This window comes from Muntiacus reevesi, chromosome 11, assembly GCF_963930625.1.
Source record: "Muntiacus reevesi chromosome 11, mMunRee1.1, whole genome shotgun sequence".
Taxonomy (NCBI): domain Eukaryota; kingdom Metazoa; phylum Chordata; class Mammalia; order Artiodactyla; family Cervidae; genus Muntiacus; species Muntiacus reevesi.
This window is the reverse complement of record NC_089259.1, coordinates 69547913-69791705: the sequence shown is the minus strand read 5'-3', so window position 1 is coordinate 69791705 and position 243793 is coordinate 69547913. Positions and strand designations below refer to the sequence as shown.

The window sequence follows — 243793 nt, the reverse complement described above, 5'->3', positions numbered from 1 at the left end:
GATGGTGGCGATAACCCTATATGCAAAACAGAAAAAGAGACACAGAAATACAGAACAGACTTTTGAACTCTGGGGGAGAACATGAGGGTGGGATGTTTTGAAAGAACAGCATGTATATTATCTATGGTGAAACGGACCACCAGCCCAGGTGGGATACATGAGTCAAGTGCTCGGGCCTGGTGCACTGGGAGGACCCTGAGGAGTCGGGTGGGGAGGGAGGTGGGAGGGGGGATCGGGATGGGGAATACATGTAACTATATGGCTGATTCATGTCAATGTATGACAAAACCCACTGAAATGTTGTGAGGTGATTGGCCTCCAACTAATAAAATAATATTAAAAAAAAAAAAAAAAAAATTCTCACCACAAGGGAAAAAAAAATGTGACTGTGTAGGTTAAAAAGCAGAACCCCAAGGTCTGAGGGCTGGAATGATCTTTGCTACCAGGATGTCATTGCTTCCAGGGCCTCTCAGTGTATAAAATTAGAATGTATATGTATCTGTGTGTGTGTGTGTGTGTGTGTGTGTGTGTGTGTGTGTGTGTGTAAAGACATATCTAATTCTTGTTTTAAAAATTTTTTAAATTTTAATTGGAGGATAATTACTTTACAGTATTGTGATGGCTTTTGCCATACATCAGCATGAATTTGCCACAGGTATACATATGTCCCCCACCCTGAACCTCCTTCCCACCTCCCTCCCCACCACATTCCTCTAGGTTGTTCCAGAGCATCAGCTTTGGGTGCCCTGTTTCATGCACCAAACTTGCACTGGCCATCTGTTTTACATATGGTCATGTACAGGTTTTGATGCTATTTTCTCAAATCACCCCCTGCTTTTCCTTCTCCCACTGAGTCCAAAAGTCTGTTCTTTACATCTGTGTCTCCTTTGCTGCCCTGCATGTAGGATCATTGGTATCATCTTTCTAAATTTCATATATATGCATTAATATACAGTATTTGTCTTTCTCTTTCTGACTTACTTCACTCTGTATAATAGGTTCCAGGTTCATCTACCTCATTAGAATTGACTCAGATGTGTTCCTTTTTATAGCTGAGGAATATCCCACTATGTATATATACCACAACTTCCTTATCCATTCATCTGTTGATGGACATCTAGGTTGCTTCCATGTCCTAGCTATCATAAATAGTATTGCAATGAACATTGGGGTTACATATGTCTTTTTCAGTTCTGGTTTCCTTGGTGTGCATGCCCAGAAGTGTGATTTGCTGTGTCATATGGCAGGTCTGTTCCCAGTTTCTTAAGGAATCTCCACACCCGTTCTCCAAAAATAGTGGTTGTACCAATTTGCATTCCCACCAACAGTGTAAGAGGGTTCCCTTTTTTCCACACCCTCTCTAGCATTTATTGTTTGTGGACTTTTTGATGATGGCTATTCTGGCTGGAGTGAGATGATACCTCATTGTGGTTTTGATTTGCATTTCTCTATTAACGAGTAATGTTGAGCATCTTTTCATGTGTTTATTAGTCATGTGTATGTCTTCTTTGGAGAAATGTCCATTTTGGACTTTTGCTCACTTTTTGATTGGGTTGTTCATTTTTCTGGAATTGAGCAGCATGAGCTGCTTGTATGTTTTAGAGATTAATTCTCTGTCAGTTGCTTAATTTGCTATTATTTTCTCCCATTTTGAGGGCTGTCTTTTTACCTTGCTTATAGTTTCCTTCATTGTGCAAAAGTTTTAAGTTTAATTACGTTGCGTTTGTTTGTTTTCCATTGCTCTGGGTGGTGGGTCATAGAGGATCTTGCTGTGATATATGTTGGAGAGTGTTCTGCCTATGTGTTCCTTTAAGAGTTTTATAGTTTCTGGCCTCACATTTAGGTCTTAAATTCATTTTGACTTTATTTTTGTGTATGGTGTTAGAAAGTTTTCTAGTTTCATTCTTTTACATGTAGTTGATCAGTTTTCCCAGTGTCACTTGTTGAAGAGACTGTCTTTTCTCCATTGTATATTTTTGCCTTCTTGGGCAACATAAGATGTCCATAGGTGAGTGGATTTATCTAAAGACTTCCTGTTTTGTTCCATTGATCTATATTTCTGTCTTTGTGCCAGTAATACTGTCTTGATGACTGTAGCTTTGTAGTATAATCTGAAGTTAGGAAGGTTGATTCTTCCAGGTCCATTCTTCTTTCTCAAGATTGCTTTGGCTTTTTGGGGTGTTTTGTGTTTCCATACAAATTGTGGAATTATTTGCTTTAGTTCTGTGAAGAATTCCATTGGTAGTTTGATTGGGATTGTGTCAATTGCTTTGGATAGTATACTCATTTTCACTGTATTGATTCTTCCTCTTTTATCTTTTTTTTTTTTAAACAAAGCTCATTAATGTAGGATTTAATTAGACAAGCATGTGTAATTTGTATATATGCCACTCTCAATTTTTCTTAATTTTTAACAGGTGGCTAAATCCCTTGTTTAAAATTGGTCACAAGCGGAGACTAGAAGAAGATGACATGTACTCGGTGCTTCCTGAAGATCACTCCCAGCACCTTGGAGAAGAGCTGCAAGGGTGAGCAAAGACAGCAGTGAGAAGGGGAGGGAGAGTGAGAATTTCCACAAAGGGGTAAAGGTTTGGGGGGACTTTATCTTCCTCTGGATTCTTCTAAGCCTCCTCCCCTTGACTCTGCACACTGAGACCCTCAGGCTGGGGAGCCCATATTCTCTGTGCATTTGTAGAAGTGGAGGGAGCCTGAAGCCATGGCCCTGGAGGTGGGGTCCCTGGAGAAGGGTGTCTGCCCTCCTGAGCTGCTCATGACCTGTGAATCCAGTACAGTATGGCAGGAACCCATTTCCCCAAACAGACTTTTCCCTTAATGCATGCTTTTCTGTTGCTTCAGTCTGCACCACTCATCTTTCAGGAGCCATGTGAGCAGTTAGCCAGCATTTATAGGACAGCCACAGAGCGCCCTGTATCTTCCACTCTACTACTTCCTTATCTTCCACTCTGTCCCGCCCTTGTTTTCCCTTTGGTGGACACACTGTTCTTTACTGTGTTTTGTTTCTCATCACAGGTACTGGGATCAAGAAGTTTTGAGAGCTGAGGAAGATGCGCGGGAGCCTTCTTTAACAAAAGCAATCACAAAGTGTTATTGGAAATCCTATTTAATTTGGGGAGTTTTTATATTTCTTGAGGTAAAATATTTTACATGCTGTGCATTGCTGTTCACTATATGTGGATCAGTACTAAGATGAACAGGACCTGTGGTGGGAAGAGGCCAGTAGTTTAAGGTCAGAGGATAAAATGCCTAGAAATCATGATGTAACTCAGCAGTTGTGTTTATCTTTGGAATGGCCAGGTGTCTAAAGGACTGGACCTTTGGGAGATTAACTGTTTTCCTTTTAATGGATTAAAAAATAGTGTCATTGAAGGATGGCACTGAAAAGAAAAGACATTTTATACCATATTAGGACAATATTGGTCCTCAGTATTTGATACAAATGCTAAAAGTGATCCTTGACCAAAAGAAGAACCACAACCTCAAGGAATATGTGGTTTGGAGGAAGTAAACTTGGACCCAACCCCAGTAACATAAGGCATTTTACAGGTGCTCAGCAAATGATTGTCAACTTGCCCAGGTAACTTCTGATAAATGGTTTCTTAAGAAGAGATCATCACTCCTCCCCTTCCTGTGGAATAGATCCTGGAGCCCTGCATCTGAGCTGGAGCTGCCCAGAGCTCCCAAAAGCACACCCTTCCCTGGGCTGCCCCTCCCCATAGGCCAGGTCACTGAGGCCAAAACCTCCTGTGGGGAGGAGCTCTATCTTTACCATGAATTGCAGAGAATCCGTGCACCAGCCATGCTGGTTTCTGCCCTGGCTGTGGGGGTGGTTTGCTGGCTGAAGGGAGAGTCTTGGTAGCTGACATTGGCAGAGGGTGGAGGAGGGGATGTGGAGGGCAAACCAAAGGCAGAAAGCCATGAAGTCAGTGACCTCTGTGACCCTGAAGATCCTGGGTCAAGACCCCCCAGAGGACAGTCCACCTGGGGACACAGTGCCGGCAGCCCCCTGTTCTGGCTGACCTGCTGGAGGTCTGCTGCAGGCCCCCCTGGGTGGCTCGTGCTCTCTGTGGTCCCTTAGTGCTGCCTTAGAGACACGGGCGGGCTGTGAGTGTGTGAGAACAGGAGGGATGGAAGATGCAGTTGCTGTGAAAGGGGTGTTTTAGGTGGAGAAGGTGGTGGGTTGTCCTCAGTGCATTGTGCCAGAGTGAGGTGGGTGGGCCAGGGGGTTTACAGGTGGGTGTTGTGGCTCTTGTTTAAAGGCTGTGTTGTACTGAAGGGCACTGAGGGCAGTGAGCATCTGGGCAGGTGAAGTCTGTCCCACACAGCTGGAGAGACAGAGAATCTGTCAGCTCACAGGTGACTGGGTGGTCCTGGGGGATGGAATTCTCGCTGATGACAAACGTGGGTTGGCCATCGGCCAGAGGGTTGGGACAGGTATGTGGGGTAGAGTGCCACCTTAGAGAGGGCTCTGACCACTGAGATACCTCAGTGCCTTGTGAGGGCAAGGTGGAGCGTTGACTTCAAAGTTGTCCAACCCAGCAATACTTCTTGCTGGGAATCCAGGAAGGCCAGGCTTGGGGACCATGTAAAGCGGCAACTGGTAGAGCTTGGTGCCTCTTTTAGGAGGGTGGTTGGTGTTTGGTGGTGATGGCAGAGAAGAGAGGAGTTGAGGACCTGGTAAATGTAGAGTTCATCCTCTGTAGTAGTACTGGTAGCAGTAACGGGATCATACTGAGTATTAGCCGTGGTGGTGAGGAGGCACCAATATTATCAGTAGTGTAGTAATAACAGTGGGGTTTCCCAGGTGGCACTAGAAGTAAAGAATCCTCCTGCCAATGCAGGAGACACAAGAGGCGTGAGTTTTATTCCTGGGTCGAGAAGATCCCTTGGAGTAGGAAATGCAATCCAGTATTCTTGCCTGGAGAATCCCGTGAACAGAGGAGCCTGGTGGGCTACAGTCCATGAGTCTCAAAAGAGTCAGACATGACTGAGCACAGAACAGTAATAACATAGTAAGTACTCAAAAAAATTTCATATCAGAAACTGTTATGAGCACTTTGTGTGTTATATCACTTTTATTCCTTTGACTGCATTTCAAAGTTGTAGTCACAATATTGTCCTTGTTTTAGAAGAGGGGACACTGAGTGTCAAGTAATTCCATAGTGTGCCCATGGTCACATAAAGCATAAAGGACAGAGTGATATTTTATCTCTCAGGAACTCTGACTTACCATCTTGGCCGTCTCAATAACTTATACCTTGTCCAGTGTTAGGAATGCTCATCTTTTAAAAATTTTTTATTTCACATTTCTTTTTAGCCACATGCTTGTCAGACTTTAGTTCCTAAACCAGGAATTGAACTTGGGCCACAGCAGTGAAAGCACAGTGTCTTAACCACTGGACCACCAGGGAACTCCCAGGAAGACTCATTTTGAAAGCTTTGCTTTCAGGGTCTCAGATACATGCATCCTGAACTTGGCCTAAGGATAATAAGTAGGATGCTAAGAACTCACTAGAGCAGAAAGTCAGATTGGGGATCATAATTGAGGGTACAGTCCAGGTGATCATGTCCCTGAGGTGCTGGAAGTGATTGGGATGTTAATAATGGAAATAGCATCTTGCTACCTTCAGATGAACCAGGAGCTCTTTAGGAAGCCACCTACCCCTTGTTACCATCCTCAAATGGTCTTTTATTTTATGTAGTAGAAGATCTAAACTCAGCTCAGGATTCTCAAAAACATGAACACATTTACTTTGTGGCCTCCAGCCCTCTTTTAATCCTTCTGGTTCACAGACTGACTCATAGATTATCCATGGTTCCCAGACAGTGCTGTGACCAACCACAGTGTGGGTCCTACTGGTAGCACCAGTGGGAAGAGGCAAGGTGATGCCAGTCCATGGCGAGGCTTTTGGGGTTAGGATTTCAAAGTGTGAAGACCTCTGTCCTATGAAAATTGAAGAGTGATCATTATGCTTTGGGAAACAAGTACCAGGCTGATATTCAACCTGGAGCACACACAGGCCACCCCTAAATAAAATAGGACAGTGAGTTCCCAGCACGCCTGGCCCCTGTGTGCACCTCCACAGGGACCGCGGGTGGGGAGGACAGGTCTCTGCCTGCTCAGGGCCCTCAGGGTGGAGAGGAGGAGCCTGAAGCCTCTGCCTGGACCAGAGACACAGAGACCACCTCCCCAGGTCATTAGTGCTTCTCTCTGAGAGGTGAGGTGTCCACCTGCTGGTGTGTAAAGGGGGTGACCTCAGAGAGCCAGAGTGGGTTCACCCAGTCCCTTCTCCTGAAAGGGGAGGAGTGGCCAGGGTTTATATATTCTTCCTGCGACCCTAAGAAATGGCCTGGCCTTGTCCGGTCACTTGGTCTTTGTCCAAAGCCACTTGCTGATTGTCTCGGTTTTAGGTGGAGAAAGTAGGAAGCACATGTTTATGTAAATCTTCACTTCAGAGCTCAGCTGATGGGCAGGAAGTAAACAGAATCCTCTGAGTCCCATAGTTGGGTTTGTGCCTCGATTCAGGCTGGTTCCCAGAGAGCTATAGTGGTCTCTGCATTGATTTCTCTACCCTTCTTCCAAGTGTCCCTCACTTCAGCTCAACCCAGGAGGCTGAGGAGTAGTTGCTGGTGGCACAGATACTGTGGGCTGAGAGCAACCACTGAGGACCATGAAGCAAGGGAGAGGAGGAGGGGGCATTGAGCAGAGCAGACAGGGACCTGCAGAGCAGACCTGCTGTGTGCGCCCTGCTGGTTCTTGAGAGCGTAGCATTAGCCATTAGGTGTTAGTAATAGCCACAGTGATGACCTTGAAACATAGTTGAGGGTGATGCCTTTTAACCCATTTAGAATAAAGACATATGTCAATTTTTATTTTCTCATTAAATTTTTTATAAAAATTAAAGTATTATTTACTTAAACATTGTTAGTTTCAGATATATAGTGTATAGTGATTCAATATTTTTATACATTACAAAGTGACCACTACCCTCTGTCTAGTTACCCTCTGTCACCATACAAAATTATTCCAATATTATTGACTATATTCCCTGCGTTGTACATTACATCTCCATGACTTTTTTATAGCTGAAGGTTTGTACCTCTTAAACTCCCATACCTAATTTATTCATTCCCATGCCCCCTATTCCATTTTCTTTAAGAAGTCAGGGAAGAAGGTGCCTCTTTTTGTAAAGGTGGTAATATCTGCTTAGAAGTGAAACTTTTACTTACTGTCCAGAAATATTGGCTTTTATAAATGACTTTTCTCAAGAGTTGTTCTACTATGATGGTCAGTGAGCAGCACTGAGTTTTCCAAGCCCTTTGTAAATGAGCCTCTGCCATTTAGAATTGGTCTCTTCCCAGGACTTCTGTATCATAAAAATAATCATAGCTTACACTTGTTTTTTAATGATGGTTTTAGAGCACTGTTGTAGCTCACTTAGCTGTCCCACCATTCCTTGAGGTAAATAAGGACCTGAGGGTGAAGAAGGACACACGATGGTCTGGGAGTCATGTGACTTGCAAATGGCTGACCTGATTTCTGAAGCACAGTGTTGTCAGTGTTCTCTGCATTCCGTCCTGAGGTTTCGTCTCCTGACACAGCCTCCACTGAAGGCTCAGCGCCTAGAGAAGATGTTTGTTCTACAACAGCTCTGTGCTCCTCTGTCACCTGCTTCTGGCAGAATTTTATTTTTTTCATGTTGGTGTTTAAAAATATGCCAAAAATACAAAGATCAAATAGGACTGAAAGGTAGCTGAAAGTGTCACCTCAGAATATGTGTTTTTGGCACAAATATTATATTGAACTGATTTTTTTTTTGAGAACTAGACACAAGAGAAACTCTAAAGACAGAGCAGAAGCTACTCTTCTCTGAGGGACATTTACAGTGACAAAGGAAATCTCCATTTGTAAAGATGTCTTCCTCTCAGTACCAGAAAGAGAAAGATGTCTCTAAATCACAGAAGAATCTTGTCTACAGAGAAGACTTAAATCCCCATAATGAACCCAGCCCTATTCTAGTTTGAGCTGCTTTTCCTATAAACTTCTCACATGTGCCCCCACCAGCCTTTCTTTAGCTAGAGATGATATTTACAGTAGTGGCTTGGGCCATCTCAGGAATTACTCAATTTTTCTCAGAGATTGTAGGGTTGGGGAAGAAACATTTCAAGTACTTGTGGAAATGTAGTGGAAAACTATAATGACTGGACGAGGCTCTAGCATCCATCCTTGTGAGAAGTTCCCCTAAGTAGCAAGAAGTGAGCCCAAATGTCAGGTGCTTTCAGGAGGCTGACTAACAAAAAATTTCCACCAAAAAATTTCTGCCTAAAAGACTCGGAGACTCTTGTAGAACTTTGAATGATTGTTGTGGTATTATCTTGGGCTGTTTTAAAAATCTTTTATGGTCTCACAGTGGAAAGAATATTTACTGGGTCATAGATTGGTGTCAAAGATCAAGGCTTTATGGGAACAATTTTTGATCTTGTTCCTGCTATCCAGAAGGTTTTCATTTGGTTAGTTTCAAGTTTGCCAATGAACATTTTATCAATGGTTTTATTTCTCACTCGTTGAGATTAGCATCCAGAACAGACAGAAGAGGGGCTTCCCTAGTGGTCAGTGGTTAAGAATTTTCCTGCCAATGCAGGGGACACAGATTTGATACCTGGTCCAGGAACTAAAATCACACTTGCCTTTGGGCAACTAAGCCCATCAACTGCAACTACTGAGCCCACTTGCTGCAACTACTGAAGCCTGCGTGCTCTAAAGCCCCTGCTCTGCAACAAGAGAAACCACCAAAAGCAGAAGCACGACCACCACAACTAGAGAGTAGCCCCCGCTCACTGCAACTAGAGAAAGCCCACACAGCAAGGAGGAGCCCATGTGCCTCAGTGAAGACCCAGCAAGCCAATAAATAAGTAAACAAATAAATAAGATTTAAAAAAAAGAGCAGACAGAGGAGTGGAAGCTATGAGCCATGGGCTGGCATTTGTTGTTGCTGTTACTCAGTCACTCAGTCATGTCCAACTCTTTGTGACCCCATAGACTGCAGCATGCCAGGCTTCCTTGTTCTTCACCACTGGCATTACTCTAAAAAAAAAGTTTTTGACTGCACTGGGTCTTCATTGCTTAGCAAGGGCTTTTCTCTGGTTACAGTGTGTGGGCTTCTCATTACAGTGGCTTCTCTTGTTGCAGGGCACAGGCTCTAGGTGTGATGGCTTCAGTAGTTTCCATACCTCACATGGCCTCAGTAGTTGTGGCACACGTGCTTAGTTGCTCCACGGCATGTGGAATATTCCCTGACTGGGAATGGAACCTGTGTCCCCTGCATTTGCAGGCAGATTCTTAACCATTGGACAACCAGGGGAGGCCATGGCATTATTTCTTAATGAGGTTGTTTGCTCAACTGGGTTATTAAATACTGTCTCTCAGTGGAAAATTCCAGACACACTTAGGTGTAATGACCCGCCTTTATTTTGTACTCATTTTTGGTGAATTTGTTGTATCTCTCAGTATTCTCTTTGGTGCAGGACATTACTCTTATTTCTGCTGTAATTGCAATGATACCAGGCTCAAATGGAGAGCTGAGTAACGGGCAACAGTGATTCTCAAAGAGAATCAAGTTTCAGGAAAGGCTGGGATGGCAGGTGTTAGTGCTGGGCTTCTGGTGGAGAGCCCCAGGTTTGCAGGCTGCAACACTGGACTGCCCTTGGCCATACCTGGGCTGAAATTCTTGCTTCTTTGTGTGAGCCTCCAGATTTCATCTCAGTGAAGTCTATATTTTACAGTGTACAGTATGAGGGACTCTTCTTAAGCTCACAGTGCCTCTAGGGGTAAATGATGGGGCTTGCCAAAAGTGTAATGGTGAGCCTTAGTGTCCTTGAGAACTGATCCTTCTACTCTGATCTGATCATCCTACTCATAATTCTTCATTTAAATAAACAGTGATCTCTTACTACTCTGTAGTAGATGAAGCCTTCCATGACCTTGTGGAAGGTGAGGCAGTTGGTGCAACCTGTGAACTTGAGGGTCCATGTATGTAGAACAAGACAAGAGTGTTAGAGTTTGATGTTATATCCATCTGAGGAACAGGGACAACTTTCTGTGAATATCCTGATCAGGCACTAGTTTGTTGAGCAGAAAATGTTTGTTAGTTTTGTTTCATGTTTGATGTTTTGGGGTCTCCTTTCCTTCCTCTTATATGTGGGTTCCTCAACATTTGACAGAAGAGAGCTATCAAAGCAAGCCCATCAGTTGTTTACCCTGTCTGTGTTAGTAAGGTGGGATTGCTTAAAAGGAAAAGCTTATTCTGAAGTCAAGTTCCAGAAAGATTTCCAAACTTTTGGCATTTTGTCTTTTGAGAGTCTGTGGAGGAAGTGTTGAGGGCCAAGGTGTTTACTTTTGGTATCTTGGATTTGTGTTGAGTGTTTGATTTTCTTTGATGGGGGAGAAAGGGACTTTCAAGGGTTGACTAGAGAGAAGTAAGTTGTGGCTGGAGTGGCCATTTGGCGGGTGAGCAAGTGTTGCAGTTTTTTTTGCCTTTAGTTTTGGGAAAGAAAATTGCTTTCTTTAGAAAATTGCTTTATTAGCTTTTGGAAAGAAACTTGTTTCAAAATCCCCCAATTCATTGGTTTATGATTTCAATTTTTGCCTTAGGGAAGAGAGAATTGGTAACACTTCCCCTCTACCAGCATCTTCAATGTGTGACTGATGGTGAACCACAGAAGACATTGTTTTTTCAGCTTGACTTCTGCCGTGTTTAATTTTTGACTCTGAGGAACATCCTAGCTTCTCAGGGATAGAGACATATTGACACAGAGTCCCCAGGGGCTGAGAGACTGGCAACCTCCCAAGCCTGGTTTCCTTGTAATACTCTAGCGAGGCTGGACTCTCTTCTCTTGTACTGACATGTGCAGTTCAGGGTGGGGAAGAGTGGATATGCTTGTGCCAGTATCTCAGTTCATAAAGATTCTTAAAGCAGAAGATGGTAAGAGTGTGTCTCCCACACATGAGCCATCTTGACTTTCTGTTGGGCAGGGATGTTGAGTGTAGAAAGGACAGGGCAGGCTTCCAGTAGGGCTTGTTTATATGGAAGCAAATCCCTTATCCTTCTTCTGCCGTCTTTTCCCCTTAGGCTAAGAATGACTTAGTATTGTGCCAAATGAGTTCTAAAGTGTTGGTTATAATGTTTATTGAACTTCCAGAGTGTACTAAGCACAATGTATTGAGTTTTATTGTTTTTGAATGGAAAATTTTGACTTATGGCTAAAACTGTTATCTTCTAGAAGATAGAAAATCTGTTTATTTTTAGATTAGCCATAGATGTAGCATTTTGTCAAGTCTTTTTAACATGCTGGTAATAAAAGTAAAGCTTGTGTTAAGAAAAGCACATATGGCTTGCATTTCTAATTAAGGCTTTTTTCTTTTCTTTTAGGAAGGCACCAGAGTAGTTCAACCGATATTTTTGGGGAAAATGATTAGTTATGTTGAAAACTATGATCCCAATGATTCTGCCGCTTTGCACGAAGCCTACGCCTATGCGGCAGGGCTGAGCGCCAGCGTGCTCCTGTGGGCCGTTCTGCACCACTTGTACTTCTATCACATTCAGCGAGTGGGGATGAGGCTGAGAGTAGCCATGTGCCATATGATCTACCGCAAGGTGAGTGTCACTCGGTGTGTCCCTCCCATGAAGGATCAGGAACATTTAGGGAAAATTTTCTATAAATTAAACATATTGTAACTAGGATCATTTACATCTTATTAGAGAAGGTTGTTATTTGAATCAAGCCAAGTTTGTTGTCATTTAAGCAAACTTTACCAGTATATAATGAAAAATTTTCTATTGAGATCAGATCAGGGCTGCCTTTGATAACTTTTAGCCACAGGCTGTTGCATAATATCGACTAAGTTTGTAATGAAATCTAATTAAAAATTAAGTATCGAAAGTATCAAATTGATTTTCCATGTTTTCCTGCCTAAGTCTCATAGAGGTCTTTATGGAAATTTTGTTGTTGTTTTTCATTAAAACCTTCCTTTATATCAAAGTTGTATTTGAAACTGAACTTCAGTGATTGGATCTATAAAAAAAATCTAAAAGAATAGAATGTATTTGAGAAAGGGATTATATTTTTACATGGCCCATCTAATCATATTCAGTAAAACTTCTTTAACTAAAGAAAAATATAAATAGAATCCATGCCAAATACAGACTCACTATATTCTATAGTTATGATTACTGTACTAGTATTTAAGAAAATAGTTTGATATGTGGGATAAAACTTGAAATTTTCCATTGTCTTTGGTAATTCTGGATAGAATATTTTGCTGTTCATTTAAGTTATTTTAATATTACAATAATTCATTTTTGTTTTTGGTTTGCATTATAGCAGTTTTAATAAGACCTGATTTGATGTATTCAGTGACTTTGCATTGATAAATGCCATAAAATTATTTCATAGTTTACCCTGGTCTTAGCTAGTATAAAAGTAGCAAGGATTTCAAGTGTCTTTAAAAGAAATTTCCACAGATATAACATGTCAAGAGCTGAAAGTCTTTGTATAAACTTATTCCTGGGTATCTTCTTGCTCTGGGTTGTTTGCTTTAAAAACAAATCCCACTTAACTGTATTGTATGCTTGAAATTTGCTGAGTGGATCTTAAAGTGTTCTCACCTCATACACACAAAATGATAACTACATGAGATGATGAATATGTTAATTGGTTTTACTACAGAAGTAATTTCCCAATGTGTATTTCTAATAAAACATCATATTGCATGGCTTAAAAATATATAATTTATATTAAAAATAAAATCCTTATTGAAAGCTAAAATTAAAAAATTTAAATTAGAACTATTGCTTCTTTCACCTACTTGCTTCTTATCTAGAGCTTCTGTTTCTTGAGAATGCTTTTCTTGGCAAAATGCAAGGTGTCTTTTTCTCATCTTTCCTTGCAATATAAAGCAGAGTGTTGTTAATCTTGGGGCTGTGTGAACCCGGGGCCCTGGTGTTTCTCTGTCTGTATTTAGCTACAACATCTAAGCCAGTTTCCTCCAGGGTGACATGGAAATGGCAGTGGTGCCTGTACACTTTAGTCAGGGGTCTTGCTTGTCATTCATCATCTTTGTTATTCTCTTGTACCTTCTACCATTTAGGAGACAAATACTTAAATTTCCTCCACAAATTAGCTAGATGTTTGTCTTTCTAGATCATGCTCAGCTCCGGTTTAAATGTGCATGAAATATCACCAGAACTGCACTGTGGAAACCTTCAGTTAGGCTTGAGGTGATAGTTCAATCAAAGCTTACTTTTTACTGCACAGGTGAGCCATTGTTTATGTATATATATATATATTTTTTCCTTTTCCCATTAACATGTTGAAGCATTGCCTTTGGGAAATCCAATCTGACCTGACACATGAGCTTGTGTGAATGTAAACATTTCCCAAGGTGTTTATTTGCTGGCTTGACTATACCTAAAAGAATTGTCCCTATATGAAGTTAGGAATCATGGAGGTTAAACCATAGACATAATCTGAAATTCAAGAACTGTGGGAAAGACAAATTTACTCATGCCCAGCTTCACATCTAGAGCCCTACTGAGGTGCAGATATGACACTTCTCTGCAGATCACAGGTGGGCTGATTCCTTAGGGCAAAGCTGGTGCTGCTGAGCAGCTCTGAAAGGCCACTTTTAACATCTATGATTCACACACACGCCTCATCTCCTGATTGCTGGTCCTGGGGAACAGTCAGGACGAGCCCTAGAAATGGAATGGTTGCTAAGTTCATAGTCATAGTCTGTCTACACTGTGGATTCCAGGCTTGGGCAGGTCTTAAGGAGATCACTAAGGCTGTACATTTGCATTTCCCAAGATAGCCCATTCAGCATTTTAGTGCTCTCTTCAGCTGAACTTGCAATTACCTTATGGGAGGTATCATATGTAAAGTGACTTGTCATTTCCACAGTTTTGGTAAACTTACTTTTGACTTTTGATCATTGATTTTTAAAAATGTGATAAAGTATACAGACATAAAATTTACAATTTTAACTCATTTTAGGCACACTATTTAGTGACATTAGGTACATTTACATTGTTGTGGAAACATCACTGCTATGCAGAACTTTTTCATCTATCCAGAACTTTTTTCATCTTCTAGAACTATCCAGAACTTTTCATCTTCCCAAACTATTCCTCTGAATCCATTAAATACTAACTGCCCAGCCCCCCTCTGTTCAACAGCTATCACCATTCTCCTCTCTATGAATTTGACTCTAGGTCTTCTAGGTGCTTCATGTAATTGGAGTCATACAATGTTTGTCATTTTGTAACTGGCCTTTGTCATGTAGCACAATGTCTTCAACATTCATTGATGTTGGAGTAGGTGTCAGAATTTAATGCCGTTTTAAGGCTGAGTAATATTCTGTTATAATATCCTGACAAAATGTGGTCTACTAGAGAAGGGAATGTCAAACCACTTCAGTATTCTTGCCTTGAAAACCCCATGAACAGTATGAAAAGGAAAAAAAGACAGTACATTGAAAGATGAATTCCCCAGTTCAGTAGGTGCCTAATATACTACCGGAGAAGAGTGGAGAAATAACTCCAGAAAGAATGAAGAGATGGAGCCAAAGCAAAAACAACGCCCAACTGTGGATGTGACCGGTGATGGAAGTAAAATCCAATGCTGTAAAGAACAATATTACATAGGAACCTTGAATGTTAGGTCCATGAATCAAGGTAAATTGGAAGTGGTCAAACAGGAGATGATAAGAGTGAACATTGACATTTTAGGAATCAGTGGACTGAAATGGACTGGAATGGGTGAATTTAACTCAGATGACCATTATATCTACTACTGTGGACAAGAATCCCTTAGAAGAAATTGAGTAGCCCTCATTGTCAACAAAAGAGTCTGAAATGCAGTACTTGCATGCAGTCTCAAAAATGACCGAATTATCTCTGTTTGTTTCCAAGGCAAACCATTCAGTATCACAGTAATCCAAGGCTATGCCCCAATCAGTAACACTGAAGAAGCTGAAGTTGACCGGTTCTATGAAGACTTATAAGACATTCTAGAACTAACACCCAAATAAGATGTCCTTTTCATTAAGGGGACTGGAATGCAAAAATAGGAAGTCAAGAGAAACCTGGAGTAACAGGCAAATTTGGCCTTGGAGAACAGGATGAAGCAGGGCAAAGACTGAGTTTTGCCAAGAGAACACATGGGTCATAGCAAACACCCTCTTCCAATAACACAGGAGATGACTCTACACATGGACATCAACAGATAGTCAATATAGAAATCAGGTTGATTATATTCTTTGCAGCTGAAGATGGAAAAGCTCTATACAGTCAGCAAACACAAGACCGGGAGCTGACTGTGGCTCAGATCATGAACTTCTTATTGCCAATTTCAGACTTGAAGAAAAGTAAGGAAGACCACTAGACCATTCAGGTATGACCTAAATCAAATCCCTTATGATTATACACTGGAAGTGACAAATATATTCAAGGGATTAGATCTGAAAGAGAGTGCCTGAAGAACTATGGACAGAGGTTTGTGACATTGTACAGGAGGCAGTGATCAAGACCATCCTCAAGAGAAAGAAATGCAAAAAGGCAAAATGATTGTCTGAGGAGACCTTACAAATAGCTGAGAAAAGAAGAGAAGCAAAGGAGCAAAGGAAAGATACACCCATGTGAATACAGAGTTCCAAAGAATAGCAAGGAGAAATAAGAAAGCCTTCCTCAGCGATCAGTGCAAAGAAATAGAGGAAAACAATAGAATGGGAAAAACTAGAGATCTCTTCAAGAAAATTAGAGATACCAAGGGAATCTTTCATGTAAAGATGGGCACAATGAACAAAAGAAATGGTATGGACTTAAGCAGAAGATATTAAGAAGAGGTGGCAAGAATACACAGAAGAACTGTACAAAAAAGATATTCATGACCCAGATAACCACGATAATGTGATCACTCACCTAGACCAGAGATCCTGGAATGCGAAGTCAAGTAGGCCTTAGGAAGCATCACTGCAAACAAAGCTAGTGGAGGTGATGGAATTCCAGCTGAACTAATTCAAATCCTGAAAGATGATGCTGTGAAAGTGCTGCACTCAATATGCCAGCAAATTTGGAGAACTCAGCAGTGGCCATAGGACTGGAAAAGGTCAGTTTTCATTCCAGTGCCAAAGAATGATCAAACTACTGCACAACTGCACTCATCTCACACACTAGTAAAGTAATGCTCAAAATTCTCCAGGCCAAGTTTCAACAGTACATGAACCGTGAAATTCCGCATGTTCATGCTGGATTTAGATAAGACAGAGGAACCAGGGATCAGATCACCAACGTGTGTTGGATCATCAAAAAAACAAGAGAGTTCCAGAAAAACATCTACTTCTGCTTTATTGACTATGCCAAAACCTTTGACTGTGTGGATCACAACAAACTGTGGAAAATTCTGAAAGAGATGGGAATACCAGACCACCTTACCTGCCTCCTGAGAAATCTGTATGCAGGTCAAGAAGCAACAGTTAGAACTGGACATGGAACAGACTGGTCCCAAATTGGGAAAAGAGTACATCAAGGTTGTATATGTCACCCTGCTTATTTAACTTATATGCAGAGTATATAATGTGAAATGCTGGGCTGGATGAAGCCCAAGCTGGAATCAAGATTGCTGGGAGAAATATCAATAACCTCAGATATGCAGATGACACCACCCTTATGGCAGAAAGCGAAGAAGAACTAAAGGGCTTCTGGTTGAAAGTGAAAGAGGAGAGTGAATAAGTTGGTTTAACTCAACATTCAGAAAACTAAGATAATGGCACCTGGTCCCATCACTTCATGGCAAATAGATGTGGAAACAATGGAAACAGTGACAGACATTGTTGGGGGGCTCCAAAATCATATGGATGGTGACTGCAGCCATGAAATGAAAAGATGCTTGCTCCTTGGAAGAAAAGCTATGACCAACCTAGACAGCATATTAAATAGCAGAGACATTACTTTGCCACCAAAGGTCCATCTAGTCAAAGGTATGGTTTTTCCAGTAGTCATGTATGAGTGTGAGAGTTGGACTATTAAGAAAGCTGAGCACTGAAGAACTGATGCTTTTGAACTGTGGTGTTAGAGAAGGCTCTTGAGAGTCCCTTGGACTGCAAAGAGATCCAACCAGTCTATCTGCAAGGAAATCAGTCCTGAATATTCACTGGAAGGACTGATGTTGAAGCTGAAACTCCAATACTTTGGTCACCTGATGTGAAGAACTGACTCACTGGAAAAGACCCTGATGCTGGGAATGATTGAAGGTGGGAGGACAAGGGGAGGAAAGAGGATAAGGTGGTTGGATGGCATCACCAGCTCTATGGACTTGAGTCTGAGTAAGCCCCAGGAGTTGGTGTTGGACAGGGAAGGTTGGTGTGCTGCAGTCCATGGGGTCACAAAGTGTCGGACACACCTGACCAACTGAACTGAACTGATAATATTCCTTTATAGATATCTATAACATTCCATGTATCCATTCATCTGTTAGTGGACATTTGTTTTGTTTCCACCTTTTGACTATTGTAAATGTTGCTGCTATGAACACAAGTTCATTCATTCAGTTCTTTTGAGTACATTCCTGGAAGTGGAATTGCTATACTATATGCCCATTTTATGTTTATGTTTTTTAGGAGCTGTCATATTCTCTTCCATCATGCCTACATTGTTTTACATTCCCACTTGAGCATTGATTTTTTTGTTTAATTTGATTAAATGAAACATTTTTTTAATTGGATGATAGTTGCTTTACAATATTGTGTTGGTTTCTGCCATACATCAACATGAATCAGCCATAGGTACACATATGTCCCCTCCCTCTAGAATCTCAATTCCATCTCCAACATAATCCTAACCCATCTAGGTTGTCACAGAACACTGAAATGTTTTTATGAACCTTGAGATTCTGTTTGGATCCAATTGGTGGTCTGTTGAATCAGGTCATGGTGTCTGTTCAGGTTCCTCACCTCTCTAGGGCATTTTTCAGAACTTCTTACCAAATAAAGGGATTGTGCTGTACAAGCTGTGTTTTCTGTAAAGTCAGCAGACTAGCATTAAGAACACAGTTTTCTCATAGGAATAGTATTTTGAGCATTATACTTATTTTAGAATGAAGAAACTAAGCCCAAAATGTTTAAATAATTTCACACAAAGAATTAACAATCCATTTCAGATTTATATTCTAAGTCTTCTTATTTCTTTTCTGAACACAGCCTCCCCACTCTCATCTAATATGGCTCAAAATTACTTTTTTGGCTCCTAGCCCCCCTAATTCGAAGAACTGACTCATTTGAAAAGACTCTGACTCTGGGAAAGATTGAAGGTGGGATGAGAAGGGGATGACAGAGGATGAGATGGTTGGGTGGCATCACCAACTCAATGGACATGAGTTTGAGTAAACTCCGGGAGTTGGTGATGGACAGGGAGGCCTGTTGTGCTTCTGTCCATGGGGTTGCAAAGAGTTGGACACCACTGAGTGACTGAACTGAGCTGAAAGTCTAAACCTACGTCCTTTATACTTCAGACAGGTCCAAGATCATTGAGAAACAGAGGTGGGGTACTTGCTTCTATCTCCCGGTCCTCCCTTTGCTGTCCTTGTGGGTGGGGCTGCCACCACATTGAGGAGACAAAGGATGAACGAGGGTCCCCAGAGCTCTGCTGTCTTGGTCCTCCTGCTCTTCCTGACACCACACAAGACCCCATGGAAGCATTCCATTTTGTTGTGCTCAAACAGTGACTCGGTATCACCACAGGAATCCAGTTCTATGTTTTTTTTCTTTCTTCTTCTCATTTCAGACACTTCGTCTGAGTACCTTGGCCATGGGGAAGACCACCACAGGTCAGATAGTCAACCTGCTGTCCAATGATGTGAACAGGTTTGACCAGGTAAGCTGCCCCTGAGGGATCCTCTTTCATTTCCCATCCTTCTCACTGGGTTCAGCTTACTGGGATGCCAGGTGCTAGGGTTTGGCATTGGTCGGGGTTCTGTTGGGGACATAAGACAAGGGTTCTCTTTATCTAATGCTCCTTTCTTCTGTGTGCAACTTAGATGTAACCATGTGTGTTGTCCTGAGATGAGAGTTTGGTTTTCCTAAGGTTGCCTGCAGCATAACTACAATAGTAAGTAAGCGGCAGTGTTCTTGCCCAACTTGATTAGTACACCTAAGGGTCCTCCTGGCGTGGCCCTTCTTGGCACATAGTGTTAGTGTTGTTGTCTTCCTCTAGATGATGAAGGGCTGGTGGGCAGGGATTGTTTTATCCGCTGTGCCCTGTTCAGTGCCTTCTGCATAGGGAGCCTGAGAGGAATAATGTCAAGTGAGTGGTCCTTAGACAGATACAACCTATTCTCCGCTTCCCCCCTCTCCACAGTCTTTTATTGTCTCTGACTTTATGGATAGATCAGATTATCCAGAGCGTTGTAGCTGTTGGTCAGATCTATATTGGACTAGACACTTCTCTTTTAGTTATTCATTCATCTAACGTGAAGTAAGACCACTTATCACTTTCAGGGATGAATAAGATTTAATTTCTTCTCTGGAGAAGCCACAGCCTGCCAGGAAGGTAAATACTCAAGTAATTACTGGAGAGAGTGTCATAATCTAAGCTTTCCTGGGGTGCTGGGAGAAATAGGGGCTGTATGTTGGAGCAGAGAGAGTTTGGGGAAGCCCTGAGGTCATCTGTGTTGTAGAGAAAATTGAGGGTTTCCTCCCAGTGCTACTGGTACAGTCATCCCTGGATGTCCCTCTGCACCCAGCCTTATGCTGTCCTGGAACAGCATCATCCGGGGTGAACACTTGGATTTCTGTTTCAGCAGATTTAAAACCCACTGACACAATTTCATTTCAGTCCCTAAGAAAGGCAGTGCCAAAGAATGCTCAAACTACCACACAATTGCTGTCATCTCATATGCTAGTAAAGTAGTGCTCAAAATTCTCCAAGCCAGGCTTCAACAATACATGAACCTTGAACTTCCAGATGTTCAAACTGGTTTTAGAAAAGATAGAGCAACCAGAGATCAAATTACCAACATCTGCTGGACCATCAAAAAAGCAAGAGAGTTCCAGAAAAACATCTATTTCTGCTTTATTGACTATGCCAAAGCCTTTGACTGTGTGGATCACTAAAAACTGTGGAAAATTCTGAAAGAGATGGGAATACCAGATCACCTGACCTGCCTCTTGAGAAATCTGTATGCAGGTCAAGAAGCAACAGTTAGAACTGGATATGGAACAACAGAATGGTTCCAAAGGAAAAGGAGTACGTCAAGGCTGTATATTGTCACCCTGCTTATTTAAATTATATGCAGAGTACATCATGAGAAACACTGGGCTGGAGGAAGCACAAGCTGAAATCAAGATTTCTGGGAGAAATATCAATAACCTCAGATATGCAGATGACACCACCCATATGGCAGAAAGTGAAGAAGAACTAAAGAGCCTCTTGATGAAAGAGGAGAGTGAAAAAGTTGACTTAAAGCTCAACATTCAGAAAACTAAGATCATGGCATCTGGTCCCATCACTTCATGCAAATAGATGGGGAAATAGTGGAAACAATGACAGGCTTTATTTTTGGGGGCTCCAAAATCACTGCAGATGGTGACTGCAGCCATGAAATAAAAAGACACTTACTCCTTGTCAGAAAAGTTATGATCAACCTAGACAGCTTATTCAAAAGCAGAGACATTAATTTGCCAACAAAGTTCTGTCTAGTCAAAGCTATGGTTTTTCCAATAGTCATGTATAGATGTGAGAATTGGACTATAAAGAAAGCTGAACCCTGAAGAATGGATGCTTTTGAACTGTGGTGTTGGAGAAAACTCTTGAGAGTCCCTTGGGCTGTAAGGATATCCAACCAGTCCATCCTAAAGGAGATCAGTCCTGGGTGTTCATTGGAAGGACTGATGCTGAAGCTGAAACTCCAATACTTTGGCCACCTCATGTGAAGAGTTGACTCATTGGAAAAGACCCTGATGCCGGGAGGGAGTGAGGGCAGGAGGAGAAGGGGACGGCAGAGGATGAGATGGCTGGATGTCATCACTGACTTGATGGGCATGAGTTTGAGTAAACTCCAGGAGCTGGTGATAGACAGGGAGGCCTGGCGTGCTGCGATTCATGGGGTCGCAAAGAGTCGGACACGACTGAGGGACTGAACTGAACTGAAGATGGCTTTGTCTTTCTCTTTTAAGGTAATGATGTTCTTGCACTATCTGTGGGTGGGACCACTTCAGGCTATTGCAGTGACTGCCCTGCTCTGGATGGAAATAGGAATCCCATGTCTTTCTGGGATGGCAGTTCTCATTATTCTTCTGCTGGTGCAAAGCTGCTTTGGGATGTTGTTTTCATCACTTCGGTAAGAGAAACACAGGTTTAAAAAATTGGTAACATCTGCAGTCTGTTCCATGCTTTTTTTTTTTGTTGTTGTTTAAGCAAGATACCTCCTCTACTCTCTTCTGTTCATGTGTTATAAACCCTTCAGGCTAAGGCAGTGGTGGCTCCAGCTTTAAACTGAAGCCTGACCTTGAAACAGGAAAAGTAAAAGACATTTTCTGGGCCATCCCGACACTGTTCCCGAATAGAGTACCTATATTGAAGTTATTTAAATGTTATTAAATAGTAATAATCCTATAGGCTCAATTTTAGCTGCATATAGTTTTGTTATGCTTGTGTTAGAGTGATTTTCAGGTATACATGCTCATGTCTTGTTTTTAATTCAGTGTTTCAATTAATTTTTAAGTGCCCAAGTACAAAGTTTATCTCAATTATGTCTTTATAAAGCCCCACATTCCTAGCAGCATATGAGATAGAAAAGTAACTGGTGATGTAGGGCCTAATGGCAATGAGTTAGACCTGAAGTGGGTCTCAGAGGGTTGGACGTAGTCACTGTCTATGTTGTCAGGTAATGGAGGGGATGTGTTCTTTGAAGCTAGTTGAGTTCTTGTGTGTGTGTGTGTGTGTGTGTGTGTGTGTGCGCGCGCGCGCGCGTGTCTGCATGTGCCTTTATTTGTGGTATTTTTCTCTATTTGGAATTTCCTTTTCCATCTTTGCTATGGAAAGATGTTCGTTTTCCTTCAAGGCCCTGTTCCATTGCTACTAGGTCTCTGAAGCTTTTCTTGCTCTCCTTTCCCAGTGGAATTAACAGCCCCATTTTTTCTGTTCCCCAGCACTTTACTCCTACTTTATTATAGCACAGACATGGTATTTTGTTAGATTCCTTTTGGCTTCCCTGCCCAACTGTAACATTTTTGTGCAGATGGTTTGTGTCTGACTCATTTCAGGTGTTCCTTAGCCAATACTACAAGTTCTCCAAGGTACTCTTTGAGTTAGGCTGAATGGTTGACTTCCTAGTTTGTCTCCATTTGCACTTTGAGTAGGACCTGCCTGTGTTGTCATCACAAAAGAGCTGTAGGGAATCATTGATCCCTGGTCCCTCCCTGTGACCCCTGCTGCTGCTATGAAAAGTTGAGCTGTGGTCACTAAGGCTCATCTCTCACATCTGTCCCCTTAGGAGTGAGACTGCAGCTCTCACAGATGACAGGATCAGGACCATGAGTGAAGTTATAACTGGCATCAGAACAATAAAAATGTATGCTTGGGAAAAGTCATTTGCAGACCTTATTACCACATTGAGAAGGTAAGTTTTTGTATATATCACACTGATTTCTGTACTCCCTCCAACCATTTTTATTGAATGTAGAAGTTTTACCAAGTTTTCACATGAAGATGAATTTGCGTCTTCATACTAGGCACTCCATCTCACTATCTCCCCCCGACCCTGTCACATGTGGCAAGAGGGTTAAATAGAATAGTGGAGACATCATTTTAACCTGCTCTTCCATTTACTATCTTTTTAAAGGAAAAATTATATATTCTTCATATTTAAACAGAAATGAAATTCCAAATATTTCTCAGTACCCCAAATCCCAGTAAGCAGTGCTTGTAAGATGTTAGTATTTGAAACAATGACATTCAGAATAAAACTGTAATTTATGTTGATGGAGCACAAATCAAGAGATTATAAATAGAGATTGGGTGTACATATGTGGAGCTGAACTACATGGGCAACTATTATTTATTTCAAATGGAAGCATGAAAATACTGTTCCGTTTTGTTTTGCTTTATATTTTTAGAATTTTTTTTTTTTTTTTTTTTTTTTATCTTTCAACATCTGATGAGTATTTCTACTTCAGCACAGGATATTTAGACTTCTCTGGCCCTACCCTGTCACCTCTCACCTTTGTACCTTGTTGGGGCCCTGCCCTCTGCTGGGAATACACTCTCATCTTCCTTCTTCTCTGGCCTCTGCTAGCCCTGACTGACTCCAGCTCATCTTCTCAGGGTCCACATCCACATGACTTGCTCTGAGTTACATGACTCTGCTCTGGGCTCCATGGGGTCTGTGTTGGCTGCTTCCATCTAATGTCGTGTGTGTGTGTGCACGCATACACATTTGGTTATGTCTGACTCTTTGTGACCCCATGGACTGTAGCCTGCCAGGTTCCTCCATCCATGGAATTTTCTAGGCGAGAATACTGGAGGGGGTTGCCATTTCTTCCTCCAGGGAATCTTCCTGACCCAGGTATCAAACCCCTGTCTTTTGTGCCTCCTACCTGGTCAGGTGGGTTATTTACTACTGTACCATCTGCTGTCTTGGTATCTCACAGTTTTGCGGTGTCTTATTCTCTTCCCCCAAGTTCATGAGCACCTGAAGGTGATGATGGGCTGTGCCTTTCTGTCATCAGTGAAAAGCCCGGCACAGAACTTGTGGTTATGAATGCTTGTTGAATGAATGTTCAAACCCAGTCTAATTGACCCCAAAATTTTTAAAGGGTGACATTAAGCCTCTATTTGGACTTCCCTGACAGCTGAGGTGGTAAAGAATCACCTGAATTGTAGGAGACCCCGGTTCTATTCCTGAGTCAGGAAGTTCCCCTGGAGAAGGGATAGGCTACTCACTCCAGTATTCTTGGGCTTCCCTGGTAGCTTAGTCGGTAAAGAATCCACTTGTGATGCAGGAGACCTGGATTCGACTCCTGAGTTCGGAAGATCCCCTGGAGGAGAGCATGGCAACCCACTCCAGTATTCTTGCCTGGAGAATCTCCATGGACAGAGGAGCCCGGCAGGCTACAGTCCACGGGGTCGCAGAGTTGGACACGACTGAGTGATTAAGCACAGTACAGCAAGCCTCTATTTAGTTGGGAGAGTGAAGTGGTGATGAAGTGGTCCTGATGTTGGGGCAGCCCCCTGGGTTTGACTGTATCATGTCTCCATGACGTGAGGGATGGTTTTTCTTAATCTGTGTCCACTCCCTCGAAAGAGGTCATTCACATGGGGCACTGAATTCATGCCTAGGATGTCAATACTTTTAAAACCTATTTCCTCTCTTTTCCAGAAAGGAAATTTCCAAGATTCTGAGAAGTTCCTACCTTAGAGGAATGAATTTAGCTTCATTTTTCACTGTGAGCAAAATTATGATTTCTGTCATCTTCATCACCAATGATCTCCTTGACAATGTGATCACAGCCAGCCAAGTGTTTGTGGTGGTTACGCTGTTCGAGGCTCTGCGGTTTTCAAGCACCCTCTACTTCCCCATGGCTGTCGAGAAGGTGTCAGAGGCTGTTGTCAGCAACCAAAGAATCAAGGTTTGTTGACAAATAACTTTTTTATGTTGTAGGTGGATTTTTTTTGTAAAATGCCTCCTTTTATATGGTATCACTCTGTTCCTGTTAGGTGAGGTTTAACTCTCAGTGCCAAAACTGGCAGTCATTCTAAACTGCCTCAAGTACTCCCCTCTTGTCTTTGGTAGAATATATTGCAAATATAGCAAGTTCCCTGCTCCTTTATGGGCAGTAGTAACACAGGGCTCTCAATCTACAAGTGATGACTGCAGGGCTATTAAAATAACTAAAAGCAGGAGAAGCAAACAGATTGCATCACCTGTACTAATGACTAGGTGGAGACTGCATTCAGTCCTGGGGTGAATAGGATTCCTCTCTGGGCCTGGAGAATAGGAACTTGCTGAGAGGTCACTGCTCCTTGGGTAGGAGGATGACCTCAGGTTCATTTAATTTCTTGTGTTTAAAAATGGTTTCTTTCCTCCATAGATGTTTTGCTTGTTCATGCCTGAGCTTGCCTCTTGCATCTGCCTTTTCATCCCTCTTCTTTTCATTGACTGTTCAATCCTATCACTAGCTGGACTCTTCCTTTCAAATTTGTGATTCCCACCATATCCACTGTCTCCTTTTCCTAACTAACTGCCCATAAATTGCCAGGGGCATAACATTTATACCACCAAGTCAAGGTCCTGGCACACAGTAGGTGCTCAGGTATTCATGTATTTATGAATAGGTCTACAGTGATAACCTGGCTCTGTGAGGCAGCCTGGGCATGAACTTAAGTGTCTGGGCTTTTATGAAAGATCTGATTTGCTTTGTTCCTTCTTCTCCACAGTGATGGATGGGCCAGTAATAGATCTCTAGTGAAGTTAGGTAGCTCCAGTTGTGATGATATCTTATTTTGGGGTCTTGTCATAAAAGCTGAGATTTTCAGTGATGTTTCTGTAATATAGAAAACTATTTTAGCCAAAAAACAGATCAGTCATATGGGGTCAGTTTTGATGTCCTGAGTTTATCATTCTTTCTGACACGGGTTTTTAGCAGCACTGTTAAGGGATGGTCCATGCAGTTCAACACAATTTCTTTTTCATGGCTTTCATATCTTGAAATAAGACATTTAGGAATATCCTTGGACCATGGTGACCTGTCCAGATGGAAGTTTCACACGTGTGTCGTTCTGCTGCGGTTTTGTTGTTACTGCTGCTTGCAGCCACTTTCTTCTATCTCTGTTGCCAGGGCTCACTGTGGCCCAGGATCTCTTGAAATCTGACATCTCATCTCATTTAATCCTGATAGCAATTGAATGAGACACACATTAGTGTCCCCACTTTACAGATAAGGAAACAGTTTACTGTATTAGGTAAAATAGCTCACACACGCTCACATTGCTTGTAGGTGATAGATCTAGGATTCTGCCCAAAGCCTTGTTTCTTGACCACTGTTACATTATTGCCTTCTTAGTACCTCCCGGCAGTGGAATATCTCCTTAAGTATAGTTTTCATCATCTAATCTCACTCTGAAGTGTTCCCTCTTCCATCATTCAAATGTTCTCTGTTTCTTGCAGAATCAAAAATTTAAATTCTAGGCTCCATTGGTCACTCTGTTTGTTTCCCAGCACAGGACCCTCTGCTCTGGCAGCAGGGTGTGGGAAGGAGCAGTGTCTGTGATCTGCCACATTCACCTCACTTTGGGGTCTTGGCTCACTCTGTTGGGCCTGCTGGGTTGCCTTTTCTTCTGTCCTTGATTTAAGTAAATGCTGCTGAGCCTCCAGCAGCCCCATGACCCTCTCCCAGCACTTTTGTTCATGCTGATCCAGGGTTTCCATCTATGTGCATGGCCCAGTACCATGTCAGGTGGGATGATGCTGACTCTCCAAGAGTATTCTGAGCCCCATGACAGCAGACAGTCTGGTGATTATTTAGTGTAGGGTCTGGTCCATGCTGGACACATCATGGACATCAAGTAAACTATGGATTGACTGAGACAATAGTTACAGGACATGGCTGGGACCCCACAGATGCCCAGGGTGATCTGACCTGCACTAGATGCTGGAGAAATGCTAAGGAGGGAGCAGATTGGAGTTAGGCATTTCTGCAACATTGGTCCTTGGTGGGGGTCTCAACCCAGTGGAGCTGGATCTTATCCAGAATGGGGATAGATCTGAGTCTTCCCCTTGTTCTGTGTGTCCATCTCTGTGTCTCAAATCAGCTCAACTGGACTTGGTGGACCTGCTGTCTAAAGAGTGGAGCTGTGTTCTGCATGGCCTGGTTTTCATGTAGACTGTGTTGGCTTGTCTCCTGGGCTGAGCACTTGGGCCTGGTAGATGATCAGAAACACTCAGGCTTACTTGCTTAACAAAATTAGTTGGTCTCTCTTGCTGACCATCATGAAATAAGATAGAGTAACAGTGTGAAGCTTTATGCTAAAATGCACTTCATGTCTGAAAGTGATCTTAGGACAGAATTCCCTCCTCTTGGTGATGGTCAGTCTAGTTTCTCTTAAGACCTTTGACTAATTGGATGAAGCCCACCCACATTACGGAGGACATCTGCTTTACTCAAAATCTACTGATTTAAATGTTGATCTCATCTGAAAAATGCTTTCAATATATTATGTGTTTGAGCAAGTGTCTGGAGACTGTGGTTTAGTCAAGTTGACATAAAATTAACCATCACACCCTCTTGAATCCCCATGTCCTCCTTTGAGCTCCTGGTTGTGACTATGTCCTCACTAAACCATGTGCTTATGGATTTCTTTCCTTCTCTGAACTCCAGATTTATCTAAAGGGCAGATACAGTGCCTTTTTCATCTTTCCAGTCCTTGCAAATAATAAGTGCTCAGAAAATGTGCAACTGAACGAACCATCCAGCTCCACCATTCCTGAGCTCCTGCAAATGCCTCACCACTAAGCATGGTTGTAGTGGGGAGAGTGATAACTCTGATTCTTTGGTAGATTATGTAATGCACTAAAGAGTGGAGCATGAAAGGGGTCCTGCAGAAGGTTTTCGGGGAATTGGGCTCAAATATTCAGGTAGGATTTTAAAAATTTGTTTTCCACTAAAGTGCAACTGAAATGTCTGAGGCTTGAAATTCTTTCCTGTGTAGATGTATGCAGTGATATTAAAACTGTGACCTGCTGAGAACTTTGAATTTTCTGGGGCTGACTTTGTCAGGTTGCTTTGTGCCCTCATGAAGAAAGCACCTTTGATTGGGGCAGGAAGTTTCTCCTCTTGTACATAAAGTTTCTCATAGATAGGTGGTCAAGGAATTTAGAGATCTGTTGGCAGTAACTGTTTTTAGTAAAGGCAGGACAAATGGCCAAGAATAAGAGTGGTGAGAAGGTTGGTGTTAGCATGGCAGACTGCTTCATGGTGAATTGAATTAATCGTTGAAATGTATATATTTTTAAATCATAGGCCCGTTTTCAGCCCATATAGTTTCTACAGCCCTTTGAAAAAATCTAGTTCTCTGTTCATCAGAATCACTTGGAGTGCTTATTAGAGCTTAATGCTCAAACTTTGGAGTTTCTGATTTACTAGGTGTTGGCTGGGGCTCAAAGTATCTGTCTTTAATCAATGCTCCTGTGTACCTGAAAATAAGCCACATTTGGGAAACACTTCCCTAGCTGTAGGAAGAAACATACAAAGCCAAAACATGCTTTGTTTTGTGCTAATTCACTTCAGTTGTGTCTGATTTTTCGCAACCCCATGGATTGTAGCCTGCCAGGCTTATCAGTCCATGGGATTCTCCAGGCAAGAAATACTGGAGTGGGTAACCATGCCCTCCTTCAGGGGATCTTCCTTCAGGGGATCTTCCTGACCCAGGGATCAAACCCATGTCTCTTACATCTCCTGCACTGGCAGGCGTGTTCTTTACCAATAGTGCCACCTGGGAAGTCCAAAGCATATTTAGCAAATATAAAAGACAGCAGGATCTTCTTAAGACTAAAATCAATTGAGAGAAACAGCCTGTCTTGGTTTATGCTAAGCTTTTGGGGAGGTAAATTTGGAATTTATTCATCCATTCAGTCACTTCACAACATAACTGAGTGCCTACCTGATGCTTGGTGCAGACTAGATTGGGTCCGCACAGTGGCACATAAGCAAGTGTGGAGAAGACCTTCCTGCTTGAAATTTATGTTTCATCAAGTGAGAGATTAATAAAGAATCAAATAGTAAAACTCACTGTGGACATGCATTTGTGTGTCATTAGTCCTTGGAAGGAAAGATCCAAGGTGCCATGTGGTTCTTTGGCAGAGATGCTGGTGTAGTTTTGGAGGCAGTGTTTCCTGGCAAGGCTAAGGAAGTTAACTGGGAATACCGTGTGTGGGGGTGGAGGAGGTGGGAGGCCGATACTTTGCATATTCCTGGGGATGGTTATGTGACACAGGATTTTGGTGCACAGGAAGGGGATTCATGCATTTGAGGAACCAAAAATATGCTGCAGGGTAGAGAGTACTGGAGGCCAGAACAGGGGATTGGGAACAGGGCAGGGAGGTGGGGTGAGGATCCAGAGCAGAGACAAGAAGATGTGTCAGGATGCAAATGTGGCACATGGCCCAGGGACGAGATGATGTGGTTTGGTTTAAGATGAAATAGACTCGGCCAGATTTGAGAGCCACTCAGGGCACATCTTGAGTTGGGAATGGTGGAAGAAGAGGGGTAGATTATGGGATACTTTGGGTTTTGGGGCTGGAAAATCACCTGGATTCACTGAAGTAAGGAATAATAGAAGAGAACCAAATTTGGGGAGGTGAAGAGCATGAACTTGATTTTGAATTCTAAGATACTTTTGAAATACCTCAGTGTTTGCCATAAGACCTACTTCACCAACTAGTTTTTGGCTTGATTTAGCCTCCTGTCTTGTTATCTAACAGGTAACAGGCAATGATCAGAAGTTTACTTTTTTTCCTTTCCCTGCCTCTCACTTAGATGTGTTCATGCTCAATTAAAAGGTGAGAAGGGCAGCAGGTGTGGAAGAAAAGACCTGCTGAGTGTACTGACCAGGTGGTCAGAACTGGGTAAGTTTTGACCACGGATGGGCTGGAGGCGTGGTGGACACATAGAGTTTAGGACCCGGTGTGGTGTTGAGCTCTGCTGCTGCATGGCCTCCTACAGCCTGGGACAAAGTAGACTGGATGTTCATCTTCTAGGATTTCTGTTCAGGTTGTCTCTGGGAGCCCTAGGAAGGAAATCCACCACGCCTGCCTACGTTGGAGGAGGTGCATTGTCCATCTCCATGGGCAGACCTACTTGTGATTCACAGTTTCATGTCTTTTTGTTTACATGTGCTTTGTAATTTCCTTTTTTTCCATGTACAAAAAAGAAATGATTTACTATGACCTTATGGGCCCAAGAAGTCTCTCTACATTCTCTTAATAAGGAAAGGAAACTGAAGCTCTTGGCTTTTAATGACCCTAATCGGATTGTAAATATCTTATCTTAGCTTCAAAGCACTGAAAGTTTTCAGTGACTTTTACAGCCAGTAAAATGTGTCTTTGAAGTTATTAATATATTTCTTACAAAGCTACTTAGGGTTTCTCCTACCAGCCACTGAGAAGTCAATCTTTTTGGTTGCAATTCTGATGTGGATACCTTTCCTGCTCTCGGTCTGCACTTAATGGCTCTAATGGCCATTTAATTTCAGCTTTTTCATCAGCCTGACTCCTGGAGGAAAATCCAGCTGGCACTTCTGGTACTTTTACAAGCTGGTCGTGTGATGAGTGGAGTCTCATTTAATCCCTGGAAGACTGTGTTGCCTTTTCCCCTCAGACCTCAGTGATTTGGGGACAAGTGCTCAGTAGGTTTAATTCCTCACTTAGGGCATGTTTGTTCCTTTACTTTCCTTTTCATTTTTAGGTGGGGAATTTTCTATTCTACTCTACACACATTGAATATTGAGTTTTTGTCATGGTAATAAGCTTAAGCTGAAATTGGAATTTGATTCTATCTAGACAAGATGTCCAATATATACATATAACCTTTTGTTTGTTGCTGTGTTAGCTCAGCCTGTGTAAAACTGTAGTGATGCAGTTAATGGTTGGGCTGATTTGAACAGCCTTACAATCTGTTCCTTCCCTTACCTGATGCCCATGATGGACAGACTCTGTGCAAAGCTCGGTCTTAGTTGGAGTTGGACTGTGTAAGTGCATGAATGACATAATGTCTCCCCTCTAAGTAATGTACTGTTGTTCTGGGGATTCAGAGGTATGGAGGGCAGTGCCAGCCTGGGATATCTCACAGGTTCCCAGGAGGATTAGCATTTGAGATGGCCTGGAAGGTTGGGTGAGGTTAGTACTCAGGGTGTCCAGACAGAGGCCATCTGGGGAGTGTGGACTTAGGTGCTGGTGGGTCACTAGAGGGTGTTAAGCATGGTGGACACTCTCAGAGGGGCTGTAAAGAGATCAGGAGGGAGTGGAGTAGGGGAGGACTGGGGAAGGAACCAGCAAAAGAAAAGTTGTATCAATATTTGTAATGATTAATAGTAAGTTGGATTCTGAAATTGTTTCAAGAGAAAAGGAGAAGTAGAAGGGGGATGAATTGCCTCAGAACAGGTGAGCTGGTACATGGCTGATGATGGGAGAAAGGTGGAGAGAGATGGAGAGAAAACTCAGGCTGTGGTGGTTGAGAGTCTGTGGAGGAGTCCTCAGACCACTGTCTGTCCATCCTGCCTCCTTCTGGGCAGGCTTAGTGTGGATAGGAGTAGCTGTACCCAGTGGTAGGTTCTGAGTGAGCCTGGATGAGAAGAGGAGGGAATGAATGAATCACATCCCCCACCAGCTCATCTTTGAGAGAAATGCCAGGATCCTGTCTTCCTTTTCCTGCACAGAAGCAGGTTTTCATGTTCAGTTTTTATCAGTTGTTGTTTTGAAGTAGAAGATTACAATCACTTTTTTAGTTTTGTGACATGATGAATTACATGTCAAGGATGTGAAGGGTGTTTATGATGTTTAGGGGAGTAGATTACTGTTTATGTCTTGTTTTCTTTCTCAAACATCCTCACACGCTTGCTTCAGTTGTCCGCTGTGTTGGTTAGGATTTAGTTTGCCTCTGGTTCCTAGAACTACCCACATTAAAGCCGTTTTCACAAACAGTTTGTCTTTCCCCTCATGCAAGAGTTCTTGTAAGGCTCTGTAGTGGGATTCCTGGAGCTGCTGTAACAAAGTACCACAAACTACATGGTTTAAAATCATAGAAGTTTATTGTTTCATAGTCCTGAAGGCTAGAAGCCTGAAATCAAAGAGTTATCAGGTCATGGTCCCTCTTATTTTCTCCTGTAAGAGGGAATTTTTTCTTGCCTCTGTTAGTTTCTAGTGGTTATAGGCAAACCTTGATGTTCTTTGGATTATAACTAATATAAACCTTGGTCTCCACTGTAACGTGGCTGTTTTCTGTGTGTCTGGTCCTGTGACTCCCATCAGGACACTAATCATGTTTTATTAAGGGACCACCCTACTCCACTGTGATCTCACCTTAATTGATTACATCTACAACAACCCTCTTTCCAAATAAAGTCACATTTTGAGCTAACTGGGGTTAGGACTTCAGTATATCTTTTCTGTGGGGTTATAATTCTCCCCATAACAAATCCCACGGCTACTATGATCTTCCACCGTGTTAGGGACCCAGACTCTTTCTTGTTATTCTATTGCATGTGACTTTGACTCAGTTGGCAGCCTCAGGGGTGGATGGTGATCCTGGATGTTGTCACTATCCACTGGCCTGAATTTAGTCACATGACTGTAACTGTCTTCCTGGGAGGCTAGAGAGAGAGAGGACCTCCTTCTAGGCTGCCATGTGCAGCTAAAATCTGGGGTGTCTTACCTCAGAAGAATGAGAGCAGATTTTGAGGAAAGCCAGCAGTCTCTGCCACACATTCATAGATCTTGGATGTGGGGTGTGTAGTGAGGGGTGACTTCAGTTGTTTACTCAATTTCTCTACCACTGTAGTTTTTCTCACTGGATTATGTCTAGTGTTTCCAGAGCAAGAGGGGGTTTTCCTATATATGATTATGTTAGCCTTGTAGTGGTTCACAGGACTTGGTTTTATTCAGCTAAGTTCCATTGAATAGCTGGTAAGTGGTGTGAAAATAGCAAGAAATGAAATATGGAGCTGTTCCTGCTGTTGAGGAGGAGAGAGGGCATTGACTGAGGAGAAGAGACAAGTGATTGTGGAAAGATGCTTGTAAAGTATTTTTTAAGAAGTAGAAACTAACTTAATAAGAACATTTTTTATTAAGATGGCAAGTGATAGTAAGTAGTGATATTGATGTAACACACATGAGAAAAGTAGAGTGTACTTAAGTGCTCAGGTGAGTGACATGAACCACGACAGGCAGAGCCAGAGTTTTTATTTGGCATCTCTGTTGTTGGTCTTGTGTTCCCAGCCTGTCCTGTGCTACTTGATTGATGAAGACCTGGGAATGGCCTTCCTCCCTGTTTCTAGCAGTGTCGCATGGTGCTTGGCACCTGGTGGGATTCAGTTAATATTTATGAAATCGTTTTTTACCAACTCCCCTGATTGTTGTTAGTAACTCAAAAAGAAAACACTAAAATGCCCAGGTTATAAATGTGTTGGAGTTTGGAGCCATATTTTCTCTTTAGGAAGAAACTAGTACACTGAAAAATGCTGAGAAAGTTACAGATAGACTCATGGCCAACAGCTCTCTCTATATATAACATACCATATCTACATGTACACACACACATATACATACACACATATATACATATGTACACATACACACATCTCTTTGTAAAATATTCTATATATGTATGCTATTAATATATATGCTATATTATATGATTATATATATTATATTCTATAATAATAGCAAATATTATTCTATATATTATTTAGTATGTTCTGATGTGAATGAACACTTTAAGTACAATTAGCAAAACAATATGTAGGCTATATAGGTTTTCATTGCAAATTCCAGGAAAGAGGTTATTTTTATTTGTGCTTTGTCCTTGCAGTTTAACAGTCTGGTTTTCCTTTTTCTGTAGCACTTTCTGTTACTGGATGAGATACCACAGCACAACCCTCAGCTGCCATCAGATGGTAAAACAATTGTGGATGTGCAGGATTTCACTGCTTTTTGGGATAAGGTAAAAAATCCTCCATTTCAGGATTGCTAACAGACAACTGTAACATAGGTTTATTGGAGAATTTTGAGATTTTACCTATGGTGAAACTATGATTTGCTAATTTACTAAAGATATGTTATAAAAATTCTCAAAATCTGAAATAAAGTTTGCAACTAATGGAGATTAATTATAAAATCAGCCCAAGATGTTTAACATGTTGTTCTCTATCTCATTTTCAAGAGAACTTTCAACATGTTAGTGTATTTTGAACTTAAAGTACATGTGTTTGTAATGTTAGAATTCACAGATTTGAATAGAGCAATGCCAGATCCTTATCTGAACAGGAGGAAGTTCAGTGTCTGGTCCTGAGAAACTGTGAGGTGTGGGGACTGGAAGCTGATGTGTTTGGCTCATTATTTTATAGTCATAACTGGTGAAAAGTAGTAAACTAGGAACCTTAAGTGTCAGACAAGAAGAAAGAAGTGGAGAAGCTTAAAAAATGTTTCTCATGTATTAAAATCTAGCATCTTACTGTTAGATTTATAATTCCTATAACATCTGAGGCTGTTTTTTTTTGGTGATGAAGAATAATTGTCATTTAAAAAAATAGGTGAATATTTTATGATTAGTTCAGTTCTTTCCAGATAAATATTTTCTTTTTTAAAATTTAATTGGAGGCATACTTTACAATATAGTGGTGGGTTTTGCCATATATTGACATGAATCAGCCATGGATTTACATGTGTTCCCCATTCTGAACCCCCCTCCCATCTCCCTCCCCATCCCATATCTCAGGGTCATCCCAGTGCACCAGCCCTGAGCACCCTGTCTCATGCATCAAACCTGTACTGGCGATCTATTTCACATGTGATAATATACATGTTTCAATGCTATTCTCTCAAATCATCCCACCCTCGCCTTCTCCCACAGAGTCCAAAAGTCTTTTCTTTACATCTGTGTCTCTTTTGCTGTCTTGCATATAGGGTTATCATTACCATTGTTCTAAATTCCATATATATGTGTTAATATACTGAATTGGTGTTTTTCTTTCTGATTTACTTCACTCTGTATGATAAGTGCCTGTATCATCCACCTCATTAGAACTGATACAAATGCATTCTTTTAAAATAGCTGAGTAATATTCCATTGTGTATATGTACCACTGCTTTCTTATCCATTTGTCTGCCAGTGGACATCTAGGTTGCTTCCATGTCCTGGCTATTGTAAACAGTAGTGTGATGAACATTGGGGTACACATATCTCTTTCAATTCTGGTTTCCTCAGTGTGTATGCCCAGCAGTAGGATTGCTGGGTCATATGGCAGTTCTATTTCCAGTTTTTTTGAGGAATCTCCAGGCTGTTCTCCATAGTGGCTGTACTAGTTTGCATTCCCACAAACAGTGTAAGAGAGTTCCCTTTTCTCCACATCCTCTCCAGCATTTATTGTTTGTAGACTTTTTGATAGCAGCCATTCTGACCAGAGTGAGATGGTACCTCATTGTGGTTTTGATTTGCATTTCTCTGTTAATGAGTGATGTTGAGCATCTTTTCATGTACTTGTTACCCATCTGTATGTCTTCTTTGGAGAAATGTCTGTTTAGTTCTTTGGTCCATTTTTTGATTAGGTCGCTTACTTTTCTGGAATTGAGCTGCAGGAGTTTCTTGCTTATTTTTGAGATGAATTCTTTGTCAGTTGCTTCATTTGCTATTATTTTTTCCCATTCTGAATGCTGTCTTTTCATGTTGCTTATAGTTTCCTTTGTTGCACCAAAGGTTTTAAGTTTAATTAGGTCCCATTTGTTTATTTTTGCTTTTATTTCCATTACTCTGTGAGGTGGGTCATAGAGGATCCTGCTATGATTTACATCAGAGAGTGTTTTGCCTATGTTTTTCTCTAGGAGTTTTATAGTTTCTGTACTTACATTTAACTTTTAATCCATTTTGAGTTTATTTTTGTATACGGTGTTAGAAAGTGTTCTAGTTTCATTCTTTTACAAGTGGTTGACCAGTTTTCCCAGCACCACTTGTTAAAGAGATTGTCTTTTTTCTATTGTATATTCTTGCCTCCTTTGTCAAAGATAAGGTGTCCATAGGTGCATGGATTTATCTCTGGACTTTCTATTTTGTTCCATTGATCTATGTTTCTGTGTTTGTGCCAGTACCATACCTTCTTGATGACTGTAGCTTTGTAGTATAGCCTGAAGTCAGGTAGGTTGATTGCTCCAGTTCCATTCTTCTTCCTCAAGATTATTTTGGCTATTTGAGGTTTTTTGTATTTCCATACAAATTGTGAAATGATTTGTTCTAGTTTTCTGAAAAATACCGTTGGTAGCTTGATAGGGATTGCATTGAATCTATAGATTGCTTTGGATAATATACTCATTTTCACAATATTGATTCTTCCAATCCATGAACAAGGTATATTTCTCCATCTATTTGTGTTCTCTTTGATTTCTTTCATCTGTGTTTTATGGTTTTCTATATATAGGTCTTTTGTTTCTTTAGGTAGATTTATTCCTAAGTATTCTTTTCATTGCAGTGGTGAATGGAATTATTTCCTTAATTTTTCTTTCTATTTTCTCATTGTTAGTATATAGGAATGCAAGGGATTTCTGTGTGTTGATTTTATATCCTGCAAATTTACTATATTCATTGATTAGCTCTAGTAATTTTCTGGTGGAGTCTTTAGGGTTTTCTATGTAGAGGATCATGTCATCTGCAAACAGTGAGAGTTTTACTTCTTCTTTTCCAATCTGGATTCCTTTTATTTCTTTTTCTTCTCTGATTGCTGTGGCTAAAACTTCCAAAACTATGTTGAATAGTAGTGGTGAGTAGGGCATCCTTGTCTTGTTCCTGACTTTAGGGGAAATGCTTTCAATTTTTCACCATTGAGGATAATGTTTGTTGTGGGTTTATCATATATGGCTTTTATTATGTTGAGGTATATTCCTTCTATTCCTGCTGTCTGGAGGGTTTTTATCATAAATGAATGTTGAATTTTGTCAAAGGCTTTCTCTTAATCTATTGAGATAATCATATGATTTTTATCTTTTAATTTGTTAATGTGGTGTATCACATTGATTGGTTTGCGAATATTGAAGAATCATTGCATCCCTGGGATAAAGCCCACTTAGTCATGATGTATGATCTTTTTAATAATATGTTGTTGGATTCTGTTTGCTAGAATTTTGTTAAGGATTTTTGCATCTGTGTTCATCAGTGATATTGGCCTATAGTTTTCTTTTCTTGTGGCATCTTTGTCAGGTTTTAGTATTAGAGTGAGGGTGGCCTCATAGAATGAGTTTGGAACTTTACCTTCCTCTGCAATTTTCTGGAAGACTTTGAGTAGGATAGGTGTTAGCTCTTCTCTAAATGTTTGGTAGAATTCAGCTGTTAAGCCATCTGGTCCTGGGCTTTTGTTTGTTGGAAGATTTCTGATTACAGTTTCTATTTCCATGCTTATGATGGGTCTGTTAAGATTTTCTATTTCTTCCTGGTTCAGTTTTGAAAAGTTATACCTTTCTAAGAATTTGTCCATTTCTTCCAAGTTGTCCATTTTATTGGCATATAGTTGCTGATAGTAGTCTCTTATGATCTTTTGTATTTCTGGGAGTCTGTTGTGAATTCTCCATTTTCATTTCTAATTTTGTTGATTTGATTCTTCTCCCTTTGTTTCTTGATGAGTCAGGCTAATGGTTTGTCTATTTCATTTATCTTCTCGATGAAACAGCTTTTAGCTTTGTTGATTTTTGTTATGGTCTCCTTTGTTTCTTTTGCATTTATTTCTGCCCTAATTTTTATGATATCTTTCCTTATACTAACCCTGGGGTGCTTCATTTCTCCTTTTTCTAGTTGCTTTAGGTTAGAGTTAGGTTTTTCAATCTGATTTTTCTCCTGTTTCTTGAGGTAGGCTTGTATTGCTATGAACCTTCACCTTAGCACTGCTTTTACTGAATCCCATAGGTTTTGGGTTGTTATGTTTTCATTTTCACTCATTTCTATGCCTATTTTGATTTCTTTTTTAATTTCTTCTGTGATTTGTTGGTTATTCAGAAGTGTGTTGTTTAGCCTCCATATGTTTGTATTTTTAATAGTTTTTTTCCTGTAGTTGAAATCTAATCTTACCACACTGTGATCAGAAAAGATTCTTGAGATGATTTAATTTTTTTAAAATTTACCAAGGCTAGATTCGTGGCCCAGGATGTGATCTATCCTGGAGAAGGTTCCGTGTGCATTTGAGAAAAAGATGAAATTCACTGCTTTATGGTGAAATGTCCTATAATATCAGTTAGGTCTAACTGGTCCATTGTGTCATTTAAAGTTTGTGTTTCCGTGCTAATTTCTGTTTAGTTGATCTATCCATAGGTGTGAGTGGGGTATTAAAGTCTCCCACTATTATTGTTACTGTTAATTTCTCCTTTCATACTTGTTAGCCTTTGCCTTTTGTATTGCGGTGCTCGTATGTTGGGTGCATATATAATTGTTATATCTTCTTCTTGGATTGATCCTTTGATCATTTTGTAGTGTCCTTCGTTGTCTCTTCACAGCCTTTATTTCAAAGTCTATTTTATCTGATATGAGTATTGCTACTCCTGCTTTCTTTTGGTTTCCATTTGCGTGAAATATCTTTTTCCAGCCCTTCACTTTCTGTCTGTATGTGTTCCTTGTTTTGAGGTGTGTCCCTTGTTTTGAGGTGGATCTCTTGTAGACAGTATACATAGGGGTCTTGTTTTTGTATCCATTCAGCCAGTCTTTGTCTTTTGGTTGGGGCATTCAACCCATTTACATTTAAGGTAATTATTGATAAGTATGATCCTGTTGCCATTTACTTTGTTGTTTTGGGTTCGAGTTTTTAAACCTTTTCTGTGTTTCCTGTCTAGAGAAGATCCTTTAGCATTTGTTGAAGAGCTGGTTTGGTAGTGCCTAATTCTGTGAGCTTTTGCTTGTCTGTAAAGCTTTTGATTTCTCCTTCATATTTGAATGAGATCCTTGCTGGGTACAGTAATCTGGGTTGTAGGTTTTTCTCTTTCATCACTTTAAGTGTGTCCTGCCATTCCCTCTGGGTTGAAGAGTTTCTGTTGAAAGATCAGCTGTTATCCTTATGGGAATCCCCTTGTGAGTTATTTGTTGTTTTTCCCTTGCTGTTTTAAATATTTGTTCTTTGTGTTTGATCTTCATTAATTTGATTAATATGTGTCTCGGGATGTTTTGCCTTGGGTTTATCCTGTTTGGGACTCTCTGGGTTTCTTGGACTTGGGTGGTTATTTCCTTCCCCATTTTAGGGAAGTTTTCAACTATTATCTCCTCAAGTAGTTTCTCATGGCTTTTCTTTTTGTCTTCTTCTTCTGGGACTCCTATGATTCAAATGTTGGGGCATTTAACATTGTCCCAGAGGTCTCAGGGATTGTCCTCATTGTTTTAATTCTTTTTTTCTTTTTTCCTCTCTGCTTCATTTATTTCCACCATTCTATGTTCCACTTCACTTATCCTATCTTCTGCCTCAGTTATTCTACTGTTGGTTCCCTCCAGAGTGCTTTTGATCTCAGTTATTGCATTATTCATATTGATTGGCCCTTTTTTTCCCTTCTAGGTCCTTGTTAAACTTTTCTTGCATCTTCTTAATCCTTGTCTCCAGACTATCTGTAACTCCATTTTGTTTTAAAGATTTTGGATCATTTTTGCTATCCTTATTCTGAATTCTTTTTCAGGTAGACTCCCTATCTCTTCCTCCTTTGTTTGGTTTGGTGGGTTTTTATCATGTTCCTTTACCTGATGAATATTTCTCTGCCTTTTCATCTTGTTTAGGTTGCTGTGTTTGGGGTGGCCTTTCCTTGTACTGGAAATTTTTGGTTCCTCTTTATTGTGGAGGTTCCTTCCTGTGGGTGGGATTGGATGACTGGCTTGTCAAGGTTTCCTGGTTAGGGAAGTTTGCATCAGTGTTTCGGTGGGTGGAGCTGGATCTCTTCTTTTTGGAGTGCAATGAAGTCTCCAGTAGTGAGTTTTGAGGTGTCTATGGGTTTGGTATGACTTTTGGCTGCCTGTATTTTTGTGCTCAGTGTTATGTTCCTGCATTGTTGGAGAATCAGCTTGGTATGTCTTGCTCTAAAACTTGTTGGCTCTTGGGTGGAGCTTGGTTTCAGTGTAGGTATGGAGGCTTTTGGATGAATGCTTGTTGATTAATGTTCCCTGGAGTCAGGAGTTTTCTGGTGTTCTCAAGTTTTGGATTTAAGCCTCCTGACTCTGACTTTCAGTCTTATTCTTACAGTAGCCTCAAACTTCTCCATCCATACAGCAATGATGATAAAACATCTAGGTTAATGGTGAAAAGATTCTCCACAGTGAGGGACACCCAGAGAGGTTCACAGAGTTACATGGAGAAGAGAAGAGGGAGGAGGGAGATAAAGGTGACCAGGAGGTGAAGAGGAGGAATCAAAAGGGAAGAGAGCAATCTAGCCAGTAATCAATTCCCTATTTGCTTTCCACAGTCTGGAACACTCAGAGAGGTTCACAGAGTTTCAGGGAGAAGAGGAGGGAGGAAGGAGATAGAGGTGACCAGGAGGAGAGGAGAGGGAGTCAAAAGGAGAGAGAGACCAATCTAACCAGTGATCAGTTCCCTAAGTGTTCTCCACAGCCTGGAACACCCAAAGAGATTCACAGGGTCAAGTAGAGAAGAGAAGGGGGAGGGAGGAGATAGAGGTGACCTGGGGGAGACAAAGGAGAGTCAAAAGGGGAGAGAGCAATCAAGCCAGTAGTCACACTCCTAAGGAAAAATGGGTACTGAAGATTGGATTCTGAATGGTAGAAAATTGCTAACAAATACCTAAAAGCAAAGTATAAAAATCTAGAGTAGAGGTTAGACTCTCAAAAATAAAATATTAAAAAAAACAAAACAAAATTGCAAAAGTTATAAAAAAAATATGAAATTTGATTTAAAAATAGAGTGTTTTTGCAAGGTAATAGTAGGTTTTCAAAATGAAAATTAAAGGAGTAATAAAGAACTTAATTTTTTTTAAAAAAATTAAAACATGATAATAGTAAAACATATCTAGGAATTTCTCTGGAGCTGTTGAGGGCAGTGGGGGTCAGTTCAGTTTCAGATAGTTCCTTGTTCAGAAGTTCCTTATACTTCTTCTCAAGGTCTATAGGTCCCTTCCAATGTAGTCAATGCTAACTATAGAGTTTTAATCTGTTTTACCTGTCACTTCCGAAGCAGTTCCCTCTTTGTTTATTTTGACTTCCTCTGTTTGCAAGTCTCTTCAGTATCTAACTTCTGCCCTGACACAAGGGGGCAAGGGTGGTCATTTATATAGGCTCACTCGTTCAATTGTGCTGTGGGGAGGGAGTGACACTACAAACAAATATCACTGGCATGTGTGGGGAGTGCTCACAATGTCTGGGCCACACTGGGGTTGCCCCTGCTCATGGCGTGTGTGCTTTCCTGGTCTACGTTGCTCAGGCTCCAGGTTGCTCTGCAAGGGAACTGTCTAGAGTGGGCCCTGGGTTGCATGTACTTCCCAAGTCTAAGCCACTCAGGTTCAGGTTCTTGGGTACTGCACAAAGGCACAGACTCGGTTGGGCCTGCGTTTTGTGCACTTCCCAGGTCGGAACAGCTCAGGTGACCAGGTGCTTGGTAAGCGCACTCTCCCAGCTGGGACGGTGCATCTTATTACCTCCTGGGTCCCAGCCGCTGTTTCCCAGGTGCGCAGCGGGAGCGCCGTCTCAGGTGTGCTGTGTGTCTGCTCTGGAGAGCTGATCTCTGGCTGTGACCCTCCTGGTGGATGTCACATGTCCAGGATCCCAGGAAGACTTGGTTAGCAACTGGGAGCCTGCTCACAGTTTGGTAGAGGATGCTGTCTCTGAGGCCAAGATTGCCCCTTGCCTTCTGGCTCTGGCTGTCACCTGCCTCCCTCACTGTCTCCCGCAGGGGATGGGCCAGTCCGCAGCTGGCTAGCTCTCCTCTGGTATTCACTCAGTCCTTTGTTCTGTGAGCGGCCTGGCAGTGCCTTAGGTTAGAGTTTTTCATGGGAAAGTTCTCTCTCTCTCTCTCCTCTTTTTTTCCCCTCATTCTGGCTATCCCACAGTTTGGGTTGCTATCTCACATTAGCTCCCTCAGGTTGTCCTCAGGGCATTCAGGCCAGGTCCTTACTCTAAGCAATGCAGCCTGTGCATCCCTGTTCAGTCCCCGCTTGCTGGTGGTGGACATGAGTGTCTGGACTACATCTATGCTGGGTGTTGCTGTTAGGCATGTGATCTGTGGGTTTGATTTATTTATTTTTTCCTCCCAGTTATGTTGCCCTCTGAGATTCCAAAACTCCCCACAGACCCGCTGGTAAGAGGGTTTCTTGGTGTTTGGAAGTTTGTCCTCTTTTATGACTCCCTCCCTGGGATGGGTCTCCATCCCCAATTCTTTTGTCTCTCTTTGTATCTTTTATATTTTGTCTTACCTCCTTTTGAAGACAATGGGCTGCCTTTCTGGGTGCCTGGTATCCTCCGTCAGCATTCAGAAATTGTTTTGTGGTATTTGCTCAGTGTTCAAATGATCTTTCGATGAATTTGTGGGGGAGAGAGTGGTCTCCCTGTCCTAAACATCTGCCATCTTAGGAGAGCCCCCCAAGAAATTTTTTCATTTTGAAGATTATCCTGACTTTTTATCCAGACTTTGTGCTTTTAGTTTTTTGGGCATTTTACTAATCAAGTGTAACCTCTCTTTAAAAAAAGATTAGCAGTTACTACAATTTGTTAACACTCAGGATATGTAAACATAAGTACACCCTGAAGTCTCTCATTACTACCACCTCTGATTGGCATGATGTGTACTCTGTCCTCCTCGCGAGTTGGACTGTGTGCTGTTGCATGTACCTTCATGTTTCTTGTTTTCTTTACACTAGAAGTACTTTATTGTCCCTGTTTAGCCAGGACAGGTAATATATGTAACATATATAAAACTGAAGTTTTTCACTCTGATCCACAGAGTCATAATTTATTACCCAATTTTTTTGTTGTTGGTGGTGTTAAACTAGAGCTCTTGTGAAAGTAGATCTTTGACCATTATTTATAAGAATTAATTTACCAAGAGAGAATTTATCATATAAAGTGCCCTCTTGCTTGCTGAGCATTACTGAGATTCATTCTTTATCAAATGAAAATGGAGAGATAGTGAAGATTTCAATTCATTAGTAGAGGGTCAGGTACATCATGTAATTATGCTGCTACATTGTGGAGATGAATGAAATAGTTAAAACCAAGGGTCATAATGAAAACATAAATTGTTAAAAACATCCTGTATTGAATATTCTATTAAGTATATTATTTTGACAAGTTAGTATACATCATGAAATGTGCATTTTAAGCAGATATCTTGTCATTTCAACTACTTACATTCTGTGGCTATCTAGACCTCTGTCTATATGGTTGTCTGGTAATGTTGGGGTCCTTTAATGGACCAGAACCTGGTGGTCCAAAGTCGACTATAAGAAAGTAAAGGAGAGAAAGAGGCTGATATTCCCTGGTTTACTCAGAAAACCATAAAGCCCTTGACACAAGACTTGCATCACTCACGAAGGCACCAGGTGCCCTCTCGAGCGGATGAAGGCACGGAGAGCCTTCTCGAGAAGGTTTTAGCAGCCCGGACAGGAAAGTGAGCATGACGGGTCTCCACGCTCCAGAGAATCAGCGAGAGAGAGAGAAACAGACAATCCATATCTCAGGAAAGGGGAGTGAGACTAAGCAGTTTTGCCATAAAGAGAATGTTTACCAAAGGAGACCCAAGCCTGTCTCACACAATGACCTCAGTTCCTGGGAGCAGCATGCTGCTCCACTTGAAGAGGGACAAAGGACTCATGCGAGACAGCACATAGGAATCCTCCTGTTAAACACTCCCCAACAGGTAAAAGAAGGCGCCTTCCTAAAATCAAGTTATTTCAGACCCTTACGAGAGAGGATTGGATAAAAGGTCTCCAGAACATAGTATCATAAAATAGGAAGGAGAAAAATGTGGGTTACATTAGCATATCTATGACTATTATGGTATTTCCTCCACTTTCTAAAGTAATTTGTGTTAATTTATTGTAACGGGTACATTTTTGTAAACTCGTATTTGTAGGCATCAGGAAAACCAACCCTACAAGGCCTTTCCTTTACTGTCAGACCTGGCGAACTGTTAGTTGTGGTCGGACCTGTGGGAGTAGGAAAGGTAAGTTGTGATGCCTTTTGGTAGCTTGATGCAACACCGCAGGCCCTGTTAAATTCTCAGAATGGAGCCCAGAGCTGAGTGTGACACGGTTTGAACTGGGTGTGTCTAGAACAGTGTTTCTCTCCCATAGAATGTTAGTTTTTCAAGAAGATTTTGTGCCAACTAAATCTGGATAAGTGCACACTGTATTTTTCTTCTTGGCGCTTCACGCTGCACAGTGGGGGAACTGCTTTGTGGGGAGTTTGATGTCTCATTTAAGGAAATTACTTATGTGGTAGCTATTCAGGAAGGATGAAGACAGTGGGTACTTCTTTTTGTCACAGTGGCCACTCTAGGAAGTCTGTAGGTTTGAGCATTTCCTCACGTGATGTGACTTGATCCTCTCAGTGAACTTGTAGTGAACATGCAGCCATGTGCTAGAGCTAAAGATATAGATGTGAGTCAGACCCCAACGCCTCTGCCCTCTAGAGGCAACCAGATTCCAGGGTGACACAAATACGCAGGCAGGTTATTTCAGCCCAGTGTGCTGAGCGCTCTGATAGTTTGTTCATAGACATGTCACTTCTGTGTGCTACAAGATTTGAAGGACATGTACACGTGCATTTAGTCTCTTTTGTTCTGTACAACAAATTACAGAAACCTAAACTTTGGATGTGTACATGAGAGATATTTTCCTCTGTGATGGACTTTTGCTCTTCAATACAACAAACTTCAGAGTTCTTTTAATTAATCATCTTTGAATATATTCTTCACACATGCCTTTTTAAGAACAAGTATTTGTCAAATAAAGGATACCCAGATGCAGGAACAACTGCATTAAACACCAGGTACAGGAAATACCTGTTCTCTTGGGCTGTACTGCTATTTAAGGATATTAAAAATTCTTACTTAGTCTTTGCTGAGTGTAGCACTTCATTCAGGGGAAACAATTGGGCAGAGTAGATTGCTATGATATTTTGTTAATTTTCCTTATCAACCATTAGTTTACATTGACTAATAGGGTTATTTTTGTTTTTTGGTCTGCAACTACCATAGCTGTAGTTTATCCTATTATGAAGGAAAAGTTTCTATAGTGTATCAAGCACCAGTGTGGGGTTGGCTGTGCTGTGGGGCGTGTTCCGTCCTGAGTGCTGCCTGTTCACGTGTGTGTGTTGCCTTCTGTTTCAGTCGTCACTGTTGAATGCTTTGCTGGGGGAGCTGCCCCCGAGCCAGGGGCAGGTCAGCGTGCATGGGAGGATCGCGTATGTTTCTCAGCAGCCCTGGGTGTTTCCAGGAACTGTGAGGAGTAACATTTTATTTGGGAAGAAATATGAACAAGATCGATATGAAAAAGTAATAAAGGCTTGTGCTTTGGAAGAGGTGAGTAATGACTTTTGAGTTGCATGTACTCGAATTTTATTTTTTAAAAACTTATTTATTTTAGTTGGAGGCTCATTATATTACAATATTGTAGTGGTTTTTGCCATACATTAATATGAATCAGCCATGGGTGTACATGTGTTCCCCATTCTGAATCCCCCTCCCACCTCCCTCCCCATCCCATCCCTCTGGGTCATTCCAGTGTACCAGCCCTGAGCACTTGTCTCATGCATTGAACCTGGACTGGCAATCTGTTTCATAAATGATAATATACATATTTCAGTGCTATTCTCTCAGATCATCCCACCCTTGCCTTCTCCCACAGAGTCCAAAAGACTGTTCTATACATCCGTGTCTCTTTTTCTGTCTTGCATATAGGGTTATCATTACCATCTTTCTAAATTCCATATATATGTGTTAGTATACAGTATTGGTGTTTTTCTTTCTGGCTTACTTCACTCTGTAATGGGCTCCAGTTTCACCCACCTCATTAGAACTGATTCAAATGTATCCTTTTTATTGAATTTTAAATAATGATAGTGTGGGTTTAAATTACAAGGTTTGTTGAAAAGTTTTTTTTTTTTTTTAATGTAAAAGATCTTTGATTATTGCTTAATATCTTAAGGTGGGCTTCTGGGTAAGTATATAGGCATATGTGCTGCTGCTTTAATCCTGATGTGGTAACACTCAATGGAATGCCTTTTTTGGGGGAGGAGTGTTGTTTCATTCTATGAGGTTTCATTCACTTTTAGCATCTTTTTTTAATGCATAATTATAAAAATTTCTGAAAATAAAGAGGACAATGTAATGAACCCTCCCTCCTGTACCCACCTCCCAGCTTCAACCAGGATCAGCTGGTGGCTAGTCTTGCTACATCTCTCTCTCTGCCCCCTGCCAGCCCAATCCCCACTCCAAATTATTCTGAAGCAGATTCTAGAGCTCAGATCTGTTCAACTGTAAACATTTCACTGGGGCTTTCCCAGTATCTCAGGGGTAAAGAATTCTGCCACTGCAGGAGACATGGGTTCGATCCCTGTGTTGGGAAGATCACCTGGAGAAGGAAATGGCAACCCACTCCAGTATTCTTGCCTAGAGGGTCCCATGGACAGAAAAGCCTTGTGGACTACAATCCATGAGGTCACAAAAAGAATTGGAGATGACAGCGTCTAAACAGCGACAACAAATATTTCATTAATTATCTGTAAAAGATAGGCTTTTGGGAAAAAATCATTACATTAAGTAGCCTGAAAAATAACCCCAATTCCTGAATAAAATCAACCTTCTGGTCTGTGTTTATATATTGTTAATGATTTCAGTGAGAAATCCTGTTCAGCATTATTTGAATCAGACTTCACATAAGGTCTTCCCCCTGCACTTGGTTGATGCCTCCTTGGTCACTTTCAGTTTGTAAGTTTCCCTCTCCACTTCATTTTTTATGTATTATTTATACAAAATAGAATGCCTTAAAGTTCTTTCTTAATACTGAATCATTTTGTTCAGGGAGAGATTGTTTTCAGAAATGGCATTAAGCTTCACAGGAAATGTCAAGATGAAATGTTTAATTCTATGTTGGTATTTAAATGAAATTAGTGAATGAATGATGTAAACTGAACTTACCTGATAGAATATAATTTGGCAGAAAAGAGAAAAATATAAATATTTATAAATAGTATGTTACTTTCTTGTGTTATAAAAATCAGTGAATAATATCTTTAAAGGGCTCTCCCTAGGGTGTGTTCAGTGCAGTCTAGACATCTATCTATTCTTCTATACTGTGAGGAAAAGGCTGGGATGGACTTTCAAAGATGTGATAGCAGAGTCTCCAAACCTTCTTTCTGAGGAAATAGTAACTTTGCTTGAACATCATAGATTGTATCAGGTGAGTAGTATCTTATGATGGTGGAGACAGAACAGGGTTGCTCATTTAAGGGACTGCTATTGCTTTCTCCTGGGTTTTTGTTAATGGGGGATTGTGCATTTGCAGAAATGATATCAAGTTAGTAGGAATGAGCTAACTTTTTATTAAATGGTGCATAGACTCTGTAAGAAAAGAAGGGGGAAAGCAAATGTGAAACAGTGACAAAATAGCTTCCATTTATTAGCATCCATGTACAAATCATTTTTCTATCTATCTCTCACAGGTGTGTATGCACAAACATGAACAGGTATATGAGTTATTGATTCTTTATGAGTGTTCTTGATGTTATCATACTTATTTTATAGTTGGAAAAACTGAGGCTTGGAGGATGAAACAGCTCATCTCTACATTTGCAGCTCTGGTTCAGATCCATTTCTGCATGACTCTAGAGTCCATTCTTTTCTACAGTGCTTTGCTGCCTCTCAATTAAGAAAGTCTATAAGGAAGAAAATTTTTAAAAGCAGGTGTTGGATGAAGGTGGAATGTAGAGTAAACAGATCTCTTTTTTTTAAAGAGGCTTTTCCTCTTTACCTTAATCACGTCCAGCTCCTGATTCCCAGATCAGATACCAGAGACCCAGATCAGGGTGTGGGTGTTTCTTTCAGGAACTTGCTTTTCTGGTGAAGTTCAGTTCTGTCTTTCTCACCACATCTGAGTGTTTCTGGAGAATAAAAGGTGCTGGGAAAGTGGCTGCTATTCAGCGTTTTCCCCGGTAGGGTGGGTATGATGTTTTGCTGCAGCCACACAGGGTAACTGGGCCAGGAACACAGGCAGTGTCCTGGGTCTTCACCCACCCTGGGGTGTCTGTGCAGCACAGACTCTGATGGGAAGGGGTCCTGCAGGACTGGGCTGCACAGCGATTCTTCTGTATGTGATGTGATCTTTATAAACATGGACTGCTCTTGTGTTCTCTGCATGGTCGGGGCATAGAGTTGGGTGCTCTCGTGCCCATTCCCTCCTTGGCAGGAAGAGAGGCCTAGCACAGAGGAGTAGAAGAGAGTGGAGTCCTGGTTGCGGCCTCATAATTTGCCTGCTGTCACTTTGGACACATCCTGTTACCAGATTGGGCCTCTGATGTTTCTGAGGACATTGGGTCAGAAGGTTTCCAGAGATTTTGCTGCTGCTCTGAAATGTCTTCTATGACTCTGATTAGCAAGGGGTCAGCAAGGTCTTTATGACACCTGGGAACCACTTAGTAAGTAATGGGAATCTCTGCTTATCTCCTTTTGGAATTCATATGTTAGTGGATGGACAGAAGAGAGTCACAGACAGTAGTGGCACCCTGAGGGTATTCTGGCCTGAGGTTATTCTAGCAGAGACTGAATGTGTGGTAGAAAAGATTTGACCTTTAGAGAAAATAGTCCTGGGTAGTAATTCCAGGTATTTGTCTCAGTTTCCTCTCTTATTAAACGGAGGAGGGGTGGAATTACTGTAAAGTCTGCAGGCCATGCCTGTGAACTACAAACATGCCAGGTTTCAGTAAATGGTAGCTGTTGTTACTATTATAGGTCTTTTTTCTACATCTAACCATCCATATAAGTATAATAAAGATTTCTTCTTACTGTTCTCTATACCTCTACCTCTCCCAAATCCTGGAGGGAGGAAAAAAAAAAATGGAAAAACAGCATTTTTTTGTTATTTTATGTTAATAATAATTAGAAGTATTATATTAGGCCTCACTGAGTAAATTTATCTTCATTGACCTGAAAACTTTCCTGTAATAAAATAAGGAGATATGAAGTAATTGATTTAGGCTGATGACATCAACTCCAAGGCCCAGGAGTCAGAAGTCTCAGGGATTGAGTCTCAGTTTCTCTATTTACTAGGTGTGTGATTTTGGCTAGTTGCCTGAATCTTACAAGTCTGTTTCTTCATTGGTAAAATGGAAATAATAATAGTATCAACCTCATAAGGTTGTTTTGAAGAGGAAATGCAGTAGTGATTTTGAAGCACCTGATAGCTTGGAACATAACAGTTCAGTCACTCAGTCGTGTCCGACTCTTTGCAACCCCATGAATTGCAGCACGCCAGGCCTCCCTGTCCATCACCAACTCCGGGAGTCTACCCAAACCCATGTCAATCGAGTTGGTGATGCCATCCAGTCATCTCACCCTCTGTCGTCCCCTTCTCCTCCTGCCCCCAATCCTTCCCGACATTAGGGTCTTTTCCAATGAGTCATCTCTTTGCATGAGGTGGCCAAAATATTGGAGTTTCAACCTCAACATCAGCCCTTCCAATGAAGACCCAGGACTGATCTCCTTTAGGATTGACTGGTTGGATCTTCTTGCAGCCTGAGGGACTCTCAAGAGTCTTCTCCAACACCACAGTTCAAAAACATCAATTCGTTGACGCTCAGCTTTCTTCACTGTCCAACTCTCACATTCATACATGACTACTGGAAAAACTATAGCCTTGACTAGATGGACCTTTGTTGGCAAAGTAATGTCTCTGCTTTTAAATATGCTATCTAAGTTGGTCATAACTTTCCTTCCAAGGAGTAAGCGTCTTTTAATTTCATGACAAGCACTTTGTAAAGGTTGGAATGATTTTGAATAAAAATTAACTCAATTATAAGCTCAGCCAGTTTTTGGTAAAATCACATCTATAGAATGTGACATATAAGAAAGAAGGTATCTGAATAACTGACATCACTTAAATTGATATTTCTATAGGTGCTGTACACATAGTACATTATATAAATCAAGAATAAAAATGCTCTGTTACCATAACATAAGTAATATAGTGTGCCGGGGTCCAGCCCCAGCAGGATCCAGGGGAATCCTCAGGATGAATGGCATCGGCGAGAGGACACATAGGACCGGCCTTGATAGGGCCAAGTCTGCGAGGGGGAGAGGGAGAGAGAGAGAGAGAGAGAGAGAGAGAGAGAGAGAGAGAGAGAGAGAGAGAGAGAGAGAGAGAGAGAGAGACCAGACCAGACCAGACCAGACCAGACCAGACCAGGATATGTGGCAGAGTCTGGCAATTGCTTTATTTTTCACCATAGCCTTTATATCCTAAGTTGGTACATTTCTAAGGGGCAGATAATCATACAGACTTAGTTTAACATTATATCAGCTTGTCCTTCATGAAACCAGGTGTTCTCTGTATATTTTTTGTTTACGAGAGTCTTTTCCCATAGATTTTTTGTACATTATCTTCTGGCCTTGAGGTTAGCAGAAAACAGAAAATTGGCAGTCTCATGGTACAGCAGGTTGCAACATAATAGAAATACAATCCTGTTAACATAAAAGTCAGTCTTTTTGCAGAAGTTCTCAGCTAAATTTATCTAAAAAGTTTAACACACAAAGACTCTGTGGCTCTGGTGAGGCAGCCCCTGTTTAGCACTCCTGGTTAAAATTAACAATTATCTTATTGTTTTTACATGAGGGCTAAACTCTTATTTTACTAGATCTCCAACTATATTAATAATAGTTTCCACTGCACAACCTCAGCACTTTAACATCAATCAAACGTTGATCTAATAACCACTTTTAAAACAATATTTTTTGTATTTTTTAATAGGGCTTCCTCACCCCCCAAAGGGCTCCTATTAGGGCCTTTTTTAATGGTTAATCTCTATGTATAATATCTTCTGGCTTTTAGGCCTGTTGACAATTTATGGCTTGCACCTGGTGCAACTTTAAGCAACTTCAGTAGCCGACCCTGTCTTTTTTGTGGTTAATCTATTTTCTTTCTATTAGGTGTGATCTCCAAGGGAACTAGATAGGATTACATTTTCACAGAACAGAAATGCAAAGGATTGCAAAAACAGCAGATATGGCACAAAACAGGCTCTTAGTCCAAAAGTTAATTACCTGCAAGAAGTCACCAGCTAATCTCTATCTAAACTATTTTATATTAGGCACATATGTGGCTATAATATTTGTGGGGCTTTTCTCACCCCATGGAGGGACATATGCTTAATAGTTTCTTTTGTTAGCGTACTGTGCTTAGGATGTTTAGAACAATCATGAGCATTTTGTGCAATGAGGGCACACATTTATCAAACAAGCCAGAATGCCAGCTAAAGAGTTTGAATGGAAGCATTTCCTTCATCCATGGCCCCTTCATAGGGTACCAGCGTCCAGGAGATTTATTAATTAGGGTTTTAAGTTGGTCTTTATTCAATGAAAGAGGAGCAGGAGAGCTCTTGGCAGGCAACACAAGAATCCGCAGCAGGGCAAACAAGAACAACAGCAGAAAAGGGGGGAGGATACAGGGTGGGGTAGAGGCCGAGGCCAACCTGGAGGGTCCCTTATCTTAGACGGCCTTGCCTGTCAGGTATTTTCCTTATGACCTCGTCATGGATGGGGTCCCGGATGGCCTTGCCAGCCCGGTATTTTCTTCATGACCTCGTCACGGGCGGGACCTCCCATAATGGCTCCCGACAACAGTGTGCCATATTTGTCTGCATTTTTAACCACTTGAAGGCTTTTAAAAGCTTTTAGATAATACATATTTAAAGGTATCACATTGATAAATTCTAGTTTGATATTTTCCCACTTAGATCACTTGAATTTACAACCCCCTCTTGAGTGCCTATAAGCTTGTACTTTCATATTTACCACATTCCTGCCAACTTGGAAGTTTTCTTTTCAGATTACCTTGGCAGTTATAAGATAATAAGTTTATTGATATTTCCATGACTAGGTTTAGAGGCCTTCATGTCTTGAATTATTTAACTGTTGCCTTCTTTCAAATATACTCTTTAGTCACCACATGGACATCCTGATGTGAAAGAGCAAAAGGCTTTGAACTGCCATGAGCTGGTTTAGATTCCAGGTCTTCTGTCAATTGTAACAGCTGACTGTCCTCAGACCAGTGATGTGACCTGACTTAGTCTGTTTCCTCATCTGAAATGAGGTCCATACTTATTGTTCAGCTTGCTGTGGGGATCAGAGATAATCAGCGTCAGGGTCCAGCACAGAGCTTATCCCCCAGGAGGTGAGAGAAGCTGTGTGCACATGTACAAATAAATTATGGAGCAAAATAATATTGTTCCTTCACGAGGGATGTAAGCAAAGCCTTAGGAACCCAGCAGGAAGAGAGATGAGTCCAGGATGGTTTCATGGGAGAGTGTGGTTGGGCTGAACCTGGAAGGATGGGCAGGACATTGACAGGACATGAGAGGAGGGGCAGTTCCAAATGGAAGAAAAGCTGTGGAGAAAGGCAGGGCCTCCTGCTGTTTGACTCTGGAACCCAGTCCTCCTCTGCCAGGGCCTCATGTATGGCCCTTACTAACCATTTCAACAGTACACTCCATGGTATTTCTACTGTAAGTCTCCATCATTGCTGAAGGGCACTGGATGCTTCAGGATTTGTTATTGTTGTTTAGTTGCTAAGTCATATCTGACTGTTTGCAACCCCATGGACTGTAGCCCACCAGGCTCCCCTGTCCATGGGATTTTCTGGGCAAGAATAATGGAGTGGGTTGCCATTTCCTTCTTCTGTGCTTCAGAATCAGTTCAGTTCAGTCACTCAGGCGTGTCTGACTCTTTGTGACCCCATGGACCGCAGCATGCCAGGCCTCCCTGTCCATCACCAACTCCCCAAGTTTACTCAAACTCATGTCCATTGAGTTGGTGATGCCATCCAACCATCTTATCCTCTGTTGTCCCCTTCTCCTCCTGCCCTCAATCTTTCCTAACATTAGGGTCTTTTCACATGAGTCAGCTCTTCGCATCAGGTGGCCAAAGTATTGGAGTTTCAGCTTTAACATGTGTCCTTCCAGTGAACATCCAGGACTGATCTCCTTTAGGATGGACTGGTTGGATCTCCTTGCAATCCAAGGGAATTTCAAGAGTCTTCTCCAAAACCACAGTTCAAAAGCATCCGTTCTTCAGTGCTCACCTTTCTTTGTAGTCCAACTCTCACATCCACACATGACTACTGGAAAAACCATAGTCTTACCTAGATGAACATTTGTTGGCAAAGTAATGTCTCTGCTTTTTAATAAGCTGTCTAGGTTGGTCATAACTTTTCTTCCAAGGAGCAAGCGTCTTTCAATTTCATGGCTGCAGTCACCATCTGCAGTGATTTTGGAGCCCAAAAATATAGTCTGTCACTGTTTCCATTGTTTCCCCATCTATTTGTCATGAAGTGATGGGACCAGATGCCATGATCTTAGTTTTCTGAATGTTGAACTTTAGGTCAGCTTTTTCACTCTCCTCTTTCACTTTCATCAAGAGGCTTTTTAATTCCTCTTCACTTTCTGCCATAAGGGTGGTATCATCTGCATGTCTGAGGTTATTGATATTTCTCCTGGCAACCTTGATTCCAGCTTGTGCTTCATTCATACTGGCATTTTACATGATGTACTTTGCATTTAAGTTAAATAAGCAGGGTGACAATATACAGCCTTGATGTACTCCTTTCCCTATTTGGAACCAGTCTGTTGTTCCATGTCCAGTTCTAACTTTTGCTTCCTGACCTGCATAGAGATTTCTCAAGAGGCAGGTCAGGTGCTCTGGTATTCCCATCTCTTTCAGAATTTTCCACAGTTTATTGTGCTTTGGGTTGGATGGCATCAAATCAGTGTATCCGTTTCCTGGTTTGGCTCTAATTTGTGTGTCTGCTTTTCAGTGAAAATTGGCTAAAATTAACTTAGAGGAGAATAACATGAATAAGGATGCATCCCTTAAAACTCTTAGAGGAAAACATAGGCTGAACACTGGATGACGTAAATCAAAGTAAGATCCCCCATGACCTACCTCCTAGAGTAACAGAAATAAAAACAAGAGTAAACAAGTGGGACCTGATTAAACTTAAAAGCTTTTGCACATCAAAGGAAACTATAAGCAAGGTGAAAAGACAACCCTCAGAATGGGAGAAAATAATAGCAAATGAAACAACTGACAAAGGATTCATTTCCAAAATATACAGGCAGCTCATAGAACTCAATACCAGGAAAGCAAACAACCCAATCAAAAAGTGGGAGAAAGACCTAAACAGACATTTCTCCAAAGAAGATACAGATGGCTAACAAACACATGAACAGATGCTCAACACTGCTCATTATTAGAGAAATGCAAATCAAAACTACAATGAGATATCACCTCACACCAGTCAGAATGGCCATCATCAAAAGGTCTACAAACAATAAATGCTGGAGAGGGTGTGGGGGAAAGGGAAAGCTCTTGCACTGTTGGTGGGAATGTAAATTGATACAGCCACTATGGAAGACAGAATGGAGATTCCTTAAAACCTAGGAATAAAACCTCTGTATGACCCAGCAATCCCATTTGTAGGCGTATACCCTAAGGAAACCAAAATTGAAAACAACACATGTATCCCATTAGTCATTGCAGCACTATTTACAATAGCTAGAACATGGAAGCAACCTAGAAGTCCATTGACAGATGAATGGATAAAGAAGTTGTGGTACATATATGCAATGGAATATTACTCAGACATAAAAGGGAACATATTTGAGTCAGTTCTAATGAGGTGGATGAAACTTGAACTTATTATATGGAGTGAAGTAAGTCAGAAAAAGAAAGATAAATATCATTTTCTAATGCATATATGCAGAATCTAGAAAAATGGTACTGAAGAATTTATTTATAGAACAGCAATGGAGAAACAGACATAGAGAATAGACTTATGGATATGGGGAGAGGGGAAGAGAGGATAAGACATATGGAAAGAGTAACATGGTAACTTATATTACCATATGTAAAATAGATAGCCAATAGGAATTTGCTGTATGTCTCAGGAAACTCAAACAGGGTCTCTGTATCAATCTAGAGGGATGGGATGGGGAGGGAGATGGGAGGGAGGTTCAAAAGGGAGGGGATACATGTATACCGATGGCTGATTCATGTTGAGGTTTGACAGAAAACAACAAAATTCTGTAAAGCAATTATCCTACAATTAAAAAATAAATTTAAAAAACCACATTCCTCTTAATGGGAGGAATTGTAATATATGCTCAAGTCAGGCTTTTCCCTTTAGCCCAATCAGGAAATGTTTTCTGGGAATTTAGGCTGACTTAGATTTTTAAAAAATCCTTTGAAATGTTTTTCTTATCTGGGTCTGCTTCATAAATAATTTGCAGAGTCAACAACATACTTGCAGTTCTGCTCTCAGACTCAGAGAGAGCCTGTTGATCGTGCTATTACTGTGCAAAATGAAAGAGTGTATTTAAGTGCTTTTTCTAGAAAATGGTTAAGATTACTCTGCTATAATGTGGTGCTATTTGGGGAAGGAAACCATAAAAATACAAGGTCAAAGCATAAAAACTAGGAACAGTTTGCAAGGCTGTCAATAGTGAAATGGAAGCCCAGTAAACTATGTGTGTTTATGTACGGCTGGGAATCTATCTTAAACTGGCTTACTGTTTTTCATGAAAACCAAGAATACCAAGTGATGGTGTTAACTTCTGAGCTTAACACAGAAAGGAGATGAAACAATGAATTTTCACAGCATAGCAATTGCTGCCTTTCATTGGATGTACCCCAATTAAGCTGTGAGTGAGCAGGGGACCTATGTGTGCCTGTGTGTCTCCGTGGCTGTCAGGGAGCATTATGATAGAGACAGTCTCTTTCTTTTCATTGTAGTCATGTGCTTTGCATGTTATGATCCACACTGTGAATGAGTCCCACTATTGGTTTGATGAAAGTAGGCTTCAGTCCGGAGAAGGCGGCACCCCACTCCAGTACCCTTGCCTGGAAAATCTCATGGACAGAGGAGCCTGATAGGCTGCGGTCCATGGGGTCACGAAGAGTCGGACACAACTGAAGCGACTTAGCAGCAGCAGCAGGAGGCTTCAGTCACCAGTAGAAAGTTATAATTAATTCATGTTCTTTTTCCACATATGAAGAATGTTTCTATGCTTCTTTTGATTCTCACATCATCTTTGAGTTTAATGACTCTTGGTTCTACAGCACATTCTGTCGAAGAAGAAAATGAGACTCAGGGAGGTCAAAGGACTTGTTTATCATAGAGACCACAGTATGCCACCTTATTTCCCCCCAAATTTGCTAAAGTAGGGGCAGAGAAGTGGGGGTTTCATCTGCAGAAGGGTCCTGCTGTGCATCCTAGGTTGATGTCTGAGGGATTTAGTGGATATCAAATTCCCCACAAACTCTGCTTATCTATTCCAGGATATATCAGGTGATAAATTATAGGCAGTCTAAGATTTCTGATATAATAATTGTTTAATTTGAGCCTGATTATTCTCTTGACATTTTTCAGGTGGTCTTGTCATTTTTTCTTCCCACCCCCCCCCCCCCAGGTACTCTGATTTCTCTGTTAACTTCTTCAACTTATATTCAAATATAACTTTTGATATATTCTCAGATCCTCAAGTCAAAGCTTTATGGGACTTTTCTGGTGGTCCAGTGGTTAGGACTCTTCCACTGCCCATCCATGGGTTCTATTCATGATCAGGGAACTAAGATACTGCATGCCATGTGGTGTAGCCAAACTAAACAAATAAAAAACAACTTCATATCCTTAGCTTTGAGTTTTTCCTGCTTCCATGGACAGGCACCTACTTAGTCCAACTGATCTGCTCCATATCCTTTGAGCACACTGCTTCTTTACCCTTGGTTTTTCTGCCCAGCCTGCTCTTCCTGCTTCCATTTCTTGTACAGACCTTGTCTGCCACTCTGTCACTTGGTTTAAGTATCATTGTGAAGAGACAAGTCGGGTGTTATCCCTTCTCCGAAAGTGGGAAGCTGGAGCTGAGATCAGCAAAATGTCCAGTTGAAGACACACTCATTCCTTGATAAAGTAAGTCCTGTGCCTTCACCTCCTGTCCCACCAGCTCTCATACCTGTGTCTCTAGCACAGACCTTCACACTTGCATGTCCAGCTGCATCGTGACATCACCGAGAGGTCATTTCAGCTTGTCTACAAGCGAAATCTCTTAAACCTGCCTCCACCATCTTCCCTAACTCTGTAAATGCAGACCCTGTCCTTCTCCTTCTTCACATCCCAGACACAGAGTCCTCCTCCTCTCTAACAGCCTACACCCATCTCATCATCAGGTCTTCCAGACTCCACCTTCCAAATGTGTCTGGAGTGTGACCCCCATCTCTCTGTTCCTGCTGCCCACACTCTGGTCCTGACCACCATCATCTCTCACCTAGATTATTCCAGTAGCTTCCTCACTTGTATCCACCCTCACTCTTCCCCACTTACTGTCTTTTTTCTGTAAAGCACAGAAGTGATTCCTTGAAAACCTTAGACCAGGTCTGTCCCATTTCTACCTTTCAGCAGCAGTGACCCCAGGCTCCTCCTGCTCTGTCTCTGCCCTCACTCCCCTCATTCTTATTCAGCTCTGCTCTCCTGACCTCCTTGCTTGTCCTGATCCCCTTGGGCATCTCCCCCCATGGCCCCTGCACTCACCCCTCCCTCTGTGAGGAGCAGCCTCTCCAGGTCTGCCTGAGCCCCTCAGCCTCCCCCAGATCTGCTCTCACCCACTCTGAGCAGAGCCCTCACACCCCAGTGTGGACTCATTCCCCTCCTTTAGTTTCCATCCCCCTAAGCCAGCCTTCTTTTCCTTCTCATCTTCAGTACTAGTACTCATGGAAAGAAACTCTGGGACTTTGTTTCCTCATGACTGAATTCACTGTACCCATAACAATGCCTGGAATATAGTCAGTGCTCAGTAAATATCTATCAAAATGGTCAAATGCATAAATGCTGTGAAAAGCTACAGAATGAAAACAAAAAGCCCTGAGTTTTTAAAAAAATTGTTTAATATTACCATTTAGTCGCTATGAAGTAAGTCCATTGCTCTTGATCAAACACTTGTGTGAAGAACTGATGCTAAAAATTTAGAATGGCAGGAGAACACATGTTAAATTTTTTTCTTTTTCCTTTTTCTCTCTCCATGTAGGATTTACAGCTTTTGAAGGATGGAGATCTAACTGTGATAGGAGACAGGGGAACCCCACTGAGTGGAGGCCAGAAAGCCCGGGTCAGCCTCGCCAGGTAAATAGTGTTTCAGTTGTCATTCCTGCTCCTCCTCCTCCTTGGCTCACATCCTAGTGGATGTGAGCACACAGACCCCGCTCACTGGACGATCCTGTGTAAAGCAGGGTCTTGCCTCTTTCCCTGGATTCCTGGAATGAACATGGAATTGGATCCTGTCATGATTCAGAGATGAAACCCAGGGAGTGTGAAGTGTCCTCTCCTGATGTCTCTCTATGTTTCCTAGAGCTGTGTATCAGGACGCAGACATCTACCTCCTGGATGATCTGCTCAGTGCGGTGGATGCAGGAGTCAGCAGACACTTGTTCGAACAGTGAGTTTGCTCCTGTTTTCTGTCATCTCTGCTTTCCAGAAATCCTATAGAGATGAAGGAAGAGAGCTCAGGAAAGTCTTTGTGCTTCAGTAGACTCAGCTCGCTCTGCCTTGGTGTCCCTCTTTCCCCTCCCTTCCCACCATAGAAGATCCATCATAGAGAAATTTTGCATCATGATGAAGTCAGGACAGGAACATATAGAAGGTGCTTCTAGTGTCTGGAGGACAGTGGGGTCCGTGCTTTAGGGAGTGAGGGATAGATGGCAGATTTCCCCCTGCTACTTGGCGTTGATGGAGCCAGACACTGTGGATGGATCCAGACCCCAAGAATAAGAAGGATGATGTAATATTTTTATTTTTATTTTTTGTTTTTTTTTTTCGTATTTCAACGTTGTTTATTGAGGAGTGAATGAGACTACTGCCAGACATTAAATCAGAGAGTAGGACTCATTAACCTGGTACTTGACTGCCAGTGGTTTTCCTCCATCATTTGAGGCACGTTAGAAGTGAAGTTTTTTGTACTGACATAGGGCTTCTTTGGAGATGCCTTTGTTTATTATTCTTAGGTTTAGAAATTGTTAATAAAGCCTAGAATTTAAGAGTGGTTTATTCTACATGTGAGTATGATTTCAATTATTTATCATTACTTCATGGATACTCACTAGAATTAACATTTAGACCTACAATGTAGGGAATTTTGAAACTAGGTATCTAGAATCTGGCTAAAATTCGAACTCTATTTTGTGTTTCTGGAATTTGTTTTCAGTGGCTCTTTTTTGGCCACTAAATCCCTGAAATAAAACAGCTCTGATGCTTTTCTGTGTATAATGTGTTCTAACACATGCCCACCGAGGCCTCTCGTGGAGTCTAGACTGACCTTTTTGAGACTCATGAACTTGCTTTTTTTGATACAGCCTCCACATCTCCCCCATGGTTAGTTCCCTTGCTATTATTCACCTTATTAAAGCCAACGACCCCTTCCAGCTGCACTTATTAATGTCCTGCTGTGTACAATGAGATCAATGCCCTTACAGATGTTATTGCACAAAGTCTTTTAGTTTACAAGGAGGACAGTGAGCCAGGAGAGGGGAAGGACCCACACTGGGCAGAATAAGGGAGACAAGAATGCCCAGCTCTCATTCCTGCCTCTAAGGAACCTGTCTCTACATGGAGCTTGTTAAGACAGATACCTGGTGAAAGGTCAGCCTAGTCAGGGTTGAGAGGGTTTTGATACAGGATAGAAAATGCTAAATGAAAGCAAAAGTGGCAGCTAGAGGCTTTCACTGAAGTTGGAAAGCTCTCTGGGTCTGGGGCTGGGTGAAAAGTGCCCTGTGGGCCTGCAGGCTGGGCAGGTATGTGGAGGCTGAGAACAGGACCCAGTTCTTTTGCTGAAGGATGAGTAGAAGCACAGGTGTGGAGGGAGGAGAAAGCAGGGCTATGAGGAGAACAGCAGGCATGTCCTCACCTGGAGGAGGAGGGGTGTTCGGCAGAGAGAAGCTATCTGGGAATTCTTGCTGTCACGTCTTGTGTTAGTTGATCAGGCTGTGTCCATCCAGGCTGCTCTCACAGGAGACCACAGCCTGGGTGGTTTAGTCTAATGGAAATTTACCTCTCTCGGTTCTGAAGGCTGGGGAAGTCCAAGGTCAGGGTGCTGGCAGATTTGTGCCTGGTGAGGGCCTATTTCCTATGTCCTCACAGTGTGGAAGACATGAGGGAGCCACGTACATTACTTTTATAAGGACACTAATCCCAGAGATCAAATTGCCAACATCCATTGGATCATTGAAAAAGCAAGAGAGTTCCAGAAAAACATCTGCCTCAGCTTCATTGACTATACCAAAGTCTTTGACTGTGTGGACCACAACAAACTGTGGAGAATTCTTCAAGAGATGGTAATACCAGAGCACCTGACCTGCCTCTTGAGAAATCTGTATGCAGGTCAGGAAGCAAAAGTTAGAACTGGACATGGAACAACAGACTGGTTCCAAATAGGGAAAGGAGTACATCAAGGCTGTATATTGTCACCCTGCTTATTTAACTTATATGCAGAGTACATCATGCAAAATGCCAGTCTGGATGAAGCATAAACTGGAATCAAGATTGCCAGGAGAAATATCAATAAGCTCAGACATACAGATGACACCACCCTTATGGCATTAGGGAATTAGCAAAGAAGAACTAAAGAGCTCTTGATGAAAGTGAAAGAGGAGAGTGAAAAAGTTGGCTTAAAACTCAACATTCAGAAAATTAAGACCATGGCATTCAGTCCCTTCACTTCATGGCAAATAGATGGGGATACAGTGGAAACAGTGACAGATTTTATTTTTTTGGGCTCCAAAAGCACTGCAGATGGTGACCGCAACCATGAAATTAAAAGACCCTTGCTCCTTGGAAGAAAAGTTATGACCAACCTAGATAGCATATTAAAAAGCAGAGACATTACTTTGCCAACAAAGATCTCTATAGTCAAAGCTATGGTTTTTCCAGTAGTCATGTGAGTGTTGGACTATAAAGCTGAGCGCCAAAGAATTGATGCTTTTAAACTGTGGGGTTGGAGAAGATTCTCAAAAGTCCTTTGGACAGCAAGGAGATCCAACCAGTCCATTCTAAAGGAAATCAGTCCTGAATGTTCACTGGAAGGATTGATGTTGAAGCTGGAACTCCAGTACTTTGGCCACATGATGTGAAAAATTGACTCATTGGAAAAGGCCCTGATGCTGGGAAAGATTGAAGGCAGGAGGAGAAGGGAAGGACAGAGGATGAGATGGTTGGATGGCATCACTGACTCAATGGGCATGAGTTTGGGTAAACTCCGGGAGTTGGTGATGGACAGGGAGGCCTGGCATTCTGCAGTCCATGGAGTGGCAAAGAGTGGGACATGACTGAGCAGCTGAACTGAACTGAATGCCATTCACAGAGGCTACACCCTCATGACCTGGTCACCTCCCAACAGCCCCATTTCTAGTAACATCGCATTGGGAATTAGGTATTGACATATGAATTGTGGAGGACACAAACATCTTCTCTAGCAGGCTGTCACAGATGGGGGTTGGGGGCAGGACAGTGCTTAAAGAACAGAAATTTATTTTCTTACAGTTTTGAAGACTGGACATCCAAGATCTTCCAGCCTTTCTTCTGAGACTTCTCTCCTTGGTTTCTGATGGCATCCTCCTTGATGTGTCCTCACATGGTCTTCCCTCTGTTCACATGCACCCCTCTCCTTATTTCTGTCCTTAAGTTCCAATCTCCCCTTCTAATGACACTAGTCTGATTGAATTTGGCCCACTCTAATTAAGGGTGACAGTTGCCTTGTTAAAGATCCTATCACTAAATTCTAAAATACAGGAAGCTAACATGTTAACATGTGAATTTTGAAGGGGACAGAATTCATTCACAACAGGTTCTAAATAGCAAAGTAAAGAGTCTTGAGCAGAGTCAGTTGTGTGAGAGGGAGCCGTGTGAGGAGCTCTGTGCTCTGGACACCAGGAGCTGGGATTCCACATCCACTAAGCACAGGTTATGGAGCAGATGCCATCAAAGTCTGTTTAACTTGTGCTTAGTGTTGAGGTGATGAAAGAGCTCTGGAGATGATTGATGGCAATGGCTGCACAACAGTGTAAATAGACTTAATGCCACTGAGCTATGTATTTAAAAATGATTAAAATGGTAAATTTCACATTATATATTTTTTAACACATGTACACACAAAGGTGCACAGTAGCACTGAATCTTTGAGAACATGAGAGAGCAGGGAGGCTGACATGTGGCGTGGCTTCCAGTTCCCTGATTTGACTGCCCCTTCCCCACCTTCTCCTGATCCTCAGTTAATGAATTTTCCCTTAGAGAAGTGCCTTATGTCTTGTCATGAGTTCAGTGACAGGTGCTAGTGCTGTGACAGGGATTCCCCACTCCCCACCCTCCTGGCATCATGAGTAGCTCAGCCTTCCTGTTCCTGTTCACCCTGCCCTAAACTTGCAAATGTCTGCCACCTGTCTTGCATCTACACAAGTTTGCCATCACTCCACGAAGTTTCTGCTAGTCATTGCATCCATGCACAGGGAAGGGAGAGGAAGGCGTTCAGATTGCCAAGTACCAGTGTGTTGATCACAAAATATCTCTCAAGTTTTTCTTAGAACACAGGAGGTGTTTATAAAGTCCTCTCCAGTCTTTGAATATATACTTGATAGAAGCGATCTTGTTGATTATTATTTGCTAATCAGAAATATGTTCTCTGGGGAAACTTAGGGCAGGGACTGCAAGGAGATCAAATTAGTCAATCTTAAAGGAAATCACCCTGAATATTCTTTGGAAGGACTGATGCTGAAGCTGAAGCTCCAATACTTTGGCCACCTGATGCGAAGGGTTGACTCATTGGAAAAGACTCTGATGCTGGGAAAGACTGAAGGCAGGAGGAGAAGAGGACTATAGAGGATGAGATTATTGGATGGCATCACTGACTCAGTGGACATGAGTCATAGTAAACTCTGGGAGATGGTGAAGGATAGGGAAGTCTGGTGTGCTGCAGTCCATGGGGTTGCAAAGAGTCAGACATGACTTAGCAACTGAACAAACAGCAACAAGTGGAGGGAACATGAATTTAATTTAGGAGATCACTCAGCAGCAAGTGTAGAATGTTCTCAAGTTAGAAATTTGGATGGAACAACATGCTATGGGAGATGGTAGTCATGCCAAAGTTTAGTAATGGGGAGTGTTTTGTATTAAAAACTTGCCATTAACAGTTCCCTTCATTCACGAATCTATGTCCAAGGTTTTAAAGGTTTTGAGTTTTACAACTTTATATTGTAGACATTAAGTGAGTTCTACCTCTTATGGAGTGTTAGAGCTCTTAGGTGAACTGATGCAGTGTCACCTGTGTCCAGCAAAGGATCCCATCCTGGTTCAGCCCTACATCCAAGACCCCCACCTCCTGCATCAAGTCTTCAGGTCTGTCCTGATCAGATTCCCACACTCCTGTCTTCACAGCTCACCCTCCTGCTCCAGCTCTTAACAGGCCCCCATCCCCCTTCATGTTCGGGATGCAGCTCCAGGTCCTCAAACAGAGAGAGAACAGGCTGCCTTGCCATCTGCCCCCATCAGCCTTTCCAGCTCGTCCCCACTCCCCTTCAGTATCCAGCTGTGCTGGCTCTGTGGGGTCCTTTCTCACGTCTGTCTATCTGTACATACTGGTCCATCTGTCTCAGAGCCAGGGAACAGTGTGCCAGGACCCAGAAGGAAGGTGCAAGATGGGAGCTGCTGTTTTCTCATGTTATTCCTGGGGGAGCCTGTGCTCTCTGTCTTCCCACTGCCCTCAGTTTGCTGCTACTGTTGTTCAGTCATTAAGTTGTGTCCAGCTCTTTGAGACCTCATGAACTGCAGCACGCTAGACTCTTCTGTCCTCCACTACATCCCAGAGTTTGCTCAGATTCATGTTCATTGAGTTTGTGATGCTGTCTAACCATCTCATCCTCTGTTGTCCACTTTTCCTCCTGCCTTCAATCTTTCCCAGCTTCAGAGTCTTTTCCAATGACTCTGCTCTTCATATCAGGTGACCAAAGTATTGGTGCTTCAGCATCAGTCCTTCAAATTAAATGTTCAGGGTTGATTTCCTTTAGGGTTGACTAGTTTGATCTCCTTGCTGTCCAAGGGACTTTCAAGGGTCTTCTCCAACATCACAGTTCAAAAGTGTCTATTCTTTGGTGCTCAGATTTCTTTATGGTCCAACTCTCAACTTCATACATGACTACTGGAAAAGCCATAGCTTTGACTATAGAGACCTTTGTTGGCAAAGTGATGTCTCTGATTTTTAATATGCTGTCAAGTGCTACATCTGACCATTATGGAGTACTCCCCACCCCATATACAGAGAAGGAAATGGCAACCCACTCCAGTACTCTTGACTGGAAAATCCCATGGACGGAGGAGCCTGGTAAGCTGCAGTCCATGGGGCCACTAGGAGTTGGACATGACTGAGCGACTTCACTTTCACTTTTTACTTTCATGCATTGGAGAAGGAAATGGCAACCCACTCCAGTGTTCTTGCCTGGAGAATCCCAGGGACGGGGGAGCCTGATGGGCTGCCGTCAATGGGGTTGCACAGAGTTGGACACTACTGAAGTGACTTAACAGCAGCAGCACCCCACATAAGCTGTGAATGCCAGAAGGTACCTCCACCCAGCAGGTTCCATCCCAGGACCCCTGTACCTGCTGTGTCTTCTTCCAGGAATATTTCCCCAGATAATCTCAGGTCTCTGGTGTCACTCCATCTAAGACAGCAGCCCGTCTTGCTTTTCCTTCAGATCACACATCGTGGCCCGATGGTGCATTTTCTATGCTTACTCAGTGTGTCCCCCTGTACATGGTGCAGAGTATTGTCTTCTATCTTGACCTGTGGGTGGATCCTCAGCACTTAGGATGATGCCTGGCTCCTCAGCAAACCTCTGCCGATTGAATGACTGAAGGTGGGGACTCCGTCTGTCTCATTTGTATCCCCTCACCCACGGCATGTGTCCCCTCATAACAGAGCCCTTATAAAGAATTATATATGAACTACAGGATTAACACAACTCTTTTAAAAATTATTTTATTTTATGTTTTCTTCATTTATTTTTATTAGTTGGAGGCTAATTACTTTACAATATCATAGTGGTTTTTGCCATACATTGACATGAATCAGCCATGGATTTACATGTGTTCCCCATCCCGATCCCCCTTCCCACCTCCCTCTCCATCCCATCCCTCTGGGTCTTCCCAGTGCACCAGCCCTGAGCACTTGTCTCATGCATCCAACTTGGGCTGGTGATCTGTTTCACCCTTGATAGTATACTTGTTTCAATACTATTCTCTCAGAGCGCCCCACCCTTGCCTTCTCCACAGAGTCCCAGAGTCTCTTCTGTACATCTGTATCTCTTTTTCTGTTTTGCATATTGGGTTATCATTACCATCTTTTTTAATTCCATATATATGCATTAGTATACTGTATTGGTCTTTATCTTTCTGGCTTACTTCACTCTGTGTAATGGGCTCCAGTTTCATCCATCTCATTAGAACTGATTCAAATGAATACTTTTTAATGGCTGAGTAATATTCCATTGTGTATATGTGCCATAGCTTCCTTATCCATTCATCTGCTGATGGGCATCTAGGTTGCTTCCATGTCCTGGCAATTATAAACAGTGCTGCGATGAACATTGGGGTCCATGTAACATAACTCTTATATAGGGATAAGTGTTTACAACTGGTTTCTGACTCAATCATTTCTATATCATGACTTGAAAATCTTTAAAAACTTGGAAAATAGTGTATCTTTCTAGTGATTTGGATAAAAGCATTATTTAGGAAAACTCCAAGGCCATCACGTGATCACTTAATTGTAATTATTTATATTACCTCATCTGTGATAGAATGTTAGGAAGAAAACATTTTACAGCTTTTAGGTTGCTCCATGTTGGACATAGCAGCCCATCAGGTTTGATTAACATCTGCCTTTGGGGACTATTGACAGGTAATTATGAATTAAGGAGAGAAAATTCTACTTAAAAGCTTTAGTACTAAATCTGAAAAAAAGTGTTAGTCAAGGAACTTAGTATGAATGCTGAACTAATGTATTACTGGTTATAGGAGAACTAATATAAGGGGATGATTGATTACCATAGAAACCAGCAGATGTTTATGCTCCTCCCACCCCTTTGACAAGTTAAGTGGAGGGTTCTGATCTAAAGCTAGAGCAGTCATTAGCTGGAAAGCCTGGAGCAAGTATATATGAAGGTAAGTTGTGTGAGGGGGTATAGGTGAAGCAGCCACTGGTTGAGCAGGGGATGTACAGAGAACAAGAGAATAGCCATCTTGGGTGGCCTGTTCATACACATGTCTTGGCTAAGAGAATTGGTGTCTCTTTTGAGCTGTTGGATGATTTTCCACTGTGATTTGGGCCATTTGATTCTGTTCTTTCATTTTCATGTTTGGAAGGTGTTCAGTCCTAATGAAAGAAGACTTGCAATAAAATAATCTTTTAGCTCAGTCAAGTTTTGGAATCTCAGTATTGCTCAATTGTTTTTCTTTATGAAACATGTAAATAATTGTTAAGCTCTGTTTTTGGGGAAAAAACTTAACTGTTGGTGCATTCTTCACTGGACTGTTTTTTAGAATTTTGCTTTTAGTGGATTCAAGTTTGCTAATGAAATTTAGAACCTGGTCAGTATTGTTGATTTATGTCTGTATTTAATTTGTATTATTTATTTGATATTTAAATTACACATCTTTGTTGTGTTGTTTTTGTCTCACTGTGTTTTCAAAATAGAAGTTTTTAGTTTGGAGCACCACCATTCATGCTTTTGTATACTGTACTTTTTACATTTGTAGGTGTATTTGCCAAGTCTTGCATGAGAAGATCACAATCTTAGTGACTCATCAGTTGCAGTACATAAAAGATGCAAGTCAGATTCTGATACTGAAATATGTAAGTAGTTTCTACAAGTCTGTGGATCTTGCTAGCACTCAGGTGTGTTGAAGACCAGGCCTCCTCCTACAAACCACTCTCCTTGGAGAGCTTCCCTCAGTTCAGTTTTACATCCTGAAATTCTTTCCTAATATTTTGTTTGCCACTGAGTAAATCAGTGGAGTCTGGTTTCATGGGGTCAAAAAATAGTGAAAACATTTCACATTATTTATTTATTTATTTATTTATTGCATGTTTCTTGTATTTTAAAAATTAATTTATTTTAATTGGAGGCTAATTGTTTTACAATATTATGGTTTTTGTCATACATTGACATGACTCAGCCATGGGTGTACATGTGTCCCCCCATTCCAAACTCCCCTCCCACCTACCTCCCCATCCCATCCCTCTGGGTCATCCAGTTCCAATCTTCTTTCTCGAGATTACTTTGACTATTCAAGGTTTTTTTTGTCTTTCCATACAAATTGTGAAATTATTTGTTCTAGTTCTCCGAAAAATACTGTTGGTAGCTTGATGGGGATTGCATTGAATCTATAGATTGCTTTGGTTAGTATACTCATTTTCACTATATTGATTCTTCCAATCCATGAACGTGGTATATTTCTCCATCTATTTGTGACCTCTTTGATTTCTTTCATCAGTGTTTTATAGTTTTCTATATATAGGTCTTTTGTTTCTTTAGGTAGATGTATTTCTAAGTATTTTATTCTTTACATTGCAATTGTGAATGGAATTATTTCCTTAATTTCTCTTTCTGTTTTCTCATTGTTAGTATATAGGAATGCAAGGAATTTCTGTTTGTTAATTTTATATCCTGCAACTTTACTATATTCATTGATTAACTGTAGTAATTTTCTGGTGGAGTCTTTAGGGTTTTCTGTGTAGAGGATCATGTCATCTGGAAACAGTGAGAGTTTTACTTCTTCTTTTCCAATCTGGATTCCTTTCATTTCTTTTCCTTCTATTTGTGGCCAAAACTTCTAAAACTATGTTGAATAGTAGTGGTGAGAGTGGGCACCATTGTCTTGTTCCTGACTTTATGGGAAATGCTTTCAGTTTTTCACCATTGAGATTAATGTTTGCTGTGGGTTTGTCATACATATTATGACATAATATATGTCATATATGTTGAGGTATGTTCCTTCTATTCCTGCTTTCTGGAGGGTTTTTATCATAATGGATGTTGAATTTTTTCAAAGACTTTCTCTGCATCTATTGAAAGAATCTTATGGTTTTTATCTTTCAAATTGTTAATGTGGTGTGTTACATTGATTGATTTGTGGATGTGGAAGAATCCTTTCATCCATGGGATAAAGCCCACTTGGTCATGATGTATGATATTTTTAATATGTTGTTGGATTCTGTTTGCTAGAATTTTGGTAAGGATATTTGCATCAATGTTCATCAGTGATATTGGCTTGTAGTTTTTTTTTTTTGTGGCATCTTTGTCTGGTTTTGGTACTAGGGCAATGGTGGCCTCATAGAATGGTGGCCTCCTCTGCAATTTTCTGGAAGTGTTTGAGCAGGATAGGTGTTAGCTCTTCTCTAAATTTTTGGTAGAATTCAGCTGTGAAGCTGTCTGTTCCTGGACTTTTGTTTTCTGGAAGATTTCTGATTACAGTTTTGATTTCTGTGCTTGTGATGGGTCTGTTAAGATTTTCTATTTCTTCCTGGTTCAGTTTTGGAAAGTTATACTTTTCTAAGAATTTATCCATTTCTTCCAAGTTGTCCATTTTATTGGCATATAGTTCCTGATAATAGTCTCATTATCCTTTGTATTTCTGTGTTGTCTGTTGTGATTTCTCCATTTTCATTTCTAATTTTATTGATCTGATGATTCTTCCTTTGTTTCTTGATGAGTCTGGCTAATGGATTGTCAATTTTATTTATCTTCTCAAAGAACCAGCTTTTAGCTTTGTTGATTTTTCTGTGGTCTCTTTTGTTTCTTTTGCATTTATTCCTGCCCTAATTTTTAAGATTTCTTTCCATCTGCTAACTGGGGGGTTCTTCATTTATCCCTTTTCTAGTTGCTTTAGGTGTAGAGTTAGGTTATTTATTTGATCTTTTTCTTGTTTCTTGAGGTAAGCCTGTATTGCTATGAACCTTCCCCTTAGCACTGCTTTTCACAGTGTCCCATAGGTTTTGGGTTGTTGTGTTTTCATTTTCATTCATTTCTATGCCTATTTTGATTTCCTTTTTTTATTTCTTCTGTGACTTGTTGGTTATTCAGAAGTGTGTTGTTCAGCCTCAACATGTTTAAATTTTTAATAGTTTTTCTCCTGTAATTGACATCTAATCTTTCTGGATTATAGTCAGAAAATATGCTTGGGATGATTTCAATTTTTTTGAATTTACCAAGGCTAGATTTATGGCCCAGGATGTGATCTACCCTGGAGAAGGTTCCATGTGCACTTGAGAAAAAGGTGAAATTCATTGTTTTGGGGTAAAATGTCCTATAGATATCAATTAGGTCTAACTGGTCCATTGTATCATTTAAAGTTTGTGTTTCCTTGCTAATTTTCTATTTAGTTGATCTATCCATAAGTGTGAGTGGGGTGTTAAAGTCTCCCACTATTATTGTGTTACTGTTAATTTTCCCTTTCATACTTGTTAGCATTTGTCTTACATATTGCTCTTATGTTGGGTGCATATATATTTATAATTGTTATATTTCCTTCTTGGATTGATCCTTTGATTATTATGTAGTGTCCTTGTCTCTTTTCACAGCCTTTATTTAAAGTCTATTTTATCTGATATGAGTACCACTACTCCTGCTTTCTTTTGGCCTCTATTTTCATGGAATATCTTTTTCCAGCCCTTCACTTTCTGTCTGTATGTGTCCCTGTTTTGAGGTGGGTCTCTTGTAGACAGCATATATAGGGGTTTTGTTTTTGTATCCATTCAGCCAGTCTTTGTCTTTTGGTTGGGGCATTCAACCCATTTACATTTAAGGTAATTATTGATAAGTGTTGTCCCATTGCCATTTACTTTGTTGTTTTGGGTTCAAGTTTATACACCCCTTCTGTGTTTCCTGTCTAGAGAATATCCTTTAGCATTTGTTGAAGAGTTGGTTTGGTGGTGCTGAATTCTGTGAGCTTTTGCTTGTCCATAAAGCGTTTGAATTCTCCTTCATATCTGAACGAGCTCCTTGCTGGGTACAGTAATCTGGTTTGTAGGTTTTTCTCTTTCATCACTTTAAGTATGTCCTGCCATTCCCTTCTGGCCTGAAGAGTTTCTATTGAAATATCAGCTGTTTTCCTCATGGAATCCCCTTGTGTGTAATTTGTTGTTTTACCTTTGCCGTTTTTGTTCTTTGTGTTTGATCTTTGTTAATTTGATTAATATATGTCTTGGGGTGTTTTGCCTTGGGTCTATCCTGTTTGGGACTCTCTGGGTTTCTTGGAGTTGTGTGACTATTTCCTTCCCCATTTTAGGGAAGTTTCCAACTATTATCTCCTCAAATATTTTCTCATGGTCTTTCTTTTTGTCTTCTTCTGGGACTCCTATGATTCAAATGTTGGGGCGTTTAACATTCTCCTGCAAGTCTCTGAGGTTGTCCTCATATCTTTTAATTCTTTTTTCTTCTCCGCTTCATTTATTTCTACCATTCTATCTTCTACCTCACTTATCCTATCTTCTGCCTCCATTATTTTACTGTTGGTTCCCTCCAGAATGTTTTTGATCTCATTTATTGCATTATTCATTATTGATTGACTTTTAAAATTTCTTCTAGGTCCCTGTTAAACATTTATTGCATCTTCTCAATCCTTGTCCCCAGGCTATTTATCTGTAACTCTATTTTGTTTTCAAGATTTTGTTATTTTGTTACTTATTTATACATTTATTTTTCATTTATTTTTATTAGTTGGAGGCTAATTACTTTACACTATTGTAGTGGTTTTTGCCATACATTGACATGAATCAGCCATGGGTTTACATGTGTTTCCCATCCTGATCCCCCCTCCCACCTCCCTCCCCATCCCATCCCTCTGGGTCTTCCCAGTGCAACAGCCCTGAGTACTTGTCTCATGCATCCGGATCATTTTTACTATCATTATTCTGAATTATTTTTCAGGTAGACTCCATATTTCTGCCTCTTTTGTTTGGTTTGGCATTTGTAGACTTTTTGATGGCAGCCGTTCTGACTGGCGTAAGATGGTACCTTGTTGTGGTTTTAATTTGCATTTCTCTGTTAATGAGTGATGAGCATATTTTCATGTGTTTGTTAGCCATCTGTATGTCTTCTTTGGAGAAATGTATATTTAGTTCTTTGGTCAATTTTTTCATTGGGTCGTTTATTTTTCAGGTTTGGAGCTGCATGAGTTGCTTGTATATTTTGGAGATTAATTGTTTGTCAGTTCTTACGTCTTCTATTATTTTCTCCCATTGTGAAGGCTGTCTTTTCACCTTTCTTATAGTTTCCTTCATTGTGCAAAAGCTTTTAAGTTTAATTAGGTCCTATTTGTTTATTTTTGCTTTTATTTTCATTACTCTGGGAGGTGGGTCATAGAGGATCTTGCTGTGATTTATGTCAGAGAGTGTTTTACCTATGTTTTCCTCTAGGAGTTTAATAGTTTCTGCCCTTACATTTCGATCTTTAATCCATTTTGAGTTTATTTTTGTGTATGGTGTTAGAAAGTGTTCTAGTTTCATTCTTTTACAAGTGGTTGACCAGTTTTCCCAGCACCACTTGTTTTGAAAATTGCAATGATTTGTCACACATGTTCAAAGAAAATGATTAGATCAGCTATCACTTAAGTAGTTGCTTGACTTGGGGAAACCTGGTTGGCTGTTTGTGATTGATTGTTCTTGAGCTTTTTCTCAGATTTGAGTGCACTGATTCTTAGGCTTTGGTTTGCTAATACATGCTCCCAAACTATTAGAGTTACCCAGTCTTTTTTTCTTTTTTCTTTCTTTTTTTTTTTTTTTAGTTGGAGGCTAATTACTTTACAATATTGTAGTGGTTTTTGCCATACGTTGACATGAATCAGCCATGGATTTACATGTGTTCCCCATCCCAATCCCCCCTCCCCCTCCCTCCCTATCCCATCCCTCTGGGTCTTCCCAGTGCACCAGCCCTGAGCACTTGTCTCATGCATCCAACCTGGACTGGTGGTCTGTTTCACCCTTGATAGTATACTTGTTTCAATGCTATTTTCTCTGAACATCCCACCCTCGCTTTCTTCCACTGAGTCCCAAAGTCTATTCTGTACATCTGTGTCTCTTTTTCTGTTTTGCATATTGGTTTATTGTTACCATCTTTTAAAATTCCATATATATGCGTTAGTATATTGTATTGGTCTTTATCTTTCTGGCTTACTTCTCTCTGTATAATGGGCTCCAGTTTCATCCATCTCATTAGAACTGATTCAAATGAATTCTTTTTAATGGCTGAGTAATATTCCGTGGTGTATATGTACCACAGCTTCCTTATCCATTCATCTGCTGATGGGCATCTAGGTTGCTTCCATGTCCTGGCTATTATAAACAGTGCTGCGATGAACATCGGGGTGCACGTGTCTCTTTCAGATCTAGTTTCCTCGGTTTGTATCCCCAGGAGTGGGATTGCTGGGTCATATGGCAGTTCTATTTCCAGTTTTTTAAGGAATCTCCACACTGTTCTCCATAATGGCTATACTAGTTTTCATTCCCACCAACAGTGTAAGAGGGTTCCCTTTTCTCCACACCCTCTCCAGCATTTATTGTTTGTAGACTTTGGATAGCAGCCATCCTGACTGGTGTGTAATAGAGCTACCCAGTCTTATGGCCTCCTTGCTTAGTTACTTTATCAGGTGGAATATTGAATTTTCAGATAGGAACTTCCTCCATTTGTGGGAAAGTTTTAGAGACCATGGAGATATAGCTCCTGGGTGTTCTCAGTTCATGGCTACTTCCTACACATCCTTTCCCAGCAGGGAATGTGAAACTGTGACAGACAATGGTCAACAAGGATTTGATGAGTGACTCCTACCTGTGCAGATATGACTATGCCCATCTCTGTCTCAAGGTTAAATTTCTTTCCTGGACATCCCCTCAATTGACTGTTTTCTAAAATTCTGCTTGCCACATGAGGCGTCTCTCAATTCCCATGTTGTCTAGAGACTGTGCTGATCCTTCACCAAACTCTGTACTTCTTGCTTCCCCAAGTGCCCATGGTAGTTATATCAGTGACTTGAGCACATGTTTCTTTCATGTCCCCCAGCACCTAAGGGAGGGTTTGGCAGAGAACAGAATGTTCAATTCTGTGTTGAGTTGAGGTGACCTATTTGTCAAACAGAATTCCAAACATAGGGATCATTTTCTTAGGAAAATCACAATTTAAAAATCTTGATTACTATTTATATTAGATTAGTATTATCAAATGCAAATGCATTACTCTCAAATTCTTTCTTTTTATTTTAGGGTGAGATGGTGCAAGAGGGGACTTACAGCGAGTTTCTGAAATCCTGGGTATATTTTGATTCCCTTTTAAAGAAGAAGGAGGAGGGTAAACCATCTTCAGTGAAGAATCAGACCCCCTCTGAACCTTCAGTTCAGTCTCAAGAGTCTTCCAGCTCCTTGGTGAAAGATGCTGCTCCAGAGGACCAAGATGTGAGTTTCTCATCCTACATCATGCCCTGATCTGTTCTCTCTTGCCTCATGGACCTTCATTCCGACATCTTCCTTTGTTCCGAAGTAGGTCCTCAGATCCAAAGTCTTAATTCAGGGAATTGGTAGAATTTAAAGAATATGGAGGGAGCAAGCCTGATTAGGGTTTTCCCTTAGGTTTAGGATAGAGACTCTTAGAGAGATCAGTAGTGAGTTCACTGCTATGAATTCCTGGTTATATGTTTCTCAGTTTGATACGAGAACTCTTCAGTTTATCATGGTTAAATCATGTTTTCCTGGTGGCCCCTGGCTCCCATTATTCATCTAGAAGTTTCATATGAAGACTCCCTTTAGACGGAGTCTTACTATGGCCACATTAAATCAGCTACGTGTATGTTCAGTGCTCAGTCACTCAGTTGTGTCTGACTCTTTGCGACTCCATAGACTGTAGCCCGCCAGGCTCCTCTATCCATGGGATTTCCCAGGCAAGAATAATGGAGTGGGTTCTTCTCTAGGGGATCTTCCTGGCCCAGGTATCAAATCTGTATCTTCTGCATTGGCAGACAGATTCTTTACCACTGAGCCACTGGGGAAGCCTATAAATCAGCTATCATTTTATATGTTGGGATGTTCTGGCATTGCAGATGACTAATAGTATTATTTTGCCCTATGGTCAGATTGTTTGTGATAGGCCAGAGATACCCTGTGCAAAGGACCTAGCACATAGCTGACTCTGGAGTTAGTTCCCATTTTCCTTTCTTATCTTTCAAGACTGAGATCCACATCTTATCCCCCTTGAATGCCCAGTGGCCAGTATAGAGTCCAGGACATCCTTGGCTCCTGTGACTCTATAATGTGTTCAAGTCCTCCAGACAGAAATGCAATTACTGTTGTTGTTTAGTCACTAAATCAAGTCCACCTCTTTTGCAACTCCATGAACTGTTAGGATCCTCTATCCATAGGGTTTCTCATGCAAGAATACTGGAGTTAGTCGCTATTTCCTTCTCCAGGGTATCTTCCTGACCCAAGGATCAAAGCTGTTTCTCCTGCATTGCAGGTGCATTCTTGACTGCTGAGCTACCAGGGAAGCCTAGAAATGCACTCAGTACAGTTCAGTTGCTCAGTCGTGTCTGACTCTTTGCAACCCCATGAATTGCAGCACACCAGGCCTCCTTGTGTAACACCAACTTCCGGAGTCCATTCAAACTCATGTCCATCGAGTTGGTGATGCCATCCAGCCATCTCACCCTCTGTTGCCCCTTTTCCTCCTGCCCCCAATCCCTCCAAGCATCAGGGTCTTTTCCAATGAGTCAACTCTTTGTATGAGGTGGTCAAAGTATTGGAGTTTCAGCTTCAGCTTCAGTCCTTCCAATGAACACTCAGGACTGATCTCCTTTAGGATGCACTAGGACTCTCAAGAGTCTTCTCCAACACCACAGTTCAAAAGCATCAATTTTTCGGCACTCAGCTTTCTTCACAGTCCAGCTCTCACATCCATACATGACCACTGGAAAAGCCATAGCCTTGACTAGATGGACCTTTGTTGGCAAAGTAATGTCTCTCCTTTTTAATATGCTATCTAGGTTGGTCATAACTTTCCTTCCAAGGAGTAAGTGTCTTTTAATTTCACTAGATCTCCCTTAAATACATACACAGGTATTCCTCAATATCCAAACCCTCACTATCCAGACCCAGGAGCCTGGATGATTCTGGTAAGTATTCAGATTAGTTCCTTACATTCCACAGTCAGAAATTACCCTCTGAAACTCAGAAACCAAATAGATTTGGATCATATGCTGTCCTCCTGCTATCCAAACTCACATTACTCCAACTAACTGGGTAAACTCAGTTTACTGTATTTGCCTAGTATTTTGAGCCCTAAGTATGTTTTATGTTTCCATCACTGAGTCATGGCAAGTCATCTAGAAGGATATATTAGCTTCATATCATTTTGTGTATCATTTTGGAATAAGCTTCTGCATTTGTACTTGAATTAGGTATGTTGTGTGTATGCTTAGAGTCATGATTGAATTTAAGCAAAGTCACCCAGTAGTGAATAGCCTCATGCTAATGATGTTTTCATTTTTCTAATAGATTTCTATGAGTGGGATGGCTGGGTCTAAGGGTAAACACATAGGTGGTTTGGCCAGATACTCCCACACCCTTCTCCATAGAAGATGAGCCATCCTGCACTCCGTTGTGTGAGGTGTCTGTTTCCCCACCGCTTTGCAATGGAGGGCATTGTTCAAACTTTTGAAATTCTGGGTTCATTATTTAAAATTTTGTCTCTCTCTGCCTTTTTCCCCTCACAGACTGAGAATATACAGGTCATGCTATCACGTGAGGGTCGTTCAGAAGGAAAAGTTGGTTTTAAGACCTATGAGAATTACTACACAGCTGGCACTCACTGGTTTATCATCATTTTCCTTATTCTAGTAAACATCACAGCTCAGGTAAATAAGGACATTTATTTTGGTTTGTCCCTTCAACTTGATATTTATACTATTTTATTATTTTTAATATGTATATTACAAGATTTATGTCAAAGAACTGGTTCATGAGGTTATGAGATCTATCTGGGTGAATGTGAAATCAAAAAGGCAGGTCTGCAGGCTGGAACCTCAGGCAGAAGCTGACCCTCTTGTCTTGAGGCAGAATTTCTTCCTCATCCAGGAAGCCTCAGGTTTTGCTCTCCAGGTCTTTGACTGACCTGATGAGGCCACCAGAGTGTTGAGGGTAATCTCCTCTACTTCAGTTCTAATGATGGATGTGAACCACATTCACAAAACACCTTCATTGCAATTTCTAGATGAGTGTTTGGTTGAATCACTGCAGACTGGTTTGGCCAAGCTGATATAGAAAACTGACCATCACAGTACCTGTCAATCTTTTTCCCTTCCCCAAACTAAACGTTTATACTGCCATTGCAGTATTTAGCAGTCCACTTGGATTTGCACTGAAATACACTCTGTGAGGAGCAAAATAAGTTATGCTTGAGTACATGATGTCCTGAGAACATGACAGAGAGCTTCTCAGAAACAAAAAAAGGATGTCTTTTAAAGATTTTAAAATGTAACAATGGCCTTCCCTGACCTGTGGTCATCTAGGGTGTTGTACTTGGTGCAGACCTGAGCTGGAAGGACCATCTCCATGTTCTGGAGACTTTTCATCCCCCATCCTAGTGAGTGGGGTGTGACTGCTCAGTAATGTCAATGTGTGAGTGACTGTTGTTTCCTACTCCAGGTTGTCTATGGCCTGCAGGATTGGTGGCTTCAAGACTGGTGAGTGATTCCTGATCTGACCCAAAGTGCTGTGAAATCTACACAAAGCCTCATTTTCCCAGAGTCAGGGGGAGAGATGGGGCTAGTTAAGCCTCCTCTTCTGACTCTTCCTGTAGTTTTCCTGAAGAAAAAGTAAAGTTCCTGCTGGTGGCATGTGACTTTCCCTTGGTATCTCCCCATGTCTGACCCTCAGCAACTTCCTCACAGACAGTTTTGAGAACCATCATGTTTCAAACTGAATCTCTATAAGGTAGAAGGACACAGGGTCCTGTGAGTTGGGAATAATATTCCAGCATAAAATGCATATCCTAAATTGAGGTTAATTATTTTTGTTATTTATCAAAATTCTGTCTATAACATAGTATTTTTCCCCCTATTCCATAGGGCAAATGAAGAGAGTAGCCTGTATGCTGTAGCACATGGAAAAGGAGAAGTACTTGTGGTGCCTAATCCTGCCTGGTACCTTATAGCTTACTCAGGTAAAATCGAATCATCTGGCCTATTATCTGAAAGTCTGAAGTACTTACAGTGAGCCTGTATGAGCAACTAGGGCTTCCAGGAATAATTCAGTAATGTCTTAAAAGATTAGGAGTTTGAGTCACATTTACTCTATAAATTAATGAGAATAATTGTTCGAGAAAATGAACTTCTTTGGTGATCTGGTGTTAGGAATTCATCTGCCAATGCAGGGGACCTGGGTTCAATCCTTGGTCTGGGAAGATTTCACTTGTTGTGGAACAACTAAGCCCATGCACCACAACTACTGAGCCTACTGTCTAGAGTCCACATGCAGCAATTGCTAAAGACCACAAACCCTAGAGCCCACGCTATGCAACAAGAGAAGCCACTTCAATGAGAAGCCCACACACCACAACTAGAGATTTGCCCTTGCTCACTGCAACTATAGAAAGCCTGTGTGAAGCAATGAAGACTCAGCGCAGCCAAAAATAAATAATATGTTAAAAAATTCTACTAGAAGAATGAGGATGAATGAAGACTCTTAATTTGGTCTGTACTGAATTTTGGAAGCTAAACCAGAATTGCACATTTAGAAAATCAGCCAGAGGAAATATGTGGTTTGTCCATTCTAATAGGTTGCTTTAGCTAAATCTTGTATCATTATATGGATGGGCAAGAGGATTAGAGTCAAATCCTCACCTTGTGGTTCAGATTGTTCCAATTTTGTCTGATAAACCCTGGCATTTGTTTTTTAATTTTATTTTTTAATGTAATTAATTGTTTTTTATTTTGTATGGCAAAACCACTAAAATATTGTAATTAGCCTCCAATTAATATAAATAAATTAAAAAAAATCCCTGGCATTTGTTGAACTTGGATGAAATCCTTTGGCAGCAATGGTGCACCCAAGTAAATACACTCTCAGGCTTTCCTTGAGGAAAAAACTAGTACTAGTGATAAAGAACCTGCCTGCCAATACAAGAGACATAAGAGACCTGGGTTCAATTCCTGGGTCGGTAAGATCTCCTGAAGGAGGACATGGCAACTCACTCCACTACTCTTGTCTGGAAAATCCCATGGACAGAGGAGCCTGGTAGGCTTCAGTTCATGGGATCTCAAAGTCGGGCATGACTGAAGTGACTTAGCACACAAGCACAGCACAGGTGTGCAGAGCTCCCTTTTGCCACAATGCTCATCACTTGAGCTTCACTAATTACCTAAGCAGGGAAAAGCCCAGTGTCTGAGAATTAGGATTCCTTTTGTTTCTTACCTTAAGATCATAGTGTTATCGTGTCCCCAGTTGTGTGACTAATTTGACATCTGACTTGCTGGTTGAATATTAACACAGCTCTTTGCTTTCACTGGAGTGCTTATTATGTATGTAGCATCACATACTTTTAAAAGGAAATCCTTATCTAAAATATTAAATATGCCTGTGAGAAATGCTTATGTAAGCTTTCTGTAAAGATAGAATTATTTTTGTAAGAATTCACTAATTTAAATTTGATGTTTATTGCACTGATCTAAGAAACTGAAATCTATTACCTGTTTACCTTCTGAATTAGTGGACTATGGGGGCTTTAAGGAAGAAGGAAGAAATTCTATGATACATTCATATAGTTTGGTGACCTAAGGCAAATGCCTATTGATGGAATTAGGAATTTGAGCAGCTTCCAGAGCTAAAATAACAGTGATGTGTCAGCTGAAGGAGAAAAAAATATACTTGATAGGGTTTTTATTTCAGAAATTATCTCCATTCTATTTAGTACTGTGAGTTCAAGAGATGTGAAGAGGGGTATTTTAATTTTTATATGCATAGCAGGTACCCATTTATGTCATTCATAAAATATTAATTTAAATGATTATTTTCAATTACAAATGCTTTGTGTTTCTATAAAACAGTAAGAAATGACTTGCTCATTTAGATTATCTCAAGTTAAAATATAATTTGTATTTTCTTGCAATTCAATTAGTTAAAAGATTGTCCACTTGCAACTTAATATGATATTTCATACTCTTTAAACCTGCTTCGGCATGGAAGTAGCTACTTTACATGGAAGTGAATTTCCATGTAAATTTACCATTTACAAGGAAATGGTAAATGATCTCTCTTGTTCCCTATTAATTCATGCTGTTATCAAAGAATACCTCAATTTTAGATTATGGGACACAATGTAAATAGTAAAATTTGAAGATAGAACAGAAGATCAATTACTTTTTATAATATTTTTTCTTCTGAGCTCTTATGAGAATTTGTAACTGAGTTAGGAAACTCTAAAATGAAACTATAGTTTACACCTGATTTTTTTCCCCCATGTGATTTCTATTTAGTAAAAGGAATAGTGATTTTTATATTCTTTAGAAATTTATCTTGTAGATACAATGAACTTTTATAGAGTTCATTATACACACACATATATACACACATTCTATATCCTATATATGAATTTATATATAAGTTATAGAATAAAATGGGCTTCCCTGGTGGCTTAGACAGTAAAGAATCTGCCTGCAGTGCGAGAGACCTGGGTTTGATTGGAAAGATCCCGTGGAGAAGGGAATGGCTACCCACCCCAATATTCTTGCCTGGAGAATTCCGTGGACAGGCTACAGTTCATGGGGTTGCAAAGTCAGACACAACTGAGTGACTATCACACAGGCATAGAGTAAAATGCTTAAAATCTTTTTAAACTGCCTGTCATGCTTTAGCATTATTGAAGGAGAGGCAGAGATCTTGTGCTGAGTGATGTTTCTTTATTTCAGTTCTACCTGTAGGTACCATCCTTTTTGGCATCACAAGATCTCTGTTGATAGTCGACATCCTTGTTAACTCTTCACAAACTTTGCACAACAAAATGTTGGATTCTATTTTGAGAGCTCCAGTATTGTTCTTTGATAGAAATCCAATAGGTAAGTCAGACATCAACTTTCTTAATAAATATGTCTTGTTAACATGCTTAGTGCCTGATTACATTTGGTATTTGAAAATGGAGGAGATGCTTGGAAGAAAATTATGGTGCATATTGATTCATTTTCTATAAAATGCTCTACTGATATTTTTCTTCTACCAGAGAAAATCTCAATATAGAAGCATATAAACTTTTATTCTAGTTTATGTGTGTGTGGAAAGATAAAAGCACACTAATGGTGCACAATTATTTAGGAATCCATTTGTTGTGTGGCACATGAAACACCCTACTTTCAATGCTGACGTGTTTTGTTGCTGCTGCTGCTGCTGCTGCCGCCAAATCGCTTCAGTCATAGTTACTTAATCGTTGGTTGTGTTATATAACATTAAACCAGGTTGTCTTCTAAGAAGAACCTTCTTGCAATGAATCATTGTGTATTTTCTTTCCTTCATTTCCCATCCATTTGTGAGATCATGGAACTCTGGCATGTGCCCATACATTGAGGTTTACCTAAAATAGAAGTGAAAACTTAATTAAAATTCCAAATTGGTGACATGTAAACATCCTCTTCAATGAAATTAATGGTATAGCTTACAGTGGACTTTTGGTGACATATAAGAGGTTTTGTGGTATGTAGCAGGTATATCTTCAGTAGTAAGTTTTTCGATATGAGTTTCTCTGGAGATTTCCCAGTGGTTGCTTGTTCTACTGAGAGGCCTTTGACCTGTCTTAATTCTAAATGTAGCCTCCTAACCTAGGTTTCTATGAAGAGTTAGTTCATCAGTGTACGTGCCCTTCTGTTCAGTTGGTTTGACTTTTGTTTAGGTCCAGGTTTAAGGCAGGGAGGTGGTCTGGAGGGAAGACAGAAGTAGCCTTGGTCTGGCCATCAAATAGTTGTGTGACAAAAGCCTATGCAGGTGAATCCTATTGGGCAGGCAAATCTCATGGCAGGATGTTTGCCTTGGTTTAAAAGTATGAACTGTGGAGCCAGTTGTCTGGGTTCAGTCCTGATGCTAGTTACTAATAGTAGTAGCTGGCTCTAATTATGTTAATACTTATGTGCTAGTTAACTTAATTTCTCTGTGTTTCAGTTTTATCTCTAAAATGGGGATGCTATTCACACACTTACTGATATTTCAATATTATGAGCATTAGGCAGGTTAATACAGTCACAGCACTTGGCACAGGGTATTGCCAAATGAACCTTAGTGATGATGACTACATATTATCTGAGCACTTCCACTCCCGTGAAATGGGAATAACCACTGCCTCTTGTGAGAATTAAATGAGACTGCCTGGGGGCAGCATCTTGTGTAGATTTATTCAGCACATGCTATTTGGTATAGGCACTGGGTGGAGCAGAGGATGGTAAACTGCAGAGGCCCACACAGATTTCATCTTTTTATGAAGCCATGGAGAGAATGTGATTGGAGGAATCCATGCTATTATAGCTGTGAAGAAGACAGTGGTTGTTAGCTCCTGGAAACAAAAAACGGTATTTAAAAGCACAGTAATTATACATGAAGAAAAGATAAGGTTAATTTAAAGGTTCTTGAGACAGAGTTGTTACTTATCCCCACTGGATACCAACCTTCAGTGGGTCCTTTGCCTGGAATCACAAATGCCACTTACGAATCTGAGTTCTGATCACACAACAGAAACTTTATTCATTGACTGAGGAATAGAGAAGGTAAAGCTCATGCTCTAAAAGCGTCTCCACGAGGTGGGGGGAGAGTAACAACTTTAGGGGTAGGAGGCAGGTATAGCACTAGGGCTTTAGGAAAGGGGTAGAGATTTCCACAACAGCCAGGGTAGCTGGGGCATGTGCAGTCTTCTACACTGCTTTGCACCTGGCCAGAACTGTGCCTGGCAGAGTACAAATTCCTTGATGGGCAGAGATCTTAGCATGGTAATGAAGCAAAGGTCACTTTCAGACACCTCCAGTCTCCTCTGTGCAGGCACATTCCTGTTGTCAGGTCAGAGCCTGTCAAGGGGAGTTGACCACTGCATATCTCTCAACGCACACCTGCAAAATATCTCTGTCAAATACCAGGAGCTTTTGATACAAACACAGAGGTAAATCAAGGCACCAGCAGGAGCAGCATCATGTGGGAATTGTTAGAAATCCATAATCTCAGACCTCCCCTAGTGCTTTTGAGAACATACACCTTAAAAAGATTCCTTGGAGATTCATGTACAAATTAAAGTTTGCAATGCATTGTTCTTATAAGTGTTGGGTTATTTATGATCTAACTTCACTCAGATCCACAGAAACCTTCTACCAACAGTAGTTTCACTCCCATGCTTACAAATTGAAGATTAGTGTTGGTGGATTCTGTAGTGATCAGAATTAATTTTTCCAACTGTGTCCCCTGATTGACATTTAGTAAGGCAGTCATAGAGTGGGTTCTAGGTCTTACAGTCTCTCTTCAGTAAGAGCAGCTCTTAAAATAAGTCATTTTTTTTAAGATTTGCTTTATGTTTTTGCATAAGAATCCATCTGCAAAGAAGTTTTCCCATCTTAAACAAAGAGTTGGAAAGACTTTTATGACGTTTATTAGTAAATGCCATTTGAGCACTAACACCTGGTATTTTGGGCTTCCTTTATGGCTCAGCTGGTTAAGAATCTGCCTACAATGTGGGAGACTTGAGTTTGATCCCTGGGTTGGGAAGATTCCCTGGAGAAGGGAAAGGCTACCTACTCCAGTATTCTAATCTGGAGAATTCCATAGACTGTATTGTCCACTGGGTCGCAAAGAGTTGGACATAGCTGAGTGACTTTCACTTTTCACTTTCACCTGGTATTTTGTATTTTGTTATACATTGTGTGTGAAATGTGGTCCATGTTTACAAAAGGTGTATAATCTAGATGTGAACTCAAGTCTAATATACATGGAAAGTAGGTAACCACTAACTAGATTATACTATGTTGTGTTCTGAGACTATTCCCAGTCTCCAGGCAGAATCTGGAAGCACCTCAAAACAATCTCTTATCAAGCAAAGTGTCAGAAAAACCGTGCCTTCAGAATTACTTACATCCTGAGAGCATGTGGAGTCTTATTTTAGGCTCTGCTTGGTTGCAGTGTCTCCTCAGTCTTTAGCCCTGAAAGTAAAAATGGAGGTTGGAGATAGTCTGTAAGCAATAGCAAAATGTATTAGCTTAAAGCACAGTATCATAAAGATACTTTAAAACATGGTAGTTGGATAGGGATTTGGAGTGCTTCTAAGATAACCAAAAGAAACCCTAAAGGACATTGCTATGTTCAAAGCAGTTAAATCATTGATGCTTAAGATATCAGATCTGGGTGTTAATGAAAAGATGTTTTTATACTCTGTGTCTTTTAAGATGATCCTATTATATAGCACAGGGAACTATATTCAGTTTTCTGTAATAAACCATAATGGAAATTGAATTTAAAAAATGACTGAAGTTTCTCGTCCACATGAAAAAGGTTCTGCCAAAAGGATTAAAGTAAGTTTTGTAATTTAAAGGACCCTTAGTAATCTGAAATTTTAATTTTATAGAAATCTATTAGGTCCCAAACTAATTTTAGAAAGAAAATCTCTTGTACCTGTGTTGATTGTTTTAGTCAAGGCTTTGGGTTGCTAGGGGACAGAATCTACCCAGGTTAGTTCAGAAGAAGAGGAGAGCTTGATGGAAAGGAAATGGGCATCTCGTGGAGCTGGAGCAATGCTGACTTTCCTATAACTGGAGCTGGGAGCCGGGGTCCTCCTGTGAGCTGGGGTCATTGTCTCAGGATGCGTGCATGTTCCTAAGCCCCTTTGCTTCTCACCTTTGCTGGGTGTGGTTGGTCTGCTCCACTTTCCTGCTTCTCTCCTGGCCTCGTAGCTTTTAGAAGGGAAAATCAGAATGACCTGGTGGCTAGGCATGGTTTAGGTCCCCATGGGCACTTTTAGTTGCTTAGCTGTGGCCAGGTTTGTGAAGAGTTCCTGAGAGGGCAGCACAGTTATTCCAAGTCTGTCCACTAAAGATAAAGGAATTCAAGGGAGTCATAGATCCTTGGGAGCTACCTTTTCCATCAAGAGTCTCAGGGTGGAGAAAAGGGCTAAGGTTGAGATCTGGACTGATGTGGTGGGGACTGAGGACCTTCTTGGTAGGTGAACAGAAGAGAGAGGAGGGACTCCCATCAGAATAAGGATATGGGATCAAGAGTGATAGAAAGGAAGTAAGGTATGTTCCTCTCTTCTGTCCATTCTCTCCTCACTATTCCTAAAAACATAATATATAAGATTTGATGAAGAAGGTGGAGAGATTATTTTGAATGACCAGTTAAGGCCTGTTGGAAATTATGTGATATCAAGAGAAGTCAAAAGTGAATAAAAAGTTTTCACGCTGGGTATTTGGGCAGAGGTCTAAGGCACAGTCTGAGAAGCCAGGTGTAGTTAGCTGTGGATCAACTTCAAAGACTTCTGTTCCATTTAGATGTGTTGAGTTTAAGATGTTCTGTAGGCAGCCAAGTGCCCAAAGAAGAGGTCAGTAGTGGAGATAAGACTTAGGATGCATAAACAAACAGGAAATCATTGTAATAAAAGTAAGTGAAGTTTAGAAAGAGAACTAGAAAAAGAATAAATGGTCACTGTCACTATCCTTCGAGAAAATAAGAGCAAATGACATTGCAATAAATTGGGTGAAAAGTGGGGTTTCCATGCCTACTCTCTCTGTTGGGTGGAGATCCCAGGATGGCTTGACAGTAGTACCCACCCCATGATGAAATACATTGTATCACTGTAAGCAAGGTTGGACACTGTCTCCTCCATCACCTAAAGCAGGGTCTAAAGGATTTGAACATTCTGTTTGTGCAGAACCCTTTCTTCAAATGTCCAGATGGATTTATGGGGCTCTGTTTAGAAGGGGCTGGGCAGTAAGGGAGATGGACAGGGGATCTGGAGCTGGGTGAACTCGGCCTTCACTTCCTCTTATCCCTCATTCTCCAAGGCATTTCTGTCAAGTCTGATGCTTCACGGCATAAAGTTTGGAAATTACTTGCCTGGTGACCTTTCATGTCCCTTGAAGTTCTAAAATCCCAAGAGGATAACAACACTTTGCAAATGTGCACTACTTCATAATTTAGAAGAGGCCTGCATAAAATGATCTGTCTTATCCTCATGTTGTTTTTTTGTTTTTTTTTTTTGTTTGTTTGTTTGTTTTAAATATTATTTTATTAGTTGGAGGCCAATCACTTTACAACATTTCAGTGGGTTTTGTCATACATTGACATGAATCAGCCATATAGTTACATGTATTCCCCATCCCGATCCCCCCTCCCACCTCCCTCCCCACCCGACTCCTCAGGGTCCTCCCAGTGCACCAGGCCCGAGCACTTGACTCATGTATCCCACCTGGGCTGGTGGTCCGTTTCACCATAGATAATTATCCTGGGTATGTTATCATCTCCCTTTTAGAGATAAGGGATTTGTCTCTCAGTGGAAGTTGGGCGAGTTACCCAAGGCCTCTTGCTGCTGATGGCCAGAGAAGGACCAGTACTTGGTGGTTTTTCCACTGATGGTTTCCTAATTCTGTTCCTCCTTCTGTCTCATGACATTCATTGAGCAGCTCCCATATTGATGACCTATTCTAATAACAAAGATGAAGAAAGTGTGGAGCTGCTAGACTTCTATACCTCCTGCTCCTGTCCTTAGGCTAGTCTAAGCTGACTTAGTTTGTGTCAGATGATGCAGGAAGTCGAGGCTGGCCCACCTCCCTTAATGACTCCTCCATGCACACAGGGGTCCTTTTCAGTCTGGCTACTATCTTCAGGCTCCACCAAACACCATCTCCATTGGACCAATTTTTCCCCACCCCCTTGCATGGTACTTAGAAGGTTTATTTTCTTTGCCTCTTTGGAGGGACTCTGCCCTTTTCTTCAATAGGCTGCTTGGATGTAGATCCCACTTCTTACCAGGACAGAGGGTCTTTTTATAGTCCTCCCACCCCTCCACATTCCACTGGACTCAGACCCTAGCCTTGACCCAGCTGTCTGACTCTCTGCAGGTGTGTCAAACCAATGGCCTATTCTTATCAAAAGAATTAGGTCCTAGAACCATTTGTGAAGCTAGCCATGGGCACATGTACGGGATTTCAGAAGATTGAAGAATTCACAAAACACATCTGTTCTTACTTACCCTCAAGGTCAGGTATGGTGTGGCTTGAAGTGGGGTGCTCTTTTGCTGGTGCCTAATACTACTTCTGTGGTCAAGAATGGTGCTCAAAATGACACACACTGCATAGTGGATGAACCTCAAATACATTATGCTAGATGAAAAAAAGCTATACCCAGAGACCACAGATTGTATGATCCCATTTATATATTGTGTCCTGAAGAGGGAAATTTATAGAGAAAGTAGGTTAGCGGTCGTCTGAGGCTGAGATGGGGGCATAAATATGTGTTAAAATATTGCTTAACACATTAAAAAATGCATTAAAATGTGTTCCCTCACCCCTTTTCCCTTTCACTCCCTTCTTTTCCTTCCCTCTCTTTCCCCCAGTCTTTTTCTTGTTCTCCCCTCTCTACTTTAGCTTTTTACACAAGTAATACACTGATTTTTGGTGCTTTTTGCATCACTCAGTAAAGTTATTAAAATTCATTGTACACTTGAAATGGGTGAATTTTATGAGATATAAAATGTACCTCAATAAAAATATACTTTCACATTTTATGATATATAATTACACCTATAATTTTTTTTTTAAAGGCCCAGACTAGGGAACATGGGAATTTCTAGCTTTTAAATGATAGTTTGTTTATAAGTCAGTGAGGCTTCCTAGGTGTGGGTTACATGTCAGAAATCTAGAGGTGACTGACTTCAGCTTAGATCATAAGTTCAGTTTTTAAAATATGATCACTTAATAGATCTGTTTTTGAGAAGTAGTTCAGTGTGATCTTTCATGATGTTCTGTGTTGTGGACAAGATAGAAAATTGTGAATCAGAGCAGTTAGGAGAAGCCTGATTGGTTCTGGGGTACCATGGACTTCAAAAGCAGGGTACCTCCCTGCCCTCTCCTCCCTACATTCCCCTCTCCATCCCTCCTTCCCTCATTCCTTCTCCCTTTCACCCTCTTCTTCCCCTTCCCCTTCTTTTCCCCAGTCTTTCGCTTGCTTTCTGCTCCCTATTTTACCTTTTACACAAGTAATACACAGTTAGTGTAGAAAGGTAAGATTATACAGAAAAAAAAATTGTACATAATACATTATAGACTTGTTTCAGACTTGTTTGGGTTGTTTTCTACTTATGACCTGACAAATATACCACATTCAACTCATTGATGCACTTATTGATCCTGAGGACACATTTCCAGAGGCGAAATTTCTGGGTCAGAAGGGCTGTGGCTGTTAGAGTTGTTTGCACATATTGCTCAGTTGTTTCCCCAAATCTACCTGTGCAATGCAGATGGGAGCCATGTGGAGTTTCATTATATACATGTCCCAAATGTGATCTGGCCTCCAGAATTTACCATCATTGTTGGCTTTATGGTTGACTATATCATGTGCAGGATGGGAGAGGTGGTGATACCAGTTTATCCTGATGCCTGTGGTGTTGATGTTATTGGACACAAGGTGGCATTAGATGAGACTGGCCATCGGGGTCTGGTCAAGAAGCAGCAGCCAACATAGGATACCGTGCCTGATTAGGGATCACTTAGGCACCAAGGAGTAGTTGCTGGACAGGAGATGATTCACTTTCTTCAAGGAGTTGAAAAGTTGTCATATCGAGAGAAACTAGATTCACTTTGTGTGGATATGTGGGCAGAATAAGTAGCAGGGGATGGATGTTCCAGGAAAGCAGGATTTGGTTTAATGTGAGAAAGCCCTGTCTAACAGAACAGTCTGAAATGGATTGGGTTTCCCCTGTTCATGTGAATCCTCCTTTTTTTCTATATCCTTGGAGATCCTCCAGCAGCAGTCACGTGTCACTGGCTGAAGAGTCATGGTATGTGTGTGAAGAGAATTCATCATCAGAATTTCACTTGGAGACTTCTGAGAAAATTTTAATAATAGTAATAAGGGCGTGAACTTTAAATCACAGCTTCGATTATCCCAGAGGAAATATTCTGCAAACACCATGCATTCTCTTAATGTTTCTTAGTGCAAAGAAGTAACTGCTGAACTTTCTGATCTCACATTTTCTGTAGTCAGTTCATTGATGAATAAGATTTTAGTTTTTTGATAATGTTTGACATTCTATTCAGCTTTTGTAGTCACTGTGTTGGGAGATGGTTTTTTCATTGTTTTTGTTTCCCTTGTATTTTACACTATTTGTCAACCTTGGGTCTCTTCAGACTCACACATCTGGTGAAAGTTGTAAAGCGATGGTTGTGATATACTGTTCATCTCTGAGTAGTCTTTTCAACCTAAAAAAATTCCAATTTTGATTTCAACACTTTCTAACTCAAATCATACTTGCATTGTTTCTGAATCTTGCTATGTTAAAAAGTTGCACTTTTCCATCAAAGAAATTACAAGCATTTAAACTATGCCTTTAACATTTTCTGACATATATTTTCCTTATTTCAATATTGTTACTTTGAGAAGTTAAAAAAATGACTGGGGTATGTGTTGCCACAAGGATCCATAAGAATATGTGGAAAAATTGCCCACTTGATTTTAATGTTCCTAAAGCAGAACCCTACCTCTTGACCCTCAAAATGTGGTCTAGAAACTAGCAGAAAGGGCATCACCTGGCAGCTTGGAGGAAATACAGACTCTCTAGCTCCCCCTGAACTCCTGAATCAGAATCTGCATTTTTACTAAGAGGACCCTCCTGTATTGACTGGTAGATTTCTCCAGGTGATGTAGTGTTGCAAAACTGGGGGTCAAAGTCACCATCTCACCTTGGTGGTTGGGTACTTGTTAAGCCCCTGGCATCATGACTGGGTTCTTTCACTTGCATGAGCCCTTTTAATCCTGAAAACCATCCTCTAAAGCAGTCATTCTTAGAGGCTCAGAAAAGTTGTCACCCAGTCTGCCTAAGATATTACTAAAAGACAGTTTCTGGTATCTGTATTTCCTAAGCCTGAGACAAGCAAGTTGTGGCCTAGCCTGTGATGGCTAGGCCAACGGGAAGCCTACAGCAGTTCCAGATCCTGGCATGGGTACACCGTGTACTTCTGGTGAGCCAGGTGCCTTGTAGAGGATAGCAGAGCCGTCTCATCCAAGCAGCAGAAACTCAGCCCTGTTTCTTTTCATTCATGGTCTATTTGTGGCTTGACCTGAAGCACTTGGGAGGAAGTCACTTGTGACCAAGGTCAGGAAGAGCAGGTAGAGGTCCCATGTCTCACCTGAAGGCTGGCTCCCTGAAGCCTCAATTACAAGTGAAATTCAGGGGCCTAGATAATATATTTCTCAAGAGTTGCTACACCGAAATAGGCTATGCATTTGTGTATGTGTGTTTTGCTTCTATTTCCTTAAATTTAATCATTAAAAAGACCATTGTGGACTAGGGGGGGAAAAAAAGCACAACCTAAGCTTTGAGAATTATATTTTATTCAGTGGAAAAAACTGAGGACTTAAGCCTGGGACACACCATCTCAGATAACTCTGAGAGGCTTCCCCAACGAGGCAAGGTGGGGAAGCAAGATATACAGTAGTTTTTGCAACAAAGACCAGGTAGTTGGAACATCAAAAGATTAGTGTTAATAAAAGAAGAGATGATCCCTCAAGTTTAGCACTTTTTCTGTGTATGAGAAAATGCAAGAGTGTGGGCTTACAGAAATCATCCCTTTGATGTGCACCTCAGCTACTGGATTTCCCTGGTGGCTCAGATAGTAAAGAGTCTGTCTGCATTGTGGGAGACCTGGGTTCGATCCCTGGGTCAGGAAGATCCCCTGGAGGAGGGCATGGCAACCCACTCCAGTATTCTTGCCTGGAAAATCCCATGGACGGAGGAGCCTGGCAGGCTAGAGTTCATGGGATCACAAAGAGTCAGACACAACTAAGTGAATTCACTCAGCTATCTGGGGCCAGTGTCCTGTGTTTCTTCATCCTAAGTTTCCTCAGTTCAGTTCAGTCGCTCAGTTGTGTCCGACTCTTTGTGACCCCATGGACTGCAGCACGCCAGGCCTCCCTGTCCATCATCAAACATGAGTTTGATGAGTTTACTAAATCTCATGTCCATTGAGTCAGTGATGCCATCCAACCATCTCATCCTCTATCTTCCCCTTCTCCTCCCGTCTTCAATCCTTTCCAGCATTATGGTCTTTTCAAATGAGTCAGTTCTTTGCATCAGGTGCCAAAGTATTGGGGTTTCAGCTTCAACATCAGTCCTTCCAAAGAACACCCAGGACTGATCTCCTTTAGGATGGACTGATTGGATCTCCTTGCAGCCCAAGGGACTCTCGAGAGTCTTCTCCAACACCACACCTCAAAAGCATCAATTTTTTGGCACTCAGCTTTCTTCACAGTCCAACTCTCACATCCATACATAACTTCTGGAAAAACCATAGCCTTGACTAGACAAACCTTGCCAGCAAAGTAATACCTCTGCTTTTTAATATGCTGTCTAGGTTGGTCGTAACTTTTCTTCCAAGGAGTAAGCATCTTTTAATTTCATGGCTGCAGTCACCATCTGGAATGATTTTGGAGCCCCCCAAAATAAAGTCTGTCACTGTTTCCACTGTTTCCCCATTTATTTGCCATGAATTGATGGGACCAGATGCCATGATCTTAGTTTTCTGAATGTTGAGCTTTAAACCAACTTTTTCACTCTCTTCTTTCACTTTCATCAAGAGGCTTTTTAATTCTTCTTCACTTTCTGCCATCAGTGTGGTGTCATCTATATATCTGAGGTTATTGATATTTCTCCTGGCAATCTTGATTCCAGCTTGTGCTTCATCTAGCCTAGTGTTTCTCATGATGTACTCTGCATATAAGTTAAATAAGATTCCTCAGGGTGCACCACTGGAGGGTGACTGCAGTGGCTGATGCTTATAACATCCTTTGTTTACTGATATGACAGGTAACATCTTTAGTTCACACTAGGTATTTATTAGAAATTAGTTCTCAAGAGAACATTCAAATCCCCTTGACATATAACTTTGTTTAAATGTACCATACATGAGCCCTATTTGTGCCTACAAAATAGCAATAATCAGAGTGTCCTTCAATGTTTTCTAAGAGTAATGGTCAGAGAAAGAAATGGGCTTTAGAAATGTTTAAGTTTTAGGAAACATAATAACTGAAATAAAATCCCCTAAAAATAGCTAAGTCATCGATTTGCCACTTTACTTTGAATTTAGCACAATATCCCAAAGAATACTCTCAGTTTTTATAACCTTCCCTTTAAGGGTTGTTAGAAAAATAAAATATATTGGTTATAATATCAATATAAAATAATCTAAGTTCCTAGAAATTATCCAATTGGAAAAAGAATGATTTGCTTTTGTCATAGCAATGGTACACTGAATTTTATTTTAATTTCTCAAATGACATATAAGACCACTCCAGACATTAAGTTACTCCAGACATTATTACATATAAGTTTATAATAATTGCAATGCTCCAACTTACTGGCAAATACAAGAGTAAGTTCATAGAAAAAAAAAAAAAATAGTTCTCATTTTCCAAACTTGCAGCCTTTAGGATACCGTGTTTATGTGGATTTTGAGAAGGAAAATAAATTCAATGGTGATAAGTGACTTTGACTCGTTAAGTAATATTTCTGTTTTCCTGCCTACATCTTTTTGGTCTTCTTGGATGCTTATGCTCAAGTCTATGTTTGTCAGACATGCTGCGCCTCTGAAAATAACAACTTAACTACCCGACTGGTAAACTCACAACTTGGAAATGGCAATAATCAGCAGTTTTCCAAACTGTGAGGTGCTGTGTACCATCTTGAGGGAAAAAAATCACACAGATGTTATAATTATGTTTATTTAAAAAAGTGTGATGACTCAGTTGGTAAAGAATCCACCTGCAATGCAGGAGACCCAGGTTTGATTCCTGGGTTGGGAAGATACACTGGAGAAGGGAAAGGCTACCTACTCCAGTATTCTGGCCTGGAGAATTCCATGGAATGTATAGTCCATGGGATCTCAAAGAGTCAGATATGAGTGACTTTCACTTTCACTTTCAAAAAAGTATTACTTAGCAAAGTTAATTTTGATAACTAAAGCAAAATTAGTGTAACAATTAAGGTTAATTGAAGTATTTTGCAACTGTTTATTTACCAACTTAGCACTTGGAATGAGTCTTAGATGGGATGGATCTAAAAGGAGGAAGCATTCTGAAACCCACTAACCCTTCCCAGTACTGACTCAAGATTCCCCTCATTTGTTTAAAAATCAGGGCTCAGTTTCAGCTCCCCACTCACAGTCATTTTTTGTTTCTCTATAGATATCATTATATTTTCTCTCTCTCTTTTTTAAACTACTGACATTGGCTTATTTCATATGAATCAATGTAAAAATAATCAAAGTTCCTAGAAATCAAATACTTATATGTTAAAAAATATTGTTTTGATATGTTCATGAATTGTTTCTCTTAAAGGGCCCATTTGGGGAAATGAATAATTTCTCATGTCCTGTTCATGCAGGGAGAATTTTAAATCGTTTCTTCAAAGACATTGGGCATGTGGATGACTTGCTGCCCCAGATATTTCAAGACTTCATCCAGGTAAGGTAACAGTCTTGTCAGCATTCTCAAAGGGATAAACAGTGTTTGTTTTTCACCGCTTTTTCACAGGGGATGAGGGTGGGTATTTTAACCTGGCGATGTGTTCTGTTGTCTTAAGTTAAAAAAAGGCCGTGTTTGTAAGAGAAAGGTATGACTGTGGTTGGGAGGCTGAATTAACATGAGTAATACCTGGTGCAGCCTCTGGTGGTTCAGTCAGTGAAAAATCTGCCTACAATGCAGAAGATCTAGGTTGGATCCCTGGGTCAAGAAGATTCTCTGGATTCAAGAAGATTCCCTGGAGAAGGAAATGGCAATCTACTCCAGTATTCTTGTCTGGGAAATCCTATGGACAGAGGACAGAGGAGCCTGACAGGCAACAGTCCTTGGGGTTGCACAGAGTCAGACATGACCTAGCAACTAAACCACCACCACAGTATCTGGTGCAGGAGTGACTACACACACATCAAGGATGGTTCAAAGCAGTGACACGCTTAAGTGGTTCTCCCTCTGCCTTCCAGGTGTCTGGCATGGATTCCATTTACTAAGCACATTTTGTAATACAGAAACAATCATCTCACATGGAAAGCTAGCCTAGATTAAACTATGTGTTATATGACCACAAAGAACAAATATTTACTGAATGATTTTTTTAATTTTTTTTTTTTTGTTCTTGTTTATCTGTTTTGTTTTTTGGACAGAGCCAGGTGTGGTTACTTACAAGGAAAAGATTAGTAATAATAAGGTGAAAATAATAGTTGAATAAGGACAATAGAGAGCAGCTATGCAGGGCTTCCCTGGTGGCTCAGAGAGTAAAACATTTGCCTGCAATGCAGGAGACCCGGTTCAACCCCTGGGTTGGGAAGATACCCTGGAGAAGGAAATGGCAATGCACTCCAGTATCCTTGTCTGGAAAATTCCATGGACGGAGGAGCCTGGTAGGCTACAGTCCATGGGGTTGCAATAGAGTCGGACACGACTGAGTGACTTCACTTTCACTTTCGTGGAAGATGCAAAGCCTTTAAGCCAGTAATTTGAGTGCAGGATCAAAGTCATCTCAGAAAATGCCTTTTTTGTTTTTGTAGGCAGTTATTCTTCTCATGTGTTGATTGCTCTGTCTTACAGTGTCTTTAGGAAAAAAGAAATAATCACAAAAATGTCTTGTAACCAGACTTTATTTTATCTGTGAACTTGAGGTTCGAAAGAATGATGTAGCATCACCTCAGCTCTCATCTCTTCATTCAATATCGTTGCTCATGTTGGCTTTTTCTTCTGTTGTTTAATTCTGTCTGCTTTTCAGTTATACAGGTTCTGGGGACTTTCTTCATTTAAAAGTGTTCATTTTGGGGATGAAATGCTTTTATCAAAAAGCTGCACACAGGAATAGAAGGAATATACCTCAACATAATAAAAGCTATATATGACAAACCCACAGCAAGCATCACCCTCAATGGTGAAAAATTGAAAGCATTTCCCCTGAAATCAGGAACAAGACAAGGGTGCCCACTCTCACCACTACTATTCAACATAGTGTTGGAAGTTTTGACCACAGCAATCAGAGCAGAAAAAGAAGTAAAAGGAATCCAGATAGGAAAAGAAGAAGTGAAACTCTCACTGTTTGCAGATGACATGATCCTCTACATAGAAAACCCTAAAGACTCTTCCAGAAAATTACTAGAGCTAATCAATGAATATAGTAAAGTTGCAGGATATAAAATTAACACACGGAAATCCCTTGCATTCCTATATACTAACAATGAAAAAACAGAAAGAGAAATTAAGGAAACAATACCATTCACCATTGCAACAAAAAGAATAAAATACTTAGGAGTATATCTACCTAAAGAAACAAAAGACCTATACATAGAAAACTATAAAACACTGATGAAAGAAATCAAAGAGGACACAAACAGATGGAGAAACATACCGTGTTCATGGATTGGAAGAATCAATATTGTCAAAATGACTATTCTATCCAAAGCAATCTATAGATTCAATGCAATCCCTATCAAGCTACCAATGGTATTTTTCACAGAACTAGAACAAATAATTTCACAATTTGTATGGAAATACAAAAAACCTTGAATAGCCAAAGTAATCTTGAGAAAGAAGAATGGAACTGGAGGAATCAACCTGCCAGACTTCAGACTCTACTACAAAGCCACACTCATCAAGACAGTATGGTACTGGCACAAAGACAGAAATATAGAACAATGGAACAGAATAGAAAGCCTAGAGATAAATCCATGAACCTATGGACATCTTATCTTTTACAAAGGAGGCAGGGATATACAATGGAAAAAAGACAACCTCTTTAACAAGTGGTGCTGGGAAAATTGGTCAACCACTTGTAAAAGAATGAAACTAGAACACTTTCTAACACCAAACACAAAAACGAACTCAAAATGGATTAAAGATCTAAATGTAAGACCAGAAACTATAAAACTCCTAGAGGAGAACATAGGCAAAACACTCTCCGACATAAATCACAGTAGGATCCCCTATGACCCACCTCCCAGAATATTGGAAGTAAAAGCAAAAATAAGCAAATGGGACCTAATGAAACTTAAAAGCTTTTGCACAACAAAGGAAACTATAAGTAAGGTGAAAAGACAGCCCTCAGATTGGGAGAAAATAATAGCAAACAAAGCAACTGACAAAGGATTAATCTAAAAAATATACAAGCAACACCTGCAGCTCAATTCCAGAAAAATAAACGACCCAATCAGAAAATGGGCCAAAGAACTAAACAGACATTTCTCCAAAGAAGACATACAGATGGCTAACAAACACATGAAAAGATGCTCTACATCACTCATTATTAGAGAAATGCAAATCAAAACCACAATGAAGTACCATTACATGCCAGTCAGAATGGCTGCTATCCAAAAGTCTACAAGCAATAAATGCTGGAGAGGGTGTGGAGAAAAGGGAACCCTCTGACACTGTTGATGGGAATGCAAACTAGTACAGCCACTATGGAAAACAGTGTGGAGATTTCTTAAAAAACTGGAAATAGAACTGCCATATGACCCAGCAATACCACTTCTGGGCATACACACTGAGGAAACCAGATCTGAAAGAGACACGTGCACCCCAATGTTCATCGCAGCACTGTTTATTATAGCCAGGACATGGAAGCAACCTAGATGCCCATCAGCAGATGAATGGATAAGGAAGCTGTGGTACATATACACCATGGAATATTACTCAGCCGTTAAAAAGAATTCATTTGAATCAGTTCTAATGAGATGGATGAAACTGGAGCCCCTCATACAGAGTGAAGTCAGAAAGATAAAGAACATTACAGCATACTAACACATATATATGGAATTTAGAAAGATGGTAATGATAACCTTATATGCAAAACAGAAAAAGAGACACAGAAGTACAGAACAGACTTTTGAACTCTGTGGGAGAAGGTGAGGGTGGGGTGTTTCGATAGAACAGCCTGTATATTATCTATAGTGAAACGATCACCAGCCCAGGTGGGATGCATGAGACACGTGCTCAGGGCTGGTGCACTGGGAAGACCCAGAGGAATCGGGTGGAGAGGGAGGTGGGAGGGGGGATTGGGATGGGGAATACATGTAACTCCATGGCTGATTCATGTCAATGTATGACAAAACCCACTGCAATGTTGTGAAGTAATTAGCCTCCAACTAATAAAAAAAAAAAAGAAAACAAGAGAAACTGGTGGAAATCTAACATGCTCCACTTATATTCTAGCAATTCCATTTTTAGGATCTATTATACACAAATATATTTACATGAATAAATCCACATGAAAGTGTAAAAAAAAAAAAAAAAAAAAAAGCTGCACACAGAAATGCAGCAGTGACTATCTGACTGCAGACAGCATCCACTGTTACCAATGAGAAGTAAGCTGAGATTTGGAGGCAGAGGACTTTTACTGCAAAGATATCTGATTTTTTGTTTTTCTGCAAACTTATTTATAAGTGTGTCCTGCTAAGCTTAGCTATGTAATTTATCTCTAGAAGCCGTCTTTCCATAAAAACAATGTCATATTTTGACAGTGATTGTTAATTACTTTGAAAAGATTTTGTGAAAGGTTCTGTTTCTTTGCTACTACAAGCTAGGCCAAGGTTGGGTTTCCAAAGATGGCTGGCTTGCTATGTACTTAGCACATGTTTAGTTAACCCTTATAATCGGAATCTGTCACATATTTTTGCTTAATGTAAAGAGAGTCAGAGAAAAATGCTACCTAATTTCAGTATAAAGCATTCTTAGCAATGTGAGTAGAGAAAATTCTAGTGTCACTGATCCAACCCCAGATCTGCCACTTATAGTTCAACTATCTTAAAGTTTGGGACTTCCAGGTGGAGGTGTCCTGCAAATAGCTGGAAGTAAGAGCCTGGTGTTTGACAGAGACCTGTGTATTCTTTTGGGCTTCCCTGGTGGCTCAGCTGGTAAAGAATCCGCCCACAATGCGGGAGACCTGGGGTTGATATCAGGGTTGGGAAGATCCCCTGGAGAAGGGAAGAGCTTCTGCCCACTCCAGTATTCTGGCCTGAAGAACTCCAAGGACTATAGTCCATGGGGTTGCAAAGAGTCATACACGACTGAGTAACTGAACTGAACTGACACAGTCAAAAGCTTAAATACCTATTTCACTTCATGCTTAATGTAAGCATGAGAGTAAGTAAGAGAGAATTCACATAAGAATGGGGTGAGCAAAAGGCATGGATGGCATGTTTATTTATATAAAATAAGAATGCATTTTTACTGATACTTATAGAAAACATGTTCTTTGGCACAAGTTTCACAGGGACTAGCAGGAACAGAATCTGTTGGAATTAAGCTTAAAGTAACATACAGGGATTATAGTAACATTAGGAATTCCTACAGGACTGTAAGCAATTTGGAAGTTAAATGCTGAGAAGGTAAACAGAACCTTGTATTTCAAACTGTGCTTTTGAAAGAAGTATGCTAATATCTGCCATATTAGAATACAGTATTAATTCTACAGGTAGAGACTTTCTGGTGAATTTTTCATTACTTTCCCATTATCCAAATACAGATGTTAAATGTTTAATCTACTCATCCTCATTCTGTGTCCTTGAGGTTTACATATTTATTAAAATTAGTTTTTTCCCCCAACTCATTTTGCTTTCTGGGCTTAGAACTCATGTTTCTTATGAAAGTTTCTTTTCTCTTATTTAAAGAATGATTCATAAATTGAAACATATTAGTGTATCCTATTTGTTGTTGCTCAGTCGCTCAGTAGTGTCCAACTCTTTGTGACCCCATGGACTGTAGTATGTCAGGCTTCCCTGTCCTTCACTATCTCCTGGAGTTTGCTCAGACTCATGTCCATTGAGTCAGTGATGCTACCCAGCCATCTCATCCTCTGTTGCCCCCTTCTCCTCCTGCCTTCAATCTTTCCCAGCATCAGGGTCTTTTCCAATGAGTCAGCTCTTCACATCAGGTGGCGTGTTGGAGCTTCAGCTACAGCATCAGTCCTTCCAATGAATATTCAGGGTTGACTTTAGAATTGACTGGTTGACCTTCTTGCTATCCAAGGACAACTGTCTTTTCCAGCACCACAGTTTGAAAACATCACTTCTTCGATTCTCAGCCTTCTTTATGGTCCAACTCTCACATCTATGCTTGACTACTGGAAAAACCATAACTTTGACTATACGGACTTTTGTTGGCAGAATGATGTTTCTGCTTTTTAATACACTATCTAGGTTTTTTGTAGCTTTCTTCCAAGAAGTAAGTCTTTTAATATCATGTCTGCGGTTACTGTCCTCAGTGATTTTGAAGCCCAAGAAAATAAAATCTTTCACTATTTCCAGTTTTTCCCCATCTATTTGCCATGAAGTGATGGGACCGGATGCTATGATCTTAGTTTTCTGAATGTTGAGTTTCAAGCCAACTTTTTCACTCTCCTCTTTCACTTTCATCAAGAAACACTTTAGTTCTTCTTCGCTTTCTGCCGTAAGGGTGGTGTCATCTGCATATCTGAGGTTGTTGATATTTCCCCCAGCAACCTTGATTCCAGCTTGTGCTTCATCCAGGCTAGCTTTTCACCTGATGTACTCTGCATGTAAGTTAAATAAGCAGGGTGACAATATACAGCCTTGACGTACTCCTTTTTCAATTTGGAATCAGTCTGTTTTTCCATGTATGGTTCTGATTGTTGCATCTTGACCTGCATACAGATTTCTCAGGAAGCAGTTAAGGTGGTCTGGTATTCTCATCTCTTTAAGAATAAGAATTTTCCATAGTTTATTGTGATCCAGACAATCAAAGGCTTTAGTCAATGAAGCAGAAATAGGTATTTTTCTGGAATTCTCTTGCTTTTTTCTATATCTGATGGATCCTGGCAATTTGATCTCTGCTTCCTTTGGATAAAATTCCCTAATGGTATACTTCAACTGTTTTATAAGCATATTAACATAATGATTCCCCTTATATCTTGGGGCATCATGACTTGGGTGACTTGCTTCTGGCTTAACATGTTTCTTGCTATAGACACATCATTACCTCTGCTATAATGGGACAGGGGTCAAGAGCACTGGCCATGGTGATGTGGGCATGAAATACAGTGAGATGTGGGGCAGGGAGGATTGTGTGTGTAGCTTGGATTAGGTTCCTTGGAATTCCTGGGAGTGTTGAAGGAGGAAATGAGATTCGTTTCAAGGAAAGAATGTTTGTTTTACACCATAAACTTTTGTTGCTCCTTAAGATTGTTGACTTTTTGCTTAGATACTGGTTTTGTCTTATAATTTCTGTAAAGAGTTTGAGACAGGTGGCAATGAAAGGTTCACAGGTGTATATACATAGATACATATAAATGTAAACCCATACATTGTGTGTTTGTATATATATTTGTATAACTTAATATCCAGAGCACTATGAAGTTGGCTATAGGATAACCTACAGGTAGAAATAAAACTCTTAGAAGAAAGCCTGTTTGCATTCCTTCAGAATTTAGGGGCATGAAATCTGAAGGACCTAATCTAACTTGGGAGCTTCTGAGAGCAGAAGTTACCAATTTTTTATGGGCACTCAAGGAAAAAAGCTTGGCACAGCTCCTGTGGTCCTTCTTTTTGACCTTACCTCTGCTTCCCAGGTAATCTGCCAGGCTGGGTTAGTCTTAAAAGGCCCTCACCTAGGGAGAATCAGATTATTGAAACTGGTGAATATTGTCCAAATGATGTGAGTCTGCTAAAAGACTGTAATTTAGTTTTTTTCCTCATTGACATTTTGCAAGTCATTAGTCACAACTAGTGATGGCAAGTTGAGTGACTTAAGACCAGAACATAGAAGGAGCTAGAAGGACCCCTCCCCATGAAGGATGTAATAGGGTGGGATGCATAGTTAATCTGGTGGCTGTAAGAAATTGTTTTCTGTAGGTATAATATGAGAGGTTAGCCCCATTTTTCTTCACTTATGATGGGAATTTATTTCTTCAGAATTGCATCCTCTTCACTCTGAGTTTTATATTGTTACTATGACAGAGGTGGGAAGAAACAGGAAAAGCATATGGGTCTCCGTCCAGATAATACACTTTGATTCACAAGGGCTCCTAGCCACAGAGTCACAGTTCTGGATGTTTCCTCCTCCTTCCAGGTGCCTCTTGCCTGCAGCTGTGACTCTGAGATTCCCTGAGTACAAACTGCTTCTGTCTTTCTCCAGGATAAGCAATACCTTCCTGGGAAACTTTAAGACAACTGATTACCTTCCCAATTTCATGTTTCTTGTCTGTAAAAGGAAATAGCAATTCTTGCTTTTCTCATTCACAAAATGGTTGTGAAGATCTTCAGAGAAAACTGATGTGCAAGAGCTGTGAAATGATAACCAGAGTCTCTATGATACAGGCATTACCCTGCTAACCCACCCCTCGGAGATACACTGGGGCTAGCTGCCCTGGACTGACCAAGCATGGGGTGCAGGTGCTGATACTGAAGGACACAGAACAACTAGTGTTATCTCAGACAAGCATCTCAACCTTCCCAGTCCAGTTCCCTTTTGGTCAAAATTTCCATCAACTGTGCTTATACCCTGCAGGTTATTCATGCCATTTGTTCTGTTTGTTAAACCAGTCTGTGAAATTCCATCTTCTGTCACTTCTTTGAGTCCTCAAAAAAGAGTTCATGTGTTCTCTATAGTTCCACTGCACTCTGTGGCTTGGGTAGATCATCATGGATTTGTATCTATCTGAGATGGTAAACTTCAGAGGCCTTGGCCCAGACCACGTGAATCTGCACGTCTCTACCACCTCAATCCACTTTTTTTTTTTTTCTTTCTCCATTTATTTTTATTAGTTGGAGCTAATTACTTTACAATATTGTAGTGTAATTTGTCATACATTGACATGAATCATCCATGGATTTACATATATTCCCCATCCCGATCCCTCCTCCCACCTCCCTCTCCACCCGATTCCTCTGGGCCTTCCCAGTGCACCAGGCCTGGACACTTGCCTCATGCATCCAACCTGGGCTGGTGATCTGTTTCACCCTAGATGATATACATGTTTCGATGCTGTTCACTCGAAACATCCCACCCTCACCTTCTCCCACAAAGTCCAAAATTCTGTTCTGTACATCTGTGTCTCTTTTTCTGTGTTGCATATAGGGTTATCATTACCATCTTTCTAAATTCCATATATATGTGTTAGTATACTGTATTGGTCTTTATCTTTCTGGCTTACTTCACTCTGTATGAGGGGCTCCAGTTGCATCCATCTCATTAGAACTGATTCAAATGTATTCTTTTTAATGGCTGAGTAATATTCCATGGTGTATATGTACCACAGCTTCCTTATCCATTCATCTGCTGATGGGCATCTAGGTTGCTTCCATGTCCTGGCTATAATAAACAGTGCTGTGATGAACATTGCTCACCCCACTTTCATAGCAGGCAGATGATGTGTTGACTGCATTTCTGTCGCCTAAAGTTATATACCATGATAATCATACTTCCCTGATAAAGATAGATACCTAAATTAGCACCATTCAGTGACTTCAATTTCTACTCTACTTGTTGTGTTTTTGGAACAAGATCATTTCCCCAAATGAAATCACCTCATGGAATGAGGAATGGAATGAGGTGATTAAGTGAGTGTTCATGGAACTCTTAGCACAGTGCCTTGCATATAGTAAATACCTGGTTGATGGCATCTGCTGTTGTTATAATCATTAGTCTTTGAAATGGACATTTTATGTACTTAGCATAATGATAGAAAGTTGGCTATATGTTGGGGGCAAATTTAAATGAGCCGAAGTTAAATGGCTCATAGCTGGACTCTTTAGCTCCATGACTTATGCTTTGCAGTCTCCATCAAGTTGCTTTTTCTCTCCTTGTGCCTCATAGGTGTCCATCTGTAAAATAATACTATCACTCAGTATGGCTAACATGAGGAGTAGTGAATTAGTAGTACCGGTGAAGTTTTAAATGTTTGGCCTTATATGCAGTTAGCGCTCAGTAAATGTTTACTATGCAGAGAAAACAAAGAAAGAGGAATTCTCACTTTCAAAGATCATTTTAATTTTTGCCTACATTTCTAGACATTGTATTTGTAATTAAACACTTCTGTATCCCTACATGTATAGCTGCAGTACCTGGATTCCTCACCTGTGAAACCTGCTGGCTCATCTCTTCACTAACACCTACTGACTCCTGATAGTTTGGGATGCAACTCCTACTCTGAGCCTCAAATATTCTCATCTGTTAAAAGTAGTAATGCCTTAAAAAAAAGAAAACAGTAATAATGCCTGACTCATAGGGCTAGTGAGTATATCAAAAGAACTAATACCCAGAAAGGTCTTATCAGTGTGTTTGACAGATGATAATATATACACAAAAAACATTAGGGCACACAATAAATATCATGAGGACTACCTATAATTTTATTTATTTGGATGGAAAAGTATTCTTTACCATTTCATCCATCTTTTGAGGAAAGGAGTTTAATCCTAACAGAAGAACCCATTAAAGCTTATCTTTGAAAAGTATCCTTGATAAGGAGTCCTCCATATTATTTTCGCTATTTCAGACATTTCTTCTTGTGATTGGTGTGGTGATCGTGATGGTGGCAGTGATTCCTTGGATTGCGATACCCGTGATTCCCCTTGGCATCATTTTCTATGTTCTTCGGCGATATTTCTTAGAGACGTCACGAGATGTGAAATGCCTGGAATGTACAAGTGAGTACTGGGGCTCTCAGGTTGGGATGGCAGTGCAGGCTGGCTTCAATTTATGTTATAATTAACCTTACCCCTGAAATCCTGCAGACACTGTCTTCTGGCATTTCTAGCCAAGATAATATGAGTCAGTGTGACCCTTAAGGCACGTGGAGCTGGTGGTGTGTCAGCTGTAGCTTTGCCTTTTAGCAGAAGGAGGATGAATTGAGCCCCATGAGGACAGGGACCATTCGTCTTGTTTATGACACATTTCCTAACAGAGCAGCTTCTCAATAAGTATTTCCTAAAAGATAAAATACTTCATTATGTTGGAACTCATGTATTGCTCAGTTGTGTTCAACTCTTTGCAACCCCATGGACTATACAGTCCATGGAATTCTCCACGCCAGATACTGGAGTGGGTGGCCTTTCCCTTCTCCAGTGGATCTTCCCGACCCAGGAATCGAACTGGGGTCTCCTGCACTTCAGGCGGATTCTTTACCAGTCGAGCTACCAGGGAAACCCAGAAGGAAAATAGGGGATTTTTCTTCCTCTGAAATTATAAGAAATGACAAGGGAAGGAAATGATTAGGAAAATGAAGGTGGTATCAGGAAATATATGTCAGAAGTGATATATTTGAAAAGTACATCCTTTCGCATGTCCAAAGGTGGCAATTAAATTGCAGTTATTAAATGCTTTGAAAAGATAAGCCCTGTTATCTTCAGGTTTGCTCTTTGTCAATTTGGGGTAATGCCATACTGTTTGTGGTCCTGCCTCCCCAAAGCTGTTCATATATTAATAACTGAAAATAATTCCCTTAGGAGGAAACAGGAGAGGGAACCATTCAGTAAGCATTTAGTCTGTTATTCCACTCAACTTCCTAGTTTTACAATAATGGAGAACACATTTTATGATTAATTATTCTATTCTGCAGGTAATCAGAGAGAATGAAATAATGCAGAGCTTATCTCACTGTTAATGCACTAACATTTCATCAATATTAAAACAAAAAATCATAAGAAAAGTAGAATTGTTACATATTTTTTAAAAGGTATAACAAAAATAGTCAAAAAGCAAGGAAGGAAGATGTTTGTATCAGAAACCACAGCCATGGATAGTTACTACAAACCAATACCAACTTGATTTCTAGAAATCAAGTCAAGAAGTGAAGCATATTGGTCCCATGGTTCTTCATATCTACAAAGTTGAAAAAATATAAGTTCATCAAGACAAGGGAAGATTTTTTATTGTTGTAGTTGCATGTTTTTAATAATAAAGAGTCCTTAAGAGGCATTTATCCCAAGTGTTTGGATAAAAGATAGAGGGTGGCACTTTTATAAAAGCTGTAGAAAAAGTTCTCACTCCTCAAGAGAACCAGCTGACCTCCCATGAGGTCTGGTCTTGTGATGTTTGGGTGCAAGGAGAGCAGTAGCGTCCAGGTGTGTGTGACATTCTGCTGATGTGACTTGGTAGGATGGTGGTACCTGGGGAAGCAGAAGAGGAAGTGATGAGCTACATTCAGTCTTCTGTGTAGACAAAGCCTTAGATGTTTTATAATTTGAGATCCTTCATGAAATGGAGAGATTCAACAGTCTTGTAAAGCAGGTCTCTGATACATTCAGAGAGAGGTTGTTCTAAAAGGAACACTTGACAGAGATCTCTGCCTGGGGCAAGAGTCACTTCCCATCCATAGGGCTGTGGGGAGAAGGGTACTGCCTGAGACTTTTTTTTTTCAAGAAGTAGTACAGGATTTTCTCAGTATTGATCTGGAGAGTCTGAAAACTTTGGCCCCATCCCTGTGGAATATTGGGATTTTTTTCCACCCTGAGGCTGCAACAATGTGAGACAGTATTAGTCACAGAGAAGTACATAAAACCAGGGTGGTGTTTGGTTGCCCCTTTCTAGCCAGTTGGCAGAGTGAGAATGATGAAGTCATATCCAAATTCTGTCTAAAAGGGGCCTACGATCAAGTAGCAATATCTGCCATGGGCATTGATAAGGAAGGGTTAGCATGTGTGCTACATGTATTCAGACCATGGATCCTCACATCTACTGTTTTAAGTGGTTCTCATGGCAGATTCCCAGGGGCTTTGTTCGACCTATGGTGCTTAATAAGATGCACAGTAATGGTGAAGGCTGTTGGATATTAGCTGAGTAAGATTTGGGGATTTTCTGAACACAAATAACGAAGTCTGGAGATAAATGTATATAGTCATATAAGGACATCCTTAACCATGATTTTTCTCTCTCTGAGACATTTTGGCCTTGATTAAAAGCCCAGCCTTGGGAATAAGACAGAGTTGAGTCTGCTCTACCACTTAGGTGGGTTAATATACTTAATCTTGGGCAGTGAGTGCTCTTAATCCCTCAGTCTGTGGGGTTCTCATGAGCATTTCTTGAGTTGATGCTTGTAAAGTGCTTGCTGGCCATCACCAAAGGCACCAGAACCTCGTACATGAGGGAATTAAGAATACAGTAACAACTAGCAGATCTCACATAGGACATCAGTGATAACCTGCAGCTGACAGTCCATAGTCTTGCATGTGGTTCCCTGCCCTCCCCCTGCCAGGGAAGATTTGCAGACCTTGTGTGTGTGTCCCCAAGTGCCATCAAGAATGTGGAGGACATAGCTGTCAATCATGTGAACTGTAGCGGTACATGTGTCTGTGACTGCTGACTGATGTCATGTCTGTTACACAGTCTGTTTCAGGACAGGGAGCCCAGTCTTTGTGGGAAAATAGTGTTACACTAGGCAAGGTAGCATCAGAGCCTTGACATCCTGTCTCCCCTGTACTAGTTAATTTTCTTTGTAGACCCTCCAGTTCACTCATCATGGCATCTTGCTCAGGGTTTGAGAGAAACAGGATGGCTTTTCATGGGTCCAGATTCCCCTAGCCCTCTGTAACTCTTGGACATGAGGTAAGGTAGGTGATGGGGTGTTTGAGTTCCCTGGTGTTCAAGGCTGAGATGACACCTGTTTCTAAAATTGACCCCGCCCTCCATCCCTGCTGGGGAGAATCACCTGCAGCTTTGATCTGCTGATGAGGGAATCAGATGAGGAAGGCCACTCTGAAGAGTTCACTCCAGGATCTCCCTGGGGGAACAGCCACGTCTACTTCCTCCTCAAAAGCCTTGTGTATGATGAATAGTGTTGATGTCACAACATTTGGTCTGGAAATGAGAATCTGGTTTTAGTGAGTTCCACACACTCTCTGGATCTTGACTCTTGGCATCCTCCTGACAGGGTGATCAGCCCCAGAATTCACCTGCATCATCCCTGTGAGCACCCGGTGTCCAGACTGATGAGTTCTGGGGGTGGGTTGGGACACCTACTGGGTGCCAAAAAAGGCCAGAACAGAGCTCCCAGCCTCTCTTATTTGGAGGAGGAGCTCAGTCTGTGTTCATAATGCTGTCTTAAAAGTGCAAAATTAAAGGAAGTGAAGTGAAAGTTTCTCAGTTGTGTCCGACTCTCTGCCACCCCATGGACTCTACAGTCCATGGAATTCTCCAGGCCAGAATACTGGAATGGGTAGCCATTCCCTTTTCCAGGGGATCTTCCCAATCTGGGGATCGAACCCAGGTCTCCTGCATTGCAGGTGGATTCTTTACCAGCTGAGCCAAGATGGAAGCCGCAAAATTAAATTAAAGGAAATTAAATAAAATTTTAAAAGTTACTCAACGTAATGAACAGAGAGAATAGTGTGGCTGTTAAAGTAAGACCACAGACATGTACCTGGATGTTCAGAAGCACCAGCAAGTCACTGTAGGCTCTTTGTGTTAATTACACAAAGTGGGGGAATGTTAGATCATGTCCCGGTTCACAGAAGGCTTTTTTCCTTAAAGCAGTTTCACAGGTGAGGACCCCTCACACTTAAGGTTCCTGGTCAGATTCCAGGTGGAAAAAGCCCCAGGGCTGAGGGGATGATCAGCTGGCCCCCATCCCAGGCTGTCCTCCCCCAGCCCAGGGCTTCCCACCCCATCTGAGCCCCAGTGTCTCACAGGGGAAGTCTGTTCCTTCCTTCCTTGTAGAAGCAGGGCCACCAAGCACAAGAGAAGGTTCTGTGTCTTTGCCCGTTTGTACCCCTGCCCCTCTGACACACACACCTGCAGTGCCCAGGTGTACATTGGTACTGGCTGAACTGTCGCCCAGACAGGCATTCACATACTGTGCTAAGGAGTCAGACCCTGAAAATAGTTTGGAGTTCTCCTCCTTGATTCTTTTTCATCATTGTTGCATATAACCTCTGTTGCCTCCTGAAAGATAAGTGACCTTAACTTCCCCTAAACACCAAGGTATTGCTAACAGGTCTTCTCTAGGATATACCCAAGTAACAGAGTGATGTCAGCATTTCCTGTTGATAAAGCACAGTTATCACTCATGACAGACGGAGGTAACAGACTCAAAATCTACCCCTGAGAACAAGTTATAGACTTTTTCATGGTTCATGGTTCACAGTGGGTCATGAAAACTGTAAGGGGTCCTCCCTGCCAAGCAGCCTGCAGCCCACCTGGTCCCTGATGGGCAGGGGCCTGACCCTGGTGCTTGTGGGCAGTGTGCTCTTAGAGAAGATGACAGGAAGCGAATGGCCAGTTATGTGACACCAGACCCCAAACCCACTGTCAGATTCTAAAAGGGTGATGTGAGTGTCACATGCCAGAGTAACTCCCAAATGCCTCAAATATCCTTCAGGTTCCCAGAGCAGAAGTCAAGACTGTTCAAAGAACCCTTGGCTGTACCAGTCCTGTGGGCACAAGGGCGGTGCAGAACCAGGTGCTCTGTGACCTGCACAGAGGCTCCTGGCGCAGGTGCAGAGAGAGTCCCCAGATGGCGGAGATGGCAGACTGTCCGCTCCCTTACTCGTCTGCCCCTGTCCTGGGTCTGGGTCTGCTCCAGGGTGGGGGATGTACCGACTCTATCCCGGCTCTTGGGTCACTTCTCAGGAGGAGACAGCACACAGGGAGCTCATCAAAATTCAGTGTGGTGAGGACACTCAGAGAATTAGATTTTAATTAGTGAAAAAATTAATAATAATTACTCAGCCATGAAAAAGAATGAACTATTGCCATTTGCAACAACACAAAAGGACCTAGAGAATATCCACTTATATGTGGAATCTAAAAAATAGTTCAAGTGAATCTCTGTGCAAAGCAGAAACAGACTTAGCAATGTAGAAAACAAACATAGTTGTGAATGGGGAAAGGGAGAGAGGCATAAATTAGGAGTATGGGATTAACAGGTACACACTACTGTTTATATTATAGAGAAGCAACAAGCACAGGGAATTTCACTCAGTATCTCGTAACAACCTGTAATGGAAAATAGTCAGAAAATATAACTGAATCACTATGCTGTATACCAGAAACGAAAACATTACTTGTAAATAAACTATACTTCATTATGTTTTCTGAAAAAATAGTGAACAATTAAAACTGGAGGGATGCCAGAGAATTTGGAAAGAGGCATGTTTGAGAAGGAACTTGATATAATGAACTGGTAAGGAGTTTCTGTATGTAAATGTAGCTGTGATTTGAGTTTGATCAAAGATAGATTCAAAGAGAATCTTTCATTTCCAGGTTGTGAGCAGGACTTTGAGGGTCACATGGAGGCTTGTCTACAAAAGGGATGTCTTCCTTCCTCCGCCAGGCAGCCCATCAGGAAGTCCCAAGTGTGCCCTTTGGCAGGACGTGTGACCACAGAGCCCAGGAGGCAGTGGTTTCCTCGCATCCAGCCTCCCTGACTTTCTCTGTCATGTGTCTGTCTCTGCTTCCCCTGCTCGGAGCCCGGTGTTTTCCCTCTTAGCGTCTTCTCTCCGGGGACTCTGGACCATCAGGGCGTACGAAGCTGAACAGAAGTTTCAGGAACTGTTTGATGCACACCAGGATTTTCACTCAGGTCTGTACATTTCTGGAGATGATTTCAGAGATGGGATCTGCTGCCTTCTGAGGTCTGACATCCCTCTCAGGTGGCCTTGCTGGCCAGCACCAATCTCTGTGCTGCTCCACGTCCCCCTCTGCAAGCCTGTCTCCTCCACCCCTTCCTCTCAGCATCCCCTCTGTGCTCCCTTCTTCTGCTGTCACCCCCTGCTTTTCTCCCCTGACTGGCTTGTATTGTCCTTCCTTCATGGAGCCCTGTTACTTTGGTGGGAGTGGGGGGTGGGGTGTCAACAAACTTGTCTTGGCAAAGAGTCAGATAGAAAACATTGTAGGTTTTGTGTGCTTTGCTGTCTCTGTTGTAACTTTTCAACTTTCCTGTTGTAGCACAAAGACAGGCAAAGGTAATGCATCAGCAAACAGCTGTGGCTGTGTTCCAATAAAACTTTATTTATGGAGCTAAGTGGTGGCCATTCTTGGCCCATAGGCTGTGGTTTGCCAACTCATTTTCCAGAGTGTGCAGGGTGGCAAACAATGAGGAAAATGATTTCCTGATTTTCTGCCTACTTGTATTATTCTTTGTATCAGTAAAGATATTTTTCTAGGTAGAAATTTCAGAATTTCTTCTAAGTCTATAAAATTTTGGCCTATTTCTCTAACCTTTATTGAATTTTGAAGATAAAAGGGGATTTTGAAAGCTACATGCAGACCCTGTTAACTGATGGTTGTTTAAGCACTGGTTTCTGAAGTGGACACATGCAGGGCCCTGTAGTGAGGGCAGAAGGTGCTGGAATCAGAGTGTGAGCTGTGCTCTCTGCTGTCTGAGAGCTGGGAACATTTGGCCCTGTGAGAGGATGATCCTCACATGGAACTCCAGCACTGCAGGAAATGCACCAATGAGTCTATTTTTCCATCTTCTTCCTTATGATCATATTTATATTTATAACCTGTGGGTTGAATTTTTCGGTGCATGCTTTCCACAAAGCCCCTGAACTGATTCCCATACATTGTCTTCTGTCAGAACCTAGTTCTCTGGAATCTTCAGGTTCCTTGGGTGTGTAACTTTGCTGTCCTACCTTGTGTAAAATCTTCTATAGTTCAACCGAGAAAGTGCTCTCCTTCATGAGAAGCAGCTAACATGGTTTTTCTGTTTATGTATTACACTTATTATGACTCACAAATCCAGAGGCTTGGTTCCTGCTTTTGATGACATCCCGATGGCTCGCTGTGTATCTAGATGTCACCTGTGCCATCTTTGTCACTGTTGTTGCCTTTGTGTCCCTGATTCTGGCAGAAAGTAAGTACAGATGTGAATGACTATTTGCAGTATGCTTATGGTTTATAACTTCATCTGCAGTTATTAAGTTCTTGCCACCTTGCCTAATATATGCTGTTTGGTTCTAATGAGTTCTATTAGTCTTTGGAGCATGTGATTCCACAGTGTGGTCCATAAGAAGTCATTTGCATCTTGATGAGACCTTCTATTTTTTTTTTTTTTTTTAATCTTTCTTTGAATGGGTTGAGGTCTATGCCACTGTAGCAAGCTGACCTTTTGAACTTTCTAGGTAGTGTTCCATAGTTGGGAGGAGAGAACCAAGTGTACCATTAAGCTTTCTGTTCAGCTTAGGGTTTAGGTTTTAGCTTTAGGTTATTCAGATCTCTTGGTTGTAGGAGGCTAGGGCAGAGGGGTGAGAACTATCTCTGGAGCAAAGTATTCTCACTGTTGTGTGGGTACCAGATGAGTAGATGTTGACATGTATGGCATGAATTCGCCATCACTAACTATTCCATATTAATATCATTGAATCTCTATTTTATTTTGCCACATATGTGACTTACAGGATTTTAATATTAATTCCCCTGACCAGGAATTGAGCCATGGCCATGGCAGTGAAAGTACTGAGTCCTAACCCCTGGATTGTCAAGGAAATTCTTGAATCTTTGATATGGAACAATGAGAGTAGTATTTTAGATTTAAAAGCACTGGCTCTTAAAACCCATTGCTTTGTTTTTGTGGTTTCACATGCAGCTGCATTGGGACATAAAAAGTGAAAGAACATAATGATTCTTGAAACTATAATGACCAAAGTCTGGATGATATAATCCTCACCTATGTAATACTATCAAGTGTATGTCAGTCCTATTGGGATTAATAAGCTAATCTAATAGTCTATGAATTCATAGTGGGTTTTTTTTAATCACTGTATCATGGTCTCTATCAACAGATGGTAAAAGTGTGAATATTATCATTACATGCAAAAATTTAAATATAAAGGCCTCTTTTTTGTAAAGTGATAGAAAGAGTTGAGTGAGGGGTTGAGGATGAGACTGACTTGATTCTTCTTCCTCATTTAGCCTTGAGTCCTGGGCAGTTTGGCCTGGTCCTGTCTCTCACCCTCACGCTCCTGGGGATGCTCCAGTGGTGCGTCAGACAAAGCACCGAAGTGGAGAATATGGTGATGTTTACCTTAACGTTCTTATCCTTTTTAAGTTGCCTTGCCATTAAATGGCATAAAAGTAGTTCTTATGTAAAATAGTAAAACTTGTTTTTAAATCATGGTTAACAAAGATTTTTACACCCTCCTCAATCTCCTTAAAGTTAAGGTAAAATAAAATACATACATCTTTTTCTCAGTCTTATGTGTGCCACGTCAGAAGGTTTTATATTCATTACAAATGATCTTCAAATATAATAAATGTCTCCATAGGAGGGAGGTTCTGAAATTGTGGAGAGCATATAAGCTAATTTCTTAGCAGCTTGTTTATTTTTGTTTGTTAATGAGTAATTCCTCATTTTTCGTAAAAGAAGACTTCAGTATTTTGGGGTCCATTTATTTAATTAGTAGGTTCCTCTGTCCCCCATTTTAGCATTTATTCTTGTACATGTTGAACACCTGGACTTGCTGGTGTTCCTTCTTTCTAGGAGGATAATCTCTCTCTTAGAATGTGCTCTCAATGGTATGGAGGTATTGTTGTTTAGGAGGCCTTAGTCAACATGTAAATTCTAATCTCGTTTGAATATTTGCAACTTCTCCAAAAACAGGAAAATAATTAAAATCTTTTCATTTTGTTCCTCTAAAAGAGTAGAAAGTGACTAGTTACTAAAATGAAGTTTGATGACCATCCAGTTCTGCCCTTCTCTAGGTACATGTTACTGGTTGGTGTCCACAGATACTCTTTTTTTTTTTTTTTAATTTTTTTTTTTATTAGTAGGAGGCTAATTACTTCACAACATTTCAGTGGGTTTTGTCATACATTGACATGAATCAGCCATAGAGTTACATGTATTCCCCATCCTGATCCCCCCACCCCCCTCCCTCTCCCCGCGATTCCTCTGGGTCCTCCCAGTGCACCAGCCCCGAGCACTTGTCTCATGCATCCCACCTGGGCTGGTGATCTGTTTCAACATAGATAATATACATGCTGTTCTTTCGAAACATCCCACCCTCACCTTCTCCCACAGAGTTCAAAAGTCTGTTCTGTACTTCTGTGTCTCTTTTTCTGTTTTGCATATAGGGTTATCATCACCATCTTTCTAAATTCCATATATATGTGTTAGTATGCTGTAATGTTCTTTATCTTTCTGGCTTACTTCACTCTGTATAATGGACTCCAGTTTCATCCATCTCATTAGAACTGATTCAAATGAATTCTTTTTAATGGCTGAGTAATATTCCATGGTGTATATGTACCACAGCTTCCTTATCCATTCATCTGCTGATGGGCATCTAGGTTGCTTCCATGTCCTGGCTATAATAAACAGTGCTACGATGAACATTGGGGTGCATGTGTCTCTTTCAGATCTGGATTCCTCAGTGTGTATGCCCAGAAGTGGTATTGCTGGGTCATATGGCAGTTCTATTTCCAGTTTTTTAAGAAATCTCCACACTGCTTTCCATAGTGGCTGTACTAGATTGCATTCCCACCAACAGTGTCAGAGGGTTCCCTTTTCTCCACACCCTCTCCAGCATTTATTGCTTGTAGACTTTTGGATAGCAGCCATTCTGACTGGCGTGTAATGGTACCTCATTGTGGTTTTGATTTGCATTTCTCTGATGATGAGTGATGTAGAGCATCTTTTCATGTGTTTGTTAGCCATCTGTATGTCTTCTTTGGAGAAATGTCTGTTTAGTTCTTTGGCCCATTTTCTGATTGGTTCATTTATTTTTCTGGAATTGAGCTGCAGGTGTTGCTTGTATATTTTTGAGATTAATCCTTTATCTGTTTCTTCATTTGCTATTATTTTCTCCCAATCTGAGGGCTGTCTTTTCACCTTACTTATAGTTTTCTTTGTAGTGCAGAAGCTTTTAAGTTTCATTAGGTCCCATTTGCTTATTTTCACCTTTATTTCCAATATTCTGGGAGGGGGGTCATAGAGGATCTTGCTGAGATTTATGTCGGAGAGTGTTTTGCCTATGTCCTCCTCTAGGAGTTTTATAGTTTCTGGTCTTACATTTAGATCTTTAATCCATTTTGAGTTCATTTTTGTGTATGGTGTTAGAAAGTGTTCTAGTTTCATTCTTTTACAAGTGGTTGACCAGTTTTCCCAGCACCACTTGTTAAAGAGGTTGTCTTTTTTCCATTGTATATCCTTGCCTCCTTTGTCAAAGATAAGGTGTCCATAGGTACGTGGATTTATCTCTGGGCTTTCTATTCTGTTCCATTGATCTATATTTCTGTCTTTGTGCCAGTACCATACTGTCTTGATGACTGTGGCTTTGTAGTAGAGTCTGAAGTCAGGCAGGTTGATTCCTCCAGTTCCATTCTTCTTTCTCAAGATTATTTTGGCTATTCGAGGATTTTTGCATTTCCATACAAATTGTGAAATTATTTGTTCTAGTTCTGTGAAAAATACTGTTGGTAGCTTGATAGGGATTGCATTGAATCTATAGATTGCTTTGGGTAGAATAGCCATTTTGACAATATTGATTCTTCCAATCCACAAACACGGTATGTTTCTCCATCTGTTTGTGTCGTCTTTCATTTGTTTAATCAGTGTTTTATAGTTTTCTATGTATAGGTCTTTTGTTTCTTTAGGTAGATATACTCCTAATTATTTTATTCTTTTTGTTGCAATGGTGAATGGTATTGTTTCCTTAATTTCTCTTTCTGTTTTTTCATTGTTAGTATATAGGAATGCAAAGGATTTTTGTTTGTTAATTTTATATCCTGCAACTTTACTATATTCATTGATTAGCTCTAGTAATTTTCTGGAAGAGTCTTTAGGGTTTTCTATGTAGAGGATCATGTCATCTGCAAACAGTGAGAGTTTCACTTCTTCTTTTCCTATCTGGATTCCTTTTACTTCTTTTTCTGCTCTGATTGCTGTGGTCAAAACTTCCAACACTATGTTGAATAGCAGTGGTGAGACTGGGCACCCTTGTCTTGTTCCTGATTTCAGGGGAAATGCTATCAATTTTTCACCATTGAGGGTGATGCTTGCTGTGGGTTTGTCATATATAGCTTTTATTATGTTGAGGAATGTTCCTTCTATTCCTGCTTTCTGGAGAGTTTTAATCATAAATGAGTGTTGAATTTTGTCAAAGGTTTTCTCTGCATCTGTTGAGATAATCATATGGTTTTTATATTTCAATTTGTTGATGTCTTATATTACATTGATAGATTTGCGGATATTAAAGAATCCTTGCATTCCTGGAATAAAGCCCACTTGGTCATGGTGTATGATTTTTTTAATATGTTGTTGGATTCTGTTTGCTAGAATTTTGTTAAGGATTTTTGTATCTATGTTCATCAGTGATATTGGCCTGTAGTTTTCTTTTTTTGTGGCATCTTTGTCTGGTTTTATAATTAGGGTGATGGTGGCCTCATAGAATGAGTTTGGAAGTTTACCCTCATCTGCTATTTTCTGGAAGAGTTTGAGTAAGATAGGTGTTAGCTCTTCTCTAAATTTTTGGTAGAATTCAGCTGTGAAGCCATCTGTTCCTGGGCTTTTGTTTGCTGGAAGATTTTTTATTACAGTTTCGATTTCCTTGCTTGTGATGGGTCTGTTAAGATCTTCTATTTCTTCCTGGTTCAGTTTTGGAAAGTTCTACTTTTCTAAGAATTTGTCCATTTCATCCAAGTTGTTCATTTTATTGGCATACAGCTGCTGGTAGTAGTCTCTTATGATCCTTTGTATTTCAGTGTTGTCTGTTGTGATCTCACCCTTTTCATTTCTAATTTTGTTAATTTGGTTCTTCTCTCTTTTTTTCTTAATGAGTCTTGCTAATGGTTTGTCAATTTTGTTTATTTTTTCAAAAAAACAGCTTTTAACTTTGTTGATTGTTGCTATGGTCTCTTTGGTTTCTTTTGCATTTATTTCTGCCCTAATTTTTAAGATTTCTTTCCTTCTGCTAACCCTGGGGTTCTTCATTTCTTCCTTCTTTAATTGCTTTAGGTGTAGAGTTAGGTTATTTATTTGGCTTTTTTCTTGTTTCTTGATGTAAGCCTGTAATGCTATGAACCTTCCACTTAGCACTGCTTTTACAGTGTCCCATAGGTTTTGGGTTGCTGTGTTTTCATTTTCATTCATTTCTATACATATTTTGATTTCTTTTTTGATTCCTTCTATGATTTGTTGGTTATTCAGAAGCGTGTTATTTAGCCTCCATATGTTGGAATTTTTGACAATTTTTTTCCTGTAATTGAGATCTAATCTTACTGCACTGTGGTCAGGAAAGATGACTGGAATGATCTCTATTTTTCTGAACTTTCCAAGACCAGATTTATGGCCCAGGATGTGATCTATTTTGGAGAAGGTTCCGTGTGCACTTGAGAAAAAGGTGAAGTTGATTGTTTTGGGGTGAAATGTCCTATAGATATCAATCAGGTCTAGCTGATCCATTGTGTCATTTAAGGTTTGTGTTTCCTTGTTAATTTTCTGTTTAGTTGATCTATCCATAGTTGTGAGTGGGGTATTAAAGTCTCCCACTATTATTGTGTTACTATTAATTTCCTCTTTCAAACTTGTTAGTGTTTGCCGTACATATTGCGGTGCTCCTATGTTGGGTGCATATATATTTATAATTGTTATATCTTCTTCTTGGATTGATCCTTTGATCATTATGTAGTGTCCTTCTTTGTCTCTTTTCACTTCCTTTATTTGAAAGTCTATTTTATCTGATATGAGTATTGCGACTCCTGCTTTCTTTTGGTCTCTGTTTGTGTGAAATATTTTTTTCTAGCCTTTCACTTTTAGTTTGTGTGTGTCTCTTGTTTTGAGGTGGGTCTCTTGTAGACAGCATATATAGGGGTCTTGTTTTTGTATCCATTCAGCCAATCTTTGTGTTTTGGTTAGGGCATTCAACCCATTTACATTTAAGGTAATTATTGATAGGTGTGGTCCCGTTGCCATTTATTTTGTTGTTTTAGTTTCACGTTTATACAGCCTTTCTGCATTTCCTGTCTAGAGATGATCCTTTAGCATTTGTTGAAGAGCTGGTTTGGTGGTGCTGAATTCTCTCAGCTTTTGCTTGTCTGTAAAGCTTTTGAATTCTCCTTCATATCTGAATGAGATCCTTGCTGGGTACAGTAATCTAGGTTGTAGATTATCCTCTTTCATTACTTTCAGTATGTCCTGCCATTCCCTTCTGGCCTGGGGGTTTCTATTGATAGATCAGCTGTTATCCTTATGGGAATCCCTTTGTGTTTTATTTGTTGTTTCTCCCTTGCTGCTTTTAGTATTTGTTCTTTGCGTTTTATCTTTGTTAATTTGATTAATATGTGTCTTGGGGTGTTTTGCCTTGGGTTAATCCTGTTTGGGACTCTCTGGGTTTCTTGGACATGGGTGGCTTTTTCCTTCCCCATTTTAGGGAAGTTTTCAACTATTATCTCCTCGAGTATTTTCTCATGGCCTTTCTTTTTGTCTTCTTCTTCTGGGACTCCTATGATTCGAATGTTGGGGCGTTTCACATTGTCCCAGAGGTCCCTGAGGTTGTCCTCATTTCTTTTGATTCTTTTTTCTTTTTTCCTCTCTGCTTCATTTATTTCCCCCATTTTATCTTCTACCTCACTTATCCTATCTTCTGTCTCCGTTATTCTACTCTTGGTTCCCTCCAGAGTTTTTTTGATCGCATTCATTGCATTATTCATTTTTAATTGACTCTTTTTTATTTCTTCTAGGTCTTTATTAAACATTTCTTGCATCTTTTCAATCTTTGTCTCCAGGCTATTTATCTGTAACTCCATTTTTCTTTCAAGATTTTGGATCATTTTTATTATCATTATTCTAAATTCTTTTTCAGGTAGATTCTTATCTCCTTCTCTTTTGTTTGACTTGGTGGGCATTTTTCATGTTCCTTTACCTGTTGTGTATTTCTCTGCCTTTTCATCTTGTTTAGATTGCTGTGTCTGGAGTGGGTTTTCTGTATTCTGGAGGTTTGTGGTTCCTTTTTTTTGTGGAGGCTTTACCCAGTGGGTGGGGTTGGACGATTGGTTTGTCAAGGTTTCCTGTTTAGAGAAGCTTGCGTTGGTGTTCTGGTGCGTGGAACTTGATTTCTTCTCTCTGGAGAGCAATGGAGTTCCCAGTAATGAGTTTTGAGATTGGTCTATGTGTTAGGTGTGACCTTGGGCAGCCTGTATGTTGATGTTCAGGGCTATGTTCCTGTGTTGCTGGAGAATTTGCGTGGTATGTCTTGCTCTAAAACTTATTGGCTTTTGGGTGGTGGTTGGTTTCAGTGTAGGTATGGAGGCTTTTGGACGGTCTCTTATTACTTAAAGTTCCATGTAGTCAGGAGTTTTCTGGTGTTCTCAGGTTTTGGGCTTAAGCCTCCTGCCTCTGGATTTCAGTTTTATTCTTCCAGTAGTCTCAGGACTTCTCCAGCTATACAGCACTGATAATAAAACTTTTACATTAATGGCGAAGAGATTCTCCCCCGTTAGAGACACCCAGAGAGGTTCACAGAGTTACATGAAGAAGAGGAGAGGGAGGAGGGAGATAGACATGAGCAGGAGGAGAAAAGGGGGACTGAAGAGGAGAGAGACAGATCTACGCAGTTGTCTCTTCCCAGAGTGTTCTGCTTAGCCCAGACACCCACAAAGATTCACAGAATTGGATTGGGAAGAGAAAGGGAAAGGAGGAAATAGAGGTGTTCTGAGGTAGAAAACGGAGTGTCAAGATTGGGAGAGAATAATCAACACACTCCTGAATAAAAATGGGAACTGAATATTGGATTCTTAAATGTCCACAATTTATATCATATACTGAAAAACAAAGATTAAAAATCTAGAGTAGCGGTTAGACTCTTAAAAATACTATATTAAAAACAAAAACGAAAACACACAAAAAATTTTTAGAAATATATATGAAGTTCAGTTTAGAAACAGGGCTTTTCTTCTCTCTTTTTTTTTTTTGTAAGGTTATAGTGTAATGAAAATGAAAATTAAGGAGTAGTAGAGGAGTAATAGAGGACTTTAAAAGGAAATAAGAGAAGAAGAAAAATTGAAAATAGAAGAGAAAAGGGGGGAACAAAAGAAGAGAAAACAAAACAAGAAAGAAAATTTTTTTCTAATTAAAAAAATTGTACAAATCTATGAAAATGAAAGTTAAGGAGTAATGGGGGAGTAATAGGGAATTTTAAAGGAAAATAAAAGAGAAAAACTAAAAAAGAAAAAAAAATTTTTTTTTCTTACTTAAAAAAAAAAAAAAAAAGCAAAAATATATCTAGGAGTTTCTCTGGAGCTGTTGTGGTCAGTGTGGGTTCGGCTCAGTTTCAGATAGCTCCTAGTTCCAGCTTACACTTCTCGATGTCTTAGGCCCCTTCCTGTGTAGTCGGTGTTTTCCTCAGGGATTTTAATCTGTTGCACCAGTCCCTTCTGAAGCGGTTCCCTTTGTTTATTTGGCTTCTGTTTGCTGGTCTCTTCAGGGCCTCATTTCCGCCCTGACACAGGCGGGCGGAGGTGGTCTCTTTCAGGTAGCTAGTTCCGTCGCGTTGCGGGGAGGGGCTGGCACTGCTTTCCCCGTCTATGCTGCTCAGGCTCCCGGCTGCTCTATATGGAGTGTGCCCTGCGCTGTGCTCGGTTCCAGCCCTCGGGTATTCCACAAAAGCGCGGAACAAAAAGCTGCGCCTGCCCTTTGTGCCCTCCCCGTCAGAGCGGTTCAGGCAGCCAGGATCTTGACAGGCGCACTCTCCCCGGGTGCAGCATGCCCACTCCTTTCCTCGGTCCCAGTCTCAGTTTCCACTGGCGCCAGTCAGGTGCGTGCGTCCTCTCCCCTCCGTGTCCCCAGCCCCAGTCCCTGCCTGCGCCAGTCGGGTGCCTGTGCCTTGTGTCTCACTGCGACCCTCCCGGCAGATGTCGACCATCCAGAATGTCAGGAAGTCTTTGATTAGAAACTGGAGGCCTGTTTGCAGTGCGGTAGGAGATGTGGTCCTTGGGGCCGAGCCTGCCCCCTTCCCCTCCCCCCTGCCTCCTGCCTCCGGTGGGACTGGACCGGTCCGCAGCCTGCGAGCTCTTCTCTGGACTTGCTCAGTCCCTTTGTTCTGCGAACGGCCGGCAGTGTGTTCCGTCCTGTTAATTTTCTCTCTCTCTCTCTTGCTATCCCACAGTTTAAGTTGGTAATTCACAAAAGCTCCCTCCGATTGTCCTCAGGGCACTCAGGCCCGGACCTTACCCTAAGCAAAGCCGCCCACCCCCACTTGGTGGTGGCGGATGTGGGTGTCTGGGGTACTTTTCTGCTGGGAGTTGCTTTTAGGCACATAATCTATGGGTTTTATTTATTGTTCCCCTCCCAGTCAGGTTGGCCTCTGAGATTCAAACACTTCCCCCAGGCCCGCCAGTGAGAGGGTTTCCCGGTGTCTGGAAACTTCCTCTATTAAGACTCCCTTTCCGGGATGGATCTCCGTTCTTGGCTCTTTTGTCTCACTTTTTATCTTTTATATTTTGTCCTACCTCCTTTCTAAGACAATGGGCTGCTTTTCTGGGCGCCTGATGACCTCAGCTAGTGATCAGAAGTTGTTTTATGAAGTTTGCTCTGCGTTCAGTTATTCTTTTGATGAATTTGTAGGAGAGAAAGTGGTCTCCCTGTCCTATTCCTCACCATCTTGGCTCCTCCCCTCTTTTTTTTTTTTTTTTTTTTTTGAGTTGGTGTGTTTGCCATTTAGTGTCACCCTTCCAGGGAAGCTCTGAAATCTGTAATATACAGATGAGCCTTGATTGTGAGCAGGCAGATTTGGAGGTCGGACAATTCCCAGCCGGTAACTCTGGTTGCTGAAGGATTTCTGCACTGAGTCTTTACACACCCACCCTGATTTCCAGCAACGTGGGGATTTTTGTTTTCGTAAATTGAACCAATTGCTTTGCCTTCTCCTGTCTAAAAAGAGAGGCACTTCTGATTTCATTTGAATTTATGAGTCCTTTATAGTGAAATTCTAGAAAAGAATAGGTGGGGAGAACAGTTAACTACCAAATGTAAAGAAAGATGGGATGATCTGCTAATCTTGAACTTGCAGGACAGATTTAATGGTGAAATTATGACATCTTAAAAAATAAAAGCAAACTGAAAGTAACAGTAAATTATTTTTCTATATGTTCCTGAGCTTGAGATCTCTCTTCATAGATTCTCAGATAGTAAAATTATTGTTGAACTTTAGAACATATTGTTCCATGGAGAGAGATATGTTAATTGGGAGACAAATCCTGTTAAAAACTATCTTAGAACTTGGTCCAAACTTAAATCATCTGTAAGAAAAAAATTTTAATATAAAAAAAACAAAACGGAAAGGACTTTCCTGGTCACTTGGACAGTAAAGAATCTGCCCTCAATGTGGGAGACCTGGGTTTGATTCCTGGGTTAGGAAGATCCACTGGAGGAAGAAATGGCAACCCACTCCAGTATTCTTGCCTGGAGAATTTCATGGACAGAAGAGCCTGGTGGGCTATAGTCCATGGGGTCGCAAAGGGTCGGACACGACTGAGTGACTAAGACTTTTACTCTTAGTGGCTTATCAATTCTAAAAATGATGAGGTAAATGCCCATCAGCAGATGAATGGATAAGGAAGCTATGGTACATATACACGATGGAATATTACTCAGCCATTTAAAAGAATTCATTTGAATCAGTTCTAATGAGATGGATGAAACTGGAGCCCATTATATAGAGTGAAGTAAGCCAGAAAGATAAAGACTAATACAGTATACTAATGCATATATATGGAATTTAAAATGATGGTAACGATAACCCTATATGCAAAACAGAAAGAGACACAGAGGTACAGAACAGACTTTGGGACTCTGGGAGAAGACGACGGTGGGATGTTCAAAGAGAACAGCATTGAAACAAGTATACTATCAAAGGTGAAACAGAGCACCAGCCCAGGTTGGATGCATGAGACAAGTGCTCAGAGCTAGTGCACTGGGAAGACCCAGAGGGATGAGATGGAAAGGGAGGTGGGAAGGGGGTTCAGGATGGGGAACACATGTAAATCTATGGCTGATTCATGTCAGTGTATGGCAAAAACCACTACAATACTGTAAAGTAATTAGCCTCCAACTAATAAAAATAAATGGAAAAACAACAACAAAATAAATAATTAATTAATTAAAAAATTAAAATGATGAGGTAGTGGAAGTTGTAGATGATACTAAGGTCTAGTTTTACTTGAACTTTATTTGAAACTTTCTATAAAAAGAAATAAGCATGAGTTTATTTCACAAATTGAAGTGTATGGTTTTCATGAATTGCTTTTCAATTAAATCTACTGACCTGTTACTTTGGTGATATCACCTAGGGAAATCATCCCATCACTGGGTTTCTCTAGGAATTGTTTCTTTTTGACTTAAAAAAATAATTTATTTTAACTGGAGGGTAATTACTTTATAATATTGTGATGGTCTTGCCATACGTCAACATGAATTAGCTATGGGTACACATGTGTCCCCCCATCCTGAAATGCCCTCCCTCCTCCCACCCCACCCTATCCCTCTGAGTTGTCCCAGAGCACCAGCTTTGGTTGCTCTGCTTCATGAATCGAACTTGCACTGGTCATCTATTTTACATATGGTAATGTACATGTTTCAATGCTATTCATTCAAATCATCCCCACCCTCACCTTCTTCCACTTCTTTATGATTTTTTTTTTAAAAAGGAAACCTACCAAATCTTTCACTGAAAAATATACAGATGCCATAAAGAAAGAATTCCTAGAGAAACAGAATGAAGTGATGACCTGTCACTATAAGAGATGTCACTAAAGCAATGAGGTCAATTTTTAAGTGAACTAAAAACCCCAGTCATTGGTTTACAGATGATGCCATCCTGGACTTGTGAACCCAGACTCACAGAGTTGGCCTGAGAATGAGTGAGACAGCACCATTACTTTCCTCTTTACTAACTTGAATTAAAAGGAAAAGATGCCTTTTCTATTTTTAAAATTTCTCTTAGTTCTTTGTCCTCCATCTTCCTTGGTGGAGAGAGACTTTCAGAAGGGAGATAGTTTTATGGATGCTGCCTGTCTCATCTTGGTTATTTTTCTAAACAGGCTGAAAATAGCATTTTTCATATACTGAAAAATATCCAGTTTACTGTAAATGGAAGAAAGTCCATCAGCAATTAGTGTTGATTGTGGTGATAAGCAACAGTGGCAACTCTACAAATGTAACATGAGTAGTGCCTGAAAATGAAGCATTTTATCACTTAAAGGTAAAAGAAGATCACAGTAGATAAAACTCTAGAAATAAATCAGCAGTGTGTTGCTTCTCTTAAAAAACAAAAACAAGGACTTCCCTGATGGTTCAGAGGTTAAGAATCTGCTTGCCACCACAGGGTACACAGGTATCTCTGGTCCAGGAAGGTCCCATGTGCTGGGGAGCAGCTAAGCCTGTGTGCCACAGCTACTGAGCCAGAACTCTAGAGCCTGCAAGCCACAACCACTGAAGCCAGCACACCCTGGAGCCTGTGCTCCACAACAAGAGAAGCCACTACAATGAAAAGCCCACATACTGCAAGAAGCATATTCCTCACTCACCACAATTAGGAAAAGCCCGAGTGTAGCAATGAAGACCTAGTGCAACCAAAAATAGAAATAATAATAATAATAATAATAATAACAGCTTAGACTTGCTGGGATATGGAATTAAGCATATAGCATATCATGTCAAAGCTGGGAAGAAATCATCTGGTTATATTCTACATTGATAGTATCTCTGTTAGGACACAAGTATGTCTCATCGCACAGGAAACCAGGATACAGAAATCTGGGCATCAGGAACCACGTGCTTCAGTCCTTGCTGTGGGACAGCTCACGTGTCCACTTCCTGGGCCTTGTATTAGGTGAATGGGCTTTCCCTTGACTTCATTTACTGCTCGACCTGCTCTAGTAAAAGCTCCTTCCCATTTGTTGATAACATTTCAGTGTCTCCTTCCAGTCCACACCAGCCCTTCTTTTTGAAAACTTAGAGGTTCCACAAAGTGTGGAAGCCATCTGATATCTGTGTTCACCTCCTGTGAGGGGTGCTGACACCTACCAGATACACCACATGTAGTAGATTACTTTCAAAATGTTTATGGTGATAGAAATAGAGTATCTTGTAATTTCAGCTTATTATTTTTCAGTTTTGCTGCATTTTATTAGGTTCCCAAGTTCAAAAATGATCTGAAGTATTCTACATTGTGCTGGAGATATATAGTTTTGGATAGTATGATTTGCTCCATTTTTCTTAAATTATAACTTTTTCAGCACTTTCCACAGCTTAAAGTGTGATGTGATGTCTTGGAGCTAGTTAATTGTTACAATAATTTATTCCTTTTACACTTACACTTAATAAGAAAAGAGTGTTAAATGTAAATTATCTATCTATATGGATTTGTTTCCTAATTTATAGAAACAGATATGTCACACTATGAGATTTACTTCTGCATCCATACAGCCAACAAATATCTACTGAAAACTTGTTAGTCAGTCAGTGTTGCAGATTCTGGGCTCTCATAGTCATCAAAAGAAACAAAGTCCCTACCCTTTCAGAGCTTAAATTCTTGTGGAGAAGATGGAAAACAAGCCAATGATGTGTAACAAAATCTCAGTGCTGATATATGTAAAAGAAAAAAATAAAGGAAAATATGAAGTGGGACTAGCTGACAGTATTATTAACAATGGGCAGTATCTCTTGATCTATTTGTATCAACCACTGTTGTAAATTGACTCATTTATACACATTGAGTCATTTTATACTAACAATATTAGGAGTTATTAGGTTGGTGCAAAGGTAATTGCGGTTTTATATTGTTTTTACATTGCTGTTTGATATTGGAGTACATTCTTAAATGTGGTTACGTTATACATTATTTTAATGCACATTTCTCACTTTATGTTTTTGGTTAATGACATTACTTGCTGTGTATTTTATATTTATTTTAGACTAGGGAAATGATGTTAGAAAAAAAGCAAATTAGAGTGATTTTCTTCATTTCATTTCAATTCAGTTCAGTCGCTCAGTCATGTCCAACTCTTTGTGATCCTATGGACTGCAGTATGCCAGGCCTCTCTGTCCATCATCAACTCCTGGAGTTTGCTCAAACTCATGTCTATTGAGTTGGTGATGCCATCCAACCATCTCATCCTCCGTCATCCTCTTCTCCTCCTACCTTCAATCTTTCCCAGCATCAGGGTCTTTTCAAATGAGTCAGTTCTTCACATAAGGTGGCCAAAGTACTGGAGTATGTTCAGTCCTTCCAATGAATATTCAGGTCTTATCTCCTTTAGAATGGACTGGTTGGATTTCCTTGCAGTCCAAGGGAGTCTCAAGAGTCTTCTTCAATACCACAGTTCAAAAGCATTAATTCTTCAATGCTCAGCTTTCTTTATAGTCCAACTCTCACATCCATACATGACCACTGGAGAAATCATAGCTTTGAGTAGATGGACCCTTGTTGGCAAAGTAACATCTCTGCTTTTTAATAAGCTATCTAGTTTGGTCATAGCTTTTCTTCCAAGGAGTAAGTGTCTTTTAATTTCATGGCTGCAGTCACCATCTGCTGTGATTTTGGAATTGAAAAAAATTAAGTCTGTCACTGTTTCCAGTTTCCCCATCTATTTGCCATGAAGTGATGACTCAAGTTCAAATTGAGTCATAAACCAGCAGAGACAACTTGCAACATCAACAATGCATTTGGCCCAGGAACTGCTAATGAACATACAGTACAGTGGTGGTTCAAGAAATCTTGCAAAGGAGATGACAGCCTTGAAGTTGAGGATCACTGTGGCTGGCCATTAGAAGTTAACAACGACCAACTGAGAGGATAATGGGAGCCAGTCCTCTTACAACTACATGAGAAGTTGCCGAAGAACTCAGTGTTGACCCATTCTATGGTCATTTAGCATTTGAAGAAAATTGGAAAGGTGAAAAAGCTTGATAAGTGGGTCCCTCATGAGCTGACCACAAATTTAAAATATCATCATTTTGAAGCATCATCTTCTCTTGTTCTTTGCAACAATGATGAACTATTTCTTGATGAGATTGTAATATGAGATGGAAAGTGGATTTTATATGACAACTGGTGACAACTAGCTCAGTGGTTAGACTGAGAAGAAGCACCAAAGCACTTCCCAAAGCCAAACTTTCACCAAAAAAGATCATGGTCACTATTTGGTGGTCTGCTGTCAGTCTGATCCACTATAGCTTTCTGAATCCCAGGGAAATCATCACATCTGAGAAATATGTTCAGCAAATCAATGGATGCACCAAAAACTGCAATGCCTGAAGTTGGCATTGGTCAGCAGAATGGGCCCAATTCTTCTCCACAACAACACCTGACCACACATCACACAACCAATACTTCAAAGGTTGAACTAATTGGGCTATGAAATTTTACCTCATCCACCATAATCCCCTGACCTCTCCCCAACCAACTACCACATTTTCAAGCATCTTGACAACTTTTTGGAGGGAAAATGCTCCCAAAACCAGCAGGATACAGAAAATGTTTTCTTAGTGTTCATCAAGTCCTGAGGCATGGATTTTTATGCTACAGGAAAAAACAACCTTATTTCTCATTAGCAAAAATATGTTGATTGTAATGATTCCTATTTTGATTAGTAAAGATATGTTTGAGCCTAGTTATAGTAATTTAAAGTTCCTGATCTGAAACTGTAATTACTTTTCCACCAACCTAATATTATGATATTATTTTAGAGTTTAAAAAGCTAAGATAAGAACTTTCCCAGTTGGCAAAGTCAAGTAGGATATTTGCCCAAACTGTCTGGCTTCAAGCCTCCAATTTTTTGTTTTAAAATTTTCAGATCACAGGATTGTAGAAAGAGTAATATGATTAACACATATATACTTTCCCCTAGATTCACCAACTGTTAGTATTTTTTCATATTTGCATCCTCTCTACTATAATGTATATTTTGCTCAATTATTTGTAAGTACTAGAAATGTTTACTGAAAGTTGCATTTCACTTTAAATACATAAATGTACACCTTGTAAAAGTAAAGACATTCTCTTACATAACATAACACAGTTGACTCAATCAAGAAATTTAATAGTAATATTGCAATATTATCTAATATATTTTCAGGTTCTCCAGGTATCAGTTCAGTTCAGTCACTCAGTCATGTCCGACTCTTTGTGACCCCATGAATTGCAGCACGCCAGGCCTCCCTGTCCATCACCAACTCCCGGAGTTTACTCAAACTCATGTCCATTGAGGAGGTGATGCCATCCAGTCATCTCATCCTCTGTCGTCCCCTTCGCTTCCTGCCCCCAATCCCTCCCAGCATCAGGGTCTTTTCCAATGAGTCAACTCTTCGCATGAGTTGGACAGAGTACTGGAGTTTCAGCTTCAGCGTCAGTCCTTCCAATTAACACCCAGGACTGATCTCCCTTTGGATGGACTGGTTGGATCTCCTTGCAGTCCAAGGGACTCTCAAGAGTCTTCTCCAACACCACAGTTGAAAGGCATCACTTTTCAGCACTCAGCTTTCTTTACAGTCCAACTCTCACATCCTTACATGACCACTGGAAAAGCCATAGCCTTGACTAGATGGACGTTTGTTGGCAAAGTAATGTCTCTGCCTTTTAATGTGATATCTAGGTTGGCCATAACTTTCCTTCCAAGGAGTAAGCGTCTTTTAATTTCATGGCTGCAATCACCATCTGCAGTGATTTTGGAGCCCCCAAAGATAAAGTCAGCCACTGTTTCCACTGTTTCCCCATCTATTTCCATGAAGTGATGGGACCAGATGCCATGATCTTAGTTTTCTGAATGTTGAGCTTTAAGCCAACTTTTTCACTCTCCTCTTTCACTTTCATCAAGAGGCTTTTTAGTTCCTCTTCACTTTCTCCAGGTATACCTCCTAGTTATTATTGTCTACTGCCTCTATTATCCTTTTTTCCATCCTAATACTATAACTCAGTTATATGATTATACTACAGAGGGCTTTCATATGCATATTATTCTTGTAACCATCCCCATTTCATAAATGAAGTCAAAGTCTAAGAAAACAGCATTTCCTGAAAAATATTCCCCCTAACCCTTTTTCCTCATGAAGCACATATGGACAAACTGAAGGAAAGTTAAAAAACCAGATTACTGGTGGGATGTCTTCGAAATCAGGGGCAAGTGTGAGATTATTTTCAAAGTCAAGATGTCAGTCTTAAGAAAGTCCAGCCACTTACACCACAATCCAAATCTTACCCTTAAGATTTTGTACACTTTTCATGGTAATGCTGCATAATAATACTGCATTTAATCCTAACTCAGAATTCCCCTTTCTCAAGATTGGACTCCACGAGAAACATAATTCAAGGTCACATTCAACGGAAGTGATCTAGCATTTAGGAAAGGCTTCCCTGGGGCTCAGCCAGTAAAGAATATAACTACAGTGCAGGAGACTTGGGTTTGATCCCTGGATCGGGAAGATCCCCTGAAGAAGGGAATGGCAACCCACTCCAGTACTCTTGCCCGGAGAATCCCATGGACAGAGGAACCTGGTGAGCTACAGTTCATGGGGTTGGAGATGACTGAGCGAGTGACACTTGCACACTTAAATTAATAGAGTTCCTTATTCAGGAAACTAGAATTTTGTGTCTGTGTAAGACTGAGTGTTTTGTCAAAAACATAATATCCATGCCCAGCATTTAGGATACTATGAAAATGCTGCTTACTCACTCTTGATGTTTTGTTGACATTTTAATATGTCAAATAACTTATTGCTCATCACTCGTCAATGTATCGTTCTCTTAATTTGAAGTTATTTATTTTTTGTTCTGTAACTTCAAGTATAACCTGAATTTTGTTCTTGCTCTATAACCCTTCTCAAAAATATATATTCATTGTACTGACCCCTACCACTAAAAGTACTTCAGACTATCTTTGATGGTTAAAAGTGCTTTTATTTTTTTTTAATCTTAAGAATACAATTTTATCAAGATACATTAAAATAAACACCACCTATATCTGTATTCTGGGGGAAATACAATGTTGTGTCTTGTTTTTTGTGAGTTTTCATTCACTGCAAGACATTTATTTCATTAAAGAAAATGTACTGGATCAGTCATTATTTATAGGATTAAACTTGGGAAAGAACTATCATCAGAATAGGCTCCAGGATTATTAATGTATAAGGTGCAGTTTGTCATTGTTTGAGTTTGTATATTTTCAACTTTACAAAATGGAAAATGCTGATAAGATTATATCTTTAGAGAACCATATTTTCTGCAATTTTTAAAAAGTTCTTCTCAGTGTACCAACTCCTATGTAAAATGTACTTTGTGAAACTTAGCCAAAAAGATGCTTTTAACTTTTCTGTTTAAATCATGTTGGGAGAAATAGCTACATTTTTTGAGAGACTTCCTTAACTAATCCCTAAGTAGGGTTTTTGACAGGCTTTATTTTCTTGGACTCCAAAATCACTGCAGATGGTGACTGCAGCTGTGAAATTGAAAGATGCTTGCTCCTTGGAAGAAAAGCTATAACCAACCTAGACAGCATATTAAAAAGCAAAGACATTACTTTGCTGACAAAGGTCCATCTTGTCAAAGCTATGGTTTTTCCAGTAGTCATGTATGGGTATGAGAGTTGGATCCTAAAGAAAGCTGAGTGCCGAAGAATTGATGCTTTTGAACTGTGGTGTTGGAGAAGACTCTTGAGAGTCCCTTGGACTGCAAGGAGATATAACCAGTCAATCCTAAATGAAATAAGATCTGAATATTCATTGGAAGGACTGATGCTGAAGTTGAAGCTCAGCCACCTGACGTGAAGAACTGACTCTTTTGAAAAGACCCTGATGCTGGAAAAGATTGAAGGTGGGAGGAGAAGGGGACAACAGAGAATGAAATGGTTGGATGACATTACTGACTGGATAGACATGGGTTTGAGCAATTTCTGGGAGTTGGTGATGGACAGGGAAGTCTGGCGTGCCGTGGCCCATGGGGTTGCAAAGAGTCGGACATGACTGAGTGACTGAACTGAGGGTTTTTGGTGGATTTCATGTGACAGATGGAGAAAACTTAGATCTTTCTCTCTTGAGTTGACTCTACCATCTTTATTATGTATGCGTGCATGTGCTCAGTTTTGTCTGACTCTGTGACCTCATGGACTATAGTCCATCAGGCTCCACTGTCCATGAAATTTTCCAGGCAAGAATACTGGAGTGTGTTGCCATTTCCTTCTCCAGGGGATCTTCCCTACCCAGGGACTGAACCTGTGTCTTTTGTGCTTCTGGCATTGGCAGGTGGGTTCTTCACTAGCTGAGCCATCTGGGGATGTCCCACCATCTTTCTCAGTGAACACTAATTGGAAGGAGCTCTCCCCATTACCTGGCTGTACGTGTAAGATACATAAGAAGTCCTGAGAACCTCAAAGCTCTAATGTCTAAGAAGCTTGTCTACTTCAGTAGCGGTTTGTTTAGGAAAATCTCATTCTTTCTGTATCCACAGGTACAACTTAAAGAAATCATCAAAGATCTTCCTGGTAAAATGGATAATGAATTAGCAGAATCTGGATCAAACTTGAGTGTTGGACAGAGACAATTGGTATGCCTTGCCAGGGCTATTATCACAAAAAACCAGATATTGATTATTGACAAAACCACATCAAACGTGGATCCAAGGTATGGAGGAGAGGCCCGGGAAGCCTGGTATCTGAATTTCAAATGGGGTAAATGGAAAACTTTTAGTGATATTTTTAAACGTTTCTAAGTACTCTCTTTGCCACAAAGATATCTCTTAATAAAATTAATTCCAGAAAACAAATGAAGAAACCAAGACATGTTGTCATATATAGTGTTAATGTTGTTATGAGGCATCCTAAGAGAGCAAAATTCCTAAATCCAGTTCCTAATAGTTTCTAGCAATTTTGAGGAAAGGTCATTTTCCATTGTTTTATGGAAAACAGTAAATTTATGAATAGACTTTTTATAAATAGCTTTTTAGTACAAGACTATATGTTATTGATTTTTTAAAGCATTATAAAAATATTACATGATATTTTAAAGTATTGTTTGCTTTTCCTGTCTTTACTGAACTAAATCAACTTCTTTGATTGTAGAACTGATGAGTTAATACAGAAAAGAATCCATGAGAAATTTTCCCAATGCACTGTGCTGACCATCACACACAGATTGAGCACCATTATTGACACCGACGCGATCATTGTAAGACCCTCTCCTGAGGAATTTCAGTTGTTTCCATTTATGTTCAATTTTTCAACTTATTCTTTCTTGTAAAACTTGATAGGAACCTCCAGTAACTTAATTTTCTCTTAGTTTCTCCTCTCATTTCTGAAAATAACTCCAGTACTTAACTATACTTTCAGAATGGATTATTAAATAATATATCCAAATAATCTTATATTTTCATATTAAAACTTTATTTGGATTGTTATTTTTTAAGATAGCCAACCATGAAAGCATTCAAATCCAAAGTACAGCTTCATAATTCAGTGTGGCAGAACACAGTCATTTTCACTGTCTCACCATTCTTTCAGCATTTTTGGATTCCCTTAATCAAAAACTTAAGAAGAAATCAAAAAAGAAATCAAAATATGCAAAAACTTAGCCTTTAATTTAGACTACCAAGAGGTTATTGGCTAAGGCTGCAGAATTTCTCAGCTGTTGCTGTCACAGGTGAGTCCATGAGAAGACAGAGCCTAGGGAGAAAAATAGTATTTCACCACAAAGGATTTTAATATAGGAAATTTGTTACATAGGATTTGAGGGCTAGAAAAATGAAAGGAAACACTGGGATAATGATTATGGGAAGTAGCTACCATGTCCTAGGACAGGTTTCCCATCATAAGACCTCAAAAGAGAGGCCTAATGCTCAGACCTCCAAGGAGGGTTCATTGCCCAATTGCTGGTCATATTTGTGAGGGAGCAGGATGGGGCTGGTTCTCCATGTGCTAATAGCTGGGAGCTGGAGTCAGGTCCTACTGCTGAGGTGGTGTTTTAGGCATAGCACAAGCCAGAGAGACCATTAGCTCTGCTCTCTATTTTCAATCTCTCTCTAGTGCCTCCTACTGACAAAACCTCACAAAGGTCAACTGCCTAAAGAGCCTCTGAAATGTGATTTCCAGAGACACCCAGCCTCTGAATCACTGATGAGAGTATAGAAAGAAAGGAAGATCAGGGCAGAGAGACTGTAGATAAATAACTAGTAAGTCTCTTACACAGAAAATCTGGACTCTGCACACATGGCAGGCTCCAAGCTTTGGTCTCTGGATGTCTGTCTGGTATTTTCCCTCCAGATTTGATGGGATCTTTCTTACTTAGCAATTTATTAATTCCGTAGTAATTTATTATTTCCTTACTTAGCTTTATTTTCTTCTGTTCTTCTGTTGCCTTTCTCTCTTCCTTTTTCACTTTTTTTTCTTTGTTCTTTCCCTCTGTTGCTTGCTGAGTTTCAATAAATATTCAGTTCAGTGTCTTGGTCGTGTCTGACTCTTTGTGAACCCATGGACTGCAGCACCCCAGGCCTCCCTGTCCATCACCAACTCCTGGAGCTTGCTCAAACTCATGTCCATCGAGTTGGTGATGCCATCCTAGCATCTTATCCTCTGTCATCCCCTTCTGCCTTCAATCTTTTCCAGCATCAGGGTCTTTTTCAGTGTCAGTTCTCTGCATCAGGTGGCCAAAGTATTTGAACTTCAGCATCAGTCCTTCCAATGGATATGCAGGACTGATTTCCTTTAGAATTGACTGGTTTGGTCTCCTTGCAGTCCAATAAATGTTAAGGTATGGCTTTATAAAATGATAAGGAAAGCATTGCTCAAAGGTAAAACCTTTGGTAAATGCCAAAGGCATGCAAGTTATTTTTAGGTATTTTGATGATCTATACTAAACAGGTAATAATCAGTAATACCCAAACTTGCTTATGTCCAACGATAATAGAACTGTCTCTTTTGACTTTGTGGGCAGTTTCTAGAATATAATCTTCCACCCTACTTCACATGCATAGTTAGATGGGATGTGCCATGGGGAAATTGACTTGTCAGCATTGAGGCAGTGTCTGTAGCCTCACTCATTGAGCTGGATGTGCACAGGAGTGAGCTCTGGGGAGGCAGATGACAGGGGTGGGACATCCACGTCCAAAGAGATGCTCTAGGTTCCAAGCAGTGTGTCTGGTCACCGGGACCAGACATCACAGTAGGAAGCAGGCCCCACCTGCAGATTTTTTTGAAGGACCAGGTGACATTCCAAGATTACAGGACAGTGACTCTTAAACTCCAGAAATGTTGTTTAGCATTGGGCATCCTTAGTCCTTCATTTTGTGTTCTTGAATGCTAATTGGAAAAGTAACCTTTTATTTATAGTTTTTAACCTATCCCTTTGTTTTTCTCACCTCTCAGCTTTGTATTTTAAAGACTGTCCCACAAAGTATCCTTCTTCCATAAGAAATGAGTGATGCTGTGAAATTTACCTGTTTCAAGGCCTCTGTCAGACTGTAGAAGCAGCAACAGAAAGATGGCTAGACCTTCAGCTCAGTTAGAGTCTGTTCAAATAAATTCTTTGCTCCTAAATGTACCCTGGAACTTTATTTCTGGTTTTTGGTGTTACAGGATTAATGTTAGCAGTTTACATTTTATTATCTAATTCTTAGAAATACTGTTACCTAGGAATGTGTGATTGGTTAGTGAAACCCAGAGGAAGGACAGAATTTGAAAAGCATGTCTGCTGGTTGGTCCTAAGTCTTATCACTTGGTACCTGATCCACAGATGTGAACAGCTGTATCCCCTTTCAGCTGTGCTGCCATTATCAAAATATGTTCATTTGTTTAATGCTTTTCTACCAGTATCTCAAATATGGATTGAATGTGGTACCTGAGGGTAGAGAAAGGAGTCGATGCTGGTGTCTGGGTGCAGGACTTAGCACCTGGGTGAACAGGGATGATGGAGGTAAAAGGGAAATCCTAGGGTTCTCTTTGGAGCCTATCACCTTTGTAATGAATGACCTTGTTTTCTGTGATGAACTTGCTCTTCTCTGTGGAGCTGTCCTTCCCACTTGCTATGGTGATCTGTAATGTCAGTGATCTTTGATGTTACTACCGTGCTTTGCTGAAGTCTCCAATGATGGTTAGTATTTCTTGGCAATATATTACTTTTAAATTAAGGTCTGTACATTGTTCTTCTCAGACATAATGCTGTTGCACACTTGATAGGGTACAGTGTAGTATAAACATAACTTCTGTACGTTCTGGGAAACCAGAAAATTCATGTGACTCACTTTTCTGTGATAGACACTACATTCTGGTGTTCTGAAACTGAGCCCACAGTAGCCCCAGGGGATGTCTGTACCCCTTTCCTTTCAGGAAAGCAGGTGATTGTTCTGAAAGCTTTAAGGACATAAAGGAAAGTCAATCTGCTACAAAACCTGATGCTCCAGAAGGCAGGTGGCCAGTGTTGGGGAGTGGCTGGGGAAGAGGCAGATGCTGATGAAGGGCATAATCAACAGTGTTGTCACCATTAAGTCTTGTCATTGCTAGACTTCATGGTGAGAGCATTAAGTTAAGAACATATTGTAAGTCTTGTCATTGCTAAGGTGTAATCATTACATTTTGTTGAACTGATGAATACTTCTTCACAAATATGGACAAATATGGTTTTGTTTGCTATAAGTAAATCAAGCAGAAGGCTTGTTATGGAAAAGTTATAACCTGGATAATAGCTTTACTTATGTGTTGGCTCCCCAAATGGATTTACTCAGCTTTGTTTCATTAAGCACCATTAATGTGTCACTCTTGGGGTTCTATTTTATAAAGATGTTCTCTCAATTTTAATTTTTTTTTAACAGGATGGAGTCATAAGAACAGCTAATTCAATCTTCCTCATTTACTCCAAAATAGTGCAGCAAGACAAATTAGAAATCTTCTTCTCTGAAGACTCACCACTGTCTCTACATTAGAGGGTTCTTCCTCTGGTTTGCAGGATTAGCAGGATGCTCATGGCTTGCTTTCTCTGCAGCCAACAGCACAGCTCTTCCCTCCAGTCCCTGCACATTGCAGTCTTCATATCACCCAGGTTATCCCTGGTAATGTGAGCAAAGAAAGTGTGTTACAATCTGCAGTTGGGTTAACAGTATTGTTGTCTGTGGTCAACATTTTCACTGTCTGCAGTTAGAGAATCCTCTGGAAATGAATGTTGAAGAACCAAAACCAGGACCAGTAACTGAGATCTTACATCTTTTATTTATAGACAATCTTATGCTTTTATATGTTTTACCTCTCTTCCTCAATTCAAACCTCTTCTTAGTGTAATTTTCCTCAGAAAAATAAAACCCAGAACCTGTTGTAATATACCTATCTGAAAATTACAAAAATAACACCTTCCTAGCTAGAGTTTTACTTAAATTCTGTTTTTCACCTTCATGGAACGTTTCTTTAATAAGCCTCCATGGCTGCAGATAGATATTTCAGAAGAGAAAAACCTTCAAAAACATGTTAAGCGTTTCATTCAAGTTTTCAAAAGTAAGATACCTAATGTGGAGGTAGAAAGCACAGTCAGAGAGAATAAATACTTCATGAATGAGGGCTTCTTACATGGAAAACAACTTTGGGAGAGCATCTGTGGAGGTGCCTGTGACCCAGCCTTCATCCTTCCCCAGGGAGAAGAATGATTTATTTCAGAACCTAAGAAAGGATTTTGAGTTAATTCTTACTACATTGTCTAGTCACAGAGAAAATAACAGGTACCCATTTTACCGGTGAGGGACCCACCCTCCAAGGTTGGACAGCTGTCCCTGTGTCACCTGGCAGCCATAAACAGAGGTCTGACACTCAGAGGCCTAGCAGCTCTACTTGCTAAGTGGGACCTACCTCTATTGCTTGTCATCGTTTCCTGGTATCTTTCTTGTCAGGCATTTCCTTCAACTTCTCCTGCCCCCACCTCTCTGTGCACTCGCCCACCTCTCCCTGCACTCATCTTTGTCACTGATTGCATCCTGCCAAAGAAAATGGATCAAATTATCTTGCAGTGGGTCCATTTAATTTCTATGTATAGGGCAGCTACTGGGAATATCTGCACATAAAGAGGCTTAATAAACACATCTTCATTGAGCTTATGTAACTGAATGACTTCATCCAACAAAATGTACCTTTACTTAACCTACTTTAACTTATTAAGTAATTCAAGGTTGGGGTTCCTGGAGAGATCCTGGGGTTCAGGGGTTGTTATCTTCTTGAATGTGTGTTTTAGTTTATAGTTTAATTTGGGTTACAGGAAGAGTGGGGACATAGCAGGAAATTATAGGAGCTTTTTCTTATAAAGGATGTTAAAAATATAAAATTATGCCTACTTTTCTGCACATAAAGAGAATTTGGATTTGCTTTATGTTTATTTCTACAGAACTATCTAGAATCTTTGATCAAACCAGTAAATGTAAAGACTGAGTTGGTAAAATTCTATGTCTGGCCTTTTGTCAGTGTGTGTCCCATCTCAGCTCTTGTGGCCCCTACATGAGTCTTGGCTTTTAAGTTTGATTAAGTCCCATTTATTTTACTTTTATTTCTTTTGCTTTGAGAGAGTGATCTAAGAAAATAGAGCTGTTATTTATATCAAAGAGTCTTCTGCCTGTGTTTTCCTTTAGTTTTATAGTATCTGGTCTTATATTAAGTCTTTGAATCATTTTGAGTTTATTTTTGTGTATGGTATAAAGGGGTATTCTAATTTCATTCATTTTCAGGTGTCCTGGTGTTCAGTACTATTTACCAAACTGTCTTTTCTCCAATATATAGCCTTGCCTACTTTTTCATAGATTGATTGACCACAGATGTGTGGAGACCTTTGTTTTAAAATTGCAGTTTTTCTTCATCAACATCAGGAGGAGCAGTTATGTTTTATCATGCTATGCTTAAGTAAAATTGCACGTTCAGAAAATTAGGGCAGAAATGAATGCAAAAGAAACTAAAGAGACCATAGCAAAAATAAACAAATCTAAAACCTGGTTTTTTGAAAAAATAAACAAAATTGACAAACCATTAGCAAGACTCATTAAGAAACAAAGAGAGAAGAACCAAATTAATAAAATTAGAAATGAAAATGGAGAGATCACAACAGACAACACTGAAATACAAAGGATCATAAGAGACTACTGCCAGCAGCTGTATGCCAATAAAATGGACAACTTGGATGAAATGGACAAATTCTTAGAAAAGTAGAACTTTCCAAAACTGAACCAGGAAGAAATAGAAGATCTTAACAGAACCATCACAAGCAAGGAAATCGAAACTGTAATCAAAAATCTTCCAGCAAACAAAAGCCCAGGACCAGATGGCTTCACAGCTGAATTCTACCAAAAATTTAGAGAAGAGCTAACACCTATCTTACTCAAACTCTTCCAGAAAATTGCAGAAGAAGGTAAACTTCCAAACTCATTCTATGAGGCCACCATCACCCTAATTCCAAAACCAGACAAAGATGCCACAAAAAAAAAAAAAAAAAAAAAACTACAGGCCAATGTCACTGATGAACATAGATGCAAAAATCCTTAACAAAATTCTAGCAAACAGAATCCAACAACATATTAAAAAGATCATACACCATGACCAAGTGGGTTTTATCCCAGGAATGCAAGGATTCTTTAATATCCGCAAATCAATCAACGTAATACACCACATTAATAAATTGAAAGATAAAAAACATATGATTATCTCAATAGATGCAGAAAAAGCCTTTGACAAAATTCAACACTCATTTATGATTAAAACTCTCCAGAAAGCAGGAATAGAAGGAACATACCTCAACATAATAAAAGCTATATATGACAAACCCACAGCAAGCATCACCCTCAATGGTGAAAAATTGATAGCATTTCCCCTGAAATCAGGAACAAGACAAGGATGCCCACTCTCACCACTGCTATTCAACATAGTGTTGGAAGTTTTGGCCAAAGGAATCAGAGCAGAAAAACAAGTAAAAGGAACCCAGATAGGAAGAGAAGAAGTGAAACTCTTGCTGTTTGCAGATGACATGATCCTCTACATAGAAAACCCTAAAGACTCTTCCAGAAAATTACTAGAGCTAATCAATGAATATAGTAAAGTTGCAGGATATAAAATTAACACACAGAAATCCCTTGCATTCCTATATACTAACAATGAAAAAACAGAAAGAGAAATTAAGGAAACAATACCATTCACCACTGCAACAAAAAGAATAAAATAGTTAGGTGTATATCTACCTAAAGAAACAAAAGACCTATACACAGAAAACTATAAAACACTGATGAAAGAAATCAAAGAGGACACAAACAGATGGAGAAACATACCGTGTTCATGGATTGGAAGAATCAATATTGTCAAAATGGCTATTCTATCCAAAGCAATCTATAGATTCAATGCAATCCCTATCAAGCTACCAACGGTATTTTACACAGGACTAGAACAAATAATTTCACAATTTGTATGGAAATACAAAAAACCTCGAATAGCCAAAGTAATCTTGAGAAAGAAGAATGGAACTGGAGGAATCAACCTGCCTGACTTCAGACTCTACTACAAAGCCACAGTCATCAAGACAGTATGGTACTGGCACAAAGACAGAACTATAGATCAATGGAACAGAATAGAAAGCCCAGAGATATATCCATGAACCTATGGACACCTTATCTTTGACAAAGGAGGCAAGGATATACAATGGAAAAAAGACAACCTCTTTAACAAGTGGTGCTGGGAAAACTGGTCAACCACTTGTAAAAGAATGAAACTAGAACACTTTCTAACACCATACACAAAAATAAACTCAAAATGGATTAAAGATCTAAATGTAAGACCAGAAACTATAAAACTCCTAGAGGATAACATAGGTAAAACACTCTCTGACATAAATCACAGCAAGATCTTCTATGACCCACCTCCCAGAATATTGGAAATAAAAGCAAAAATGAACACATGGGACCTAATTAAACTTAAAAGCTTTTGTACAACAAAGGAAACTATAAGTAAGGTGAAAAGACAGCCCTCAGATTTGGAGAAAATAATAGCAAATGAGGAAACAGACAAAGGATTAATCTCAAAAATATACAATCAACTCCTACAGCTCAATTCCAGAAAAATAAATGACCCAATCAAAAAATGGGCTAAAGAACTAAACAGACATTTCTCCAAAGAAGACATACAGATGGCTAACAAACACATGAAGAGATGCTCAACATCACTCATTATCAGAGAAATGCAAATCAAAACCACAATGAGGTACCATTACATGCCAGTCAGGATGGCTGCTATCCAAAAGTCTACAAGCAATAAATGCTGGAGAGGGTGTGGAGAAAAGGGAACCCTCTTACACTGTTGGTGGGAATGCAAACTAGTACAGCCACTATGGAGAACAGTGTGGAGATTTCTTAAAAAGCTGGAAATAGAACTGCCATATGACCCAGCAATACCACTTCTGGGCATACACACTGAGGAAACCAGATCTGAAAGAGACACATGTACCCCAATGTTCATCGCAGCACTGTTTATAATAGCTAGGACATGGAAGCAACCTAGATGCCCATCAGCAGATGAATGGATAAAGAAGCTGTGGTACATATACACCATGGAATATTACTCAGCTGTTAAAAAGAATTCATTTGAATCAGTTCTAATGAGATGGATGAAACTGGAGCCCATTATACAGAGTGAAGTAAGCCAGAAAGATAAAGACCAATACAGTATACTAACACATATATATGGAATTTAGAAAGATGGTAATGATAACCCTATATGCAAAACAGAAAAAGAGACACAGAAGTACAGAACAGACTTTGGAACTCTGTGGGAGAAGGCGAGGGTGGGATGTTTCGAAAGAACAGCATGTATATTATCTATGGTGAAACAGATCACCAGCCCAGGTGGGATGCATGAGTCAAGTGCTCGGGCCTGGTGCACTGGGAAGACCCAGAGGAATCGGGTGGAGAGGGAGGTGGGAGGGGAGATCGGGATGGGGAATACGTGTAACTCTATTGCTGATTCATATCAATGTATGACAAAACCCACTGGAAAAAAAAATTGCATGTTCAGGGCATCTAAATTGGCATGCCAAGTTACAGAACATTAAAATTGTTATGTGGATAAGACAAATTCAGTTATTCTTGGACTCTTTTGAGAAGGCTGCCCTTAGCAATGTTTCACAGTAGTAAACGAAAAAGTAACAGGAAAATGGACTTTATGAGACGTAAATGTTTCCAATTAAATACAAAGGATGAAATTAACTATAATACCTAGACGTAGAAAAACAACCTGTGTCTTGTTTAGAGTTCCCGCATATTCTTTTAAAATATATTTACTCTAAATATGATCTAAATGAAGACTTAAGCACCATTTAACATCAGAACCGTTTTTATAATTGTATCATTTGGGCCAATTGTTTCAGGCACTTTTTTCTCCCACCAGAACCATTAACCAAAATCATTAGTAAGTAGAAAGGCAGAGTTCAGAGCCCCTTCCTCTCCCTTTCAATTTCCAAATAGCAGACTTATAAGTGAGCATTTATAAAAGGGGTGAAGGTAGGCAGCTGAAGACAGAAACAAGGAAAGAAAGATAACTTGTGAAAACAGATTCAGATCCTAGGTGGTTCAGGTTTGGTTGGCCCCATGTGCTCTGTAGGCCATGATCACTGGAATTTGGAGGTCAATTTCTTACATGCATCTTTAGTCTTACCCAAAGAAAAAACTGGATTTTTAGAGATTTCTTCTTTGCAGAGCAATTCTGCAAAAGCTGCTTATGTACCAGCTCTTTTTGCCAGGCTTTCACTCTCAGAATAATAGATACAACCAAAGCCAGTTTCAAGAATCATCCCAACATCTTGGACAAGGACTTCTGCTCCTTTTAGAAGCTAACATTAATAAAGGACCCTAAAGAAATCCTGGAAGCATTCACGTTTTTCCCCAAATATTACTCAGATTGTCAAATCAACTTGACAATTAATTTGTTTTCAGGGCACTGCCATTTGATATAGGACACCAGCCTACTTTTTAAATAAATGGAGTTTGATTTTCTTGAATCAAACTATTTCCCAACCTTGTATCTGAATAAATAGCACTCAAAGCTCAGGGTCTGAGAGCTAAAAACACTAACTAATGATAACAACCTCAAAGGTACTGGGAAGAATTTAAGATGTTTTGGACTGGTGAGTGCCAGTAATCATAGTGTAAAACTTTCATTTCCTTCCTTTCTTTTAAACTTAATAAAAGTCAAGTTAGGCCTTTGTTTGCTAGTAAAACAGGGTAATCAAACCATTTAAACACCAGCAGGCCTACCACCCAGATAGATTCTGTATTCTCCCTGCCCTGCCCCTTTTTGAAATATTGTGTGAGTTATAATATGTTATTGTGAAACATTGTGAGCTAATGGGTTTCTTTCTGCTGTTAACAGGTTTTGGATTCAGGAACAGGGAAAGAATTTGGGAAGTCATATAATTTGCTGCAGAATAAAAACAGTCTATTTTACAAGATGGTGCAACAACTGGGCGAGGCAGAGGCTGCTGCCCTCACTGAAAGGGCAAAATAGGTGAGCCTGCTTTGCAAGTTGTAATTAAAGTTCGTCCCCAGGGTTCAATCTTCAGGGACAAGCTACACCTGGGGTGTGGTAACAAGCAGTCTGTGTCCTTTTCAATCATAACCCTCCAGAGAGGAAGCTTTCACATCATTAACATGTGGCAGGTAGAAGGCAGGTCTGCTGAGAATCTGCAGCAGTGGTCAGGGTGGGGTCAGGATGTGTGCACTCTTCTGTGTGCACACACCTGTGTCTGAGAGAGAGGCTTTGGATAGGACTTTCCCCTTGGATTCTGTGTCCAGATTCTCATAGAGCACAGAAAACTCATTTTACAGACCGTTTACATTCATTCTGATTGGTGCTCAGCATACAAGTTCTGTCAAGGTATATCCAAGAAACTTGAGCTTAAAGGAAAACAATTTGGAATATTTTGTGTCTAGGAAGATCTACAAGGGAAAAGTGTAAGTCTCTTTCATTTTCTAATCTGTGAAGAAAAGGCCTACCTGGGACTACCACTTTATCCCTAATTCCTTGTTGTTTAGAATTGGGTCCATTTGCCCCCCATGCTTCCTCTATATTCTAGAAGATGAAATTGTCATCAGGACAAATCAGGAGCTCCCAACACCTTCACACTGTAGTCTGAGTGGTGCTGAAGGTCACAGAGCACTTTCTCAGAGATGAGGTGTGGGAAGCACTAAGCACTGAGTGTGGTGTGAGGAAGGTGCTCAGTGAGGAACATCCGGGTCACGTGACATCTTCCAAACAGAGGTGAGGTGGTAACTGAGGTCTGGTTTAAAAGACTTAGCCATTGTCATGCAGGCATCTGTAAGTCTTTCTGGAACAGGGTGGGAATAGGGTTGATGGGAAGATGGAGTGAGGGAAAGTCTTGTGTTCTTGTCCCTTGACACGAGTGGCTGGGGGTGGGATAAGTCTTCCAGCTCTCTGCAGTGAGGCTTCCCCGTCAAAAATTTATCTCTGGGTAGTAAATTATGGGTGTTTTTTCCCTTCTTCATACTTTTCCACATTTCCCAGATTTTCACTTGTAGACAAAATAAGATTACTTGCATAATATTAAAATATTTCTTAAAACATGTCCCAGTAGCTTAAGTACGTGTATATAAAAGATTCACCTGAAATGTGGCCTAAGTTCCCTCCATCACTGTCTCATCTCAACCCTCCTTAGAAATGAAGAAGTGTAGAGCAGTGCTTTATATGGCTCATAGGGTAGGAGATTGCCTGGGTCACAGAGCTGGCTGTAGAGTTGACAGAGTTCGTACTTACATTTAGGGACAAGGAAATCTATATCCTGAACTTTTCATAAGTATTTATTTTGTATGCAAATATTGAAAAGCTGAACAAGGAATTCTGTATTCTTTTATGACTGAGATTTACACAGTACTTGTAACTATTAAGAGCTTCCCTGGTGGCTCAGATGGTAAAATCATCTGCACTGAAGTGTCTTACAGCCAGAGCTTCCCTCCTAAGACCTGAGAATCATTTGTGATTCCCTGCATAACCTAGAGAGTCAGGAATCTCCCAAACTCTTTTGCTCTTTTGACTTTATGCATTTCACATCAGTTGTTGGATGGCATCACTGACTCAATGGACAAGAGTTTGAGCAAACTCAGGGAGATAGTGGAGGACAGGGAAGCCGGCATGCTGCAGTTTATGGGGTTGCCAGGAGTTGGATATGACTTAGTGACTGAATAACAATTTCACATCAAAGAGAGGTGTCCCCACTTATGTGTCAAAGTCTTCATTTAAAAACTTATTTTATCATTATATAGTCAAGGCATGGAGTAATGAGAAATAGATCACAGAGTTTTAGATAGGTACAGAAAACATAAGGTAATAAGATCAACAACCTCATCTGGGCTTCCTAGGTGGCACTAAGTTGTAAGGAAATGGCCTGTCAATGCAGGAGGTGTGAGATGTGGGTTCAATCCCTGAGTTTGGAGGATCTCCTGGAAAAGGAAATGGTAACCCACTCCTGTATTCTTGATTGGAAAATTGCGTGTACAGAGGATCCCATAGTGGGCTACAGTCCATGGGGTTGCAAACAGACACAACTGAGCATGTATGCACACACCCTCATTTTATAGGTGAGGAAACTAAGGCCCCTTAGAAGGAAGGTGGACCCATGTGTTAAGTTAGTTTGCAGCAGAAACAGAATTAGGGATCTTTTCTTTTAATAAATGTATTAAATCAAGTGTAACATACATATAGAAGCAGACACAGGTCATAGAATTAGAAATCTTGTGATTCATGGCCTAGTAACCCTGCACCTATTTTAACAATATTGATGGTAAGTTATATTTGTGTAGTCCTTTATAATTTATTTTGCACAGTTCTCACATGCATGATTTCACTTAATCTCATGATGGTTCTTTTTTATCCTTTGTCATGGATGAGGAGATTTGTTCAAGGGCTCATTTAAGGTCACAGAGCTGGTCCAGAGAGCACAGAGGGGAATTGCTGGGGGAGGCTGCCCTAGGTGCTGTGTTCTGTGTCGAGTTTGAGAACACTGCTCCTTTCCTGTGGTTGCCAAGGTAGGGGCCAGTCACTGATGTTCACAGGGTGACAGAACATCACTGCTGGATTTCAGTCCTGTCGCTGGTCAGGTCACCTGACCATATGGAAAGAAATATGCATACTGATTCTCATTCTAGTTGAATACCTTCTTGACTTTATTTCTGTATAGTCTGCATCTTCTTAGGAGGATGAGCTGTCAGATTATCAGATTTTTGAATGTGCAACATCAGATGGCAGTGCCTTGTTCAGAGCTGTAGCACCAGGATGATTAGCCAAAGTCAACAAGCTTTTTCTCTATAGAGCAGGATTTATTCATCTGAAAAAGGTGCATTTAAACATCTGGAAAAAGGTGCTTCCAAGTCACATTTTCCTGAACCCATAGTTCAGGCAAGCTGAATCACTGTCTCATTGACCTTTTTAGATGACTCCTGAAATAGCAGAGAAAGTACCTGTTAGATATATAAAGCTGAAAGGAGCATTAGTTTGCTAGGGCTGCCATGTAAAGTACCACAGAGTAGACGACTTAAACAACAGAAACTAATTTTCTCTTAGCGCTGGAGACTAGAAGTCTGAGGTCAAGTTGTCGGCAAGTTTGGTTTCCTCTGAGGTCTCTCTTCTTGGCTTGGAGACACCATCTTCTCTCTGTGTCTCACATGGTCTTCCCTCTGTGCGCTGGTGTCCTGATCTCCTCTTCTTATAAAAACTCCAGTCTATTAGATTAGGACACATCTGTATGACTTCATTTTAACTTTATTGCCTCTTTAAAGACCCTGTCTCAAAACACAGTCACATTCTGAGGTACTGGGAGATTTAGGACTTCAACATGTAAAATTGGAGGGGACACAATTCAGCCCATAACAAAGGAGACATGCCTGCCATTCATTTTCTTCTGTGATGAAGCAGACCTGATTGAGGTTTTTTGAAGTTTCTTTGTTCCCAGTGTGTCACAGAGGTGTCATTTTGTCTGTTCATGAAATCACCTAATAGAGCCCCAAAAGTTATGAAATCCTCATATTCGGGATCTTGAAGCCTGGACCAGTTTGAGCAGGTGGAGGAGGCACTTAGCATCCTCATGACCTTGTGTTCTCCAAGGTCTCTGAGCCTCAGGTCCTCACCTGTGTATAGAATCAGGGATTACAGCCCTGCCGACTTATTCACATTTATTATAAGGATCAGATGAGAGGGCAGATGCTTAAGTACTTTGAGAATATAGAGTGCTTTACAGTATAAAAGTGGGATCATTTTTTAAAAGGCTGTAGTCAGAAGACTTGCCTCCCAATAATAAAGCAAATATACCCTTAGTTCTTATAAGTAGCTTTAGAGACTCTCAATCAGAGGTCCCCCAACCCCTGGGCCACAGACTGGTACAAGTCTGCAGGCTGTTAGGAACTGGGCCCCACTGGGATATTAGAAGGTGAATGGCGGGCAAGTGAGTGAAGCTTCATTGGCTGCTCCCTGTTGTTCAAATTACTTCTGTACCTCCCCCAGTTAAACTCTCCTCGTTTCATCTGTGGAAATCTTGTTTTCCATGACACTGGATCCCCGGTGCCAAAACAGCTGGGGACCACTGCTCTAAATAATTAAAATGTATTTTTAATAGTAAGTTTTTAAACAGATGATACATTTAATGTTATAAAATTTTAACAGTTTTTTAAAATACTTTTTAAAATTTATGAACAAAAAGTAAATCACCCTCCACTCCTGTCATCACACAGCTCCTCCCCCAGGTGGAGCCCCAGCACCACTGTTGACTGTCCTGTTGACTTCTGTGTGTCAGGAAGAACTTGTGAACATGTGGTCTTCCTGTTTTTAAGCACAAATGATAGCTGTTCTCTCCTTTTTTCAGTTCATACTGTATCTCAGATTATATCAATGCATATAGTTATCTCATTTTTTTTTAATGTCTACATAGTATTATGCTTTCTCCATTTCCTATTCCTTATTTTCAATGTTTATCAAGCAGAGTTTATAAAATATAATGATTACAACCTGATATTAACATCTGAATTTGTTGTGGTCATTTTATGTATGAAAATGAGAAACCTTTGGGCAGACACTGTTCATAGATTTCCTAGCCTCTTTGTCACCCTGTTTTTAATTTCTCTCCAGTTAGTAAAATGATTTTACTTATCAATTTCCTGTAGTGATAAAAACATATCTGAGAATCAGAATGATCAGAACTATAGTAAATCTACAGGTTATTTGGCGTTAAGCCCAGCCCCATCAAGAGTTTTAATGAGACTACTTCCTCTGTAGAATAAATACACCCCTTTTTTTTTTTAATTGTGCGTCTACTAGTGATATGATTGCTTCACGTGAAGAAGTGAACCTAGAAATGTGATGCTTTAGGAGAAGGATTTTAAAACTGCTAAATATGTTGTTTTTGTCTTTTTCCTCCCTCAGGTGCACTTCAGAAAGAAATAGTCAGATGTTACTCACAGTGACAGTGTGGTTATGAATGTTTCCAGTGGACAGCCCTCAGCTTTAACAATTTTTGAGTCAACACTGATTCTACCATGAGGTCATGTCTATTCCAAAGGGACTTTTCCAATAGGTTTTTCATAAAGTATATTGTACTTATATTTTTCATACCAGCAACAATTTTACAGATCATAAAATGTTAATCTGTAATTTTTTTCTCCAACTTCATTCAATGATTTCAAGCTTTTGCAAAAGGATTTATTATGTTCACTTATGTGTTATATTATTCTTGTTCTTATCCAAATCAGAGGTACAGGCCACCAATAAAAGTTGTCTCTCAGGTTTTGTGTTCTGAGAGACTCCAGAGTGAAACTCATTTGCTAAGATTTGAAACAAAGTTGTCACAGATTTTTTTCTTTTTTCAGAATTACATATTACTTTCCAATTATATCAGGGAATCTGTTTACTTGAAGACTTTGTGAAGTTGCCATTTTGTGTCACCACTTCCTTTAACAGAACTAGAATCGAATTTTCCCCTCAAAGACCTCTGCAGAGAAAACTAATAATAATAGGAAAATGTACTAATAGGTGTTACTAATATAAGAACAGACTTCTGGACTCTATGGGAGAAGGCAAGGGTGGGATGATCTGAGAGAACAGCATCGAAACATGTATACTATCAAGTGTGGAACAGATTGCCAGGCCAGGTTGGATGCATGAGACAAGTGCTTGGGGCTGGTGCACTGGGATGACCCAGAGGGATGGGATGGGGAGCGAGCTGGGAGGGTGGTTCAGGATGGGGAACACATGTAAATCCATGACTGATTCATGTCAATGTATGGCAAAAACCACTACAATATTGTAAAGTAATTAGCCTCCAACTAATAAAAATAATTGGGGAAAAATATAGTCAAAATACAAAAGGACAATATTATATGTTCATCTCCCATGTCGCCTGCATTGCAGACAGATTCTTTACTGCTGAGCTATTGGGGAAGCCCTATGAAAGAGAAGGAAGAGAAAATATACTTTCTCAAAATAGGAGCCCTTCTAGAGGATTTGTTAATGAACGACAGACATGTGCTAGACTGTCTTCTAGATTGAGAACTTTATTTTTTACATTTAAAAAAAATTGTGGTAAAATATACAACAAAATTTGCCATGGAACCATTTTTAATCATACAATTCAGTGGCATTAGTCACATTCACAGTGTTGTGCAGCCATCATCGTTTGGGTAACTTTTGGTAACTATGTTCTTCCTATTCAGTGTGTTATTTCTGCACTTGGTAAGTTATTTCTGCATTTTGGTAAATTTCATTTTGCTAGGAGTGGATCTGTTTCTTGTGAATTTTGAGCTGGATTGGCATAAATTTATTCACAAGATCATATATGTTTAATCTCTGCAGTATCTCTGTGTCCTTTTGACTTTTAACTTTCTTTGAGTCTTCTTTCTTATGAATAACCTAACATAACTTCCTATTTTCAAAAAATCAACTTTTTGCTCAATGCTACTTCATCATATCATTCTTTCTTTCCTTCAGCTTTTCCTTTACTTTGAGATTTTTTTCTCTAAATTTTTAAATTGGAAACATTAAAAATGTCATTATTTTTTCTAATATAAGTATATAAAGTTGACTGTTTTTTCCCAAGGCCCACTTTAGCTACAATGTACAAGTTTTGGTACTTAAAATCAATCAATAGCCATAGTATTATGTATTTTGTATTTCCTAATTTAGTTCATTAACTCTGTCTTTTACCCATGAGGTATTCATAAATATGATGTTCTCAAAATTTCAAATGCTAGTGGATTTTTCCTATGAGATTGAACCATGTGGAACTGCTAACATTCATCTTTTTTATAAGCTATAAAATGGCACTTTCATGTGGTTCAATATATTTTTCTTTTGTTATTAATATAAAACCTAATTTCATTTTGGTCAGACAACATTAGATTGTGGATTTTAAAACAAAGGTAACCACATTCACACAAAAAGTCCTTGTTTCCACTATTTTGTATTTTATTTGTGGGGTTTGGGCTTCCCTGATGGCTCAGCTGATAAAGAATCCACCTGCAATGCAGTAGACCTTGGTTTGATTCCTGGGTCAGGAAAATCTGCTGGAGAAGGGATAGGCCACCCACTCCCGTATTCTTGGGCTTCCTTTATGGCTCAGCTGGTAAAGAATCCGCTTGCAACACAGGAGATCTGGGTTCCATCCCTGGGTTGGGAAGATCCCCTGGAGAAGGGAAATGCTACCCACTCTAGTATCCTGGCCTGAAGAACTCCACAGACTGTATAGTCCGTGGGGATGCAAAGAATCAGACATGACTGAGCATCTTTCACTTTTCGCTTCACTTTGGGGGGTTTAAAATGTTATAAGTATGTGTATAACCAGTAATTTTCAAATAAGGATCCTCCCTTACTACTGGAATGTTTTCTGATAGGTGTTGCAGGCTGGTTCTCTGGGATGCAGACTCAGATGGAGTTTAGTGCTGGGATATGTATCAGGGCTGCCCTTGGGACCAACACTGTGGAATCAGGAGGGAGGGGACAGGGTAGGGCAGAGGGAAGGATCAAGCTGGAACACTGTCCAGATGACCTGAGCTGATCCCATGGGGGCCTAGAGTGAAGATGGCCCTTTGTGTTGTTCTGAAATGTCCACTGGCCAGACCTTTATGCCTCCACCTGAATGGGTCATTGCACACATGCTGTCCCCAGAGGGGCTGGTGGCTTAAAGTTACTCACTGGCAGCACTATCAGCAGCTGCGTAAAGAGCCCTTGAAGGGAGGTCAGGACAGCACGCCTCCATGTCCCCCCACGGCATGTGTCATAGCTTCAGAGGTAGGTGATGAGGGTGTACTATGGGGTAAACTCTTAAAGACTGATGTGTAAGTCAAAATGATGACTTAGTGATTCTCCTCACTGCCCTCTGGTCTAAAAAATAGAGGAGAATGTCCATGTAGGGGAGAGACCCTCATTCCCTAGGATTAGCCCAGTTGTCACCTCTTCTATGAAGTCACCTTAAGATCAGTCATCATCCTAGGTAACTTGCATTTCTGTAATACCCCAAGCACCTCTCATTTGTTAAACTGAACCATTCTTGGTTAGTGTCTTGTCACCATCCTGAGATACTTTATTTGTAAACAAGGGGCCTGTTCTTTCCATTGTGCACTGGGTCATCTAAATCATGTAGCCTGCCCTGACTGTGAGTGCTCACACGTGGTCTGTTCTCTCACTGAACCAACTAAGAAAAGACTTGGAACTGTGCCCTAATCACTTTTTAATTACATCTTCCAGAACAGTGTCTGTCACATAGGAGGTGCTCAGTAAATGTTTGCTGAATGAATAAATGATGACTGAGAACAAATCTTCCTTCTCAACTTTATAATTTTGAAATATTAAGAGGTAGCCTGGGATAACAGAAAGCCCTGGTTTTGGAGTCAGTAACACTGATCTACATCTTAGTTCTTTCTCTGCTCCTCACTAGCAGTGAGGGTGCCCAAAGAATGTACTGTCCAGAGCGGGACACTTGAGAGTGAAAGGAAAGCAGTAACCAGCCAAAGGGTCAGGACGATAAACTGGCACGATCCCTGGCAAAATGGGCTCTGGTCACTCTACAGCCTTGTAACCTTAGTTACATGCTTTGGTAAGTATCTCAACCTTGGAATCTGTTTCTTTATCTTGGAAATGAATATAATTCCTGCCCTTGAATAGTTGCTTTAGTTGAGATGATAGATAGACCAAGAGCATTCAAGACACATGGTGGAATCACTGACCTTGGTGATTCCTAATCACCAAGAGAGGAGAGCAGGATGGGTGTGGATGAAGGAGGTTTGTAGACTGTAGAAGGTGTATTTGAAGAGGTCATCAAGCACACTCATCTGATGGCCTAAACCAAACTGTTTTTCTTTCAAATGTAGTTAAAATGACACAACACACGGGGAAGAGCACAAGTTCTGGAGTCAGTCCCCAAGGACAAATACTGGCTCCTCTGGGTATTGCTCACTGGGTTTGGATACAAGTTCTGCTACCTGCTAATCATGGATTCTTAAGGTTGGGAATTCCACTGGTGCTTCTGTGTCTTTGAAAGTTGAGGTGGGGATAGCACAATTCTCAGAGGGCTGTTGAAAGATAAATATGACAGTGATGATCACAGTGTGGTCTGTGCCAGTCTGTGAAGTGTTTGTAACCAGGTTAGAAGTAATTATAGGAAATTCATGAAAGCTAGAAACTCACAGCCATCTGTTACTGCTGTGCCATCCTCACTCAGGATGGTGGGATCCTGAACAGCCCAGAGACCACTGTGAGTGTTGCACTTGCAGGGGGAGGTGCACGTGGCTGAGCTGCACACTAACTGTGCACAAAGGATCAGTGATTAGGTTGCAATCGACTGAAAATGTAAAATTAAATAAAAATGATATTTAATCCCAGGTGAGAAACACTGCTTTTGAACAATGCTGGATATGTGAATAGCTGTCAATCAGTACTGCTTTCTCCAGTACTACGCTCTTTATTGTTACCATTATATCTATGTTTAAAATTAGACCATTCATTATGGTCTTTCAAAAGGCCCTATTGTACATTACAAATATTTTAATAGCATTAAGAAGTTAGAAATAATCAAATTCCTCTTTAAGTTCTGAGGGTTTTCTCCAAATCTAAAAACAATACTGTGCATATATTTACACTGATGCTATTCTTGAATCAGCAGCATGGTCCTAATGTTGAAGACAGTACCTGGAAACACAATCAGCCACTTTAAAACCCTTCAGAGATTTTTAGACACAAGATTTTATGTGTAAGGTATTAATTTTCCTTTAAATCAGAAAGAATATGGATTAAGTGAGCTTTTGTTTTTCAAACCTAATGTGCTAAGGAAAAAATTTTTTTTCCAAAACATTAAACAGTAATGTGTGCTGAAAACTGGGAGAAATACATATTTATTTGAATTTAGACCTAAAAATAACATTACTAGAAGGAATAGCATGCCCCAGCCATATGAGACCTCCATCTACACTCCAGGCCTGTCTGACTTGTGTGATTTTTTTTAAGAAGAACCGAGATTAAGAATAGATACACTATTCTTCATGTAAGACTGTTTTACATGAACTTTACATTGTATGGTCCTGACTAAATTCACACTTTACTCAGCAAACATGCTTACCATTATCCATTCCAATTGGTGGAAGCTTTGGGTATTCCAAACGAATGTATGATCCAAAGCTAATCATTTGATTTTGGAGGATACTACATGAAAAACATTTTTTAAAATTAAATTTTGCAGACTACCTAGACAAAAACTGAGTCTCTGAGATGGAGTTTATCACATTAGAAATGTCATAAGTAAGTAATGATAAACAGAGAATTGAGGGTTTTAAAACCTTACATTTTACAACAATAAAACTTTTCAAAATCCATGAGTTTATACTGAATCTGTAAGACATAAAATGGATAGGAGGAAGGGAAAACTGTTTTTTTGCAGTCAACTCACAAATGTAGACAGCTTGACAGAAAGTACCATGTGGCAGCCATTGTTGTCATAAATAATTCAGACAAAATTCATCATTGACTGAATATATGGTGAATGTTCAGGGGGTTGGGGAGGCATGGCATTTTCATAAACTCAAGGTATCTTCCCCGATTAATTCTTTAGGGAAGAATTAATTTTCTTTAGGGAAAATTATAGGGAAAAATCTGGCAAACACCAGGCTAAACAAGTGACCAGTAAGTAAACATTATTGATAATGAACTTACTGACGCCCTTGGCTTTGTTTTTTGTTTTTTTCCCCTTATTTCGTAAACAATTTTGGTTGACTTTCAGTGTTGTGTTAATTTCTGCTGTACAGCAGTGATTCAGTTTATATATATTTATATATATATATACAGACACACACACATTCTTTTTCATATAATTTAAATAAGCAGGGTGACAATATACAGTCTTGTCATATTCTTTTCTCAGTTTTGACCCAGGCAGTTGTCCTGTGTCTTGTTCTAACCGTTGCTTCTTGACCTGCATACAGGCTTCTCAGGAGACCGGTCAGGTGGTCTGGTATTCCTATCTCTTTAACAACTTCCCATAGTTTATTGTGATCCACACAATCAAAGGCTTTAGTGTAGTCAGTGAGGCAGAAGTAGATATTTTTCTGAGCAGAAACCATAACACCTGCAAAACCTGGAAATGTACTTCCTGGTCCTTTACAGAAAAACTCTGCCCACCCTGCCCCAGAGCTCCGCTGTTCTAAGTGTGGCCTGTGGACAAGCAGCATCGGCTGGCCTGGGAGGCCATTAGAACACGGAATCTTGTCTCCACCCCAGACCTGCTGACTCAGAATCTCCAGATCCCAGGTGAGTCCTGCTCACAGTACAGTCAGAGAAGCTCTGGTTTAAAGGCCCTGCTCAGTCCTCCTGAGGTTGCACTCTCCCCAGGTGCAGGCAGCCAGAGAGGACCAGGGGGTGTGGCCACCTGGAGCCCCTCCCCTCCAGGCCGTGCTCTGAGCACGGGGACCCTAGCATCCCTGTTCCCAGTGCCAGTGCAGGCCTCCCTCCTGGGACCCATCTCCCAGCCCGACAGGTGGTCAAGATTCAGCTGTTTCTGGGGCAGAAGAGTGTGGCCTGAGCTTGGACTTGAAGGCTGGGGGTGCTCTTGCTTGAGCAGCAGATTCCTCAGGGCACAAAGAGGGTCAGAGCCAGAGGTGGGAAGAGCAGGGGGCAGCTGGGGGCTGGGGCGGCCCCTCCCTCTGCTGTCCTGCCTTCTGGCTTGGAGCTCAGTGTCCAAAACCCCAGGTATTAATAGTTAGGAAGGTGTACTTGACAGTTTTGTTTGATTGATTTATAACTTTTAAATATTTAACTATATAGTATGGGCTTCATTTATATGCTTGACCTAGGGTCTACAAATGTGAGTGGTAGATCTGTTAAATGCTTCTCAGAGTATGCTCAGAGGACCCGTTGCATCAGAATTAGCTGGGTTGTTGGATAAAAATTCTTGTGGCTGTGGCCTAGGAATCTGCATTCTGCCCCCTCCCCTGGTGACTCTGATCCACAGCAGAGCTACAGGAGTAGTCATAATGGGGGTGGACATGGAGAGGAGCTGCCCTGAGGGGCAGGAAGCATCAGGGAGAAGAGAGGGAGATCCCAGGTCAGAGGAAGGTACTGACTAGGAGCTCACTCCCTTTCTGCTTCTCTTATGATTCTCCTCACAACCTGGCCTGACCCCACCCCTGGGAGCTGGCTGCAGGGAGAAGCTGCCAGAAGGGGGCAAGAGTGTCCTCCTGCCAAGGACTGTGGAGCTCTCAGGAGCTGCTCTGCAGAAGGAAGAGTCAGGGGCAATAGGAGCAAAAGAGCTGCAAGCACCTGGAGGGACCACATGGACCCACCCCCCCAGGGGGTCAGGCTGAAGCCGCTGAGCAGAGCTTTGGGCAGGGAGACCTCCTGGTCCTGCAGGACATGGGAGGAGTGGGGACAGACTGTGCAGTCCCATCGGGGCTCAGAGGCTGCATCTGTCAGTTAGGAGCCATATGACCTTGAGCAATTTCCTTAAGCTCTGTAGGCTTGTTTCATTGTCTATGAGATGGGGGGTCTAATACTCTCTAGGCTTGTGTTACAGTTAAACATGATAATTAAATAAAAGTACATCTTTGTTCTACATAACAGAATAAGGGGCGGTTGTGGTTTATTGTGAAGCTTCTCAGCTTACACCTTTGCACTTCCTGATTCTTCATATCATAGGTGTGAGGCGAGCAGAAGTAACGTAACTTAGATTAGGAGGAGGCCTTCCTACTATCAGGTAGCTTTTGCTTAACAATGACCACTGTTTGCCAATTAGGACCAATTAGCTTTCACCGATGTTTGCCAATTAGGAAATTAGGAACGGGGCGGAAACCCCCAGGAAAGTCCCGCCTGCGCGAAAGTATTGACCAATGAAATTGTTTTGCAAACGTGTAACCAATCCGCTTCTCACTCTATAAATTTGTGTAACAGCTTGGGCTCGGGGCTCTCTGACTCGCACCACTGCGTTAGTTGCGGGCGGAGAGTCCTGACTCGAGTCAGTAATAAACTTCCCTTCCTGCGAGTTGCATTGTCTTGGAAGCCTTCTCTCTTCCCGCTCAGGGATTCGGACATCGGGCATAACAATAGGCACTTGTCACTAGCTGTTATCAGTGACCAGTTTCCTCAAACCCCAGGCAAAGGAAGACTCCAATCACAGGCCTGTGCCAGACCCGTGCTTGGCCAGTGACCTAGAGTTCCCTGAGCTACCCCGTGCAGGAGCGACTCCTGAAGTGACTGCCGAGCTGCTGGTTGTGTACAGTTCCAAAGATTCCCTCCCAGCAAGCCACACCACAAATCATGCTCATGGGTTTGTGAGGAACTAAGGCTGGGCTTTTATGAAACCTCCAGGGACAACTGGGCATTCCCTGGTAGCCTGCAATGCAGGAGAGCCCGGTTCGATTCCCGAGTCGGGAAGATCCTCTGGAGAAGGGATAGGCTACCCACTCCAATATTCTGGCCTGGAGAATTCCATGGACTGTATAGTCCATGGGGTGGCAAGGAGTCAGACACGACTGAGAGACTTGCACTGCATTTCACTTCACCAGGGACAATGTGCCATACTGAAAATCAGCACTAGGGGGCAGCAGAATCCAGGCGTCCAGGTGAGGAGAGTGGAAAGGCCGTGGAATGAGGGTCCAGGAAGGCCTCACATCCGGCAAGAGGGGTGGAGGGCCATAGCCTTACACTGGTCATTCACCTCACCCTCCACACACAGAAACTCACACTCCTGCTCCTGCAGAATCGCCTGACCTGTTTACTCTGTTTCCTCGTCCAGGTACGGTCCTTTATATCCTCAGTTTGGCAAAGGCTGGTGGTTTGAAAACTTGATTACAAATTCGAATCACACCAGGGGAGCTCTGTAAAATCCCAGTGCTGAGCACTCATCTCAGTTAAATCAGAATCTCGGGGGAGGGGAGGCACGAGTCAACACTTTTTGAAACCCCACAGGTGATTCCACCCTACAGTCAAGTGAGACCTATTGTTGGAGGCAAAAGAAGGCAAACTTCTTCCCAAATGGCAGCTGCTTTCATTGCTGGAGGCCTCCTCCAGGAATCTTTCCTAGCTTGTCACACTTCTCCATCTGTCCACGCATCTGTCTGTAGTCGGGACCAGTGTTTTCCATATTTGAAGGTGCCTGCGGGTCACCTGGGTAGAATGTTAATATTCAGATTCAGGCTCGGGAGGTCCAGGTTGGCCGAGGGTCAGCATCACAAGGACGCTCCCAGGTGCTGCCCCCTGCAGGTCGGGGCCCCAAGTGTAGGGTCTGCAAGAGACCTTCCTCTGCCTGCGCAGGCGCCTTTGCGATTGTTCTGGGACTGTTTGGGCTCCTTTTCTGACTTCCCTAAACACCTGGAGAGCGGCTGATTCCAGCTGTTTCCTGTCCTGGCTCTCTTTCCACTCGGGTCCCCCCAACACTGCCCGCGGTGTGGACACAGACCTGAGCACACACACGAAAGGCTAACCAACGACTGTTGCATGAGTAAATGAACAACTGAGGTGAGAATCTTTAGGGTGATGTTAACATACAGGAAGTTATCAGGGGTGTCGGGAGGAGAAACTCAGTCAAGGCCCAGGGAGCATTGGTCTAAGCACCGTCGTCGGTGAAGTCAGGCTCCACTGTGAGGTCGTGGTACCAGGCTTCTCATCCCCACTCTGAAGATTAAAACATTTAATAAAAAACAAACCAAAAACCCCACCAAAACTGAACTCATAGATACAGAGATTGTTGGTTACCGAAGGTGGGGTGGAGAGTGGGCAAAATGATGAAGGCGGTGGAAAGGTACTTGTTTATGTAAGTCCTGAGAATGTAATGTACAACATAGTGAGTTTAGTTAACCACACTGTATTGTATGTTTGAAAGTTACTAAAACAATAGATCTTTTTCTTTTTTTGACTGTCTGGCATTTGGGAGCTTATTTCCCTAACCAGGCATTGAACCTGTGCCCCCTGCAGTGGAAGATAAGAACTTTTAAGAACTACCCATAAGAGAGTAGATCTTCAAAGTTCTTATGACACACAAAAATTTGTAACTGTCTAGTCATGAATATCAACCAGGTTTATTGTGGTGATCACTTTGCAGTATATACAAATGTCAAACCAATCTGTCCTAAATCTGAAACTCATGTTATATGTCAATAATATCTCACTTTTAAAAATTTTTGTCAAGAGTATTAGAACCCTAATTTTTTAGACCTTTGATTTGATCTCTAGTGAAATGTGTGCCACTTATTTATAATTTAGTCTAAAGGAGTTGATTATGTGGGTTTTTTTGTTTTATTAACTTTTGTTCAGTCTTTAACTTTTTTTCTCCTGGGTCTCAGATATATTTGTTGTGGTTAATATTTGGTGTTTCAAAAAGAACATCACACAGCCCCCTTACTGGGAGGACTGAGTGTTATCACTGTTTTCCTCCAGGTCTAGTCTCGGGCCTGCCCTAGCAGGTGCTGCGGAAGGTTGGATTTTAACTACTCAGTGAAAAACCCTGACAGGGTGTATGAAAAGCTGGTGAAGGACTCCTTTAGGACGGAAGACTGTGTCCACAGGAGGAAGTGGGAGTCACTATAGCCCGTCCAGAGGGTGCAGGGGCAGGCCTCCACCCTTTCCTGCCTCCTTTCCTGTTTCATCCCCAGACTTTCTCTTGTTCTAGCCTGAACTCCAACCTGTCTTAACTGCTTTTAGTTTCTCTAATCCACTAACCCCTCCTTTTCTAGGGAACTTTGGACCCATCTTTTTCTGTCTAGAACCGCCCCCCCCCCCCCAATTTTTTACTGACTGACTCTTATTCTTCTCTCAGGTCACAAGTGAAACATCGCTTTGCCCAGCAGGACGCCCCCTCCTCCCTGAGATGAGGACCCCTACTTCCCTGTCCTCCATTCTCCTGACTGTCCTGCTTCAGGTGCTTTCTTGTCTCCTTCTTTCTTCAGCCTGGAAGAGCAGTAGCTGTGTCTCCTCCAGGGACTCCAGCACCTGTCTGGGAGCCTGGGCACAGGAGGGGTCAGTACTTGGTGGCTGACTTTGAAAGCACCCAGGTGGTAGGTGAACAACTTTCCAAGTCCCAAATGTGTCCACTTGCTTCTCTTTTGGAGAAGGACTCAGGACTTAGGACTTAGTGGCTGATAAACTTCAGGTGTGTGGGGGGAGGGCATGAGAGTAAGGACACGTGTATCATTTAAATAGAAGACAGTTGGAGCGAGAAGGGAGAAAAGAACTGGGAAGTTCAGGAAGAGCATAGCTGACAGCCAGTTGCTGTGATTTGCACAAAGCCTGTCCTGTGTGTGTGAAGGGGGCTCCCAGGATGAACATGCCATGGAGACATTCCCTGAGGACTCACACTGGCTGATTCTGATATGCTGAGGCTCTGCGGTCAAGGCTGTGAATGGAAATTCAACTTGAGGGAAACACGTGTTGTGGCTCTTTGTGTAATTGGTTGCTACTCTGCACCTCCCAAGCAAGCTACTTTAATAGGGACATCACATATTTTATAGTGTCCAGATCTCTCATCCACTCCCAGGGTAGGCAGGACTGGTTATCACTGAGTCCTGTCCTTCAGCCTCTGAGAATTCTTCACTTAGTTTCCCCAGAAGAGCAGGGCTGAGGGTAGGAGAAGGCTTGTCGTGTCTCTATCACCAGCCCCCTGACTGCTGAGGGAGCCCGTGACTGAGAGGTGGGGAGGAGGTGAGATGAGTGAGTGTCCTCTGGTCCCTTAGCCAGTGCTCCCCCTGCCTGCCCCCAGGACTTCCTCCCTTCCATTACCTCTGCCCTTGGACTTGCCCTTGGATTTCCTCTCATATTCATGCAAGGCTTCCCAGAGTTCTCTCAGAGCTGAAATCATCCTTAAGCCATCTTCTCCATTGTTTAAAAGCTTATCCCTTGATAGTTGAGAGATTTCACTCAGGAGGACAAGGGTAGAACCAGGAGTATGGAAAAGGCAGGAGGGACTAAGGTGTTCATTAGTCTCTTATCTCACTTTTAAGCTAGGGTGTGGGGCACTTAACACACAGCAAAGGCACACATCACAGCATTTTCACCAGAACCAGATCCCCTACAACTGTGACAGGGAGGAAGAGTTACCTTTGTTGGCCCTTGACCTCCATGTCACTGGCAGCCCCTCCCACCACTCCAGGCCTTTCATATATTAGTACCTATGCTCAAAGTGAAAGTAAAAGTGTTAGTTACTCAGTCATGTCTGATTCTTTGTGACCCCATGGACTGTAGCCTTCTCTGTCCATGGAATTTTCCAGGAAAGAATACTGGAGTGGGTAGCCATTCCCTTTTCTAAGGGATCTTCCCAATTCCAGAGGTCAAACCTAGGTCTCCCACATTGCAGGCAAATTCTTTACCATCTGAGCCATCAAGGAAGTCCTCAAAATCATGTTTAACATCTGACTCCAGTAATTGGGTGGAAAATTATCTCATTAGCTTATTGCATAATAATTACAAAAGAAAAGGAGTGGTATCAAGATAAGACTGAAGCTACTTATCTGGTGTTTCAAAGGGAAGAAATAAATCATTCCAGAAATGGCCTTCATGTTAAATTCCAAAGTGCAGTATTAAACTAGTATTAAACCAAACCACAAGTATTAAACTTTGTGATGATTTAGAAAAGGAAGCAGTGATCATTAGAATAACTTCTTGGGTTCAATTAAATAAATAAATAAAGGATTGTAATGCTGACTTAAATGCATGTGCCATAAAGGCTAATGGATCTGAAGGAAACTCTAGTGAAATCCTAGCATTAAGATTTTAGCAGGCGTCTGTCAGTTTCTTAAGATGCTCTTGAGGTATAGTACTGAGTGTGAGTATATATATGCACATACACACATATATTAATGTTAAGGTGGTTATTAAAGGGTTAATGGTATTGTGTTTATCTTTCTCAAGTCTTTAACTCTTATTTGTACTGAAGTATCAGTGGGTGAAATTATATGTATCTGGTAGTCGTGCTAAATACAGGTGGCACTGCTGCAAAAGAACAGAGTTTAATGAAACGAGATGGACAACATGTGAATGATTGTTTAAACTTGTTTCATGGAAGATCATTGTGCTATTCTACTTTTGTATATGTTTGAAAATTCCATAATAAAAAGTTTAAACACACACTTTCCATGATAGGATGTGAACAAATAAGAAGGATAAGGAGAGGATCGTTGATCAGATAAATTCCCAGTATTTTAGGGTTGGGAACTCATTCCTCATGATACTCTCTTAACAGGCAGGTAAAGAACAGAGAATTATTAGTTATTATGCAAAAAGAAACCTGTGTGTGTGTGTGAAGAAGCAACAGTTACATCCAAAAATGGAAGCAGGGACAGATTTTATTTTCTTGGGATGTAAGATCACTGTGAATGGTGACTGCAGTCATGAAATTAAAAGATGCTTGCTCCTTGGAAGGAAAGCTATGACAAAGCTAGATAATGTATTAAAAAGCAGAGACATTACTTTGCTGACAAAGGTCCATATAGTCAAAGGTATGATTTTTCCAGTACTCATGTATGGATGTGAGAGTTGAGGGTAGAGAAAGCTGAGCACCAAAGAATTGATAGTTTTGAATTGTGGTGTTGGAGAAGACTCTTTCAAGTCCCTTGGACAACAAGGATATCAAACTAGTCATTCCTAAAGGAAATCAGCAATACATGAACCATGAACTTCCGGATGTTCAAGCTGGTTTTAGAAAAGGCAGAGAACCCAGAGATCAAATTGCCAACATCCGCTGGATCATTGAAAAGGCAAGAGAGTTCTAGAAAAAACATCTATTTCTGCATTATTGACTATGCCAAAGCCTTTGACAGTGTGGATCACAATAAACTGTGGAAAATTCTCCAAGTGACGGGACTACCAGAACACCTGACCTGCCTCCTGGGAAATCTGTATGCAGGTCAGAAAGCAACATTTAAAACTGGAGATGTAACAACAGGCTGGTTCCAAATTGGGAAAGGAGTACATCAAAGCTGTATATTGTCACCCTGTTTGTTTAACTTATGTGCAGAGTACATCATGAGAAACGCTGGGCTTGTGAGAGAAGCACAAGCTGGAATCAAGATTGCTGGGAGAAATATCAATAACCTCAGGTATGCAGATGATACCACCCTTATGGAAGAAAGTGAAGAAGAACTAAAGAGCCTTTTGATGAAAGTGAAACAGGAGAGTGAAATAGTTGGCTGAAAGCTCAACATTCAGAAAACTAAGATCATGGCCTCTGGTCCCATCACTTCATGGCAAACAGATGGGGAAACAATGGCTGACTTTATTTTTCTGGGCTCCAAAATCGCTGTAGATGATGATTGCAGCCATGAAATTAAAAGACGCTTACTCCTTGGAAGGAAAGTTATGACCAACCTAGACAGCATATTAAAAAGCAGAGACATTACTTTGTCAACAGAGGTCTGTCTAATCAAGGCTATGGTTTTTCCAGTAGTCATGTACAGATGTGAGAGTTAGACTATAAAGAAAGCTGAGCACTGAAGAACTGATGCTTTTGAACTGTGGTGTTGGAGAAGACTCTTGAGAGTCCCTTGGATTGCAAGGAGATCCAATCAGTCCATCTTAAAGGAGATCGGTCTTGGGTGTTCATTGGAAGGACTGATGTTGAAGCTGAAACTCCAATACTTTGACTATCCGATGTGAAGAGCTGACTCATTTGAAAAGATTCTAATGCTGGGAAAGATTGAGGGCAGGAGGGGAATGGGACAACAGAGATTGAGATGGTTGGATGGCATCACTGACTCAATGGACATGAGTTTAGGCAAACTCAGGCAGTTGGTGACGGACAGGGAGGGCTGATGTGCTGCGGTTCAGGGTGTTGCAAAGAGTTGGACATGACTGAGTGACTGAACTGAATTGAAAGGAAATCAACCCTGAATATTCATTGGAAGGATTGTTGCTGAAACTCCAATGCTTTGGCCACCTAATGTGAACAGCCAACTCATTGGAAAACACCCTGATGCTGGGAAAGACTGAAGGCAAAGGAGAAGAGGGTGGCAGAGGATGAGATGGTTAGATAGCTTCACCGACAAAATGGTCGTGAATTTGAGCAAGCCCTGGGAAACAGTGGAGGACAGAGGAGTCTGGTATGCTACAGTTCATGAAGTCGGAAAAGAGTCAGACATGACTAAGTGATTGAATAAGAATAACAAAACCAAGGGAAGTAGGGTACAATTATATTTAAAAAGAACATGGTTGCCTCTGCAGACAGATATTCTAAGATTTGCTGCCAGTGCCTTATGCAAGTGCATTCCTGAGCCCTCTCTCCACTGCCCTCATGTCTCAGTTTGCTCTCCAGATCTCTAGACCTCCCTCATTCAAAGATAATCCTGGATAGAGTTCCCTGTTGGCACAGTGAATAAAAATCCACCTGCCAATGCAGGGGCACAGTTTCAATCCCTGGTCTTGGAAGATTCCACATGCTGCAGAACATCTAAGCCTGTGTGCCACAACTATTGAGTGCCCATGCTGAAACTACTGGAGCCTGCATACTTGTTGCTTGTGCTCTGCAACAAGGGAAGTCACCAAAATGAGAAGCCCACACACCACAAGGAAGAGTAGCCCCTGCTCTCCTCAAGTAGAGAAAGCTGCATAAAAGCAACAAAGACCAAAAGACCAGCACAGCCAAAAATAAAACAAGCAAACAAACAATCCTGGGAATAATCTGCTTTCTTTCTTTCTTTTTTGTTTTAATGTTACACTGTGTGGCAGGTGGAATCTTAGCTTCCCGCCCAGGGAAAATAAGATCAAACTGTCTCTCTTGTGTTGGGAGCACATAGTCTTAACCACTGGACCCCCAGGGAAGTCCCTTTTATTGTTGTTTTTTAACTTTTGGGGTTTCTTTCACTGCCTTGCTGACTTTCAATCAGTTCCTTGATCAAACTTTGACACTACATGAGCAATCAATTCCTTGATCAGACTTTGACACTATATGAGTGTTGCATCAACAAACTGCAACAGGGTGAAAGAGAACTTTACATTCCACATTCTATCCTTTCTCCACCCAACTATGAGTATCCCCAACACAAGACCAGACTCTTTTTTTCAGGGCAGATGGAATGTTGAAGGAGTGAAGAAAAGAGAGGATTGAGGACTGGATCATCATGATAGGTCTGTCCACCCAAGTACTGCTGAGTTCATTCCCTGGTCTCTGCCATCCCATTGCTCATCTCAGCTCCACCTCCACCACTCAAGTAGGTGGTGAATATTTCTTTCCTGGAAAACAGAGGAAACCCAGTATTCACTCCAGCCCAGTGGCTCTCAACCAGGAATTGGCTTCCATGAGGATATCTCACCAACATCTGGATACATTTTTGGTTGTCATGACTAAGGGGACAGGTGATAACTGGCAAACCAGTAGAGGTCAGGGATGCTGCTATACATCTTGCAATGTACAGGTTTCCTTATCAAAAAAGACTTGTCTGGTCCAAATGTCAGCAGTGCTAAGGCTGAGAAAGCCTGCTTCAGTTCCCCTGTAATGGAGAAGGCAATGGCACCCCACTCCAGTACTCTTGCCTGGAAAATCCCATGGATGGAGGACCCTGGCAGGCTGCAGTCGATGGGGTGGCTAAGAGTCAGGGATGACTAAGTGACCTCACTTTCACTTTTCACTTTCATGCATTGGAGAAGGAAATGCAACCCATCCCAGTATTCTTGCCTGGAGAATCCCAGGGACAGAGGAGCCTAGTGGGCTGCCATCTATGGGGTCGCACAGAATCGGATACGACTGAAGTGACTTAGCAGCAGCAGCAGCAGCTCCCCTGTAAAACTGGGAATGTATAATCATGCTCTTTCTTTAAAGAGAAAATTGGATCATGTCACCTCATTGCTTAAAACTTTTCAATGGTTTCCAACTCGTAGTACAAAGATGAAAAACAAACAGAAAAACTCCTTAGCTCCGTGAATTGCATGACCTGACCCTCACCTCCCCTCTTTTCTTATATTCCTTCAGTAACCAAGCTAACTTTATTCCTGTTTTTCTAGAAAGTGTTACCTCCTCCTACCTCACAGAGTCTTGGCATATGTTATTCTCTCTTATAAGTCAATTTCCGCCCTCTTATCAGCCTCTCCCCCTTTTGCTTGCTTACTGCTGATTCTAAGCCTTTAGGAAACCTCATCTCAGAGGTGACTCCATCACAGACTCCCTCCCTGACCACCGAGCTGTCAGAGCCTGAGATGAGAGGCCACGTGGGGAGAGAATCCAGGACACTCCAGGTCCTCCAACCATCCCGGCTCAGCCCACAGTGGAAGTGGGCCCGTCTGGACACCAGTGCCATCAGGGCCCCCAGCTGTGGGCGGGTCTGTGAGTGAGCCCAGGAGGCCAGCAACAACCTTGCCTAATCAGACCTCACAACTGAGTAATGAATAAGTGACCACTGATTTAAGCCACTTATGTCTCAGGTGGTTTATGTAGTGACGGACAGCAAATTCATTCTCCCTGGTGTTCCTGAACTGTGTACTAAGGAGAGTTCCCTGATACTGCGGGGAATTTCCCCCTCACCTCCTGCTCTGTCCCCTTCACAGGACTGCTCTCAGGACCTGAGTTTCCGAGTCACAGTCCACTTGACAGGATGATGCTCTCTCCCCAGTAGGTCAGTGAGTGGAAGTGGGGAGACTGTTTCCCTTTCCATCTCACCTTCCTATCCCACAGCCTCCCTGGAACTGCAGTCCTCGACTGGGTAGGGATGGTCTCACTTAGTTAACTCAAGAACCAGAATATGTTTTAAAGGGTAGTAAGTAAGCAGGGAAATAGCTAAATTTTTTCACAACTTGTCTTTTCCCATATTCTAAAGGGGAAATCACTTAAAGAATTGAGACTTTAGGTTTCCCTTGTGGCTCAGATGGTAAAGAACATGCCTACAATGTGGGAGACCCAGGTTCAGTCTCCGAGTTGGGAAGAACCCTGGAGAAAGGAATGGCAATCCACTCCAGTACTCCTGCCTATAGAATTCCATAGACAGAGGAGCCTGGCAGGCTACAGTTTATGGAGTCACAAAGAGTTGGACACACTGATCGACTACACTTTCTTTCTTTCGGGGGATCTCCCCAGGGCAACACCATCCCTCTTGAACCTGGTTTTTTACTGAGGGCCTGCTTCCACTCTCTTCAGATGAATCTCTACGTGCCTCTTGCAGGAGGCCCATCCTCATATGAAAACCTCATCCCCATGAAGGTCTCATCACTTGAATCAGGCTCCATTCTGTGGCCAGTCACCAAATCTCTAGTTTAAACCCCCAGTTTAGTGTGATGGGGCATTTCCTCAGGCTCAGGTCAGGAAGGGTGGGGGCGTCTGAAGGAGAAAACACTCTGATGCTGTTGGCTCCTGGCTCTAATGGAACCTGAGTCTCCTGGACAATGGATTTCCCTCAAGAATCCCACTCTGAGAAGTTACTGAGTGTCTGGTTCTTTAAGTCTTTGACCTGGTAGAACCGGAAGGCCTATAAGCCTCACCTGGCTTCTGTCAGGAGGGGAGGCACAGGTTTCCAAGAGTAAACATCAGTTTTAAAGGAAACAATGCATGAAACACGGGCCTGGTGCGCTGGGAAGACCCAGAGGAATCGGGTGGAGAGGGAGGTGGGAGGGGGGATCGGGATGGGGAACACGTGTAACTCTATGGCTGATTCATATCAATGTATGACAAAACCCACTGAAAAATAAAAAAATATTTAAAAAAAAGGAAACAATGCAGACTACAGTGGTATTAAGCAATAATTTTCTTAACTAGTCTGCTGTTATCTAGGTCTCTAGGAGAATCTGTTATTGAGCAGAAGAGAGTTTGATTTCTTCCTATTCTGTTACCCACCCTCCCACGTCAGACCCCAACAAGTGTCCTTCGCTAAGTGTGGCTTGTTCCATAGAACTTGCTCTGGAGCACATGCTGCTGCTGCTAAGTCACTTCAGTCATGTCCGACTCTGCGACCCCATGGACTGCAGCCCACCAGGCTCCTCTGTCCATGGGATTTTCTAGGCAAGAATACTGGAGTGGGGTGCCATTGCCTTCTTTCTCCATCTGGAGCACAGGCTCTCCCCTAAAAGCCCTCTATGGGGCTGCTGCTTGTGGTTCATGTGAGTGGAGAGGGGCAGGGCTTTCATGAGGCTGGGCTCAGCTATGTAGCTGCGTTGCCAGATTGCAGTACCAGGTGCATCGTCTCTGCCCTCAGTGCCCTGGCCGCCATCTTGAATCACAGCCCCGGGAGCAGCGTCTCTGCACACGGCCCTCGAGCTGGGGTGTCAGCGCAGCCATTTCTCACCAGGGAGTCTTGTCTGAAGAACCAGGGATGCGAGGCCTCTGTGGGAGGTGACCTGTGAGCAAGTGAAAGTTGATTCAGCGGAAAGGGAAATAAAAAAGGTTAGATTTCTATTTTTTGACCCAGATTCTACTTTTGTTGTTTAGTGGCTCAGTTGTGTCCAACTCTTGAGACCCTGTAGACTGTAGCCCACGATGCTTCTCTGTTCATGGGATTTCCTGGGCAAGAATACTGGAGTGGGTTGCCATTTCCTTCTCCAGGGGATCTTCCAGACCAGGGTTCAAACCCGCATCTCCTGTGTCTCCTGCATTGGTAGGTAGGTGCTTTACCACTGAGCCCCCTGGGAAGCCCCAGATTCTACTTCTACTTCAGAGAATTGTTGATGGGCTTTGCTAGTGACTGCTTCATCAGTTCCTGGCCTCCTGGACTGTTACGGCGCCGTCTTACCTTTAATGACCATTTCCTTTGTTACCTGCCGTGATAACCCTGGTGAAGAGAAAGAGGCCAGTTTCTTCCCTAAGCCTGAAGAGAAGGTATTCATATAATCAATTTTATTTTTTACCCATAAAGTAACTCCCTCTTGCCAGGGGTTTGATGTTGCTCCTGAAATGAGTGGAAGTCCTTGGTGCCCTTCATTTGAGGAAGATAACTGGGTATTGTTTAAATAGGAAAGGAAAGGGCCTAGTTATCACAGTGCACAGAGAACCAGGTCTGGGCTCCTGGGTAAGTGACTTAAGATGGCCTCATCACCGTGGAAACAGTGTGTCTATGATTGTGAGACAGGAAGGAGGGGGCACGGATATTAAGAAAAACAAGATCCCATAAAAACTGACTCAAACCAGCTACAATCAAGATGGTATTGAACATGATCTGGTCACTGACCTCTAACTCACTACACCTTCATTAGACCACTAAAAATCATTCCCTTTGCACCATAACAGGCACCATGATAGTTCCAAGGCTGACCATAAAAGGCCAAAAAGTGTACAGTGACCCAGTTCCTGACACTCCATGTCCCTTCCTCAGAATAGCAAGAATATTCCTCCCACTCGCTATCCTATGAAAATACCCAGCCCATAAAAACCCAGAACCCCATACTTTGGGAGGCATTCTTGCCTTCTGAGAAAGCCCACATTCTGTCTGTGGAGTGTGTGTCTCCCTGAAAAAGTCCATTTTGACTCTACTTCAGCTCGCTCTTGTAGTCTTTCCTGCAGGAGCAAAGGACCTTCCCTGGGCTGCTGGTCCCATGGCTCCTAGGACACGATATTTCCTTTTGCTGAATAACTTGTAACCTGGAGGATGAAGAATAGGGATTATAAATCTAACTTGATTATAATTATAACCTGACCTTTATCTAAGAAATGTTCTAATTTATTACCCTAGGGTCTTTTAAACTTTAGCAAAATTTGGGTTCTGCTTTCCCAGCATATTTTTTTGTTTGTTTGTTTGTTTTTAAAATCTACTTTGCTATGGTGTTTTAGGGCTTCACTGATAGCTCAGTTGGTAAAGAATCCACCTTCAGTGCAGGATACCCCAGTTTGATTCCTGAGTTGGGAAGATTCGCTGGAGAAGGGATAGGCTACCCACTCCAGTATTCATGGGTTTACATTATGGCTCAGCTGGTAAAAAATCCGCCTATAATGCAGGAGACCTGGATTTGATTCCTGGGTTGGGAAGATCCCCTGGAGAAGGGAAAGGCTACCCACTCCAGTATTCTGGCCTGGAGAATTCCATGGACTGTACAGTCCATGGCGTCGCAAAGAACTGGACACAACTGACTGACTTTCACTTCACTTCATGGGATTTTAAAGGAAGGATGTAACTAGGTCCTTATCTGTTCCCGAGCTGGATGGCACACGTTTCATCTCCTTCCATGGCATTCTCTCATCCCAGCTCCAGATTCTATAAGCCTGCTGCCTGCTTTCTGAATTTTCCAGACTCCAAGTGGGAAGTCAGGGTTTTCTGCTTCACTCTTAACACAGGCTGATGGCATGGGAATCTCCTCAAAAAAACTGCTAACTCTGCTGGCTTCTAGCAGGAGGTAAGGCACGAGCCATACTTGAAGGGGTTTCTGTATCCCCCTTACTTTGGGGCTGGTGATCACTGGGGACAGGGCTCTCCAGCCCTCTGCCTCTCATTCCCAGATCTTTGCTGTCCTCTGACTTGGGTTTTGACCTGTCTTCTGTGGAGGAAATCTTGGTTGGCTGTTTTCTTGCCAACTGTGCTCTTTATACCAGCACTAGTGCTCCTTAAGCTATAACCTCAAGAATTCCATTTTAATTGCTTTTACACAAATATTCACACCATAGCAAGGGACTGTCAATTTAATACTCTGATAAAATAGCTTGCCGTAATAGTTTCCACTTATTGAACATCTCTTCTGTGCTAGGAGCTGCAGTAAGCACTTTCACATCAACAATAACTCCATGAAACTGATACTACTTTTCAGTAACCACTTTACAGATGAGAAATTTCATTTAGAGAATATAATTATCAACTGGAGGTGGAAGAGTTGCTCCTGTTAGGAGGTGGGCCTTCCTTATTTATCTGATACATCTGCTGCAAACCTAAGAGTTTCCAATTTTTGGAGGGATCAGGTAGAAAGAAAAGACATTTTTAAATTCTACTTACAAAAGTCTAATTTTCCAAATTGTTGTAAGTCATAATTATCTTGAGGGTGAGGCTTTCCTTATATCTGGAAAACACAAACTAAAACCAGTAATGTTTTAGACAAAAACCATAAAAATTATAACCATATTCACCAGTTCACTAAGCGACTAATCCATTTTATTAACAGTTTTATGAAGCCATCAGGCTTTCTGTTAGAATTATGTAATTTCTTACAAAGTTTAGCAGCATGATCTGAAATTTATCAGAAACCTGTACTTGTCAAAAGTCCTTCCTATGAATCTTCTTGAACATGAAGCACTTTTGCAAAGCTATCTGAATACAATGATAGCAATCTCTAAATGATAGAAGATTTTTCCATAAGTGTGAGTGCTACACTGGTTAGTATACTGCATTTTTCTTGTTCATCTGTCTTATATTATTTGAATTTCCAAGGCCCCAGCCAGAGAGCCTAGAAGGGTAAAAGAAAGAGGAATTTTCCTCTCTCCTACACATTAACGTGTATCCAAAAGTCCACAAGCAATAAATGCTGGAGAGGGAGTGGAGAAAAGGGAGCCCTCTTACACTGTTGGTGGGAATGCAAGCTAGTACAGCCACTATGGAGAACAGTGTGGAGATTCCATAATGTAAAATGAACCGTTTCAACCTTTTTTTTTTTAATTTGTTCTCTTTATTTATTTATTTTTCATTTATTTTTATTAGTTGGAGGCTAATTACTTTACAATATTGTAGTGGTTTTTGCCATACATTGACATGAATCAGCCATGGATTTACATGTGTTCCCCATCCCGATCCCCTCTCCCATCTCCCTCCCCAACCCATCCCTCTGGGTCTTCCCAGTGCACCAGCCCTGAGCAATTGTCTCATGCATCCAACTTGGGCTGGTGATCTGTTTCACCCTTGATAGTATACTTGTTTCAATGCTATTCTCTCAGAACATCCCACCCTCACCTTCTCCCACAGAGTCCCAAAGTCTGTTCTATACATCTGTGTCTTTTTCTGTTTTGCATATAGGGTTATCCTTACCATCTTTATGAATTCTTTTTAATGGCTGAGGAATATTCCATTGTGTATATGTACCACAGCTTCCTTATCCATTCGTCTGCTGATGGGCATCTAGGTTGCTTCCATGTCCTGACTATTATAAACAGTGCTGCGATGAACATTCGGGTGCACGTGTCTCTTTCAGATCTGGTTTCCTCAGTGTGTATGTCCAGAAGTGGGATTGCTGGGTCATATGGCAGGTCTATTTCCAGTTTTTTAAGGAATCTCCACACTGTTCTCCATAGTGGCTGTACTAGTTTGCATTCCCACCAACAGTGTAAGAGGGTTCCCTTTTCTCCACACCCTCTCCAGCATTTATTGCTTGTAGACTTTTGGATAGCAGCCATCCTGACTGGCATGTAATGGTACCTCATTGTGGCTTTGATTTGCATTTCTCTGATAATGAGTGAGGTTGAGCATCTTTTCATATGTTTGTTAGTCATCTGTATGCCTTCTTTGGAGAAATGTCTGTTTAGATCTTTGGCCCATTTTTTGATTGGGTCATTTATTTTTCTGGAATAGAGCTTCAGGAGTTGCTTGTATATTTTGAGATTAATCCTTTGTTGCTTTGTTTGCTATTATTTTCTCCCAATCTGAAGGCTGTCTTTTCACCTTGCTTATAGTTTCCTTTGTTGTGCAAAAGCTTTTAAGTTTAATTAGGTACCATTTGTTTATTTTGCTTTTATATCCAATATTCTGGGAGGTGGGTCATAGAGGATCCTGCTGAGATTTATGTCGGAGAGTGTTTTGCCTATGTTCTCCTCTAGGAGTCTAATAGTCTCTGGTCTTACATTTAGATCTTTAATCCATTTTGAGTTTATTTTTGTGTATGGTGTTAGAGAGTGTTCTAGTTTCATTCTTTTACAAGTGGTTGACCAGTTTTCCCAGCACCACTTGTTAAAGAGGTTGTCTTTTTTCCATTGTATATCCTTGCCTCCTTTGTTGAAGATAAGATGTCCATAGGTACGTGGATTTATCTCTGGGCTTTCTATTCTGTTCCATTGATCTATATTTCTGTCTTGGTGTCAGTACCATACTGTCTTGATGACTGTGGCTTTGTAGTAGAGCCTGAAGTCTGGCAGGTTGATTCCTCCAGTTCCATTCTTCTTTCTCAAGATTGCTTTGGCTATTCAAGGTTTTTTGTATTTCCATACAATTTGTGAAGTTATTTGTTCTAGTTCTGTGAAGAATACCATTGGTAGCTTGATAGGGATTGCATTGAATCTATATATTGCTTTGGGTAGTATAGTCATTTTCACAATATTGATTCTTCCAATCCATGAACACGGTATATTTCTCCATCTATTTGTGTCCTCTTTGATTTCTTTCATCAGTGTTTTATAGTTTTCTATACATAGGTCTTTCGTTTCTTTAGGTAGATATACTCCTAAGTATTTTATTCTTTTCATTGCAATGGTGAATGGTATTGTTTCCTTAATTTCTCTTTCTGTTTTCTCATTGTTAATGTATAGGAATGTAAGGGATTTCTCTGTGTTAATTTTATATCCTGCAACATTGCTGTATTCATTGATTAGCTCTAGTAATTTTCTGGTAGAGTCTTTAAGGTTTTCTATGTAGAGGATCATGTCATCTGCAAACAGTGAGAGTTTCACTTCTTCTTTTCCTATCTGGAGTCCTTTTACTTCTTCTTCTGCTCTGATTGCTGTGGCCAACACTTCCAAAACTATGTTGAAGAGTAGTGGTGAGAGTGGGCACCCTTGTCTTTTTCCTGACTTTAAGGGAAATGCTTTCAATTTTTCATCATTGAGGATAATGTTTGTTATGGGTTTGTCATATATAGCTTTTATTATGTCAAGGTATGTTCCTTCTATTCCTGCTTTCTGGAGAGTTTTTATGATAAAGCGATGTTGAATTTTGTCAAAGGCTTTTTCTGCATCTATTAAGATAATCGTATGGTTTTCATCTTTCAATTTGTTAACGTGGTGTATTGCACTGATTGATTTGTGGATATTAAAGAATCCTTGCATTACTGGGATAAAGCCCACTTGGTCATGATGTATGATCTTTTTAATATGTTGTTGCATTCTGTTTGCTAGAATTTTGTTAAGGATTTTTGCATCTATGTTCATCAGTGATATTGTCCTGTAGTTTTCTTTTTCAACCATTTTTAAAATGCACTGCTCTGTGGCTTTAATTATATTCACATTGTTGTAAATCCATCTCTAGAATTTCTACATCTTCCCTTTAGATTTTATTAGGTTTGTCATAGCTTTCCTTTCAAAAAGCAAACGTCTTTTAATGTTATGGCTGCAGTCACTGTTGGCAGTCATTTTGGAGCCCAAGAAAATAAAATCTGTCACAGCTTCCACTTTTTCCCCATCTGTTTGCCATGAGGTGAAAGGAAAAAATACCACAATTGTAGATTTTTGAGCGTTGAGTTTCAAGCCAGCTTTTTCACTCTCATCTTTAACCCTCATCAAGAGACTCTTTAATTCCTCTTTGTACTGTGCCACTAGAGTGATATCATCTGCATCTGTTCAGTTCAGTTGCTCAGTCGTGTCCGAATCTTCACGACCCCATGGACTGCAGCATACCAGGCTTCAGCTGCATATCTGAGGTTATTGATGGCAATCTTGACTCAAGCTTGTGCTTTATCCAGTCTGGCATTTTGCATGATGTAGTCTGCATGTAAGTTAAATAAGCAGGGTGACAATATACAGCCTTGTTGTACTCCTTTCCCAGTTTGTGTTTGTCTGAAGTATTCGTTTTTCCTTCACTTTTGAGCAATCATTTCACAAACTACAGAATTCTAGGTTGGTGGCTTTTTCTCTCAAGACTTCAACTTTTTCACTCTACTCTCTCCTTGTTTGCATAGTTTCTGAGGAGAATTGGCTACAACTCTTATCTTTATTCTACAGCCAAAGTGTTTTTCTTTGATTTGAAAATAATAAACCAAGTTTTTTGGGGTGTGTCTTCATTTCTGCTACAGTGCTTTTGATCTCTAACATTTCTTTTTGGCTCTTTCTCAGAATCTCCCATCTTTCTGCTTCTATCATCCACCTGTTTTTATATGCTGTATACTTTATCCATTAGAGCCCTTGGTATATTAATCATGGTATTGTCATTGTTGTTTAGTCACTCAGTCCTGTCTGACTCTTTTGTGACCCCATGGACAGTAGCCCACCAGGCTCCTCTGCCCATAGGACTTCCCAGGCAAGAATACTGGAGTGGATTGCCGTTTCTTCTCCAGGGCATCTTCCTGGCCCAGGGGTCAAACCCAGGTCTCCTGCATTGGTGGGCAGATTCTTTACCACTGAGCCACCAGTGACCAAATTCTTGGCCCCAAAATTTCAACATCCCTGCCATGCCTGGTTCTGATGCATGCTTTGTCTCTTCAAGAATATTTTTCTTTTTTTTTTTTGCCTTTGGTGTGCCTTGTAACTTTTTCTTGAAATGCAGATATGATGTCCTGGATTAAAGGCATTGCTATAAGAGGGCTTTAGTAATGAGGAGGTGAGGTGTGAGAGCAGACAGAAATCCCATGATTAGATCTCAGCCCCTCAGTGAGCCCTTGCCTCTGGACTGTCGGCCTCACAAAGTGAAAGTCGCTCAGTCATGTCTGACTCTTTTCGACTGCATGAACTATACAGTCCGTGAAATTCTCCAGGCTAGAATACTGGAGTGGGTAGCCTTTCCCTTCTCCAGGGGATCTTCCCAACCCAGGGGTTGAACCCAGGTCTCCCATATTGCAGGCAGATTCTTTACCACCTGAGCCACATGGGAAGCCCAAGAATACTGGTGTAGGTAGCCTATCCCTTCGCCAGCGGATCTTCCCGACCCAGGAATCAAACCGGGGTCTCCTGCATTCCAGGTGGATTCTTTACCAACTGAGCTATGAGAGAAGCCCATGAACCTCACAAGTGTTTCTCATTTCTCTCCCCCACCCCATCCCTTATGTGGACAGAATGGCTTGAGCCAGCTGCAGCTGGGTGTTTCCGTTTCCCCAGGTCAGTTGGGTGGCTTTAGTTAACTCATTTTCCTCTAGGGAAGGCCTTCTTAAGAGGACTGAGTGCTCTCAATTATTTCAAATTGGCTACTCCCCATGCCCCCACTCCCAGCAGGAAGGCTGGGGGGATTTTCCCTGGCATTTCCTCTAGGATCCTGGTGAAGCTCCTGGAGGTAAAGCTCACAGTATTGTGAGTCGCCCCATGACTGGTTCCCCAGGAGGTTTTACTCTCAGATTGTTCACACTGAACCTCCAGCAGTTTGTCAGTTATGGCTCCAGTTTCCTCCCCAAGCCCAGGTTCCCATGGTGGTTTCACCCTGAGGAAGCCTCAACTTCCTCTGTTCACCTGTGGGCGTCCACAGTCTCAGGGGTGGCAGTTTGCCTCCTCTGAGAGATGCAAGAGGAGGTCTTCCTTTCCTTTCCTTTTTTTTTTTTAATCTACCCTAACCTAAGTTATCTAATACCATAGATTTTTTAAAAAATCTTTTTTTTAGCTTTTTTTTTTCTTTTGGCTCCCAGCTTTGCAGAAGACTGACTCCCTGGTTTTGGCTAAGTTTGTCCTCTGAGCACCCTTCTTAACCACCCAGTTTAAATCAGGGCTTGCCAGCCATCTCCAACCACTCTCACTTCCTGTTCTTCATATATCTCATCAAACCCGAAATTATCTTGTTCATCCATTTACTTTTTTACCATCTATCTCCCACTACTTCAGTGTAAACACTATGAGAAAATAAACTTTACATATCTTGTAGGCAGTTGATTCCCAATGCTTTGAAGGGTGGATGTATGGTAGATGTTCAAAAGCACTTGTTTAAAAATAATTAATAATTTGTTTAATCATGTTGCTATTGCTAAAGTTAGAAGTTAGGATATTTCTAAATCCTATTACAATTTAATAATAACCACTGCTCTGAGAAACATTTGTATATAAATAAAGTTGTACATAAATAGTTTTCTATAAATGACTTTTTTGCCTTCATCATGTTATAAGTAAAAATCCTGTTAAGTCAAAGAAGATCAACATTTTTAAGGCCCTTAATAAATATTGTCAGATTATGTTCTGAAAAGGCTTTTCTGATGTTTAGTTTACCAATAATAGATTACAGTGCCTATCACACTTTTCATTAGCATGGGATATTCTGGCTTTTAAAGAGTTGTCGCTAATTTAGTAGGTGAGAATGAATATATTTATATGTTTATATTATTTGTATTATTTTGCTGCAATTTTCTTTTTACCTTTTCGTTTTCTAGATTGTGAGCCTAATGAAAGCAAGGTTTTCACCTTTTTAGGTATATTCTTTTCTAAAGACACCCTTATCAACTCTTAGCAGTTTCTGGACAACTTATCTCAGTAATGGACTAGTTTTCCAAAAGGCTGAAAACAAAATAACTGAAGCTCCGAGTATTATTATAATATCTTACTCTTGTTGTTTACTCACACAGTCATCCTCTTTTCTCTTTTGCTTTTGGCTTTTCTTCTTTTCACAGCTATTTGTAAGGCCTCCTCAGACAGCCATTTTGCTTTTTTGCATTTCTTTTACTTAGGCATGGTCTTGATCCCTGTCTCCTGTAGAATCCAAACCTCCATCCGTAGTTCATCAGGCACTCTATTAGATCTAGTCCCTTAAATCTATTTCTCACTTCCACTGTATAATCATTAGTGATTTGATTTAGGTCATACCTGAATGGTCTAGTGGTTTTCCTGACTTTCTTCAACTTAAGTCTGAATTTGGCAATAAGGAGCTCATGATCTGAACCACAGTCAGCTCCTGGTCTTGTTTTTGCTGACTGTATAGAGCTTCTGCATCTTTGGCTGCAAAGAATATAATCAATCTGATTTTGGTATTGACCATCTCATGATGTCCATGTGTAGAATCTTCTCCTGTGTTGTTGGAAGAGGGTTTTTGCTATGACCAGTGCATTCTCTTGGCAGAACTCTATTACCCTTTTCCCTGGTTCATTCTGTACTCCAAGGACAAATTTGTCTGTTACTCCAGGTATTTCTTGACTTTCTACTTTTGCATTTTAGTCCCCTAAAGTGAAAAGGACATCTCTTTTGGGTGTTAATTCTAGAAGGTCTTGTAGTTCTTCATAGAACTGTTCTACTTCAGCTTCTTTAGTGTAAAGAAATAGAGGAAAACAATAGAATGGGAAAGACTAGAGATCTCTTCAAGAAAATTAGACATACCAAGGGAAGATTTCATGCAAAGATGTGCTAAATAAAGGACAAAAATGGTATGGACCTAATAGAAGCAGAAGATATTAAGAAGAGGTGGCAAGAATACACAGAAGAACTGTACAGAAAATATCTTCATGACCCAGATAATCACGATGGTGTGATCACGCACCTAGAGCTAGACATCCTGGAATGTGAAGTCAAGAGGGCCTTAGGAAACATCACTACAAACAATGCTAGTGGAGGTGATGAGTGATGGAATTCCAGTTGAGCTGTTTCAAATCCTAAAAGATGATGCTGTGAAAGTGTTGCACTCAATATGCCAGCAAATTTGGAAAACTCAGCAGTGGCCACAGGACCGGAAAACATCAGTTTTCATTCCAATCCTAAAGAAAGGCAATGCCAAAGCATGCTCAAATTACTGCACAATTGCACTCATCTCACACGCTAGTAAAGTAATGCTCAAAATTTTTCAAGCCAGGCTTCAACAATACATGAGCCGTGAACTTCCAGATGTTCAAACTGGTTTTAGAAAAGGCAGAGGAACCAGAGATCAAATTGCCAACCTCTGTTGGATCTTCAAAAAAGCAAGAGAGTTCCAGAAAAACATCTATTTCTGCTTTATTGTCTATGCCAAAGCCTTTGACTGTGTGGATCACAATAAACTGGAAAATTCTGAAAGAGATGGGAATACCAGACCACCTGACCTCCCTCTTGAGAAACCTGTATGCAGGTCAGGAAGCAACAGCTAGTACTGGACATGGAACAACAGACTGGTTCCAAACAGGAAAAGGAGTACGTCAAGGTTGTATATTGTCACCCTGCTTATTTAACTTATATGCAGAGTACATCATGAGAAACACTGGCTGGATGAAGCACAAGTTGGAATCAAGATTGCTGGGAGAAATATCTATAACCTCAGATATGTCAGAAAGTGAAGAAGAACTAAAGAGCCTCTTAATGAAAGTGAAAGAGGAGAGTGAAAAAGTTGGCTTAAAGCTCAACATTTAGGAAACAAAGATCATGGCATCTGGTCCCATCATTTCATGGCAAATAGCTGGAGGAACAGTGAAAACAGTGAGAGACTTTATTTTTCTGGGCTCCAAAGTCACTGCAGATGGTGATTGCAGTCATGAAATTAAAAGACACTTACTCCTTGGAAGGAAAGTTATGATCAACCTAGACAGCATATTTAAAAGCAGAAACATTACTTTGTCAACAAAGGTTCGTCTAGTCAAGGCTATGGTTTTTCAAGTAGTCATGTATGGATGTGAGAGTTGGAGCATAAAGAAAGCTGAGTGCAGAAGAATTGATGTTTTTGAACTGTGGTGTTGGAGAAGACTCTTGAGAGTCCCTTGGGCTGCAAGGAGATCCAACCAGCCCATCCTAAAGGAAATGAGTTCTGAATATTCATTGGAAGGACTGATGCTAAAGCTCCAATATTGGCTACCTTATGCAAAGAGCTGACTCACTTGAAAAGACCCTGATGCTGGAAAAGATTGATAGAAAATTTCAAACATGCATGAAATACAAGAAAGTAGTAGTATAATAAACCACCGTCATGCCCATCAATAGAAAATAATCAACACATTGTCATTGTTAGATGTTTGAGTTATAAAAAAGTTTGAATACATTAAGGATTTCTTTAAAATTGATTTCTCTTCCAGCTTTATTGAGATCTAATTGACAATAAAAAATTGTATATATTTAGATGTACAACTTGATGACTTGACATACATAGACACTGTGAAATGACCATCATACAAAGCCAATCAATGTATCTATCACCACACATCTTAATCATTTAGACTTTTTTCTCTCTTTTATGTTGAGAACTCCCAAGCTCTACTCTCTGAGCAAATGAAAAGGACACAGTACAGTACTGTCAACTGGAGCCACATTGCTATACCCTAGTTCTGCAGGACCTATTCATCTTGCATATCTGAATCTAAAAATCATTATTAATAACACCATTTTAGCCAAGGTACATGGGAAATTATCAAAGAATAATGAAGTGATCTTGTTATAAGCCCCACCATCTTTGATCTTTCTTCATTTAGAATGAAAGGGAAGAAAAGCTGCTGAGCTGGTAAGGCATCCACACAAATAACTTACCACTTATGAGTGAAGGCCCAACATTTTGTTTTCAGTCCTACAGTCATTGATTCATTCAGATGGCACATTCTTGGCATTTTTCACACACTGACCATCTACCAAAGAGATAGTCGTGCTGGACTTGGACTTGAATCCAAATCAAGGTTCATCATTTACTGATTCGGAGACCTTGGAGAAGTGCTGTTTCTTTGAGCCTCATTTTTCTCATCTGTAAAACAGAGATAACACCTCCTTGAATAGGGCATTGTTTTAGTTAAAAGTGAAGTAAGTTCCCCACAGTTGCACATAACCTGTATTCTGTAACATATGCCAGTGTTACTCTCCTAGGCAGGCCCTGAGTTCATGATGAAAGAAATCATAAGGCAATTTTTCTTTCCCAAATTCCCCTTGTAGGAGGGCAGCAAAAAGCTCACAGGGGTCCTCCCACAATGTAACCTGTGAGATGCAAGACATCTCACATGTTATGGAGATCTCTAATGACAGTATAAATTCATCTTTTGAAATCATTTGAAGTTTTCTAAACTTCTGTTACATTTCTCTAAGTCCTGCAGCTCTATAACCATTATCTGTACTAAATCTGGTTGTTGGACATCGTCAAATGTTTGGTGCCTGGTTTGTATTGGCCAAACCAAGGTCTTGCGCCCAATGTACACTGAGGTGAAACAAACTGAAAAGTTGAAGTTCTGAGCAGACAAAGGTTTATTGCAAGGGTCAAGCAAGGAGTACAGGATGTTCATACTCAGAAGGCTGGAACTTCCCAACGGATTTCAGGGGAGGATTTTTAAAGGCAAGCTGAGGGAGAGAGTCCAGAGTACTTGATTAGCTCATACACTATTCCGATTGATGTTGAGGAGCAGGGTAATGTAACAGGGGTTATCATCATAAATCCTTAGGTTCCAGTTTATCATGGTCATCATGCAGTTAACTTCTTCCACCTGGTGGACTGTTAAGCATCTGCAAAACAACTCAGGAATGTACACCAGACCCTGTTATAAAGATTCTGTGACTGCTGTATGGCTAATCTATTGATGAAGTTTTTTTGTTATTTCATACTTACATTCTTCCAGTCATCCTTAAGCCAGCCTTTTCTAACTGAGAGGAGACCTGGGAGACTGAAGCTTTTCTACAAACAAGAAACAGGCAGAGGGCATGCGGTGGGGCTAGTAGGGTCTATCCCAGGAAGGTCCCTCAGGGTCCTGCTCCATTTCAGTTGGAGACCTTCCCACAGCGCCCTCATTTGGTCCTGAGGAGGGCAGCATGCCCAGAGGGTGGGCTGCTATCTCCTTCTGCCAGCTTTCTCCAGGTTTCCTCTGCAGCCCACGGGGAGCCTCTGAGCAGCAGAGATGGTCGGGGCTGAGCCTCCTTTCTCCACCTTCTGGGTGAGTGCCCGGACTCAGAGCAGGAACTTCCGCAGAGTTTGCAGCCAGGGGCGCTCCTGGGAGCTGAGCTGGCTGTGCCCCGCAGTCAGCCTGCCTGCCTGCCTTTATCAAAGAGCTGGTAGCTTTGCCTCCCACCTGCGTGGAGCTTCTGGAAGCGACTACCTGGGTGTCCCTTGGCTTGCAGCCCCACATGTGGCACGCTGCATCCATCTTGTGCCTGTGGCTACAGCAGCACTGAGCGGGTGCCTCAAAGGTGGACCCTGGAGGCTGCTCAGTCCTGGGAGGCGGGACCTGGTGCACAAAGGGCGCTGCACTCTCAGAAGCAGGTATTCTCAGGCTCCCGCCCAGTGGACCTGTGGGGCGGCCAGCCTCCAGCATCCCCGCTGGTGCCTCTAGGAGCAGCAGGAGCCCCACCACCTCCTAAGCAGGGCGACCCCGATCTGTGTCCGCCTTGGCCGGCAAGATGCTGCCCGTGTCCCCGGAGGTGAAGACCAACCCGCTGCAGAAGGCGAACTTCTGCTTGCGCCTGTTTGTCTGGTGAGAGCCCCATCTGAGCTGTGACAATCCTCGCGGGCACCTGCCTGACACTGCCGGCTTCTGTTGGGGACCAAGGGACGAGGAGAGGGTGTGCGCCTGGGGCTGGTGGCAGTAGGGCTGGGAGGAGGACCCAGGGATCTAGTGTCCACCTTATCCAGCTGCCTCAGAGCCACTCAGCTGTTCTCAGTTCTGAAATAAGCTGCAACTTTCACCCCAAACAAGTAGCTTATGAAAACTTTCTTTATCTAATTAGTACCCTGCACCTTTGCCATCTTCCAATAATGTCCCCACCTTTCCCCATGTTCCTCAGGTGAACATCTAAGAGGAAGAGTTAAGTCTGCTAACATGTAAGCAGAGTTCCAGCTGCCCTGCACTCCCTCTCTCCTCCATCTATGACCCTGTCTTTCTTTCTCTCCCTGCCTCCCTCCCTGTGTGGTCAACTGTTTGTCCTGGTACCTCGTTGAGGCCAATTTCATGTGCGTACAAAATATAATTATTTTTTATGAAATGAATTGGAACACCATTCTGGAACACTTTTTGCTTTTTCCTGGGACACACAGCCAGGAGCAGAATGTTTGACCGCAGCCACTTTCCATATTGCACATATCTCCACTTCCACCTTTGAGGACCAAACCCTGGGGATGGGGTCCCTGCAACCAGTGGGGTCTTATCCAGATCTCTAGCTCAGAGAAGCAGTGCATGGTCTTCATGTAGATGGTCCTGCCCAGGAGTCCTATTGTCCTGAAAGGATCCCTGAGCTGGGAGGAAACACAGATGAAAAATGCTGCAGAGTGCTGAAGCTCTTAAATGAAGTCTTCATCTAATAGCTTGGACTGCAGAAAGGCAGGCCTGAACCTTTGGGCTTTAATCACACTTGGATGATTACTAGATCTTTTGTTTCTTGACCTAACCCATTCATCTTTCCCAAAAATTCTGATATTTCTTTTATGGGACAGCCTAGGGGATCCCCACGGGGATGGCAGCTCCTATGTTTGTTTTGATGGTGGTATATTCAGTGTATGTGGCTACATCTCTTGGCTATTTGATGGCCCTTAAGGAAGGAGGTCCTAGAAGAAGGAATATATGTGTGGTTACCATAAATAATAGCAAAATAGATAAATGTCTCTTTAATTTCAGGTAGGGCAAGAAACTCTCAAAGCACATTCTGTTTGTTGAATTTGAAAATGTATGTGCATAGAAATGGAAGGTGGAGACTTTTATTTTGGTTGGCACCCATTTCCAGTTTTCCTGCTGGAGAGGAAGGAGCCTCTTATTTCACACCTGAAGACACTGAAGCATAGAGGTTGAGTAAGTTGCCTACTATCACACAGCTAGTAAGTGGTGGAGTGGGATCTTCTCAAGCCAGGCAGTCTGGTTCTGGAGTCTACGTTTCTTGTGTATGTAACTGCTGTGCTTGCCATGGAATTGGTTGCCTGGACTTGTGCCAGGATCCTAGCCCAGGCTGAGACCCCTTATCATGACTGGGGAGGTTCTTTCTCCACTCAGATTCCCACAACCAATGAGTAAACTGATGGTGAGACAGGTAGAGCACAAGCTTTGCTCAATGACCAAAGAATGGAGAAACAGAGACTTAGTTTGCAAATCAACCTTTTGGGCTGAGATGCTGTGTATATAGGAGGGTTGAAGTAAATGGAAGGAAATCAGATTAACAGAGGGAGGAATATTCATGGCTTATGCAAGAACGGGGTGTGATTTGGACCTGAAATTAAGACAACACTTCTTTTTAGTACTTGTATGAGCTCTTCACTTTGTTGTCATAGCCATTGTCAACTGTAATGGTCCTGGTGGGTTCATTAAGCATGCTAATATATTACAGTGAATGCATAATGATGCTCTGTGTCTGTTGGAGGTTAGATCTTCTGCCATTTGGGTCCTGGCTAGTTCTAATCAGTTCTTATTTTTTTCTTTCCTTTTATGATTGAGTCTGAAACTCAGATAAGAGCAACTGGTTTCTATTTGAGAAAGGGGCAGGGATATAATTCTGGGGCAACAGCCTTTCCTTTTTACTGCTCCTCTTTCTTGATAGACTCTGAAGGGGCAGAGGCTGGTCTTCTGAACCTCTTCCTGCTGAGCATGGGCATTGTCATATGTTGGGTTAGAGGGGCAGATTTTTTCCTGATTCAACAAAAATGAATCTGATTGTCACCAGGCTAGAGTCCCAGTTTCTCATAGCCCTGGGTAAAGACCATCTGCAGCTTGATTATCTCAGTTCTCCAAGAGATAAAACTAATGAGACAATTGAGAAATCATGGACCAAAGAGCAACAAAGGAGGAGAGTAACTGCAGGGATTCTAAGAATGGCCTTAGAGGCCCAGGGAATCTGGGGATCCTTCTTTTGAAACTGTCACAAATTTGTTCAGTCAGACCATTCTTGTTCTGAGCATTTAGCCAAGTGGAGTATAGTTGATTTACAATGCTGTGTTAGTTTCAGGAGTACAGCAAAGTAAATCAATTATACATATATCCACTTTTTAAAAATTATTTTCTTTAAAAAAGAAAAAAGATAAAGGCTATTACAGAGTATTGAGTAGAGTTCCCTCTGTTTTAGAGTAGGTTCTTATTAGTTATCAATCTTATATATGCTTCCTTGGTGTCTCAGATGATAAAAATCCGACTGCAATGCAGGAGACCTGGGTTAGATCCCTGGGTTGGGAAGATCCCCTGGAGAAGGAGAAGGCAACCCACTCTGATATTCTTGCCTGGAGAATCCCATGGACAGAGGAGCTTAGTGGGCAGTTCATGGCATCACAAAGAGTCAGACAGGAATATAGTACTTTTATGTGTCAATTCCACTCTCCCAATTGTCCCTTCTTCCCTTACCCCCTGGTAACCTTAAATTCATTTTCTACATCTGTAGCTCTATTTCTGTTTGGTAGGTAAGTTCATTTGTACTGTTTTTTAAAGATTCCATGTATAAGTGAAACCATATGATATTGTCTTTGTCAGCAAGCAGTTTTCTCTGGCAGTTGGGATGCACTCTCTTCTATCAGACTGCTTGTTAACATGGAAACAACAGGAAATGGTTGCTGGGGCACAGATTACCCCTTGATCAGCCAGCAGGCAATCAAGAGCTTTGTAGTGGTCAAGTGTCATGTGGGCTAGAGGGTCCAGCAAAATTTTGTCATTCTAAGGTTAGGACTGGTTTCTCTACTTACCCAGGCCAGTCTCTGACTTTTTTTTTTTTTTTTTTTTATGGTTATGGGATTATAAATTGTTTCTCATTCTAGTCTCACCAGGGATCCTACAAGAGAGTCAACTGCTATTACCAATCCAGCTCCCCTCCTGACTAGATGAATGGCCCCCTTTGATTCACAGGTTGTGCGAATGTAGTTAAAATCTGAATGTAACCTTGATCTGGGTGTGAACAACTATAGCCCAGTGTCCCCTGATAGAGTTTTCTTGGAGACACTTGATGGCCTATCGTGGATGGCCCTTGCCATAGGGGCTTCGAGGAATAAACATCCCTCAGGGGCACACACACTTTGAGTTTTCTTGAGTCACAATTAAGCTCATGGTGGCGTCCTTCCATCCAGGGTACTCGCTGCGTAACCAGACACCTCCATGTTTGGTACGATCCTGTCCCCAGAGCCCATAAGTATGGTAACTATCTAGAGTCAGCCGTGTCTGTAGGTGCAGGGCTCATATTGAACGGTTGGTTGGACCCCCAGGAAACAGGGATTTGACTAACACATACGCCTTTGCAGGGGTGTGGTGGCAGTGGGGGCACCCTTGATGTCCCCGGGCAGAAGCCTGCGCATGGAGGAATTAAACCGTAGTTTGGTGACGTTGTCAGCTGTTAGTGCAGTTTCCTGAAAGTCTGGCGGGCTGTATTTATTCCCCAGCTGAGGCTGATGGTGACAGATCCAACAGTCAGTAGAACTTCAGCCCTTTTGGATGTTTGAATGTTACTTTTTAAAATAAATGAATCTGCCAGGGAGTGATACCAAGGAGGACCATAAGAAGAATCAACTGTGCATTTTAGTTGGGAAGGTGTTACTTATCTTGAGTTTGTCTTCAGAAGGTTGGGGTCAGAAAGAGGCTCAGATGAGCATTCTGGCTGAGGGGAGTCTGACAGGAATGTAAGGAGTTCAGGATCCAGAGCCTGTTAGACTCAGGGTTTTGTGTCCATAAGAAAATTGCCTGTAAAAATTCCTCTGTGTTGACAGCTGATCTAAGAAGATCTTGACCTCAGAGTTGAAACTGCTTTGAATATGACTGGTGCTCAGACACTTCAGTCATATCCTACTCTTTGCAACCCCATGGACTGTAGCCCACCAGGCTCGCCTGTCCATGGGATTTTCCAGGCATGAATACTGGAGTGGGTTGCTATTTCCTTCTCCAGGGGATCTTCCCAACCTAGGGATCGAACCAGCATCTCTTACATCTCCTTCATTAGCAGACGTGTTCTTTACCACTAGCACCATGTAGGTATCCTTGAATCCGATACAGTTCAGAAGATTTAAGTCCTCAGTAATACAGGAACATATCTGCAGCCTTACCCACAATGGCCATTCAGCTCTATTCTGCTTGCCTGAAACACCATTACTTTATTTTCATTTCTAGATATATTTTCTCCTTAATAATTAAAGCAGATGTACAATGTATGTTCAGTAGGCCACAAACAGCCTGCTTTTAAGTTATACCATATATAAGCCAGCATGACTATCCTATACCTAGATTGTATGTGTGTAAGCACATGACTAAATTCCCCCTGTATCTTTATATATTTAAAATGTAGACTCCTTTTTTTAACAATGTCTATGAATGTAGGTTTCTAATTAAAGATGTGTAATTTGGATATATGTCACTCTCCTTTTAATGTTTAACAGGTGGCTAAACCCCTTGTTTAAAATTGGCCACAAAGGGAAATTAGAACCAGATGACATGTACTCGGTGCTTCCGGAAGATCGCTCCCAGCGCCTTGGAGAAGAGCTGCAAGGGTGAGCACAGGCAGCAGGGAGAAGGGAGGGAGAGTGAGAATTTCCACGTGTGGCTAAAGGTTTGGGGGAGGCTTTGCTTCCTCTGGGTTCTTCTGAGCCTCCTCCCCTGACTCTGCATGCTCACCCCCTCAGGCTGACCCCGGGCTTAGCCCACTTTGGAGGCTGGGGGAGGCTGTGTTCCCTGTGCACCTGTGGGCGTGGAGGGAGCCCGCAGCCACGGCCCTGGAGGCTGTGCTCTGTCCCCAGAGGTGGGGCCCCTGGAGGAGGGTGTATGCCCTCCTGAATTGCTCATGACCTGTGAATCCAGCAAATCTCTGCAGGAACTTGTTTCCAGAATCTGGGACTGTTCCCTCAAAGCCTGTTCCTCTGGTGCTTCAGAGTCTGCACCGCTCATCTTTCAGGAGCTCTGTGAGCAGTCAGCCAGCATCTGTGGGGCCCCACAGAGCGCCTGTAGTGAAGGCCCATCTCCCACTCCGCCCTCCCTGTTTCCCTGTGGTGGACACGCTGTTCTTCACTGTGCTCTGTTTCTCGTCGCAGGTACTGGGATCAGGAAGTTAAGAGAGCCCAGAAAGACGGACAGGAGCCTTCCTTAATGAAAGCAGTCATAAAGTGTTACTGGAAATCCTATTTAATTTGGGGAATGTTTACATTTCTTGAGGTAAAAGATTCTTATATTGTGCATTGCTTTTTGGTGTATGTATCTCAATACTGAGGTGGACGGGACCGGTGGGGAAAGAGGCCAGTAGTCTAAGGTCTGAGGATAAACCCTCACGGAAACATGATAGAGCTCCGAGGTTGTATTTATCTTTAGAATGGCAAAGACTGGAACTCCAGGGGTTACTGTTTTTCTTTTAACTGATTAAAGAGTACTGTGGGAGGACGGCCTTGAAATTAAAGACATTTTATATTATGTTAGAAAGTTCCTGGTGCTCACTATAAAAGCTGACTGATCTTTGACCAGAAGAAGATTCCAACAACCTCAGGCAATATGTGCCCTGTAATTTAGAGAAAGATAATTTGGATCCGAGCCCAGAGTAACATACATTTTATGGCGCCCTTGTTATAACTTAACAAGGTAAAAACTGTTACCTTGACCAGGTCACATCTGATAAATGCTTTTCTAAGAAGATAACCAACACCTCTCCTCTTCCAAGGGAACAGAACCCAGGGCCCTGTGTCTGGACTGCAGCTGCCCAGCACTCCTAAGAGCACACCTTTCTCCAGGCTGCCCCCTTCCCCGTGGGCTGACTCTGTGAGCGAAAGCCCCTGTGGGGAGGAGCTCCAGCTTCACTGTGAATTCTGTGCATTACCCATGCTGGTTTCTGTCCTGGCTGTGGGGTTGATTTCTGGTAGAGGCTTGGTAGCTGGCATTGGCAGAGGGTGTAGGAGGGGATGTTCAGGGCAAACCTAAGGCAGAAAGCCGTGAAGTCAGTGACCTCCGTGACCCTGAAGATCCTGGGTCAAGAGCCCACAGAGGACAGTCCCCCTGGGGACACAGTGCCGGCAGCCCCCTGTTCTGGCTGAGCCTGCTGGAGGTCTGCTGCAGATCCCCCTGGGTGGCTCGTGCTCTCCGTGGTCCCTTAGCGCTGCCTCAGGGACACCGGTGGGCTGTGAGTGTGTGAGAGCAGGAGGGATGGAAGATACAGTTGTTGTGAAACGGGTGTTTTAGGTGGAGAAGGTGGTGAGTTGTCATCAGTACGTTGTGTTGGGGTGAATTGGGTGGGCCAGGTGGTTTACAGGTGGGCAGGGTTTAGTGGAAAGTGTTACAGGTGGGCTCTTATTTAAAGGCTGTGCTGTACTGAAGGGCACAGTGGGCAGCTGGGCAGGTGAAGTCCACCTACACAACTGGAAAAACCAGAGAATCTGTCAGCTCACAGTTGATTAGACGTTCTTGGAAAATGGAGTTCCCATTGATGATAGAAGTGGATTGGTCATTGTGCTACAGGGTGGGACAGGAGTGTGGGGCAGAGTGCCACCTTTGAGAGAGCTCTGACCACCTAGGTACTGCAGTGCCTTGTGAAGGACGGGGTGGGAGAGGGAGCAGGAGCCCCTCAGGCTGTCCCAGCCCTTCTTTGTCCTGTGTGCGGCTGTTCCAGCGATGGTATTTCCACATTGTCACAGTAAGTCTCTGTTTGAAATACACAGGTGGCAAGCTGGTGTGGCCTGTTTGTGCAGGATTTCCTGACCTCACACAGCAGAACTCTCATGAATTCTGCTTATCAGGAAACCCTGGGGCCTCGGTGTGTGCCTGTGACTCATGTCAGGTGCCTGGTTGGATGAGTGGTCTCAGGATTTAATGCTGGATCATATCCTGGAGCAGGTCTTTCTCTGCTGTCCCTGGTTCTCTAGTTTGTCTTTGGTACCAAATGCTCAAGGTGCATGAAAGCAAGTGGGTTCAAAGCATAGCCCATGTGCCTGGGCTTGAATTGAACTGCTTGTTTTTCTTGCTGTCCTGGGCTGTGGTTCCGATGATGGGATCGCTAACCCTTGGATGGATCCCATCCTAATATGAGTCCTGGGTAATGGCTGTGGCAGCTCATGGGAGAAGCAGACATAGAGGGAGAGGCTGCAGGATCTGGGGTTCTTCCTGAGAGGGATCTGCTCCACTGTGGTGCTAGGAATGTTGATTTCAAAGTTGTCCAGCCACCAGAATACTTCCTGCTGAAAGTGAAAGTGTTAGTTGCTCAGTCATGTCTGACTCTTTATTATGCCATGGACTGTAGCCCACCAGGCTCTTCTGTCCATGGAATTCTCCAGGCAAGAATACCGGAATGGGTTGCCATTTCCTTCTCCAGGGTATCTTCCTGATCCAGCGATTGAACCCAGGTCTCTTGCATTGCAGGCAGATTCTTTACCATCTGAGCCACGTGAAGGGTCCAGAAAGGTCCCTGGGGGCTACACAAGATGCAACTGGTAGAGCCCTGACCCCTCTTTTAGGAGACTGGTCATTGGGTGGTCATGGTGGAGAAGGGGGGTGTAGAGGACAGTAAATGTAAGTGCTCATCTGTTTAGTAGTACTACTGATACTAGTAGCAGTAGTAGTTAGTTAAATAATTGATTTTATGAAGCAACTTCTCATGTTGTGATCTATCTGTAATACTTGTTGGTTTTTGTATGTTAGACGTTGGAAGATCTAAACTCAGCCCAGAATTCTCTAAAACACAAACGTTGTTTCCTTGGTGACCTCCAGCCCTCTTTCAATTTCTTGGGTGCATAGAACACCCCATGGGTAATCCATGATCCCAAGCAGTGTGCTCTTACCACCCACAGCACAAGCAGGGCCTCCCAAGTGATCCTGGTGTCACCAGTGGGGAAAAAGCAGGGTGACGCCAGTCCAGGATGAGGCTTTTAGGGTTTTGGGATTCTGAGATATGAAAACCTCTGTCCTATAAGTGGTGAGGAGTATCTCTACTGCTCAGAGAAACAGGTACCAGGCTGTGGAGCCCTTGGAGGTCACTTCTAATTAGAACAGAACAACCAAAGAGTTCCCAGCACCCCTGGCCCCTGTGTGCACCTCCATGGGGACCACAGGTGGGGAGGACAGGTCTCTACCTGCCCAGGGCCCTCAGGGTGGAGAGGAGGAGCCTGAAGCCTCTGCCTGGACCAGAGACACAGAGACCACCTCCAAGGTCATCAGGGCTTCTCTCTGAGAGGTGAGGTCTCCACTGTTGGTGTGTAACAGGGATGACCTCAGAGAGCCAGAGTTGATTCACCCAGTCCATTCTCCTGAGAAGGGAGAAGTGACTTGGAGTTATGTCCTTTTCCCAGGACCTTTAGAAATGGTCTGGTCTTGTCCAGTCATTTGACCTTTGTCTGAGGCCACTTTTACTGATGGTCTCTGGCCCAGGTAGAGGCTGTAGGAAGCACATGCTTGTGTAAGTCTTCACTTTGAAGCTCAGCTGATGGGCAGAAGTAAACAGAATCCTGAGTCCCACAATGGACTTTGTGCCTTGACTCAGGTCTGATTCTCTAAGAGCTGTAGTGGGCTTTTGCCTTTATTTCTCAACCTTTTCTTCCATGTGTCCCTCACTCCTGCTCAACTGAGGAAGCTGAGGAGTGTCTGCTGGTGGCAAAGATACTGTGTGCTGAGAGCAACCACTGAGGACCACATGGCAAGGGAGAGGAGGAGGGGGCATTGAGCCAAGCAGAAGGGGACCTGCAGAGCAGACCTGATGTGTGTGTCCTGCTGGTTCCTGAGAATATAGCATTAGCCATTCAGTTCAGTCACTCAGTCGTGTCTGACTCTTTGCAACCCCATGAATCGCAGCACGCCAGGCCTCCCTGTCCATCACCAACTCCCAGAGTCTACCCAAACCCACGTCCATGAAGTTGGTGATGCCATCTAGCCATCTCATCCTCTGTTGCCCCCTTCTCCACCTGCCCCCAATCTTTCCCAGCGTTACAGTCTTTTCCAATGGGTCAAATTAGTCAAGTGGGCCTTAGAAAGCATCACTATGAACAAAGCTAGTGGAGGTGATGGAATTCCAGTTGAGCTATTTCAAATCCTGAAAGATGATGCTGTGAAAGTGCTGCACTCAATGTGCCAGCAAATTTGGAAAACTCAGCAGTGGCCATAGGACTAGAAAAGGTCAGTTTTCATTCCAATCCCCCAAAAATGCAATGTCAAATCATGCTTGAACTACCGGACAATTGCACTCATCTCACACGCTAGTCAAGTTAAAGTGAAAGTGAAGTCACTCAGTCATGTCCAACTCATTGTGACCCCATGGACTGTAGCCTACCAAGCTCCTCCATCCATGAGATTTTCCAGGCAAGAATACTGGAATGGGTTGCCATTTCCTTCTCCAGAGGATCTTCCCAACCTAGGGACGAACCCAGATATAATGCTCAAAATTCTCCAAACCAGGCTTCAGCAATATGTGAACTGTGAACTACCAGATGTTCAAGCTGGTTTTAGAAAAGGCAGAGGAACCAGATCAAATTGCCAACATCCACTGGATCATAGAAAAAGCAAGAGAATTCCAGAAAAACATCAATTTCTGTTTTATTGACTATGCCAAAGCATTAGTCATTCAGTTCAGTTCAGTCACTCAGTTGTGTCCGACTCTTTGCGACCCCATGAATCACAGCACACCAGGCCTCCCTGTCCACCACCAACCTCCGGAGCTTACTCAAACTCACGTCCATTGAGTCGGTGATGCCATCCAGCCATCTCATCCTCTGTCATCCCCTTCTCCTCCTGCCCCCAATCTCTCCCAGCATCAGGGACTTTTCCAATGAGTCAACTCTTTGCATGAGGTGGCCAAAGTATTGGAGTTTCAGCCTCAGCATAAGCCCTTCCAATGAACACCCAGGACTGATCTCCTTTAGGATGGACTGGTTGGATCCCCTTGCAGTCCAAGGGACTCTCAAGAGTCTTCTCCAACACCACATTTCAAAAGCATCAATTTTTCAGTGCTCAGTTTTCTTCACAGTCCAACTCTCACAACCATATATGACCACTGGAAAAACTACAGCCTTGACTAGATGTACCTTTGTGGGCAAAATAATGTCTCTGCTTTTTAATATGCTATCTAGGTTGGTCATAACTTTCCTTCCAAGGAGTAAGCATCTTTTAATTTCATGGCTGCAATCACCATCTGCAATGATTTTGGAGGCCCCCCCCCCAAAAAAAAAGTCTGACACTGTTTCCACTGTTTCCCCATCTATTTCCCATGAAGTGATGGGACCAGATGCCATGATCTTAGTTTTCTGAATGTTGAACTTTAAGCCAACTTTTTCACTCTCCTGTTTCACTTTCATCGAGAGGCCATTTTTTTCTCTTCACTTTCTGCCACAAGGGTGGTGTCATCTACATATCTGAGGTTATTGATACTTCTCCTGGCAGTCTTGATTCCAGCTTGTGCCTCGTCCAGCCCAGTGTTTCTCATTATGTTTTCTGCATATAAGTTAAATAAGCAGGGTGACAATATACAGCCTTGACGTACTCCTTTCCCTATTTGGAACCAGTCTGTTGTTCCATGTCTAGTTCTAACTGTTGCTTCCTGACCTGCATACAGGTTTCTCAAGAGGCAGATCAGGTGGTCTGGTATTCCCATCTCTTTCAGAATGTTCCACAGTTTATTGCGATCCACACAGTCAAAGGATTTTGGCATAGTCCATAAAGCAGAAATAGATGTTTTTCTGAAACTCTCTTGTTTTTTCCATGATCCAGCGGATGTTGGCAATTTGATCTCTGGTTCCTCTGCCTTTTCTAAAACCAGTTTAACATCTGGAAGTTCATGGTTTACGTATTGCTGAAGGCTGGCTTGGAGAATTTTGAGCATTACTTTACTAGTATGTGAGATGAGTGCAATTGTGTCGTAGTTTGAGTATTCTTTGGCATTGACTTTCTTTGGGATTGAAGTGAAAACTGATGTTTTCCAGTCCTGTGACCACTGCTGAGTTTTCCAAATTTGCTGGCATATTGAGTGCAATGCTTTCACAGCATCATCTTTAAAGATTTGAAATAACTCATTTGCAATTCCATCACCTCCACTAGCTTTGTTCGTAGTGATGCTTTCTAAGGCCCAGTTGACTTCACGTTCCATGATGTCTGGCTCTAGGTGAGTGATCACACCATCGTGATTATCTGGGTCATGAAGATCTTTTTTGTACAGTTCTTCTGTGTATTCTTGCCACTTCTTCTTAATGTCTTCTGCCTCCGTTAGGTCCATACCATTTCTGTCCTTTATCGAACCCATCTTTGCATGGAATATTCCCTTGGTATCTCTAATTTTCTTGAAGAGATCTCTAGTCTTTCCATTCTGTTGTTTTCCTCTATTTCTTTGCATTGATCGTTGAGGAAGGCTTTCTTATCTCTCCTTGCTATTGTTTGCAACTCTGCATTCAAATGGGAATATCTTTCCTTTTCTCCTCTACTTTTTGCTTCTCTTCTTTTCACAGCTCTTTGTGAGACCCCTTCAGACAACCATTTTGCCTTTTTGCATTTCTTTTCCATGGGCATGATCTTGATCCCTGTCTCCTGCACAATGTCATGAACCTCTGTCCATAGTTCATCAGGCACTCTGTCTATCAGATCTAGTCCCTTAAATCTATTTCACACTTCCACAGTATAGTCATAAGGGGTTTGATTTAGGTCATACCTGAATGATCTAGTGGTTTTCCATACTTTCTTCAATTTAAGTTTAAATTTGGCAATACGGAGTTCATGATCTGAGCCACAGTCAGCTCCCAGTCTTGTTTTTGCTGTCTGTAAAGAGCTTCTGCATCTTCGCTGCAAAGAATATAATCAATCTGATGTCGGTGTTGACCATCTGGTGATGTCCATGTGTCGAGTCATCTCTTGTGCTGTTGGAAGAGGGTGTTTGCTATGACCAGTGTGTTCTCTTGGCAAAACTCTCTTAGCCTTTGCCCTGCTTCATTCTGTACTCCAAGACCAAGTTTGCCTGTACTCCAGGTGTTTCTTGACTTCCTACTTTTGCATTCCAGTCCCCTATAATGAAAAGGACATCTTTATTGGGTGTTAGTTCTAAAAGGTCTTGTAGGTCTTCATAGGATCATTCAGTTTCAGCTTCTTCAGCATTACTGGTTCAGGCATAGACTTGCTGGAGCACCCGTAAAGAGATACCACACGTGCAAGGTAAGAGAAACCCAAGTAAGATGGTAGGTGTTGCGAGAGGGCATCAAAGGGCAGACACACTGAAACCACAATCACAGAAAACTAGCCAACTTGATCACAGGACCACAACCTTGTCTAACTCAATGAAACTAAGCCATGCCATGTGGGGCCACCCAAGACAGACGGGTGTTGGTGGAGAGGTCTGACAGAATGTGGTCCACTGGAGAAGGGAATGGCAAACCACTTCAGTATTCTTGCCTTGAGAACCACATGAACAGTATGAAAAGGCAAAATGATAGGATACCGAAAGAGGAACTCCCCAGGTCGGTAGGTGCCCAATATGCTATTGGAGATCAGTGGAGAAATAACTCCAGAACGAATGAAGGGATGGAGCCAAAGCAAAAACAATACCCAGATTCAGATGTGACTGGTGATAGAAGCAAGGTCTGATGTTGTAAAGAGCAATATTGCATAGGAACCTGGAATGTTAGGTTCATGAATCAAGGCAAATTGGAAGTGGTCAAACAGGAGATGGCAAGAGTGAATGTCGACATTCTAGGAATCAGCAAACTAAAATGGACAGGAATGGGTGAATCTAACTCAGATGGCCATTATATCTACTACTGTGGGCAGGAATCCCTTAGAAGAAATGGAGTAGCCATCATGGTCAACAGAAGAGTCCGAAATGCAGTACTTGGATGCAATCTCAAAAATGACAGAATGATCTCTGTTCGTTTCCAAGGCATTAGCCATTAGGTTTTTGTAATATCCACAGTGTTGACCTTGAGTTATAAATGAGGGTGATGCTTTTCAATCTGTTTTGTTTACTTACTCTAAGCATATGTAAGTTTTTATTGCAAAATCAAAAGTTTTTGAAATTGAAGTATGATTCGCTTATAATGTTTTATTAGTTTCTGGTATACATCATTAGTGATTTAACATTTGATACAGTACATCGTTACCAATGGTCACCATACAAAGTTATTCCAATATTATTGAGTATATTTACTATGTTGTGTATTAGAATCCTGTGATTTATTTTATTTTGTTATCTTTTGCCCCCAACCCCCTTTTATTTATTTTATAACTTGGTGTTTGTACCTCTTAAGTTCCCTCACCTATTTCATTTATTCACTTCAACCCCCTTAATGCATTTTCTTTTAGTAGTCAGGGAGGTAGGTGACTCTTTTTAAAAAGACTGCATTCATAATGGTTAAAAATTTTACCTATCTACTTAGAAGTGAAACTTTAATTACAGTCTAGAAAATTTGGTTTTTGCACATGATTTTTCTCAAGAGTTCTTGTTCTACTATGATCACCTGTGAGCAGCAGTGAGTTTTCCAAGCCCTTTGTGAAACCAGCCTCTGCCATTATGAATAGAGTAAGTCTCTACCCTGGACTTCTGTTAATAAAAATGATGAAATGATTTCAGAGCACTTTGAGGTGTTGTAGCTCATTTAGTTGTCTCAGGATTCCTCCGAGGGAGGTAAGGTGGGTATTTCCATAGATAAGGACCTGGAGGCACAGGACGGCACAAGAGGGGCCTGAGATCACGTGACTTGCAGGTGGCCTACCTGGTTTCTGAAGCACAGAATTCTGATTCCTGGAACAACAGCTCTCGACTCCTCTGTCAACTGCTTCCTATAGAGTTTTTTTTTTTTTTTCCCCCTGTAGATTTTTAGGAAAATTTCAAAAATATAAAAATAGAATTGAATATGTCACTGCAGAATAGGGTTCTCTGGCAGAAAGCTTGTTGTGAGTTGATTCTTTTTTTGAGAACTAGACACAGGAGAAACTCTGGAGACAGAGTAGAAGTTACTCTTCTGTGAGGGACGTTTATATTGATAAAGGAAACTCCATTTGTAAGGGTATCTCCTTCTCTATTGGGAAGATCCCCTGGAGAAGGGAAATGCTTCCCACTACAGTATTCTGGCCTGGAGAATTCCATGGACTGTATAGTCTATGGGGTCGCAAAGAATCTGACATGACTGAGCAACTTTCACTTCACTTTTCATGCCCTCTTTATACCAGAAAGAGAAGGATGTCTCTAAATCACAGCAGAATCCTGTTGAAGGACAGTCTTCAAGAAGAATGAAATCTGAACAACAAAACCAACGCTACCCTAGTTTAAGCTGCTTTTCTTGTTAACCTCATGGTGCTCCCTCACCTTTCCTTCTGTCTTTAACTGGAGGTGCATTTAAGGTGGTGGCTTGGGCATCTCAGGGAGTTACTCAGTTCTTGATATTCCCATGTGTATCAGAAATATACATGTTACTAAATTTTTGTTTGATTTTCTCTTGTTATTTTGTCATTTATTCGGGCTTCCCTCCTGGTTCAGTGGTAAAAATCTCATCTACCGATGCTGGAGACGCAGGTTCAATCCCTGGGTCAGGAAGATCTCCTGGAAGGGGAAATGACAACACACTCCAGTACTCTTGCCTGGGAAATCCCATGGACAGAGGAGCCTGGCAGGTTACAGTCCATGGGATTGCAGAGAGTTGGACACGACTTAGCGACTAAACAATAATAATCAGCTAAGAACTCAGAATGGTTCAGGGAAATGTCACCTTAAGTCAGCTTCAATAATTGTCATAATGAGCAGTCTTGATTCATCTGAACCTCTACTTGCTCTCACTTCCCAAGATTATTTTAAAGCAATTCCAAGACATCATATCATTTTTATCCATAAATATTTTAGGATGTATCTTTAAAAGACGTAGAATCTCCCTCCCCACTAAACATATTAGCATAAACATTATTATTATCATCAGTTCAGTTCAGTCGCTCAGTCATGTAAATGTTAACTTTAATATCATCGGTATCTAGACAGTGCTCACAGTTGTCTTTTCCCCTCTCTTGCTGTTGGAAGCAGTATTAAATAAGGCACATTTGGCTGACATAGATGATACAGATTGCTTTTCTGTTCCCCTCCACCCCGAGCCTCTAAGTTGTTTGTCCTGTAGAGATTCCCACAGCCTGGATTTGGCTGATCGCTTCCCCCCCTGTGTCAATTAAAATGTTCCTCTGGCACCTTAGCTGGTGTTTAGGTCTAGAAGTTTGATGTAACCCATTTGGATTTTCTTAACCCCTTTCATCTGTGTAGGAGGTAGTGTTGTATACCTCTCTTATGAGGTATATAACATTGCTTTTGTGTGTGTGTGTGTGTGTGTGTGTGTGTGTGTGTGTGATGTTAGGAGCTACTCATGATCCTTGCTCAAGGCCTATTAATTCATTAAGGGTTGCAAAATGAGGATGTTCTAAGCTCTTTGGTTAACCCTGAACTATAGTATTTATAGGAAGAGTACGGGAAAATAACTTTTTTGCTTTTTAAAAACTATTTTCAAAATGATGAGTTGTTTCTCCTCTGGGGTGGTCAATTTTTATTGTTGTTTGTTTGGTTTCATTTTGTGAATGTCAGTTTGAGCTCATGGATTTCAGCATTTCTGATCTGCTTCAGTCCATTTCATTTGTTATGCTTGTGCCAACCTTTGGCCATCTTTGGGCAGTGGGAGTATATTCAGATTGGGTCCTAAGTCTTTTGCACATACTCTAGAACTTTTTGCTAGTTTCTTTTTTGGTTCATTTGTTTTAATGTCTTTTTTTGTTTTGTTTTTTGGTTCTAGTGTGACAGGATGTTTCTTGTTCATTTTGTACAACATTTATTCAGCCCTGGAGTCATCTGTTTCTCCAAGTAGCCATGGCTTCTTTTAGTGTAAAATGGTATTTAAAGATTATAGTCTGGGTGCTAGAGATGTTTATTGCTCTTGGTTATTGTTTCTTGGCTTTTTCATTAGACAAAGTTAGAATGCATTTTTTAAGGTAAACAAATATGTTTATATGGGTGTTTCCAATCCAAGTCAGATGCAGGACACCAGTGTTTTTACTTCGTCTTATTGCACTTACTTCTGTATCTCTTTTCTCCCATCATCTATTCACTTTGTCCATGTCTAAGCCCAATTCTCAATGATATCAGCATAATTATTCATTTCTTTTACCTTATAGTGTGACTTCTGAAAACATTATAAGATTTATCTTTATTCAGTTCATACTGTCTTCATGTGGGTGTAACACACAGATAATGTGTTTTCAAATTATTTTGTTAAAACCAATTTTGATAGTTCTTTTTTGTATGGCTCTGCCAACCAACAGGATAGGTAGATATTTAGGTACTGTTATTTAATTTTACTCTGAAATTTTAGGAATTTCTTTTTAAAAAGTTAGTTCTTTTATAATTATAATTTGGTATAGTGTTTTCATGATTCCAAAATCAAGACGAGACTACTTTTTAAGAAGGCTGGTATCCTTGTTAGCTCTATTCTAATTCTCCTTCCCCTTTTAGAGACAACTTTCCAGGCTCATTTTGATTCATCTTTTAAAAAAATATATATATATATTTATATATATTTTATATTTATTTATTTATTTTACTGTACAATATTGCCTTGGTTTTGCCATATATTGACTTGAATCCTCAATGGGTGAACATGTGTTTCCCTTCCTGAACCCCCCTCCCACCTTCCTTCCCACACCCTCCCTCTTGGTCATCTCAGTGCACCAGCCCTGAGACCCTGTCTCATGCATCGAATTTGGACTGGCGATTCGTTTCACATACGATAATTTACATGTTTCAATGCCATTCTCCCGTATCATCCCACCCTCACTCTCTCCCATAGAGTCCAAAATATTGTTCAGTACATCTATGTCTCTTTTGCTGTCTCGCATACAGGGTTATCATTACCATCTTTCTAAATTCCATATATATGTGTTAGTATACTGTATTGGTGTTTTTCTTTCTGGCCTACTTCACTCTGTATAATAGGCTACAGCTTCATCCACATCATTAGAACTTATTCAAATGTATTCTTTTTAATGGCTGAGTAATATTCCATTGTGTATATGTACCACAGCTTTCTTATCCATTCATCTGCTGATAGGCATCTAGATTGCTTCCATGTCCTGGCTATTATAAACAATGCTGCAATGAACACTGGGGTACACGTGTTTCTTTCAATTCTCATTTCCTCAGTGTGTATGCCTAGGAGAGGGATTGCTGGGTATATGGCAGTTCTATTTCCAGTTTTTTAAGGACTCTCCACACTGTTCTCCATAGTGGCTGTACTAGTTTGCATTCCCACCAACAGCGTAAGAGGCTTCCTTTTTCTCCACACCCTCTCCAGCATTTATTTCTTGTAGACTTTTGGATAGCAACCATTCTGACTGGCATGTAATGGTACCTCATTGTGGTTTTGATTTGCATTTCTCTGATAATGAGTGATGTTGAGCACCTTTTCATGTGTTTGTTAGCCATCTGTATGTCTTCTTTGGAGAAATGTCTGTTTAGTTCTTTGGACTACTTTTTGATTGGGTCTTTTATTTTTCTGGAATTGAGCTGTAGGAGTTGCTTGTATATTTTTGAGATTAATTCTTTGTCATTTGCTATTATTTTCTTGCATTCTGAGGCTGTCTTTTCACCTTGCTTATAGTTTCCTTTGTTGTGCAAAAGCTTTTATATCCCATTTGTTTATTTTTGCTTTTATTTCCAATATTCTGGGAGGTGGGTCATAGAGGATTCTGCTGTGGTTTATGTCAGAGAGTGTTTTGCCTGTGTATTCCTTTAGGAGTTTAATAGTTTCTGGTCTTACATTTAGATCTTTAATCCATTTTGAGTTTATTTTTGTGTATGGTGTTAGAAAGTGTTCTAGTTTCATTATTTTACAACTGGTTGACCAGTTTTCCCAGCACCACTTGTTAAAGAGGTTATCTTTTTTCCATTGTATATTCTTGCCTCCTTTGTCAAAGATAAGGTGTCCATAGGTTCCTGGATTTATCTCTGGGCTTTCTATTCTGTTCCATTGATCTATATTTCTGTCTTGGTGTCAGTACCATGCTGTCTTGATGACTGTGGTTTTGTAGTATAGCCTGAAGTCAGGCAGGTTGATTCTTCCAATTCCACCCTTCTTTCTCAAGATTGCTTTGGCTATTCGAGGTTTTTTTATTTCCATACAAATTGTGAGATAATTTGTTCTAGTTCTGTGAAAAATACCATTGGTAGCTTGATAGGGATTGCATTGAATCTATAGATTGCTTTGGGTAGTATAGCCATTTTGACAATATTGATTCTTCCAATCCATGAACACGGTATATTTCTCCATCTATTTGTGTCCTCTTTGATTTCTTTCATCAGTGTTTTATAGTTTTCTATGTATAGGTCTTTTGTTTCTTTAGGTAGATACACTCCTAAGTATTTTATTCTTTTCATTGCAATGGTGAATGGTATTGTTTCCTTAATTTCTCTTTCTGTTTTCTCATTGTTAGTGTATAAGAATGCAAGGGATTTCTGTGTGTTAATTTTATATCCTGCAACTTTACTATATTCATTGACTAGTTCCAGTAATTTTCTGGTAGAGTCTTTAAGGTTTTCTATGTAGAGGATCATGTCGTCTGCAAACAGTGAGAGTTTCACTTCTTCTTTTACAATCTGGATTCCTCTTATTTATTTTTCTGCTCTGATTGCTGTGGCCAAAACTTCCAAAACTATGTTGAAGAGTAGTGGTGAGAGTGGGCACCCTTGTCTTATTCCTGATTTTAGGGGAAATACTTTCAATTTTCACCATTGGGGATAATGTTTGCTGTGGGTTTGTCACATACAGCTTTTATTATGTTGAGGTATGTTCTTTCTATTCCTGCTTTCTGGAGGGTTTTTATCATAAAGGGATGTTGAATTTTGTCAAAAGCTTTCTCTGCATCTATTTAGATAATCATATGGTTTTTATCTTTCAATTTATTAATGTGGTGTATTACATTGATTGACTTGCGGATATTGAAGAATCCTTGCATCCCTGGGATAAAGCCCACTTGGTCATGATGTATGATCTTTTTAATATGTTGTTGGATTCTGTTTGCTAGAATTTTGTTAAGGATTTTTGCATCCATGTTCATCAGTGATATTGGCCTGTAGTTTTGTGTGTGTGTGTGTGTGTGTGTGTGTGTGTGTGTGTGTGTGTGTGTGTGTGTATGTGTGTGGGATCTTTGTCTGGTTTAGGTATTAGGGTGATGTGATGGTGGCCTCATAGAATGAGTTTGGAAGTTTGCTTTTCCTCTGCAATTTTCTGGAAGAGTTTGAGTAGGATCAGTGGTAGGTCTTCTCTCAATTTTTGGTAGACTTCAGCTGTGAAGCCATCTGGTCCTGATCTTTTTTTGTTGTTGGAAGATTACTGATTACAGTTTTGATTTCCGTGCTTGTGATGGGTCTGTTAAGATTTTCTGTTTCTTCCTGGTTCAGTGTTGGAAAGTTATACTTTTCTAAGAATTTGTCCATTTCTTCCAAGTTGTCCATTTTATTTGCATATTGTTGCTGATATTAGTCTGTTATGATCCTTTGTATTTCTGTGTTGTCTGTTGTGATCTCTCCATTTGCATTTCTAATTTTGTTGATTTGATTCTTCTCCCTTTTTTTCTTGATGAGTCTGTCTAATGGTTTGTCTATTTTATTTATCTTATCAAAGTACCAGCTGTTAGCTTTGTTGATTTTTGCTATCATCTCCTTTGTTTCTTTTTCATTTATTTCTGCCCTAATTTTTATGGTTTCTTTCCTTCTACTAACCCTGGCATTCTTCATTTCTTCTTTCTCTAGTTGCTTTAGGTGTAGAGTTAGGTTATTAATTTGACTTTTCTCTTGTTTCTTGAGGTAAGCTTGCAATGCTATGAACCTTCCCCTTAGCACTGCTTTTACTGAATCCCATAGGTTTTGAGTTGCTGTGTTTTCATTTTCATTCATTTCTATGCACATTTTGATTTCTTTTTTTATTTCTTCTGTGATTTGTTGGTTATTTAGAAGTGTGTTGTTTAGCCTCCATATATTTGTATTTTTAATAGTTTTCCCCCCTTAGTTGACATCTAATCTTACCACATTGTGATCAGAAAAGATACTTCAAATGATTTCAATTTTTAAAAATTTACCAAGGCTAGATTTATGGCCCAGGATGTGATCTATCCTGGAGAAAGTTGCGTGTACACTTGAGAAAAGGGTGAAATTCATTGTTTTGGGGTGAAATATCCTATAGATATCAATTGGGTCTAACTGGCTCATTGTATCATATAAAGTTTGTATTTCCTTGCTATTTTTCTGCTTATTTGATCTATCCACAAGTGTGAGTGGGGTATTAAAGTCTCCCATTATTATTGTGTTACTGTTAGTTTCCTCTTTCATATATGCTAGTATTTGCCTTACATATTGCGGTGCTCCTATGTTGGGTGCATATATATTTACAATTGCTATATCTTCTTCTTGTATTGATCCTTTGATCATTATGTACTGTCCTTCTTTGTCTCTTTTCACAGCCTTTATTTCAAAGTCTAATTTATCTGATATGAGTATTGCGACTCCTGCTTTCTTTGGTCTCCATTTGTATGAAATATCTTTTTCCAGCCCTTCACTTTCAGTCTTTGAGGTGGATCTCTTTGAGACAACATATATAGGGGTCTTGTTTTGTATCCATTCAGCCAGTTTTGTCTTTTGTTTGGGGCATTAAAACCGTTTACATTTAAGGTAATTATTGTTAAATATGATCCTGTTCCCATTTACTTTGTTGTTTTGGGTTCAAGTTTATACAACTTTTCTGTGTTTCCTGTCTAGAGAAGATCCTTTAGCATTTGTTGAAGAGCTGCTTTGGTGGTGCTGAATGCTCTCAGCTTTTGCTCTTCTGTAAAGCTTTTGAATTCTCCTTCATATTTGAATGAGATCCTTGCTGGATACAGTAATCTGGGTTGTAGGTTTTTCTCTTTCATCACTTTAAGTATGTCCTGCCATTCCCTTCTGGCCTGAAGAGTTTCTATTGAAAGATCAGTTATTATCCTTATGGGAATCCCATTGTGTGTTACTTGTTGTTTTTCCCTTGCTGCTTTTAATATTTGTTCTTTGTGTTTGACCTTCATTAATTTGATTAATATGTGTCTTGAGGTGTTTTTCCTTGGGTTTATCCTGTTTGGAACTCTCTGGGTTTCTTGGATTTGGCTGGCTATTTCCTTCCCCCTTTTAGGGAAGTTTTCAACTATTATCTCCTCTTGGTCTTTCTTTTTGTCTTCTTCTTCTGGGACTCCTGTGATTCAAATGTTGGGGGCACTTTACATTGTCCCAGAGATCTCTGAGGTTGTCCTCATTTCTTTTAATTCTTTTTTCTTTTCTCCTCTCTGCTTATTTCCACCATTCTATCTTACACCTCACTTATCCTATCTTCTGCCTCAGTTATTCTACTGTTGGTCCCCTCCAGTGTGCTTTTGATCTCAGTTATTGCATTATTCATTATTGATTGACTCTTTTTTTTTTTTTAATTCTAGGTCCTTGTTAAACATTTCTTGCATCTTCTCAATTCTTGTCTCCAGACTACTTATCTGTTTCTCCATTTTGTTCTTAAGATTTTGGATCATTTTTAGTATCATTATTCTGAATTTTTTTCAGATAGACTCCCCATCTCCTCCTCTTTTGTTTGGTTTTGTGGACATTTATCATGTTGCTTTACCTGCTGAATATTTCTCTGTCTTTTCATCTCATTTAGATTGCTCTGTTTGGGGTGGCCTTTCTGTATGCTGGAAGTTTGTGGTTCCTCTTTATTGTGGACGTTCCTTCCTGTGGTTGGGGTTGGACAAGTGGCTTGACAAGGCTTCCTGGTTAAGGAAGCTTGCATCAGTGTTTTTGTGGGTGGAGTTGGATCTCCTCTCTCTCTGGAGTGCAATGAAGTGTCCAGTATTGAGTTTTGGAGTGTCTATGTGTTTGGTGTGACTTTTGGCTGCCTGTATTTTAATGCTCAGGGTTATGTTCCTGCATTGTTGGAGAATTCGCTTAGTATGTCTTGCTCTGAAACTTGTTGGCTCTTGGTTGGAGCTTGGTTTCAGTGTAGGTATGGAGGCTTTTGGATGAGCTCTTGTCAATTAATGTTCCCTGGAGTCAGGAGTTTTCTGGTGTTCTCAAGTTTTGGATTTAAGCCTCTTGCCTCTGACTTTCAGTACTTCTTCTCAAAGTCTATAGGCCCCTTTAAATGCTTAGTCAATGTTAAGTTCAGGCTTTTAATCTGTTGCATCTGTCACTTCCAAAGTGGTTCCCTCTTCTTTGCTTATTTTGGCTTCCTCTGTTTGCAAGTCTCTTCAGTGTTTAATTTCTGCCCTGACACAAGGGGGCGAAGGTGGTCACTTATTTAGGCTCACTTGTTCAGTTGTGCTGTGAGGAGGGAGGAATACCAGAAACAAATATCACTGGCATTTCTGGGGAGTGCTCGCAGTGCCTGGGTCACACTGGGTTTGCCCCCACTAATGGCGTATGTACTTTCCTGGTCTACACTGCTCAGGCTCCAGGTTGCTCTGCAGGGGAACTGTCTAAAGAGGGCCCTGGGTTGCCTGTACTTCCCAGGTCTAAGCCGCTCAGGTTCAAGTTCTCGGGTACCCCACAAAGGCACAGACTTGGTTGGGCCTGCATTTTGTGCCCTTCCCAGGTCTGAGCAGCTCAGGTGACCAGGTGCTTGGTGACCACACTCTCCCAGCTGGGCGGTGCATCTTATCACCTCCCTAGTCCCAGCCACTCGGTTTCCTGTGTGTGCAGTGAGAGTTCCATCTCAATTGTGCTGTGTGTCCCCTCTGGGGAGCTGATCTCTGACTGCAACCCTCCTGATGAATGTCAGCCATCCTGGATCCCAGGGAGACTTTGTTAGTAATTAGTAGCCTGCTCACAGTTTGGTGGAGGATGCTGTCTCTGGGCCCGAGATGCCCCTCGCCTTCTGGCTCTGGCTGTCGCCTGCCTGCCTCTCTGCCTCTGGTGGGAGGAGGGGCCAGTCCTTAGCCGGCTAGCTCTCCTCTGGTGTTCGCTCAATCATTTTCTCTGTGAGTGGACCAGGCTGTGCCTTAGAGCTTTTCACGGTAAAGTTCTCTCTCTCTCTCTTTTTTCTAGCTATCCCACAGTTTGGGTTGCTATCCCACATTAGCTCCCTCAGATTGTCTTCAGGGCATTCAGGCCTGGTACTTACCCTAAGCATGTAGCCTTCATCCCCCTGTTCAGCCCCCGCTCACTGCTCACAGACGCAAGTGTCTGGGCTACTTCTTTGCTGGGAGTTGTGGTTAGGTGCGAAATTTATGCAGTGTTTTTTTTTTCCCCCTCCCAGTTTTGTTGCCCTCTGAGATTCCAAAACTCCCCACAGACCCACCCATGAGAGGGTTTTCTGGTGTTTGGAAACTTCTCCTCCTTCACGACTCCCTCTCCAGGATGGGTCTCTATCCCTAACTCTTTTGTCTCTCTTTTTATCTTTTATATTTTGTCCTACCTCCTTTCGAAGAGGATGGGCTGCCTTTCTGGGTGCCTGGTATCCTCTGCCGGCATTCAGAAGTTGTTTTGTGGAATTTGCTCAGATTCAAATGATCTTTTGATGAATTTATGGGGGAGAAAGTGATCTCCCCCCTCCTATTCCTCCACTATCCTAGGACCGCCCCCCCCCCCCTTTTTTTTCGGCTGTGCCAGGTCTTGGTTGCTGCATGTGGGATCTAGTTCCCTGACCAGGGATCGAGACAAGGTCCCCTATGTTGGGAGTGTGGAGTCTTAGCCACAGGGCCACCAGGGAAGTCCCTCAACTGGGTTATTAAATATTGTTTCTCAGTGAAAAGTTCCAGACATGCTTTGGCAGTAGTGACTTGCCTTTATTTGCACTCTTTTTTTGCTGGGTTTATTGAATTTATCCATATTCTCTTTGGTGAGTGACATGACTCTTATTTTTCCTGTAATTTCAAGGATTTTAGGCTCAAATGGAGAGCTGAGGAAACAGTGATTCCCAAAGAGAATCACAAGTTTCATGGAAGTCTGGGATGGCAGATATTATTGCTGGGCTTCTGGTGGTTTGTGACTGCAGCACTGGACTGCCCTTGGCAACACCTGGGCTGGGACTGTCCATGTGTACAGTTTGACATTCTTGCTTCTCTGTGTGAGCCTCCACATTTCCATCTCAGTAAACTCAGGAAACAGTGTGTTTGGCAGTCTGCTGTATGAGGGACTCTTCCATGAGCTCTCTGTGCCTCTTACGATGGATGACAGGACATGGTGGAAATGTATCAGAACTGATCATTTTAATGAGGTCTGATAATCTTACTTATACTTCTTCAACTATATAGTGTTCCCATTATCCTCTATAGTATTTGAAAATTTCCATGATTTCGTGGAAGGAGAGACAGTTGGTGCAGCCTGTGCATGTGTGCATGTGTGTAGAAAAAGACAGGAATGTGGAGATTTAATGAGACACCCATATGAGGGATGGGGACATCTTTTGATAAATGTCCTGATCAGGCACTGGTTGGCTGAGGAGAAAATACTTAGTTTTTTTGGTGTTTGGTGTTATAGATTCTCCTTCCCTTCCTCTTGTGTGTGGGATCCTCAGCTTCAGAGAGTCAGAAGAGAGCTATCAAAGCAAACCTGCCAGTTGCTTACCATGTCTGTGTTATTAAGGTAGGATTGCCAAAAAAGGATAAGCCCTGTTCGTGAAAGACTTCCAGACTTTTGGCAATTTTGTCTTTTGAAAAGTCTGTGGAAGAAATGATATTGCATGTCAAGGTGTTTACTTTTGGTGACTTGGATTTGTTTAATGATTTTCTTTGGTGGTGAAGAAGGGAACCTGGGGAGAAGGGGCCTTCAGGGAGTGACTAGAGAGAGAAAGTAGGTTGTGGGGTGGAGTGGCTGTTTGGCAGGTTGGGTAGGTGTTTCTGTTTCCTTGCCTTTTTCTTTGGGAAAGAAACTGGTTTTCCCTAAGTCTTACTCAGGGTGGAAGACTCAGTGCACCCTGAGTCAATTGGTTTCAGCCTTGGGGAAGAAATGATTGGGAACATTTCTTCCAAACCACCAACTGCAGTGGATGCTGGATGGAGAACTATGGAAAACATAATTTTTAGCTTGGTCTCCACCATGTCTAATTGTTTACTCCAGGGAACATTCCAACTTCTAGGGGGCAGAGGCATATTGAGGCAGTGCTCTTTGGAACTGAGAGCCTGTAGAGCTGCCAACTGGTTTCTTTGTGGTACTGCAACTGAAGCTGGTTTCCTTTCTCTTGATCTATAGACATGTGAGGTTTTGGGGTGGAAAAGAGTGAATGTGTTTGTACCAGTGTCTCAGTTCATAAAGATTCATGAAGAAGGTGACAAAAGCTTGTATCCCATAGATGAACTGCATTGCGTTTCTATTGGGCTGGGACATTGAGAGTACAGGGGACAAGGGCAGGCTGCCAGCAGGCTTGTTGCTTTGGAAGCAGATTTCTTACTCTTCTTCTGACATCCTTTTCCTTACTCATCTTAAGACTCATTTGGTATTGAGACTGTGATATTTATTGAGCTTCCATGATGTTCTAAGCACAATGTACTAAGGCTTTAGTATCTTTGAATGAACAATTTTGCCTTAAGGTTAAAACTGTTGCCTGCTTGCCTTATAGGAGATAGTAGATCTGCATATTTTTCTTTTAAACTAGCCACGAATGTAGCATTTTGTCAAAATGCATTTTAAACATGCTATTGATAAAAGTAAATCTTGTGTTAAGAAAAACTGACATTTCTGACTTTTTTCTTTTCTTATAGGAAGGCACCAGAATAGTTCAAGCCATATTTTTGGGGAAAATGATTAGTTATGTTGAAAACTATGATTCTAGTAATTCTGCCACTTTGCACGAAGCCTACGCCTACGCGGCAGGGCTGAGTGCCAGCGTGCTCGTGTGGGCCGTTCTGCACCATTTGTACTTCTATCACATTCAGCGTGTGGGGATGAGGCTGAGAGTAGCCGTGTGCCGTATGATCTACCGCAAGGTGAGTGTCACTTAGTACCACAGTGTGTACCTCCCCTGAAGCATCAGGAACATTTGGGGAAAGTTCTCTGTAAATTATAAACTTTGTAACTGGGATCATTTACACCTTCCTAGCTTCTGCTGCTGCTAAGTCACTTCAGTCGTGTCCGACTCTTAGCGACCCCATGGACCGCAGCCTACCAGGCTCCTCCCTCCATGGGATTTTCCAGGCAAGGGTACTGGAGTGGGGTGCCATTGCCTTCTCTGACACCTTCCTAGAGAAGCTTGCTTTTGCATCAAGCCAAGTTTGTTGTTGATGCACACTTTATCAGTAAATAATGAAATGTTTTCTTTCAAGATCAGGTGTGGGCTGCCCTTGACAACTTTTCGCCATAGGCTATTGGATAATAACCACTAAATTTGTAGTGTAAAATATTAAATTAGTATTCAAGAATAAGTATTAAAAGTATCAAGTTGATTTTCAATGTCTTCATGCCTAAATCCCATAGTGCTGTTTACAGAAAATTTTTGTTGGCATTCATTAATACCTTCAGTTACATGAAATTTGTATTTATAGGTGAACTTCAGAGATTGGAGCTATAAAACTATATCTAAGAGCAGAGAATGTATTTGATAAAGGCAATGATTCTAATTTTAAAAGACCCATCTAATTATATTCAATATAATTATGTTTGCTAAAGAAAAATATAAAAAGAATTCATGACAAATACAGACTCACTCTTTATATTTTATAAATAATTCTTGTTAAGGTATTAAAGAAAATAGTATATTTGAGATGAAACTTGGCATGTTACATTGTTTTAATAATTCTGGAGGGAATTTGTTGCTCTTCATTTATTTTAATACAATATTTCCTTTTATTTTTAGTATGCGTTGTAGCACTTTTAGTAAGAACTGATTTAATGTGTTCAATGATTTTGTATTGAGGAATGCCACGAAATTATTCCATAGTTTACCCTTGTCTAAACTAGTGTAAAACCATTAAGGCTTTCAGGTATCTTTACAAAGGTATTGCCACAGATATATCTGTGTCAAGAGCTGAAGGGCTCTGTATAAACTTGGTCCTGGATATCTCTTTGCCTTAGACTGTTTACTTAAAAAAACAAAATCATCATTTGACTGTATCGTATCCTTGAAATTTTCTAAGACAGTAGATCTTAAATGTGCTCACCACACATGTAAAATAGGATAACTATATTAGGTAGTGGATACTTCAAGTGGTTTTACTACAGTAATCATTTCCCAATGTGTATTTATATCAAAATATCATGTTGTAACCTTAAACATATACAATTTTTATTAATAAATAAAGTCCTCATTGAAGGATAAAACCAAACAGCTTAAATTGAAAATACTGCTTCTTTTACCTGATTGCTACTTACCTAGAGCTTCTGTTTCTTTGGAATACTTTTTCAGCAAAAAGTGAGATGTTTTCTCCTCATCTTTCCTTGAGCAGAGTCTTGTACATTTTGGAATTGTGTGAACCTGGGGACCTGGAATCTGACTGTCTTGTTTGACAACAACATCTGAGCTGCTTTCCTTCTGGGTGATGTGGAAATTGCAGCAGTACTTGCACACTCCATTCAGGGTCTTCATTGTCATTTATCATCATCTTTGTTATTCTGTTGCATCTTTAACCATTTAGGAGATGGATACTTAGATTTCCCCACCAATTGGCTAAATGTTTGTCTTTCCAGATCATACTTAGTTCTCATAATAGTTATTAAATTTTACCTGAACCATGTTGCAAAAACCTTAAGTTAGGTATGATGTGAAGGTTTAGTCAAAGCTCATTCTTTGCTGCACAGGTGAGCCGTTGTCCACCTGTGTTTCTTCCTCTTCCCACCAACACTTTGGAATCTTGCCTTTGGGAAATGTGGTCTGACTTGACACATTGGCTTATGTGAATGCAAATATCTCCTAAGGAGTTCATTTACTGGCTTGATTTTTCCTAAATGTTGGCCCTATATGAAGTCATTAATTATGGGGATTATAACATAGACATAACCTGAAATTCCAGAAACCTGGGAAAGACAGATTTCCTCATGCACAGCCTTGAATCTCGAGTCTTGCTGTTATAGAAACAAGACACTTCTTTTCAGATTACAGGTGGACTGATTCCTTAGGGCAAAGCTGGAGCTGCTTAACAGCTCTGAGAGGCCCCTCTGATCATTTGTGGTTCATGCCCAGGCCCCACCTCCTGATCTCTGGTTCTGGGGAGGAATCAGATTGGGTGTTAGAAATGGAGTGGCTGCTAAGCTTGTAGCTGTGTTTTGTCAATACTGTGAATTTCAGGCTGGAGCAGGTCTCCAGGAGATCTCTAAGGCTGCACATCTTCCACTCCTAAAATGGCCCATTCAGTATTTTGTGCTCTTTTCAGCTGAATTTTGAATGGTCGTGAGGGAGGTATCATATATAAAAATGACTTTTCATTTATTTATTAATATATTTCCACAGCTTTGGTGAAGTTACTTGTGGCTTTTGATCATTGATTTTTTTATTGTGGTAAAATATACACAGCATAAAGTTTACCATTTTCACTCCTTTTAAGTGCAGTCTTTAGTGACATTAGGTACATTCACATCGTTGTGTGGCATCACCATTATTCATCTCCAGAACTTTTTCTTTTGCCCAAACTGAACCTCTGTACCCATTAAACACTAACTCGCCAACCCTTCTCCCCGAACCCAGCACCATTCTATTTCTTCTCTCTGTGAATTTAACTACTTTAGTAACTCATGTAAGTGGAATCATACAGTATTTGTCTTTTTGTGTGTGGCTTATGTCCTGTAGCACAATGTCTTCAAGGTTCATTCATGTTTTAGCTATGTCCGAATTTAGTTCATTTTTAAGGCTGAAATGACTTAGCAGCAGCGGCAGCAATATTCCATTATAGGTTTATACAACATTCTGTGTATTTGCTCATGTGTCAATGGACAGTTGTTTCCATCTTTTAGCTAGTGTGAACATGGCTGCTGTAAATATGAGTGTACAAATTATCTGTTCAACTTTGTGTTTTTACTTTTTCTGAATCTATCCTTAGTAGTGCAATTGCTCTATTGTATGCCATCCTAAAGGAGATCAGTCCTGGGTGTTCATTGGAAGGACTGATGCTGAAGCTGAAACTCCAGTACTTTGGCCACCTCATGTGAACAGTTGACTCTTTGGAAAAGACCCTGATGCTGGGAGGGATTGGGGGCAGGAGGAGGAGGGGACAACAGTGAATGAGATGGCTGGATGGCATCACCGACTCGATGGGCATGAGTTTGAGTAAACTCCGGGAGTTGGTGATGGACAGGGAGGCCTGGCGTGCTGCAGTTCATGGGGTCGCAGAGTCAGACACGACTGAGCGACTGAACTGAACTGAACTGACTGATGCAAATTTCATGTTTAATTTTTTAGGAACTTCCATTTTCTCTTCCATTGTGGTTATATCATTTTACATTCTCACTTGATCATTGTTTTCTTCTTTAACTTGAGGAGTAAACAAAACATTTTAATAAACTATGACATTTTATTTGGATCAGTGACTCCAGTTGGTGGTCTGTTGAAGTAGCTCCTGGAATCTCTTTGGGTTCCTCAGATCTCTGGAGCATTTTTCTTACAAAATAAAGGGATTGTGCAACATGGGCTGTGTTTTTTTTAAAGTCAGCAAACTGGCATTAAGAACACAGTTTCCTCACAGGAACAGTGTTTTGAACATTATACTCGCTCATTTCAGAATGAACACACTAAGCCTGTAGTCTGAACAAATGGTGTAGATCTCAACAAACTGTGGAAAATTCTTTAAGAGATAGGAATACCAGACCACCTTACCTGACTCCTGAGAAATCTGTATGCAGGTCAAGAAGCCACATTAGAACCAGACATGGAACAACAGACTGGTTCCAAATTGGGAAAGGAATATGTCAAGGCTGTATATTATCACCCTGCTTATTTAACATATATGCAAAGTACATCATGCAAAATGCGTCTGGATGAAGCACAAGCTGGAATCAAGATTGCCAGGAGAAATATCGATAACCTCAGATATGCAGATGACACCACCCTTATGGCAGAAAGTGAAGAACTAAAGAGCCACTAAATGAAAGTGAAAGAGGAGAGTGAAAAGCTGGCTTAAAGCTCAACATTCAGAAAACTAAGATCATGGCATCTGGTCCCATTACTTCATGGCAAATAGATGGGGAAACAGTGAAAACAGTGGCTGACTTTATTTTTCTGGGCTCCAAAATCACTGCAGATAGTGACTGCAGCCATGAAATAAAAGATGCTTGCTCCTTGGAAGAAAAGCTATGACCAACCTAGACAGCGTATTAAAAAGCAGAGACAGTACTTGTCCGACAAAGGTCCGTCTAGTCAAGTCTATGGTTTTTCCAGTAGTCATGTATGGATGTGAAAGTTAGACCATAAAGTAAGCTGAGTGCTGAAGAATTGATGCTTTTGAACTGTGGTGTTGGAGAAGACTCTTGAGAGTCCCTTGGACTGCAAGGAGATCCACCCATTCCGTCCTAAAGGAAATCAGTCCGGAATATTCATTGGAAGAACTGATGCTGAAGTTCCAATTCTTTGGCATCCTGATGAGAACTGAGTCACTGGAAAAGATCCTCATGCTGGGAAAGACTGAGGACAGGAGGAGAAGGGAATGACAGAGTATGAGATGGTTGGATGACATCACCGACACAATGGACATGAGTTTGAGCAAGCTCCAGGAGTTGATGATGGACAGGGAATCCTGGCATGCTGCAGTCCATGGGGTCACAGAGTTGGACACACCTGAGTGACTGGAGTGAATTAACTAAAGCCCGAAGTGTTTAAATATTGTCACCCACAGCATTAATTATTGAGTCCAGATTTATAGTCCACCTCTCTGAATTTCTTTCCTTAAGGCAGCCTCCCCACTCTCATATAATTCAGCTCAAAATTACTTAGTTCTCTCTCTTTTTTAAAATTTATTTTTATTAGTTGGAGGCTAATTACTTTACAATATTGTAGTGGTTTTTGCCATACATTGACATGAATCAGCCATGGATTTACATGTGTTCCCCATCCCGACCCCCCCCTCTTGCCTCCCCTTAGTTGTCTCTTAAGTGTAAACCTTAAAGTGTATACCCTTTACACTTTGGGCATGTCCAAGTTCATTGAAATAGGCGGAGGATTTTGCTTCTACCTCCTGTTCCTCCCTTTGCCATTGTTGCGGGTGGGGCTGCTGCCACACTGAGGACTTAAAGGCTGAACAAGGTTCCCTTGAGCCCTTCTGTCAAGGGTCATCCTGCTCATGCTGACACTACTCAAGACCCCAGGTACACATGCTCCATTGTGTTATGTTCTAAGATGACTTGGTCTCACCTTAGGAGTCCAGTTCTCTGTCTCCTTCTCTCATTTCAGGCCCTTCGCCTTAGTAACTCGGCCATGGGGAAGACCACCACAGGCCAGATAGTCAACCTGCTGTCCAATGATGTGAGCAGGTTTGACCAGGTAAGTTGCCCCTGAGGGATCCTCTTCCATTTCCCATCCTTCTCACTGGGTTCAGCTTATTGGGATGCCAGGTGCCAGGGTTCGGTTTTGGCCAGGAATCCATCGAGGATGTAAGACAAAGGTTCTATTTATCCAACTTTCATTTCTCTGTGTGTAACTTAGATGTAATTGTCTGTATTGCTCTGCAAGTGAGGGTTTTGTTTTTCTAATGATAAATAGGCAGCAGTGTTCTTGCCCAGCTTGGTTGGAGTCCTAAGAGGTCCTCCTGGAGTGGCCCTTCTTGGCATATGGTGTTGGTGTTGCTGCACTGTCTTCCTCCTTCTCTGGATGATGAAGGCCTGGTGGGCAGGGATTTTTCTTTCTTCTGTGCCCTGTTCAGTGCCTGCTGCATAGGGAGCCTTCAAGGAATATGCCAAGTGGGTGGTCCCCAGCTAGACACATCCTACCCTCTGCTGTTCGCCCCCCCCCCACCCGACAGTTTTTTTCCACTGACCTTATGCATAGATCACATGACCCAGAGTGTTGTAGCTGTTGGTCAGATCTGCATTGACTAGACACTTACTTCTCTGTCAAGTATTTATTCATCAAACATGAAGTAAGGCCCCTACTCACTTTCAGGGATGAATAAAGCTTAATTTCTGTCCTATAGAAGCCACAGCCTATCAGAGAGGTAAATACACCAGTCATTATTGGAAAGAGTGGTAGGCACCATATTATAGACTCTCCTGAGGTGCCAGGGCACCCCAAAGGAAATTGGGGTCAAATTCTGGAACAGAGAGCATCTGGAGAAACCCTGAGCTCATCTGTGTTGTGGACAAAATCAACATCTTCCTTCAATGCTGTTGGTTGGGTTCTCCCTAGTTGGCCCTTGAATCCAACTAGGCAGCCAAGTGCTGCCTTGGAACAGCGTCATCTGGGGTAGGCACTGGGATTTCTGCTTTAGCAGTTTTAAAACCCACTGAGATAATTTCTGTTTAGTTTCTTGTTTGTTCTTTCCTGGGAGATTTTTTTTTTTTTTTCTAAATTGTCCTACTGGTTTATGATTGTATTCAGTCCTAAGAAGGCTTTGTCTTTCTATTTTAAGGTAATGATGTTCTTGCACTATCTGTGGGTGGGACCACTGCAGGCTATCACAGTGACTGCCCTGCTCTGGATGGAAACGGGAATATCGTGTCTTGCTGGGATGGCGGTTCTCATTATTCTTCTGCTTTTGCAAAGCTGCATTGGGAAGTTGTTTTCATCACTCAGGTAAGAGAAACACTTCTCTTAAAATTTGATAGTATGTAATTAGTAACATCCACAGTCTGCTTGATGCTTTTGTTCAGAAACAAGACAAATGCTTTCTCTGGTCTCCTCTCTGTGTGGGTTGTACACCCTTCAGGTTTAGCCAGTTGAGTCTCCACCCTTAAACTGAAGGCTGTTCTTGAAACAGGAACAGTGAAGGCATTCCCTGGCTCCTCTTGGCAACATATCTAAGTAAGTAGTGTCCTTTAGCAGAATTTACCCATGTCCAAGTTATTTAAATATTGTTAACTAGCAGTAATCATGTAGGCTTATTTCTTGCTGCATATATTTTTGTTATGCTTGTGTTGGTGGCTTTTAAGGTGTCATGTTCATGTTGCCATTAAGTCATAAGTACCCCAAGGGTCAGGCTGATCTTCATTGTGTCTTTATGAAGCCCCACATTCACAGCAGCACATGTGGTAGAAAGGTGGCTGGTGGTGAAGAGCCTTCTGGTGATGAGTTAGGCCTGAAGCAGGTCCCAGAGGGTTGGAGGTGGGTGGTTGTCAGGTGACGGGGATGTTGTGCTATTTGAAGCTCACTGAGTTCTTGTGTGTGTTGTGTGTGTGCAGGTCTGTGCTTGGTGTCTTTCTTTATTTGGAATTTCCTTTCCTGTCTTTGCTGTGGAGAGATGTTCCTTAGCCTTCGAGGCCCTGTTCCAGTGCTACCAGTTCTCTGACGCTCTTCCTGTTCTTCTTTCCTGCTGGAATTAACAGCACCATCATTTCTCCTCCCCAGACCTTCACTCCTCTTTTATTACAGCATAGCCACTGTCTTCCTGGTAGATTTAGGTGCCTTCCCTACCTGACTGTGACCTCTTTGAGCAGCTGGTTTGTATCTGACTCATTTCAGGTCTTCCTTAACCAACACTGCACGTTCTCCAAGTTACTTCTTGAAATGGGATGAATGGTTGACTTCCTAATTGAAACCTTTTTCTCTGTTTGTACTTTGAGTAAGACCTGCCTGTGTTCTACCTGCAAAAGGGCTGTAGGGAATCATGTGATTTCTAGCTACTCCCCCTGTGCCCACTACTGCTGCTGCTAAGGAAAGTTGGGCTGTGGTCACTAAGGCTCATCTCTCACGTTTGTCCCCTCAGGAGTAAGACCACAGCTCTCACAGATGACAGGATCAAGGCCATGAGTGAAGTCATAACTGGCATCAGAACAATAAAAATGTATGCTTGGGAAAAGTCATTTATAGACTTTTTTACCAAATTGAGAAGGTAAGTTTATATATATATAAACTTTATTTCCATACTTTATTTCCTATTCTACTGAATGCTTTAGATGTCTTACCAAATAAAATTTTCACCTTCACTTTAAGGTGAACTTAAATACTTACTATGTAAGTATTAAATACTCACTAAATTTTTTGCCTTCACATTAAGGTGAATTTAAATACTTGCTATTCACTGCATCCTCCACATGTTGCGGGAGGGTTAAGGTGCATTGTGGAGACATCACATGACCTGTTCTTCCATTTACCATCTTCTCAAAGGGGAAAAAAAAAAATATATATATATATACTTATGCTTCTCACCTGTATAGAAATGAAATTCTAAGTAGTTTTTAATATCTCAAATTCTACTAAACAATGCTTTTAAGATAGTTAGTATTTGATACAATGACATTCAAAATAAAATTGTTATCTTTGTTGATGGAGCACAAGTGGGGAGATAATAGAGATTGGTGTACTTATATTGAGCCAAATGATATGAATCACAATTCTTTGTCATTGTCATGCTTAGTTGCTTAGTCATGTCCAACTCTTTGTGACCCCATGGACTGTAGCCCACCGGGCTCCTCTGTCCATGGAATTTCCCAGGCAGGAATACTAGAGTGAGTTGCCATTTCCTCCTCCAGGGGATCTTCCTGACCAGGGAGTAAATGTGTGTCTCCTGCATTGCAGGCGGATTCTTTACCCCCAGGAAAGCTCATGAATCACCATTATTCATTTCAAATGAAACTATGAAAATACTGGGTTTTTTTGTTTTGTTTTGCTTCATGTTTGTAGAATGTTTTTCCATCTTTCATTTAAATATCTGATGAGCATTTCTCTGACCCCACCTTGTCACCTCTGACTTTGCACCTTTTTGGGGCCCCTCCCTCTGCTGGGAATACACTCCCATCTTCCTTCTTCTCTGGCTTCCACCAAGCCTGACTGACTCCAGCTCATCTTCAGGGTCCATGTGTGTGTGAATTACCCTGACTCCACTGCTCCAAGTTACACACATCTCCTCTGAGTTCCCTTGGGAGCTATGCTGACTGTCTAATGTCTAATGTCTCTGTCTAATGTCTCCCAATTTTGTGGCTCCTAATTCTCTTCCCCCACAAGTTCATGAGCTCCTGAAGGGAACAGACTGTGTCTTTCTGTGAGGAGCCCGGCACAGGACTTGTGATTATGAATGATTGTTGAATGAATGTTCAAACCCAGTCAAATTGACCCAAAAATGTTTGAAAGTGTGACATTAAGCCCCCTTTTACTTGAAAGAGTGAAGTGGTGATGCAGTGTGTGGTCCTGGTTTTGGACAGACCCCTGAGTGTGCACTGTGCAGTGTCTCCATGACCTGAGGGATGGTTTATCTTTATCTGTCTACTGCCTAGAAAGGGGCCACGGGGGCACTAATTTCATGTCTTGTATGTTGATGCTTCTTATAAAACCTATATCCTGCTCTCTTTTACAGGAAGGAAATTTCCAAGGTTCTGAGAAGTTCCTACCTCAGGGGCATGAATTTGGCATCTTTTTTTGCTGTGAGCAAAATCATGATTTTTGTCACCTTCATCACCAATGAAAACCTTGAAAACCTGATCACAGCCAGCCAAATGTTTGTGGTGGTGACGCTGTTCGAGGCTCTGAGGTTTTCGAGCACCCTCTACTTCCCCATGGCTGTCGAGAAGGTGTCAGAAGCCGTCGTTAGCATCCAAAGAATCAAGGTTTAGTGAAAAATACTTTTTATAGTTATAGGTGGATTTTCCCTAAATGCCTCCTTTTATGTGGTGTCACTGTGTGCCAATTAGTTGAGATTTAACTCTATCAGTACCAAGCAGGCAGTCTTTCCAAAATGTATGTATTCCCCTCTTTTCTTAGGTAAAGTGCAGTAAAAGTGTCATAAGATCCATGATCATTTAGGGGCAGTAGTATAAATAGCAGCAGCAGAGACTCTTGATGTGCAGTGATGGCTGCAGGATGATTAAAATGTCTAAAAGCATGAGAAGCAAACAGATTGCACTTCCTGTGCTGACCGAAATGACTAGGCAGTGACTGTGCACAGTCCTGGGGTGAATAGGATTCCTCTCTGGGCCGGGAGGGGAGAAATTTGCTGAGAAGTCCCTGTTCCCTGGGGAGGAAGAGTGGCCTCAGATTCATTTAGTTCTCTGTGTTTAAAATAATAAAATTTTAGGTCTTAAAACACAAGTGAGGGGAAAAAAATGGATTCTTTCCTTTACAGATGTTTTCTTGTTGGTTTCCGACCTCTGCATTTTTGTTCCTGTACTTTTACATAGTGTCTAAGCCTGTCTCTATCTGCCCTCATCCTTTGAAATGTGTGATTTTCACCATATCTATTGTCTCCTTTTTTAAACTGTCCATAAATAGTCAGAGGTGAATAATTTTTATCATGAAGAAAAGGGGCTGACACACAGTAGATGCTCAAGTATTTCTCTTTAAATGAAGATTAAATAGGCTCTGTGAAAATGAATTATTATTATGACCTCATAAACCCAATTTCTTAAATTGAAGAAAGTAGGGAAAACCACTTGAACATTCAGGTATGACCTAAATCAAATCCCTTATGATTATACAGTGGAAGTGACAAATAAATTCAAGGGATTAGATCTGATAGAGTGCCTGAAGAACTATGGACAAAGGTTTGTGACATTGTACAGGAGGCAATGATCAAGACCATCCACAAGAAGAAGAAATGCAAAAAGTCAAAATGGTTGTCTGAGGAGGTCTTACAAATAGCTGTGAAAAGAAGAGAAGGGAAAAGCAAGGGAGAAAAGGAAAGATATACCCATTTGAATGCAGAGTTCCAAAGAACAGTGGAGGGGAGATAAGAAAGTCTTCCTCAGTGATCAGTGCAAGGAAATAGAGAGAAACAATAGAATGGGAAAGACTAGATATCTCTTCAAGAAAAGTAGAGATACCAAGGGAATATTTCATATAAAGATGGGCACAATAAGGGACAGAAGTGGCATGGACCTAACAGAAGCAGAAGATATTAAGAAGAGGTGGGAAGAAACACAGAAAAACTATACAAAAAGTATCTTAATGATGCAGATAACCACGATGGTGTGATCACTCACCTAGAGCCAGACATCCTGGAATTCAAAGTTAAGTGGGTCTCAGGAAGCATGACTATGAACAAAGCCAGTGGAGGTGATAGAATTCCAGTTGCGCTATTTCAAATCCTAAAATATGATGTTGTTGAAGTGCTGCAGAGTATGCCAGCAAATTTGGAAAACTCAGCAGTGGCCACAGGACTGGACAAGGTCAGTTTTCATTCCAATCCCGAAGAAAGGCAATGCCAAAGAATGTTCAAACTACTGCACAATTGCCCTCATCTCACATGCTAGCAAAGTAATGCTCAAAATTCCCCAAGCTAGGTTTCAAGAATACATGAACCATGAACTTCAGATGTCCAAGCTGGATTTATAAAAGGCAGAGGAACCAGAGATCAAATTGTAAACATCTGTTGAATCATTCAAAACAGCAGAGTTCTAGAAAAACATCTACTTTTGTTTTATTGACTATGCAAAGCCTTTGACTGTGTGGATCACAACAAATTGGAAAATTCTTCAAGAGAAGGGAATACCAGACCACCTGACCTGCCTCCTGAGAAATCTGTATGCAGGTCAAGAAGCAACAGTTAGAACTGGGCATGGAATTGCAGACTGGTACCAAATTGGGAAAAGTGTACATCAAGGCTGCATATTGTCACCCTGCTCATTTAACTTCTATGTAGGGTATATAATGTGAAATGCTGGGCTGGATGAAGCACAAGCTGGAATCAAGATTGCTGAGAGAAATATCAGTAACCTCATATACGCAGATGACACCACCCTTATGGCAGAAAGCAAAGAAAAACTAAAGAGCCACTTGATGAAAGTGAAAGAGGAGAGTGAAAAAGTTGACTTAAAGCTCAACATTCAGAAAACTAAGATCGTGGCATCTCGTCCCATCACTTCATGGCAAATAGATAGGGAAACAATGGAAACAGTGAGAGACTTTATTTTCACGGGCTCCAAAATCACTGCAGATGGTGATTGCAGTCATGAAGTTAAAAGATTCTTGCTTCTTGGAAGAAAAACTATGGCCGACCTAGAAAGCATATTATAAAGCAGAGATATTAGTTTGCCAACAAATGTCTGCCTAGTCAAAGCTATGGTTTTTCCAGTAGTCATATATGGATGTGAGAATTGGACAATAAAGAAAGCTGAGTGTTGAAGAATTGATGCTTTTGAACTGTGGTATTGGAGTAGACTCTTTGAGAGTCCCTTGGACTGCAAGGAGATCCAACCAGCCAATCTTAAAGGAAGTCAGTCCTGACTATTCATTGGAAAGACTGATGTTGAAGTTGAAGCTCTAATACTTTGGCCACCTGATGTGAAGAACTGACTAATTGAAAAAGATGCTGGGAAAGGTTGAAGGCATGAGGAGAAGGGGATGACAGAGGATGAAATGGTTTTATGGTCTCACTGACTCAATGGATATGAGTTTGAGCAAGCTCTGGCAGTTGGTGATGGTCAGGGAATCCTGGCATGCTGCAATCCATGGGGTCACAATGAGTTGGACATGACTGAGCGATTGAACTGAATTGAGACCCTGTATATAACATATACATTACATTCCAGGGCCCTTGGTCATTTTAATCAATAGAAATTGATACATGTCAGATGAGAAATTTAAGCAAGTCTTTTTGAGGCTTATGCTGTTGCACAAAATATAAAAACAAGAAACTAATGCCCCTGTTGACTCTCTCAGAAAGGCAGGCTGGTTTCTTAAATGAGGTTCCTTAAATGGAGTGCAGGTAGGGGAGGCTTGTTGGTTTGAGCCAGAGAGGTGACTAATGTGGTCTGCCCACCATCTTGTAGGTTCTGTGTGCTGAGACTATACACAGTTCTCTGCTTTTGCTCAAAGTAGCTCAGAAATGGCAGTTGGCTTGTGGTGTTTTTGTTTCCTACTCTTCATAATTGCCTTTGCATGCATACAGTTATGTTTAGTCCTTTACAGTTTCTTTGTATTTTGTTGTTCAAGGAGATGTTTGTCCAGGTGCAAGTGCTCCCATAAAAGATATCAAGTCCTAGCTTGTCTCATAACCTTTTTCTTGTTGTTGTGTTAGCTTTGACTCTGTAAGGCTGTAGCCATGTAGTCAGTGGTTGGATTGATTTGAACAACTCTACAGTCTGTTCCTTCCTTTAGCTGATGCCCATGATGGGCTGACTGTACGAGGTTAGGTTTTAGCTGGAGTTAGGACTGTTTAAGTGCATGAATGACATAGTGTCTCCCCTTTGTGTGACTTAATATCCTTCTGGGGATTCAGAGGTAGGGAGGGCAGTGCCAGCTGGGGATGTGCTGAGCTGGTTCCCAGTAAGGTTAGTATTTGAGATGGACCTGGTAGGAGGGGTGGAGTTAACACTCACAGTGTCCAAGCAGAGGCCATCTAGGAAGTGCGAACTTCAGTGCTGGTGGGTCAGTGGTGGGTGTTAAGTGTGGTGGACACTCTTGGAGGTGCTGTAGAGAGATCAGGAGGGAGTGGTGTTAGGATAAGTTTGTTGGTGTTGATGAGGGCTAGGGAAGGAACTAGGAAAAGAAAAGTTGTATCAGTATTTGAAATGATTAATAGTGAGTGAGATTCTGAAATTATCTTGTTTTGAGAGGAAAGCAGAATTGGGAAAGAGGTGAGCTGTGGCAGAACCAATGAGAGCTGGTACGTGGCTACGATGGGAGAGGTGGTGTGGAGAGATAACTATTTGTGTGTTGTTTTCTTTCTCAAACATCTTCACATGCTTGTTTCAGTTGCCCCTTTGTTGATAAGAATTCAGTTTGCCTGTGGGTCCCAGAGTTACCCATGTTAAAGCTGCTTACACAGGTCATTTGTTTTTCTCTCACACACGAATGCTTGTAAAGCTCTGTATGAGTTTCCTGGGGCTGCGGTTAGAAAGTACCACAAATGAGGTGTCTTGAAACCATAGGAATGTATTGTTTCACAGTCCTGGAGGCTAGAAGTCTGAAATCAAGGTGTCAGCAGGGTCAGCATTCCTCTGAATCAGATAAGGAAGCATCCTTTCTTGCCTCTGTTAGCTTCGAGTGGTTACAGACAAACCTTGGCATTCCTTCACTTGTAACTGCCATCACTCCAGCCTCTGTCTCCATCATCAGGTAGCTGTTTTTTGGGTGTATATCTGTCTCTGCATCTCTCTAAAGGGTACTGATCATATTGGATTCAGGGCCCACCCTACTTCACTGTGATCTGACCTTAATTGATTACATCCACAACTGAAATTCCAGATAAAGTCACATTTGAGATAGTTGGGCTTAGAACTTCAGCATATCTTTTCTGTGGGGATACAATTTACCCCATAACAAGTACCAAGGCTAGTGTGATCCTCCATGGTGTTAGGGATCCAGACTCTTTCTTATTACTCCACTGCATGTGACCTTGATCCAGCTGGCAGGCTTCAAGGCCTGGGTTGTGGGGTAGAGGGAGGTCCTGGTTGTTGTTAGTTTCCACTCACCTGGATTTGGTCACATGGCTGCATCTATCTGCTCCAGAGGCTGGAGAGAGAGGGCCTCTTTCAGGCTGCCATGTGTCAGCTAAAATACAGGGTTTGATACCACTGAAGAACAAGAGCAGATTTTGAGTACAGCCAGCAGTTTCTGTAACATGTTCACAGTTTTGGGACCTTGGGGAGTGGGAATGGTGTAAATTCTTCGTTCAGTATCTCTACCACTGTAGCTTTTCTCATTGAATTGTGTCTAGCATTTGCAAGACAAGAGGGAGTTTTCTTGTGTGTATTTGTCCTATGTAGCAGTTCATAGGACTTTATTTTATTCATCTACATTGCAACAATTAGCTGCTAAGTAGTGTAAAAGATAACAAGTGGTAGGTACAGCCATTCCTGCTGCGGAGAAGAGAGGGCATTGACTAATTAGAAGAGATAGTGATTGTGAAAAGATGCTTGTAAAATGCTTTTTTAAGGCATAGAAACTTAAGAGCATTTTCTTTTTAGAATGATGACTTAAGTGATAGTTAATGAGAAGCAGTGATATGGATTTGATACACATGAGGGGGAAAGCATTGTGTGCAGGGTTTGCACTCAGAGTCTCTGTCGTTGGTCTTGTGTCCCAGCCTGTCCTGTGCCTCCTGCTTCCTGACGGCCTGGGAAGGGCCTTCCTCTCTGTGTCCTAGCAGTGCTGCATGGAGCTTGGCACATGGTGGGAATCAGTTAGTATTTATGAAATGATTTCCTACCAGCTCACCTGTTTATTGTTGGTAACACAAAAGTAAAGCAATAAAAATGTCCAGTTTTAAATGTATTGGAGTTTGAAGCCATATTTTCTTCTTAGAGAGGAACCAGTACACTTGTTGAGAAGATAACAAAGATAGCCTCATGGCCAGGAACTCTTTATTTATCTGTTTTATACACACAAACACACACACACACTATATATATATATATATGCATGTATATACTATATTTTATATATGCTATACTATATTATGGGACTTCCCTCGTAGCTCAGTTGGTAAAAAATCCACCTGCAATGCAGGAGACCCCAGTTCAATTCCTGGGTCAGCAAGATCCCCTAGAGAAGGGATAGGCTACTAACTCCAGTATTCTTGGGCTTCCCTTGTGGCTCAGCTGGTAAAGAATCCGCCTTCAATGTGGGAGACCTGGGTTTGACCCCTGGGTTGGGAAGATGCCCTGGAGAAGGGAAAGGCTACCCACTCCAGTATTCTGGCCTAGAGAATTCCATGGACTGAATAGTCCATAGGGTCACAAAGAGTCGGACACGACTGAGTGACTTTCAGCTTCACTTTCATACTATATTGTGTACTTAGGTGTACATTTACTATAATAATAGTATATTGCATAATATATACTATTTAATATTTCTCATGTGAACCAAGACCTAATAAAATACAGTTATAAAGAGATAGGTAGGCTTTATAAAACTTTCTATTGCAAATTCCAGAGAACCAATTGTTTTGTTTATGCTTTTTTCTTGCAGTATAAACAATCTATGTTTTGCCTTTTTCTGTAGAATTTTCTGTCACTTGATGAGTTATCACAGTGCTTCCCTCAGCTGCCATCAGATGGTAAAATGATCGTGGATGTGCAAGATTTTACAGCTTCTTGGGTAAAGGTAAGAAACCTTCAATTCCAAAGTTGTGACTGCTAAAAGACAACTGTGACATAGATTTATTGGAGAATTTTTAGATTTTACACATACTGTAAAATGTGAGTTGCTCATTTACTGAGAATATGTTATAAAAATTATCAGAATCAGGAATAAGGTTTGGAATGAATGGAGATTAAGTGTAAAATCAGCCTGAGGCATTTGACATGTTGAACTTTTTCTCATTTTTAAGAGAGCTTTCAATGTATTAGCACGTGTTGAACTTAAAGTACGTAAATTCTTCTTTTAATTTTTAGTTTATTTTTTATTAGGTTTTATTACAAACTATTAAATATAATTCCTTGTGCTCTACAATAGGATCATCTTAAACAAAACATATAGAGCATAAAAAGCATCTTTTCTTGAAAACCCAGGTCTAGTATTCTGGGCTGAAATGTGAAGTGTCAGTTGCTTCAGTTGTGTCTGAGTCTTTGTGACCCCATGAACTGTAGCCCACCAGGCCCCTCTGTCCATGGGAATGGATACCCACTCCAGTATTTCTGTTGTTGTTGCTGTTTAGTAGCTCAGTCGTGTCTAACTCTTTGTGACCCCATGAACTGCAGCACACCAGAATTTCTTCACCATCTCCCAAAGCTTGCTCAAACTCGTGGCCATCAAGTCAGTGATGCCATCCAACCATCTCATCCTCTGTCATCCCTTTCTCCTCCTTTCTTCAATCTTTCCCAGCAACAGGGTCTTTTCCAATGAGCCAGCTCTTTGCATCAGGTGGCCAAGGTTTCAGAGCTTCAGCTTCAGCATGAAGCCTTCCAATTAATATTCAAGATTGATTTCCTCTAGGATTGACTTGTTTGATCTCCTTGCAGTCCAAGAGACTCTCAGGAGTGTTCTCCAACAACACAGTTCAAAAGCATCAATTCTTCGGTGCTCAGCCTTTTTTATGGTCCAACTCTCACATCCATATATGTCTACTGGAAAAACCATAGCTTTGACTATACTAACCTTTATCAGCAAAGTAATGTCTCTGCTTTTTAATACGTGATCTATATTTGTCATAGCTATTCTTCCAAGGAGCAAGCATCTTTGAATTTCATGGCTGCAGTCATTGTCTGAGTGATTTTTGAGCACAAGAAAATAAAATCGGCCACTGTTTCCACTTTCTCCCTTTCTATTTGCCATGAAGTGATGGGACTGGATGCCATGATCTTAGATTTTCAAATGTTGAGTTTTAAGCCACCTTTTTCACTCTCCTCTTTCACCTTCATCAAGAGGCTCTTTAGTTCCTCTTCACTTTCTGCCATTAGAATGGTATTATCTGCATGTTTGAAACTATTGATATTCTGTCAGAGTTCTAGATTCCATTTTTTATTTGTCTAGCCTGGCATTTTGCATGTTGTACTCTGCATATAAGTTAAATGATCAGGGTAACAGTATGCAGCCTTGATGTACTCCTTTCCCAATTTGGAACCAGTCAGTTGTTCCATGTCTAGTTCTAACTGTTGCTTCTTGACCTGCATACAGGTTTATCAGGTGACAGGTAACATGATCTGGTATTCAGTTCAGTTCAGTCGCTTAGTCATGTCTGATTCTTTGCGACCCCATGGACTGCAGTACGCCAGGCCTCCCTGTCCATCACAAACTCCCATATTCTACTCAAACTCATGTCCATCTCATCCTCTGTCGTCCCCTTCTCCTCCTGCCTTCAATCTTTCCCAGCATTAGGGCCTTTTCAAATGAGTCGGTTCTTTGCATCAGGTGGCCAATATATGGAGTTTCAGCTTCAGCATCAAGCCTTCCAATGAATATTCAGGACTGATTTCCTTTAGGATTGGCTGGTTGGATCTCCTTGCAGTCCAAGGGACTCTCAAGAGTCTTCCCCAACACCACAGTTCAAAAACATCAGTTCTTCAGTGTTCAGCTTTCTTTATAGTCCAATTTTCACATCCATACATGACTACTGGAAAAACCATAGCTTTGACTAGACAGACATTTGTTGGTAAAATGATGTCTCTGCTTTTTAATATGTTGTCTAGGTTGGTCATAGCTTTTCTTCCAAAGAGCCAGTGTCTTTTAATTTCATGGCTGCAATCACCATCTGCAGTGATTTTGGAGCCCTCCAAAATAAAGTCTGTCACTGTTTCCATTGTTTCCCCATCTCTTTGTCATGAAGTGATGGGACCAGATGCCATGATCTTAGTTTTCTGAATATTGAGTTTAAAGCCAACTTTTTCACTTTCCTATTTCACTTTCATCAAGAGGTTCTTTAGTTCTGGTAGTCCCATCTCCTTAAGAGTTTTCCACAGTTTGTTGTGATCCACACAGTCAAAGACTGTAGCATCATTAATGAAGCAGAAGTAGATGTTTCTCTGGAGTTGTCTTGCTTTTTCTGAGATTCACCAAATGTCAGCAATTTGATCTCTGGTTCCTCTGTCATTTCTAAACCCAGCTTGTACATCTAGAAGTTCTTAGTTCGCATACTGCTGAAACCTAGCTTGAAGGATTTTGAGCATTACTTTGCTATCATGTGAAATGAGTGCAATGGTGAGGTAGTTGGAACATTCTTCTGTCCATCTGAGAATCTAGTAAAAGAAGGTACTTTCCTGAAGTCATCTAAAGCTGCTTCAAATCCCCAAAGAGATAAGATTTGATGAAGAGACCTCCAGGACACAGTATCTTAAAATAGGAAAGAGAAAAATGTGGGTTATATTTTGCATATCTATTATATTGACTAATTCTTTTCACTTTCTAAAAAATTTGTGTTACTTTATTAAAATGAGTACATTTTTATAAACTTTAATTTGTAGGCATCAGAGAGCCCAACCCTACAAGGCCTTTCATTTACTGTCAGACCCGGTGAACTGTTAGCTGTGGTTGGACCTGTGGGAGCAGGAAAGGTAAGTATATGATACCTATTGGCAGCTTGAAGATGATAAATCCTCAGATTTGAGCCCAGATCTGTGTGTGACATAGTTTAAGTTGAGTATATCTAGAACAGTGTTTCTCTCAATTCAGTCACTCAGTTGTATCAGACTCTTTGCAACCACATGGACTGCAGCATGCCAGCCTTCCCTGTCCTTCACCAGCTCCCGGAGCTTGCTCACACTCATGTCCATCAAGTTGGTGATGACATCCAACCATCTCATCCTCTGTCATCCCCTTATCCTCCTGCCTTCAACTTTTCTCAGCATTGGGGTCTTTTCCAATGACTCAATTCTTCGCATCAGGTGGCCAAAGTGTTGGAGCTTCAGCTTCAGCATCAGTCCTTCCAGTGGATATCCAGGGATGATTTCTTTTAGGATTGACTGGTTTGAACTCCTTGCTGTCCAAGGGAGTCTCAAGAGTCTTCTCCAACAACACAGTTCAAAAGAATCAATTCTTCAGTACTCAGAGTCCCCATTGTCTCTGTCCATCCTGAACAGCTGTCACATAAATAATTTCCTTCACTGAGATGTCCAAATTCCCCACAAGCAGTTCCCAACTCTGCCAAATGAAGCACCAAGAAGGAAAACACAGCGAGCATTTATCCTGATTTTATTTCACTATGAAACCTTCTTGTAGAATGAGTGTTCCATAGAATACACCTAAGAAACACTATCTGTTCAGGATGAACAGTAACAATGGGGGCTTCTTGTCATCTTAGTGGTCCCTCCAGGAAGTCTGGAGGTCATAAAGCCTCCTCCCAGAAGCTTTGAACATTTCCTCCTGTGACTTGACGTGATCCTCTCAGTGTACTCGTAGTGAATGTGCAGTCATGGGCTGGAGATAAAGGTACAGATGTGAGCAAGACCCCAACTCTCTGCCTTTCAGAGGCAACCAGGTTCAGGGGCGAGACTGATAAACAGACATATTATTTCAGCCCAGTGTTGTGAGCACTTTGATGGTGTGGATACACACACACACCACATCTGTGTGATATTGAAGATTTGAAGGAAATATGCACATGCACTTGGTCTGAAACAACAAAATACAGAAATCCAAATGTGGGATGTGGGCTTCCCTGGTGACTCAGTGGTAAAAGAATCTACCTGCCCATGCAGGAGACACAGGTTTGATCCCTGGTCTGGGAAGATCCCACATGTTGTGGAGCAACTAATCCTGTGCACCTTAACTGTTGGGCCTCTGCTCTAGAGACTGGGAGCTGCAACTACTGAGCCCACAGGTTGCAACTGCTGAAGCCTGCCCACTAGAGCCTGTGCTCCTCAACAGGAAAACCCATGCACTGCCATGAAGACCCAGCACAACCAAAAGTAAATAAAATTAGAATAGTGGTATGTCAGAAACCAACACAACATTGTAAAAAATAAATAAAAAATAAAAGTACTAATCATAAATACAATTATTTTTATTTTTATTTTTTTTTTTAACAAAAACAGTAAAAGTATATATTAATGTGAGATGTGTACATGAAAGGGTACTGATTTCCCCTGTGATGGACTTTTGCTCTGCAGACTCAACTCACTTCAGAGTGCTTTCAATTAATCATTTTTGGATATCTTCTTCACACATAGCTTTTAAAGAACAAATGTTTCTCAAGTAAAGGATCCCAGATGCAGGAACAACTGCATTAAACATCAGATGCAAGAAATACACATCCTGCTGGGCTGCTCTGCTAGAGAAGGATGATAACATTCTTCATTATTCTTTGTTGAGTAGTACTTCATTTGGGGGATACTTGGGTGAATAGATTATTATGCTATTAACATATTCTTTATCAGTCAGTTTTCATTGACCATTAGTGTTATTTTCATGTTTTTGTTTTGTCTCAACTGCCAGAGCTGTAGTTTATCCTGTTCTGATGTTGCTGATCAAGCACCAGGGTGGGATTGGCTGTGCTGTGGCGGCGTGTTCCATCCTGAGTGCTTCCTGTTCATATGTGTGCGTGTTGCCATCTGTTTCAGTCTTCACTGTTAAGCGCTCTTCTGGGGGAGCTGCGCCCGAGCCAGGGGAAGGTCAGCGTGTGTGGGAAGATCGCGTATGTTTCTCAGCAGCCCTGGGTATTTTCAGGAACTGTGAGAAGTAACATCTTATTTGGGAAGAAATATGAAAAAGAACGATATGAACAAGTAATAAGGGCTTGTGCTTTGGAAGAGGTGAGTAATAACTTTTGAGTTGTGTATTCTTGTATTTGAAATAATGATTGTATTGGTTTAAACTACAAGGTTTGTTAAAAGTTCTTTTTTCAAAAAATGGAAAGATTTTTGAATGTTGCTTAATTTTTAAAATTGGTCTTCTGGGTAAATATGCAGGTATATTTACATATGCTGTCATACATTTTTACATATTGCTGTCAAATATATACATACATTTTAATCTTTATAGTATACTGACACTCACAGAAAACCTTTTCTGGAATGAGGGATTGGTGGTTTCATTCTGTGAAGCTTCATAGCTTTTAACTTTTTAAATGGAAAGTTACAAAAATTTACAAAAATAGTGAGCACAATGTAATGAACCCTCATGTACCCACCCCCAGCTTCATCCAGGAGCAGCTGGTGTCCAGTGTTGATGCAGCTCTACCCCTGCCCTCTGCCAACCAAGCACCCCCTCACCCCAGAGTATTGTAGAGCAAATCCTAGACCTCAAATTAGTTTGTTTGTAAACATTTCATTAGTTTTCTCTAAAAGATAGGAATGTCTTTGAGAAAAAAATCACTATATTTCACCTGAAAGATACCCCTGATTCCTGAATATTGTCAACCTGCTCGTCTGTGTTTACATGTTGTTGATCATCTCACTGAGAAATTTCCTTCACCGCTGTTTGAATCCACATGTGGCCTGCTCCCTGCAGTTGATTGATGTGTCCTTGGTCCCTTTCTCTCTGTGAGTTTCTCTCTCCACTTCATTTTTGACTTGTGATTTATTATTTAAGGAAATTGGAATGCTTTAAAACTTCTTTTTAATACTACATCATTTCACTGATGGAGTGCTTATTTTCAGAAATGGCATTGAGTTTCACAGAAAATGGTAAGATGAAAGGTTTAACTGTATGTTAGGATTAAATAAAATTAGTGAATAAATGATGAGAACTGATAAGAGAATAGAGTTTGGCAAAAAAGAAAGGAAGAATGGTAAATAGTAAAAAGAGTAGATATTATGTTACTCTCTTGGGTTAAAATCAGTGAATAATAGCATTAAAGATCTCCCCCTGAGGTCTGTTCAATGCAGTCTAGACATCTGACTAGTTTTTTTTTTTTTTTTTTTTTTTTTTGTACTGTGAGGAAAAGACAGGGACAGATTTTAAAGGTGTAGTGTTGAAGGCTTCGGATCTGCTTTGTGAGAAAATAGTAATTATCCTCGAACAATGGCTTGACCCTCATAGGTTGTATCAGGTACATGTATGCTAAGTCACTGCAGTCGTGTCTGTGTGACTCCATGGACTGTAGCCCACCAGACTCCTCTGTCCATGGCATTCTCCAGGCAAGAAAACTAGATTGGGTTGCCATGCCCTTCTCCAGAGGATCTTCCCAACCCAGGAATCAAACCTGAGTATCTCATGTCTCCTGCATTGGCAGGTGGTTCTTTACCACTAGCACCACCTGGGAAGCCTTGTATCAGGTGAGTAGCATTTTACAATGATATGGACATCCAGAATTGCTTGTTTAATGGTCTTGTTCCTTTATTCTGTGTTCTTGCTCATGGGTGATTATGCATTTGCATAAATAATTTCAAGTTAGCAAGAATGAACTAGATTTTTATTAAATGGTATAGATACCATATAAGGAAAGAAGGGAAAGCAAATGTAGAACAAAGAGAAGAGTAGCTCCCATTAATTCAGAGCCCATGTAAAATTATTTTTCTGTCTTTCACATGTGCACATACAATTTAAATTTGTGAGTTATTCATTCTTTATGAGTGTCTTTGATGTTCCCATCCTCATTTTATAGTTAGTAAAACAGGCCTGGAGAGATGAGATACCTCATCTCTACATTTGCAGCTCAATTTCAGATCCTGGGGCCAGTGCTTTGCCGTAGCCTCATGGGATGACTGGACCAGTACTGTGGACAGTGTTCTGGGGCTTTACCCACCATAGGGTGTGTGTGCAGCGCAGACTCTGGTGGGAAGGGGCCCTGCAGCACTGGGCTGCATAGTGATTCTTCTGTACATGATGTGACATTTATAAACATGGACTATTCCTGTTCTGCTGCATAGTGGGGACTTGGAGTTGGGGCCCCTGTGCCCATCTTCTCCTTGGCAGGGAGGGAGGTCCAGGGAGGAGAAGTAGTGGGGAGGAGAGTCCTGGTCCCAGTTTCATCACTTGCGCGCTGTCACTTTGGCCATGTCCTGTTACCTGCCTGTGTCTCTGATGTTTCCACAGCAAAATGAGGACATTAGGTCAGATGGTTTCCAGGAGGTTTTGCTGCTGCTTTGAAATGTCATCTATGACTCTGATTAGCAAGGTATCAGCCAGGTCTTTATGGAACATGGGAACCACTTAGTGAGTTAAGAGAGGCTCTGCTTATCTCCTTTTGGATTCTAGGTATCAGTGAATGGACATAAGGCAGGCACAGGAAATAGTGGCATCTTGGAGTTATTCTGGCCATAGACACAGATGGCATAGACAGTGCGGTAGAAAAGGCTTGGCCTTTGGAAAGAAACAGTCCTGGGTAGTGACTCCAGGTGTTTGTTTCAGTTTCCTTTTTTTATTAGATTGGGGAGGGGTGGGATTACTGTAAAGGCTACAGACAATGCCTGTGAAATGTAAACAAACCACATTTTCAGTAAATGGTGGCTATTATTATTGTTCTAATATTTTTCTCTCCATCCAGCTATATAAATATAATAAAAATTTCTCCTTCCTATTCTCCCTACTCCTACCTAACCCAAATCCTGGAGGAAAAAATGTAAAAAAAAAATTTTTTTTAATACAACATGTGTTAGTAACAACTAGATGTATTATACTATATCTAATTGAAGTAATTGTTTAAGTTCATTGAGCTGAAAACTTTTCTGTAACAAAACAGGGAGACCTGAAGTATCACACTGGCAACGTCGATTCAGGCTGATGAGGTCAGCTCCAAGGTCTAGGAGTCAGAAGTTTCAGGGGTTGAGTCTCAGTTTCTCTGTTTATGAGTTGTGTGGTTTTGACTGATTAATCCTTACAATGCTGTTTTCTTCATCTGTAAAATGGAGATAATAATACTATCAACCTCATGAGGTTATTTTAAGGATAAAATGTGGTCATAAGTTTAAAGCACCTGATTGCCATGGAGATAACAAGTGCTTTGTAAGTATCAGAATGATTTTGAAAGTAAATTAATACTTAATTATAAACTCAGCCAGGTTTTGGTAAAATTACATCCATAAAATGTGACATGTAGGAACAAAGGTATCTGAGTATTTAACTTCCATTATTTGAGTTGATATTCTATAGGTGGTCTACACATGTGTGTTAGTTGCTCAATCATGTTCAGCTCTTTGTGACTCCATGGACAGTAGCCTGCCAGGCTCCTCTGTCCCTGGAATTTTCCAGGCAAGAATACTGGAATGGATTGCCATCCCCTTCACAAGATCTTCCCGACCCAGGGATCAAACCCAGGTCTCCAGTACATTATATAAATCAACAATAACAGTATCCTGTTACCTTACCATAACATAAGCAATATAGTATGCAACATTTGTCTGCAGGTTATCTTTAACCACTTGAAGGGTTTTGGAAACTTTTAGTCAACACATATAGAAAGCTATCAAATTGATAAGTTCTAATTTAATATTTTTCCACTTATAGCACTTACTTGGACATTTTCTTTTCAGATTGCCTTGACAATCATAGGATATGTTCATTAATCCTTCTGTGTCTAGGTATAGAGGCCTTCAAGACTTGAGTTAGTTTAGTGTTGTCTTCATTTCAAATATACTCTTCAGTCACCACCACCTGGACAGCATGATGTGAAAGAGCAAAAGGCTCTGAACTGCCATGAGCTGATTCAGATTCCAGCTCTTCTGTTCAACAGCTGGACTGTCCTCAGGCCAATGATGTGACCTCACTCAGTCTGAGTTTCCTCATCTGTGAAATGAGGCCAGCACTTACTGTGAAGCTGGTTGTGAGGATTAGAGATAATTAACGTTAAGGTCCAGCACAGATCCCCCAGGAGCTGAGAGTAGTTGTGTGCACATGTACGAATTATGGAGCAGAATAAGATGGGTCCTTCACGAGAGATGTAAACAGAGCCTCAGGAGCCCAGCAGGAAAAAAAGATGAATTCAGGATGGTTCCATGGGAGAGTGTGTTTGGGCTGAGCCTGGAAGGATGGTGGGCAGGATACTGACAGGACGTGAGAGGAGGGACAATTCCACATGTAAGAAAAGCTGTGAAGAAAGGCAGGGCCTCCCCTGCTTGACTCTAGGATCCAGCCCTCCTCTATCAGGGCTTCATATCAAGCCCTCATTAACCATTTCAACAGTCCTTTCAGTGGTGTTCCTACTGTAGGTCTCCACCTTGCTGAAGAGCACTGGATGTGCTTTTGGACAGATGGCATCACACCAGCATCGCCATTTCCTAGTTTGCCTCTAGTGTGTGTGTCTGCCTCTAGTTTGGTTAAATTTAACTTAGATGTAACAAACATGAATAAGAATACCTTCCTGTCAGTGGAAGGAACTGTAATATATGCTCAACTCAGGCTTTTCTCTTTTAATCAGAATATGGTGGCTGAGAAATCAGCTTGACTTGGTTTTACTTCAAATCCTCCAAAATGTTTTCCCCATTGGTGGCTTGTTCCTAAATAATTTGCAGGTTCAGCAACACATTAGAAGTATTACTACCATACTCAGGGTTAGTTTCTTATGTCCTGGAAAGAGAGGTCATAAGTACCTCTTCTAGTTTACAGAAAACCATTTTTTTCCTGTGGTTAAGGTTGCTGTGCTACAATGTGGTACTCTTTTAAGAAAAAAAAACTATTTAAACAACAGAAAATCAAGGCATAAAAACTAAGCAGAACAGTTTACAAGACTATCAACAGTGAAAGAGAAGCCAGGTAATTCTGTGTGTGTGTGTGTGTGTGTGAAGCTGAGAACTTAATACAGCTCATTTTTTAAAAGAAAGACAAAGGTAAGAGATGGTATTAATTTCTGAGCTCCAGAAAGAAAGGAGAAATAATGATAAATTGTCACAACAGAGCAATTCCTGCCTTTCATTGTATGCACCCCCATTAAATTTTGAGTGAGCAGAGAGCTTGTGTGTACCTGTGTGTCTTTGTGGCTGTTAGGAAGGGTTATGATGGAGCCTCTTTATTCTACTGTGGTCATGTGCTATGCATGTTATGATTCACACTGTGAATGGGGTCCCACTGTTGGCTTGATGAGAAAATAGGGATCAGCCACCACCGACAAGTTATAATCGATTCATGTCCTTTTTCAATTTATGGAGGGTGTTCAGACACATCTTTAGATTTTCACAGCATCCCTGAGTTTAGTGATTCTTGTTTCTTCAGCACCTTCTATAGAAGAGGAAAATGACACTTACAGAGATCAAAGGACTTGTTTATCATGGAGGAACCAGTGTGCTACTTGCTTTCACCCTAAATTTGCTAAAGTAGAGACAGAGAAGTGAGGGCTTCATCTGCAGAAATGTACTGCTGTTCATCCTAGATTGATGCCTGATGGGTTTAGTTTCTTTAGACAAACAAAGTCTGTTTGTCTATGTCAGCATCTGCCAAGTGATAACTATAGGCAACCGAAGATTTCTAATATAATACTGTGTAACTTAAGCCTGATTTTTATCTCATCATTTTGGGAATGCTGTTGTCATCTATTCTTCCCCCAGTACCCTGGTACTCTGGGGAAAATAGGTTGATTTGTCTATTTACTTTTTTTTTTTTTTCTGAGTAAATTTTTTTTTTTTCAATTTATGTTTATTCGTTGGAGGCTAATTACTTTACAATATTATAGTGGTTTTTGCCATACATTGACATGAATCAGCCATGGATTTACATGTGTTCCCCATCCAGATCCCCACTCCCGCCTCCCTCCCCATCCCATCCCTCTGGATCTTCCCATTGCACTAGCCCTCAGCACCTGTCTCATGCATCCAACCTGGGCTGGTGATCTGTTTCACCCTTGATAGTATACTTGTTTCAATGCTATTCTCTCTGAACATCCCACCCTTGCCTTCTCCCATAGAGTCTAAAAGTCTGTTCTGTACATCTGTGTCTCTTTTTCTGTTTTGCATATAGGGTTATCGTTGCCATCTTTTAAAATTCCATATATATGTGTTAATATACTGTATTGGTCTTTATCTTTCTGGCTTACTTCACTCTGTATAATGGGCTCCAGTTTCATCCATCTCATTAGAACTGATTCAAATGAATTCTTTTTAATGGCTGAGTAATATTCCATAGTGTATATGTACCACAGCTTTCTTATCCATTCATCTGCTGATGGGCATCTAGGTTGCTTCCATGTCCTGACTATTATAAACAGTGCTGTGATGAACATTGGGGTGCACGTGTCTCTTTCAGATCTGGTTTCCTTGGTGTGTATGCCCAGGAGTGGGATTGCTGGGTCATATGGCAGGTCTATTTCCAGTTTTTTAAGGACTCTCCACACTGTTCTCCATAGTGGCTGTACTAGTTTGTATTCCCACCAACAGTGTAAGAGGGTTCCCTTTTCTCCACACCCTCTCCAGCATTTATTGCTTGTAGACTTTTGGATAGCAGCCATCCTGACTGGTGTGTAATGGTACCTCATTGTGGTTTTGATTTGCATTTCTCTGATGAGTGATGCTGAGCATCTTTTCATGTGTTTGTTAGCCATCTGTATGTCTTCTTTGGAGAAATGTCTGTTTAGATCTTTGGCCCATTTTTTGATTGGGTCATTTTTTTTTTTCTGGAATAGAGCTGCAGGAGTTGCTTGTATATTTTTTAGATTAATCCTTTGTCTGTTGCTTCATTTGCTATTATTTTTTTGCATTCTGAGGCTGTCTTTTCACCTTGCTTATAGGTCCCTTTGTTGTGCAAAAGCTTTTAAGTTTAATTAGGTCCCATTTATTTATTTTGCTTTTATTTCTAATATTCTGGGAGGTGGGTCATAGAGGATCCTACTGTGATTTATGTCGGAGAGTGTTTTGCCTATGTTCTCCTCTAGGAGTTTTATAGTTTCTGGTCTTACACTTAGATCTTTAATCCGATTTGAGTTTATTTTTGTGTATGGTGTTTGAAAGTGTTCTAGTTTCATTATTTTACAAGTGGTTGACCAGTTTTCCCAGCACCACTTGTTAAAGAGGTTGTCTTTTTTCCATTGTATATCCTTGCCTCCTTTGTTGAAGATAAGGTGTCCATAGGTTCATGGATTTATCTCTGGGCTTTCTATTCTGTTCCATTGATCTATATTTCTGTCTTGGTGCCAGTACCATACTGTCTTGATGACTGTGACTTTGTAGTAGAGCCTGAAGTCAGGCAGGTTGATTCCTCCAGTTCCATCCTTTTTTCTCAAGATTGCTTTGGCTATTCGAGGTATTTTGTATTTCCATGCAAGTTCTGAAATTATTTGTTCTAGTTCTGTGAAGAATACCATTGGTAGCTTGATGGGGATTGCATTGAATCTATAGATTGCTTTGGGTAGTATAGCCATTTTGACAATATTGATTCTTCCAGTCCATGAACACGGTATATTTCTCCATCTGTTTGGGTCCTCTTTAATTTCTTTCATCAGTGTTTTATAGTTTTCTATATATAGGTCTTTTGTTTCTTTAGGTAGACATACTCCTATTTTATTCTGTTTGTTGCAATGGTGAATGGTATTGTTTCCTTAATTTCTCTTTCTGTTTTCTCATTGTTAGTGTATAGGAATGTAAGGGATTTCTCTGTGTTAATTTTATATCCTGCAGCTTTACTATATTCATTGATTAGCTCTAGTAATTTTCTGATAGAGTCTTTAGGGTTTTCTTTGTAGAGGATCATGTCATCTGCAAACAGAGAGTTTCACTTCTTCTTTTCTTATCTGGATTCCTTTTACTTATTTTTCTGCTCTGATTGCTGTGGCCAAAACTTCCAAAACTATGTTGAATAGTAGTGTTGAGAGTGGGCACCCTTGTCTTGTTCCTGATTTTAGTGGAAATGCTTTCAATTTTTCACCATTGAGGGTGATGCTTGCTGTGGGTTTGTCATATATAGCTTTTATTATGTTGAGGTATGTTCCTTCTATTCCTGCTTTCTCGAGAGTTTTTATCATGAATCGATGTTGGATTTTGTCAAAGGCTTTTTCTGTCTCTATTGAGATAATCATATGGCTTTTAATTTCAATTTGTTAATGTGGTGTATTACACTGATTAATTTGCAGATATTAAAGAATCCTTGTATTCTTGGGATAAAGGCCAATGGTCATGATGTATGATCTTTTTAATATGTCGTTGGATTCTGTTTGCCAGAATTTTGTTAAGATTTTTGCATCTATGTTCATCAGTGATATTGGCCTGTAGTTCTCTTTTTTTGTGGCATCTTTGTCTGGTTTTGGATTTAGGGTGATCGTGGCCTCATAGAATGAGTTTGGAAGTTTACCTTCTTCTGCAATTTTCTGGAAGAGTTTGAGTAAGATAGGTGTTAGCTCTTCTCTAAATTTTTGGTAGAATTCAGCTGTGAAGTCATCTGGTCCTGGACTTTGTTTGCTGGAAGATTTCTGATTACAGTTTCGATTTCTGTGCTTGTAATGGGTCTGTTAAGATCTTCTTTTTCTTCCTGGTTCAGTTTTGGAAAGTTATACTTTTCTAAGAATTTGTCCATTTCATCCAAGTTGTCCATTTTATTGGCATAGAGCTGCTAGTAGTAATCTCTTATGATCCTTTGTATTTCAGTGTTGTCTGTTGTGATCTATCCATTTTCATTTCTAATTTTGTTGATTTGGTTCTTCTCCCTTTGTTTCTTCATGAGTCTGGCTAATGGTTTGTCAATTTTGTTTATCTTTTCAAAAAACCAGCTTTTAGCTTTGTTGATTTTTGCTATGGTCTCTTTGGTTTCTTTTGCATTTATTTCTGCCCTAATTTTTAAGATTTCTTTCCTTCTACTAACCCTGGGGTTTTTTATTTCTTCCTTCTCTAGTTGCACCTTCCCCTTAGCACTGCTTTTACAGTGTCCCATAGGTTTTGGGTTGTTGTGTTTTCATTTTCATTTGTTTCTATGCATATTTTGACTTTTTAAATTTTTTCTATAATTTGTTGGTTATTCAGAAGTGTGTTATTTAGCCTCCATATGTTTGAATTTTTAATAGATTTTTTTTTTCTCCTGCAATTGAGATCTAGTCTTACTGCATTGTGGTCAGAAAAGATGACTGGAATGATTCCAATTTTTTTGAATTTACCAAGGCTATATTTATGGCTCAGGATATGATCTATTCTGGAGAAGGTTCCATGTGCACTTGAGAAAAAGGTGAAATTGATTGTTTTCGGGTGAAATGTCCTATAGATATCAATTAGGTCTAGCTGGTCCATTGTGTCATTTAAAGGTTGTATTTCCTTGTTAATTTTCTGTTTAGTTGATCTATCCATAGGTGTGAGTGGGGTATTAAAGTCTCCCACTATTATTGTGCTATTCTTAATTCCCCCTTTCATACTTGTTAGCATTGGCCTTACATATTGCGGTGCTCCTGTGTTGGGTGCATATATATTTATAATTGTTATATCTTCTTCTTCGATTGCTCCTTTGATCATTATGTAGTGTCCTTCTTTGTCTCTTTTCACAGCCTTTATTTTAAAGTCTATATTATCTGATATGAGTATTGCAACTCCTGCTGTCTTTTGTTCTCCATTTGCATGGCATATTTTTTTCCAGCCCTTCACTTTCAGTCCATGTGTGTCCCTTGTTTTGAGGTGGGTCTCTTGTAGACAGCATATATAGGAGTCTTGTTTTTGTATCCATTCAGCCAGTCTTTGTCTTTTGGTTGGGGCATTCAACCCATTTACATTTAAGGTAATTATTTATAGGTATGGTCCTGTTGCCATTTACTTTGTTGTTTTGGGTTTGCGTTTATATAAACTTTCTGTGTTTCCTGTCTAGAGAAGATCCTTTAGCATTTGTTGAAGAGCTGGTTTGGTTGTGCTGAATTCTCTCAGCTTTTGCTTCTCTGTAAAGCTTGATTTCTCCTTCACATCTGAATGAGATCCTTGCTGGGTATAGTTACCTGGGTTGTAGGTTATTCTCTTTCATTACTTTAAGTATGTCCTGCCATTCCCTTCTGACCTGTAGAGTTTCTATTGATAGATCAGCTGTTATCCTTAAGGGAATCCCTTTGTGTGTTATTTGTTGTTTCTCCCTTACTGCTTTTAATATTTGTTCTTTGTGTTTGATCTTTACTAATTTGATTAATATGTGTCTTGGGGTGTTTCGTCTTGGGTTTATCCTGTTTGGGACTCTCTGGGTTTCTTGGACCTGTGTGACTATTTCCTTCCCCATTTTAGAGAAGTTTTCAGTTATTATCTCCTCGAGTATTTTCTCATGGCCTTTCTTTTGTCTTCTTCTTCTTGGACTCCTATGATTCGAATGCTGGGGCGTTTCACACTGTCTCAGAGGTCCCCGAGGGTGTCCTCGTTTCTTTTGATTCTTTTTTCTTTTTTCCTCTCTGTTTCGTTTATTACCACCATTTTGTCTTCTACCTCACTTATCCTATCCTCTGCCTCCGTTATTCTACTCTTGGGTCCCTCCAGAGTGTTTTTTATCTCATTTATTGCATTATTCATTTTTAATTGACTCTTTTTTTATTTCTTCTATGTCTTTATTAAACATTTCTTGCATATTCTCAATCTTTGTCTCCAGGCTATTTATCTGTAACTCCATTTTGTTTTCAAGAGTTTGGTTCATTTTTATTATCATTATTCTAAATTCTTTTTCAGGTAGATTCCCTATATCCTCCTCTTTTGTTTGGTTTGGTGAACCTTTTTCATGTTCTTTTACCTGTTGGGTATTTCTCTGCCTTTTCATCTTGTTTAGATTGCTGTGTGTGGAGTGGCCTTTCTGTATTCTGGTGGTCTGTCATTCCTTTTTCTTGTTTTCTCCCAGTGGGTGGGGTTAGACCATTCGCTTGTCAAGATTTCTTGGTTAGGGAAGTATGCGTCAGTGTTCTGGTGTGTGGAACTGGATTTCTTCTCTCTGTAGTGCAATGGAATGTCCATCGTGAGTTTTGAGATGGGTCTATGTGTTTGGTGTGACTTTGGGCAGCCTGTATGTTGACACTCAGGTCTATGTTCCTACATTGCTGAAGAATTTACATGGTATGACTTGCTCTGGAATTTATTGGCTCTTGGGTGGTGGTTGCTTTCAATGTAGGTATGGAGGCTTTTGGATGATCTCTTATTACTTAATGTTCCCCGTAGTCAGGAGTTCTCTGGTGTTCTCATGTTTTGGGCCTAAGTCTCCTGCCTCTGACTTTCAGTTTTATTCTTCCAGTAGCCTCAAGGCTTCTCCAACTATACAGCACTGATAATAAAACTTTAGGTTGATGGTGAAAAAATTCTCCACAGTGAGGACACCCATAGAGGTTCACAGAGTTACATGAAGAAGAGGAGAGGGAGGAAGTAGATAGAGATGAGAAGGAGGAGAGAAAAGGGACTTAAGAGGAGAGATACAGATCTATGCAGTACTCTGTTTCCTAAGTGTTCACCATAGCCCAGAACACCCACAGAGATTCACAGAATTGGATTGAGAAGAGAAGGGGGATGGAGGAAATAGAGGTGATCTGGGGGAGAAAAAGGCGAGTCAAAAGGGGGAAAGAGTAATGATCACACTCCTGAGTAAAAATGGGTACTGAATATTGGATTCTTAAATGTCCAAAATTGATATACATTGAAAAACAAAGATTAAAAATCTAGAGTAGAGGTTAGATTCTTAAAAATACAATATTAAAAACAAAAGCACAAAAAATTTAAGAAATATATATGAAGTTCACTTTAAAAATAGGATCTTTTTTTCCCCAAGGTTATAGTGAAATGAAAATGAAAATTAAGGAGTAATAGAGGACTTTAAAAGAAAATAAAAGAAAGAGAAAAAGAAAAAAAAAGACAAAAATTTTAATTAAAAAAATAGTAAAAACATATGAGAATGGAAATGAAAATTAAGTAGTAATAGAGGAGTAATAGAGGACTTTAAAAGAAAATAAAAGAAAAAGAAGGAAAACAATTTTAATTAAAAAATAGTAAAAATATATGAAAATGAAAATTAAGGAGTAATAGAGGAGTAATAGGGAATTTTAAAAGAAAATAAAAAGAGAAAAAATTTTAAAAAGAAGAAAAAAAATTTTTAATTAAAAAAGAATAGTAAAAATATATCTAGGAATTTCTCTGGAGCTGTTGCAGGCAGTGTGGGTTCAGTTCAGTTTCAGATAACTCCTTATTCCAGCTTACACTTCTCAATATCTATAGGCCCTTTCCGGTGTAGTCGGTGTTAACTACAGGGATTTTAATCTGTTGCAGCAGTCACTTCTGAAGTGGTTCCCTTTGTTTATTTGGCTTCTGTTTGCAGGTCTCTTCAGTATCTAATTTCCGCCCTGACACAAGCGGGCGGAGGTGGTCTCTTGTTTAGGTTTGCTTGTTCAGTCGTGCTGCGGGGAGGGAGGGGCACTGCAGACAAATGTCACTGGCCTCTGTGGGTAGCACTCGCAGTGTTTTAGCCACACTGGGTTTGACCCCGCTCGCAGCGGGCATGTGTGCTTTCCTGGTCTACACTGCTCAGGCTCCAGGCTGCTCTTAAGGGAGAGGGCCCTGCGTGGTGTGCGGTTCCAGTTTTCGGTTCCTCCACAAAAGTGCGGACTCGGTTGGGCCTGCGTTTTGTGCCTTCCCCGCCCGAGCAGCTCAGGCAGCCAGAAGCTTGACGAGCGCACTCTTCCCAGGTGCAGTGCTCCTTATCCCCTCCGTGGTCCCAACCTCAGTTTCCACGCGTACCGGTTGGGTGCGCCTTGTGTCTGTTCTGGGGAGCTGGCCTCTAGCCGTGACCCTCCCGGGGGATGTCTACCATCCAGAATCTCAGGAAGTCTTTGGTTAGAAGCTGGAAGCCTGTTTGCAGTTTGGTAGGGGATGCCATCTCTGGGGCCACATTTGCCCCTTTCCCCTCCCCCCTGCCTCCTGCCTCCAGTGGGGGATGGGCCGGTCCGCTGTCGGCTAGCTCTTCTCTGGGATTGCTCAGTCTTTCTTTTGTTCTGCCAATAGCTGGCAGTGTGTTTGGTTCGGGCGCTTTTCACTGGTTAATTTTCTCTCTCTCTCTCTTGCTATCCCACAGTTTAAGTTGCTATCTCACATTAGCTCCCTCCAGTTGCCCTCAGGGCTTTCAGGCCCGGTCCTTACCCTAAGCAATGCCGCCCGCTCCTCTCCATTCAGCCCCCACTTGCTGGTGGCGGATGCGAGCGTCTGGGGTACTTTTCTGCTGGGAGTTACTTTTAGGCATGTAATCTGTGGTTTTTATTTATTTTTCCTCCCAGTTAGGTTGCCCTCCGAGATTCAAAAACTTCCCCCAGACCCGCCAGTGAGAGGGTTTCCTGGTGTTTGGAAACTCTCTCTATTATGGCTTCCTTCCCGGGATGGGTCTCCGTCCCTAGCTCTTTTGTCTCTCTTTTTATCTTTTATATTTTGTCCTACCTCCTTTCGAAGACAATAGGCTGCTTTTCTGGGCGCCTGATGTCCTCTGCTAGCGGTCAGTTGTTTTGTGCAGTTTGCTCAGCGTTCAAATGTTCTTTCAATGAATTTGTAGGGGAGAAAGTGGTCTCCCCATCCTATTCCTCCACCATCTTAGCTCCTCCCCCTATTTACTTCTTAAATAACATTCAAATATAACCTTTGGTTGAGTCCCAGATCCTTAAGTTACAACCTCATTTCCTTCTTTGAGTTTTTCCTGCTTCCATAGACAAGCATCTACTTAGTCCAGCTGATCTACTGTGTGTCCCTTGAGCACGCTGTTTCTTTCCGTTTGGTTTTCCTGCCCAACTTTCTCTTTCTGCTCCCATTTCTTGTACAGACCTTGTCTATAACTTGCCTTAAGTATCACTGTGAAGATATGGGCCAGATGTTATTCCTTCTCTGAAAATGGCATACTGAAGCTGAGATTAGCAGAATGTCCAGTTGAAGACACACTCATTCCTTGATAAAACAAGTTCTATGCCTTCACCAGCCTGGGCCACCAGCTCTCACACCTGTGTCTCTAGCACAGACCTTCACACTTGCCTGTCTAGCTGCATCATGACCTCACCGAGAGGTCGTCTCAGCTTGCCTACAAGTGAAGTCTCCTAAACCTGTATCCATCATCTTCCCCAACTCTGTAAATGGAGACCCTCTGCTTCCCCATCCTCACCCCAAACACCACAGTCTCCTCTTCTCTTACAGCCCACACCCATCCTGTCAGCAGGTCTTACAGACTCCACCTTCCAAGTGTGTCTGGAATGTGACTCCCATCTCTACATTCCTGCTGCTCCCACTCTGGTCCTGACCACCGTCATCTCTCACCCAGATTATTCCAGTAGCTTCCTCACTTGTATCTACCCTCACCCTTCCCTGTTTACTGTCTTTTATCTACAAAACACAGGAGTGATTCCTTAAAAACCTAAAGCCAGGTAAGTCCCCTGCTCCCCCTGTTACTGGAGTGACCCCAGGCTCCTCCTGCTCTGTATCTGCCCTCACTCCCCTCATTCTTACTCAGCTCCACTCTCCTGGCCTCCTTGCTTGTCCTGAACACCTTGGGCATCTCCCACATGGCCCATGCACTCACCCCTCCCTCTGTGAGGAGCAGCCTCTCCAGGTCTGCCTGAGCCCCTCCCCTCCCCCAGATCTGCTCACACCCCCTCTGAGCAGAGCCCTCCAACCCCAGGGTGGAATCACTTCCCTCCTTCACTCTCCATCCCCCTGAGCCAGCTTCCTTTTTCTTCTCAATCTCAGTCCTTGCACTCTGGCTAATTTTCCATGTCGTCCCTCTCCCACCATGGAAAGAAACTCTAGGAGTTTTGTTTCTTCACAACTGGGTTCATAGGCCCAGAGCAATGCCTGTCATACAGTAGGTCCTCAGTAAATATCTGTTAAAATGGTCAAATGCATAGATGCTGTGCAAAACTACAGAATGAAAACAAATAAAAAACACTGAGAGTTTTTTTTTTTTTAATGTTCAAGGTCACTGGTTAGTTCCTCTGACTTATACCCACTGCTCTAGCTTCCCAGGTGGCTTGGTGGTAAAGAATCCACCTGCCAGTGCAGGAGACGTGGGAGACACGGATTCCATCCCTGGATCAGGAAGGTCTCCTGGAGGAGGAAATAGCAAACACTCCAGTGTCGTTGCCTGGAGAATCTCATGGACAGAGGAGCCTGACGGTTCATAATCTATGGGGTTACAAAGAGTCAAACACCACTTAGCATCTGAGCATGCATGCATGTTGATCAAATACTTGTACGAAGAACTAATGCCAGAAGTTTAAGATGGTAGTAGAACACATTTTAAATCTATTTTACCCCCTTTTTAAAATCTCTGTATAGGATTTACAGCTTTTTGAGGAAGGAGATCTAACTGAGATAGGAGACAGAGGAACCCTGCTGAGTGAAGGACAGAAAGCCCGGGTCAGCCTCGCCAGGTAAGTGGGGTTTCAGTTGCCATCCTGCCCCTCCCCCTCCGCGGCTCCTAGTGGACGTGAGCACGCAGACCCTGCTCACCATGTGGACCTGAGTGAAACCAGGTCTTGGCTCTTTCCATGGGCTCCTGGAAGGAACATGAAGTTGTAGGATGCTGTCATGATTCAGAGATGATACCCAGGGAGTGTGAAGTGTCTTCTCCTGACATCTCTCTACGTTTTCTAGAGCTGTGTATTGGGACGCAGACATCTACCTCCTGGATGATCCGCTCAGCTCAGTGGATGCAGGAGTCAGCAGGCACTTGTTTGAACAGTGAGTTTGCTCCTGTTTTCTGTCAATTCTGCTTTCCAGGAACCCTGTAGAGATCAGGGAAGAGAGCTCAAGAAGGTCTTTGTGCTTCAGGGGACTCAGCTCGCTCTGCCTTGGTGTCCCTCCCTCCCTTCCCTTCCCTCCACAGAAGATCCACTGTAGAGAAATTTTGCATCATGATGAGGTCAGGACAGGAAAATACAGAAGGTGTTTCCAGTGTGTGGAGGCCAGTGGAATCTGTTCATTAGGGAGTGAGGAATAGATTGCAGATTTCTGCTGCTACTTGCTGTTCATTACCAGACACTGTGGATGAATCCAAACCCCAGCAATAAGGAAGATGATATAGGGCTTTTAAATCAGAGAGTGAGAATCATAACCTGGTACTTGGCTGCCAGTTCTTTTCCTCCATCATTTGTTTAAGGCACATTAGAAGTGAAGTTTTGGTACTGACACAGGGCTTCCATGGAAAGAACTTGTTGGTTTATGCTTGTTATTTTATCAGGTTGGAAATAAAGTCTTTATTAAGTTTGTTGCTGCTACTGCTGCTAAATCGCTTCAGTCATGTCCGACTCTGTGCGACCCCATAGATGGCAGCCCACCAGGCTCCCCCGTCCCTGGGATTCTGCAGGCAAAAACACTGGAGTGGGCTACCATTTCCTTCTCCAATGCATGAAAGTGAAAAGTGAAAGTGAAGTCACTCAGTCGTATCTGACTCTTCGTGACCTCGTTGACTGCAGCCTACCAGGCTCCTCTGCCCATGAGATTTTCCAGGCAATAGTACTGGAGTGGGTTGCCATTGCCTTCTCTGTTATTAAGTTTAGACTTAATAAAATCCAAATTTGGAAAACTCTCCAGTGGTCACAGGACTGGAAAGATCAGTTTTCATTCCAATCTTAAAGAAGGGCAATGCCAAAGACTGTTCAAACTACCAGATAAGTACGCTTATTTCACATGCTAGCAAAGTAATGCTCACAATTCTTCAAACTAGGCTTCAATAGTACATGAACTAAAAACTTCCTGATGTACAAACTGGACTGGAAAAGGCAGAGGAACCAGAGATCAAATTGCTAGCATTTGTTGGATCATAGAAAATGCAAGAAAATTTCAGAAAAACATCGACTTCTACTATGATAAAGCCTTTGATTTTGTGGATCACAGCAAACTGTGAAAAGTACTTAAAGAGATGGGAATACCAGACTACCTTACTTGCCTCCTGAGAAATCTGTATGCAGGTCAAGAAGCAACAGTTAGAACCAGATATGGAACAATGGACTGGTTCCAGTTTGGGAAAGGAGTACATCAAGGCTATATATTGTCACCCTGCTTATTTAACTTATAAGCAGAGTACATCATGCAAAATGCTTGGGTGGATGAAGCACAAGCTGGAATCAAGATTGCTGACAGAAATATCAATAATTTCAGATATGCTTATGACACCATTCTTATGGCAGAAAGCAAAGAGGAACTAAAGAGCCTCTTGATGAAAGTGAAAGAGGAGAGTGAAAAAGCTGGCTTAAAACTCAACATTCAGAAAACTAAGGTCATGGCGTCTGGTCCCATGACTTCATGGCAAATAGATAGAGAAACAATGGGGGCTGTAACAGACTTTATTTTGGGGGGCTCCAAAAATCACTGCAGATGGTGATTGCAGCCGTGAAATTAAAAGATGCTTGCTCCTTGGA

The 243793-nt window shown here is 41.2% G+C and overlaps 1 protein-coding gene across 1 annotated transcript; it reads left to right on the top strand.

Moving 5' to 3' along the window:
• Positions 1 to 2472: 2472 nt before the first annotated feature.
• LOC136144155 (ATP-binding cassette sub-family C member 4-like) lies at positions 2473 to 145786 on the top strand. Its single transcript, XM_065901813.1, is given in 30 exon segments — positions 2473 to 2528; positions 3031 to 3151; positions 11448 to 11672; positions 18855 to 18944; positions 21245 to 21408; positions 22564 to 22689; positions 24448 to 24697; positions 33680 to 33781; positions 43863 to 43952; positions 45120 to 45311; positions 58076 to 58170; positions 58397 to 58483; positions 66841 to 66937; positions 73340 to 73528; positions 75838 to 75978; positions 76769 to 76806; positions 77191 to 77285; positions 80029 to 80175; positions 92724 to 92803; positions 102831 to 102981; positions 108732 to 108851; positions 110016 to 110126; positions 111185 to 111285; positions 118804 to 119022; positions 119374 to 119519; positions 129173 to 129195; positions 129704 to 129878; positions 130316 to 130421; positions 140615 to 140749; positions 145670 to 145786. Coding segments are annotated over 30 exon segments (3789 nt in total).
• Positions 145787 to 243793: the final 98007 nt, after the last annotated feature.